General features: G+C 41.5%; 1 protein-coding gene across 7 annotated transcripts; it reads left to right on the plus strand.

The window, feature by feature from the left end:
- Positions 1-28426: 28426 nt before the first annotated feature.
- On the plus strand, positions 28427-242997 carry CDIN1 (CDAN1 interacting nuclease 1). 7 transcript variants are annotated; one of them, XR_011848816.1, is made up of 13 exons: positions 28427-28573; positions 34002-34109; positions 77024-77069; positions 78752-78816; positions 81195-81255; positions 93146-93218; positions 132265-132344; positions 132787-132836; positions 141727-141794; positions 146759-146824; positions 148586-148691; positions 237016-237229; positions 242332-242392. XR_011848816.1 is itself a non-coding variant. In XM_072115434.1 (12 exons), the coding sequence occupies exons 2-12, from the start codon at positions 34009-34011 to the stop codon at positions 242513-242515; spliced, it is 900 nt and encodes a 299-aa protein (XP_071971535.1). In that variant the 5' UTR covers positions 28427-28573; positions 34002-34008; the 3' UTR covers positions 242516-242997. The 7 variants fall into 7 exon arrangements, 6 of the variants coding, with proteins under 6 accessions (XP_071971535.1, XP_071971533.1, XP_071971534.1 ...); XM_072115434.1 differs by lacking the exon at positions 237016-237229 and having other exon boundaries at positions 242332-242997; XM_072115432.1 differs by lacking the exons at positions 237016-237229; positions 242332-242392 and adding an exon at positions 224288-224767.
- Positions 242998-269275: the final 26278 nt, after the last annotated feature.

Here is a 269275-nt window from a genome sequence, read left to right on the forward strand (position 1 = left end):
AAATAATTTAGAGGGGTATTTGTATTAATATTTGAAACTAGATATAAGATCAGCCTGGCTGTGTGATTACTGTCCGTGGGATGATGTGTCATTATTATTATTACTCCCCTGTGATGTTCCCTGCATATAAAGATGAAAAAATCTGAATTTTATTTCTTTTCTAGTTGATGTCTGACTCTTGAAGAAGCCACTGTTCTAAAACACAAAGCCCAATGATTAGGGGTTAATTTTATAATGTATGCCTTATACCTAAGCTCCAACTTTCAACATAAACAACTATTCACTGTTAAGCATTTACATATTTATATGACAACTTGTTAAAAATTCTGTCTTAGTGATAAATATTTTGTGAAACTGGATGACAATCAATATGGAGAGGTGGAGGGGGAATCAAGAATTATTGTAGACACAAGACATATTTATCCAGTATTGTATTATTAACTAAAATATTAATCACAACTCTTCAAATTTTACTTTTTTGCTAGTAGTTTTACTAAAGTTTTTAGTCTGCGTTTTCATTCAGCATTCAATACAAATGACCTGTAATATTATTTTGTAGGTCAAATTATACATTACATGTAAAGTTAGTTTCAGGTTATAATACTTTTAAACTATTTTAAAAGCTTCCATATTTAAAATAAACATTTTTGATTAAAAAATTTTTAAGTTAATACTGAGAGACATAATTGATTAAAAAAATCTATATTTTTTTTATCAGTTCAGCAATGAAAATAATTGTATTTTTACATGGTTTTTTTTAATTGTTGTAAATTTTTTTTTAGGAAAAGCACATAACAAAAGTTTTGTTACAGAACAAGATAACAAACGGCAATATGAAAAATGTCTTGTGGGATTCAACCGCGTCCCTCTGGGTTTTAATAGCCTAAGTAATAAGGGAAAGTGTAATCCTATATGAAGGATCTTATTGTTCTAAAATCTTTTTGAACTTTTTTTTTGTTTAGGTATAGTTCGGTATGAGTGGCTTCAGAATCGGGTTTGATCGAACTCCCCCCCTCCAGTTACACCCATGATCAGTGCTGGCACCGTTCGCGGATGTTACACTTTAAATGCCGACAGCATTTAACTACTGGTGCCGCGAGTGCATGGCCATTTTCCCACAAAACGCAGCTCTACGTAACACCATCAGGGAGCGACGATCCTGGAGTAAATGGCAGCTTACACACTATGAACACTATGCACACTAAATTGCTTTAAAGGGCATCTATCACCAGATCTTTTAGCTTCTTATGCCCTTGTTTTTAAGAAAAGAGTGCTTTAAAAGTTATGCAAATGAGCCTGAGGGGTTTCCATTAACTCCTACGGAGCCCAGAGCCCCTCAGTCTCATTTGCATAATTTTATAAGCCTTTTTTTTTAAAATCAGGACACAAGAAGCTAAAAGAAGACTGGATCCTGCCAGATGGGGCACACACCAGTATGTCAGTGTCCTTTATATAGATGTCCTTTAGAGAGTTAACACCAGCAATCAGTGCCAGATCTGATCCCCGGTGTTATTGTGGGGGGTGAGCTCAAATGCCAAACTATCTATCCTCTGATCAGTAGCGCATTATTACATGGGCAGTTTGGGCAGTCTTAATCCGCCCCTGCCTGTGATGTTTCATGTAATATACTCTAATGATTTCGTAGTGCAGTTTCCTATAGCCATCCTACTTGGACCCGCCTGCAGCAAGGTGTAAGTGGCCTCACGTGGCGGCAATAAAAATTCAAAAACTAAAACACTCTCCTGTTCCCTAAAATATTCCCCAATTTATCAACCCAAACAGTTCCTTCATGGTTATTTTATACAAAGCCCCCTTCACACCCTATGGATTCATTAGGTACAGCCCCCCTCACCCACATGGATTCCTTATGTACAACCTTACGTGGGACCCCCATCAGCCCTGGGTGCCGGCCCTGACTGGGTGACACTAGTATACAAAGTGTGCAAAATATTAGAACCATTGTATCATGCACTCATACACTGCAATAGGGATAAACTTTCCGGTAAAACACATGATCGGTGTTATCCCATCTTTCGCCACTGGCAGAGCTGCCAGCGTATTCAAAGAGATGGCACCATCTTGGTGACGATCGTCGTTCCCCATGACGTCATCAGGGATCGGCGATCATTCGCCATAACAGCCTTGGGTCTTCCAAATTGCACATTTTAATGAATGAGGTGGAAAATCCCCATATACTGCCATACTATAGTATAGCAGTATATGGTAGGATCAATCAAACAACCTAGGGTTAAAGTAGCCTAGGGGGTCTGTAAAATAGTGAAAGTGAAAATTAAAAAAAAGTTAAAAAAAAAATTATAATAAAAAAGAATCACCCCCTTTCCCTAGAACTGATATAAATATAAATAAACAGTAAAAATTGTAAGCACATTTAAGTATCACCACGTCTGAAAAATGCCCGATCTATCAAAATATAATAACGTTTTTCACTGCATTTAACCCCGTAACGGAAATTAGCGCCCAAAGTCGAAAATGCCATATTGAAAAATTTTAAAAATGGAATAAAAAGTGATCAAAAGGTCGTACAGTCTTAAAAATGTTAGCATTGAAAACGTCATCAAAACTCGCACAAAATGACACCACCCACAGCTCCGTACAAGAAAGTATGAAAAAGTTAGAAGATGGCAAAGTCTAAAAAAAAAATTTTGTACAGGAGGTTTTAATTTTTGTAAATGTATGAAAACATTATGAAAAACTGTACAAATTTGTTACCCCCGTAATCGTACCGATCCCAAGAGTAAAGTAGACATGTCATTGCGGGCACACAGTGAAAGCCTTAAAATCCAAGCCCACAAGTAAACGACGCAAATGGGTTTTTTCACCATTTTCACTGCATTTGGAATGTTTTTCCTGCTTCCCAGTACACGGCATGGAATATTCAATACTATCACTATGAAGTGTAATTTGTTATGCAGAACAGAAGCCATCACACAGCCTCTTTACGTGTCAAAATAAAAAAGTTATAGATTTTTGAAGGTGGGGGGTGAAAAATGGAAATTAAAAAACAAAAAGGGGTTAAGAATAAATGGGAAATGAAAAAGAAGCTCTATATTTTTTTTTTTAGCATTACCATTCACTTCCTAATGTCGGCCATAATAATCTTCATTGCATTATTTCTTCTCACACAAAAAAATGCTATAAAACCAAAGTTTTTTTTCATAAGTGAGACGCATTGCACAAATAGTTAATCCCTTGTATTTGCACAGAGATATTTATTAGACGATATCCCTAGGAGAAGAAAAAAACATTTGGGTATAATCACATCACTTTTATAACGCCTTCAGGGGTGTTATACCTTTATTCAAAAAATCTCTTTCTCATACAGTTTTTCTGAGTAGTAAAAAGCATCTGATTCCCCGATAACCTGTCAGCAGCACTAACAATAAATGAATATATGAAGCCACAATAATCACCGGCCCCGGGATGTAACATAAGCTATTGAACAAGTCAGCTCCTCTTCTGTGGCTGGAACTGGATTACAGACATGGCTTCACATGACATACATCATCGCGCCACTAGAGGGCAGTATAAAGTCACCGAGAAAAAAAAACACGTAGAACAAAAGGTTTTCTATAGAGAAGGGGTGTTTTTTCGTACAGCAGACTGCCGCTGAAATCAATAGCACCTTCTGATGAAACAAGAGAGGAGAAAATTATTCGGCAGTCATATTTAAAGAGTGATTAATTTCGAAGATTTAAATCTGCGCCCGTAACATAATAACTCCAGCCATCACACTCTGTATGGTAATCCGAGCTAATGGGTGCCAACTTTCCAAAATAGATTTCAGTGACAGCTTTCCGGAATAATTTTGGGGCACAAGGTTCCAGAATTCCATCTGCCAATGGGTGTGACAGTTTTTGGATGTTCACAAGATCCGCCAGTGTTGAAAAGAAATGGGTCCCCAGTTGTCCCATTTGGTTGTTTTGGCTGATGGAATAGCTCCACTGTCACTCCATAAACTCATCACACAAGCAGGAGACCAGAATGTGGTTGGGGGGAAATAAAACGTAAAGCATTCAAATATTTATAGTGCCGCTCTATCACGGGAACTCACTGGGGATCGCTTCTGCAATTTTTGCAATTGCAATTATTTGACTACAACTTCATGAATATACAGTTCTATTGCTCCATTCTGGATCTCCGTGCCGGGGAATGTTCACTTTGCAAAAGCAGCTATTTTCGACAAAGTAAAAGAACGTAGGTTGTTAGTTTTTGATCTTGTTAAAATGTTGGTAAAACATTTACTGTGGGCGGCATGGTGGCTTAGTGGTTAGCATTACAGCCTAGCAGCGCTGGGGACCTGGTTTCATGTCCCAGGGTCAACATTTGCAAAGAGTTTGTATGTTCTTTCCGTGTTTGCATGAGTTTCCTCCAGGTCCTCCAGTTTCCTCCCACACTCCAAAACATACTGGATGTTAATTAGATTGTGAGGCCCATAGGGGCAGGGACTAATTTGGCAAGCTCTGTGCAGTACTGCATAATCTGTGTGCGCTATATAAATAAAGAATTATTATTACTGCATCTGACCAAAAATTGGACTAAATAATTCAGAACTAAAGGGGTAGTCACAAGTTATCTCCCATCTTTAGGGTATGGGGGTGCAAATGAATGACAAGAGTCGGGGTCAATTGTACCATAAATGAATAAAGAAGCTGGTCTCATACGCGCCAGCACCTCTATTTATCTCTAACAGAAATATCCAAGCACAGTACAGAGATATTTCCATCTGTTCCATAGACAGTGAATGGAGCAACAGTGTCTAATCTCTGCTTGTTGCTCAATTCATCCGAGGTTCTTTTGGTGGCATTTGTGTTCTGGGTTCACCACCACAACCTGGACATATTTATGGATTGGCGGTCAAACAGCTTGCCAGAGCTATTATTGGCCAGGGGTATCAATTAGCCAGTTTGGCTCTTCGGCCGGCAATATGCCCGTGCGGCAGAATCCAAACTACGAACTGAAATGCAAACATTGGGGCACATTTACTTACCTGTCCACTGGAGTTCACCGACAATAATGCCCTGCGCCGCCACTCACTAAATTCGTGCACCCGATATCCTGCATGTGTCGCTTCCCTGCTCAGGTCCGAGAGAGTTCACCTTCTTCTTCCTGGTGCATGTAAGTGCTTGGTCTTGTGACACAATTTGAAAGTTAAATCCCGCGCTCAGTCCGAATCAGTCGGATCATCCAACGGTCACATGAAAGCGCCAAAATCCGATCGCCTGCAACACAATCCCACCACAGACACCTGTTAAATACCTGTCCAAGCCGTGTAATCCCCGAAAAAGGCGAACAGTCCGAAAAAAGGGAGCAGCGCGACCCTTAGTAAATGAGCCCCATTGGGTCCCCCATATCCTGTGGATAGTAGATAACTTGTGTATAAGGGATAATTCATTATGACCAGAAGGTACCTTTTTTCTGGCTCCCCTATGTCTCCAAAGGGAATAGTGTACACATTGCCAAAGAGTTTTTATAGTAAAACTGGCTTTTTCCAAAAAAAGATAAAGATGAAAGTTTACCTTGCTGTATGCAGAGCTGTGTCCCTAGTTCCATGGGAGCAGCCAGTGAGGAGTGCTCTCCCCACCCCAAAACAACCCACCCCTCATGCATTGATTTTAAATAAAAATCCCCCCATGTCCCCCACATCTCCTCTCCCCCATCACTTCCCCCCTCGGACGTCATACATGTCTGCCCCGCTCCTCACTGGCCCTTCCCATGGGACACGGGACACAGCTCTGTATACAGCAAGGTAAACTTTCATCTAACTTACCTTTTTTTCGGTAAAAGACACTTTTACAAAACTCTTTGGCAATGTGTTCACTATTCTCTATAGGGACATGGGGGAGCCAGATAAAAGGCTCCCGATGCCCTTTAAGGCACATAATAAGGCATCATATTTTAGGCAAACCTATTAAATAAAGGAAACTGAAAAAAACTTGACACATTCAATTTCAGATTTATTGCAGAAATGTCTTTAAATTTGTTTTTTTATGTGAATAGAGCAGGATTTTTCTAGCCCTATTGAGATCAATAGTATAAACAATTTCTGTGACAACTCAATGTGAATTCAGTAAATTACTTTATGGCTCATTTACTAATGATGACAATTGAAGTCAAAGGGCAAATGATGTTACTGTTTGACCAAGTGCTGTCTAGTAAGATACAAGCTTCACTACTTCTGGGTTCAAATTGGTATTAAATTTGTTATGGCAGAAATCTCCTTTCCACCGAATAGTTTATTGAGCGTTTCACAAGTGTCTCTGATTTACTCATTGGACAATATGGAAACCAGCTATCCACTCAGTGCAATGGCAAATGACCGGTGTGGGTCTATGATGTGGGACCCCAAGCCCTTTCACATTTATCACCTGTCCTACGGCTATGGGTATTGTTTCAATGTGACATGTAAATAGCAAGGACTTTCTGTGTTCTCCCACTGGTTGGTTTTATTCCATGTTCCATGTTCCGTAAAACCATTTTAACATCTTGAATGACTCCTGTAAAGTTTTCTGGTAAGTATCTACCCACATGACCGGACTATGATGATTCTAGACTTCATCATAATATGAGATTTGGTCTAGAGTCCATGATTGGTAGAGAAAAGACTTCTCTGGCATTGGTTTATGTTCCAATTAGTGTTACTATCTGGGCAGTATTAATATTACTATTAGCTCTCTATTGTGTCTACTATTTTTTAAGGTCAAGTCTTTGAAATGCAAAGTTAGCAACCCTACCCACCGGGGAGTATTGACTTAAGTATTGACCATGTTGTAATCCAAATCTTCCATCAAGGAGGACTCAGGAGACCTCATACACTTTAGGTTCTGTAAAGTTGTGAACATGAGAATGTTACCATGAATACAACTGTTCTATGTAAATATAGGGAAATAGCTGCCCATCCTTGCTTGGTCCTGTAGAGGACTGTAAGAAATCATATCCATGTAATTTAGAAAACCTCTAAAGCTGGTGATGGCACACAACCATGGATGGTCCATTAAAAACAGACCCTGTGCTGGACATATTTCACGTAATTTGTGTGCGCTATATAAATAAAGAAATTATTATTATTATTATTATTATTATTATTATTATGGAATAACCACAGAGTAGAGAACAGGACTCTGTGCAGCATAGTGATATGATACAAGGATTCCCTGCTTCTCTGTACAACAGCAGCGCCAAACTATTATTACAATTACAATGTGGATGAAGGGACTCCTTGAACCATATATCACTATGATGCTCAGAGTCCTATCCTCACACTGTGGTAGGTCCATGATGAAATCTATTCAGTGCATAGTCGTTGAATTAGGAACCATGAGTTATGATCCATCTTAGCCCAAGGGGAACTACATTTTGGATTGGTTAACGTCTCAGTGATCTCTGTGCCCAATTCCCAAGGCTCTAGCATCCTTGGGTCCAGAGAGATACAACGCTGAGAGATAGGGACAGATGGGAGGAGCCGGCCACATCGCGGACCGGAAGTTCCCTGTGCGCGGCTTCTGTGCCCCTTTAAACAAACAGGGCACAGAAGTGTTGTGTGGGTCGGAGAAACGAGGAAACTGTTGGAGAAAGCATAATGAATCTCCCCCATGGAGTCCCTGCTTACTGTTGCCGAGCTGTAATCCTGATCATAGGTGGCAGAAGGGACTTCTTGTATCATATATCATTGTTGATCTGTGCCTGGTCCGTTTTTCATGGACTTACCATTGAATTCCATGGACTGATCACAGAGCCGAAGACTGGACTCCTTGCATCACAATGATATATGATACAAGGAGCCCTGTCCTCTACATTATGGTTGGTCCTTGGAATTGGACCAGTACATGGTCCATTTTTAATGGACTCACCGTGGTCACATGGCACAGGCCTAATTGTCACCCCAGTGATCATTCACATGCTGATTGTGAGTAGATTGAGTAAGGAAATTAATGGGGTAGAACTTTCCGCCACATCTAAACATTTTGCCATGAAATTATTATTATCAGGAACATTTTAAAAGTCTTGAAATCTTGAGAAGAACCATCACTAGGAAAAATGTAAAATATAGAGCCAATTTACCTGTTCATTTCCGAAAATTTGTCTCTTTGTGAGGTCCCTCCAACCACCTTGGTCATCCCCAGCACCTGCGGTAATCCCTATTAATCTCTAATTTCAGACATGTTAAGCTCAGACAATGGATAAATATTGATTGATATTTGCAGGGTGTGAAAAGCTTTAACCATAAGATTAGACTGATACTTCATATTCAAACACAAGTCCTGATATATGTGCCACCGCTATTGACCCTAATCTCTGGCTTTTCCTGACAGCCGTCACCAGCTATTGACACAGCAAACAGTGGTGACAAAGTAAGGGGCAAAGTGTAACCTTTCATTTACCTTCATGTCCCTCAAATGACTGCTGTAGGTATATTCAGCCACAAAGCCATACCTCTCCTCTGCACTTCCCTCCGCACCTTACTTACTTTAACTCCATCACTTCCCCCTAACAGTTCTTTGTGTTGATTTTTCTCACTTTTTGAGAATTTAATTTATTTTTTTATGTATAACTTGGTGTTTCTATCCTATCATACTTGAGGCTGGGTAACATCTGTATAAAATAACATTCAATTCCAGCAGATTGTTCCATCAGAGACCACTCAACTGTGTGAACAAAAAGTGGCCTCTTCAACCATGGGACATCCATTACATTTTCCAGGGGGTTTCACTTCCTGTGTTCTCCCATGGTATGGAGAGGCCACTCATTGGATGAAGTGGGTCTCATGACTTCCTTGAACTACCAGTCAGATATAGGCCCAAAAACAGGAAGCGTTACAGTCACAAAGATAACGGGAGCTAGAGTAAGTATATGTTGTCCCGTCAAGGATATTTATCCCTAATACACAGGATTATTGTCTGATCATTTGGGCTCCCACCACCAGGACCATCAGAGACCAAAGAACTTAGGTGTGCAAGCAAGACGATGAATGAAATATTCTCATTGAATACTTTGTTCTGTACAAAGTGCTGACAACAAAATCACAAAAAATCATCAATGGAAATCAAATTTATTAAACATTGGAGGATTTGCTGTGTCTATCAGTATTCAGATGCTGGAGTTGCTGGAGGCAGTGGCGTAACTACCGCCGTAGCAGCCGTAGCGGTTGCTACGGGGCCCGTGAGCGTCAGGGGCCAGGGTGGCGGCACAATCACAACGTCTGGCTTTCCGTACCCGGTCCATCCGCCGCCCGGGCCCTGCTGTACAGCCCATTAAGCATAATACCATGGCCCGCCCCCCTCTTTGTTAAATCCGTCCCAGTGTTTCTGTCCCGTCCTGCCCCGCTGCTCCCGCGGCCGGTATCCTGGTTCCGCGGCCGGCACACTGGTGCAACAGCTGCCCGCCCTCCACACTGCTCTTGGGCCCGCCTGCCCGGTACCCTGGTCATGCGGCTGCCCGCCCTCCACACTGCTACCGCGGCTGCTCGCCCGTCCTCAGCGCTGCCCCCTCGGGTGCCCGGCAGGCATGCGGCCCCCGCGGGTGCCCGGCCGTAACTTCAGTCCCGCGGCCACCCGGCATGCTCCCTGGTCCCGCGGCCGCCCGGCATGCTCCCTGGTCCTGGGGCCGTCCGGCATTCTTCCTTGGTCCTGGGGCCGTCCGGCAGGCACCTTGGTCCCACGCCCGCCCTCCACACTGCTCCCACGGCCGCCCGCCATGTTGCTGTCGCTGCTGCTCAGCCGGCACACTTCCTAGGCTCACAGGATGCCTCCTAACCGACCCACCCCACTGCAAGAAATGTAAGCTCCCTATATATGTATGTATAGTTAATGAATGTATGCTATATGTGTGTATATGGTGTATGTATATGTGTATTTGCTGTATGTGTATATGCTGCATATACTGCATGTACGTGTGTATATGCTGCATATACTGTATGTATGTGTGTATATGCTGCATATACTGTATGTGTGTATATGCTGCATATACTGTATGCGTGTATATGCTGCATATACTGTATGTGTGTATATGCTGCATATACTGTATGTATGTGTGTATATGCTGCATATACTGTATGTATGTGTGTATATGCTGCATATACTGTATGTGTATACCCTGCATATACTGTATGTATGTGTGTATACGCTGCATATACTGCATATAATGTATGTATATGCTGTATATACTGTATGTGTGATTATATGCTGTATGTATATGCATTTTGTGTGTACATTCTGTATATAGATTCAGTATGTGTGTATATGTTGTCTTTATACTGCATGTTTGTGTATACACATTGGGTGTATACCATATGTAAAAGAATATGATGTATGTATCCTGTATGTATATAAACAGTATGCATGCAACTATACTGTATGTATATACAGTGAGTTGTATATACTGTATGTATTAGTGTATAGATGTATATATGAGTACATAAATGTGGGCATATGAGTGTCTACCTATGTATGTGTGAACGAGTATATAAAAGTGAGTGTAGAATGTTATGTTGTGTATAAATGTGTGTGATTATATAAACGTGTGTGTATGTATGAATATTTTTAAGGGGGGTCCCATGTAAAAATCTGCTATGGGGCCCTGCCTCTCCTAGTTACGCCACTGGCTGGAGGCTGGGACTGTAGTAGAAACCCAGCAGCAGGACCACTACCTCCACCTTTGTGCAAGGAGGAACAGGTGGTGCACTGCAAAATGACCTCCAGCAGATACAAATATGCAAGTGTCTACACAAACGGTTACAAACTGACTCCAAACAGAACAAAGTATTCAGTGGCAATATTTCATTCATTCAGATCTAGGATATGTCATTTGAGTGTTCCCTTTATTTTTTTTTTGAGCAGTATATATATACAGGGGGGTAACTACAGTGGTAGAAGTCATAGTAGCTTCTATGGGACCCGCAGTGTCAGGGGGCCCCGACAGTCTGTCCAACACACTAAAGAATGGAGGATGTGCACTATTATTTACATGTTATACTCTACATTGTATATCATGAAATGTATATAACAGCGCACATCTTCCACAGTAAACTCCTGAGTTGGCAGCGCAGATAATTAAAGTTTAGGGAGATTGAGAAGAAAGTAGAAAGACAGGACTGGAATCTCACATCTTCTTTCTACTATGTTCATTCTATAAGAGGGTGTGTGTATATGATGTATGTCTGTACCGTATATGGTAATGTATGTGTGTGTGTATATGTGATGTGCATATTCTATAAATGTGTGTGTGCATATGTGATATATATAAACTATATGTGTGTTTTATATATATAAATATATACTGTATGTATAAGTTTATGAATCTGTGCATAAATGTGTGGGCATGAGTGTATAAATGTGTGAGTGTGTTTAAGATTGTATAACTGTGTATGAGTGATGAACTGTATGTGTATGTATATAAGTATATAAATGTGTGTGATTGGAAATCACATGTGTTAGTGTACAAATATCTATATTTTTAATGGTGAAAAGGGGCCCCTTTTAGAAATCTGCTATGGGGCCCTGCCTCTCCTAGTTACGCCTATATATAGTGTTGTGTATAAAATTGGTTCCTGCTGGTATCCTAATGTATATTTACATTCATGACAATAAAAAGGGCATTGATGTGTATTAGGGTTTCATCATGCCTCATTTATTATATGTTGCGTTCTACATTTCTACACTCATTAATGCCGCCATACAGAGCACAGTTTTGTAATATTGCTGTATAATAACTAAGGTAGAGCTCATGAATTGTGTTACTAATGGTCGCAAATATATACTTATAATATAAGGGGAGGATATGTTTGTTCAAATTAGGCACAATTGGACATGTTTGCTTTTTCGCATTATCTTGACAGTTTATTGCAGAAATAAGCAACTTGCATGGAAACTTCTCTTAGGCTACATTCACACGATGTATGCCCGCCGTACCGTAGTACGGCGGGCATACATCGGCGCTGTGGAGAGGAGCAGGGGATGAGCACTGCTCACCCCCGCCCCTCTCCATAGGAAGATACAGCGCACGTCACCGTATCACGGGAAAAGATAGGACATGTCCTATCTTTTCCCAGGCTACGGAGCGGTACGGTGCCGCACGTGTGCTGCACCGTACAGCTCCCGTACAGGGCCGCAAGCCCATAGAAGTGTATGGGGGACATATATCGGCCGTATATACGTCGGCCGTATATACGTCCCCCATACATGTGTGTGAATGTAGCCTTAGTCAACTGTACTGGACCTCATGTACTCAAAATGCCTGGGAATAATGGGTTCAGTAAGATTCCTGAAGGAATGAAATGCAGCAGAATTTTGGTGTTAAAAATCTAAAATATCAGCAAATTGGATTGGAACTTGAAGAAATATCACCTGCTAATATTCTTGGTACCGGATATAACTGGACACCTTCCAGGTCTCATGGAGTCCTTCCCTCTACTTCCATTACTGAATTTTACTGCAGATATCATTGAAGGGGCCCAAACCTGATTTAAAATATGATCAAATTAAAGAGGTTTTCTAGGGGTAAAATAGTGATCCATATTAGTAATCCAGTGTAGGTCATCCATAATAGACAGGTGGCAATTCATCAAGACATTAGACCTGTGAGCATTACTTCGGCTTTCCAGCCGTTCGACTTGAAGATGAAACATGTCAGGATGTTGTAGATATTAGGATAAGAAACTGGTGCATCCATTATCAGGGAGCTAGTTGCATGTTGAGAATTGAAGGATAGCTACTGTATATATCTGTACCTGTACTATTCACCTGGACTTATCTTTGATTTGCTAAATAGGATTGAGCTGTAATACCAAGCACATCCACTATACTAATTGGTGAGCAGTGAAAAGATCTAATTGCTTTAGACTCTTCCAACACCTCATCTTGGGGGCTGCACCCTCAGCATTTGCATATTGAGGACCGATTAGATAAGTCATTGATATCACAGTTCTGGAAAACTTCTTTAAAATATTCTCCACCGCCTATGGCCAAACAGAGAAAACTGATCCTGTAAGTATTGATATTGTGTAATAGGTGGTTCACAATTTTATAATATATTGGGTAATTAAACATTATACTACAACATATCATATCACCTCCTACTCCATGTTACCTGTGAAGGATGTGAAGCATCAAAAATTATGTCACCTCCTGCCCCAGGTTACCTGTGGAGGATGTGAAGCATCACACATCATGTCTCCTACTATCCCATGTTACCAGTGGAGGATGTGAAGCATCACACATCATGTCTCCTACTATCCCATGTTACCAGTGGAGGATGTGTAGCATCACACATCATGTCTCCTACTATCCCATGTTACCAGTGGAGGATGTGTAGCATCACACATCATGTCTCCTACTATCCCATGTTACCAGTGGAGGATGTGAAGCATCACACATCATGTCTCCTACTATCCCATGTTACCAGTGGAGGATGTGTAGCATCACACATCATGTCTCCTACTATCCCATGTTACCAGTGGAGGATGTGTAGCATCACACATCATGTCTCCTACTATCCCATGTTACCAGTGGAGGATGTGTAGCATCACACATCATATCACCTCCTGTCCCATGTTACCTGTGGAGGATGTGTAGCATCACACATCATGTCACCTCCTATTCCATGTTACCTGTGGAGGATGTGTAGCATCACACATCATGTCACCTCCTGTCCCATGTTACCTGTGGAGGATGTGTAGCATCACACATCATGTCACCTCCTGTCCCATGTTACCTGTGGAGGATGTGCAGCATCACACATCATATCACCTCCTATCCCATGTTACCTGTGGAGGATGTGCAGCATCACACATCATGTCACCTCCTATTGCTTGCTACTTGTAAAGGATGTGTAGCATCATTTTCCCAGTTTCTGAACACTAATTATACAGATGTTACCGCTTCAGAAAACGTTACCAATTGAGATGTGTCTTTCCTGCACTTACATTTCTTAATGCATTTGTTGTACTTTTATCGTAAACTACTAGTAATAAAACAGACAGTTTTATGTAAAACAAGGGATGCACTTGAGTCTGCCTACAGGTGCCAGCGAATATCTCAAAACTGGATGGGTTAAATATCCATTATGCTAAACAGAAGAAATGTGGAGTGATATGATGTATTCATGTATGGCCGTAGATCTCAATCATTCCAAGCACCTTACCCTGTGTACAGATGATGGATAGAAAGGGTGTGATTGAGTCCTAATATCAGTGTCAAATCATTGAGATTTCGGAGGTCTGAATGGAAAAGTGACATTTTAATGTAATCGTAGTGATATCTATTTGCGGGAGATGTTACTATGATATCAGCTCTGTCAGGTTTCATTTAAGTGAATACTGTGTTCTAGGGCAGAGAACTCTGTTTCTTTCATATTTCAAGTATGGTTTAAGGCTACAGCTACAAGTGCTCCACGTGCCGCCTGGAACATCCATCACTGTCTACAGAGGACTAAAGTGGACAATAGTCGTATGGGATACAGAGTAGATATAAGGGAATGTCATCTAGGAAGATGGAGGGTAAAATCATGATTCATTAAGATAGAAATAAATCGATTTATTTATCTTAGTATTAAAATTGGGTGAAAATTTCTAAAGTGAACCTTTTCCCTGAAATGTTGTTATCTATCAGGAGGAGCTAAGCATTAGGAAAATATATTTCTCATTATGAGGTTAGGAATTATTGACACGATAACAAGCTGCTTCCGGATAGAACATGGTGTGCAATATGCTCATCTCCTCCTGCTCTATAACATACTTCCTGCAGATAGGACACTATGTAAAATCTCCTCCACTCCTCTTGCTTTATAACATGCTGCCTGCAGATAGGACAGTTTGAACAATCAAGTCAATTCATTTTGCTCTACAACATGTTGCCTACAGTTAGGACACTATGTACAATCTGCTCAGCTCCTCCTACTCTATAACATGCTACCTGTAGATACCACACTGTAGTATCTATGTAGTATCTGTTCAGGTCCTCCTGCTCTATAACATGCTACCTGCAAATAGGACACCATGTACAATCTGCTCAGTTCCTCCTGTTCTATAACATGCTGCCTGCAGATAGGACACTATGTTCAACCTGCTCAGCTCCTCCTGCTCTATAACATGCTGCCTGCAGACAGGAGACTATGTACAATCTGATCAGCTCCTCCTGCTCTATAACATTCTGCCTGCAGATAAGAAACAATATAGAGTCTGGTCAGCTCATCCTGCTCAATAACATGCTACCGGCAGATAGGACACTATATAAGATCTGCTCAGATCCTTCTGCTCTATAACATGCTGCCTGCAGATAGAATACTATGTATAATCCTGTATCTGCCCATTTGTTTTACTGTAACCTATAACATCCCCATTTAAGAGATCACAGATTTTGTGGCATTCTTAGTATCCAAAAGTCAGTCACATACTCTGCTCCAAGCCTGGATCTAGGACTCTAAAATAAATTAACGTCAGGTAGTCCCTAGTTGTATTCTGCTTTAAAGGCAATGGATAATCTTTTCATACTTATTAGATTTGAACCCAGTAGTGAATTATAATAGGTGCTGTTTGGGAAATAGCATAGGGCCTAAGACTTCTAGGGGACACACGGCCAACTAAACCATTCACTAAGTTTGATACTGCCCCATAGAGACCTCAAGTCCGGCAATCCCCAACCTGTGTCTGCCTGTGTGAGACTTCTCTCCTCCAAAATCAAGCCCCTCACACCTCCTGTCATGTGCATTGAGCAGACAGGTGAGAGAGGAGGAGACGAAGAATACATGAGGAGATACAGGCACACATAGGCTGCAGCAACCCCCCTCATCCCGGGACTCACCACACTCTGCTGGCAGGAAGCCAGGTAATGTGAATTGAACTTATATAAAGTACTGAATTGATTCAGAATGATGACAATGACATTTTTAACATCAGCATAACATTGCCCACTGAAACCTGTCACCGGCTAATAATCACATTCCTGGTGACAGGTTCTCTTTAATACGTAGCACCGAAGTAATGCAGCGAGGCATCTCGAATGAATAATTGTTTCTAGAGCAGAATGTTGAAACTTATTTTGGCACATGTAGCAACAGCGACTTTGGGACTCCATGTCTCATTGTAGAGACTCACTTTAAGACCTCATCATATGGATTTTTTCATTGGTATGGTCCAGTCATGATGCATTTGCATTGAAATTACATGACACGCAGGACCTGTCAAGATATCTACTGACTCCTACTTATTCTAAGTGTGCGACTTCCCATAGGAATATGTTACATGGGATGAATTTGCAAATGAAAATATCTAATATTTGCTTTTATCTCAAAACTGACTTTATTTCTTTTCGAATAAACCATAATTTGGTCAATTTTCCGTGCACTCGAGGGTAACAACAGTTCCTTGGCATCTTGATTAAAGAAGATGCAGTAACTTCCTGCCCTAAATCATTTCATTGTAACATCTGCCCTGCTATTTCCTCGGGTTCCTCCATCGGATAATGAGGCCTCGTGTGTCACACTTGTGTCCACCCATCCGTCCTTGTGTCCCAATATTAGGTCTTTGCTTTCAGGCTACTTTCCAATTACAAATCAAATGTGATGGTGCAGACAACACCTATCCAGATCATCCCTTTGTGTTCTGCTGCCTCACTAATGCAGATTAGCCCTGAGCTGTCAGTTGACAAAGATTAATAACACTGCACCAAGTCCTTTGTTTCTCTCTGTGGCCGTTTAGTGTGAAATACTATCCAAAAACATTATCCATCCTCTATTAATCCCACAAATTTGTTCACACCATGCACACTGTTTAGGGCAATTTACAACAGGAACATACTGAGCACAATTGCATTTAATTACTTGGGTTCTAATTACATTCATTAAAGGCTAATAAAATAAATGAAAGAAGCTGCTTTAAAGACTTTGGTAAAATACACAGGCTTGGTCTCTGTCGTGAAACATGGGTGACAGCTTGTGGGGGGTAAAAGTTTTAGGGGAGTGTGCAAGATGGAGTTTGGAAAAAAAAAAACTGTTAAATTTCTTGCATGAATTTTGGAATTTAACCGTTGGGTGTCTGATTGTACTTATTAGATATGGCAGATGTGGGTCATACACTCCAACCTACCAATACACGTGCACTCTCGGCTCCGTCAAGCATGAAAGTGTTTATTTTAGAGGCAAGATGGTAATCCCCTGTCAGACAACGTTGAGAGTGGTTGTTCTCCTAAAAGAAAAAAAATGATCAGGCACGTTGAACTCTAGCTGCCTGATCCTTTTCTCCTCCAACATTATCAGTCAGGTAACATGTACTGACATGTGATTGGGTGAGCAAAGTTTGTAAGTTTATGGGAAGAATTAGTTAATACTTATAGGGGCACATTCATCATACGGGGCGCAAAGTGTCCCAGCTTCTGATCGTGTCTCTAACTCCTGGAGACAAGAGGCTCCAGCAGATGCAGCTTTGATATGCTGCACCAGTAAGGCACGTCCACGCTAGGTCTTATCTGGCGTAGAACTGCGCCAAAGCCGGCACCTGAACAAGCACAGGCTAAAGGCAGGGCACAGGCGCGGGGTAGAAACGCCATGCGCCAGCACATTGCACGGCCTGCACCACTCCCTCACCTCCCAACCAGGGTAAATAGTGGAGAAGTTGCAATTCCCTGCTCTACACTTGGACTTGATACTAAATCTCCCCTCCCCTCTACATTGCGATGCAGGGTGCATGGGGGTACTCGGCACCTCATTGCTCTGTGCGCCCATTGCCAGCCTATGGGTAACGTATGTACGCCCCCCTTCGGTCATGTGAATATAGGTAAGTCCTACATACACACATTAATACACTCATACACATGTACAATGTGCAGCATAACATGTATATAATGGTGCACATTGCCTATTCTTTAGTGTCAGGTTAGCTGATGGGGCCCCTTGACACTGGGGGCCCCAAAGCAGCTGCTATAGCTGCTTCCGCTGTAGTAACGCCTCTGATGCATCTGTTCAGGCGCAGGTTATATAGTACAATTCTTCGGCAGTCAGGGCACGCATTGTCTGCTTTACTATAGTTGTTTGCAAAGAGATATTTAAAAAGTTAAAAATTTCCTATTATATAAAGTGTTTATCTTTTTACATCTATTTAAAATAATGAAGCAAATGGAAGAAATGACAACTTTTTATTAATATTTTTATTGAATTATAAATAAAAAAAGGCAGAAATTTTATCTTAATGTTTCAAAAATCAAAACATGTATCATATCAACAATGGTAAATGATAAATGGAGTAAAATATCAAATTGACTTATTACATGCATTTTGAAATTGCACTTAAAAAATTATGTCTAAAAGTCATCAACTTGTCTGCTTGTATTTTCTCAGGGAGACAAGATGTAATAAAAATACGAAAATTGTATATTTACCCATTAACCCGTCATTCAAGCTCCACCACTCTAGTGACTTGCAATGATAACATGTATTAGGCTACATTCACACTGCCGTATGGGGGGCCGATATACGTCCCCCATAGACGGCAAGGGGTGCATGCACTCCCTACGGGAGCGGTACGGTGCAGCACATGTGTGGCATCGTACCGCTCCATACCCCGTAGAAAGATAGGACATGTCCTATTTTTCTCAAGAATACGGCGCCGTGCACCATATATTCATATGTAGAGAGGGAGGTGAGTGGCGCTCTCCCCCTCCTCCTCTCCCCCAGCACTGACGTGTGCCGCCATGCTATGGTACGGCGGGCAACAGCAGTGTGCATGTAGCTTTACACATATAAATTGTCACGTGTGCTCCCACGACCCATATCTCGGGGTGCGGGCTCACCCATGCCCCTCTCTGTGTGCTAGGGCGGTGCCCGCTCCCCTTACCTGTCCAGTTCCTGTTCCAGCTCTGGCGGTCGTGAGCACTTGAAGATTTGAAGGGCCAGGGCACTGTTGATTGGTGCTTCCCAGAATCCTTTATTATCCAGCCTCTCCCTGCACACCCCGTGGGATCTTCGTGCCTTGTGCCCTAGAGAAAACTTTTTTTCCCATGCCCTGTGCTGTTATCAAGATTTCCTGTTGTGACCCCGGTTCGGTCATTGACTTTGATCCTGTTCTGCCTGCCTTGACCTATTGCTACGTCCCCCTATTCTGGTCGTCCTGATCTCCTGCCTGACCCGGACTACGACTCTGCTCAACATCTGTGTACCTCGCCTTGGACAAATTCGCATCTATGGAACGATCTGGTGGTACCACGCCACAGTAAGTCCAACCCGCTTTGCGGCGGGCTCTGGTGAAAACCGGGTACCACTTAGATTCCGGTCCCAGGTGACGGCTTAAGTCATTGTCCATGGTGGTCCAGTGGGTCCACTACCCCTAGAACCTGACATAAATGCTGTATTCAGTCTTTTGTATGTACTGCAGCAACAAGACCATTGCACAGCAGCAACTGGCCATTGTATAGTAGCAGCAGGACCATTGTACATCAACAAGACCATTGAGGCCAGTGACTATTCCTCCGATGCATCCAAGGAAAGGGGACAAAGATATATTTTTCTAAGGAGGATATTTTTTTAGCAGAATTTATGTACTGCTGTATGATAATGGCCAGGCCCCCACCGCATCCCACTGTATACACCAAGAGGCTTAGGCCCCCTGATTTATCTGGTGGACGGCTGAGCAGCCCAGCAAAACTGTCAGGTCCGACCTTGTGTAGTTTTGAGAAAAAAGTATGCAGGGTAATAAGTAGGAAAGCCCAATTCCTGCCCATTTCACTGGTGGAAGCGCCCCCAAGCCCACATGGCATGGAGGTGGCATGGTCACATAAAAATTGCAAATTCTAGCAGTGCACAATAATTTGCAATTATTTCACTACTTCACCAGTTTTCTGGCTTAGAAGCAGTGAAATAATTGCAAATTCTTCAGCAGTGACAAATTCCATACCCCATCGTCACCAGTTACCAAACTTCATTTCCCAAATAACTGCTCAAGAAAATGTGAGTTTATAATGGGAGCTCCACCTGAGGAGCCTATAAAATATGATAATGTCCTAATACCATGATGACGCAGGCCCTAATGTAACATAGCGATAAAAAACGTAGACATAAATTTTAAAAGACTTACCTTATATACTCGAGTATAAGCCCCGACTCGGCTTATACTCGAGTCAAGGAAAAAGTAAAGTGAACTCACCTTCTGACGCTCTCGGCATCCATCGCGGCTCCGACATCGGGTCCTGGTCCAGCTTGCGGCTGACGTCATGGTGCTGGCCCAGGAGGGGCTGGCAGGCTATGTACTCGACGGGGCAGGCAGGCAGGTTATATACTGGAGGGGGCAGATAGGAAGCCTATATACTCCAGGGGGCTGGCAGGCTATATACTTGAGGGGGCTGGCTGGCTATATACTACAGGGGCTGGCTGGCTATATACTCCAGGGGGCTGGCAGGCTATATACTGGGGGGGGGGGCTGTGACCAATTATTTCCCACCCTTGGCTTATACTCGAGTCACTAGGTTTTTCCAGTTTTTTTTGTGTCAAAATTATGGATCTCGGCTTATACTCAGGTCAGCTTATACTCGAGTATATACGGTATATATAACTATAATGAAACGATTTGCATTGAATGTCATACAACTTTAACCATTAAATAAGATAAAATCAGGATAACTACCGTCTCGTTTGGATTAGTGCTGCACCTCACTTTCCATTAAAGCAGCAAATAGTTTCATTACATTTACATAGCTGGAGCCACACTTTCTGTTTTCAGTAGGAGTCGGGCTGTTTCATTAGGAAACCTGATGGCTTCACTCCATGAGATCATAGCAGGTTTATTGGCTGAGCCCATCCAGGAGTTTGTTGGAAGGCGCCTCAGAGCTTAATCTCCGAGGACTGTACAGAAGAATCTTCAGTTGAGTTCACACTGATCAGATTCACCTAAGAATTTTTCACCTATAGAAGTTCCATTTACATTGAGCAAATATTATGAGACTATATAATAGTTTGACCACATATGCTTTATTAACCCTTTGCTGCAATGCAGTTTTTAATTTCTTGTGTTTAATTTTTTTGCTCCCCTACTTAAAAAAAAACTATGAATGTTTTATTTTTACATATGCAGAGCTGCATGAGGGCTTGTTTTTTTGTGTAACAAGGAGTAATTCCAAGGGAAAGTGCTTAATATCCCATGGTATGTACTGAGAAACTGGAAAAAGATTTGGACATAAGCGCTGTTTACTCCCTTTTTTTCTTACCTCACATTTGATAAATCCAGGTCTATATATATGTTGTTGAAAGACCATACATACATGCTTGATAAAGACGGCATAGCGATCTAAACGTTACATCTTATTGAAATAAAGCACTCCTAGGGTGTTTAACTGTTCCTTTACTGTTCCGCAGTTCTTTACTACACTATAGAATATATGCTGAACCCAGGACCAGGGCTAAAAAAATTGTGAGGACCCTCCACATCTATTTGTCTAATTGTGACAATTTTGGTATTCTGTCTATATTTTCTATACTTTGCTATAAAATACTCCATATGAATCTGTCACTATAGTGTAAATTATGAAAGTGTGAAGATAGCCCAAGAATATAGAAGCCTAATTTTGTTGATGGCCACAATACTTTGATAATTTAATGGAGTAAAGTAGATGCTTTCAGGACTCCTAGAAGAGGAGCAAGAGTCCTTTTTACCTCTTTGTTAGCCATTAAGCTTCCCTAGTAGTGACTCAAGGCAGATTCGAGTGGCTATCTATTTGTGGTAGACTGACAGAAAAACATAATACTTTAAGGGGTATTCCAATGAAGACAAGATTCTTAAATATACACAGGATAACAAAGTAACACATTCTCTAATTCACTGCTATTAACAAAAATATATAATTTCACAGATATAATTCCAACCTGTCTCTATCAGTCCTGGTGTATACTATTTTGCTTGCTCCGGGATCCGACGGTAAATTTTCTGAGTTGGGCATGGCAGATTTTTCTCAGGAATAGCTTCTCCTGTCTGCTTGATGCAGTGTCTCTGCATTGCCCTTTCCCTCTGAATTCCAAGATTAGCTCACAAAGAGACGCTCACAGACACTTCCTGCCGGCAAGAAACATCGGGAGGAGACTAAATCTAGAAGCTACAGACAGATAAGTTCTTTATAGCAGGGAAAGGAGTTGTAACAGAGCTGACTGTATGTGTGTTATAGCTCAGATGTAACAGTGCTGACAGTGTGTCATAGTGTGTTATATGAATCTCATTGATCTCATCATCTCTGATCTGTCTCATCTCTTTTTTATGTGTCACATTCTAGTACAATATTCATAAGCTAAATAAAAGTGTGGATACACCCTGTAACCTGATAATCTAAGCACATTGTCAGCACACAACATCTCATAGCACAGAGGAATCATGTGTCTGTTTAGAGAGTCCCCATCCACACTCTGGAATCTTACACTGACCATCATAGGAGCTAAAACAGCAATATAACGGAGTAAGGAGGGGGCTAAAAATGATCATTATTATGTAAACATCACTAGGGGATTAAAATCCCAGAACTTTCTTTCATGGACAAACAGCTTTAACGCATAAGCCAAGAGCTTTGAGCCAATTAAAGAATAACTATGATTAAATTTCAGTGAATAAAGCACGCCAGGTTTACAATGCTTTCAGAGACAGAAAAGTGTGTGAGAAAAGTCACTTTAACCAATGTAACTATATAATTAGGACTGCTGGTTATCCAAAATGACAGTAATGGAGAAGTCTCTTTCATCCAGTCTATGGAGATTTCAGCACACATATGATTTGCATTCAGTTTTGCAATGTCTCAAAACCTATAATAACCACCCAATAGACAAAGAAACACCCATCTTTCAGACAAGTAACCGAGCCGTCTAATTGTGGTTAGTTTCTACAAGTTATTATTATTCTTGGATAAAATCTATGGAAATATTAAGGAATATTTGCCTGTAATAACACTTGTGATTGATTCTCCTTGGGCTGAAGACATTGGGGGTTACTTATCATATGCCAGCACTTGTGCGCCGTATATGATAGCACTGCCACTGCTCCGGCGCAGCCGGATACATCAAGAAGCTCTGGCCTCTTAATGTACCCGATGGTGGTCTACATAGAAGGGCCGGGCGCAGAAATAGACTTCTTTTATTATAACCCACAGTGCATATATCGGTGATGGGCGGGACCGCTAGCGCTACGGCGGGAGTGCATGAATTAAAATATATGGCTCCCTGGGGCGCTTGGGTGATGTAGCCTGAGCACCCTAGGGTAAATTTGAATGAGCAGCACAGTGGCTCAGTGGTTAGCACTATGGCCTTGCAGCGCTGGGGTCCTGGGTTCAAGTTCCATCCAGGTCTACATCTGCAAAAAGTTTGTATGTTCTCTTTGTGTTTGTGTGGGTTTCCTCCGAGTCCTCTGGTTTCCTCTCACACTCCAAAACATACTGGTAGGTTGATTAGATTGTAAGCCCCATTGGGGACAGGGACCGATTTGGCGAGCTCTGTGCAGCGCTGCGTATTCTGTGTGTGCTATATAAATCAAGGAATTATTATCAACTTTTATAACTCTTCATTTCCAAGATCACATCATACAAGGTTATAATAAAAGAAGTCCTCAGGAACATCTTATTAGGACCCATCTACCATCAGTAAACTGATAGTAGATGTCTTTTAACACATTTTAAGACCTCCTAAGGATTGGGAGTTTTTTTTAAAGGGGATCTAGCAAGTTATAACAAGCTGATCATGAGTGTTTGACTGCTGGGATCCCCACAGAACAGGCGTCCTGTTCTAACTATTGGGTGTAGGAGCAGATCAAGTGTGTGGAGGTTTTGGAAATTGCTGAACATGGTGCTGGGTATCTCCGATACTCACTTGAACATGGAATCGGAGATAGCAGATACTAGAGATAACCGAATGCTATGCTAAGTAGTTTCCAACACTCCCATACTATGTTCCTAATACTGCAGCCATTAGTGAGAACATGACCTTCCCTTCCAGATTGCTGGGAGTCCGTTCTTTTGATGTTGGGGGTCCCAGAAGTCAGACCCCCATCAATAAGCTTTTCATCCCCTATCTTTTTATCCTGTGAATGGGGGATAACTTACTAACTTGGTACAACCCATTTACTGTGATATGTTTATGTCCTAGCACATAAAAAAAAATTCTGGTGGTTGCACTGTCTATTTCTCATGACAGTATCTGATTTTTTGGAGCTCCTCATCCCTCAGTAATAAACCAGTCAAATATAAAATTAGTTGGTTCCAAAAAGGTGCAGGAAATAAGCAGAAAACAATTGGTTTCTGAACAATCCTAGATGTAAGAGTCGTAGCATAGGAATTGTGAGGATTACTTGTTATTATTTCACGCCGGTCCATTCTGAAAAGGAAATGGATCTTGTCAGGAACCGAGGAAACAGGAAGTGTTGTATCAGTCGCCGACCAATGTGGTATTGTATTATGGAGAACCACAACCACCACAAATAACATATTTTATCTGCAAGCTGTAAATTTCTAGTTGTCAGTTTATTAAAAATAACCATTTTGAGAGGTAGGAGACAGATGTGTAGATTGTTCAGTACAATGGTTCTAAAACGTCCCGCATTGTTATGTCCGAAATTAAAGTAGCAACCTGTGATTTATGTCTATTTTATAAAAGATCATGAGTTTATTTTAGTTTTCCAGCTACATTTATATGTAGCATGTGGTGAGGAGCCAGAAAAGAAACTTTAGTTAAAAAGATACTTAAAGGGGTTTTCCCACCAAGCAAGTTAAGCCCTATGCAGTCTCCATCAGCTCCATAGAGATGAATGGAGCAGAACAGTCATGCATGGCCATCTGCTTCACTCATCCTAGGACCCAATTGGACCCCTCGTTCTCGTGATCTGTGGGGGGTCTCACCACTGAGACCCCCCACCTATCAGCAAGTTAGGCTGTGGAAAGAGCCTAACTGGATTGGTGGGAAAACCCCTTTAAAGGTAAGTAAAGTGGTAGCAGCCATGGCAGCTGCTATGGGGCCCGAAGTGTAAGGGGACCCAGCATCTGGGGTACTGGGTGTGTATTTGGTATGTATATGCTGTATGTGTGTGGTGTGTATTTGCAGTATGTGTGTGTATATGTGATGTGCATATGCTGTTTGTCTCTGTATATGATGCATGGGTATATATAGTACTGAATGTACTTGTATGTGTGTACAGGCTGTGTGTATGTATATATGGTGTGTACACTCACCGGCCACTTTATTAGGTACACCATGCTAGTAACGGGTTGGACCCCCTTTTGCCTTCAGAACTGCCTCAATTCTTCGTGGCATAGATTCAACAAGGTGCTGGAAGCATTCCTCAGAGATTTTGGTCCATATTGACATGATGGCATCACACAGTTGCCGCAGATTTGTCGGCTGCACATCCATGATGCGAATCTCCCGTTCCACCACATCCCAAAGATGCTCTATTGGATTGAGATCTGGTGACTGTGGAGGCCATTTGAGTCCAGTGACCTCATTGTCATGTTCAAGAAACCAGTCTGAGATGATTCCAGCTTTATGACATGGCGCATTATCCTGCTGAAAGTAGCCATCAGATGTTACAGGGTACATTGTGCTCATAAAGGGATGGACATGGTCAGCAACAACACTCAGGTAGGCTGTGGCGTTGCAACGATGCTCAATTGGTACCAAGGGGCCCAAAGAGTGCCAAGAAAATATTCCCCACACCATGACACCACCACCACCAGCCTGAACCGTTGATACAAGGCAGGATGGATCCATGCTTTCATGTTGTTGACGCCAAATTCTGACCCTACCATCCGAATGTCGCAGCAGAAATCGAGACTCATCAGACCAGGCAACGTTTTTCCAATCTTCTACTGTCCAATTTCGATGAGCTTGTGCAAATTGTAGCCTCAGTTTCCTGTTCTTAGCTGAAAGGAGTGGTACCCGGTGTGGTCTTCTGCTGCTGTAGCCCATCTGCCTCAAAGTTCGACGTACTGTGCGTTCAGAGATGCTCTTCTGCCTACCTTGGTTGTAACGGGTGGCGATTTGAGTCACTGTTGCCTTTCTATCAGCTCGAACCAGTCTGCCCATTCTCCTCTGACCTCTGGCATCAACAAGGCATTTCCGCCCACAGAACTGTCGCTCACTGGATGTTTTTTCTTTTTCGGACCATTCTCTGTAAACCCTAGAGATGGTTGTGCGTGAAAATCCCAGTAGATCAGCAGTTTCTGAAATACTCAGACCAGCCCCTCTGGCACCAACAACCATGCCACGTTCAAAGGCCTCAAATCACCTTTCTTCCCCATACTGATGCTCAGTTTGAACTGCAGGAGATTGTCGTGACCATGTCTACATGCCTAAATGCACTGAGTTGCCGCCATGTGATTGGCTGATTAGAAATTAATGAGCAGTTGGACAGGTGTACCTAATAACGTGCCGGTGAGTGTATATAGTACTGAATGTACTTGTATGTGTGTACAGGCTGTGTGTATGTATATATGGTGTGTATATACTATGTGTGATTGTAACTCAAATGTGTGTGTGTACAAATATGTATTTTTTAAGGGGGAGGGGCCCCATTCATAAGTCTGTTGTAGGGCCCTGGGACTCCTAGTTACACCCCTGCTTAAAGGGGTTGTCTCAAAGATGATAATAGATGGATAATGGTCAGATGTTAAAAGTCTGACCATTTGCAGTCACCATGTACATCCTCTACCTATTTTATGACTATTACAAGTAGTAAACTGGATTGTAACTACTGTATGTGTTGTTCAGTAGAGATAGATTTCACTAAACAAGTAGTGCATAACCAGTTAGGGGGAGGGGATACTTTGAAGAGCTTTTCTGGACTTATAATGTCAGTTTTAGAAAAAGTGGGCATTTTGGTGGTCATTACATGTGTTTTTAAAACAACAGGGACCATTTAAAGAGGTTTTCCAGCCTGAAGTATTTTCCACCTAAATTGCTAATGTTAGTGGGGTGCGGGTGTGATAGCTGGAACCCAGAATGACAATTTGATCCACATGATAGGTGATATGTGGCATTTATAATGTACAATGTATGAAGACCTCCTCATAATATACGGTCCTGTGTAATGTATGAAGACCTCCTTATAATATACAGTACAGTCCTGTGTAATGTATGAAGACCTCCTTATAATATACAGTCCTGTATAATGTATGAAGACCTCCTTATAATATACAGTCCTGTGTAATGTATGAAGACCTCCTTATAATATACAGTCCTGTGTAATGTATGAAGACCTCCTTATAATATACAGTCCTATGTAATGTATGAAGACCTCCTCATAATATACAGTCCTGTATAATGTATGAAGACCTCCTTATAATATACAGTCCTATGTAATGTATGAAGACCTCCTTATAATATACAGTCCTATGTAATGTATGAAGACCTCCTCATAATATACAGTCCTGTGTAATGTATGAAGACCTCCTTATAATATACAGTCCTGTATAATGTATGAAGACCTCCTAATAATAACCCTATATAATGTATGAAGACCTCCTTATAATATACAGTCCTGTATAATGTATGAAGACCTCCTTATAATATACAGTCCTATGTAATGTATGAAGACCTCCTCATAATATACAGTCCTGTGTAATGTATGAAGACCTCCTTATAATATACAGTCCTGTATAATGTATGAAGACCTCCTTATAATATACGGTCCTGTGTAATGTATGAAGACCTCCTTATAATATACAGTACAGTCCTGTGTAATGTATGAAGACCTCCTTATAATATACAGTCCTGTATAATGTATGAAGACCTCCTTATAATATACAGTCCTGTGTAATGTATGAAGACCTCCTTATAATATACAGTCCTGTGTAATGTATGAAGACCTCCTTATAATATACAGTCCTATGTAATGTATGAAGACCTCCTCATAATATACAGTCCTGTATAATGTATGAAGACCTCCTTATAATATACAGTCCTATGTAATGTATGAAGACCTCCTTATAATATACAGTCCTATGTAATGTATGAAGACCTCCTCATAATATACAGTCCTGTGTAATGTATGAAGACCTCCTTATAATATACAGTCCTGTATAATGTATGAAGACCTCCTAATAATAACCCTATATAATGTATGAAGACCTCCTTATAATATACAGTCCTGTATAATGTATGAAGACCTCCTTATAATATACAGTCCTATGTAATGTATGAAGACCTCCTCATAATATACAGTCCTGTGTAATGTATGAAGACCTCCTTATAATATACAGTCCTGTATAATGTATGAAGACCTCCTTATAATATACAGTCCTGTGTACTGTATGAAGACCCCTCCTGTCACGTGCAGCGCTGTATATCCCTGTATAAGACCACCTCCTTGTATTACACGGCGCTGTACAGTGTATTCAGCCTCCTGTGCACAGTGTCCTCTCTGTAGGGCGCAGCCTAAAGCACCAGCTTACAGTCACTCTCCTAAACACAACCCACCCTGACACCGCCTCCTCCCGCCCATGTGACTGATCACATGACGCTCACGTCACCTCGGGTCCTGAGGCGGGCTGTTGCCGGTGTTTGTGTACAGCGTCAGGAGACCCGCCACTCACGTGTGTGTATGAGGGCGAGGACACAGGTATATACCGCACGCGGTACCGCAATGCTGTGTGCACACGACCGGGTGGTGGCTGCACGTACCGTGCGGGAAGGCTGGGTGACCACCTGCACTTATATCTGTGGCCTGCCATAAGCAGAGGCTGGAGACGTCAGTCATGGCTAAAGGGAAATTTTAAACAGAGCGCTTGTGGCTGCGAGCTCCACCCCCCTGGTGCACTTATGGCTGCGGGCTCCACCCCCCTGGTGCACTTGTGGCTGCAGGCTCCGCCCCTAGTGCACCTTCTGGATGATATACATACTTATAAATGATAAAAATAATGATTTTATATCTTTTGCAACGAGATCTGTTTATGCTACTATCAAAAACCCCTGCCCCCCCATGACACTATTATTGGTTTGCCCTGAGGCTGAGCCGTATATATCTACATCAAGCGAATCTGTCAGATAAACTACCCCACACTAACTAATCCTAACTAAACTAAATCTGTGACTACTGCTATTATACAGCAGTACAACTATCCCTATGTTTTTCCTCCCCTGTAGATTCTACACTGTGTATGTAAAATTGTCTCGCTATCTATACATATTTATGTTCTTCTAGCTTAGCCACGCCTCCAGCTTCCTGAGTGACCAGGGGCATGCTTTATCAGCTCTGCTTCATCATTCACACGCTGGCTGTGTGACTCAATGAAGAGAATTCCTGAGGGAGGGGGTGGAGAGAGACACTGGCTGTATGTGAATGCCATGAAGAGAAATCTACTCACCCCTCCCTCAGGAATTCTCTTCATAGATTTCATTGTATAAACAGTCTATGGAACTTTTTAGGCATGGAGAGGAACAATATAGGGATAGTTGTAGTGTGGTATAATGGTTTTCAGTTACATGTTTATTTAGTGTTGGTCAGTTTTAAGCATTGTCCAGGCTGTAAACAAACTAACCCCCCCCCCCCAATAAATGGCACACGGGTGACATAAATATGCGGTCTGTTCTTTTGACAACTGGGCTGAAAGTAGATTAGAAACCCATCCGGGTGTTTTACTTTCTGCAGATGTAAAAAAAGGGGATGTGGATTATAGTATGGACTGAACACTGACGTCACGTGGACGCATTTCTTGCGGATGCGTGGCGGACACACACTTCTGAATGAGCCCTAATGGGTATGACAAAGTAATTAGTGGGGGTCTGACTGATGGGACCCCCCCAATGATCTGTACAATGTGTGTCCCAAACTCCCTAATGGGAAAAGTGGCAGGACACATACAGGCAGTCCCCGGGTTACGTACAAGATAGGGTCCATAGGTTTGTTCTTAAGTTGAATTTGTATGTAAGTCAGAACTTTATATTTTATAATTGTAGATACAGTGACAATTGTAGTTTCAAAGTTTTTTGCTGTAATTGGACCAAGGATTATCAATAAAGCTTCATTATAGACACTTTACAGCTGACTATTACAGACTGGGACTATAGCAACATCTAGAGAGGTCACCAGAGGTCACAGTGGGCAGAGGGGTCCGTCTGTAACTAGGGGTCATCTGTAAGCCGGTTGTCCTTAAGTAGGGGACCGTGTACTCGTGATTGGTGGTGGCCCCACCAGTCATACTCTCACCAATCACCTTGTTTTTCCATATCCAATTTAAAGCCATGGAACAACCCCTTTAAATAAGAGTTTGTTTCATTTATACTGTCAAAATTTTCAGACTGAATGTATGGATTTAAACGCTTGAAAATCTTTAGCCAAATTTCTGCAATGCTCAGTGACTCGCACCTTTCTTCCCTAAGGGGAGTCATTGAGATTTGTGTTTGCCTTGTAGATGCCCGGCAGTGACTTCCCCTTTAACCGGCGAACATCTGATTTCTTAGAATTTGCACTGCAAGGAATGGATAAAATCCGGCTAATGTTACTAATGTACTTACAAATTACAGCTGGTGTCTGATTCTGACATTTCTATTTTATTCATATTCACTGAAATCCTATCTTCTCTAATGGCTTCTGTACATCCATTACTGCTTGTCCTTAGACTGCTGCCTGCGTCATCTTACCGCCTCCTCGCCTGCTGTACAAGGGGACCGTCAGTGAGGGGCGATAGTGGTACAACTGCGAGCGACTAGCACCACCATCCCAAAACTACACAACAAAAATCACTTTTACTACAATAATCCCGCCAGAAGGATGACAGTGATATAACACAGATCATCAGATACTAGAATATCTAAAACACCAGAATCAGCCATTTCTTGTATTAACCTGTACTCTTTAAAGGACACCTGTCATCAGGTCTCTGTCACTATTTCTGTCACCACTAGCTGTTGGAGCAGCAGCTCACAAGGATCCCATCCCAGCCTTTATCTAGTTATTTCATACATTAATCATTGTAAAATCATCTATTCTTTATTATGTCAATGAGGCTGATCACATGGTCAGAGGCAGTGATGTCACCCCTGTTACCCCTCCCCTCTCCTCCCCCTGCTCATGTCTGTGTGTAATGTATAGTAAAGCATTGCTAGTGTCTGTGCTTTATCTGCTGACATGCTGCATCCTCCCAATACACATGTGTGAGACACAGACATCAGCTACACAAGTACCTGACCTGTTCTGCTATAACATGGCTGCCTGGAGCTGTTGTACCTCTCCTATACACACACAGGCTGCAGGGGGCGCCAGCACCAGGAAGCACATGGAGGAGCCATTACACCATTATACAGGCTGTCAGTCATGTGTATAGGAGTATCTCATACACACACAGGCTGCAGGGGACACCAGCACCAGGAAGCACATGGAGGAGCCATTACACCATTATACAGGCTGTCAGTCATGTGTATAGGAGAATCTCATACACACAGGCTGCAGGGGGCGCCAGCACCAGGAAGCACATGGAGGAGCCATTACTCCATTATACCTCACACCATTATACAGGCTGTCAGTCATGTGTATAGGAGTATCTCATACACACACAGGCTGCAGGGGGTGCCAGCACCAGGAAGCACATGGAGGAGACATTACACCATTACACCTTACACCATTATACAGGCTGTCAGTCATGTGTATAGGAGTATCTCATACACACACAGGCTGAAGGGGGCGTCAGCACCAGGAAGCACATCGGAGGAGCCATTACACCATTATACATCACATCATTATACAGGCTGTCAGTCATGTGTATAGGAGTATCTCATACACACACAGGCTGCAGGGGGCGCCAGAACCAGGAAGCACATGGAGGAGCCATTACACTGTTATACAGGCACGCACTGTGGCTCCCACTCATGAATAAGCTGGACAGCTGAATATGCTAATGACTCATTGGACACCTCACAGGTCATTTGCATACAGCTTTAGGACCTCATTGCTTAGGTTTACAAGCATGTAGAGGGACAATGAAGGGATAGAGGCAATGCTCTCTAATGGCAGTTTATGAAAATATATTTAGTTTAGGGGGTTAATTTGCCTGACGGGTTCTCTTTAACCTTAGAGTTGGACAGTTTTTCCCAGTTTTTTTTTCTTTACATCAAGCCATATCTTTGATACTTTACATGTACGTCACCTTTTTTTTTGCAAGAAAAGTTGTTCTTTTTGGTAGTTTCCATTAATTCATAATGTTTGAATATCCTGTGTTGTACAATGAAAACACGATTCTTAAATCTTCAGTCCCTGTATTGCCTTAATTAGGGTGATGCCACACATGGCGTTTTTAACCCGCTTTTTGGTCCGTTTTTTTAAACAGTCTGTTAAACGCATGCGTTAAAAAACGCATCCGTTTTTTTAAAAATAAATCCGTTTTCGACAGGTTTTACCAATTATCTTAATTAAAAATGGTCAAAAACGGATGCGTTTTTTAACGGACTGCTTAAAAACGGACCAAAAACGGGTTCAAAACGCCATGTGTGGCATCACCCCTAGTTGAGGGCTTTCTTTTTGCATGATGAGCTGTAATTTTCATTGATACCATTTAGGGGTATGTATGGCTTTTTGAACACTTTTAAAAAAGATTTTAGTTTTTTGGTGACACAGTTTTTCAGGATTTTTTTTCATACCGTTAAATAATAGATTGTGCTTCTAGATTGGGGAGTTATGAACGCAGCAATATCAAATATGTGAGATTTTTACTTTTTTTTTTTAACATTTCTTACACAATAAAAATTTAAACCCCCCCCCCATTTTTTAATTTTTTTACTATTATTTTTCACTATTTTGGCACCCTCCGTGGCATCTATACTAATTTACTGGCCACCTCAGTATACACTCACCGGCCACTTTATTAGGTACACCATGCTAGTAACGGGTTGCACCCCCTTTTGCCTTCAGAACTGCCTCAATTCTTCGTAGCATAGATTCAACAAGGTGCTGGAAGCTCCTCAGAGATTTTGGTCCATATTGACATGATGGCATCACACAGTTGCCGCAGATTTGTCGGCTGCACATCCATGATGCGAATCTCCCGTTCCACCACATCCCAAAGATGCTCTATTGGATTGAGATCTGGTGACTGTGGAGGCCATTTGAGTCCAGTGACCTCATTGTCATGTTCAAGAAACCAGTCTGAGATGATTCCAGCTTTATGACATGGCGCATTATCCTGCTGAAAGTAGCCATCAGATGTTACAGGGTACATTGTGGTCATAAAGGGATGGACATGGTCAGCAACAATACTCAGGTAGGCTGTGGCGTTGCAACGATGCTCAATTGGTACCAAGGGGCCCAAAGAGTGCCAAGAAAATATTCCCCACACCATGACACCACCACCACCAGCCTGAACCGCTGATACAAGGCAGGATGGATCCATGCTTTCATGTTGTTGACGCCAAATTCTGACCCTACCATCCGAATGTCGCGGCAGAAATCGAGACTCATCAGACCAGGCAACGTTTTTCCAATCTTCTACTGTCCAATTTCGATGAGTTTGTGCAAATTGTAGCCTCAGTTTCCTGTTCTTAGATGAAAGGAGTGGCACCCGGTGTGGTCTTCTGCTGCTGTAGCCCATCTGCCTCGACGTACTGTGCGTTCAGAGATGCTCTTCTGCCTACCTTGGATGTAACGGGTGGCGATTTGAGTCACTGTTGCCTTTCTATCAGCTCGAACCAGTCTGCCCATTCTCCTCTGACCTCTGGCATCAACAAGGCATTTCCGCCCACAGAACTGCCGCTCATTGGATGTTTTTTCTTTTTTGGACCATTCTCTGTAAACCCTAGAGATGGTTGTGTGTGAAAATCCCAGTAGATCAGCAGTTTCTGAAATACTCAGACCAGCCCTTCTGGCACCAACAACCATGCCACGTTCAAAGGCACTCAAATCGCCTTTCTTCCCCATACTGATGCTCAGTTTGAACTGCAGGAGATTGTCTTGACCATGTCTACATGCCTAAATGCACTGAGTTGCCGCCATGTGATTCACAAATATATCACTAATTTAATTTTTTCACTACAATTTTAACATTCTTGTTCTTCTTTAGCAGAGAGATGAAGCTGAGTAAGGTCCAGTACGAGGAGATAGCTCGGTACATCAGTACACTGAAGCCCACCAGACAATGTATGAAGCAACTAAAGGAGAGATTCCCCAGGTAACTAATGGAACTAACACTACTGTGTGACTGCCACTGGGTTCCTGGGTCACAGCCATATGACATGATCAGAACTTTATGGCTTACACTTGGTTTATGGGTCACAGTCATATGATAGGATCAGAACTATATGGCTTACACTTGGCTTATGGGTCACAGCCATAAGATAGGATCAGAACTATATGGCTTACACTTGGTTTATGGGTCACAGCCATATGATAGGATCAGAACTATATGGTTTACACTTGATTTATGGGTCACAGCCATATGATGGGATCAGAACTATATGGCTTACACTTGGTTTATGGGTCACAGCCATATGACGGGATCAGAACTATATGGCTTACACTTGGTTCCTGGATAAAAAACATTTATCTACAACTTGGTTACTGAGTCCAAATCATATAATCATCATTTGTCACCATATGATTCCTAATTGACTAGTGGGTCAGAACCTTACCGGCACTTGACTTTTGGGTTGCAACTAAATAATTGTAATTTAGCTCTTGGATCTAAACTATGTGACATGCATTTGGCTTTTGGTCCAGAATCATATGTCCGACACCAGAATCTTAGCTCTGGAGTATTAATAGTCTGTTCGTACAAGTCCTTTGTCAAATAAAATAAATAATGTATTAATGTTTCCTTTCCTTAACCCCTTAAGGACCAGGCCCTTTTTCGTTTTTGCGTTTTTATTTTTCACTCCCCACCTTCAAAAATCTATAACTTTTTTATTTTTCCATGTACAGAGCTGTGTGATGGCTTATTTTCTGCGTAACAAATTGCACTTCGTAGTGATGGTATTAAATATTCCATGCCGTGTACTGGGAAGCGGGAAAAAAATTCTAAATGCAGTGAAAATGATGAAAAAACACATTTGCGCCATTTCTTGTGGGCTTGGTTTTTACAGCTTTCACTGTGCACCCCAAATGACATGTCTATTTCATTCATTGGGTCAATACGATCACGGGGATACCATATTTGTATAGGTTTTATAATGTTTTCATACATTTACAAAAATTAAAACCTCCTGTACAGAAAAAAAATTCTTCATTTTGCCGTGTTCTTGCGCTAATAACTTTTTCATACTTTGGTATATGGAGCTGTGGGTGGTGTCATTTTTTGCGACTTCTGATGACGTTTTCAATGCTTCTATTTTTAGGACTGTTCGACATTTTGATCACTTTTTATAGAATTTTTTCTATTTTTCAAAATGGCAAAAAAATGCCATTTGCGACTTCGGGCGCTATTTTCCGCTACGGGGTTTTACGCAGTGAAAAACAGTTATTATATTTTGATAGATCGGGCATTTTCGGACGCGGCGATACCTATTGTGTTTATGATTTTTACTGTTTATTTATATTTATATCAGTTCTAGGGAAAGGGGGGTGATTTGAATTTTTATGTTTTTTTAATATAATTTTTTTTTTTTTACTTTTTTTTATTTTTTTTTTTTACTATTTTACAGACTCCCTAGGGTACTTTAACCCTAGGTTGTCTGATTGATCCTATCATATACTGCCATACTACAGTATGGCAGTATATGGGGATTTTGCATACCATCTATTATAATGTGCAGATTGCACATTATAATAGATAGCCTCGATCATGACAGCCTGGGATCTTTGTGTGATCCCAGGCTGTCATGGCAACGGATCGCCGCTCCCCGGTGACGTCACGGGGAGTGACGATCGGAGCCAAGATGGCGGCGCCCACGCGCCGCCGGCTCTTTAATGCCGCCGGCAGCTTTGCCGGCGGCAATCAAAGGGTTAACACCCGCGATCGGTGCAAGCACCGATCGCGGGTGTTAGCGACGGGCGTTTGCTTCATTATGAAGCAAATGCCCGGTGAGTATGAAGAGGGCTCAGCCTGTGAGCCCTCTTCATACTCCCCCATGCGCAGTAAGACGTAAGGGTACGTCTTATTGCGCTATGGGGTTAAAGGAGTTGTACCAAGTTAAGAAGATATCCACTATCCACAGGAAAGTGGATTACAGGGGGATCTGTGACAGTCCGACTGCTGGGGCCCCCAGTATTCCAGAGATAACCCGGCAATCTGGAGAACAGGGTTGCCATTCTCACATGCGTCTTGCTGCTCCATTCAATAATATGTGAGTGTTGTAAATGGGCAATCACAGCGCTAGGGTATCTTCGGCAATCCCATTCACTGTCTATATGAGTGACAGAGATAAGTGAAAGCTGTGCTCGCCTATGTGAGGCCATTTTTATAATTATACATTTATGCAATATACAACATAACTGATTGATTTAAATGTATGTTTCAGTGTTCGTTATCATAAAATCAATAAAATATATCTAATTTAAGAAACAGAAAAAAAAAGCTGTGCTCAGCAATTTCCAACTTTATTGTGACTACAACCAAGCTGTGCTCAGCAATTTCAAACTTTAATGGGACTACAACCAAGCTGTGCTCAGCAATTTCCATCACTCCCATACTATTGAATGTGCTTGTCCTACCTCTTCACCTATTGGGGAGAAAGGGATCCTTGTTCTCTGGATTACTGGAGGGGGTCCCAGCAGTTCGATACAGGATAACCTCCTAACTTGGTACAAGCCAAGTTTGGTATCTGATATTTTCTTTGGTATAAAAATTGTTTACCATTCATTATTTTCCATTCTGTAATTAAAAAAGAAAGCAATGCGTCCTTCCAAAACTGGGAAATAAAAATGATCACAAAATATTTTTTTTAACAAAAATGTTATTTTTTAAGATTTAGGAAACCATAACAGTTTCTACCTGTAATCGGTATCACAAATGCAACACAAAGATAAAATATAAGTTTTATTGCTTCAGAGATTTTGTAAAAGAAAAGAAATCATTGGTGGAATTCAACTCCACAAACAATATATAAAACTTTACATTTAAAAATGGAATTTCTTTTTTGCAGGAAGAAATGCATTTTTAAATGTAATGTTTTATGTAATTGTGTTGATGTCTCTTGGAAGGCAGGAAGAGAAATTAACTTGTTATGATACGAAGGGGTTAAACTTAATTGAATTCTTGTGGCAATTTGCTTGTTTTTTTGGATGTGTTGCTGGTTGAGGGCTTGTTTTATGTGAGACAAGTTGTAGTTTTTGGTGGTTTCTGTTTGGAGTGCTATTAATCATAACTTATTTATAGAATTACTTGTGTAATTACATTGAGAACACAATTCTTAAATCTTTTGCCATTTTCTTAAAGTTGTATTTTTTTAATTTTCCACCCACTGGACTTGTTTAGGGCTTTCTTTTTGTAAGACTACCTTTAATTTCCATTGGTACCATTTATGTGTATGTGTGGCTTTTTGATCACTTTTTAGAGGAGTTTTTGGAGAAGCTTTTTTACACAATTTTTTTAAAAAGTATTTATTTTTGCAATTTTTGAAAATTTTTTAACAATTACAATAAACACAACCAAAGAACAAGATTGTCTGTTACATACTTTCTTCCCCACAATACAGAATAATTGAATAACATCCGTGGTACGAACAGGATCTTATTGCGTTCCAATATTGACTAAGGGATATAGCGCAATGAATGACAGCAGATAATGTAGCCAGACGTCTTGTTACGACAAAAATAACTTTTGACACATAAACAATCAGTCACACACACACATACCATCACGCTCAGTCTCCTTCATCGTGGAGAGGAGTATATATCACACGTGATTATAAGGCAGTATGGGGAGTCGCGCACCATCTGGACCAGATGCGATCAAACTTCTGGGGACACTTCCTGTTGGCATACAGGGACCGGTAGTGGGGAATGACGCTGTTAATGAGTAGTATCCATCTTTTTAATGGAGGGGGCTCCTGGTCCTTCCAAGTCATCACCACCACTTTTCGGGCATAGTATAAGACAAACCTAAAGAAAATTTTGTCATAGTGGCCATTGACAACTTCATTTATGATGCCGAGGAGACACACAGAAGGAGACAGTAAGCGTGGGAAATCAAAGTGTAGATTAAGGAACTCCAGCACTTCGGACCAGAAGACATGAACCCTAGGGCAGGACCAGACACAATGCAGGAAGGATCCGACTTCAGCCTGACAGCGAAAGCAAAGATCATTGGGCATTGCTCCCATGCGGAATAATCTAGCAGGGGTGAAGTATACTCGATGGAGGAATTTAGATTGGATCAGGAAGTCCCTCGCACTCACTACAGATGTGAAGTAGGACAGTTCGACCTCCCTCCAGTCATCATCTGACAGGTCCGGGATATCCTGTCTTCAGCGTTCACAGGCTCTATCAAACGGTCTGGACTTTTGCTCTTGTAGGAGAGCATAACACTGAGTGAGTGGCTTAGGGAGGTCCGGGGTACTCATCAGAGTCTCTAGTTTGGAGAATTTCACTGTCAGGCTGAAGGAGCCGAATTGGGCTTTAAATACGTGTCGCAGTTGCGTGTAGTGGAAGCTAGCCGTATCGGGTACAGTATGTCTCTCCCTTATCTCGTTAAAACTGAGTAATTCTGCTTCCGGGGATAAGAGCTGACCTACAAATTTCACCCCCGCTACCCCCCACATTGTCCAGCCTGGGAGGGAGAGGAAGTGAGAGAGCCACGGATTGAGCCACAATGGAGTCCTAGGCGAAAGAGGGGGAGGGCTGCCTGTTTCTACCAGGGATTGTGCCCTACGCCAGCACACCGCTACCGTACTTAGGGGAAGTGGGGTATCAGATGGGGACTTATACCTGTACAGCAGGTTTGTAAGGGCCTCGTAGGAACCTACCAGGGCACCAGCCAGTGCAGTAGCTGCATTACCCATGTCTATATCTATCCACCACTGGGCATATACTAGCTGGGAAGCCAGGTAATAAAGATACAGATCCGGGGCAGCCAGTCCACCCCTAGCCTTGGGAGCCTGAAGCAGCGCTAAACTGAAACGCGGGACGCCCCCCTGCCAGTAGAAGGATCTGAGAATGCCGTCTATGCGTTTGAACAGGCTCTTAGGAAGTAGTATAGGACAAGCATGGAAAAGGTATAGAAATTTGGGAGGAAGATCATTTTGAATATGTTAATGCGCCCGTATAGGGACAAGGGGAGAGTGGACCAGGCTTTTAAGCGCGATTCCGTTGCATTTATCAGGGGTGTAATGTTTAATTCCGTATATGCCTGGACCTTGCGTGACACCTGGACTCCCAGATATTTAAAAGTGGACACTACCTGAACTGGGACAGGGAGGGAGTGTACCCCTGCATCTAATAAGGGAAAAAGGACCGATTTATCCCAGTTGACCCGGAGACCCGAGAACCCCCCATAACGTTCTATCAGGGACAGAAGGGATTCCAGAGAGGGGCCCACATCCCCAAGGTATACAAGTGTATCATCAGCATAGAGAGATACCTTTTCAATGACTTTTTTACACAATTTATTAGGGTTTTTTCATTTTACATAAGCAGAATAAAAAATTACGTTCATTGATTGGGGCATATAAATGCAGCAATACCAAGTATGTGAGGTTTTAATTTTAATAAAATGGATAAGGAAGTTTCTGTATTTAGGTTTACAGTCTGTAAAGTACTACTACTCTCTGTGTCCCTTGTTCATAGATCTGTCCGATATCTGGCATTGCCCGAACATAAGGGTTAATAGCGACGCTGTGATAGTAAGTGTTATTATGTAAATTGCACCCAGTGGTGAGTGATTTTGCGGCAGTAACCACTCGGCGGCGGTGCCCAGACGCTATGAAAGCGATGGGTTATGTGCTCAGTGATAATCTCCGAGTTGCAGAGTAAAAACTCTTCTCTGTTCTGCTGCCAGGGAAATGTTGGCAGAGGCCGCGCTTGTGTTTGCTCATCCAGAGTATTTGAAGAGGAAGCTAATATCATGTAGCATTAGCTTGCACTTCAGGGTCCATTTAGCTAAGCTGGCAAACGGGCCAAGCCTATACCAGTAACTAAAAGGTACATGAGGGAGTCAGTGTGGTTTTCCTGGCAGAACAGGCTGCTTGGTTGTAATTATCAAATTGGGAGCCATTCACTCCGCTAACAGTCTCCCAGACTCACATTGGGACGTGATACGGAGGGAGGAGAAAGATCACATCCTCCTGCGTGCTAATTCTTTTACTAACTAAAACATATTGTAATAGTAAAAGTAACTGCGGTGGGATACAAACAGGTGACCGTTCAGCTAAGCACTGCTTCCGTACAGTGGAAGTCTCTGACAGCTGCGGGAATATAACAGAATATTCTCATGTTTTTTTGGAACTTCACACATCTCCATCTTCAGAAAATATTAATAATAATGGAGAGTATTTCTTTCTCTTCAAAATAAATAGAAAGCGGTAGCACAGTGTTGGGGTCTGTTCACTTGAGTTAGATAAGTAGTAATTGGCCGTCAATTTTCAATTTTTATTAAAGGGGATGTACAAATTTAGAAGTTATCCTCTGTTCACAGGATAGCAGATAAGGTGATCGGTGAGGGCCCGACTGTTGGGGCAGTCCCCAAAATCTCTCAGCACTGTAGCTTCACAGGCTGTAACACTGTGCAGGAGAACTTTCCCCCCTCCCACTATGTGCTGCAGTGAGATGACATGAGGCAGAAGAAGTGGGGAATATGCTCAGGGAGCAGAAGGGGAGGATGAGACAGTATACTAGCCTGCGAAGCTACAGCATGGAGGGTCTCTGGTAATTCCCCCCTAGAGCCCTTCTGGACTGGTTCTGTTCCACAGTACTGGCGCATGGCAAATGTGGTGGCAATATACAAAAAAACATCTTGGAAACTACAGACTTGTGAGTCTAACTTCTGTTGTGTGGAAGATATTTTAGGGGTTAAGTTTATTAGTGATCCTACCATCACCATAGACAGGGGGCATCCTCTACACCTAGTGGAGAGATGACACTACCATCACCATAGACAGGGGGCATCCTCTACACCTAGAAGAGAGGTGGCTCTACCATCACCATAGACAGGGGGCATCCTCTACACCTAGAGGAGTGGCGGTTCTACCATCACCATAGACAGGGGACATCCTCTACACCTAGAGGAGAGGCGGCTCTACCATCACCATAGACAGGGGACATCCTCTACACCTAGAGGAGTGTCGGTTCTACCATCACCATAGACAGGGGGCATCCTCTACACCTAGAGGAGAGGAGGTTCTACCATCACCATAGACAGGGGACATCCTCTACACCTAGAGGAGTGGCGGTTCTACCATCACCATAGACAGGGGACATCCTCTACACCTAGTGGAGAGATGACACTACCATCACCATAGACAGGGGGCATCCTCTACACCTAGAAGAGAGGTGGCTCTATCATCTCCATAGACAGGGGGCATCCTCTACACCTAGAGGAGAGGCGGTTCTACCATCACCATAGACAGGGGGTATCCTCTACACCTAGAGGAGAGGTGATTCTACCATCACCATAGACAGGGGGCATCCTCTACACCTAGAGGAGAGGAGATTCTACCATCACCATAGACAGGGGACATCCTCTACACCTAGAGGAGAGGAGGTTCTACCATCAACATAGACAGGGGGCATCCTCTACACCTAGAGGAGATGAGGTTCTACCATCACCATAGACAGGGGGCATCCTCTACACCTAGAGGAGATGAGGTTCTACCATCACTATAGACAGGGGACATCCTCTACACCTAGAGGAGTGGCGGTTCTACCATCACCATAGACAGGGGACATCCTCTACACCTAGAGGAGAGGCGGTTCCACCATCACCATAGACAGGGGGCATCCTCTACACCTAGAGGAGAGGTTCTACCATCACCATAGACAGGGGGCATCCTCTACACCTAGAGGAGAGGAGGTTCTACCATCACCATAGACAGGGGGAGTCCTCTACACCTAGAGGAGAGGTGGTTCTACCAACACCATAGACAGGGGGCATCCTCTACACCTAGAGGAGAGGCGGTTCTACCATCACCATAGACAGGGGAAATCCTCTACACCTAGAGGAGAGGAGGTTCTACCATCACCATAGACAGGGGGCATCCTCTACACCTAGAGGAGTGGCGGTTCTACCATCACCATAGACAGGGGACATCCTCTACACCTAGAGGAGTGGCGGTTCTACCATCACCATAGACAGGGGACATCCTCTACACCTAGAGGAGAGGCGGTTCCACCATCACCATAGACATGGGGCATCCTCACCTAGAAGAGAGGATGTTCTACCATCACCATAGACAGGGTACATCCTCTACACCTAGAGGAGAGGCGGTTCTACCATCATCATAGACAGGGGACATCCTCTACACCTAGAGGAGAGGAGGTTCTACCATCACCATAGACAGGGGACATCCTCTACACCTAGAGGAGAGGCGGTTCTACCATCACCATAGACAGGGGGCATCCTCTACACCTAGAGGAGAGGTGGTTCTACCATCACCATAGGCAGGGGGCATCCTCTACACCTAGAGGAGAGGAGTTTATACCATCACCATAGACAGGGGGCATCCTCCACACCTAGAGGAGTGGCGGTTCTACCATCACCATAGACAGGGGACATCCTCTACACCTAGAGGAGAGGCGGTTCCACCATCACCATAGACATGGGGCATCCTCCTCACCTAGAAGAGAGGATGTTCTACCATCACCATAGACAGGGTACATCCTCTACACCTAGAGGAGAGGCGGTTCTACCATCATCATAGACAGGGGACATCCTCTACACCTAGAGGAGAGGAGGTTCTACCATCACCATAGACAGGGGACATCCTCTACACCTAGAGGAGAGGCGGTTCTACCATCACCATAGACAGGGGGCATCCTCTACACCTAGAGGAGAGGTGGTTCTACCATCACCATAGGCAGGGGGCATCCTCTACACCGAGAGGAGAGGAGTTTATACCATCACCATAGACAGGGGACATCCTCTACACCTAGAGGAGAGGAGGTTCTACCATCACCATAGACAGGGGACATCCTCTACACCTAGAGGAGAGGCGGTTCCACCATCACCATAGACATGGGGCATCCTCCTCACCTAGAAGAGAGGATGTTCTACCATCACCATAGACAGGGTACATCCTCTACACCTAGAGGAGAGGCGGTTCTACCATCATCATAGACAGGGGACATCCTCTACACCTAGAGGAGAGGTGGTTCTACCATCACCATAGGCAGGGGGCATCCTCTACACCTAGAGGAGAGGAGTTTATACCATCACCATAGACAGGGGGCATCCTCCACACCTAGAGGAGTGGCGGTTCTACCATCACCATAGACAGGGGACATCCTCTACACCTAGAGGAGAGGCGGTTCCACCATCACCATAGACATGGGGCATCCTCCTCACCTAGAAGAGAGGATGTTCTACCATCACCATAGACAGGGTACATCCTCTACACCTAGAGGAGAGGCGGTTCTACCATCATCATAGACAGGGGACATCCTCTACACCTAGAGGAGAGGAGGTTCTACCATCACCATAGACAGGGGACATCCTCTACACCTAGAGGAGAGGCGGTTCTACCATCACCATAGACAGGGGGCATCCTCTACACCTAGAGGAGAGGTGGTTCTACCATCACCATAGGCAGGGGGCATCCTCTACACCTAGAGGAGAGGAGTTTATACCATCACCATAGACAGGGGACATCCTCTACACCTAGAGGAGAGGAGGTTCTACCATCACCATAGACAGGGGACATCCTCTACACCTAGAGGAGAGGCGGTTCTACCATCATCATAGACAGGAGGCATCCTCTACACCTAGAGGAGAGGAGGTTCTACCATCACCATAGACAGGGGGCATCCTCTACACCTAGAGGAGAGGAGGTTCTACCATCACCATAGACAGGGGACATCCTCTACACCTAGAGGAGAGGAGGTTCTACCATCACCATAGACAGGGGGCATCCTCTACACCTAGAGGAGAGGCGGTTCTACCATCACCATAGACAGGGGGCATCCTCTACACCTAGAGGAGAGGTGATTCTACCAGCACCATAGACCGGGGGACATCCTCTACACCTAGAGGAGAGGGGGTTCTACCATCACCATAGACAGGGGGCATCCTCTACACCTTGAGGAGAGGCGGTTCTACCATCACCATAGACGGGGAATCTTTACTGTAAAAGCGCTGAGACCCTGAAACTGCTATTTGCCCTTGTGTTGCTCGATATATGTTTCTTGCTTCAATTAACGGAGATCTACTATCAATTACTATTCATTATGATTAACCACTGACAATTACTTATAGATCCAGACACGTGACTGTGGTAATCTTCTATGTGTTTCTAAATCAACTGTTATCATTGCTAATGAGCCAGAAGGACTCTAAGAGGCGTTACCATAGCCCCTGTGTGCTGTAGCTGCATAGGCTGTTACACTGTGAAGGATGATTGCCATTAGTCTTGGTCTTGCTGTTTGGATGTGCACTAGTTGTAGGAAGAGGAGACTTGATGTAAAGTTCCCCATGAGGTCTCTCCTTTTATACTTTTTGTTTGTCTATAAGAATTTAGTGATATTTAGGGCTAGAGATGAGCTTTTGATGAATCCTTTGTTTGTGGTCTTCTCATCGCCGGCTTCCGATGGTAACTTTTCCATGGTTATTGCACAGCATTATATTACCTTCCATGTAACAACTATAATGAAATCTATCAATGTACATCTCTGTATCGTACATGAACCCGGAATGGCCCGTGTCAATTACTCCGTGAATGGCGCTATCCTAAGGGAACAAAATTCCAGACCAAGTTGATTTCACTTTGGACAAGTCACTTTGTCACGTTACACTGAATTAGATTGTATACTCCTTAGGGTACAGGTCCGGGGCTGCGGCTTTGCTATTAGTCTTCACCTCCATTTGGTCACAATGGCAATCCATAGCGTAGCATCGGTGGTGGCGACTTGGGGATTGTTCTGTTCCACACTTCTCATTGACTCCAAATTAGGAGGAGTTGACACCAGGCATCCATCATTTGCTAGCCAGCCTGTTATGTGTGTGAGGAGCACTCACTTAGTAAATACTCGCCTCCTACAGAGAGAAGCATCTGATGGCGGCACGTCTGTAAGTGGCCTGTCACAGTCATTGCCTCCACACCATATAGACCGCATCTCTAATATTTCTTCCTACAGAAAGAAAAATAATGTACTCTAATAGCTGGAAGCTTTTAACCCGTCTCTTTCCTTCCTCAGATTATTCCTCGATAGACAGTCCCCAAAGTAAGGACAACCGACTTACAGAAGGACTTCTCTGTCCGCAGTGACCTCTGGTAAAGCTCTTTGGATGCTTTACTTTAGTCCAAGGCTGTATGGTGTCTCTAATAAAACTTTATGGATAATCCTTATTCCCATGACAGCAAGGAATTTTTAAAATCCAATTCTTACAGGGGCAAAAAAAAAATAAAAAATTTGTCTGGAGCTATAATCATAAGCTATACCAGTTCCAACTTACATACAAATTCAACTTGAGTACCAACCGAAAGAACCCTTTTGGTACGTAACACGGGGGCCGTCTGTAGTGACTTATCTAATTGTTAGTCTAGGTAAGTGGCAAAGGTGCTTAGAATTTTTTTTTATTACACTATTTTTATTCGCCATGTTTGGGTAGTTGTCTGATTTTATGTCCAAGGGCCTCCATGTGCACGTTTGATCAACATTGTAGATTTTTAAGCTGACCATTGAGGCCTCCCAACTCGCCTCCAAGTGCAGATATGTGTATGGAAAGGGTTGGTTTAAGATAAGGATTGGAAGGATCAGGCTTATTGCAATGAATCTGCTTATTCTGTAGATCCAGGAAGGGACTATTTATTGCAAAAAAAAGGTTATTATATTTTTATAGACCGGACATTTTGGGATGCGGCGATACCTAACATGTTTATGATTTCATTTGTTTATTTTGTTCAGTTTTGGGGAAAGTGAGGTGATTTAAACTTTAAGGTTTCCCCCCCCCCCCAGACCCCCTAGGGTACTTTAACCCTAGGATGTCTGATTGATCCTACCTTATACTGCCATACTACAGTATGGCAATGTATGGAGATTTTCCACCTCATCTATTACAATGTGCAAAGCCTTGGGTCTTTGTATGACCCAAGGCTGTCATGGAAACAGATCAGCTCTCCCCGATGACGTCATTGGGAGCGACGTTCACAACAAAGATGGCGGCGCCCATTAAATGCTGCTGGTGGCAATCAAAGGGTTAACACTCGTGCTTTGTGTTAGTGGGTGTTTTTTGCAATATACAGCACAGCCTATGGGGGATATTTATCATTGGTTTTTCTTAGCCTTTTTGCCATTAAAAAAGGCAAAACAGAGGGTTTTTGAGACTTATTATTGCTAAAAAGTCGCACAGGACTACCGTATTCCCGCCACCTCCCTATACTGGTGTAAACATAGAACTAGTGCAGCGCTGTGCAAAGCCAAATTCAGGACTTGCACCTTTTTGAAACAGTCACATACAGTCCCCTGCTGGTCTATGTTCTGCAACTTTTTATGTGACTTTTTGAAAGAAAAATTCCAGACACAAGTAGAGCAAAAAAACATTTATTAAAGGGGTTGTCTGAGTTTTGATAAACAAATATATGTGGCCGGGAGCGGGCTGACTAAAACAATAAAGCTGTACTTACCTTCCGATGCCCTCCCGTATTCAGCTTCCGGCCGGACACGACAACCTTCCGGCCCCCATACACAATACTGTGTATAGGGACGGATAGGCGTGCCCGGCCACGGCCGGCCGGAAGCTGAATCCAGCGCTGCTCCGGCGGCCAGGTTTGTTTACATGGCTCCCGGACCGGAGTGACAGCAGCGCTGGATACCGGAGGGCACCGGGAGGTAAGTACAGCTTTATTATTTTAGTCAGCCCGCTCCCGGCCACATATATATATTTTTTTTTTTAAACTCGGACAACCCCTTTAAAGAGGACCTGTCACCTCAATTTTCGGCACCAGGAGCTGCTTACTTTAGTAATTGCTTGTACAAACGCCGCAGTGTTACAGTGATAGCGTTACCGGAAACCTCTGGTTACCTATAATCAACCTCCATAGTTGTAGTAGACTGGGATTTGTATTAGTACATGGTTTAGGACTACGACTTTGGGGGGGTCTTCCTTTCCTTGTTCGGAGTCTGCTTTCTCCTTATCGATGGGTGGTCTGTGCCCCTGGACGCTGTCACGTTGGACGGATGGGAAGGGGAGGCTTCTGTTCAGTCCTCACGTTCTTGGCACATTTTTGCGACCACTGATAAATATTAAATGACTTAATTGATTTGGTTTTCTCTTTAAGCACTCGCAGTTACACTTAAGTACATAAAGAGCGCGCTTGTAAGTAGAGCTGCCAGTAACATCTGCTGAGGGAGTACGCCATTGATCCGGGCAGAATAACGTCTCACACGAGTTGTGAGATTTCATGTCCGGCTCATGTACTGTTCTGACTGTCACTTTTACACTTAAATCATTTTTATCGTCCTGGACGTCACACCTGCTACGCCAAAAATAATTAGTGTCTTTACCACAATTTCGATACTCCCGGTAACTACCGCAGAACATTTTCCGAAATATAATGCTGTAAGCTAATATTTTCTCATAAGCCATAGATATAGGGGCTTAACATACTGGCCTGTTTTTTTCCCCTGCTTTATACTGCAGCAAAGTCAGAAATAATCACAAAACAACAAATAAATCATTGGAAAGTTATTGGTGAAAGTTTTCGGCCCCTCATTTATTTTATAGTTTAGGACCAGGTCATCACTATGATTGGCTGAGGACGCCCAAACCCGACACAGAATGATGTTTCTCCGGGCGATAGAACCTTCACAGTGGACAGAACTGGAAACAGAAGGTTCCGTTCATTGAATTCAATCCGTTCAGGGAACTGCAGTTCAGCTCCTGTTTAATATAGTTACAAAGCTCTCTCCTTCCACTGCATATTGAAACCCTGACTATTACCTACTAATGCCATATTCCTTTAAATACATGAAATACTGTATTTAAAGTGTAGTAAATATTTTCACACAAATTTATGTAAAATGTAAGGCTCAATGTATAATCCACTCAGCTCCTCCTGCTCTATAACATGCAGTCTGCAGATAGGACACTATGTACAATCTGGTCAGCTCCTCCTGCTCTATAACATGCTGCCTGCAGATAGGATACTGTGTATAATCTGCTCAGCTTCTCCTGCTCTATAACATGATAGTATATGCAAAGAAAGTGAGGGAAGGGAACATGTCCTCTCCCTCAGGAATGCAGCTCACCCCTTTTCAACGTCAATCCACGGCGTCTTGTGCTGTTACAGAATCCCAATGAGGGTGGGAGTGCTACTCGCGGTGTCGGCTAGGTCTGGCCGAAGTTTGATAAATCCAGAAGTAGAAAAGGTAATCGCGGCACATCCCTTGGAAAATAAAATCTTCTTTATTGGTAACTATTTAAAAACATGGGAAGTGGTAGGAGTATTACCTACGCGTTTCAGGCACTTCGGTGCCCTTAGTCATGGCATACACTCCTATGTGCAGATACAGCTTTTAAAATAAGTAACTACCAATCCCAAACCTAGGGAGGCGTGTACCCGCGCGTCGAGGTGACGTCACGTGACAAACGGAAATCCGGTGCACCATGGCAACGGGACACGCATCCCTCAGGTAAGCCTAATTAGGGCTTCTAGTTATACCAATTCATTGTTACATACATACATATTATAGCTTCCGATTATACAAATGTTTTACAAATATTGTGATGTTAATATGTTCATAGAGCGACGGAACATGTATCCAGAAAAACATGAATGATTCTGATAGAAATGAAGTATCGTACATGCAAAGAAATGCAAAAAAGGCAAAAAAAGAGAGAGAGGCAAGGGGCAGGTGGCAGGTCATAGGTGGTTAGTTAAAATCCTGTGCCACAGAGCAATCAATGATATTAGAAAAACAGAGACAGGTCAGTTCTAAAATTTAAACCTGATGGTACTCTGGTTCCCAATTTAAAGATCCACAGGGCTTCCCGTTTTAACAGGGTCCTGCGTCTATCGCCACCCCTCTTGCCTTTCCTGACTTTTTCTATGCCAAAGAAGCGAAACGAGTGCACCCTTCTAGACCTCAAGAGTTTAACTGACATACCTGAATCGGAGAGGTTTATTCATACCACGCCCATTAAAACAGCAAACAAATTTTTCTATCCCGTCAATGCTAGAGTTCCTGTTATGGAACAGTTTCAACAGACAGTGGAACGAGATCTTATGAATCTCTACAGGGATGAGTCTCTGTCCCGGAGAAACAACCTTGACCCCTCTCTGAAGCAGGCATTACTCGAATTAGAGTCCTACAAACAGGTCATCTTCAGGATGGCAGATAAAGGGGGCAAGGTCGTAGCTCTGGACAGATCCCTGTACAGAAACTTAGCTATGACCATTCTGCAGGATTCCTCCACATATAGAAGACTGGACAGTGACCCCACCACTATCTTCCAGAAGCAACTAGTGGAAATTGTTGAGGAGGGTATAGCTCTGGGTATCATACCAGAAGGTAAAAAGGACTACTTATGCCCAACACATCCAATTACACCGATTTTCCATGGGCTACCTAAGGTCCACAAAAATATTTTCCCCCCACCCCTAAGACCTATAATATCTGGCATAGGGTCCCTAAACGAACACCTGTGCGAATGGGTGGATATGCTACTCCAACCTTTGGTATTGGGGTCACCAGGCTATTTGAGGGACAGTAAACAAGTTCTTAACATCTTCGATAAATTCATATGGAAGGCCGAGTACACCTGGGTAACTTGTGATGTCAGTGCCCTATACAGCTCAATCCCGCATGACCTTGCCATCACAGCATTGGCACACCACTTATATAGATCCAGCCAGTATTCTGTTGAATTGTGTGAATTTCTTATTGATGTGACCAAGTTCCTACTCACTCATAATTTCTTCCTATTTGACGACACATTTTTTCTGCAGATAAGAGGAGCGCCAATGGGGGCCCGCTTTTCGCCCTCATTGGCAAACCTATTCATGTCCTGGTGGGAAGAGGAGTATATATATTCCACACAGAATCCTTTTTTTGAGAGTATCGCGTGGTACGGGCGGTACATCGACGATATACTGATTGTGTGGTCGTCTGATGTATCGTCCGTACCACGCTTTGTTGCCCATTTGAATAATAACAATATGAACCTTCTTTTTACATTCAATACCAATAACACCATTATTTCGTTTCTGGATCTTACCTTAATGGGATGTCCCCTTGAGTACAAGGTCAAAACCACCCTATTTAGGAAGGAAACGGCGGGTAACGCCGTCCTGAATGCCAACAGCAGCCACCCTGCCCACACTCTAAAAGCCATACCTGTAGGGGAGTTTATCAGACTGAGGAGGGCATGTTCGGATATGGACGATTTCCTATTGCAAGCCGAAACCCTTAGCCTAAGATTGGCGGAAAGGGATTACCCTAAATGGTCCATCAAAAGAGCTTTTGAAATAGCAAAAAATAAGGATAGGGAATCCCTTCTCAAGCCCAAAAAGCAAAAAAGTACCACTATACAAACTCATTCAAAAATTACCTTCTCAACACAATACAATTCTGATTACCCTCACATTATTGGTATCGTAAAAAAGAACCTCCCTATATTATACCAAGATGACAAATTAAATTCCATCTTAAATGGTGGTTGCAATTTTGTTTCTAAAAGAGGGAGCACCTTGGGGTCCAAGCTCTCCCCAAGTCTTTTTACGAATGATGCAGATAAATTACTTTCAAATACTTGGTTGGGCATGAAGGGATTCTTCAGATGTGGATCTTCACGATGCAACGTCTGCTGCTATGCTGTACAAACGATGTCTTTTGAGACCAGTACCAAACCACATGTCATCAATACTTTCATTAACTGTGATTCTACCTTCTTGATTTATGTCATTAAATGTGAAATGTGCGATATTTCCTATGTGGGATGCACCACTAGGAAACTCAAAACTAGAATCGCAGAACATCTCCGAGATTGTACTAAAAGTACGGAGAAGAATATGTCAGGGGCTTCCAGACACTTCGCTACTATCCATACAGGAGATGTTTCCTCGTTTCGCTTCTTTGGCATAGAAAAAGTCAGGAAAGGCAAGAGGGGTGGCGATAGACGCAGGACCCTGTTAAAACGGGAAGCCCTGTGGATCTTTAAATTGGGAACCAGAGTACCATCAGGTTTAAATTTTAGAACTGACCTGTCTCTGTTTTTCTAATATCATTGATTGCTCTGTGGCACAGGATTTTAACTAACCACCTATGACCTGCCACCTGCCCCTTGCCTCTCTCTCTTTTTTTGCCTTTTTTGCATTTCTTTGCATGTACGATACTTCATTTCTATCAGAATCATTCATGTTTTTCTGGATACATGTTCCGTCGCGCTATGAACATATTAACATCACAATATTTGTAAAACATTTGTATAATCGGAAGCTATAATATGTATGTATGTAACAATGAATTGGTATAACTAGAAGCCCTAATTAGGCTTACCTGAGGGATGCGTGTCCCGTTGCCATGGTGCACCGGATTTCCGTTTGTCACGTGACGTCACCTCGACGCGCGGGTACACGCCTCCCTAGGTTTGGGATTGGTAGTTACTTATTTTAAAAGCTGTATCTGCACATAGGAGTGTATGCCATGACTAAGGGCACCGAAGTGCCTGAAACGCGTAGGTAATACTCCTACCACTTCCCATGTTTTTAAATAGTTACCAATAAAGAAGATTTTATTTTCCAAGGGATGTGCCGCGATTACCTTTTCTACTTCTGGATCTATAACATGATGCCTGCAGATAGGACACTATGTAGAATATGCTCAGCTCCTGCTGCTCTATGACATTCTGCCTTCTAACAGCACATAATGTACAATCTGCTCTGCTTCTCCTGCTCTATAGCATACAGCCTACTAATAGGACATTATGTACAATATGCTCATTTCCTGCTGCCCTATGAATGCTGCAGGCAACACTCTGTACAACTTGCTCACCTCCTCCTGCTCTATAACATTTTGCCTGCATATAGGACACAATGTATAATCCACTCTGCTCCTCCTGCTCTATAACATACTCCCTGCAGATAGGAAACTAAATACAATGGGGGTCATTTACTAAGGGCCCGATTCGCGTTTTCCCGACGTGTTACCCGAATATTTCCGATTTGCGCCGATTGTACCTAAATTGCCCCGGGATTTTGGCGCACGTGATCGGATTGTGGCGCATCGACGCTGGCATGCACGCGACGGAAATGGGGGGGGGGCATGGCCGAACGAAAACCTGACGGATTCGGAAAAACCGCCGCATTTAATAACCGAAAATGTGTCGCTTGGGAAGCGCTTACCTTCATCTGGTCCAGCTCGGTGTATTCCGGCGCGTTCCGATGCTTTTCAGCGCAGCAGCGCCACCTGGTGGACGGCGGAGGAACTACCTTCATAAATCCCGTCCGGACCCGAATCCTGTTTAGAGAACGCGCCGCTGGATCGCGAATGGGCCGGGTAAGTAAATCTGCCCCAATGTGCTCAGCTATCCTGGTCTAGAACACTCTGCCTTCAGACTGCGTTCACAGGTTGTGTTTTGTTTGCCTAATTACACTGTTTTCAACATTGCGTTTAAAAAACCGCAAGTGTTAACTTTATGTTAACACATGTGTTAATGCATTTTGTAAACACAATGTTGACAGCAATGTAATTAGGCAAATCTCCTCTTCAGCTGTTTGAAAACGTATGTGTTAAAAGCAAACAAACGCAACGTGTGACCGCAGCTTTGGGCAGGACTAGGGCTGTGAAATTTCTGCACTGCAGTTGGTTTGTGTTGCGACGTTGTCAATCAGCTTATCTGTGGCTTTCTTATATTGCTTACACATCCCAAGCATAAGTGATCGGTTCTAGTAAAATCCTGGATTATCCCTTTTAAAATACCGGAATGAAAAAAATGTAAACGTTTTGCAAAAATAAAAAAAAAATCGCACTCAATAAAATCTTCATAAAACGTAATTCCAAAGTTGCTTAATTTTAACATTGTAACCGTCACTTATGTCCGCAATGTGCCCGGCGTTAAGCGGTTAATATTGGCACAGCGGTTTCCTAGTTTTTATCCGGAGATTTCCGCCACCCAGTCGGCCTCTGTTAACCAGGCGAATGCGTAAACTGCGAGCGACTCTCGGCTCTGGATTTCTTTTTCCCTGCTGCTTTGTTTTTCCACTCCGCTACAACACGCTCATATTGTTGGCAGGATTTCAGAGGACCCCGTAATATAAATCATTGATTCTAGCAGCATGGGGGCAGCTGTAATGTGGCCTCTGGCTTCTGCCTCTCCCCAGGAAAGGATCCAATTGGCCTCGCGGTGCAGTTAGAGGGAACGACCTCACCGGTGACACAAAAGATCAGACTACAGGTTCTTAAGTGCAGTATTTACTCTTTAACCTGTAACATCTCCAGCTCCCTGGTGGCGCCTGAAATTACACTTTTTACAGATCTGTCACTTCTCCGCTTCTCTAATTTGATGTCGTTACAGAAAAGGGGAAAAAAAAAATTCTGTTTTGGTTCCTAATTAATCCATTGCTGCCACGCAACCATGTAGCTGTCCTCTAAAAACATGTCATTATGCGGCTACATCCGGCTCCTTTCACTATCCCTCTGTATTCGCGCTTAATATTAGAGATTAATTATGCATATCTGGCAATTAAGCAGCGGAAGACATCGTGATAGGATAAGGATATGTTGCTGCTATCTGGGAAGTTTTTGATGGATACTTTACTACTTTAGTTATTTACTTTTACTCAGTGTTTTATATGATTGTAACAGCTGTACTGATGAAGGGAAATTTACCATCAAAATCCATCGTAATAAAGCACTTACTCATAGATCCAGGCACCATCACTGTAATAATCTTCATTTGTTATCTATGGCCTCCTTCCTTCTAAAATTAACTTTTAAATTTTTTCTAATGAGCCAGAAGGGTTCTGGGTGGCGTTACCAGAGCCCCTCCGTGCTGGAGCTGCACAAGCTGTTACACTGTGCATTTGCATTCCCCCTGCCTCCCACTGACTCAGATTACATCATGAAGAGGGAGAGGTGAAGTGCTGAGGGACCAGAGAAGAGACACTGTAAGAGCCTGGGAAACTACAACACAGAGAGGACAGGTAACACCCACCAGAGCAATTGTAGCTTATTAGCATAATTGTAAAAGTTGATTTTAGAAGGAAGGAGGCCATGGATATTGTATATAAGAAGATCGTCTGGATCTATGAGTAAGTGTCCCTGGTTTATCATGATGGGTTTTGATGGTGGATTTCCTTTCCTTGCCCACCCTCACACACGAAACCACAATGTGGGTACTTACCTTCGGTCTATGGAGTATACAGTCTAATTCATATAAATGTCTGCAACACCTTTAGGAAATACTGTATGTTTGTGGGAGAGTTAGAAATAATAATCATTTCTTATTACCCTTAGACTTCTTTGTTAAAGGGATTGTCCACAGAAACTCCAATCAAACAAAGGATAAACCATGTGGTGCATATTGTAGGCACCTTCTCCTTCTTTGTTCTTTCTTCTGCTACCCAGCAACTTGTGGTTCACACAAGTCCACACCAGGACCACCACAAAAGGCTGAATCAGCATAGCACTAAACTGCTTATTGAATACCCTTCTATCTAGAGAAGATTGAATGGGCATCAGGGTTGCACTTGATCACCAAAGTAGCAGACAAACACATTCAGAGTTTTTTTGATTCACGATTATGATTACATTTGCTGCGTGTACATTATTAGAAACAAGGTTTACAATGTCATAGGAATTGGACATGTACATGTTTTATTTTTTGTCTTGATGATGTCACAGCTCTTGTTGGTTGATACAAGAAACAAATCTGAGTTCCAGGTGGATTGTTCACTAAGATACTCATCTGCTCTGAGTAAGATCTGTAGCAGGATTCTGGTTGGATAGTACAGCAGTCACTCAGAGCAGAGGGGAGGGGCAGTGAGCAGTTCCTTAGGATAAAAGACCTGCTCAGAGGCTTTGCAGAAAAGCTGCAAAACCAGATTAAAAGTTCACTATTCATAGTCCTGCTGCTACAAACACCAGACAATTTGGATTTCCAACAACTGGCATTTGCAGCAACGTTCCTCCGGTTTGTCATACTTTATCATCAGATCATTAGATCATTTATCTAACAGCAAATCTGTATAATGCAATATACCACAATAAATTATTAGCACTATTAGTAGATAATACAAATATCTGTAGAGAATGTATTGGGTTAGTTTCTAGCAATATCAGATGTCAGAACCGACCTGTGCTGGGATTGTTTGTAGAACAATACCGTACATTGCTTACCCCGCGCCAGCCGTTGTGCTCTGTGGGATATCTGAAATTGATGTCCTCTCCATCCCCAGGTCCCTCTTCATTGTGTAGCACAACATGCTCATTATCAGAATGCAGATAATTAGTATCATTAGGCCGTGGAGCGCGCTCATTATCAGTGCGGAGAGATACACTGTGCTGTGTAATGGTATCGGAGGGTCTCTATCCCATGCTGTATATATACATACATACACATATGTGACTGTGGTAGCTGGCCATGGACAAGTAGATTGTTGGCCAGTGCAAGTGATAATGACTACTTACCCCAATTATGCAATAAGTATCATGGGACCCAGTCAGTGGAAATATGGTCAGATCTTTTTCTCTCTAAATGATATATTAGTACTGCACAATTATTTACCGATTAATGTTATTATATGTTTCTGTTGTTTTTTAAGAATTTTTCCTGGGACAAAATTACTAATAGCCTTCTATATAATACGGCCTCAGTATAAGAGTGATGAAGGTCTATGTAAAGTTTGTTTAAAAGTTAGTTACTTTTTAAAGGAAAGCCACCCTCAAAATCCATCATGATAAACCATGGACTCTTACTCATAGATCCAGGCACTGTCACTTTGGTAGGCTTTTTTCATCTAAATTGTCTAAAATCAACTTTTTAAATTATTCAAATGAGCCAAAAGGCGTGTTACCAGATCCTCTCCATGCCTTGGTTTCACAGGCTTGTAAACTGTGCCGGATGACTTCCCACTGTGTGAGATTACATCAAGCAGAGGGAATGGAGAAGTGCTGAGGGAGCAGGGGGAAGGGCGGACAGTCCATTAAAGCAAACCTGTCATTGGGAATGTAATTTTTTTTAGCTTGTTCCAATAGCCTATGCTATGCTGATTTTAAAATGCCTTTGACAGCATTCTGAATTATTTCAGTACCTTATATAAGTTTAATTAACATTATCTGGCTCCCTTCCAGCAGTGTGTGGTGAGTCTTGGGGGAAGAGGCAGCTGCAGCCTGTTTCTCGTCTCCTCACTGCACACCATCCCCCTCACATGTCATTTCTGGTGACAGGTTCGATTTGAAGGGGTTGACCACTAATAACAACCTTAACCAGCTTAAGTTAAAGACCCTAATGTGATCACCATTATTGTACTTACTCAGTTAAAGTTGTCTGCAGTAACAGGACTCAAGACTTCCCGTGACGACCCATTTCCTACAACCTTCTGAAGCAAGCGGGACACACGGGACGTCACAGCAGGTCCTGAATCTTGCTTGCAGCAGGGAACATGACCCGTGGTTCCCACACACTGCAAATAACCTTTACCAGTCAAGTACAATATGGCCGACCCAATTAGGGTATTTTACTTACCCTGCTAAAGTGTGTTAGCAGTGGCTAACCCTTCTTCATCAGGTCATTACCCTTGACCTACAAACTGACAAACGTGCCTTATAAATTTAAAGTCTACTACTACATCCGCAAATTTGGGCAATAGACGTCAATCTTTATCTGGGCGTACATAGAGCGGTTAGCATCCTACATCCAAATGGAAGAATTCCCAACACGCGCTTGCAGTCGGCTTTTCTTTATTTACAAAGGATAATTCTAATTTCATAGTAACAGGACGCATTTCGGGCTTCTCCTTAGCTGACAAAGGCTCAGGTCAAGCCGAAACACTCCTGCTTACTAAGATAATATGTTCTTTCCTTTGAAAATAATGTAAAGGAGAATCATAATTTCATACTTAGAGGACGCGTTTCGGGCCGCTCCTTAAAGAGAACCCGTCATGCAAAATAATCCCCCTAATCTAAATATATTTTCATAAACTGGCATTAGAGAGCATTGCCTCTATCCCTTCATTGTCCCTCTACATGCCTGTAAACCTAAGCAATGAGGTCCTAAAGCTGTATGCAAATGACCTGTGAAATGTCCAATGAGTCATTAGCATATTCAAGCTGTCCAGCTTATTCATGAGTGGGAGGCACAGCCACACCCCCAGTGCATGACTGACAGCCTGTATAATGGTGTAATGGCTCCTCCATGTGCTTGCTGGTGGCCACACCCCCTGCAGCCTGTGTGTGTATAGGAGAGATACAACAGCTCCAGGCAGCCATGTTATATCAGAACATGTCAGATTCATGTGTAGCTGATGTCTGTGTCTCTCACCTGTGTATTGGGAGGATGCAGCACGTCAGCAGATAAAGCACACACACTTGCAATGCTTTACTATACATTACAAACAGAGGGGAGGGGGAACAGGGGTGACATCACTGCCTCTGACCATGTGACCAGCCTCATTGACATAATAAAGAAAAGATGATTTTATAATGATTAATGTAGTAATGAATTGACTAGATAAAGGTTGGGATGGGATCCTTGTCAGCTGCTCCAACAGGTAGTGGTGACAGGACTAGTGACACAGACCTGGTGACAGGTGTCCTTTAACTGACAAAAGCTCAGGTCAAGCTGAAACGTGTCTGGTTACTAAGATAATGTTTTTTCCTTTAAAATTAAAGTAAAGCATCCAGGGAACTTCCCCAGAGGTCACAATGGACAGAGAGGTCCATTTCTAACTAGGAGGTCCGTTTATAACCTGTAAGTCGGGTGTGTTCTTAAATCGGGAACTGCCTATACTGTGGTACCCATAAGGACAACTCGCTTATGCTTTGCTATTTTATTATTTTTATAATTTCCGGACTAGTTAATAAAAACATTGACTATTCCACTTATGGATGTGTGATTAATGCTTTCATTTTGAAAATTTTTCACCAAGTCAACATATAGATCTGGGCAATGTGACGTGTCTGAGAAATGTAGACCTGTATCATTTACTAGGTAACCCCTGAGCGCTTCCTCCTGCCATCTTATCCATCCTCTTAGCTGTGAGTGTCTGAACGAGCACATACAGAGGGCAAGTTCGAGGGATCCGCTGCACCCGATTCGTCCCTTAACCTCATAATAGATGTTTTTTTCCCATCGTACCGAGCGCGGAGAACCTTTCACATTTCTGATGTATCGTTATAATTACAACTCCTCGTATAATCTCCGATAATAATCTCTCCACCGTATATATTGATTTCGCACTTTTGAGACAGAGGGAAAAATCTATTTGTTAAAAGTGGTTTATCCACAGAAAGTATATTTTAGTAAACATTAATTTTTTTTTTTTTTTTTGTTTACATTCCGGCTACGGGAACGTTGAGATGGAAGGCGCTTGATGAAAGGCGGCTTATTTTATGTAATTTGTCAATGTATATCAATGGATAGTTTCTGCGGGTGCGATAAATAACGGGTTGCGTTCGTGTCTGCTGCGGCAGAGGTTGGTTTTTGTAGTGATTTGCTTAATATTGTTTACTGAATCAAAGAGGATATTGATGTATGAAAGAAGACAGGAGCGTGCTAAAAATGTCTTAATTGTGTTATGTTAAAATTAGAAATCCCTCTCTACATGTGACACAACACATTAATTCACTGACAGGATGGATGCCTGGGATGTGGAGCATTCACGTTCAAGGGTAGCCTGACTACATTTACACTATATTGGTTATGATGGGTAGACAGTAAGTTGTGGAGACAAATCTAGACATTTCCTATTATTTACTACTGAAAAGATTAGTTTTTTTTTCATAACAAAGTACTAGACAATTTTGAAAAAGGGTTTCCTTGTTGGGGGGATGGACAGGAAGCAAGACTCTCCTCCCAATCCCATGCTGCTCCCACAACAGGAAATGCCTTGCAACCAATGAATATCTGGGGGCGGGTCACTGCAGTGACCATGGATTGGTTGAACAGTCTTTTCCTGTAGGAAGTAGAGACTCTCTGGAATTTGGGAAGATTTCAGCAGTGGTGGGGGGATCAGGGTGGGTAAGTATTATTCCTTCTACAATTCTTATCTATTATGAGGCTTTTTTTGTTTTTTTTTTCTAGTTGCCTCTTATCACCCCCCAAAAAGACTGCACCAAATATGCCCCCCATAATCCTTCCTCCAGCCCCTTTCTATTTAAGCCACTTTTTAAAAAAATTAGCACCCTCTCGCTTTTTTTGTTTTTCCATATCACCTGCCATTGTAGTACAGGGAAGTAGTGTTGTGGACCGGTACCGGCGTCCCCTACAGGTGGGCTTCATGGAAAGGGGTATGGTTGGCCTTTATATGAACAGATTGCTCCTTATGGTAATATAAAATTGTGAATTTTGTGAAAACAACGGCATATGAAGATAGAGCAGATCCTACCATAGGGGGTCACACACCTGCATGTAATTGCGCTTGGTTTACAAACCTTCATCCTGGTGGTAGATGTCCTTTTAAAATTTTTGTAAACTTCACCAAAAGTGGTGTTTTTGTTAAGGTTTCGCCTCTTCCTCCTGACAAGACAAGGAAATCTGATTTCCAATGCAAATGATGTAGTAATTGGTTATTATGGTTCGCGTCTTTGACTATGACACTTCCTCGCTTCCAGGCTGTTGTTCTTTTTCGTTTTTTTTCCCCCTTTATTTGTATGGGTTTTTTTTCCTGTCGGTGAAAGAATGTCAACATCTACTTAACCCTGAACGAGTCCGGGTCCCCATTGATTTACATTTGTGCTGTGGGACTTGGTTAAATGAGGATGTGGTTCTCCATTGTTCTCCACCATTAAAACAGGAGGCGTCGATGAAAAAATAGTGAGTAAATGTGAGCGAGTGGAGGAGTTGGATGACAGCTTCTGAGCAGGCCGGCCACATAACACAGATGTCTGAGGGAGTCATCTGCCAGCTATGCCTATCCCATGGCGCTCCACTTCCCCTAGGTGACCGCATTCGACACAGGGCTGTCACTGATGCAAATGACACAATAGAATAGGATGCAAATTGTGAGCTCCTGCCGTGTCGCACTGCCCCATTAGCCGCAGAAGGCCACCAAGAGCCATTCAAGGAGGGCTACTTCATAAGCTCTGGGGGCCGCCAAAGGTCAAGGAGTGACGGTCATTAGAATTGGAAATTGTCTGCTTCAGGGACTCCAGGGATAAACAGACATAGGGTGCTGTGTATAAATTATTATCCCATAGATTGCAAGCTCTTGTGAGCAGGGCCCTCACTGCTAACACTTATAGCAAGGCTCCCATCATGCATAATATCTGTCTAGTTATCCCTCAATAAATCCATCCTTGTATTCCCTGTCTATGCATCATAGATGTAAAATTTAGGTAAAAACTATACAAACAAAAACCCAAAAAAACTAAAGAAAATTGTGAACAACCAAACTGAATGGGTGGGGTACAAGCACTAAACAGATGAGGACTTCAAGTAACGAAATGAAAAAAACGGAGCTTCAAAATTTTGTATATAAGAAAACTGTGCCTAAAAGAATAAATATATATATGTATATATTATATATATTATATATATATTTTGTTTTTGTACATTTTTGTTAATTTTTTCTCTCTGTCTGCAATGGATCTTTCTTGATGTGCCTTGGAATGTGCACATGGGGTAGAGATTTTTTTTTTTTTTAAATAAGTTAATATCAGTCTATCTAACCTTCTATCTATTCCATCTTCACCGTCTATTTATCTATCATCCATCCATGTCACATTATCTACTGTATTTGGTAAGCCATCTCCATCCATCTGCCTATCTGCCTATTCTTTTACTTTCTTTTTTTTTCTTCTTTCCTCCTTTCTTTCTTTTTCAATTTCCCTTCTTTTTTCTTTTTCTTTCTTTCCATCCTTCTGTCTCTTATTTATCTGAAATCTATCTCACTAACCATCTGTCTCATTCTTCTATATGTATCCATCTCATATATATCCATCCGTAATTACCTATCTATCAAACGCTATCCATTGAAACCATTTTTTGAGCAGACCACCCAATTTTGCACTGAAATCTTTTAAGGGGGATTCTCTGCTCTTAGGGTGGTAATTGCCATATAGTATAATGACTATTATCTATCTATCTATCTATCTATCTATCTCATATCTATCTCATATCTATCTATCTCATATCTATCTATCTATCTATCTATCTATCTATCTATCTATCTATCTATCTCATATCTATCTATCTATCCATCTATCTATCTCATATCTATCTATCATCTATCTCATATCTATCTATCTCATATCTATCTATCTATCTATCTATCTATCTATCTATCGAGCTTGAGAATGGCTCAACACTAGAGCAGAAACGTTGCGGCTATCATGGAATAAATCCACCTGATCGCTTTGCAACCTTGGAGTTCTGATATTTATTTTTCTTTTTTTCTCTTTATCTATCTATCTATCTATCTATCTATCTATCTATCTATCTATCTATCTATCTATCTATCACATATGTATCTAAAATCTATACATCTACTATCTGTCTTCTATCTCTCCATCATCTCCTCTCTCTCTCTTATATCGTTCTATAAACCATCTCATGTATATCATCTCTGCTCTCTTTCTGTCTCCTCTATTTATCTGTCTATCTGTCATCATCTCTCCCACTCTTATATATATATATATATATATATATATATATATATATATAATTTTTTTTTTTTTTTTTTCATAAAGATCCTTCATATTGAGTGCCCAAAGTTTAACGTCCATGTCCTGTCCATCACAATGCCCTCTCCTCTCCTTGTTTGTCGGAGTCCCTCCGTTTAATGCATCATTTTTATCAGAATTCATTACCCATCGTATAAGGGATTTTTTTTTGGGGTTCATGATGGAAAATGACTGATTTGTGCACGAAGCGTTAAAATACGGGAACAAAAGATAAGTCTGGCATCATTTTTAGGTGCAAAGAATATAGGCGCAGAGATTTGTCACAGCTCATAGAAAATTAGGGAGACAATTACTCTTTTGTATCGGGGGCAGCGCACAGTATGGACATGTATATTAATAGTGTCGTCATTCAAATGAGAACAAACACCCAATGAATATTTTTCCATGTAATACTCTTCGTTTATCTTCTCTTTCCGTCGACCTAGGCCTGAATATTCATTTTTTTATGCCTGAATCTGCAGACGATACGGGGCTGAATAATTGTATAGGGTTAGGATTTTCCACATGAGGTGTGCATTACTTATCGCAACACTCTCATTTATATCTATTGTAAAACTTATTAAACATGGGAAATGGCTTTTGTGGATGCTCCAGTCGACAAAACAATAACATGGCAAATCTCGAATACAAAGCAGACCAGTTCACTTTATTGCCAGCTATAAACTCCAGCGAAAATTTGTGTTCCCTGTAAACTATTGTTTGTTTCGTCGCCTAGAGAGACTTGATTTAGACTTTATTTTCTCCACATTTACCAGCAAAAGGTGGTGATAGATTTTTTTTTTCATGTATATTAATAACTACAGGCAGTCCCCTACTTAAGAACACCTGACTTACACACGACCCCTAGTTACAAACGGACCTCTGGATTTTTGTAATTTATTGTACTTTAGTCCTAGGCTACAATAATCAGCTATAACAGTTATCACAGGCGTCTGTAATGAAGCTTTATTGTTAATCCTGGTTCTTATGACAATCCAACATTTTTAAAATCCAATTGTCACAGAGACCAAAAAAATGTTGGCTGGGGTTACAATTATAAAGTATACAGTTCCGACTTACATACAAACTCAACTTAAGAACAAACCTACAGAACCTATCTTGTACGTAACCTGGGGGCTGCCTGTTTATCATAGGACTGGCTGGTAACTACGGTTAATTCTCCCATTCAGAGGAGCACAATGCAGAATTACTTATATTAATTTTAGCTCCACCCGTTACAGTGTAGGTAATGGCAGATCAGGGCGGAGCTAATAACGTTTACAAAAAGTTATCGTTTACAAAAGTAGGAGATAACACATAAGGATGAGGGGAATAAATAGTGGGTGGGCAATTAAGAGACATGGCGAGAAAAATAGGGGGATTGGGCTGTAGTGTAAAGGAGCATTAAAAGGTAAATGGGGGCAACATCAATGTAAGGGGACTTAGAGTAGTAATTAGGGGGCTGTAAAGAGAAAAACGGGTTGGAGCTGTAGAGTAAAGGTAGCATCAAAAGGTAAATGGGGGCCACATCAATGTAAGAGGACATAGAGTAATAAGTATGGGGGCAATAAAGAGAAATGGGAAGAAAAATGGAGGGATGGGACTGTAGAGAGAAGTAAACCTGAAAAGGTAAATGGGGACATCATCTATGGGAAGAGACAGAGAAATAAGAGGGGACAGCTGAGAAAGATGCAGCATAGAGTAGTAAAGGGCATAGAGATAAGAAGGGAGACCTATAGTGATGGCCATATAAATAAAAATTGGGAGTCCTATTTTATCTAAAGGGAGCATCAAAAGGTGAACGTGGGGCAACATCGATTGAAGGGGGACATAGATTATTAAGTAAGGGGCAATAACGAGAAATGGGGAGAAAATTGGAGGTAAACGGTGGCAACATCGATTAAAGAGGACATAGAGTAGTAAGTAGGGGGTCAATAACAAGAAAAGGGGAGACAAATGGAGGGATGGAGCATAAAAGGTAAAGGGGGGAGCAACATCTGTCTACAATAGACAGATGGACATTCGAAGACAATTGAAAATAGTGTGTCCCCATTTACACAGGCCTCACACATGTACCGTATTTTTCGGACTATAAGGCGCACAAAAAATCCTTTGATTTTCTCAGAAATCAAAGGTGCGCCTTATATATGAACCGTACTTACAGACAACAGCTGCCTTGAACTGTGCACAGGTCTGCCACCTGCTGGTCATTCATCCTTATAATCCGGTGCGCCTTATATATGAACCTAGACATTTTAGCAGGCATTTATTGATGGTGCGCCTTATACTCCAGTGCGCCTTATAGTCTGAAAAATACGGTAAGTTTTATTTTAAGTATTATGGTCCTGTGAGTAGTATTGTAAAGACAAGACATGTATTATAGAAAACCTCTGGGGGTAGCATTGTGTAAATAGATGTGTTCCAGCATTACAGTCTCTCTTATTATGAATGACACGGCACTTATACGCCCTACACAAACAGCCAGTTGACGCTATGACAAAAATGAGCACCCACTGTTAATCAATGGGGTCCGTCAGGCAACATTGGAATCTGTTAGCGCTGTATCCATCACATAACATCACTTTTACTGTCCTGCTCTCATGACAGAGGGAAAAAACAGAAATAAACAATGAAGATGTTAAACCACAGGATAGGACATAAATAATCTATGGCAATGACAATGATATCTGGGTACTTGGTGATCACCCATACAGGTCCATAGAATGACAGGGGTGAGAGGCTGCAGATTTATCTATCATTTCAGTAGAGGGTTTGTGCCAAGTATTATTGTCCCCTATACAGGCAGTCCTTGGGTTACGTACAGGATTGGTTCTGTAGGTTTGTACTTAAGTTGAATTTGTATGTAAGTTAGAACTGGTATATTCTGTAAGTGGAACTCCAGGCAAAGTATATTTTCTTGTCCCTGCGGTTTTCATAATTTTGGGTTGTCGAGGGTTAAGATTAAAGCTTATTGTAAACAGATATCATATCTTTTACATTGATTATTGCAGCCTTGTGCCAAATTTTAGTAAATTAACAGTATCCAAAGCGCTTCATCTGAGGTCCACAGAGGTCCATTTTTTAACTTGGGGTCTTCTGTAAGTTGTTTGTTCTTAAGTCAGGGCTGTCTGTACACAGAATAATGGATAACAATCTGATTGGTGGGAGCCCAACTGTTGGAACCCCCACGATCCTGAGAACAGATCCCCATTCTTCACGAGAATGAAGACCCTGTTCTAACTACTTTATGAAGAACAGGTAGAGCATGCCTTCTTACACTCTGCTCACTACTATGGGAGTGTCGAAAATCGTCCATCACCAGCATTCAGGTATCTCGGAGAGAAAATAGTGGGAGTCCAAGAGAATGACCAGCGCTATTCACAAGATTATTGAGAACGTGACCCCCATGAGAATCCTTTCTTGTGGGGGCTTCATGCAGTTGGCCCCCCACAGACTACCTATCCTTTGCATGGAGTATAACAATATTTGCTACAACCCCTTTAAGAATCATAAGGATTATATGATACAGAGTTATTACACAGTTTTCTTAGGCTTTGTGAAACATTCTGAAATGTTTCCAATACCTAGTAAGACGCCTTACGTTTGGGCCAACTTTTTTTTTTTTTTTTAAGAAATCCTTATGCCATGTTGTAGAGCAGTCATTCCAGGGTTATTACAATAAGTGGGACATTATACCAGATTACTAACCACAGGGGGCGAAATATCTTCTATTGCTATGAAACCCAAGACCTAGTCATGTGGCTTGGCTTGGAGGAGGCCAGACAGCTGACGTGCATGACTTGTCGGGTGGTGTCATCTTGGCGAGGAGAGTAGACTTCATCTGGAGGAAGGGCAGGGACACAATATGCTTTGTGCCTCTCTCTAGGGGCACATGAATGCAGATGAAGAATCCTCCCAGGCTTAACGTTTTCCGAGCGGTGTCAGAATAATGGATGTTGAGCACATGTCAAGCATTTGTTAATTTCTCTGTTATTTGGAGTTTATCTACCATGATCAATCTAGTAAACGAGCGCTTGGCTCCGGTGGCATGTGCCATTGAGATGGTGATTAGGCAGGCTGGCGCGGCCTTCTGCCTTCCAGTTTCCAGCTTTGCCAGGTAACCGGCTACGTATGAATAGCAATCGCTTTCCAATTAAGGGCCGGTTTACAGTTTAAATTGGTGGAAATGTATTTGGAAACTGCCACATTAACTTAATGCTTCGCCGCTAACAAAAGTCCTCGACTCGATTTTTAATTCTGCACTTAACAAGGACGAAATGAACCCAGGATAATGCGATTAGGAAGGAGATAAATACGGATACCTCCCTCTCCGCTCTTCTCTTTTCATAATTGCAAATATAATGCTGCTGTGTCTTTGGAAATCTAAATGATGATTTCAGGATTTGCCAGAGGGAGATCACTTTCCATTTACTTCACGCCAAAAAGGAACGCAACGGGAAAGTGGTGTCTGTGCAGCGAAATGCACTTTACTTTTCTTGTGTTCCCCATAGCATTTCATGTTAAATTGGAAAACTTTAAGGTAAATTTGTAGTATTTGTAGATGTAAGCAAATTTATCCATCCTTAAGGGGATTTTCTGGGCAAAAAAAGATCTACGGTAAGCGGAAAATGGAGACGGCTGTATTGCCAACTTGTAATAACAAGTTATGGTCACTATACAGGGAATGGAGCTGTCTACTTCCTGTTCTTTTCTCAGTTTATCAGCTGCTGGGAGAGGCTGTGGTCGCAGGATGTTGGATCTCCCTTTAACAATCTAATATTGATCACTTATCCATGGAATATGTCATCAGTATTTTCAGCCTTGAAAACCCCTTTAACCTCTTGCCATTGTTGCCCCCTTTCAATTTTTGAATTTCTCCCGTCCCTCCCTTCTAAACCCAAAAACCCTTTAAAAATTTTTTTTTTAGGACTGTTTTTCCAGTAAAAATGTATTTTACTAGTTACGGTATTTTAATAACCCTTGCCCTGTACTGGTAAGCTGGAAAAAACATTCCTAATGCATTGAAATTGACGAAAAAACACATTTGCAACATTTTCTTACAGGCCTTATTTTCATGGCTTTCAATGTGCGCTCGAAATGACACCTCCCCCTTATTCTCTGGTTCTGTCCGATCACGCAGGTACAACATTTTATATAGGTTTTCTTATAGTTTTTTTTTACTTTTGTATAGGAGCAAAATGTTTCCATGTTGACAAATTCTTGCGCCCATAACTTTTTCACACTTCAGTGTATAGAACTGGGTGTTTTCTGTTTTACTGATGAGCTAAATTTTTAAGTTATACCATTGATCCCTGTTAGTAATGTTTTTATAAAAATCTTTGTTTGTGGGGATTTGGATATTGCACCACTAAAGGGGTTGTCCAGATTTGATAAAAATTCTAGTTGTGGCCTGTAGAAGAAAAAATAAAAAGTTGTACTTGCTTCCTTCCGGTGTCCCACACTGACGCCCCCCAGTCCCGCGCGCCTGCTTGTTTGCAGGCGTATGACAGCTCCGCTCCGACTGCTTCCGACCACCTGGTATGACCACCCGTATCATCATTTATTTTTTAACAGGTATCCCCAAGCCCACCACTAGAATTATTATCAAAGTCGGACAACTCCTTTAAGCTGTTCACTACATGGGCTAATTATTTTTATATTTTCATAGACCAGGCATTTTAGTAAAGGGGATTTCCTATCACGTATTTCCATATTTTTTATATTTCCGTAGGGAAAGATTTTAACTTTAAAAATTTTTTTTTTTACTGTTTTTGCAGTACATTGTGCAGGGTCTAATCTAGAGGCTACCAGCTGTCATGCAACGAATCGCAGTTCCTTACTAATGCCACAGGGGGAGGCGATCAGATCCATAAATGCCATGTGTGTCACAAGTGAAGCCTTCGTAATAGTAGCCCACTCATTGTTAAGAAGGGTGTTAAAAAAAAGCAGTGTGTAGTTAACTATAAGCTGCGCAGACGTACCTTTTTTATTTTGCTGTAATTTACCGTTTTACAAAAAAAAGTTCAGTTTTTTAGTTTTAGGCATATTTGTCCCTCAGTGCAGCAGCGGTAGATAGAAGAAAATTGGTGCACCGGTAGGAATAGCCTCACCGCTGGTGTACCAAGCTTACTTTTATAAGTGGAGACCGTTAATGATCTGACTTCCATTTCGGATCCTAAATCAACCGAGGGTCTGTATAGGTCTAAACCAACGACCTGTGGTTTGGGGTTCTATAGTAACCCTTAGAAAGGCTGTAGGTGTTCAGAAATGTAAAAAAAAAAATGTTTTTATACGCAGCTAGATGTGAGTCCGATGACGCACATTGGACCCAAATCTGAAGATCCTATGCTGGTGCTTCCTCTCGCGATGCTGCAAGATAAGCCAGGATAATAACCCGGCTTCATAGCACATGCGCCCTTTTAAGGGCCCTTGCGCAGTGAAGACAGGGGGCATTACACATTGTCGGAATGAGGGACGAGTTGAGGCTAACTTTTTTTAATTTTAATGCACCGACATAAAAATTTTAACATGATTCTTTAGTAAATTGTCTTTCAAGTGGGGTTTAATAGTAAGCTAATGTATTCCAGATTGATCAAATGTAATCAGAATAATTGTCGCAATTTCACTCCGGTAAAGAAAAGGCATAGAAAGTGGAGTCACATCTCAGAATATGAGACGCACCAAATTCATGAAATTTTACTTCATTTATTAACGATTTTAGACCTGACTTTTTCCACAATGGCATATATTTTGTGTACAAAGAGATGGGTTTGTCTAAAAGGGGGAAAGCCTTGTTATGTGACACTGGGCATCTTCTCTCTTCCTTGTTTCTGCTTCTTTCTCCTGTAGTGAGCAGTGTATTCGAAAGCCTTATGAGATTTTTCCCCTTCAGACAGATAAGGAGGCTAATGCTTAACTCTTCACATACATAGAGCATATATCCCTTATTGGTTCAGTTCTCTGTGGAGATTAGACTCTCCATGTAATGTCTGTAAAGAGTTAAGTTATTAGACACTTTATCAGCTCCCTCTGTGAGGATCTGCTTTTATTTTAGATTCTTATGCCCTTGTATTTACAAAATAGGGCATTACAAATTATGCAAATGAGCCTGAGAGGCTCCAGGCTTAATAAACAGCTATGGAGTAGGAGCCTTGTAGGCTCATTTGCATAATTTTTAATTCTTTTTTTTTTTGTAAAAAGAAGGGCATAAAGAACTAAAAGAAAAGCAGATCCCGTCAGAGGGGGCACACACCAGTGTGTCAGTGTGCTTGGTTTACAGTCCTTCATCCTGGTGGTAGATGTGCTTTAATAAGGAAGAAAGGAAGGGGAAAAGATGGGGAAAGTTTACTATCTGCACTGCTCATTTCTAAAATGTTGTAAATAATTAACAGGTTTTTTTTTATAATGTTAGTACAGAACCTAATCTTTGGATTGTCTGTACAGAGGTACTACGACTTGTATTCACTGCTGAACAGCCCAGTGTGTAAGAATGCCAAGATATGCCATAGAGCTGTTCACCCAGCTTACGCTCTCTTGGCACAGATTTTGCGGGATAATATGTAACGGTTAACACTTTTGTGATATAAAGTATATTTTAGTGCATTGTTGCAGTTAGCAATGACATCTATGATCAGCTACTAGTCCCTGGTGCAATTTCATGTAGAGTTTTTGAAGCTCCACTGAGTTTTATGGCTCCGACACAGTGGAGAGCCTAAGATACTAAAGGTAAAGCAATGCAATTAGCCATGTGTTATATAGCTCCACATAGAGTGACTAAAGTAGCCGGCATTATGTGTTCTTATCAAGCCTTGGATATGTAAGGGTTAATCCTGAGTAATTACGTGCTGAGTGCCCCCTATAGGCTAATTGGGTAGTTGGAGTTAGTATCCTCTGCTAGGGTCACGCAGTAGTTTTTGTATTAGTTCTTAGTTCGTAAAATTGTATAACAATATAAAAAATAGCGCAGGTTTTCATTTTATAACTTAAAGGGGTTGTCCGAAGCTGATTTTTTTTCCAAAAACAACGCCTAACTTGCCATGATTTGTGCCTTTATAGTGGCTCCACCTTATAGAGATGAAAGGAGCTGAATTGCTAACCACCCACTACCTGTGGTCAGGTGTGTTGTGTTTCTAGAAAAATAAAGCCATATTTTTCAAAGTCTTTGGACAACCTCTTTAAAGAGGGCGTGACAAATAGATTTGGGACCCTACAGTTCCTTATGGAGGTCCTTATAAAGTGCATTGGACATCTACAGGTCCCATATTCGCGTCAGTGAAGCTGGGGTAATAAACTACCGTAACTGCACATACTCTCCACAAACGGTGCTTGTGCAGTGAAGCAAGTGTGTACTACACCGGCTTCACCCGTCGGACCGCGTTGGCGCCAAGTGGAATAAGGAACGTGGGTTTCCTCCGGATCCTCTGATTTCCTCCCACACTCCAAAACATACTGGTAGGTTGATTAGATTGTCAGCCCATGGGGACACGGACTGATTTGGCAAGTTCTATGCAACGCTGTGTAATCTGTGTGCGCTGTATAAATAAAGGATTATTATTATTATTACCAGTATGAACAAAGTGATAACTTTTTTTTTATGCACCACAAGGCAGGCGATTTGGGAAACTAAACCACTGGACTATAAGGGCCTTCAGTGTCCCTAATTGTCCTGACAGGTTCCCTTTAAAGGAAATCTTCCATCAAAATCCATCACGATAAACCAGGGACACTTACTCATAGATCCAGGTACTGGGACTGTGGTAATCGTCTTATATGTATTATCTATGGCCTTCTATATCCTTCCTTCTAAAAATAACTTTTAAAATTATGCTTGTGACGCAGAAGCTTTGGTGGCTGTTACCAGAGCCCCTTTATGCTGCAGATTCACAGACTATTACACTGTGCTGGAGCACTTACCACCCTCCGTTTCAGTGAGATTATAACAGATAAACAGAAAGGAGGGAAGGGAAGTGCTGAGGCAGCAGAGGGCAACTATGAGGCAGTATAACTACCCATGAAACTACTGTACAGAGGGGATCTGGTAAGCCATAATTTAGCATCATTTTAAAAGTTGAATTTAGAAGAAAGGAGGTCATAGATAATAAATATAAGAAGTTTACCGCAGTCATGGTCTATCAGGATGGATTTTGTTGGTAGATATCCTTTAACCTCCCTCTAGCCCAGCAGGGCAGCGTCTGTACAGAACATGTATCTTGACGTTGAGTTATAGTCATAACACAAAGTTTTAGTTTTTGAGTAACTTTATCAATTTCTGGAATAAGGGGCGGAGTGTAGCGTCGGCAAGTGTGGAAAATAAAAACCTAGAGTGTAGCTGTTCGTGCTCACCCTTCACTTTGTCAGCTGCCATGTGAGAGACTCGGAAATCTGTTCAGTTTGGCAGAGTCCTAATCATTAATCATAGTGAAACAGGGAGGCCGTCCTGATCCCGGTAACATTCATTAAATAGCCCTCACGTCCTCCAAGACGTGTCATATTTTTAAGCAAATAAATGTTGATCAAACCTTGGCCTATTGCATTAACATATGTAGCGCTAGCTCTTTGTTAATGTTATTAATCCATTTTGGATAGTGCGAGCGTCTACCCTGTTCAGCTGCTCGCACGTCCCCCAGTCTCCCACTGTCCGGGCACCCTACATATTTATCTCAATACATTTCCACGCTCTGCTGCTCCTTTTGATGCATGTCCCACACCAGGCCTGACAGAGCACTTATGCCCCCAAGAAGACAGCGCTGAACTCCTACGCACATTTGACACATGGTTATGCTAAATAGTGAAACAGCATGAGGCTCATGTCATTAGCAGTAATTAACTTAATGAAAGCCACCTGGCTTTAAAAAAAAAAAAAAAATAATTAATTGGTTGTAAATAATAAACTTAGATATAATTTATAGCTTCCGCTATTTGGTTTAGCATATAGTCCCAACAGGAACAGTAGAGAAATACACGGCGGCACGGCCATAAAATCTTTCGTCGCCTACGAGCCAGGATGGATACCGCCTTCTATGGGCATGTTACCATCCAATCAGGTTCTATCAGATTTTAGTAACTTTTTTTTTTTTTAGAATAGCGGAGACATTTTTAAAAAAGGATGTGCTGTTATACCTAATCAGGGGTTTTGGAGGACACGAACAAGCAATTAAAGGGGTTGTCCACTTTCAGCAAACATTTTGAAATTTTTCATCGACTAAAATGTTTGACATTAAATTCCTCACAGTTTTTTTTACATCTATGCTTGCTGCCATTCTAAAGGAAGTTTCATTGTTCACTATCTGGCTTGTTATATCCCTGGTCATGTGATGTTACACAGGTGCTCAGCTCGTTATGTATCCCTGGTCATGTGATGTCACACAGGTGCACAGCTAATAATATCCCTGGTCATGTGATGTCACACAGGTGCACAGCTAATAATATACCTGGTCATGTGATGTCACACAGGTGCACAGCTAATAATATACCTGGTCATGTGATGTCACACAGGTGCACAGCTAATATCATCCCTGGTCATGTGATGTCACACAGGTGCATACCTAATAATATCCCTGGTCATGTGATGTCACACAGGTGCACAGCTAATAATATCCCTGGTCATGTGATGTCACACAGGTGCACAGCTAATAATATCCCTGGTCATGTGATGTCACACAGGTGCACAGCTAATAATATACCTGGTCATGAGATGTCACACAGGTGCACAGCTAATATCATCCCTGGTCATGTGATGTCACACTGGTTCACGACTCATTGTATCACTGGACATGTGATGTCACACAGGTTCACAGCTAATAATATCCCTGGTCATGTGATGTCACACAGGTTCACAGCTAATAATATACCTGGTCATGTGATGTCACACAGGTGCACAGCTAATATCATCCCTGGTCATGTGATGTCACACAGGTGCACAGCTCGTTATATTACAGAGAGTAGTCAACAATGTGTGTTACAACGAGCTGTGCACATGAGTGACGTCACATGATCAGGAATATAACAAGCCTTGCACCTGTGAGACATCACATGACTGTGGAGCAGTGTTCACCCACAGGAAGTAAACACTGAAGCATCCTGTAGATATCCGCAAGCAAAGGTCTAGAAAACAGTAAGGAATTGATATAGACAGTATGTTGGACGATCATAGCCATATGATGTGTGTATCCATTGCTTAAGTCCGATGTGACAAATTTGCAAAAGCTTTCTTTCACAGTAATCTGAGCTTAAATCTTTACAGAATTCTATACTTCTCTCAAAGTACATGAGGAATAACACTAATTCCTGTCATTATGTGACTTTTTTTTAAGCTTTATCCTTTTGCAGACCTAGCTTCTGTGACTTGTCTGCAGGTTCTCTTTGTGATAATCCTCTGTGCTTGTGGATGGAGCTCTAGCTGCTGTGGCTCACTATTCCCCCTCCCCTCTCCATAGAGCTGCACTTTAAGCTGTCTGTATTTTGCAATCCTTGGTATTGTTGGATGAAGACCTAGCTGCTGTAACTCACTGCCCCTCCCCTCTCCATAGAGCTTCTATGTAATGTGACACCTCTGAGAGCTTTTTTTCCGTCTTGCTAGTAAGATTGAATTCAGTACAGATTTTGGGGTGAAGAAATCCTCCTGCTTCGTCTAATTACTGAGAATTGGAAAGCGGACACTAGATTTTTTAACAAAAAGTGATGAATACAATATTCAGATGTTGTTGCCTTCAAGTCCTGCACAAGGTATAATTCAATGAATCGGCTGTGACTGGAGTGTTCCTTTAAACGGGTTTACCCACAAAGCAAGTTAGGCCCTAACTTGCTGATTGGTGGGGGTCTTGGAGATGAGACCCCAACACATCACAAGAGCGGGGGGTCTGATCCACCCCTGTCCCGAGATGAGTGGAGCAGCCGGTCGCACATGGCCAGGCTGCCCTGTTCATCTCTATGGAGCTGACGGAGATTGCTGACTACAAGTTTGTTTTCCCCCGTAATATGTTTCCGTAAATACCACAATCTTTCCGTAAGTAAAATATTCTGCAGCTCTTTACAGATTATGGGGGACATGTACAAATAAAATAAGACATTACAGAGCAATAACATGGTCATATGGAACTATAGGAGTGAAGGCCCACAAGAGCTTACAATCTATGAGAATGAATTGACAACTGGGCGTTCCCATTTCCCATTTGGAACACACTGACTGGAATGGGCCTGTGCAGGTCCTTCATGCACAACGCAAACTTTCTATTTAGAATCGCTGACCAATCAGTACTGCCGCTCTGACTGTTTAGGGACACAACACTTTTCTAGGAAGAATAACTGGGAACGGCACAACATTTCATGGGAAATGGAAGGATTTAGCCCTCATGCACATGAACTTTGAATTTGTCTGTGAGCTAAAATGTGTATTAAAATACTTTTTTATAGACTCACACATATTGATTTGATAAAGATTATTATTATTATTATTATTATTATTATTATGACTGTTGTTTCCATGTGCGGAATTCATAAAAGTTCTCAAAATATGATGTGACAAACAAAAATTCCTTAAAGGAAATCTACCATTTGTTTTCATGCATTGTGAACCAACCATACCTTGTGAATGCTGTAGCTACACTGATGCAGAAACATATCTTGTTTATTCCCTCAACCCAGTGGTTCTGCTCAAATAACAATTATAAAATTCAGGACCTTGGTAAAGCTGGGTGCCCTGACTGCTGTACATAAACACATTACTTCCACATACACAGGAGATGCATGAACTGTCCTGTAAACCTGAGCTGGATGACTCATATAAGGCAGCTGGGGCATGGTGCAGCTATTGATTACTTCTGCCTGTCATGGACAACACAGTGATAACGTATTCTCAGCTTATTATGGGCAGGATAAGACTGAAGCATAATTAGCGTGAGCTAAAACCACTCGGTTCAGGGATTAAGCAAGATATGTTTCAGCATCAGTGTAGCTACAGCATTCTCAAGGTAGGTTTGCTTCATACTGCAAAAAAGCACTTTCAAAATCCATCATGATAAACCAAGGACAGCCTGTGAAGCTACAGAACGGAGGGGCTTTGTTAACCACCCGCAGAGCTCTTCAGGCTCATAATTATAAACATAGATGTTAGAAGGAAGGAGGCCATGGATAATAAATATAAGCAGATTACCACAGTCACGGTGCCTGGATCTAGGAGTAGGTGTCCCTGGTTTATCATGATGTTAGCTTTCCTTTAAAGGGGTTTTCCCACAAGAGTTAGGCCCTATCCATGACAGGGCCTAACTTGCTGATCAGTGGGGGTCTCAGTGCTCAGCGACCCCTCATTGCTCCGTCAGACGGCCGCACATGACCGTTCTGCTGCATTAATCTCTATGGAGCTTTCGAAAATTGGCGAGCACCGTGCTCACCAATCTCCGTCGGCCCCATAGAGATTAATGGAGCAGAGCGGTCATGCGCGTCTGCTGTATTAGTTCGAGGGAGTGACAAGGGGACCGCCCACTGATCAGCAAGTTAGGCCCTGTCCCGTGGATAGGGCCTAACTTTTGTTCTTGGGAAAACCCCTTTAAGGAATCCATTTAAGGAATCTCTTTGTCGCATCATATTCTTAGAACATTAATGGTAGATTTCCTTAAATTAATATTTTTTATTAGCAATATATTTGTTCCCCTTTTTCGTTTGATATAATGTGATGTTTAACCTCTTGGAACAGAAAGGGACATTGTAGATATCTGTGAGTTCTGTACAGACTACAAGTAAAACATGTTTCTATGGGCCTGTCTATAGACTGTATGACATCCGCTATATGACTATCCTTTTTCTTTCAATTTTGACCACGTAGAAGATCCCAAAGGGCCTAATGCTCTTTCGGGGAATGGAACAAACTGAAGAATCGCTCCTTTGGTGTGGTCTCAGTGGTCAATTTTTTTTCCTTTTTTTTGTGGTGGCTGAGGAATAAAAGTTGTGAAGTTGTGGGACATGATAATTAATCAGATATAACACAGCTGCGCAGTTGTGTTTGCCGCTAGAAACAAAATAAGCAGAACCTGAAAAGCAAAATATGCTGATGTCCCCCGCTGCAGATTTATTGGAAATGTATTTTTTTTGCAAGTTGTGTCCGGTAGGAAAATATATTCGTAGAAATGAATTGTAATTTTAAAATTGATTAGATTGTGAGCCCCATTGGGGACAGGGACTGATCTGACAAACTCTGTGCAGCGCTGTGTAGTCTGTGTGCACTATATAAATAAAGGAATTATTATTATATTGGGGTGGGGGGGTGAGGGGCAGATATCCACAGAGGACCATTGAGCCCAAGCAGTTACAGTCATTCTTATTGATCGGGATGAGAAGTTGTAGACTCCTTTTAACACATTAGGGGTCATCCCAGCCCCTCAATGGTCATCGCTGACTCTCTTCTGGACTGCGAGAAGAGTTAAAGTGCGAGAGAAACGTGATACGGGTTGAGAGGAATTCCCTGTCGGAGGAGCCGCTTCATCGCCAGGTGCTTGACACAGAGCTGAGTAGTGGATGGATGAAGCCGTGGAAGGGAAAAGTCGCCCTCCTGCTGGGAAAGTTTCTATTTTCAAAGCCCCGTCAGTTTCAGTGGGAATGTTAGAGTCCCATATGTTGCTACTGACATTGAGTAAAGCCCCCCCACCTCCGCCCCTGCGTGCTACCCTTTAATAAGACACAGCTACCAAAGAGGTTTCCCTCGCCGCTCACAAAATGAATTTCAATATGTTGCCAATGAGCTAAGCGGCATGTTCCCAACTGCTAATGGATCTGAATTTCCATCCATTATTAATAGGAAATGTAGTGTGTTTTCTTTAGAGCCCCCCCTCTCCTTCCCCGTCCCTCCTGCTCCTTGTGTTTTACCAGCAGGACATGCCACTAATACAGCTTTGTGGGCCCGGAAAGTGAAAAAGGATCCTGCCAAAACACGAGTCTGCTGGATCTGCCTCTCGCTGCCTTTTGGGTTTCATTTCTACAAAGTTTTACACTGCCTCCTCTCCCCCTCCGGTTTCCTTGACCCAGCCTTTGTGCGAGGTGTCCGTCTGGAACAAGTTTAGCGCACTTGTTTTCGTGTTCTCTTAGATTACAGGGCAGTGGGGCTCTACCTTTGATAGTGACTAGCCTTTTGTCCCCCCCCCCCACACCATGCACTCCAGTAATTAACTTTGTCCATCTTTTATTTTGTTCCAGTCAATCGCAGTCCACTCTGCTGAGCATCTTCTCCCAGGAGTACCAGGTTAGAAGTTTCCTCTTTTGTGAAGCTTGACAGGTGCTTAATTGAATGATGAATGTCCCTTTATTTCTTTGTAATTGAACTGCCAGCCCGGTGATTGGTTTGGAAGATGTAAACCCCTCCGCCTGCCTCCCCTCCGCACTACCCCCCCCTCCCCTTATCAAGCCTTTGCCTGATCCTGAGTGGATGGCTGCCAAGCTTTACCCATCCATCTGTCTGATAACATCTATCCTTTGCTTATTTGGTGGACCCGTAATAAATTATGCTAAACCATTATTATTCTGACAATAATAATTTCCCTGCGTTGCACGGTTCCGTGTGCTAAATGTTTGCTGACTTGCACTGTCAGGGCTACTTTCCCTCGCTGACAGAGATTATGATAAACGACCCTCTCCTGGACTGGCAGAAGGCAAGAGAGGCAGAAAATGGAGTCATTTATCATCCTGTGACGGGTGTCACTCATATGGCAGCTCTCCAAGGAACCGTCACTGCTTTCTTTTCCCTTTTTTTCCCCCCCACTACTTCGTGTGTGTGCGAATTTTATACATCTATATATACATTTGTGTGTATGTGGTGTGTGTGTATAGATAGATATATAAACTTATATAAACACTTTCTCTCTCTTTATGAATTTATATATAAACTTGTGCTTTTATGTTTTGTATGTTTATATTTTATGTTTTATTATATTGTGTATGTTTGCTATTTTTCACGTTTCATTATGCATTTATTAGTACTATGTATTATGTTATAAGTTTAAGAATGTCTATATTATAAGTATATAGAAAATATAGATTTACCTATAAGTGTGCGTATATATAAGAGGCGGTCCCCTACTTTAGAACACCGACTTAAAGACGACCCCTAGTTACAAACGGACCTCTGGATGTTAGTATTTACTGTAGTTTGGCTTTAGCTTTTATAGCTGTTTATTGTACCCAATCACAGGTGTCTGTAATGAAGCCTTATTATTATCCCTGGTTCTTATGACAATCCAACATTTTTACAATCCAATTGTCACAGAGACCAATTATACGGTATACAGTTCCAACTTGGATACAAATTCAACTTAAGAACAAACCTCTAGAACATATCTTGTACGTAACCCGGGGACTGCCTGTATATTAAAAAAAAATAAAATATATATATAAAACAAATTCACAGCTTAAGTCCGGGTGCTCGCCCTTCTCAGTGGTTTGACTCTCCACCTGTTCAATACAAGTAAAAAAATATAGGCTGCATACCAAAATGTGAAAAAGAGTGGGTACTTTATTTACCCAAGTGCTACGTTTCGGATCCCCTTCAGAATCCTTTCTGAAATCTCCTGACACTTTCCGTGAATAGGGTAGAGGGCACACTTGCGCACTACCACTCACTGGAACTCAAGTTTCATAAATGATGGGGTCCCAAGCATAAGAGAAGCCTGATGATTAGGGGGAAAAACCTTTAGGGCCTTGACAAATCTTGATGACTATTGACAGACACTATCCACTGACCCGAGGGGGCAAAGTGCCCACTGGGCATTACCAAGGTGGGATTCTACAGCTAGAAGATGGAGCCGTAGCACGGATTCTAAACAGGCTTTATTTTCATAAATACCTTTACATGGAATCAGTCTTTCTTTCTCTTTATAAGTGACTTTCATATTTCCATTGTTTGCTTTAGTATTTTTTCCCAATTTTTAGAAGTTTATAAAAAGAACTCATGCAAGACATCATCTTCCTGAGACCATTGAAATGTACTACAACAAGTAAGTTATCAAGCTCCTCGTCTGTATGTAGTTGGGGGGCAAAGAAAAATCGTAATAAATTTAATAGAATTTATGTGGAATAATGGTAATTGATGCATCAGTCTGAGTCCCAAAGAAATTGGAGATGTAGAATGTCGTTTTGGGAGCATTTTTTTTTCATTTTACATAGGAACACATTTATTGAAGAGGTGAGACACATTTATTTTAAAGCTGCATCCAAAGCAATATGAAGTCTGGATGGAGTTCTTTCGAATGCAAAAAAAAGAAAGCATTACAGCTATCATAGCATAAGCAGCAGCTAATCAGATGTCTTTATTGATCATCGGCAATTGACCACCTTTATAAAAGCAGAAGTTATGGCCCTTTTGTTGGTGTGAAACATTCAGGCATGTGTTAACCCAATGTGGGAGAGCTAATACATATGCAATCTTCTTATAGTGTAGTAGTAGAACTAATAGTTTCTGTTAATACAGAAAGATACTGCACAAATGGAAAATGTTTTTAGGAGTGAAGGTCTCAATTTACCCCAACATCAGACCCATTGCTCCGAGAAAGACCCAACAGCTAGAATGAAGGCTGTTCATGACAGTACAAAGTGAAAAAGAGCATGGCAGCATGGCTTAGGTTTTACCTCTGGAAAACTTTGAAGACTTTGGTTTTTGCCAAAATTGGTTATGTGCGTAGCCAAATACAACGTATCATCACACAAAGTTCATATATCACTGACATAGCGTGTTGGGCATTTTGCAGTGCTTGAGTTGACCATGAACTCCTCTTCATGTGTTCCCATCTTTCTGACAGCTAAGCCCCTAGCTTGAACTGGGTCTTGCAAAAAGATAGGGATCTGAAGCTCACTAGAAAATCTTCTGCAGAATAGCTGAAAAGTAAGAGAATCGCTGTGTTGCAATCGCGCAGTAACAGTCCCTCTCTCAACCCAATTGGAATGTGGAGTGATCTCAATGAGGATCTTTCACCACCTCACACACGTGGAGATTAACATAAAGAGATTCAGGAACTGCTACACAGATACAGGAACACTTTAAATGTAATTTCTATCCCCCACGGTTCTTGAGATATCAGTCCCAGTATCTGACCATTATAATCTTCTCCAGTGTCAGCGAGGAAGAGCTAGAGCAGGGGGCGTGTGTTATTTTAATCTTCTCTGATACTGTCCAATCCACAGCAGGCAATGTAAGAAGAGCTTCTGTGAATGGTCACATGGTGCTCATCTAGATGCTGTGTTCACACATTTGGTTTCCATTCTGCTAACATTGTGTTTTTACAACTTTAACTGAATATTATCAATCTTACCATGATGTAAACTCAAATACAGTGTAAACAGGATGCTAATGGGATGTCACAAAAATGTAAACACAATGTTAACGCATTTTGCACAAACCTGACATTTACATTGCGTTTAAAGGGGAATTCTCATTTTGGCCAATTAATGTTTACATGATGAAAAAAATATCATTTTTTCCAATATCCTTCTGTAACAATTGTTCTTAATTTTCTAGATCTCTGCTTGCTATCATTCTATAGGGAGCCTCAGTATTTTTTTCTGGACGATAGAAAATTGACCATGATCACACAGGTGCATGGTTCGTTATATCACAGAAAGTAATGAGAGCTGTGTCTTATAACGAACGAGCCGTGCACCTGTGTGACATCACATGACCAGGGATATTATGAGCCCTGCACCAGTGTGACCATGTTCAGATTTCTGTCCTCTAGAAATAAACACTAAAGCTTCCTATAGAATGACCGCAAGCAGAGATCTAGAAAACCAAGAGCAATTCATAAAGAAAGTGTATTGGAAAATTGTAGAACTTTTCATTATGCAAATAGTAACAGGTATTAGCTGAAATGGGAATACCTTTAAGTAAACAAAGTGTAAACACAATGGGGCACATTTACTAAGGGTCCGCAGCTGCGAATCCGTCGGGTTTTTCCCGAATATTTCCTCTTTGCGCTGTATTTCACGGAATTGTGGCGCACGCGATCGATTTTTGGCGCAATCGCGCAGTATCTAGATAAGCATAGAGACATCACTGCCAGCTGCTGATTGGACAGCGTCAGGGAAGATTAGCATAATACCCCCCTCCCACCCCCACCCTCCGCTTCTGCTCCAGCACCACCACTTTGAAAAGTAGTTTGGACTATAATGGTCAGATACTTGAAATGTGAGTAATATCTTTATATTGACGTTGGATATTTTTTTCAGTTGTTTTGTCACAATCCCGTCCCCCTTTTCTTGTTTATATATTATGTGTTTAATAAAAAACAAAAACTACAAATATGAACATACCAAGAATAGAATATATTCTGTCCATGGCTTCTGATATTGCTTACTTTCTTGTGTCACATTGTATTTGTAGGTACTTACAAGATATAGCAGTGGATCCTACCGCACCAGTCCTACTAAACCTGGCAAATGAGGTAAGACTTGAGGATGTAATGTATGACAAGTGATACAACGTTCTATTATACTATAGAATTCAGAGCTTTTCTTAATACAGAAATTGCATAAGTAAATTATATATGTTTTTATTCTTCATGGAATACCATAAAGTGTATATCCCTTTAATCCTTGTTCCACATGTCACTTCTTTACTGACCATTACATGTATGCAGACTTACTGACCAATACATGTACCATATATACTGGAGTATAAGCCGAGGCACCTACTTGTACCCCGAAAAACTAGGAACACTTATTAACTTGTGTATAAATCTAGGGTGAGTAATGCAGCGGCTACTCTTTTTAATGAAATGCAGCAGCTCCCCACCCCCCCAATTGGTGAAATGTCCACCTCCATTAATGGTGTCCAGGATGGGAGATGGAGGAGGCAAGGACGTGCATAATTAGCAGCTCGGAGCACTGGACATCTTGTCCCCGTACTCCGTGCTGCTAATTTTACCTTTCTTCTCTAAATGATCCATGCGTGTCAAGCATAGCGATCAAGATGAAGAGGAGCGGAGGTGAGTATTTATAGGTTTTTAAAAATGTTTTCTCAATGGTTGATTTCCTTTTAACTGTTCACAGTTTCACAGGCCTGATCTACAGCACCTGAGGTACAGCGAGTTAAAGACATACCATGGCGTTAGATGTTTATCTGCAGCTTGCACTCCCAGTTAGGGCATTACCCACCCATATTTCTTTGGATCACAGCAATCCTGCCATTTAAAAGATAAAATTATCCTCTTTAATAAGATACCAGAACTATGCTAGCTGTTGTAGAGCCCAAGATATAAACATCTAAATTTATTCTCCCCCTTCAACCTCTCAGGCCCAGAGAAAAGATTTGAGAAAAGATGACAGTTTTTCTTATTATTCCCACATGATATTTTATAGGTAAATTGAGAAGATTTTACATTTTAAGAACGGATATTTTATACCCTACCTTGATGGCTGGTAGTTTAGTTGGGTGAAAGTATGTGACAGGTTCCTTTTAAAGGACATCTACCAGGATGGAAGTTTGTAAACCTAGCACACTGACATACTCGTGTGTGCCCACTCTGGCAGGATCTTCTCCTCTTTAAGCATCGTATGCATTTGCTTTTATGAAAAAAAAAAGACTAAAATTATGCAAAGGGACTCCAGGCTCCATTTACGCCTATAAAACCTGGAGCCCCTTAGCATGTGCTTCATTTGCATAATTTTAAAAATATTAAAAAAAAAAAGAGGGGGCACACACCAGTATGTCAGTGTACTTGGTTTACATTCATTCATCCTGGTGGTAGATGTCCTTTAAAACTTACCATTACAAGTGGGCATGCTCCAATCATTTACAGGTTGTAACCCTAGTAGAGATCTTGGTGCGATACTTTTATACTTTACCACGTAACAGGTTTGCAGCATTTTATGCGCTCAGCACTTTCTCTACCGTCTCCCTGACATAGGCTTTAGCATTTAGAGTTTGTCATAAAGACCAAAATAAAATTTAAGGTGTGTTGGAAGATTCTGGAAGGTTATTTTGTTGTAAATATAGATAACACTCTATTATTTTTCTTTATTGAATGAGGCCCACACAAGAGGTGGATTTCACAATATAAAATCGCTATATTGGTAACTAAAATATTTATATTGAGTAATATTATATCTACTGCATGTAGCCACTGCCCCCAGAGAAAGAAATAGGAAGTCACAATGCATGTAGTGTCATAATTCTGCATTACCAATAAATACAGGCACAGAAAACAACACTTATCTTTTATTGTTTTTTTTTAAGATCTAAAATAAAAAGGCCATTTACCAACAAAATCCAGGGGCACTTACTCATAGACTGTGGTTATCTTGTGGTAATATGCTATCCATGGCCTCCTTCCTTCTAAAAACAGTCTATCCTACCTCCTCTGTGATTTGGCTTTACAGGCTGTTACACTGTCTCAACCTCGCCTCTGCTTCCTCAGCACTTGGGCAGTGTGCAATGTAATCTCATCAGGGGGGAGGGTGAGACAGTGTAACAGCCTTTAAAGTCAGATCACCGAAGGGCTAGGGTAGCCCCTCAGGCTTATTAGTATAATTTTAAAATTTGATTTTAGAAGGAAGGGGGCCATGGATAACAAATAAAGGAGGATTAGGGAAGAAGGGGAAGTGTGAGACAGACTTGTTATCCGTTTCGTCCAGTGGACATAGAAAAGTATGTCCATAGGAAATCCGGGTTGGACCTGCTCTATAATTTGCAGCAGGACCACTTGGCACAGTCACAGTGCTGTGACATGTTGCATGCACCCCGCCTCACTGCACTATAGGTCTCAATGGGGGCTGTGGGGTAGCTGCAATTTGTGCTCACAGATGTACAGTAATGTGCATGAGGCCTTAGTTTGATGCACCTTAAGGCATTAATCTTTGTTGCACCCATCACCTGTTTGATGCTTCAATGCAACAACTTTATTGTACATCCGTCGTACACACATCACATGGCAGTGAAGCCTACTACGCTGGCTTCATTAAACAGTCTGAGATCTCTGGACCAAGGTCATTTTTTTTTTCCCCCTTGCAGGTCCAGGCATAAATAAGGCATAAGTTAATTTGGGACACTCCACTTGAACCATTGGGGGGGGGGGTGTAGTGTCCCACATGGCCCTGACAGATTCCCTTTAAAGCCAGTGACTTCATTCATTGGGGGGAATTTATTAAGACTGCCGTTTAGACAGTCAGTCTTAAAAGTCCCTCACCAGCGGTTCTGGCCTTTTAGTGAATATGGGCGCAAACTCCGCCATTTCCGACATGTAGCCAGATCCGAACTAACAGAGTCTTTTGCTGTAGTCTAGACTACAGTAAATGTGCCGGACTAGGCGTTCATGCCGTGGTCTATGACCCAGTGGCTTGCAGGTCGTAGAAACCCAAAAAGTGGTGGGGAAAGGGAGACTTATAAGATAGATGTGATAGATCTTATAAGGTAAATCTGGGCCATTTGTGTTTTTTGGGGGTTTGTATATCTTCATTTGTAAAATTCCAGGCAAAAAAAGGAAGACTTTTCTGTAGTTTTTTGTAGCATGCAAATAAAATTGAAGGGTAAAGATGAAGGCCCCTCATTCACATGAATGGGAGATGAACGGTAACCAAATATCACACAGCAGCCGTGTCAAATCTGACAATTGGGAAGACCTCTTCCAAGATTACAATTTTCCAAATTGTTCCTCCTCTTACACACATAATTGGTGTGCATTGCTTATTCCGATACGTGGGGTTGCAATAAGTTTTTGGGTCATGAGGCATTGGTTAAGGACCCTCCGTATACAGAGATCAGAAGATCATTACAAGAGTGAGGAAAATCTGTATTCAGCATCTCCATGTGATGTGAATGGCACTTTGTAGTGATCAATAATATTTAACCAGCAGCTCCGTTGTGGAGTGGTGGCAGCACCGTCATCTTACATGAATATGTATTACTTAGAACTTGCCCGTGCTCGTAACATAAAAACAAGGGAATATTTAATATCGGTGAAAGAAAACCGGAGCGGGGGGGGGGGGGCATGAATTATACAAAGAAGTTGGTGTTTAGATTGAATTCTGTTTCCATGGTCTTTTTTTTTCCCCTTTCTACCCTCTAAAACTAGTCGGCCACCCCCCTTCTCCCTGCCCTGGGCCTTATTGTGTCCTCAATGTGAGCGCAGCTTAATGCATTAGGGAAATGTTGCGATAACCAGTAGCACATTATTACCTCCAAACAATCAAGCTGCCATTTTTAGATGATACTTAATATTTAAATGACACCTCGCTGCATCTGCTGACGATTGATGTAACGGCGCTACTTTATGAGTCAATATATATTTAATCAGTGGAAACTGTAAAATCTGATGAGAGATGTATAACATAGTGGCAGGGTATGGTTGCAGAAGGCCAGTTAAAGCCGCCGCTCTGTCCTACGATGCTGTTTTGCATGCAGCTCGACGCACTCGTATATTTCTTACCTGAGCTCCTGTATATATTTGTCTGATTATGTCTTTGTACACACATGAGGCAGTGCCGGAGACGTGGACTCTGTTATTAATGTGTGCTGGAGTATACTGACAATGGTCGGAAAGATGAATATGTCCAAGAGTCGTAAACAGAAATGATAATTCAGTCTTATAGTTGTGTGGGCTGGAGTCCAAAAATGTTGCGTCCTTACTTTATTTAGGAGCCGTCCTCCCTGTGGAGATGGGGTATCATCATGTTCATTAATTATCATGGCATTTGTTCTGGATATTGTGCTACTTCAAGGTAGGGGCAGTAAAAAAACATATATATTTTTTCTCTGATTAACCCCTTCACGACTGCCCTACGTTATCTATGTATAAGTGAACAAAAGGCCGTACAGTCCTAAGAATGGTAGCATTGAAAACATCATCACAAGTCACAAAGAATGACACCACAAACCGCTCCGTACACTGAAGTATGAAAAAGTTATTAGCGCAAGAAGATGGCAAAATCATGATGTACAGGAGGTTTTAATTTTCTTAAGTGTATGAAAGCATTATAAAACCTATACCAGTATCTTAGTGATAGTACTGACCCAAAGAATAAAGTAGACATGTCATTTGGGGCGTACAGTAAAAACCATAAAAATCCAAGCCCACAAGAAAATGGTGCAAATGCATTTTTTGCACCAATTTCACTACATTTGGAATTTTTTACCTGCTTCCCAGTAGACGGCATGGAATATTAAGTACCGTCACTATGAAGTGCAATTTGTTACACAGAAAACAAGCCCTCATACAGCTCTTTACATGTAAATTTTTTTACAAAGTTATGGATTTTTGAAGATGGGGAGTAAAAAAATGAAAATTCAAAAACACTGAATGGTCTGGTTTTTAAGGGGTTAATTGGGAAAGTTATTAAAAGCATATAATTTAACATTCATTATCTGCTAATTCTAAAAATATATATTTTGTTCATAAGACGATTCCAAAGTCTTGCATGTTCTTAAAAAAAGTGAAAATTGTTATGATATGTAAAGCATTTCCAAAGTTATCATCAGAACTGCAAATATTGACCTGGAATTCCAGGCACCAATTATCCTTGATCATGAACTGGTTAACGAAAGATGATGAATATTTAAAAGTTTAAAATATAAGACAATTTTTTTTAAGCAAAATTTTTGTAAAAACCTGACTTTTTTTTTTTTTTGCAAAAACTGATCCCAAAATAAATAATGACATCGAGTTGTTAATGGTGAACATGTACAGCGGGAAGAACCACCATTGTAGTTATTGGGGTTCAAGTGTCAACCCCCCCAAATAGGTACAAAAATTATTTTGGTGGGGGGCATTAATATGTTTGCAACATTTTAAAGGAAATTGGGCATGTTTAGCCAAAGACATTTATTCTCATTCCAAAAACACTGGAGTAACATATCAGAACCCAAAGAGTATCAAATGTCCTATGATGTTTTGTAAAATACAGCAGCGCACACACTTTCACTGAAAAATTTCCCTCATGATAAATTGTTCCCACCTAGTCTATCGGTTGGGCTCCGTCACCCCGCTAAGAGTCAAAGTAGTGTCCTTCTGACCCTCACCAGGATTGTATGTGTTAGTACATGGTTAAGAAATCTTTTGAAATTTGCAGTATGAAATTGAGATACCTACCACAATATGTAGAGCCCTTGGAGCTGACGTGTCTCGCTGTCTCAGCGGGATAAGAAACGTTGAAAGTTCCATCCCAAATATATCCATAATTTCAGCTCTGTAGGAGCAATGGTCGCAACTGGACTGTGAATAGGCCCCAGTGGCAAGTCCTGGGCATCCCTCTTGGTTCTCTTTGCCTTTTGACCTTTATTATTATAAAACTTTATTTCTATAGTGCCATAATATTCTGCAGTGTATAACAGATTATCCAAAGAAGAAAGGTTAAGCGGCACTCACCATTACTGTGCAATCGATATCTTTATTTCGGGTGCAAGTACAAGGAGGAGCGGGACCTGGCGACGAGTCGTTTCGCGCCTACTGGCGCATCATCAAGTCATTTTCAGCAGTTTCTGAAATACTCAGACCAGCCCTTCTGGCACCAACAACCATGCCACGTTCAAAGGTCTCAAATCACCTTTCTTCCCCATACTGATGCTCGGTTTGAACTGCAGGAGATTGTCTTGACCATGTCTACATGCCTAAATGCACTGAGTTGCCGCCATGTGATTGGCTGATTAGAAATTAAGTGTTAACGAGCAATTGGACAGGTGTACCTAATAAAGTGGCCGGTGAGTGTACAATACAATGAGACAGTACAGAGCAATATCTTGGTCAGATGAATGGGAGTGAGGTTCCTTCTTGTGAAGGCTTACAATCAGAGGAAGAAGGCTGACTCAAGAGGTGACTTGTACAATGATCCAGCCATTTTTTATAAGAGATAAAAGAAATAACAGGTGTGTGCATTCCTGGGTGGGGGCCGTTGTTTGAAGTCCCTGTGGTATTGGCATATACGGCGGTCCGCTCACTCTCCGATTACTGCAGAAAAGTTTAAGCCTACATTCATACGGATGAATGCCCACCGGGCCTTAGCTGGAAGGCATACGTTCACCGCGATGGAGAAGAAGAGTGGTGACCTATCCATTCTTCATAGCGATGCACGGCGTCGTAACACGGGAAAAGATAGGACATGTCCTATCTTTTCCCCGTGTATGGAGCGGTACTTTGCTGTATCGGTCGTGCGCCCATTGCCAGCCTGTGAGGGATGTATGTACGGCCACAAGCTTGTGGCTGTACATACATCCCCCTACAGTCGTGTGAATGTAGCCGAACTAAGCCACAATCACCGGCAGGAAAGGGACCTTCTCTGAGTTTTACAACTAGAACCGCCCACTCACACAAGATGCCACAGGGCCATATGGGTGCACCCAGCAATATGCAATTGACCATGTGCTATCTGATGAATTACCAGAAAAGCTCATAGCCAAAATCAATGTTCATGTGCAGGGAGCCTTATTGTATAATCATGGGAAGTGATGAGGGATTGCACAGACCGTGGTGTCTTGTTGAAAGTGAATATGTAGGGTTTGTAAATGTTATAGACCTACCAGACGAGATGGGTTTTTAAGGCATGTTTGAAACATTGGAAGTTGGTAATGTTTGTAAAGTTTGAAGTTGGAGGGTAGATTGTTCCAGAGCTTTGGTGCAGCTCAGGGAAGGTCCTGGTGAAGTAAGTGGGAGGTTTGGATTTAAAAAACGATTTCTTTCAGATTGCTGGTAGATTGAAGAACATGGTTTGGGTGATAGACTGAGATGAGGGAGGAGAAGGTAGAGCTTTGTGGATAAGGGGGGCCTAGTTTAGATTGTATTTTGACGGCGATGGGCAACCTGTGCAGTGACTGGTGTAGGGTGGAGGCATCTGTGTAGCGTCTGGCTTGCAAGATGAGTCTGACTGCTGCATTAATAGATAGTAAAGGAAAATGTTTATGAACTGGAAGACCAATTAAAAGGGAGATAAGGTAGTCCAGACGAGATCGAATCAGAGCGATAACTAGGATTTTAGAGGTTTCCATTGTAAGAATGGGCCAGCAAATAGCATATGACTGATATTTACCTTCATGTGAATAAAGCCAAAGACATGGCAAAATATATTCAGGATATTGTTAAAACCGATACCGCAAGTATATATTGTCAATTATTCCATTATTTTCAGGATTTATATACCGTAACCTGTTCATGCTTCTCCATGTGTCAGACTTTACCCTCGAGATCTCTCTGCAGTTTTACCTAAATAATTCACAGATACATAATTAAGTTGAACAAATACTTTCTTTTTGGTGACAGGTTCACTTTAAGACCTGATTTTCTAATTGTACTTGATGGGCCCTGTGAGCACTACTAGTCTAGACGCTGGGAAAATAAGACCCCGATCTTCAGTAAAATTGGTTGATGGCAAAGTAAATACCTTTATGATTTCCATGCAGTGTGGACACAATGATGTCAGAGACGCATAGACCATTAACTCATGGACTTGCCGAAATTATGAAATCATTCAAGACTTGTTAGCTGTGAAGATGGTCAACCAGGTCAACGTCTGGTTGGTGACAGAATAAGACCCTGGACTATATAGAAAACAACTGGGATGATTGATCATTTTACTCCTTTCACAGCTTTCTCTATATTGTTGGACTCAAGATGAAAGGGCGATTATTAGCCTTGAAAAGCTGTCAGGATATTCATTATACAGGTCCATGTCTCTCCTTACAAAGATGTCTTCTACAAGTGGTTGGGGACATTGATTACATTTCAGGGTGTAATTCGAGAGTGCTGTATTTTGTGCTTTTTTTTTTGCATGTCATCTCTTGTTTCTTGTTTTCTTATGTCACAATTGCTGGGGGTTAATATAGGTTATTCTCTATACTGGGGCAGCGTAGAGTTTAATTGTTCCAATCTTTTTGCATCAGTTACGTGGATCCTGACATTTGCAGAGCAGCAGAATGTGAATCACTATGTGTGATGCTTGCACATCCCAATGAGGCTCACAAAAAGATGCTTAGAAGGTAGCCCCTTTTGTAGAAATTTGTGAAATTTTAGGAAATTAAAGCTTAATGAAAAGTTTTTGGTTTCTTGGTCAAACATAAACTACGGTAATCATGGGACCATGTAGGTGAAGTGTTCTTCATCATGAGCATTTCTTGAGAATATCTGTGTCCCGTCTGCAGAGAAATCTTCATTTTTATGTTATGAAAATACCATAGCTAATACCACAAATTTTTAGCAGAAATGATGACCTGAAAAACTCAAACTTGGCTTATACAGTCAGAAAAAAAGTCAATACTCACCTTTCTGAAGACTCCTGCAGGGCCTCTTCTGCATGCAGGCCGGACACACTCTATGAAGTCAGCAAGGTGTCGTTGACCTGCCTCTGCCGTGAAGCAAGAGGACGACCATGGGGGGCGTCAGAAAGGTGAGTATTAACTTTATTTTTTATGTTCTGGCTATATGGGGGCTGACAGCAAAAAACGAAAAAGGTTTTTGTCTACAGTTCACCTGCATCCCCCCTTGTGCTCCAGGAGTATGTCCGGACCTTGACCTTGGAACAACGTGCAAGTGAAGATTAGTTTACTCCGGCACCGAGGAATCTTTAAAACTTCAAATGTTTCTTTTTCTCAAAGGTTCAAAAAATTTTACAAATTAACAAGTATCCTTTAACGCATCACTGAGTATGATTTCTGTGGAAAAAAGGCCTACGCGTTTCAGGTGTAATGCACACCCTTAATCATGGCATATATATGGGGGCTGGCTGACTATATGCTGGGGAGCAGGGGGCTGACTACATGCTGGGAGGCAGGGGGCTGGATAGCTATTTAATGGGGAAAGGAGGTTAGCTAGCTGTATACTGGGGGACAGGGGGCTGGCTAGCTGTATACTGGGGGACAGGGGGCTGGCTAGCTGTATACTGGGGGACAGGGGGCTGGCTAGCTGTATACTGGGGGACAGGGGGCTGGCTAGCTGTATACTGGGGAGCAGGGGGCTGGCTAGCTATATACTGGGGGCTGGCTAGCTATATACTGGGGGACAAGGGGCTGGCTAGCTGTATACTGGGGGGCAGGGCCTGGCTACATGCTGAGGGCATAGGCTGGCACCAATGCATTTCTCACCCTAGGCTTATACTCAAGTCAATGGGTTTTTCCCATTTTTTTGTGGTAAATTTAGGTGCCTTGGCTTATAATCCAGTTGGCTTATATTCGAGTATATACGGTAAGTACTTCCATGCACGGTGGGCGTGGCTCAAGGTCTCATGCAACATCTCTTGCTCAAGTTCACCACGGTCAGCCTTTATTGACAGTGCCCTGTATATAGATTGGGGAGCTTGTCAGGTTCTTTTAAAGAGATTCCTAGTTTGTAAAAATGTTTTATAAAATCGGCAACCCAAGCTTATTGGTATAACCTCCTAGAGTCATGATATCAGTAAATACAAGTCATCAATCATGAGGCCAGCGATGCATGCCAATGCATTCTTATTCTGGATTCTGAGTCCAAAAGTATAGAACAAAGTGACCTATCGTGCAGGATCTGTTTTTGAAATGATATAACTTTGTTAAAATGAAGCTTATAGGAATATGTTAATGAGCCGCAACTGTTACTGGGGGTGTCACCAGACCATCTCCCGGGCACTGGCAGCAGTGGCAATTACGGTCCCCCCTTCACCATCGCATACACGCTCAACACACATGCAAGGGAGGAACCACATATTGTTCAAGAAGCTCTGTACACACTTAGATTCACTTTGCCATGTAGCTGTATGAGAAGTCCAACTCCAGAAAACATTCCCCAAACCATGACACTTCCTTCACCACCTTTTACTGACTTCTTTACACACTTTGGGTTCAGTTTTTCCCTAGTTTGTTAATGAGCATAATGTTTCCATTCACATCCAAATAAATTTAACTTGCTTTCATCACTAAAATGAACTGTAGACCATTTCTTCTATGTCCACTTAACAAGCACTTAACAAGGTGAGTCTAACCTTTTTCTATGTGCCAATATGAGGTTTGGACACTGAAGAGAGGGTTTTGTAATCCAAATGCTCTTAAATGTCAAGACACTGTATCATGAGACAGATACTTACTCTGTTTTAGTGCTGAACTTATGCAATTCCAGCTGCAGTGTTGAAATGATTACCCATGGAGATTCTCCGCATTATCCTGTCCTCTCTTGCATTTGTCTTTTGAGGGCAACCAGCCTTCTTGGGGGACATGAATGAGTTTCTGATGCAATACTCTAGAAATCACAGACTTGGAATGACCAATTAGTAAAATGTACTACCATTGGCTTCTCATTCTAACATCCGTATCTTGAACTCTGAAAATAAATTATGTTTGAATTCACTACAAAAAGTGATCTTAAAAATGGAGAGGAATTAAAAGGTACAATGTTTTAGAAAGTTCCACTGATCTCTTTTTGAGTAATGTATTATGTGACGGATCATCCATCAATCTCCTGTCAAGGAGAACCACATTATGGTTTATTTACATAGTAAGTGGTGAGCTGCGAGCCATAATTAATAATGTGGTGTGGTCACATATGGCTAACCTTGGGAGCAGGATGTGTGGGAAAGTACAATTACTTCTCCAACTAGTGATCTTGAGTACTACTTAAAGGGAACCTACCACATGGTAAGTGCAGAGTGATCGGCTGGCAGTGTGTTGTAGATGTAGAGCATACTGTAGACATCACAATGTAGAGCATAGAATTTATTAGTCTGCATGTTATTACTGTTTCAGGGCACATTCACACCTCTCCATAGCAATGCATTAGGTACAGGCCGTAACACGTTGAAAGATGGAACATGTCCTGTGTATTCCCCGTGTACGGAGCGGTATGGTGTGGCCACTGCCGTATCGCTCTGTGTGTACGTTGTCCCCCACACGGTAGTGTGAATGGGGCCTTAGAGATTTTTCACATGGTTCCGCTTATCTTAGCGGAATGAAAATCTAAATATTATTTCCACCTTTGCAGCCAATTAGTTTTATTGCTGTAATGCATCTAAGATGGAAAGAAAAACAAGATATGCACGAGGATTATAGAAATGACTGGACCTCTCACTCAATTTATATATACATGCAGCGCCCCCAAATGCCATACACTTGCAGCGCCTCCAAATGCCATACACATGCAGCGCCTCCAAATGCCATACACATGCAGCGCCTCCAAATGCCATACACATACAGGGCCTTGAAATGGCATACAAGTGCAGCGGCTCCAAATATTATATATCCGTGCATCACCTCCAAATATCAGCAAGTTATTATTAAAAAATGAATTATTATGGAGACACGTCAATTGATCCACTAAACGCTTATACTTATATGTGTTTCATCAGTCAAAGTAGATACTTTTTGACAACAAAATCTGTGCATTCTCTCTACAGGTAGATTTTTCTCCAGCTTTGATGGCACGGACAATTTTGGAGCGATTTCTTCAGGATCAGGATGGAGCTTTGTGTAAGTCTTTTTTGTATCATCCAGCTATTCTTTGCTAAAAGTCTACATGATGAACTGCTTTATGTATGGAGGGATAAAACAATTTCTACTCGTGTGTTGGCTTACCAGTATTCTCTCTGAGGGTTGTATCTGTTTTATCTGAGTTGGTGTGAGGAGACTTGCTGCTCTGATGTCTCCCTTACACTGCACACAATGAAAAGGAGTTTATGCTTCTCACTACAACTCGTAGCCACTTCTTTCCGTGTTTGTCAGTGTCTTACACCTCCTTCTTCCTTTTTAAAAGGTGTTTATGTACAGCATTTTTATTACTTTCTGCAAAGTTAAAAGTTTGCGATGTCTTTGAACATTTTTGGATAGCCCATATGATGTCTTGCCTTTTGGATTTTTTTTAATTGTTTATTTGATTGTCTTTTGATTGTTTATTGGCATTTCAGTTAATTTGGCACTTGAAACACATTGATTCTTTGTGTAACATCAAAGTCTTAAAAAAAAACAGCCACTATATCAGGATGAGAACTGTGGATTTGCACAAGTCAGTTTCATCCTTGGATTCAATTTCTGAATCCTGAAGTGCCTTGTTCATCTCTACAAACAATTATATGCAAGTAAAAGCAAGTTGGGAATGTCCAGCCATCATACCGCTCAGGAAGGAGACTGGTTGTGTGTCCCGGAGATAGTTTGGTTCGAAATGTGCATATCAAATCAAGAACAATAGAAAAAGACCTTGTGAAGATGCTGTAGTCCCAGTACTGTCTCCACATGGTTTGAAGGGCCACTCTGCTTGGAAGAAGACATTTCTCCAAAATAAACATAAAACAGCCAGATTGTTTCCAAAAATTAAGGTCATTGTTACTGTGCATTTTCAGTTTCCAGGCAATTGTTACTTTTGGAGCAAAAAGGGGGAGTCGTCTGAGAACACCATCCCAATTGTGAGACTCACGGGGGGAAGCATCATATTGTGGAGGAAATGGTGCATCTTACAAAATAGATGCATCATGAGGAAAGAATATACCCTATATACTTGTGTATAAGCCGAGTTATTCAGCACAAAAAATGTGCTGAAAAACGTTCCCTTGGCTTATACACGAGTCAATACGAGTATAAAAGTATAAAAAATACTTAAAAAATAATAATCTTACATACTCACCCTCCGGTCGCTCCGATGTGCAGCGCTGCTCCCCCGATGTCCGTGCAGCTCGCCTTCTGGCTTCTGCACATCGGGGCCACCGGAGGGTGAGTATATAAGTTTATTTATTTTTTTTAATGCTGGGCAGGCTGTATACTACTGGGGGCAGGCTGAGGTGGCTATATACTACTGGGGGCAGGCTGTATACTACTGGGAGCAGGCTGTATACTACTGGGGGCAATGCTGTATACTACTGGGGGCAGGCTGAGGTGGCTATATACTACTGGGGGCAGGCTGTATACTACTGGGAGCAGGCTGTATACTACTGGGGGCAATGCTGTATACTACTGGGGGCAATGCTGTATACTACTGGGGGCAGTGCTGTATACTACTGGGGGCAGGCTGTATACTACTGGGGGCAGGCTGTATACTACTGGGGGCAAGCTGTATACTACTGGGGGCAAGCTGTATACTATTGGGGGCAAGCTGTATACTACTGGGGGCAGGCTGGGCTGGCTGTATACTACTGGGGGCAGGCTGTATACTACTGGGGTGGCTCTATACTACAGGGGGCAGGCTGTATACTACTAGTGGCAAGCTGGGCTGGCTGTATACTACTGGGGGCTGGCTGGATACTACTGGGGGAAGGCTGTATACTACAGGGGGCAGGCTGTATACTATAGGGGGCCAGCTGGCCATATACTGGGGGGGGTCTGTGACCAATGCATTTCCCACCGTTGGCTTATACTCGAGTCAATAGGTTTTCCCAGTTTTTGGTGGTAAAATTAGGGGTCTCGGCTTATACTCGAGTATATACGGTAATGTGCCAATAATGAAGAAACATCTTAAGACTTCAGTCAGGAACTTAAAACTTAGGTGCAAAAGCTTTGGTTCTTCCAAATGGACAATGACCTGCAGCTACTGCCAAACTGGTTACATAGGGGCTTAAGGATAACAAAGTCAGTTTTTTGGAGCGGCCATACAAACATGGCTCATTTATAGCAGTTCTGTCAGGAGGAATGGACCTAAATTATTACCAACCATTGTGAGAAGGATATCCAAGATGCTTGACCCAAGCCCTACAGTTTAAGGCAGGAGCATAATGATTGTGGTTGCACCAGGCCCAGGGTTGGAGTGGGCCCGCAAACTGCACTTCTATAACATGGGAAAACAATCTGTTGTATGCGTGTAAGACATGTATACAATTGGATACAACAGCAGTACGGGGAAAGTTATGGCTGTGTACAGTTCACACGGGCAGAGCGCACAAACCCGAGGATGAAGAGGAAGCCTCGTGAATCAATGGAACGTGGGTGGTAAGCAATGAGAATTATTATTTTATGTTTTGTGTTGCAATGGCCCTCTGGGGGCAATAGTGAGGGAAGGCCGCTGCTGGAATTTCATTGTTAAATGGAGGCTGCTGGAGATTTCATTTGTGAGAGGAGGCTGCTCCTAGAACATTTCATGAATAATAGGAGGCTGGTATATGAGTTTGGTGTTGTTTGTATATGTCTGTGTAGCATGTATCTATATTCTCAATAGCAGCAATGTGGGTGGGCAGCACAGTGTGAAAAGGGTTCAACCTGATGGGTGCAAGCTATAGCGTGTCTGATCCTAGACCGCGACGTTTCAACAGCAAAACAAGGAAGTAGCAGCACTCCGTCTTCAAATCAAATTCACCAGGTGGATATACAGCAACGTTTCAGCTAACTCGATGTAGCCATTCTCGATGTAGCTTGAGAATTGCTACATCGAGTTAGCTGAAACGTAGCTGTCTATCCACCTCGTGAATTAACACCTTTGATTTGAAGACGGAGTGCTGCTACTTCCTTGTTTTGCTATCTATATTCTCAAGTGTAATATGTGTGGAATGGGGATGGCAGCGAGAGTTTAGGTATTTGGGGCCCCGATCCAAAGTTCACACCGAGCCCACAGGTGTCTTGTTACGCCACTGGGCAATGGTGTGAACTACTAATAAAATGTATGTATACTTTTGACTTTGAAGAACACCATAAATATGTCTTAAAAATTCGCATTACTCTGCCATTTGGCAAATATAAAAATTTTGGTAATCCAAATTGACCTAAAATAGGAAAGGTTTATTCCGACTTAAATTCAAAAAAGGAGAAAAACATCCATAGGTGTCTTTATATAGTGTATATAAATAATAAAAAAAATATACCGTATATACTCAAGTATAAGCTGACCCGTGTAAAAGCAGACGCCCCCTACTTTTACCACAAAAAACGGGAGAATTTATTGACTTGAGTATAAACCTAGGGTGGGAAATGCAGCTGTCAATGCCCAGCAGAGCACCCCTAAGTAATACAATGGCCAGCAGAGCTCCCTTCTGTAATACAATGGCCAGCAGAGCTCCCTTCTGTAATACAATGGCCAGCAGAGCTCCCTTCTGTAATACAATGGCCAGCAGAGCTCCCTTCTGTAATACAATGGCCAGCAGAGCTCCCTTCTGTAATACAATGGCCAGCAGAGCTCCCTTCTGTAATACAATGGCCAGCAGAGCTCCCTTCTGTAATAAAATGTTCAGCAGCAGTCCCTTTTAGTGGTAAAATGTCCAGCAGAGGCCCCCTTTAGTGGTCAGATGTCCAGCAGAATCCCCTCCTATAATTCAGTACTTGCCTCCTGTGCTCCCTCCAGGTTGTCTTCTCCTGGTGTGTTGTTGCTTCTGCTTCTTGCGGCTCCTGGCATCTTTCTGGTGGTGCTGTCAGAGGCTGTGTGCGGGTTCATAGACTCGCCTCTGCCTACGCTGCCCAAAAGACGCCCGAAGCCGCAAGAGGAAAAGTGGACCTGCATGGAGCGCGGTAGGTAAATACTAAGTTATCTAAGTCCAACCGCTCTTTTTTTCAGCACAAAAATTGAACTGAAAAACTTGTCTTCTATCCGTGTATGTACGGTATATAATACTTATATTGTTATTTGTTTCTATTTTTTACCTATTTCCATTTGAAGTGTAAATATTTCTCCTCGCTCCTGAATATGAATAAATATTTCCCCCCACTGCTAGAGCGTCCTCCCACCAGCCCGCAATCTGCCCGTCACCAGAAATAAAACCTCTTCCCCATTAAACGCCTTTGTTCTGCTTGTGAATTCTTTGCTCGTGTTGTTATGTTGTCCTTCCGCCCTGGAATCCTCCTCCCGCGCAGTAACACCGGGCTCGGCAGAGAGGGTAGGAGGAAATACTCTGCTGCTGCTACTAATAATAATAATAAAAAAATAAAAAATAAAAGGAGAAGAGATGAAAAGAGCGCGGCGCTTCAGGAGGAGGTTCAAACTTAAATTAATTTGCCACTGAAAAAATACATTTTGTTATTTTCTCCGTGTCAACTGCATGATTAAAACTGGCTGTTAAGTGAGCTCAGGGGATCTTCTCGTAAAAGATTTATGAGTAATGTTCAGTGCAATATTCAAAGTGAGCCATGAATATCAGGGTAATTGCTCTCTCTGCTGCTTCTTTTACTAGGCACGAGTTTGTCAACTACGCCATAAATATTTGCCTAGTCTGGTGAAGAAAAAAAAAAGAGACACTTCCATCGCCTGCATTTTTTATTACCTGGTGTTATGTTTACCTTTTGAGTCCCGCCTTTAGGCACATAGGTAATCTAACAATAAAGAAGAAAGGCAGCAAATAATTCTTTGTGGGTTTCATCTTTCCCGTTTTCTATTTTTTTTTCCTCCTCTTCTCGTCTTGTTATAATTCCGCTCGCTTTTAGAGCTCCATTGTGCGCGCTATGGCACGCACGCTTAAGCCTGCCTCGCAGTACATCAGGAGGAGCACTATGCTTAGCACTTTGCTTTTTATAGGCGGCTAAATTTTGCTTTTGTGCAAAGGAGATTTAAGAGACGTGTTGCGCGTAGAACAACAGTGTTTTTTTTTCCTTTTCTTCTCTTTAATCTACGTATCGGTTTTTCATGAACAGTTTTATTAGGACATATAATAATGATTAGTACTAGATTATTTGTAGTTGGCTTGTTTTGTTTGGTGCCATTTTCATATTATGTTTCCTGTGGTCCTTTGTATATTTACACGGCAAATCTCATTTTAGTTGGAAGACCTCAACAGTTCTATTTCCGCCAGAGAAAAGGGAGAATCCCAACATTGTTCTTTTGGATTGTGCACACAGATTCCCAATGTTTAAAGGGGTTGTAAGCGCTGGGAGATGGTTCGGATGGGAGCTTCCGGCTGGCAGGAAGCTCCCTGTGCACCCTTGTAAACAAACGAGCGCACAGATGAGACGGACCGCTGCGCGGGACATCGGCAGTGCCGGGGGAGGTAACTACATGTTTATTATTTTTAAATAGACCGCCCCAGCCTGGTCCTAAGTACATTTTTATACCCGGATAACCCCTTTAAGGGGAAGATAATTTCCGCTGAGGAAAAAAAACTTTACTGGTTGCCTTTGGCATGGCGCCTATGCTCCAACAATGCTGCTCGCTAGACACGCCCACCCGTCACCTGTCCCAGCTCAGTAGCAGGCACCGTAAGTTTTCGGGGAGGAGGTGCCGATCCCCTGTAAAGAAACAGGGGCACGGCAGCGACAGACAGTAGCGCAGGCCACCGGAAGTGCTGAAGGAGGTAAGTATAGTTTTATTTATTTTCACAGCCCCCTCCAGCCCACCAGTAAAGTTTTTATTAATGTCTGTTTATTAACAATCCCTTTAAAAAAACACACACAAAAATCTGCATGAAACTATTTCTGATGCAGATTTTGTCTGCATGTATACTAGGCCGTAGGGGCTGGAAGTAAAACCTTATGAATGCGAACATGATTTTGGACTGTGTGCTAGCCTTTGTTTAAGTGGATAGTACATGTTCCCATATATTTTTACATGGGAAAGGGGAAGGCAGAAGGCCACACATAAGAAAGCAGCCTAGTAGCTGCTTAGCAAAAACTGGTGGGCCTAGTTCTGCTCTCGTACCGCCCCCAGTATTTCTTCATGTAGACAACTACGGCTCAGCTTGTTATTCTATGGAAGATGTGCAGCAGTATATGTATAGTTGCACATCATCCATTCTTTGCCTTGTGTCAGGTCGGTAGGCGGGGCCCCCTGACACTCCAGACCCTGTAGCACCTTCTATGGCTGCTCCCCAGTAGTTAAACCAGTGCCTACGACTGTGTTCACAACTATGTTGTGTATTTATCATTCTCTTGACTACAGTGGTGTCTGAAGAATCTTATTTATAATAATGTGGGTCTTTCGAGTTATTATGATGTCCGTTATTAAACTGGACAAAATGGCGCAGTTCTATCAGCCATTTTTGACGGAATATGTGCTGGAAAGAGACTAAAACTACTATAACAGAATTATATACGAAGTCTACCTGCAACCATTTTTTGAGGCTGATTTGCAACACTCTGGCATGGATTCTCATAACATATGGTCTATGAGTGATACGGGAAATTCCGCTCAATTCTCTGTATTTTTTAATGGATCGGTAGCATGTTCCGTTAAAATATGGCATGTTTTCATCGATCACCTTAAAAATATTGCCTTTAAAGCAGCCATACTTTTTTTTTCTTTTTAGTCTGGTTAGTTCACGAACTCTCGTGTGCATCTGCTCTGGAAAAAAAAAAAAAAAAGGCTGAAAAATTCGACGAAAAATTTAGCTTTACATTTGTTTTTTTCGTGTTTTTTTTAAATTAAAAGGAAACACAGAAATATTAGAAATGACCAGAAAATGCTACTTTTCCTTAAAGCACCGTCATATATATATTTTTAAGGGTAGCTCCATATCGTGTAATCCTATTGCAGTTTGCCTTCTTTTTAAGGACCTGGAAATGTAACATTTTCTACCCAGCATGCTGAAACGCGCCGACGCTTTGTGAGCAAATCACATGATGTCAGAACAGCACGGCTTTAGATTTAATCAAGAAAGAGATTAAAGTGAATGTGTCTCCACTCCCTCCCCTCCCTCCCTCTCCACAAGTCTGCCGCAGCATAGCCATTTGTCAACGTCAGGCGGTCTGATTGCTTTGGACCTACTTCTATCCGACTCCCGTCAGCCAGCACAAGGGCAAAGCAGGCAGATTAGCCTGTATCATACCCAGTAAAGCAAAATTCATTGAGTGGGGTAATTGTAAAGTTAATAGACTGACCGTAAATGTGATGTCTATTAATACATTTCTTTTTCTATTATATATAACGTTCTCCTTTTATTTTGGTGTGTATATTTTTATTTTTTATTTTTTTGCGGCTGAGAATCCTCCAGATCTCATCTGAAAGGATCAATCTTCTTTACACTTAATTTGATTTCTCCGAGTTACATTTTGATCTTTCAGGTGATAACATAAAATATGTTTCCTTTGGTCGGATTTTGGTATATCTGCATCGGGGTGAGCGGATCAGTGCATCGATCAAGGTTTTATCTGCCTTGCTTCTTATAAATTAGAAGTAATCTTATTGTTTTCTTAGAGGGGACTTCCAGCAAGGACTAAGGAATTTTTTTACTCTCTGAATAAATATTCTCAATTGTTTTACTGTTTAGACATGGTCAGTTTTCAGGGGTGGATCCAGGCTTTCTGTGGGCCCCCCTTATGTTCAGCTCCATGTTCCGCCGTAGCATTAAAGGGAATCTACCATCAAAATCCATCATGATAAACCAGGGAAACTTGCTCATAGATCCAGGCGCGGTAACTGTGGTGCTTATAATATGACCCATGGCCTCCTTCCTTCTAATATCAACTTTTATAATTATGCTAATAAGTCTAAAGGGCTGTGGGAGTATTACCAGAACCCCTCCGTGCTGCAGCTTCACGGGCTGTTACGCTGTCTCACACCCTCCTGCTTCCTCAGCCCCCTCCCTCTGCCTGATATAATCTCACAACAGCACAGGAAGTTTAGGACACATCTGTAGGGAGAAGTGTTCCCTCACAGTGTAACAGCCTGTGAAGTTACAGCATAGAGCGGCTCTAGTAACAACCCCCATGGCTCTTCTGGCTCATTAGCATAATTTAATAAAAAGGTTTATTTTGAAGGAAGAAGGATAAAGATAACAAATATAAGTAGATTACCACGGTTACGGTGGCTGGATCTATGAGTAAGTGTCCCTGCTTGTTCATGATGAATTTTGACGGTAAATTTCCTTTAAACTGCGTTGGTGTCCAATTTTCCAACTCATGAAATCCAGTAAGAAATGTTTACCCTGTCTCCCCCTACCCCATCTTCTTAGGTCTTTTGACCTACTGTTTGTGGTTGACCCTATGTTAGGGTCTTAGATTTTAATCAAAAAATTTCAATACTTGCAGTTTAAAGAAAAAAAGACCTTTTTTGGTAAATTTTAAAAACAAATACAATGTGACCAGTTCTGCATAACGAGGGAGATTTACCAATTATGTCATAATTAGTAACACAAGAAGACATGGACCTTATTTATTAAGGGTTGAAGATTGTTTTTAGTTACTTTTATTACTAGTCTGACAAATGGGTGTGTGGTCTCAGAAGAGGGGCGTGGCTTTGTTAGAATAGGGGCTTGCAGCAAAAATGATTACAAATGTTCTAGAATTTTGGTGCTGTTTTATGAGGTAAACTAAGACTGCTAATAGAGGGTACAAAGTACAACTAGACAGTCTACACCAGATTTAGTTTCAACAAAGTTTTATTGTTTGAAAATCCTAAGATGTCTTACAATAGAACAAGGCAAATTGTATACCCCCTCTCAGGGGGAACATGTATTAAGCAGATTTTTCTGATATGTAGCGAGCTAATGTATCATTTAAAACAATAAAAGAGTGATACATTAAAACATGGGGGGAACAAGGACGGGAGGGGAACACAAGGGGAGGAGAAGAATACACATCTTTACAGATTGTGATGTAATAATGCTATACCCCACTAGATTTATGTGTCTGATGCGGGATGATAATTCTGATGTAGTATTAGTCTGTCTAGTCTTACTTTGAGACACTTTCAATAGCTTTGCCCTAATGTGTTTATTGTTAAAAGGGTGGGGGGCATACTTCGCTGTTGTCCATGGGGCGTCTCTCATTCAGGAGCTGCGTCATTTATTCAGTGTAAAGAGCTTTGGGTCAACCCTGAAGAGTAGACAGTCCATAGAGTGAAGCTTAGGCAGAATTTAAAGGGGAATGAGGTCAACCAAGTCATGGTTTTGCCACAAGATAGGGCCTAATTTTCTAATTGGTGGGGGTCTCAGTGATAAAACCCCAACAGATCATGAAAACGTGGGGCCAGATTGGGTCCCAGTTACCTCAATCGGACCCCTCGCTTCGGGGGATGTTCTGCTCCATACATCTCAATCGACCTGCTCGGCCGTTTCCGTCGGCTCCATTGAGGCGGTCATGCCCGGCCGTCTGCTCTGTTAGTCTTCCGAAGCGACGAGGGGACCGACTGAGGTAACTGGGACCCCATCTGGACCCCACATTTTCATGATCTAAATGATGAGACCCCCACAGATCAGCTAGTTAGGCCTTATCCTGTGGAGAAGTCCTAACTTTGACTCATTGGGAAACCCCTTTAAGTCACGACTTGGTTGACCTCATTCTAGAATCGAGAGCCTGGTAGGGGGTTCTATTTGGTGTTATCTCTATATACAGAGAAGGGTGTACATAACGAGGTAGGCCCCTGGACTAAGGTAGAATAATCAAGACTTTACAAGCTAAACTGATTTATTTTTTTCCAATAGAGGTCATTTTCATGAGGATCAGTTGCCATTATTAACTTTATCAAAAATCTCCTTCACATTGGACCATGTGGTATCTTTCTGCAACTTTCTGCAAAAAAACAAAGTGAGCAGCTTTTACCCCAGCCAAGACTGCTTAATTACAACGTCCAACATTGTCGGCCCCACAGCCCAGGCCTCAGATAACAGAAGCCTTTCCTGGAACGGCCTAATAATATCCCTCGCACATTCTCACCATTTCAATAATTTCTATTTCAACTTCTGCACAGATTCCTAATAATAATTAAACACAATGCAATTAAAATGATGAATGTCTTTCCTTTCAGTGCTTGCTCAGCAATGTGGAGACCGTATCTGTCCCAATTATGTGGCGGCTAAAAGCAGAAGTGGCAGTGGAGGCTGTATTTCTGGGAGTTTAGTTTCTGCGCCCAGCCTCAGTATTTCTCTCCCTGGAGATGACATTTGCTGCTTTCTGTACAGTTTGCTCTTTTTTTTAGGTTGATGAGTTCTCATCTGCGCCTCTGGTTTGTATTAGACTCGCAATTAATACATTGTAGGGACAAAAAAATGTCTGTATTTGTATCTATACGGAGAGAAAGGTCCATATATCTATGTATTTCCTTGGAATGACATCCTGTATATGAATCCCTAAACACACATATCATTACATTTCATTACAGGAATGGCCAATTAATGAGTGGAAGTGATAACAGACTTTATTGGAAGTGACATGTATTGAACATTTAAGGGGTTACAGATCAATACTGGCAAGAAATCATTGGACTTGTTATTCCAAGAGTGTTATTCCAGGGATAGATAACTACTGCCTATGGACCATTACATGGTAATTTTAGCCTCTTTGTAATGTACCTGCATTTCTAAAAAAAAATGTGTGGACTGCCGGGTGTTATGTGGGTCATATTCCGCTGACATGTTGTACATTCTGTTAGTAATCGCTTGCAGCAGATTCAGTGGGACCAATTTTTTAAAAAGTGTCTTACAGTCTTACTTAGAAACAAGCTCTCTTTGTAGATACAAGGCCAGAACTCCGCTTACTATGTAGTAAGAGGACCAGAACCCCACTTACTACCTAGATACAGGGCCAGAACCAAGTTTACTACCTAGATACAGGGACAGAACAAAGCTTTCGACCTAGATAAAGGACTGGAACCAAGATTACTACCTAGATACAGGGCCAGAACCAAGTTTACTACCTAGATACAGGGACAGAACAAAGCTTTCTACCTAGATACAGGACTGAAACCAAGATTACTACCTAGATACAGGACTGGAACCAAGATTACTACCTAGATACAGGACTGGAACCAAGATTACTACCTACATACAGGACTGGAACCAAGATTACTACCTAGATACAGGACTGGAACCAAGATTACTACCTAGATACAGGACTGGAACCAAATGTACTACCTAGATACAGGGACAGAACAAAGCTTTCTACCTAGATACAGGGCCAGAACCGAGCATACTACCTAGATACAGGACTGGAACCAAGCTTACTACCTAGATACAGGGCCAGAACCAAGCTTACTACCTAGATACAGGGCCAGAACCAAGCTTACTACCTAGATACAGGGACAGAACAAAGCTTTCTACCTAGATACAGGACTGGAACCAAGATTACTACCTAGATACAGGACTGGAACCAAATTTACTACCTAGATACAGGAACACAACAAAGCTTTCTACCTAGATACAGGGCCAGAACCGAGCATACTACCTAGATACAGGACTGGAACCAAGCTTACTACCTAGATACAGGGACAAAACAAAGCTTTCTACCTAGATACAGGACTGGAACCAAGCTTACTACCTATATACAGGACCGGAAACAAATTTACTACCTAGATACAGGGACAGAACAAAGCTTTCTACCTAGATACAGGGCCAGAACCGAGCATACTACCTAGATACAGGACTGGAACCAAGTTTACTCCCTAGATACAGGACCAGAACCAAGCTTTCTACCTAGATATGGGACCAGAACCCCACTTACTACGTAGATACAGGACCAGAACCCCGCTTACTACGTAGATACAGGACCAGAACCCCTCTTACTGTGTAGATACAAGGCCATAACCAAGTTTACTACTTAGATACAGGACTGAAACCAAGCTTACTACTATATATAACCTGATTTATCACAGTGGGGGAGATGTATGAAAATGTCTATGCCAGAATACCAGAGTTATTTGCACCAGAAATGCTGCGTGCCACGTTTATAGAGGGTTTTAAACCATTTTTTGTCAGTTTTCCGGCTTGTCCATAAAGGGTTGTGTCCTAGGTAAAAAGGGAGAACAGCCTTTCAGAAAATAGCCTGAGTGCCAGCAAGCAGGACCAACCAATAGGAGATGCAAAGTACAATTCACGAGTCTTCTACTTCACCAGATTTATCATCCGGCATCAGATACAGAGATAAATCTGTAACAGCAGAGAACTCCCTAGTACTACTCTACACCGTTCTAGGGAACAGCACATTAATACATCCCTCCGTGACCTAGTTTAACACTGGCTAGTCTGTATTGCACCTCCTATTAGTTGGCTTAGTCTACACTGGAACAATATACCATATTTTGGAACACTTTTGTTGCCCCCTTTTACCAAGACCACAAACCTTTCTTCTCAAAGCAGATGCAAAAGTTTGTAAAAAGCATCTAAAACCCTGGATAAATGTGGTGCAAGCTGTTTTGTTGTTTGCCGAAATTTTTGACAGGATCCTAAATGTAAGAGTATGGGTTATCATTGCTGGCTACAAACACCAGGGGACAGAATTATCAATTTGTTTTACGAATAGTAATTTATGCTCGTTTTAGACAGCAATATGAAAGGGACATGGCTGAAGTTACACCAAAATCTGGTGCGGTTTTCTGGTGTAAACTTAGCCGACAAAGTGGTTTAAAGTTCGACTCGACAGTCAGATTTATCATTCGAAAACAGATAATGATAGATCTGGTCCAGAATGAGGCTGTGTATCTTATGGCAAGCATATGGCCCATGTATTTCTAAGGACTCGTGCACACAGCTGTCTCTTCTTCTATTATCGGTGTGGACAGAGCTCACCCGCCAGTGACCCACGGACTGAACCTAGAATTACAGGCGGTCCCCTACTTAAGGACACCCGACTTACAGACAACCCATAGTTACAGACAGACCCCTCTGACCTCTGGTGAAGCTTTCTAAATGTTTTACTATAGTCCCAGATTGTAATAATCAGCTGTAAGGTGTCTGTAATGAAGCTTTATTGATAATGCTTGGTCCCACTACATCAAAAAATGTTTAAACTCCAATTGTCACTGGGGCCAAAATTTTTTTTGTCTGGATCTACAATTCTAAAGTATACAGTTTCGACTTACATACAAATTCAACTTAAGAACAAACCTCCAGGCCCTATCTTGTACGTAACCCGGGGACTGCCTGTACTGAACTGAACCGGAGTTCTGTTCAGGGATTCTTTAATCAATCCAGTAAATCCCTCAAGTGCACGGAGCGACTTTGTACCGAAAAGCTTCTTTGTGCGCAGTGGGCTTTTCTGTATTACTATGTACGAGTCCAGTCCTCTTTCCATTATTATGTAACCCTTTAAAGAACTTAATAAGTATACAACTCTATGTAGCACGGTACTTAATCCTCGACATAGGTGCAATAAAAATTGTAAATTTGGGTTAGTTTATGTTTAGAATTTTCTAATTTAATGGACTTAATGGATTTAATTTACCACTAACGATAAGCAATTTCACCGATTTAAGGTTGCGGATTCAGACGCAGCTTGACAACTGGTGGTAAATTGTGTCTGGTACCCAAAGCCCCTACTACAGACATATAATAACATCTGAATCCGTAGATGATTTCCAATACCTTTTTGTATTCTTCTTGGAGAAACAGGTGCATCACTAATTAATAGGCCCCCACGAGGTGACCCCCCTCCCCTTTTAGTTAAATTTGCCTGCATAGCGCCTATTGAAAGGAATTGTGTAATTTGTCTAACCCCTTCTGGACTGGCAAAAACTCAACGCTGATTAATATTTTATCCTTACAGAGTAAATAAAATAAGCCAAAGCTTTGTAGACTGTGAGTGTAGACGATTACCAGATCAATACACAATTAAAGTTGTTTTATTCTGAATAAAGCCATGGAATCGGATTTGTATTCACATCCAGCTTGTTGTAGCAGCCATTGCAGTGTACGACGAGGGGTCTGCTAAGGGGCTAGTGTGCAATTGAAATGCTGCCCCCATTAATAATGCCCCCTATTTACCAGGGGTTTACTTCCTTTTATGTTCCAAATAATATTGAAGAAGCATGGGTGCCAGTCTTGATACAAAAAAATATGGAAAGTTTGTGAATCTATTATGTCCTTAAAAAATGTATGTAAGTTTTTTGGAGATCTATGTTCAGCAGGATTAATACAGGTTATTTACTCTCTAGTGCTACTTCACAATACCAGACCTAATTACATTGTTGAATGTGTTTCTTAATGCAGATATGTAATGTAGTGACCTCATACTGCTTGTTCAGTTTCCGATGGAGTCTCTCTTCGCATCCTACGACAGAGATACAGGATCTTTCTACCTTGTAATAAGGACACCTGGAAAAAAAAGGGGGGTTACTTTAATGTGGGGTTGTTTCGTTTTGTTGAATGTCATTATTGCTCTAAAACAAAAACAAAAAAGACCAAAAACAAACAAAAATTTATTTGATCAAATAATAAAAGTTTTATAGGTCTGGTTCACCTAAAATCATGATCCACAAAGTACCCCAGCTTCATGTCTGGTTGGTAGGCTTAACGTGAATCTGATGATTGGTCCAAAATTTAGCCATCAGTGATCATGTACCACAGACATGCCATAGGTTTCTATTAGCGTTCACCAGGCACAGATCTGTTCTTGGAGCTGACACTTTTATTACAGCTTAGATTAGTGTTGCCCTTTTCAAGTAAGTGGGGTTATGCGGTAATACCGAGCACAGCCACTTCTAAAGCTATGGAGCTGTATATGGAGGGCAGTGAAGGTGATATGGAGGCTTGCTGCTTCCCCTTTCAACAAGCGAATGAATCGATTACAGTGAGTTGGACCTCAGCTGGTCAAGTAGTATTGTCTTCTGCTAAGCATAAGAAGTTCTGCAACAAACCCTTTAAAATTCCAACATTCTTTGATCATCTAAAAACTGACCGTTTTGGAATTCTCTGGCTAAAAGTCATAAATTGTATGCATTGATTCCCTGGCGTTGCCTATATTGCGACTTGTTTACCGCACATCCTTGATAAATAGGAGCTGAGCTGCTATTCCTTGGGGTCGGCCATTTCCAAGAGAATGGGGTTGTGCTTTGGGCTCCATTGTTTTTTCTGACGCCTGTAGATAGGTGGGTGGTCTCATGCAGTGATTAACATCCTTAGGAAAGTTTACGACTTCCGTAGACGATCTATGAATCATGGGCTATGCAGTGTCTTATTTCACGGAATGGCCACAGTGCCGGGGACAGGACTCCTCACATCATAGTCATTCATGATACAAGGAGTCCCTGCTAATCAATTACTGCTGAACTGACCGTAAATATGAAGGGACTCCTTGTATCATACATAACTATGGTGATCTGTGTCACATCCCCACCACTGTGGATGGTTCGTGAAATCCGTCCACTGCAGAGTCCATGATTCTTGATCAACCATGGGTTTTTTGATCAGCATGGTTTCTGATACCACTGCCAATAAGTGTGTACAACCACCAAGTGGACACCTCCACATAAAGACATAAGATGTACAGAATATTTTCCCATATCATCGTTACATCTCTGTCTTGGCTTCTCCTCTATAACATCCTGCTTTTCAACTTGACAAGTTCTCTTGTAAGTTTATGTGTTTCATGCTATTTACACTTTTAGCATAAATTCTTAAAGTGACCACCTTTACAAAAAGTCTTCCCGACTAGAGCACCCAAAGTAATCCCTCGTTACAGATGGACCCCTCTGGACACTAGTGAAGATCTCTGGATACTGCTAGTTATAAAAAGGTGTTTGCAGTGAAGCTTCATTGTTAATTTTTGTCCATTTTTAGAATCCAATTGTCACAGGGAGAATGGAACTATGTCTGGAGTTGCAGTACAAAATATACGTTACCTCTCCCGACTTGCATACAAATTCTATTTAAGAACAAACCTGCAGAAGCGATCTTGTATGTAACCCGGGGACTGCCTGTACATTATTGCATCTATCCCTTTTTGTAAAACTACAGTGAATGTATAACCATTTATGTATTGAGGAAATTGTAAATTCTAGTCATGGTGACAGGTGTCCTCCTACAGCGCACTATTTTATTAGATTAGACGGTATAATTAATAGCATATCATGTAGGCTCCATGTTTGAGTTCTGCCATGCCACTTCTTCACTCCATTCAAGCTGGTATGAAGATTTAACCCACTAGTCCCTCCCCTGGCACCATCCATCACTCTGTCACTTAGCGGCAGGGTGGGTCGGAGTAGGACTCGTGTTACTCCGCTAGGATGTGCACTGAAACCGCTTCATATGTGCTAAATGCTGCTTTATTTTACTTTCTGAGTAATGAGTCAGGAGCAGTTCATTAGCTTCTGGGGACAAAAAGACAAGTGCAGCGAGGAGGAGAGCAGCCTCTAATTTGACAAGTAACACTCATCTTTCAGCTCTAGGTTTGGCTGCTGTATTGTTTTTGGGTTTCGTGGAAATGTAAGTTTGTTTTAACTATGATTTCGAAGGAATTCTTCTAAAGACTTGAAGGCTTTCATGATAGGAGGTGAGGGGCATTGGTTAGAACCGCTGATGCCAAAAATATGATTCTGAGAAAGTTAGGATCTTGAAAAAAGTCAATACTTAAGGCTGTGGAATCTAAAAAAAATAACTATACTTGCCTCCTTTTCCCTGTGGTTATACAGGGCTGGTCACCCAGGAGAGACTAGAGACCAGAGTATAGTCTACTAACAGTTTTGTTAGTAGCCACAGTACTATCTAAACAAGATAGTAAGGGTAGAAAGGGTTAATTTCAAATGAGCTATGAATGAACCCATACACAAGTATAGAGCTGCCAGTAACAAATCACTTACTTGATTGATAAAGATTTTTGGGACCCTTGTGTAATCGGTAGACATGAGCGGGCCCCAACTTTAGGTTTGGCCTTCTCCATTCGACAACTCAGTAAATCTGGACGTGTTGCTTGATGGGCTACAGAGCAGCCAACCAGGAAGCTTCAGGGTGATGCCACACGTCCCGTTTTTTGTAAGTTTTAAAGCATGCGTTTTTTTAATGTTTACCATGTGTTTGGCTGCTTTGAACCTGTTTATCTATTGGATAATTTTAGACATAATAGATAAATAGGTTCTAAGCAGCCAAACATGGTAAACGGTCAAAAACGGATGCGTTTTTAAACTGACTGAAACGCATGCTTTAAAACTGACCAAAAACGGGAAGTGTGGCATCACCCTCCCTTACGCTCTAACAGCTAGGCAGGGCTGTGATTGGCCAGGTGGACACCAATCACAGCCATGCCTAGTTGTTAGGGGCGGAAAGCTGCCTTATTGGCTGCACTGCAGCCAATCAGGCAACATGTCCGAGTTAGGCGGAGCTGCCGAACCTAGCGGGTCCAGTCATCCCCAGTGATTGGTACTTTTGTAATCTCAGTTGCCACACCACTTCCCGTACCAACGAGATATTGAAGTACCAACAAAAAGATTGTGGTTATACCGTGTCCTACATCTGTACTGATATAAATTGTGCAGTGTGTGAATTGTGTGCAACACTTAGCTGTGAGCATACAGGTCTTTGCCAGGTGAGCAGTAGCAGGTGGAAGGGGATTAGTTCTGCCAGAATAGCTTCTCCCCCCTCCCGTGTCTGTCGCCTCCTGGAGCAGCACAAGGGAAAAATATCAGCACTTTTTATTTTTAGTGGGAAGATAAATTTAAAAGGAGTAAATTGGAAAATCAAATGAGGGCTGTGGAAGCCGGGGAGATTTGCAGAGCTGTCTCCCGGCGTTTGAATGAGCCATTCATCATCCCTTAGAAGTAGTCAATTCCTCTAGTATCTGTAAATGTTTTCAGATATTAGCCAATTTATATGCTCTGAGATTCATCATGGAAAATCAGCTTTACCGATGCGCATTATCTCCATCGGAGATGAAGTTTGATGTATGGGCATCTTTGGGACTCAATGAGATGTGCGTTCAGAGAGAGGGGAGAAAAAATAAAGGGGAGGAAAAGGAAAAAAAATGTTTTTAATTAATAAACAAATTTGCTCAGAAGCTCATCAGTGTCAGAAACAATAAGGAGCGTCGTTCATTACTGTTTATTGCGTTCCACCCTCGACAAATGTTGCCTTCTAATGAGATTTTGTTTCCTTCCCCCCCCCCCCCAATTTTTTTTTAATTTGGTTAATGGCGTTCTCGCAAAGAGAAAATGCAAATTTATTGGGAATGAAAAATAAAATTGAGTTCAAACTTCATGTTTCTGGAATTAGAGTGAGATTTCTCAGAAGGGCTTCTCACTTGTTGTATGGACGGAATGACAACAGGGTCATCGGAGCTTTCCAGAATGTAGGATCCTCCCTCATGCCAAATGGATGGTGGATTTTGATTGATTCCTTTTGGCTCTTGCGTTACATCTTTTTGCCTGTAATAGATTTCCTGTAAGCTTATTAAGTTGGCTGTTTAATATGTGAAGACAATGCTAATAATGAAGAATATCTGGTTCATACGAATATCTGGAAGAAGTCGGCTTCATTCAGCCATCTTTGGATGATATTTGCAATGTTTCTATTGATGTATTGTAGGCAAATTAAATCCAGCACAATGACATCCTGGTGTGCGCCCCCTCTGGCAGGATCTGTTCTTCTTTTATCTTCTTATTCTTATTTTTTCGTTTTGTGCAAATGAGCCTCAGGTGCTCCACGCTCCTTAGGTTTTAATGGAGGCTGGAGCCCCTCGGGCTAATTTGCATAATTTTTCAAGCCCTTCATTCTTAAAATAAGGGTATAAGGAGCTTAAAGAACAGCAGATCCTGCCAGAGGGGCATGTACCTTCATGTCTGTGTGCTTGGCTTACAATTCTTGATGTTAGTGTTAGATTTCCTTTAAGCCCCTTTCATTATGAAAAGGAATACTAATTAGGACCACATATTTTTTTCCTAATTAATTATTTATTTATTTTACTGTAAAAAATTTTTCCAAAAACCCGGGGATGGTCATTTTGCTTGACAGTTGCTTTACAGCCACATGGTAGATAGGAATGTGTTGTCTGGAGAGTTATAGGAGAGTGTTGTGGGCATGCTCTACGACCTGTGTAGAGGTCATTGTGAAGGGAGGGGGAGATGCTTTGCTAATTGTGAATGATGGATCTTATGTTACTGTATCTAATCCTAGGTGTGATTATAATAATGTGAAAAGACGGGTCCAGATCCCACATATTTGCCTTGGATTTTTGGAACCCGATCCACACCTTCACAGAATTCCATAGAAGTTTACAGTCCTCTTTTATTTTAGTTGGATAAAGTAAGACCTAGCAGATTTTTTTCCTACTCCATCTCGGCCTGCAGAACATGTGTAGCATAAATCCATATTCAAATTTGGGGCAAATTTTGCACAAAAGTCTTCCTTTGATCTGTTGACTGTAATGGGTTATTTCAATCTACAAATGAAATCCAAGATTTTGATTGTGTACACACTTTCACAATAGTGGTCTTTCCATTTGATACAGATTTTAATTGGAATGTGTCCGATTTTTTTAAAATTTAGAACTCCAAACATTTTCTATATGTAGTTTTTTTTGTCTTTTTATTTTATGTGCTGGATTGTGGTGGCAGCCATCTTGCCTAAGCTCAGTAACCACGTTTAGTGATATGCTTTACAGCAGCCTTGTGGCCTTAATCAGCCAAATTCTGGTGACACTTTCACCATATATGCAGGTAAGACCTGGAAGTCTCTGGAAGTAAACCAGTAGCCATATACTTATTCATTAAACCCATTGGCACAACCAAAAGTAGCAGAGTGTCACGTTACAGAAGAGTGTAGATGTATCTATTCCCATGACTCCAAGTAAATCATTGAGCGTAGTAGTGCCATTTCCATAGACATTATACCTGTTATATGTCTATAGCAAGTTGAGGGGGGTGTCGCCTCCTAGGGCTGACATCACAGGTCCTCTAGCCTCTTAACATTAGCAAACTGTACCCCATGCATATATATCTGATCAATGAAATCACTGCATGCCTGCATTGGAGGTGAGTAGAAGTCCATACAGGCTGCTGTGATTTTATTGATTAGATATACACTCACCGGCCACTTTATTAGGTACACCATGCTAGTAACGGGTTGGACCCCCTTTTGCCTTCAGAACTGCCTCAATTCTTCGTGGCATAGATTCAACAAGGTGCTGGAAGCATTCCTCAGAGATTTGGTCCATATTGACATGATGGCATCACACAGTTGCCGCAGATTTGTCGGCTGCACATCCATGATGCGAATCTCCCGTTCCACCACTTCCCAAGGATGCTCTATTGGATTGAGATCTGGTGACTGTGGAGGCCATTTGAGTCCAGTGACCTCATTGTCATGTTCAAGAAACCAGTCTGAGATGATTCCAGCTTTATGACATGGCGCATTATCCTACTGAGAGTAGCCATCAGATGTTACAGGGTACATTGTGGTCATAAAGGGATGGACATGGTTAGCAACAATACTCAGGTAGGCTGTGGCGTTGCAACGATGCTCAATTGGTACCAAGGGGCCCAAAGAGTGCCAAGAAAATATTCCCCACACCATGACACCACCACCACCAGCCTGAACCGTTGATACAAGGCAGGATGGATCCATGCTTTCATGTTGTTGACGCCAAATTCTGACCCTACCATCCGAATGTCGCAGCAGAAATCGAGACTCATCAGACCAGGCAACGTTTTTCCAATCTTCTACTGTCCAATTTCGATGAGCTTGTGCAAATTGTAGCCTCAGTTTCCTGATCTTAGCTGTAAGGAGTGGCACCCGGTGTGGTCTTCTGCTGCTGTAGCCTATCTGCCTCAAAGTTCGACGTACTGTGCGTTCAGAGATGCTCTTCTGCCTACCTTGGTTGTAACGGGTGGCGATTTGAGTCACTGTTGCCTTTCTATCAGCTCGAACCAGTCTTCCCATTCTCCTCTGACCTCTGGCATCAACAAGGCATTTCCGCCCACAGAACTGCCGCTCACTGGATGTTTTTTCTTTTTCTGACCATTTTCTGTAAACCCTAGAGATGGTTGTGCGTGAAAATCCCAGTAGATCAGCAGTTTCTGAAATACTCAGACCAGCCCTTCTGGCACCAACAACCATGCCACGTTCAAAGGCACTCAAATCACCTTTCTTCCCCATACTGATGCTCGGTTTGAACTGCAGGAGATTGTCTTGACCATGTCTACATGCCTAAATGCACTGAGTTGCCGCCATGTGATTGGCTGATTAGAAATTAAGTGTTAACGAGCAGTTGGACAGGTGTACCTAATAAAGTGGCCGGTGAGTGTATATGCATGGGGTATAGTTTGCTAATAATAAGAGGCTAAAGGACCTCTGATGACATCACCCTGGTCACATCACATTACTGCTGAATGTTGAGAAAGGGATGAGTTGCTGGATTTAGCCCGAGGAGGCTAAAGGGCCATTGATGATGTCAGCTGAGGGGGGCCATGCCCCCTCAACTTGCTATAAATATCCCTGGATACCAGGCAAAATTAAAAAGTTGATTATATAGGGATCTGATGGAAAACAATTTTTAGCTAAAAGAAGTGTCAGTTCGTAACTTGGGCTCTATGGGAACCTGTCACTAGATATATTTGTGAAAAAATATGGTGACAGGTTCCCTGTAATATTTTCTATAATAAGTAAAAATATTTAGCTTCTCAAATAAAAGTGGAACAGAAAATGTTCTTCTCCAAACTGTACCCACAAAGTTAGAACAACTGTTCACTTGTCTTGGCCAATCCCTGAAAACTTTGTAGTATTTTTCCTCCATCATCAAACATTACAGTTCACTGTTGTTGGGGGAAATGCTACAGAAGATTCAGAGGGTTTTTGTGGTTACTCCCGAGGGACCCTAATTTATTTATGTTGGGCTGCGTAGAAGGACTTAAGGGGAGCGATTGGCAATTTCGAAAATAATTGTATCAAGTGAGAAAAAGTATAGGCAGACATTAGTCGGATAGTTACCCACTGGGGATGTGGGAGGTCCATGTATTTCTTAATAGTACTACCTGGATGGAATTGAAAATGCATATCAAGCGAAGTCTGTGCGCAAGTTTGAGGAAGCAGTTGGGTGAGAATGGGCCCTGGAAGGTTACTTCGATGGTGATTTGATTTTGGTGTTTCCTGGTGAAGGGGAAGATGTTTGCCATTTCACCCGTGAGGAAGGTGGGGGTAGGGAGCAGTATTGGCTGGACTAGGATAGGAAAAGGGGGAGGGGATTGATTGGGGGAACTGTTTGACTTTTCATGTGAATGTTGTATTTTGATGCACAATGTTAAGGGTAAATATGCTGTATAGTGCATTGAGCAGTTTAATAAAAGTTATCTGCCCCGAAAAAAGCATTACAGTTTGCAAGTAAAGTTCTCCAGACATTCATTAAACCCATACTTTGGTGGTAAAAAGCCCCAGATGTCCTACTGCTCCATATTACTCGAGGGTGAGCTCTAACCAAATCTGAAGAGCTGTTCACTAAACCCAGAGTATTCCATCAGGCAGAGAAGTGGGATTTGTCACTCCAAAAAACATCCTTCCACTGCTCCATTGTCCAGTGGAGGATTGATGATGGATGATTTGTGTGTATGTAACTGCTCAGTCCCGTAAATTCATGCCATGAAGAACCCAACGGAGAAGAGTTGTGCCATAGTTAATGCCAGATGTGTGCCTATACTTCTATAAGAGCTTCTATAAGAGCTGTCAGTCACTGTGTGTGGGTGGAGAACTCTCTGGCCTGACGCTTCCAGGAGTCCTGTCAATATTCATTCTGCTTTTCTTTTGTAAATCCTACTCCATGTTATTTAATCCTAAATATCTGAGAGCTCTGCTTCTCTCCCTCTATAATTTCCTGCCTTAGTAGGGCAGCACTCATCTCATGGCAGGTTCCCTTTAAGACATTCTAGTGATTTGTAAAGAGCTGTGAAATATGTTCTTGCTATATAAATATTTATGTTTATTATTTTCTGGTTTATGTCTTAGATAAGAAATTAGTAGGCAACTTATTTCAAATAATTTAAATTAGATATCCACTAATTAAAACCTTTAAGGGGTGACTATAAGATAAAATATCCCACATTATACTTAGCCTAATAAAGATTTTTGTGGAGGCACAGCGAGCCACAGGTCATGTGACCCACGGCAACAGAAAACAGGACTTCCTGTGACATCCGTTGTCCGGCTGGCTTCCTGCAGATGGATGGTAAGTGCACTCAAAACCAAGCTGCTTTACCAAATCTAATCTGACCCCCACTAGGATCAGAAATGATCATGCTATCCTTTTTATGATAAATGGCCAGACATGAAAAATAATTGGTATAAATAATGTTTTCTATCTGAGCAACATGTATCAGCTAATGAGGTTTTATCCAATAGTGTATAACATCAACCTTCCAAAAGTTTCTAATTTAATATATTTTTGGAATCTTTATATTTACATTAGAGATGATTGGATCAGAACTTTAGATTCTGCAGCTCCACCTAATACAGACATGTTGCTTGATGGCTTGCAGAGCAGCCAATCAGACCGCTTTAGGCCCTTAGGAACTAGACATGGCTGTTATTGGCTGGGTGTGTCCACCAGGTGTCCACCTGGCCAATCACAGCCATGCTTTGTTGCTAGCGGAGTCTGGTGTAGGCTGCGTTACAAAATTTCGGGTCTGCTTATCTGTATTCCCTACCAATATACAAGACATTGGGGCACATTTACTTACCCGGTCCCGCGGAGTTCACAAAAGTGCATTGTCCGAGGATATTGCACTGTGCCGTGATTCACTAAGATCGTGCACCCGATATCCTGCATGTGTCGCTTCCCGCTCAGGTCCGACAAAGTTCACCTTCTTCCTGGTGCGTGTAAGTACATTGTCTTGCGACACAATTTGAATCTTAAATTCCGCTCTGTCCGAATCAGTCGGATCGTCCGATGACACGCCCCCCGTTTTCTGTCGCATGAAAGTCAGCGCAGCTGCGACACAATCCGATCGCGTGCAACACAATCCCAGCGCAAACACCTGTTAAATACCTGTGAAAGCTGCTCAAATCCCGAAAACCATGAACAGTCCGAACACAGTGCGATCAGCGACCCTTCGTAAATAAGCCCCATTGGGATTTTAGTGGACACTGTTATTTTAGCAATCTTTGTAGAATTTAATATAACAGGTGAACATTCTAAACATTTTTATTTATTTTATTAATGAAAATTATTGATCTCTCCATGTGCGGTATCACCCACTTCTTCATCCTTTTACACTCAATTCATGGCTAAAATCTTGAGAAAGGTTCGTTATTTTTGGCCTTACTGAGGTGACAAGTTACAGCTTCTATCTATGAAAAGAGAGAGGTTGTTGACTTATTTTTTTTACAGGACTGCTGTATAATATCCTCTATGCTGCTGCTTTTCAGTTGGTGAGATTCAGATAAGGGAGTGGAATCTCCTCTTCTCTGCGGTGTTTATATGACTTTATAGCATGTTCCCTTCTCTGGATCTGAAATCAGGACCTGTACATTTATCCCCTGTAGAAGGAGAAGCATGACATTTCAGGCAAGTTTTAGGAATCGGCTGTCATGTGTAGATAAGAGATGACACCACATCGGACTATAATATGCCATGTCATATTATAGACCACTACATCTACACATGATAGCGGATTCCTAAAAGTTGCCTGACATGTTTTAGATGTTAGTAGGCAAATGTGTGAGATATTGGGGGTCATTTACTAAGGGCCCGATTCGCGTTTTCCCGACGTGTTACACGAATATTTCTGATTTGCGCCGATTGTACCTGAATTTCCCCGGGATTTTGGCGCACGCGATCGTATTGTGGCGCATCTGCGCCGGCATGCGCGCGACGGAAATCGGGGGCGTGGCCGAGCGGAAAAAACGACGGATTCGGAAAAAACGCCGCATTTAAAAAAAAAATTTTGTCGCGAAAATTTCACTCACCTTCATCCAGGAATAGGCCGGTGTATTTCGAGGCATTCCAGCGGACTTCAGCGCAGCAGCGCCACCTGCCACGGCGGAGGAACTACCATCATAAATCCCGGCCGGACCCGAATCCAGCGCAGAGAACGCGCCGCTGGATCGCGAATGGGCCGGGTAAGTAAATCTGCCCCATTGTGTCATGCTACATCTCTTTACATATCATCTATATGTATATGTTTATATTTACTCATTTCCTATACCCAAATATTATGGATCGTTACATCATTTACACAATTTTTCAATGTAAAGAAAGCTGGATTAAGCAGAGGATGACTGATCATATGCATATGTATGTACACAGAGATTACGCCGGTGATTATGTATAATTTATACTGAGAGGTAAAGTTTATTGCATCAGTTTTTGCTTATTACCTTCTCTCCTTATGCAGTTTATTTCCATAAGTCACCGCAGGAGATATTTTACATCTTCACTTGACACCTGGCAGGGACTGACTTCACTGTGTGCATACTTGCCAGATCCAGGTGCAGGTCCTATTTACATCCCACCGTGCTCCTTCTTGCTTCAAATAATCCAGCTCCTGTGGTTTGTCATCAGTATCGTACAGGTCAGAGGGAACTCCACGATTTATATGTACAGGTGGTGCGCTATATTTTCAGTTTTCTTTTTACGTGAGCATAAAGTTGAAAGGAATGATAAATCGAATGTTAACCAAGCCGTGGTATTATGTAATGCACATGTGAGAAAATATAATGTATAATGTCATGATATCTTATCAGCATGTATGTTACAATGCAGGACTCGTACTGTACTACAGAAATGAAAACATTTCTTCTGTTAAAGATCATCCGCTTTAATAAAAGAGAGTTTACCACCTTCCAAATCCCTACCACAACTATAGCTAACCTTTGTTAGTATTCCTGATACATCTTTACTGTATCCCAGTCTTGTGTAGTTTTTTAAAAAATCTTTATTTAGAGGGAAACTATCACCAGGGACCTAATTTTCACTAAAAACAGGTTGCATAAGCCAATCACACCTGCAGTGCAAATATGCCTTTCTGCTTTTTGTAAGAATTTGCATTACAATATGCTTGTGTGTTAAAACTTACTCTTGCATCCTGATAGAATGCTCTGTGTAGTCCCAGGGGTTGGGCTTTGGTTTGGATGCATTAAAAAAGGAAAAAAAAACGTATGGAAAAATCAGTGAGGACGCACAAGAAAAGTAACATGAGCCTTGTTTTATTTTGAGTCCTAAAAAAAACATTGTCTACATTATTTTTTCCAAATCACATTTACTTGAATGCTACTGTATTATGCTCCAGCAGATTTTCACAACTTGCGCAGTTAGCCTAAAGGTTATATTTAGTGATGAGCAGACACAGTAAAAATCTGTTTGAATTTTAAAGATCTGCTCAGTACCTCATCTGAACCCCCACTAGTCAATGTTATCTGCAGCTGGAAAGTCCCAGACAGCATTTAAAGTATGCACGCTTTGGAGAGGGCTGTCGCTCTCGATGATGTCATTGGGAAGGCACGATCCTCCCCAATATGGTGGCACCTTGCACTGCTGGGTTGGCACGTGTGGCTGCAGCAATTTAAATGCCGCTGGCAACTTTGCCAGCAGCAGTTAAAGAGGTATGGGCTGTGATCGTTGCCAGCACTGATCGTGGGCTTTGAGGCTAACCCAAACCCTAACTTTTAACGACCTCTGGGGTCATCCCCACTCAATACTAGTTATTTTGTATCCTAGGCTAAGAATGCAAAATGGAATTAATATATCGCCTATATCTTGTAGTATTGACCAAAATAGAATCATGCCAACGCCCTGATTGGTTAGGGTTGTAGTGTGTGCATGTTTCTACAAAGATAAGAGGTGTGCGCGTGCTTGTGTGTGTGCGCGTGCTTGTGTGTGTGTGCGCGTGCTTGTGTGTGTGTGCGCGTGCTTGTGTGTGTGCGCGTGCTTGTGTGTGTGTGTGCGCGTGCTTGTGTGTGTGTGTGCGCGTGCTTGTGTGTGTGCGCGTGCTTGTGTGTGTGTGTGCGCGTGCTTGTGTGTGTGCGCGTGCTTGTGTGTGTGTGTGCTTGTGTGTGTGCGCGTGCTTGTGTGTGTGCGCGCTCGCATGCTTGTATGTGTGTATATGTATGTGTGTGTACACTTGTGCCTGTGTGCGCATATGTATGTGAGACCTAATTCTGAGGATGGATATTTCCACTCTCCTCTCTGCATGCTAAGTAGATAGGAGAACAAAATCGGTACAGTCCCATAGAAGTTGTTACTGATCACGAAACTAATAATACCCAATTTTTACCATGTGACTACATTCCAATCTGGCAGGCGCATTTCTTTCTCTGTGATCTTTCTCTGAACAAGCTGTAGGATAACCTGCCTGTGATGGTGGCAGGAGGTGATGGCACCAAGAGTTTAATCCACTGCTTTACACCGCAGGATGTTTGTTGCACTTGACCCTTCCAGGTTAATGAAGCACTTTTCTTATAAGAGGGATAGGGAGAGAAAATAAAAAGAAGGGGGGGAGAAAAAAAGGAATGGCTTGTTGTGATTCACACTGGGGACCACTTAAGTCATTTAACCTTTTAAGTGCCGAGAGACCTGCAATGCATTAAGTGAAGGTGTTAAATGGTTTTTATTTGCTTCAGGGTTAGTAGAGGCTAGACAACTTTCCTCCCCCCCCCCCTTCCTTTTCAGTTCTGCAAATGGCATTGCAGCTATGATGAATGAGCATTAGGGTAACTCATTTTAAGACGTACTTGATTTATTAGCGCCAAGGTCTCCATTTTCCGGCAGGTCAGTGCTTTACTGAAACACCCAAAGTCATAGTCAAGGTCAGCCTGTTTATGGTGTTTTTTTCTTTTTAGTTTTTTTTTAATACACAAAGCATCATCCTCTTAATAAGCCGTGGATGCAGTGATGAGATTTTTGAGGTTGACCAGAGAAAGAAAAGGTTTTTATTTTTATTTTTTTTTTTTAACAAATCTCAAAAAAAAAAAAAAAAAATTTAAAAGCCAGCGGCGGTGTGGGCCATGCTTCAATTACGACTCCCTAGTAAGACAAGGGCCTTAATGGTCAGTGTTTGCCTTCAGGGATGTTTATTACACACACAACTATTTTGCAGGAGCAGCGTCAAATCTATAAAACTACCATTAGGCTGAAAAATCAATCAAAATGCCATTAAAGTGGAATAAGTTGCCAATATTGCTGATGTGGTAGCAGCTCTTTCGATTTTCCTTCAGATTATTAGGTACAGCCTTAGTAGTGACTTTGTTAAGGAAAATAAGTGTTGTTCAGAAGTAATACGTCTCTTTGGCTTCATAAAGTTTGTGGCCTCATATTTCCCACTTTATTGATTACCCATTATCATTTCTCACAAGGCGTCCTAACTCAAGGGGAAAATATAACTCTCTCTTCGTTTCTCCGCTGAACGGCCATGCCATTATAGATCGGGAGGAAGGTATTTCAGATGAACCAGTCTAGGAGAAAAATGAGCTGAAAATAATATGAGGAGTGTGCCTTCCAGGTTTTAGCAGTTAGGAGGAAGAACAAAGCTTTGTCAGCAATCTCCCCTTCAGTCGTCCCCCCACCGCTACCTCCTTTCTTCTTTCTTACCCTCCTCTGCTTGGTATACCACCCCCGTACTGCTGCTTCTCCATCCTATTCTCTCTTGTAAAACAATGAACAGCTGGAATGGAGTTCTGGAGCTATCCGTAACCTTAAAGCGCTTCTCTGCTATGTAGTATATTGCTCCGAAGGAGGGACGGGGTTAACGATTTATGCAGCTCCTAAAAATCCCAAGTCAGCTGCTCTGATGTTTCACAGGATTTTTTTAAAATATTTTTTACCAAATATATGATTCTTTTTACCTGCCATGACACTTATTGCATAGAATCGTGTTGATTAATATCATAGCACGGTAGCTCAGTGGTTAACACTACAGCCTTGCATAGCTGGGGACCTGGGTTCAAGTGCCAGGGTCAACTTTTGCAAAGAGTTTGTATGTTCTCTCCGTATTTGCATGGGTTTCCTCGGGATCATGACTAAGCTATGTGATCGCTATGTCGGATTTTAACCAATAAAAAAAAGTATATCTTCACCTAAATCGTGAGTGCCGGATCCTCTTTCCATTTGAAGTAGCTGTAGCAGCCTGTAGTAGCCTCAGGCTTTTCCTGTGCACCAGGTGAGGGTAATCATCACCCTCTGTGAGATGGATCAACCACGGATGCTAAAATTTCCTCCGGGTCCTCCAGTTTCCTCCCACACTCCAAAAACATTCTGGTAGATTGATTAGATTGTGAGCCCCATGGGGACAGGGATTGATTTGGAAAGCTCTGTGCAGCGTTGCAGAATGTGTGTGCGCTATATAAATAAAGAATTATTATTATTACTGTACTTTTTGGACTATAAGACACACCCCAGATTAACAATAATAATCTTTATATTCCATAGTGCTTTACACATCCAATAAAAGGAAAAATATGTGACACAGATTCAAAAATCCCTGTTGTTCACACAAAAGCACTGCTCTGCTTCATCCATTCACTCGCACACAGCTCTGCTATGTCTATACATTCACTCACATGAACACATTCTGCATTGCTACATCCATTCACTCTGTCACACAGACGCAGCTCTTTTTCTTACACAGTCCCAGTGAAAACTTCTCTGACTCCATCTCCAGGCCTCATGAACAGTGATGCAGGAAGCATGTGATCGGTCACATGCTAGTGACATCACTATAGGTCCTGCAGTAATACTCATTTCATGCCGAACATGGAGAGGGAGAGAGCGGTGCAGCGGCCCTGCTCTCTTGGAGATTGGGTGAAATGCAAAGAACATAAGTATCTATCCTCAATCCCTACCCTGTGAAAAAAAATAATTAATTATATAGTAAAAATCTAATATCATGCCCATTTTCCTACAGTTGCTCCCTTTATCATGCTGTCTTTCCTGCATACACCCCCTGATAATACCCCCATCTATGTGGCCTATCTTTATAATGATGGGGCCTACAGAAAAGAGAGCATTATAATATCCCCATTTCTCTAGCCGCCAAGCCCCCTACTTACAATGGCTTCCTGTAGCCACGTCCCTTTATTTGTAAAATAAAAATGGACCAAAAAAATCATATACTTACCTTTCCACACCCCGTGAAGCGGCAGCAGACCTCTCCTCTTGTGGCGCTGGATCTCATCACATTGCAGCTTCCAGCTCCAGTGGCTGAGAAGAAGAGAAGAGGACTGCTGCTGCTTCGGGGAACCTAGAACGTTATTTGTACACTACCCTGGACCGGGTGTATCATGGCTCGACAGCCGCTGTATTAAAGGGGTTGTCCGAGTTCTGAGAAAAAAACTAAGGGTGGCCGGGGGGGCGCTGCTAAAAAAAATAAAGTCCTACTTACCTTCTGGTTCCCTCCGGTATCACCTTCCGGCCGGAGCCGCCAATGCTGTGACGGGTAGGCGTGCCGGCCGCGGCCGGCCGGAAGCTGAATCCAGCGCTGCTTCGGTGGCCATGTTTGTTTACATGGCGCCCGGACCGGAGCAACAGCAGCGCTAGATACCGGAGGGCACCAGAAGGTAAGTAGGACTTTAATTTTTTTAAGCAGCACCCTCTTAGGCCACCTTTAGTTTTTTTCAGAACTCTCGGACAACCCCTTTAAAGGATGCGAAGAGTTGGAGCTGGTGAAAGTGAAGCGTCCTCTTTAAGGTGACATGATAACCTTGCCAGCTATAGCCCTGGGGGTTACCTAATCGTTTTTATATTTTTGATACCTTGCATGCAACAACAAAATTTGATGGCATTCTCCCTTCCATTGTATGATTTGCAGCATTATAGTCCAGGAAGACCGTGGTCACATATCCAATACTTAACAACAGGGAACACAAACTATTTTCTAAAGAGACTCTGTAACTTTTTTGAGAATCGATGACATAACTTATTTATGTTTTTAGATGAGGCTGAAGTGTCCACTGCTTATATATGTAAAACTTCAAACCCTTTTAAGAGACAGACTGGCTCCCGGCATTGGCTGGGCATGAGGATTTCCAGCAGCCGGTGGCATGATGTCAAGTCCCTAATACACTAAATATATCACGTTTAATGATTCTACAATTACCATGAACTTAAATATGATCCATTTGTCATATCTCAAACTGTACAGGGAAGGTTAACATCATTGAATGCATCTGTATATCAGTATCATGATTAAGATGTATATTTGGATCACTTGAGTTAAAGGGGTTATCCAGGGAAACATTAATGCACGCTATTAAAATTAACCATTTCAAGCAATTTACTAATATATGTTCAATTTTGCTGCTCTCATCTTTCTTCAGTATAGTCCATGGTGTTGTGATGCAGGAAATAGCCATACAGGGTCACTTGCTGTGACATTTTGACCCCACGTCATGTGACTACAAGACAGGAACCCTAGTGTCCAACCTCCCATTACAAGCCATTCACCGCTATATATATTCAGTTTCCCCGTTTTAAGGTTCCTTCAGCATAGTCGATAGTTATGTGATGCCAGAAGGGTAATTTTTTATGACATTTTGATACCACATCATGTGACCATGAGACGGTGATGGCATTTGTCCCTCCTAAGGGCGCTTTCACACGTGGCGATTCGACTGCTCTTTGAAACGCAATCACACACCGAGTTAACATTGTATTACCTGAGTAACTCAATGGGGCACATTTACTTACCTGGTCCTGTTGCGATCCCCGATCCGGACGGTCCGGTGTGCGCCCGAGATCCTGCATCTGTTGCTTCCCCGCTGAGGTCCGCCGGAGTTCACCTTCTTCTACCCAGTGCTTGTAAGTGCATGTCTTGCGACAAAGTTTACGATGTTAAATCCTGCGCGTTGTCCGAATCAGTCGGATCGTCCGACAGCACGCCCCCCGATTTGTGTCGCGTGAAAGCCGGCGACAATGCGCCAAAATCTGATCGCATGCGCCAAAAACCCCAGTTAAAATGCAGAGCAAATCATAAATCGTCAGGAAACCCGTCAAAAATGCACTCCACGGACCCTTAGTAAATGAGCCTCAATGTCTGATTTGGGGGTGGAGCCTTTTAATTACTGATTTGTAATTATTCAGAATGCAATCAAAACACCACGTGTGAATGCAGCCTAAGGATAAAGCCCATACTTTGATGGATCACTGTATGACTATCACTATGTAGTCCCTCCTACTACTCGGAAGTCGGCAGATATAGAAGCAGATCTGGGTTCCCTAAATATACAAACATGGCTTGAAAAATTGGGATCCACCGCACCTGTGTTCATCCTTTCAAAAGGCAATGGAGAGTCCCTGGATAACCCCATAAAATCTAAGGTCTCATGCACACAGCAATAGAGAAGCATGATAAACTGTATACATATTCCTCCTGTTACAGTGAAATAGTCATGCCCAGAGTTAGAGGAGCTCGTATTGTCCTCACCTGACACAGATAATATCATTATCTTTCTCATAAGAATTTCCAGACAGAACTTCATCAGTAGAAAAGCAGCCACTGTGATAGAACGAGTCCAAAAATGCACTCTCCGGCAGTATATTTTTAACATCTCATTTTATATTGCTAAAGTGCCTGGATTCCGAAAAGCAAGAAAACCCTAATAGCAATGGAAAGGAAAAAAGTCGCCCAATATGAAATCATATGTCATATCGTATTTAGAAGCAGACCAAGTCCTCTTTGCACAAACTAGGTCATTTCTGGGCTGTCTATATACAAGTACACAGATGTGTTAAGTAAAAATTGTTTAATGGACGGATCAAAAACTTGGTCGCACCTGGAATATCAGTTTTCTTAATCCAACAACTATATTATCTGTGAGTATTAAATTATTAGGATTTTGCTCTGCAGATTTCCCAGTAGTTTCAATTTCCTTAGCTTTTCTTTTTAGCTTTTTTTTCTGCTTCACTATCTGTAACAAAAATTGCTAAATTTAAATTTTTTTTTTACTTTTTTTGTTATCCTACTTAAATTGCAACTAAACGTTTACTAAAACTTTATAAATGAATAGTGCAGATGATAAATAAAATATACGATAATGTACCATACCATTATATGTTCCAGTGTCCTTCTTTATCCCCTGCCTTTCTTTTTCTTCAATTGGATGGAGTTTAACTTTTAACAGGTGAAAGGCGTCGCTTCAGAAGAAGTACCCTTAATGACCGACGTAGAATCCCGATAGGGCGGTCATTAAGGGGTTAAACTGCAACATGTGAAGGTACCCTTAGTTTGTTTGTGCAAATGGGATTTATGTCATGTAGCCACTTACAGCAGAGAGATAAGGAGAAGCTGATAAAGTGTCTAATGACTTAACTCCTTACATACATTCTCTGTGCATTTTAATCTCCTCATTGAGCACATTTCTCAAGGAAATTATTCTGTAGGTTAAAAATTCTTTTCAACTTTATTGAACTGAAGTATATTGCACAGTTTACTATTATCTACAGTATATCTGCTCTATTCCTTTCTGAAATAATAATAATAATTAAAAAAAAATGGCTTAAAATGTTTTCTTTCCCTTTAGATTAGATTTTAACACTTTAACATGTGACATATGTGTGCATCCCATTTCGGTTAAGTATGTCTGGCAAGAGCTTACAGACTGAGTTAGCTGCATTATGCAGTGTTAACCCCTTAAGTTCCTTCTTCTTATATTCGGCCGGTGCCCCCACTGACTAAATCAGTGGGTGTGTTGGCCTCTTGTTATGACAGCCATGACCCTAACCAAGAGTTATATGCCGTTGGCAGGCTCTTTTACAGTGAATTTACAATATACTGTATAAAATACAGTAAAAGAAATTCAGAAATAGTTTAAAAAATGTTATTTATTTTTTTTTAGATTTATTAATTTTTTTTAGATTTTTTTATTTTTTTGTACAAAAGGTTTTAATTTTTATAATCTATTATCTTTTAAAAGCTATTTAACTCGGTAGCCTTGAGATCCACAAGAAAATGACGTTGAGTAGTTTTTCAAGTTTTTGGAGTGTTTTTCCAGCGCACGCCATGGAATAAAAAAATGGCACCATTAGGAGGTACAGTTTGGTACGCAGAAAATAAGCCCTCATACAGCTCCATACACAGAACAATAAAGTTATGGATTTTTGAAGAAATCCTCTGACTGCATATTATGGAGTACGAGATGCTTAACTGTATGTAAAGTTTGGAAGATTCAATACAACTGAATTTATTTTATTTTTTTACTTATTTTGTGCCTTGGAGTCCAGTGGATAGTCCTTTTGATTAACAACTGTATATACATCTATATAAGAAAAGTTGGCAATTGCTTGTGAAAGGAAATAGTGAGTGTACATGGAATAAAATACTATGTCGGAAAACTACCGTGTTCTACAGTGAAATTAGCTGAGCAGTTTAATATACATTTATGTGGAAAAATATTCAGTACCATATATACTCGAGTATAAGCCGACCCAAGTATAAGCCGAGGCCCCTAATTTTACCTCAAAAACCCGGTAAAGCCTATATTTTTTTGTGCTGAAAAACTAGGCTTATATTCGAGTATATATGGTATATTGTGTTATTTATGAAAGGGAATCAGTCACCACTATTTACCAACCCAAACTAACTGTTATGTTATGTAGGGCTCTGCCCACACTTACTCCTCTCCGACCCCTGATATGGGAATGTTTATGATGGAACGGGTGTGAAGATGTGCTCAACCTCCTCCATCCACCTGAAGCCAGCAGGACACAGGACGCTACAGCAAGTCCTTAGTCCTGCTGCCAGACCCAGGGTTCCCGTGAACTACAAAGATTTAGTGTGCTGTGGGAGTCACTATGGTGGAGGGGGTGTGCAAACAGTAATGTGTGCCCCTCTATCCACCAGGAGCCAGCAAGACACAGGAAGTGCTGAGTCCTGCTGCCCAGAGGAGGGGGTGGGGCTTCATTGTGCTACAAAGAAAGTTTAAAGGACATCTACCACCAAGGTAGATTGTAGGATTGTAAACTAAGCACACTGACATACTGGTTAGTTCCATTATTACAGTAAGTGTAGATGCATGAAAGCCTTTTCCCATGAACAGCTTGGCGCTTCAGGTTCATAGTGTTCAGAATTGAGAAATTACAGCAGCGTTTTTACGGCACTGATAATCCAAATGAAATTGCACATTTTTGCTTACGTAGAAATAACTTGAACGTGTTTATCTGTCGAGGTAAATGTTCTCAGCTGTGAGGGCCTTATCCATCAGCAGTTACTGATAAGATTGCCGTCTTTGTATAACTGATGGAAGCCCTACTGGGTAATACTGTATGTCTGAGAGGAGCAGTTTACTTCTCTGTCATGTTAATGGGAAGATTCTTAGTTTAGTGCAGTCTGAACCGCATGGAGACCGCGGGGGAGAGAGGTAACCCCAATCCAGACATTATGATCCCACTGAACTTTCTAACTTATGTTTGTATGCAAATTTATTTTAGCATGTCAGGACGTAGACATATATGTGGGTGAATATGCCATGATTAGAGTTCAGTGGAACCAGTGTTCAAGTTCGCCTTTCAGACCTGGGCATTTTGCCCGATTAGCAGCCCAGCGGCCTGGGACGTCCGTTTTGCCAGATTGGCTGTTCGGCAACATCTATGAGGGTGAACGCGAACTTGGATGTCAAGTGAGAATGCAAGAATTAATTTTTTACTTGGGCAGCTTTTTGGAGAAAAAAAAAAGACCCAACATGGGATAACACTTTAGCGATATCTTAGTGTATACAAAATGGGAGTAGTGCACATCACTTTAGCCCTAAAGCTATATTCACATGTCCGAGTTCCATGTATAATGTTTGATAGTTGTGGAAAAAACATGTCCTATTTTATTTATTTATTCATTTATAGAGCATGTAAGAACAACAAGATGAGAGAGCAAAGTAATGGAGGTGTAGCCAATCCTAAATAGATGGGTGCTCAGAATTGGAAGGTGGGGGACAGTCTGACATGGCTTGGTAAAGGTTTCTAGAAAATTGGGGATGTATGGGAGAAGTCTTGGAGATGTTTCTAAGAAAATTGGACAGTAGGAGAGTAAAGCGATGGGTTTGAGAGGAAACAATATTGTGTGTGGGTCGGTGTTGGCCGATTTTGTGCAGCTGCTTCAATGGACCGAATTACCCAAGGGATTATTGGAAAAAATATATGGACACCACAAGGATCAACACAAATGGAATGCTGTTGGAGCCAACCTTTTTTCCAGCCATTCCCTGTGATTGCCTGTGTGTCTGGACAAGAAACGGAAAGTAGAGGCCGCTGGGTTCTTAGCCGAAACATTTTTTTGCCCATTGGGGCTCATTTCAAACATACTGACACCAATTTTTTTTTTTTTTTTTTATGTAAAAGTCAACTAAATCTACTAAAGTTGTTACTGTGCACCAGTATAATGAAGGCGGCCATAATGTCATGCCGTTCCTCTATATACTGCTTAAAACACAGATCCTATTTTCTTACACATTCTTTAACAACGCTGGAAAAAGTTCTACAATGATTACAAATTCCTGATGTTTTTCTAGTGGTGGAAAAGATTTAGTTAATAATTAAACCCACAACTTATACAAGTTTAATTAAACTTCAAATTATCAGTCCACTGACAGTGATGAGTACAGAAAATCCGCGAGATCGGAGAATGTCTTCTCTACTGGCAACTTATTAGCTTAATGAGAGCGGCATTAAACGCATTACAGCACGAGCAGCATCTTCTCTTTCTTCTTCAAAAGATGTTTCGCCCTTCAGATTGAGACTTTGGTATACAAATGATTTGTTTATGAACTGCTTTCAGCTAAGATGCTTCTTGACCAATTAACAAATTTTTCAGTGTTTTTCGTGTTGTTAAGTCTTCCAATCCACTCGCTCTACTCATCTACATTGTATAGCAGTTACAAACTGAGGGGGTGGCAGAGGTAGGGTTAACATTGCTATTGTCTGCTTATAGGCGTGATCAGGAAAATTCATATGGTTTAGTGTACAGTATTGTGTACACATATTTTTCAAATCATTTTTAGTGATTTTTTTTGATGATTTTTTTTGATGATTTTTTACTATTTTACTATTTGTTGTTCTCAGAAACTGTATTTTATTATAAAGGGAACCTGCCATCAGGATTTCACATTTTGACTTAATGACTTCTTTCCCATAGATTCCCATAAATATGAATTCCCAATATCCTTTTATAATTAACATTCTTATTTCTGTTCAGTTTTGAAACTATATAAAATTATACCTTGCGCCCTACCAGCAGAGAGGATCCTCATGGGGGCGTCAGTTGTAATGCTGTGTCATCACAGCTATCCCTCTTTCCCCATGCTCCCCCCTCCCTCCCTCCCCATGCTCCCTCCTCCCCCCTCCCTCCTTCCCCATGCTCCCTCCTCCCCCCTCCCTCCTTCCCCATGCTCCCTCCTCTCCTTCACCATGCTCCCTCCTCCCCCCTCCCTCCTTCCCCATGCTCTCTGCTCCCCCCTCCCTCCTTCCCCATGCTCCCTCCTCTCCCTTCCCTCCTTCACCATGCTCCCTCCTCTCCCTTCCCTCCTTTACCATGCTCCCTCCTCTCCTTCACCATGCTCCCTCCTCCCCCTTCCCTCATGCAGACATAAGCTGTCTAAGAATTGCTTGTAGCACAGGGTGAGATGTCTGCATGAGGGAGAAGGGAGCAAGGGGAAGGGAGAGCTGGCAGAGCTCTGAGCCCGTATTATAACAGAAGCACACGTGCACTCTGATCCTCTGCTCCTTATCTGGTTATATATGAACACTGCAACAAAAAAATTGCAGGAAACATATAAAAAACACACACATTCCTCAATGAAGTTTTTATTTGACACCATCCCGCCATTATTTATACCTACCTTATGGCGTTCTTATGAACCGCAGGAGATTCAGAATATGGGCTGTGCTTTCGTGTTGCATATATTTTGACTCTTTTGTGGATTACGTCCAAATATTGCATGGCTTTTGTTTTAACATTTTTGGTATATGTTGGGTATTGTAGTGTGTGTGTGGTTTTAGATATGTACATATAATTTTATTATTATTTTTCTCAATATGACATATTTTACTTCCCTATTTATGTGTGAACCTCCGCTTTCAAGTTTCTCTTATTCTAAATGTATATGTATGTTTTAATAATTTGCCACAAAGTTGCCTGAGAGTCGTTTGGCATGTGAACTATAAACTGCATATTCATTTATTTTATTTTTGTATGATTTTTTGGTTTTCTTTACTTTAAAAAGGTGACATGACATTGGTTGTTTTTAGATGCGCCGGCCAACATTTAGTCAAAAACAAGTGTCAGCTGTAACCCAACACAAATTGTGTTCCCCAGTGGCAACTTGCAATCATAAAAAAAATCTAGCCTACTGATTCCACTCAGGAACTGAGCGTTGGCCTATCTGACTCCTGGGAGGTGACCTTGATAGTTCTTTACGTGTTTTGAAATAGGAATTGATGATTAATTCAGGAAGCCAGGAAGTAAATTTTGTCCCGGTCCTAAGTGTTATCTTCCTTTGTTTTGACTTCCATGTTTTACAACAGATGGTCATTAGAAACGAACTTCTGTGGATGGTTTCTTTACTATGTGGCTCAATAATAATAGATCAGAAACTTTAAAAACCACCAGGATACCACCAGGATGCCCCCTCTTCCAGGATCTGTTTTTCTTTAAACATCTCATGACCTTGTTTTTAAGAAGGTTTAAAAATTATGCTAATCAATTATGCCAGGCACCATTAACACCTATGGAGCCCAGAGCCCCTCAAGCTCATTTGCATAATTTAAAAGCCTTTTTTTGTAAAAAAAAAAAAAACAGGGAATAAGAGGCTAAAATAAGAGCAGATCCTGCCAGAGGGGCCGCACACCAGTACGCAGTGTGCTTGGTTTACAATCCTTCATCCTGGTGGTAGATGTCCTTTTAATGACTAAAAACATACATCTTAAGGTTCTAGGTTATTTTACCCAAATTGAGTGGTTGTATGGAGGCCATCAGTGACCAAACTTATACAGTCTTGGAGATTTCTTTAATTTTGGTGTAGAAGTGGCAGCTTCTTAATAAATAAATTGAAAACTTATGTCTGAATTTTTTTTTTATTTGCAGCTTCAAAGCCTGTCTTGAACAGTATGCTGCGTGACCCGTCCCTGATCCCTGACCCTGTCCTTGGAAGTCAGGTCAATCAGGTAACAAAGATATGTATGTATGTATGGTATGTTTACTAAGAATGTGTGTATTTCAGTTCCTTTTATCATTCCCCCTGTAAACGTAACAAGACTTCATGCACGTGTGAAAAACGGTCCACAAACGAGCCTCGCTTGCAGTACGATTTGGCCTGTGGAGAGGGGTGGGGCAGCACCGCTTCTTCCGCCAATGTCCATGAGAAATGAGTACCCACACCACACCATTGAGCAGAGCTTGGAGCAGTCAGATGCATGCACCCTGCCTCCCCGTACTGTATCCTCACCTAATAAACCTCAACCGGGGCTGTGAACTAGCCAGGAGTTATTCAAATAGCTCACAGCCCCCAAAAACAGTCATGTGTCCTTACCGTGTTATCAGTTCCTTTCCTTCCAGGCTTGCATAGTTTTTTAAAAGTGCTTTTTTTAACATTTTTCTTTTTTGCAGTGTATTGTTAATGACTGCTGCAACGGACCCCTGGTGGATTGTATCAAACAGTATCTTTTGTCTTTTCCTATAAAAACGCCTCCAGCCTAAAAATATATACACTTATCTTTTTTTTTTCATATGGTTATTGAGAAAAGTCCTTTTGAAAAACTGAAAATTTTCTATTTACAATTGGGCACCTTCCTTGCCCAGTAAGCTTGCCCAGTGCCCAGCACTTTATGTACCCACCCAACATAACCTGTCAAGTAATGGGTAGTATCATTCTGTTGTTTAAACTATGGTACAAATAATCCTGATATGCAACAGCAGTTAAAATGAAAAAAAAAAATGTAACACAAAAATGCATAGTATATATTGTGCATTCCTAATAAGCAGGAAAAATACGGCATGGTAAGAATTCATAGTTTATTTTTGTCAAATAATGAAAAAAAATTAAATCAATATTTGGTATTTTACGTGGTGTAGGTTCAATATGGCATCAGGTACACTTTTACTCATTCTTTGATGTAACTCGGCAGGGAGGTTGTTCCAAACATCCTGGTTAACTAACCACAGATCTTCTGTGGGTGTGTGTATGTGTGTGTAAGTATGTATATATATGTATATATATATATATATATATATATATATATATATGTATGTATAGATATATATATATATATATATATATATATGTGTGTGTGTATATTAGGCATAATTAATCCTTCTCTCTCTTTATTTAGGACTCTGTAGGGTGGCATCGCGTCACAACTCTTTATGCTGAATTTAGTTCTTATTGGCTCTGACCAGACTGTAATTTTTCAGTTGTTGCCTGTATTCTGCACCAGGACAATCTCTGGGTTATAAACATAATAGAACTCTGTCATCAGATTTTACCCCATTAAACTACCTTCCCCCTACATAGGAGATAAAATGTCCTTTTTAGAATTCCCTCTTTTATGTGAAAGCTCACCATTTACCTCCTTCAAAGTCATGTGAAAATGAGCAGAGAAGAGTCATATTTTACCTAAGATGAGTCAAGTTTAGAGGCTGCAGGGGGAGGGTCACGTCAGATGCCCCTATCTTTGGTTCTTTAGCACCTAATAACATTCTACTGGTGTCATATTAAAGATAAGAATCTCATCTTTTAGGCCATATCAGTCCATTGGACTATAGAACCAGATATACGGGCAGTTAAAATGCAGGGTGCCCGTACCTATGGTTCTGTAGCTCACAGAACCACAAACCTGGAACAAGAGATTATTATCTTTAAAGGACACCTGTCATCAGGTCTGTGTCACTAGTCCTGTCACTACTACCTGTTGGAGCAGCTCACAAGGATCCATCCCAGCCTTTATCTAGTTATTTCATACATTATTCATTGTAAAATCATCTATTGTTTATTATGTAAATGAGGCTGGTCACATGGTCAGAGGCAGTGATGTCACCCCTGCTACCCCTCCCCCTGCTCATGTCTGTGTGTAATGTATAGTAAAGCATTGCTAGTGTGTGCTGCATATGCTGACATGCTGCATCCTCCTATACACAGAGACACAGACATCAGCTACACAAGTACCTGACATGTTCTGCTATACACATGGCTGCGCCAGCACCAGGAAGCACATCATTATACAGCCTCACATCATTATACAGGCTGTCAGTCAAGCACTGGGGATGTGGCTGTGCCTCCCACTCATGAATAAGGTGGACAGCTTGAATATGCTAATGCTTCATTGGACATTTCACAGGTCATTTGCATACAGCTTTAGGACCTCATTGCTTAGGTTTACAGGCATGTAGAGGGACAATGAAGGGATAGAGGCAATGCTCTCTAATGGCAGTTTATGACAATATATTTAGTTTAGGGGGTTATTTTGCATGACGGGTTCTCTTTAATATGTTACCAAAAGCATGTTTATAGGTACTATAGAACTGAAGTTTCTGAAGTTGATGCAAAAAATATTCTTTGTTGCATTTTTCCCCCCTCTACCTGCCTAAAACTTTTGATGAGTACTATACATGTCATATACATATAGTAATGTACTCTGCGTGGAGTAATAGCAGTTTACTGGCAGCCAATATTGGATTCTCTTGGTCTAACATTGTTGAATCAAAGGGATTTCCGCCCTCCCCTGAATGATAAGACAAGTGTTTAGTATATTACTTTGAAGTATTAATGCACTGCTCTCATGCCAAATATAGTCCTCCCATTGTGACCCTGCCTGTACACAGCCAACAAGCTGCTAGCATTATATTGGCAGCAGGGAATGAGTTATAATGGCCCATAATGGCTTTGTGGTTTATAAAAAAACTCCGGGCTGGTGAGGAAATAATTGATTAGCATTTGATAGAACCTATCAGGGAAATGCTTGATTGGCCTGTGGAGATATTGAGAAATATCATCCCGGTGATATGAAGTGGCATTACCTTGCTAGCTTTGACTTTGTGCATACTCAAGAGATTCAGCTAAAGAAACTGCATGTGACAGGCCATTAATAAACGTGTGTATTCCTACTCTCTGTTGCGTTAGTTGTACAAGATAACAAGTGAGACGTGCGGCATACACGCCGAACGCCAGAAAAGATGATCCGGTTGTAGGAAACCTGTCTGTCCGAGATTGGTGAATAATGGAGATTGTAGACCCTTGTATAGAGTTTAATGCAGAAATCCAGGATGGGGGCCGGTAGGGATCCTATGGGTCCTTATTAAAGACATGTGATCTCCAGGGTGGCTTCAGAGTCTGAATGGATTGTCTTGTCTCTTGAATATGGAGACAAACAAAAAAAGAACACTTACCTTGCTCTGCCTCTCAGTACATAATTTAGGTAATTCTGGATTTCAGGTATGCCCCCAACCGGTAGTCGAACGACCTCCTGTGACACAGGAAGTTTCCTCTGTTATTCCTGTGTAGTTCCGAGCAGAGTGAAAGGACATAGGAAGCTCAAAGCAGAACAGATCCTGCCAGAGGGGGCACACAAGAATATGTCAGTGTGCTTGGTTTACAATCCTTCATTCTGGTGGTAGATGTCCTTCAAAGCCTGGACAACCCCCTTTAAGGAGAATCCCACATATACCTAAACATTTTTAAATATCTTTTTTGCTTAGTAACTTGAAGAAGAAAGATTTGAAGGCAGCACACATATCTTCAGGAAATGTGCACTAGGTGGACCTTCGCATTTACTCTGACTAATCGGAACAAGGGGGTGATCTACTGGGCCCAAGCTCTAACATAATAATGGATCGAGGGCTAACATATGAAAACCTAAGTTGGAGACTACTACTAGTCTAGTAATATAATCTGTTCCTAAGTTACTGATGGAGGGTTAGTCCACTAGAACCATCTTTTCCCGTGGGCCTAAGGAACCCCAATCCAACCTTGGAAAGTAGACTCGGCCAGTTAACAAAGTTACCCCTGGGTCATACTAATCAAATGTAGCCTATGCTTAACCCTTGATTGTAAAAAATTTAATTGAGAACAACTCCGTATAGACCATCGCCAGGTTACATACACAATAGTTTCATCAGGCTTGTTCTTATGTTGAATTTGTGTGCAAGTCAGAATAGTTTTCTTTTATAATTGTAGCTCTAAAACCATTTTTTGGGGGGTTTTCTAACAATTTTGTGCTGTCATGGGACCATGGATTAACAATAAAGCTTCATTACAGATACTTAACAGCTGATCGTTGCAGCCTGGGACTATAGTAAAGCATCCAGAGAGCTTCACCAGAGGTCACAGGGGGTGGAAGGGTCATCTGTAGCTAGGCGTCGTCTGTAAGTCGGGGACAGCCTGTAATTAGTTTTGAAGAATTTTTTTATGTCTTATGAATATGGACTAAGTTATGAAATATATATGAAAAATACATGATCTATATTTGTGACCGTGGCAGCATAAGCGGTTCCTCCTTGTGAACAGCACAAGCCTGTTCGGAGTTTTATAGGCCCCACGGAGGCTTTGTTGGCCAGAGCTGCATAAGCCCTATGACTTATGGCGATATGAAAGTGTTACATCAGGGCGAAAGTTTTCAGAAATTACATGTTAATTTCAGGGCACATAAAATAGTTAAAAATCAATGGAAAGTTTAAGGTTTTAAAAGCATAATGTCTTCTGAAGGATTGTGTATTGATTTTATATATAACTCTCTAATTATATATGCACGGAGTAAAGCACGGAGACAGGCTCTTTGCAAATGGCAGGGGGCTATTTCACAGGAAGGGTTCTGAGGATTACGGGAAGCTGGGCCTCAGATTTTCGCGGGGCGGAAAATGGCCTGTGAGATTATTTACAAGTTTTGCCTTTTGGTCAGCGGGATACATCAATAACAGGTAGTAACATTATAGACCATCTCTAAGTGTTTCGGCCACTATTACATTAGGAAATCGCTTTGAAGCTCCTGTATTAATCCCTGTTTGTCCTCACCCTCCATCCACTTATCTTCTTTCCTCTCGCTCCTCTACTCCCCGTGGATCCATTTATCTATTTTTATTTTTCAGCTCTTCGGCCCGGTCAGGACTGTGAGTTTCACTGGGCTATTTGTGGGATAATTTACTGTTACACCAGGAATTCATCATGAAGTGTAAATGTTGTAATAAAAAGTTGTTAGCAGAACATTTTTCAGCGGCACATTAGTAGTGGCAAGAGGCAGTATTGTTTTAATCACCAGAAGTCCATAGACGTAACTCTATGTCCAGGGAACAAAACTGGATGCAGCCTATATACCAGTATATTTCTAAGATTAAAAGCTGTAAAATAAAATAATTACACACAAAAAACATGGTACCGGTAACACAGTAGAGCCAAGGATCCCAGCACAAACGTATAGATATATTCAAGGTGAAACCACTCATCTTAATTCAGTTCTTCTAAGGGTGCAGCCACACCTTCAGTTTTTCAGATCCAGTTTTTGAAGCCAAAAGCAGGTCTGGATCATAATGGGTGAGGACTTATCATTAAGAGGTACTGCTCCTTCTCTATTTTCACTCCACTTCTGGTTTGGACATCAAAAACTGCATCTGAAAAACTGAACGTGTGGACGCACCCTTATAAAGTAAGCTGAGGGCTTCTGCAGAGGGGTTTCTGGAAAACTCAAGGGTGTAAAAAAAAATAGCATGCTTACCCTGCCTTGGCCTCTTGCATTGCTAGAGGAAGGTACGTCTTGTGGTTCGAGGAGGCCACTAATTCATGGCGCACTGGTGGGATGTGGGAGCTTTGGGAGTACCCTGGATGTAACTGTACATCCAAGTCCGCAATTCACTTTGATGACCTTGACACCCAGGTGCCTGTAGGGGACAAATAGCTAAACTAAGAAGATATGTACACCATAAATTTTCTGGATTCAAAAGTATCTTAAAATATTGGGGCACATTTACGAAGAATGTTGGAAACTGTACTAAAAATGCTCTGACCGTGTATAATGTTGGGCGTGACAGATTCATTAAGAACATGCGCCAGAAATAATGAATCTGTCACTTCCCTGCACTGGCCCAACTTAACCAACTTTTTTGTGGTGCACCTTTAACAGCAGACTTTGCGTGTTAAATCTGGCGCAAATGTGCAAAGTCCGTCAGAAAACTGGTGCAAAGTCCTTAGTAAATGTGCCCCATTGTGTTTTTATAAACACCAAAAATGTACCAGCTTTGGCATTTTCCTATGGACGGTCATCTCAAACCTCAGTGACTCACTAGCTAACCATACAGAATTCATAAGAGATCTTAAAAGACAATTGTAAAGTATATAAAGTTTGCCTCACTCTGCACTAAGCAAAAATAAGTAATTCTCTAATTTACTCTAATTAGCCATCTACAAGTGTTTAGCTGCTTTCAAGGTTTTACCTTGTTCCCCTAGGCTGATCTCCATTTGTAATGATTTTTAGTAACCGTGGGAAACCATATAGGAAAGCTGGAGACAAGAGGAGGCTTGTTGGGAGGGGCAGTAGTAGAGGAGTGCAAGAAAACATGACCTAGATTGATGTCACAAGCATGTGACTCATCACATGTTTCAGGTCAGCCAATTACAAACATGCTTGTCTGATTCATATGAATGCCCTCAATGCTCTGGCCTCAGTGCCCTTAGCTGATGTCACAACCAAGTGCTGCCAACTACAGGAGAAGCTGAATATGATTTCATAAGAAGGGGAGTTACGTATACAAGGCTGTATCTAAGGCTAGGCAGAAGCCAGCATCATGATACAGGTATCATCGATTTTGTTGTCAAAGGCTCCCTCCAGCTGTGGTATTTTTTTGTCAGTAACTTTACATTTACGCTTTCAAGTATGAAGTATGAGTATAAATGAATGAAGCCCTTTGCTATTATCAGGTATATAAGTATTGAGTCTTTACTTGATGTAAGCAAAGTGTGAGGAAAGTTACTATTTATGGTAAGCTTTTTAGTTTGGTATAGTGGCAGGTTAAACTTTCTATATTCTCTTTAGTTTGTTTTTGCATAAAAACACAGCTTTATTTTTCAGACAATAAAACACACTTTTTAGCAGGAAAAATTCTTGCTAAAAAGTTCATCTTAGTCTGCAGGATAGTAGGTTTCAGCATTGCCAGAGGGCCTTCCATAGGGCCCATGGCCACCCAAACCACCCACCAAATTTTATACTGAGAAGGACCATAATCCATGAAATCCTCATACATCTGTTTCTGCTTTCAGGAAGGATGTAAACAAGAGCCATTTCAGGACCTGTGAAGGTCCTCCAGGAGTCCTGAATTTGCAGATTGAAGTGATTCCAGACTTGTAGGAGCTATAATATTCATACAGCCCAGAGCAGTCTTAATCCACCCTTTGCTAAGCACTTCACCTGCTCTTCAAGCAGAAAATCTGCACTACTCTCTCCCCCTTCTGGCTGTTTCGACATGAGTATAGCTTCAGGACCAGGGCCGATTCTAGCATATTTGCTGCCTGAGGCGAATATTAAAATGCTGCCCCCCCCCCCCCCCCGCTCCCTGTTAAGTAAATCCTTAAACTTTACTAACAATTAACAACCCTACAGACAGCTCCCTGACACTGTGTGACTGACTACAGGATCTGAGAGGCATTAGTGGCATCTAGTACCTTATAGATGACAATCTCTTCCATCAGGAGGACTTTATTCCGGGTTCTCCAATCCATGATGTATCACTGCTGAATTCACGGCCGGATATCTTCAGCTCTGTGCAGGACATCTCCACCCGGCGTCCCTAAAAATACCACAGTCACTTACAGTATAAAGTCTCCTGGAAAAAAACACTGTGCTCCTAAATAATATATACCCCTCCCAACACAACTGACCGCACTCTCCCCACATATAACACAACCCTTCATTATATAGGGATAAAAACATGCCCCACAAATACAGTCCCCTCCCAGCTTAGTAATATACTGTATCCCATATACAGTCCCTGCAGCTAAGTAATATACTGTATCCCATATACATCCCCCCAGCTTAGTAATATACTGTATCCCATATACATCCCCCCAGCTTAGTAATATACTGTATCCCATATACATCCCCCCAACTTAGTAATATACTGTATCCCATATACAGCCCCCCAGCTTAGTAATATACTGTACCCCATATACATCCCCCCAGCTTAGTAATATACTGTATCCCATATACAGCCCCCCAGCTTAGTAATATACTGTACCCCATATACATCCCCCCAGTTTAGTGATATAGTGATATATAATATATACAGCACCCATCATAAAATGATTCTGGCCCCATATAATATATATAGCATCCCCCCCAGTATAAAATAATTATAGCCCCAAATAATATCTATAGCATCCACCCCAGTATAAAATAATTATAGCCCCAAATAATATCTATAGCATCCCCCCAGTATAAAATAATTATAGCCCCAAATAATATCTATAGCATCCACCCAGTATAAAATAATTATAGCCCCAAATAATATATATAGCATCACCCCCAGTATAAAATAATTATAGCCCCAAATCCCCAAATAAATATACAGAACCCCCCCCCTACTATAAAATAATTATGGCCCCATATAATATATGCAGCACCCCCCTAGTATAAAATAATTATACCCTCAAATAATATCTATAGCATCCCCCCAGTATAAAACAATCATAGCCCCAAATAATATATATAGCATCCCCCCAGTATAAAATAATTACGGTATAGCCCCAAATAATATAAATATATATAGCATCCCCCCCCCAGTATAAAATAATTATAGCCCCAAATAAAATACATAGCATTCCATCATCCCCCCCCCCCAGTATTAATTATTAGCCACATTTAATTAATTAAAATACATGAAAAATAATAAAATACATACTCACCTGCAGGCAGCTGCTCCCTCGGCACGCGGCTCCTGTCTTCACGCAGCTCTTCTGACGCCTGTGTCACTGCTTAGAACGGAGCGACGCAGCAGCCGGAAAGGCTTTAAGAAACAGGCGCGATTTATTTAGCTGGTGGGCGATTCGGGCGTTAATGGACGCCCGAATCGCCCACTTTAGAGCGGCAAATTTCGCCGCCCTTTACAGGGACCCGCATTCTGCCGCCTGAAGCAAGATTTTCATCTCGCCTCATGGCAGATGCGGCCCTGTGCAGGACCTAGTGTGATGTCAGAGTCATGTGACTGATCACATGCTTCCTGCATCGCTGCAAGGTCCTTAAACCCTTCAATGCTGCAAGGGAATGAAGCCACAGACGTTGTGGCTGGTACTGGGTATGTGGTATGTGGTGTTAATATGAGTGAATGTATGTAGACGACCTGACCTGATAAAGATATGTGTCCGTGAATGGTTGTAGCAGGGCTGTGTGTGCTGTGCTTTTATATCACCCACAGGGGATTTTTAATTTGTGTCAAATATATATATATATATATTTTTTTTTTTTTTTGGATGACCAGACCTGGAGTTAGGTGCATCATATAGTCTGAAAAATACAGTAACTAGAAATAAATAAAATTGTTCTATGACTGATCCTTGACTACTTGATTCCTCAGTTCTATTGGTTATGAGCATGAAGTTCTCCTAAGAGAAAAATTATTGGAGAGAAACTTGGCCTTTTTAGGTAAGTTGTATGTGAGTATTCTTATTATTCAAAGACTATTTCATGACTCTTATATATTCAACTTGATTTCCCTTCCCTTAAGTCATTATTTCTTGGATTAGGCTAAAGGGAAACTGTCATCAGAAAATGACCTAATTAACCATTACCAGTATGTTGTGAAGCAGATTAATACCTTCCAGATCAGTGAGGTGGCATCATTCAGAAAATCTACTTTAAAGTGAGTTGTAAATTGGTTGTATAAAGTCATGGAGGCGGAGAGTTCAGCATTGAAGTCAAGCTCTCCTCCCCTCAGAATGGGATCTGGTTAGTGATGTGTCTGGATGTAGAAAGATCAATTACAGTGAAGAGGGCATTCTGAAGTGAGGAAAACTCTCCGCCTCCTTGACTTTATACAACCAAATTTTTCAAGCCTTTACAAGCCTTTTTTCTCACTTTTAACCCCAAATAAAACTAAAAAATGGAAAAAAAAACACAGCAAAAGAATTTGCGGTAGCACGCAAAAAAAAAGTTATAGCCCTTAAACGCAGCCGTGTACAAAAATGTCCGGCCACTAGAGCCTTTTCAGGCCGCGTCATTGAGGGGTTAAGGAATAGAGGTTTTTGGCTAAAGATGTGTTTTATCTTTTCTTGGTCATGAATGTGTTTTTGTTCTTGTTATAAAGGTAACTTATTCTTTGTGAGCGAGGAGATAGAAATAGATATCCCATCCCTGTGATAGATGCATAAGGCTGTAGGTAAGGTTTACAAATTAGGGGAAGTGATCATTTCAAAGGAGAGTCCGGAGATGATGGATGCTGAAGTGACTCTTATTGATTAAGGGTAGAGCAGAAACTCTGTTATCTAATACGATATATAAACAGCACACCCTTACTGGCGTGTAATTAATATTTTATACGATAAGTAGCTGGAAGAAAATGCTTTACTATGTGCTGCGGTATTACCTTCCCTGTCGGAAGATGAGATTTATCGCCTTGGTCATGTGACACCCGAGGAACATGCGGGGAAATGCCAGATGTGAGGCGCTTCCTTCTGCAAGTCATCTCTGCTTTTAGTCACCAATAGGTGACTAAATCTCTTTAAAGTTGTACAGTACTAAGGTAAATGAAAAATTTCCCAAAGAGAAGGTTCAATCCGTTATCTCTACTTTTTGGCTCCAGTGACTTTTCACAAACAACATGTCCTTTATTAAGCCTGATGACTACGAAGTTTGGTTTAGTCGTGACCATTTTGGTGGAGTTAGGGTCGTTATAAACTTGAACCAACTCCAACTCCACAAACGTAAAATATAAAAAATTAAAAGTTTTTAAAAATTATAAAGTTTCTTAATTCCAGGACAAGGGATTTAGGCCAGGGATAAACAACATTTATTGGTCCAAGGGCTCTATTATCATACTACTCAACTTAAAGGGGCCTCATCAGTAACTAGAACCCTTGGTGCACCAGCAAACATATTACAGCACAATATGCCACCCCAGAAATTATAAATACCACAGTACAGCAATTAATACCACCACAGAAGCCAAATACAGCATTTAGAATAGACAATAGTAGTGAAGATCACAGAGCAGATAATAATAGTACTGGAGAGCCCAGAGCAAAAAACCCAAATCCTGGAGAGACCGTAGACCATAATAATACCAGGGATGCCCAGAACAGACAAATAATTTTGGAGAAGACTGGTTCGAGTCGAAGTTAGAGAAATTGATAAAACAGAAGTTTGGCTTACAGACTTTGCAGTCCTTTCTCTCTGTGAGTCTATTATATCAAATCAAGGCTGACTTGTCCTGCGTGGCTTTTATTTTACGTTGCGTGGCCAATACGGTTACTGTTCCACGATCCACATGGTTGTCTCTCAACTGGAACCTAGAATTGTTTTTATTTATTTTACAAGCTGATATGGAAAATATTAAATGAAGCTTTCCTTGACCTTGGTTCACATTATGTTACCGTTTTCAGTTTTTCTTGGTTGCTCCTGTGCAAACTCTATTTTTTTTCTTGTTTTAATAAAACTGATTAATAAAAACTGATTTAACATAAAGGGGTTTTCCATGAATAAGGAAAACCTAAGTGGGAATGGGGTAAGAAAAATAAATCACACATGGTTACATCTATCCCTTTTTAAACTTGTTGCCCCGGTACTTCAGGTTTATGTCCCAAGTCCTATGTTAAGGAGACATAAGAACAATTTAGGTGCTTTCTCTGAACCTTGCATGTATATTGTAAAATGATATACCTTTTCCTTATATAATGAATAAGTGTCAGGCTCCAGGGGTAGTGGGCTCACTGGACCACCGCGGACAATGACGTAAGCCAACATCGGAATCTAAGTGGCACCCGGTTTTCACCAAACGGAGGTTGGACTTGCTGCGGCATGGTACTACTAGGTCGCTCCACAGGTGCGACTTTGTCCGCGGTGGCAGCCAAGATGAGGTACAAGTACGTTGAGCGGAATCGTAGTCGGGGACAGGCAAAGTCAATAACGAAATCGGGGTCACAACAGGAGATCACGATAACAACACATGGCATGGGAACAAAGCTTTCTTTAGGGCACAAGGCATCCAGTGCGGTGTGCAGGCTGGGTAATAAAGGATTCTGGGAAGGGCCAGCGCCAGATTTGATTTTTAAATCTATGGGAGCCGGCATGCGCGCACCCTAGGAGTCGCGCACGGCCGCCGGTGCTGGAACTTGAACAGGTAAGTGTCGCAGGCATCACGCTGGTGCACGGAGAGGGGCACGGGTAGCGGGAGCACCCGTGACGATAAGTTTTATTGAATCCCGTAAAGCTATCAATAGGCCACCCTATTTAGAGTCATTAGGTCACCAGGACCCTCTAATCTTAGCTGTCACCACAATATAAGTGCTACCTCTGAAAAATGATGCTCTGTAAAAAAAAAATTTTAGCATCAATTTGTGAAAGTTCTACCCTATATTTCCTATATGGAAAGATTGATGTTTGTGGTGCGTTTGTCCTTTACCTCAGTTGGTGTGTATGGTGAATTAACACTAGAGAAGTTAGCAAATGGTCTTGTCCCAGGCTGATAGATGGATGGGAGGCGAAGGCTCAACCTCTGGGAACCGTCATTAATTCTAATCAAAGGTGAAGCAGAAAGAGCACTGGGAAGGCAGTGTCAGCAGCCCAGCAGGTGTTAGGACAGGACCACACAGCCTTCCCTGTTACATATCCAGGTCATTAGTTAAGGATGGATGGAGACATGAAGCAAGGCCGTAATAGCTTTCTACAAAATGCTATAGCGTACTCCAGGGTTTCAGAAGTCAAGGGCAATACGTTATGACATACTGGGGGGGGGTCTTCTGATCATGCTATGACGCCTGGTACGAGAAAGATAACACTCAACCACTGTATGATTAACCTTGTCATAGACAAACACTAGCAGAACGCTCTGGCCTGGAACATGGAATATACTGGGATACAATTACAAATGCAAAGCCTTATTAAAATACAAAACATAACAATAAAAAATGGGTTGTGAGAGTGTTTGCCGTAAAATAGTACATTGAGTTTGGCTTTTTTTTTTTTTTTTTTTTTAATAGAGATCTTTATTTGTAGCCTAGCTGGGTAGCTTGTGGCATTAGTGGGAAGAAAAAAAAATCTTTGGTTCAGTATTCTGTAGATGTGCTTACTGGTTACGACTTTGGGAAAGGTCAGTGCAAACCGCTGTCAGGACTTTAAAGGGAACCTGTCACGTTGACCGAGTAGTCTATTCTACCTACAGCACGTTATAAAGCAGAAGGGGGAGGGGGGGGGAGTAAAAAAAAAAAACCAAGTATTTAGTAAGTAATTTTTTTTCTTCTGAGATAATCGGTATTGTGGTCTTACTGTGTTGTGGTTCTGTATTTGAATCCCGAACAGTAGTGTGGAGTTTTTTATTTGTCAGATTGAAAAAAAAGAAAATGTAAAAAATCACAACATGAAATTTTTCTAAACTATCTCCCCTGAAATAACTTACTCTGTTGCATTCAGCAGTACAGTACAGCTGACAAGTACTTACCACTCTTGTGTCCACTCCTGAGCTGCTCTGCTTTGTGTCCTTACCTGAGGAATACAACCAACCTCAGAAGTCAGGGCACAGAACGCAGCAACAAGAGAGGACCCAGGACCGGTGAGGACTTCTCAGCTGCACTCATTGGCCTTCTCCACCCATGAATGATTTCATCTCCTTGCATTCAACTCAGAACGTTGAGAGGTCGTAGTTTTGTGTGATTTTTGCAGGGGTGTAACTACAGCAGTAGCAGTCTTAGCAGCTGCTATGGGGCCCGGAATGTCATGAGGCCCTTGCATCTGGGGTATTTGATGAGTATATACTGGTTGTGTGTGGATATGCTATATGCCTGTATATGGTACTATATGTATGTGTGTATTTAGTGTATATGTGATGTGCATGTATGTGTTACACAGTTGTATATAGTACTGTATGTATTTATGTATATTTTGTATGTATGTATATATGGTGCGTGTGTATATATTGTATGTATGTTGATGCTGTATGTGTGTATATGCTGTATGTGTATGCATTTAAGTTTTTAAATGGTTTGTGTATATAGGAGTATATAAATGTGTGTGATTGTATTTAATATGTATGAGTATACAAATATTTAAGGAAAAGGAGGCCCCCTATTCAGAAGTCTGCTGTGGGGCCTTGCTTATACCACTAGATTTTTGTCTACATCTTATCTTTTCATACTGAGTTTCAGTCGAGTAAATACTCATTAACGCAACAATTGAGACCACGCTACCAGGCACATACCAACACAATTTTAGAGCTCAAATCTGATAATTCCTGCCGTTAAAAATTCAACTTGGTATCAATTGTGTAAAAATAGGGATGCCATAGTAATTTGCCAGACTCCTGTGGAGAGTAAATTAACATATTTGGTGGTAACATATGAATAATTTTGGATCGGTATGGAGTTTTTCTTCACTTACAAGTCTTGCCTTCTTTGTAGATGAAGACCAGCTGCGGGTAAAAGGCTATGACAAAACTCCTGACTTCATTCTGGAGGTGCCTGTAGGTGAGTTGGATCTGCCTGTTTGTATGACGTGACATTCATTCCTCAAAGGTATAGGAGAATAAAGATTCAAAAATGCCACCATTGTGGCTAAGGAATGTCATTGAGGGCAAATACTTCTACCATAGATTTCTGTCTTATGTGACAGCATGGAAATTGTTGTGGGTAATGGAAAGCAGAGGCTTTACAAGGCTGGAATATAGGGGTCCGGGAGCAGAGATTTTGGACCATATGTATCGGGCGTTTGGACCATATGTATGTTCAATCAGCTGCACTTACAGCAGGTGCATAAAAAAGTGCAGATCTCTGTCTCCCGGAGCTGACTGCCTTATGCTGCTTGAGAGCTGAGACCACAAAGTTTGGAACTGCAAACGCAAGGATGTGAGCTTTGCCTACCCAGGGCCTGATAGAAATGCACATGGTGTGGTCAGGATCGACTTAGAGCTCAGACAAGCAGGGTTTGTGTTCCGTTTTGTGGCGAAGAAAGACTGTGGGGCAAATTTACTTACCTGATCCTGTCACGATCTCCGATTCGGACGGTCCAACGAAGATGAAGTCCGTCGCGATTCACGAAGCTCGTGCGCCCGAGTTCCTGCATCCGTCGCTTCCACGCCGAGGTCCGCCAGAGTTCACCTTCTTCTTCCCGGTGCTTGTAAGTGCGTGTCTTGGGACACAATTCGAAATGTTAAATCCTATGCGTAGTCCAAATCCGTCGGGTTGTCCGATGGCATGCACCTCCCCCCGTTTTGTGTGGAGTGCAAGTCGGCCCCGGTGCGGCAAAATCCCCTGTTAAATGCAGCGGAAAACGGAGCCCCTGTTTGTTTGTTTTTTTTGTTTTTTTTATAAAGCACAGGCCTGTTTTTTAAACTTTTTGTGTCCCTGTCTCAGTCTGTTAAAGCCCATTTGCAAACTCTGCTGAAGATAATCCTCCACAGTTAGAGGTTGCTTTTTTCAGAGGCCCCTAATTTTAAAACAAAAATCTGAGAAAACCTGTGGGAAATGCATTAGTCACAGTCTCCAGTCAGTATATAGCTAGCCTTCCCCCCAGTATATAGCCAGCCCATGCCCTCTAGTGTATAGCTTGCCAGCCCATACCCCCAGTAGAAAGCCAGCCAGTCCCCCCCCCCAATATAGCCCTCCAGCCCCTACCCCCAAAATATTTCCAGCCAACCCATGCCCCTTGGAAAATAGCCAATCCGCCCCCTGCCCCCGTCTATAGCCTGCCATGCCCTGCCTCCCAGTAAATAGACACCCAGCGCATGTCCCCCAGTATATAGCCAATCAGCCCTGTACCCCAGTATATAGACAATCAGCCCCGTACCCCAGTATATAGCTAGCAGCCCCTGCCCCCGGTATGGAACCAGCCAGCCCCAACCCCCCCCCCCCTGCCCGTATAAAGCCAGCTGAGTATGCCAAGCCTATAAAAAAATGAAGTCTGTACTCCCCTTTACGACGCCCCCACAGGTGCCCATTCTTGCTTCCCCTGCTGGCTCCGTCTTTGGGCACACACATTATGACTTCAGCCGCTTGCCGACGTCTGACTTTATAATGTGGGTGACTTTTTTGGGGGGGGGGGCCTTGGAAAGGTGATTACAGTGTTTTGTTTTGTTTTTTACTGGAGTATAAGCCAAATTAGGTTTTTCCCGCAAATTTTTTGTGCTGGAAACTCTGCGTATAACAAGTATTTACGGTACTTGAGCCCAAGGCCTTTGTTAGCTGTTTCTTTGCTAAGGTTGTTCTTGCTTCAATTTTTTTGTTTTTCAGCTGTCGACGGACATGTTATCCATTGGATAGAAAGTAAAGCCTCATTCGGAGATGAAAGTAGCCACCGCATGTATCTTCAGGATCAGTTCTGGAGCTACTGGAACAGGTGAGTCTTGGGCTACAGTGATGTTACTATGTGCAATAGTGAAATGTGTGTAATGATCAGAGAACCCACTATGTTACCAAACCGGTTTGACAGCAGACAGTAGACATCTGACATCTACTAAGGGCATCTACCAGCTGGCCACTTACTCTTGGAGTAGTCCTGCTATTGTTGAAGGCTTCCTGGGGCAGGGCAGTTGTATAAAAATAAATACTATAGAGAGAGAATGGTGTTAGAGGAAACTCAATAAGTTAAAGTCCACTTTGAAAAAAGTTAAAAAAAAAAATCCAAATAGTTCTTCTGGCTTAATATTCTCCTAAATCAAAAGGAAAATTAAGGAAAACTCCCTGTCCAAAACTTTAGAGTAGATATAATGTCTTTCCCTCAGAGAGAGATGCCAGGCGCTCGTGATGCTTCTCATTGGATATTTCTGGATCCCACAGTAAAGTATTCCAATGTGAAACACACACTGTGTGTGCCCGGGTTCCGATCCACCTTAGTATTCATGACTCAAATGGACTCCTCCAAATGGGATATTAGATTACAACATAGTGCTGTCAAGTTTTTCGCTATGAATTAAAATACTTTATTCTACTCACAAGGTTGAAGTTAAATAATATACAGTAGCACACATGGCAGGGAGTGGTGGTCTGTGGCACCGAGGGCACAGACCTAGAACATCACTGACAGATCTAGCATGTGGTAAAAGTGCAGAGCAAGGACTGGGTAAGCAGAACAGATACATAGTAATGACATCAGGTTGGAGAATATGCATTATGGTGTCGGAGATTGCTTTTCAGAACCTGCGGTAATTGACATTGCAATATAGTGTCGGTATACAGCAGCAAAGGGGTGCTACCTCCACCCTACCCGCTCCCGTTTGTCACTGGCGGCAGGAAAGTGTTGCAATAACAACTGGGTTCCCAAATCACTATATTACATGCTGTATGAGCAAGGTAAAGTAAAACATAAAACATTTTTTAAAAATTAAAAATTCTCCCATATGTGAATGCATAATGGGGAAAAAACTTTTTATTTTTTAATCATTTTGCAACCTAAAAATAAGATGTTGATATAAAAAAAAATTATTAAATGGCATTGCAAAATTTCACCTAACACAACTCTGCTTATCAAAGTATTAAAAAGTTACGCGTGTTACAATATGGCCATTCAAAGCCATACATTTAAAAAAAAAAAAAAAATTCTATAAAAGCTATTAAGAAATAATAAAGACTATATAAATTAGCATATTTGGCATTTTTTTCTTTTATCCACCAATTCAGATTCAAATTTTTTTCCCAGCTTCCAAAATACTAAATGCTACTATTGGTATTACAGGGAGGCTTCTTGTCTGTATCTTTATGGAGGGAAAATAAAACAGTTGTGGGTTTTGGAGTGGAAGCAGTTAAAAACTGAGGGCCTGGTTCTTACGGGGTTAAGCAATATTTCTGAAATCCAGTTGCCATCTTAATATGAGTCCAGGGCCATCCAGGACCTGTGCCAACATTGTAACTGTTTTCCTATTAAGAAGCCGATGCTGTTATCGCTCCCTGGTAATGTCTCTGCTCCTCACCATAAGGAACACTTCATTTGCAGTAATTACGAGCACTCAAGCATTTTCATTGCCCTGCTGATGAGAGACTGGGCACTGAAGTATCATGAAGGCCGCGCTGTGGCCTCTTCAGGCAAGCACAGGCGCCGACCTGCGCCCATCTCCTTCATACACCGCTTTGTTTTCTTTTAAGAAGTTAAAATTCTCATGACTAAAAATCTTTATTTTTTTCAAAATTCTTCAATGTTTTCCATATTTATACCGTATAAAGTTGGACCAGACGTCAGTTCGTGCTAGGGCATATTTTCAAATACCCACTTGTGGGTTTCTCGTTGTGCCTTCAAAGCAAGTATAGTCTTTCCCAAATAAGTACCTAAAATGCTGTTCTAAAAGTTACTATAATTTGCCAGCCTGAGCCACATTGACCAAACTAGCATCAACTGAATTGTCTCCAGAATCCTTGGAACAGCCCTGGAAAAGTGATAATTCTAGTACAGTCCACCCTTAAAGGGGTATTCCAAGAATATGAACGTCTAATACAAAACCCATAATGATGTAAGTAAATGAATGCAACTAAACGCAATGGCATTTATTTAAAAAAAAGAGCTTAAATAGTTTCCTTTTATGATTCACAAAATTTTATGGGCTTTCTTAAGTAGGTGGAGTTATGTCCAAGATGTCCGCCATCTATAACTACAAGTCCTATGATCTCTCAGTTTTCAGTAACAGCTCCTCCCTCTTATTCTCCGCCCCCAGTGATGAGGTAACAGTCCTGCTCAGTTATCATAGTAATGATGTGTAACTGCCATCACTACACATTACCTCGCTGAGATGGGTATCACCACAACACTGGCTCTGCAACCAACCAACTAAAATATTGCTGGCAAATCAGAGAGACATATAATACAAATGGTAACATAAGAGCCTAGAATGCTCATTTGGTGGTACAAAAGACTTCTGTTCTTTTGATACATGGGGATCCCACAACTGGGGAGGCCACCTATCAGCAAGTTACCTTGTGGATCGGGAATAACTTGTTGTGATTGGACAAGACTTCCAGGTGCCTGATCTTGTGATTTTACAGAAGTTATACCATCAGTTATCAGACCTTAATTCTGTTATTAGTGGGAAGACCCCTTTAATGGGGTTTTAACAAGTTTGAATGTGGATAGGGGATAATATCCTAATCAGTGGGGGTTTAACAGCTTGGTCCCCCATCGATCACTATCACAGGACTCTCTTTCTCATTAATTGATGGAATGGCACAGTGAGCATGTCCTGACGCTCCATTCACAATGACATTGCCGGATATAGGCGAGCGCTGTTCTCAGACATTTTCAACATACAGAAAGTATTGAATGGGACAGCAGGACACGTGCTCGACCTGCTTCTACATCAAATATTGAGCACAAGAACTCCCTCCCTGTTCTAATGAAGAGTCACACTCAACCGATCAGATTATCACGTATCCTGTGGATTGCAGATTAAAAAAAAATAATTAAAAAAATCTTTAATGGAGTTTGATTGTTATCAGTGTCCAGAAACGTACACTCTAAGGCCTGGTGGCACATCGTGAGGAAGATTAAATATCATATAAACCTGCTCCAAAATTCTGCACATTAATAATACACTTGTTCTATGACACATCGACCTTACACTTCCCTGGATATACTCTGTCATTTTGCCGAGGTGAGTATATCGCAGCACTAAGCATTTTTGCTGTTTTTTCAAGTAGACGGTGTAACCTTTGCAGCTCTTCCAGCTTCATTTTCTTCTCATCAGCCATATGATTTGTTTAGAAAGCTCCAAAATTGCTGAAATGGGTAAATTTGTGCAATAAAAAAAAAATAACATACAGCAAAACTGTATATAGATCTCCTTGTAACATCTGGGGTAGGCAACACGGCACGGGGTCATCCACAAGGGATGGGCAGTCTGATGAATTACACTGAGCTGGCTCTATGCTGCTTCACCTAGAGATGCTTTTCTGAGGTCAGATATCCAGGAATCGGTCAGGTATGGAAGCAGGAAGAGCCGGTCATGCACAGGCAGTTTCCACTTCTCCACAGGCAGCCAAGGCTAGGCCACCAAAGGTCAGCCTTCATGTCACAGTACGTCAGCTGGTTGACATGTTGTGATGCCAGGCTGCCACGCTCTGCAGTTCTGACCCTGACTGCACTGGAGGATTCCTCCAGCAGCCTGTCTGTAGCCCTGGCACCATGAATATTCATCGCGGAGAGCGGCCCTTTGTTAATGAACTTGTGACTGCTGCTAGAGGTGACTCGATACGGCAAGTAAAGGATAGTCAACTCAAGATCTTCAACTACAGGTCACCTGAAATTCATAACATTTGTGCTGCCTACTGGCCATTGGGAAATAGAAGTCTTCAAGAGTTAGACTTTAATGCAAAAACTTGGTCAAATGAGTTGGCTCGTGGATTTCTATAAACCCTATTCTCTATGTGAATTCATCCTTTATAAATCCACTATGCATTACATTACATGGGATTATTATTTTCTATTCCTGATGAAGCAGTAAAACAATTGCTGACATATGACAGCCTACCACATCATACTATATCTTACTATTTTCGATAAATTATATGATAGCATTTCATATTGGAGTCAAACTCCAATTTTTTGCTTGTAGGGTTTTCAGGGCTTATTTATTTATATATATATAGTAACGGGATAAGCTCTAGGATTGCTGTCTCCTGGGATAGATGGGAAGTTTTTGGCACATCACAGTCCACTCCTGACAAGTTGGCCACAACCAGTTCTTTTAGCTTCTTTGAAGCAGGGACAATGGCAAAACAAAACAATACAGAAATAAAGTCCTAGGCCGTCTAACCACTAACTATACAATTCAGTAGTTTCCTTAATACCAAGAAACTTGGCCCCATTCACCTGAACAATTACCTGGAGTGGCTGAGCGGATCAGGAACCAAGCCCAACTCCCCAAACTACAGCAGCCAGGTCCTCCAGACAAGGTTTTGGCTTCCTAGAATGTGTAGGACAGAAACCTAGGGGAAACATATACACCATTCAACACTTTTCCTCTGGTCTAGTCACACACACACATATGTGTGTATATATATGTGTATGTATGTGTGTGTGTGTTCAAGTGCCATCCAGGTCCACATCTGTAAAAAGTTTGTATTATGTTCTCTCCGTTTGCGTGGGTTTCCTCTGTGTCCTCTGGTTTCCTCCCACACTCCAAAACATACTGGTTGGTACCGCCTGATAGCGATCCTGAACGTCAGTCTGTATTATAGGCCATGGCTGCATTCACAATTCTCCATGCTCGGCTAATGTTTCCCGGTCAGTAACTTTTGTTTATAAGCTACATATTAAAATTAGGCCTTTTTTTAACACTCAAAAATGACCCCATTGACTTTAATTCGAAATACAGCTATTAATATGATCATTGCATACAGAACGCAGCATTAAAGATAGAACATTTCCTATTTTTTAAAATTTTCGGTATGGTCTCTCCATAGAAGTCTACTGTTTTTTCATTGTGGATACGGCTGCTTTTCCGGTGTATCATACAGGTAATATACAAGAGACATATGGTCACCCTAGAGGTGCTCTGCACCATTTACCTCCTTCTTTCTCATTAAACCGTACGGAAAGTCCGTCTACAGAGAGTTGGTCTGGAGAAATGGCTGTCAACCAAATGAAAAGACAACTTGTGAATGTGTAAGACGGCCATAACTGAGGTGTCCTTTCAAGATTGACAATAGCCAAGAGTACATACAGCGTTTCCCCCCCATTGTCACATAGTTTACAGTATAATGCTACTTTTATGGCTGTTGGGGTATATATTTGCTCAGTATGTTCATACATATGGATACATCTGCACCATTATTTATTCAGAAGATCGATACCTAAGCTTTGACTGGTTCTTCCTATAAGTTACTATGACCAAACCTCCAATAGTTACCATCAGTATGTTCTTTTCGGAAGCTTACAGAATGATGACATTGCGCTTTCTTTGTCCAAGCCGCAGCAAGGGGATATTCCAATGTCCGTAAGAATTGTATCTTCAGGCTGGGAATGAGACGTCCTATAAATACAGTTATTTTGTAAGTCCCTCATAGCTGGGGTCTGCCTGTTTGCTCTTTGCCTCTTAACGCATACTCAGCTGGAATTTTTCTGTTGTGTCGTAAAAATAAGAATATAGAAGCTGAGATGCCCTCTGTAATCCCTACGTTGTTTGCAGCTTGTCAAATTCTGCCTGCCTTTGCTTGTTATCTCTATATTATCTTGGTGATCCTTCTTGTTCCTTACAGAAGACTGGAAAATATCCATATGTTTTATTCAGAATGGAGCGGATTATTTTCATTAAAAAAATTTTTTTTTAATTGAATATGTGCTATTTGTGGGGTATTGGATATGTTACTGTACTGCTATAGCAAGAAGAGGTTAATTTACCTCCTCTGTCTTCCTCTCATTGACTGGCGCAGGGTATGAGAAGCCGTCAGATTCTATCTAGTCTCCAGCCTTGGCCGTCTAAAGATGTAGGCCATTTGACAATGCAAATGCTGTTTTTTTTCCTCCATCTCCGTTTAATGTCCCTTCACCCAACCCTCAATCCTCCCCCCATCTCACTCTTTCAAATATTGTTATATCACCCAAGAGCACCGCGCCATTCCGACAGCGCTTTCAGCACCTATCTACTTTACCGCAAGGCTTCTACTCCACATCCAGCGTCGGCCCCCACCAAACTCATATTCGACAAGCATCTCGCCTCGCCAAACGATAAGAGCTGACAGAGCAGATCTTGAAATTTCTTTATTTTTTTCCCCCATTTCTTATTTTGCCAAAGGCCCTGGTCAGATGTTCCCCTCCATGTCAGAAGAATGTCAGCATCCACAAACCCTACCTTTCAGAACTCCATGTAATTTCTTAATTGGCATTTACAAGTGACATTTCCAATGTGTGCTCCGGAGCTGACCGGACAAGCTACTAAAGAAACATTTCCTACGCTGTACAGCGGGGATCTCATCTGATCTGTTCCTCTAAAATAGATATTTTGATATTTTAAAAAGAACTACAGGTATTCTAGATGGTACTGTCTATCTACCAAAGAATCAGGTTGTTACATGGAAGCCTTTTGCAAAGACACTTCAGGTCAAGGTTGATGGTAAAATTTTGTAAATTTTTTGCAGTAATTTTTTATGTTTATGATTGTTTAAAAAATTGAGGTTATTAACTTGTTAATAACATTTTAACACCCTGGCTCCTTTCTTAATCTAAGAGGGTATCTACGGTATTTAAGAAGGACAGCAAGGCCCACCTGCCCATTAGTCTAAAATCTCTTTTCTGGTGCCCACAGTGAGCGGTCTTGGTTTTTGGGTAGACACTGATCTCATAGATGGAACAGTGTTGGTTGGCTTCATTTCAGATTTTGCTTTAGGGCATAAGATATGATATCATTAGACATTACGCATATATAGTTTCACAGCACATACTTATTCTTTTGTAGAAGTCATTTAGTGGAACTCAGACAAAAGAGATGGAGTTTTTGAGGCCTGTCTGTTTGGCAAAAACTAACCAAAAAGGTACTTTTTAGACCATGTGTGAAAGAAAAGTTGATATACCTTACGATTTCTACACCCTACTCTATGGTTTAAAGTGGGTAGAGTCAGCCAAAAATTTTTTATTTTTTAAAGTCCTAAAACTTGTTGCATTCTCACAAGGGAGAGAATGTAAAAGCCCACCAACTACGTGTTGTTACTGGTGATCAGCCGATGCGGTGTCAGGTTGTCTGTGCCACAGATAGTTTTTTTTTCTCTTGCTGGTTTGCTGACTGATTTTAGGAACTCCTCATTAAAAGTTCTGTTTTAAGAATTTTTGAAGCACTGTTTGGATTTTGGTTGGAGAGCAACATATTAGGACAGAAGCATTAAACTTAAAATGTCACTAAACTAAATAATAATTGTAGTAAACTTTGTAATATATTTTATTAAAAAAAATCCCTTCCTGTGTCCCTCTCCTGCCTTTCTTCCTTATTTATGCAGTTTATGTAAATCAGCTTTCTGCCCTGTCCACTGACATGCGAGAAATAAAGGAATGTGATAAATTGCCTACCTGCCACTTAAATTAACCTCTACAAAGCACAACAGCTCTGTAGAGGTTAAAATGTTCACAATGTATTTCATATGAAGTTACTTCACTTAAGTTATTTCTTTCGAAATGTATCTAATAGAATGTGGACAGTATGCCTTTTTTTATCTTAAATGGTCATTAACTTTAAGAGGTTGGCCACACCTTTGCATAAGTTACCCATGTGCTTTTACTGCCTTAATAATAGTCCCTGTTCATCAAGTGATTCAGCAGTCTTGATTCTTACTTTAGTGATGTGTGCAAAATATCCATGGATCTTTCTTTACATGTCTAAGCAAGGACAAATGGGAGGGTCTGCAGCCCAAAATATATGATTCATCTGCTCTCCCTCTTCCCCTTTTCCTCTGTCTGTCAGTGAGACAGACTGAGAAAAAGACGCACAGTGGGTGACGCCATTAGGATTAGGAAGTTGTGTACATATGCAGGGGGCAGCATGGTGAGAACAGAGAAAGGCCGAAGATCTCACAGGAGGCAAAGGTAAAGGTACATATACATACAGAGACATGTCTAATGGAAGAGATTTATTGAAAAGTGGCCAACCCCTTTAACAAACTTTGCATATATTAAAAGAAATGTAACATTGTATCAGAGCACATTACTTCCTTCTCCACTTATCATCCTCTGTCCTTCCTCTCTCCTTTTCCTCTCTGAAATTTCTGCTGAATTCCCACTTGCTAGCAAAGCAGAGAATGAATTGATAGATTACGTAAAAGCTCTGTAGAGGCGAGACTGAATTTAGCATTTTACATAATGAATATGAGTAAGGAATCACTCAACATCAAGTTGAAAATGTCATATATTGTTGAAATATGCAATAATATTTCAGTGGTGTTTAAGTGTCAGCAATTATTTGAATTATTAGTGCAAGATATATTTCTATAGCTATATGTAGTCGCAGCAATATTTGAAATGGTGTAAGTAGCCAAAGGGACACAGAGAATAATAATAATAATTCCATTTTTTATATAGCACACACAGATTACGAAGTGCTTCACAGAGTTTTGCAAATCGGTCCCTGTCCCCAATGGGGCTCACAATCTAATCAACCTACCAGTATGTTTTGGAGTGTGGGAGGAAACCGGAGGACCCGGAGGAAACCCCTGCAAACACAAATTCTTTGCAGATGTTGACCTAGATGGTCTCCAGCGCTGCAAGGCTGTAGTGCTAATCCCTAAGCCACTGAGCCACCCTAGAGAAGCCAAAACATGTACATTGGGAGCGAAAAACTAACACCCCACCCATTCCCGAGAGAATGACTACAAAGAATGTCTTTTGACCATCTTTTGCCTACGACTTATTCCTAGATCTAGCGTATATATTCTGATCTGTACATATTATCTTTGCTGTCTGTAAAACATTGTTACCCTGCCCCCTCCCAGCCACAGTATCAGCTGAGCTACGACTCAAACCTTCGATCCTCACCTCGAATTATGTGCTGTTTATGCTGCAATAAATAAAACCAACTTCCCCCATTGTCCCCTTTGTATGAAAAATTAACTGGACAGCTAATATATTTAATATTCGCCAGCGTGTGGGAATAATTTTTATGCAACTCTGATAGTTAGAAAGATAGATAACTCAATTATTCCGCCATCTATCAAAATATTCAGATATATAACGGCTCACCAGGAAGATTGATGGCGAGCAGAGTCCACCGGCTTCACAGCCCTTATAATATTCACGCTTTTGGCTCAACAACTTTTTTTTTTTTTTTCCTTGACTCTCAATTTTTTTTTTTTTTTATCTCAATTGCATTCACAAGCAAGCTTCATTACCCATCACTCTAGCGGAGAGGTTTTATTATAAGGATGCCATCTTGGCAAGGCTGTTATTTAGGTGATAAATGTAAGGAAGAAAGAGTATGTCTAGAAATTCCACTTATTTATGTGTTTGAGTCGAAAAGAGAGCGAGCGGGAATCGGAGGGAGCTTTATTTTTTGACAGGTAAAACAAACAGCATCTACATTCCTAATGAACCTCGATTTTACAGATACAAATACAGGTCACTTAACTCCGTGATGTATAGCTGGGTTTATTTTCCAGCCGGAATTTCATCATTAATTTTGTAAAATGTAAATTAACTAATTAGGAAGAATATGTTTTATTTGTGACAATTTGCTATTCATTTCTCTTCTCTCCGCATATATTTATGATAGATTTAGTTTTCTTTTGTATTGTTTTTTTTTTTTTTTCCCTTTCTTGTCTTCCGTCTTTGGAATTATTACAGTTATTTCTTTTGTCATTTTAATTAAAGGGCATTGAAGTTCACAGAAGATAAAGAGGGGGGGGGGGCTAAGGGCCTTATATACTGAAATGTGTGAATATATAGATACAGTATATTCATATATACACATATATATATACAAATAATATTTGTTTATATACCGCAGCACTGGAGTACACTATGATATCAAATTTTACTCAGTCAGGGACAACCCCTTTAATCTTGAGATAAGATATTCCAGAGAATTGGTGCAGCTTGAAATCAATTCATCAGCAATTAACCTAATACACCACTACAGGCAGTCCCCGGGTTACATACAGGATAGGTTTTGTAGCTTTGTTAATTGAATTTGTATGTAAGTCGGAACTGTATATTTTATAATTGTAACCCCATTCAGAATTTTTTAGGAATTTAAAAATTTTGGGTTGTCATAAGAACCAGGATTCTAAAAGCTTCATTACAAGAACACCAGATAACTGTTATAGCTGTTTATTGTAGCCTAAGGCTAAAGTACAGTAAATCACCAATAAATATAACTAGGGGTCGTATGTAAGTCGGGTGTTCTTAAGTAGGGGACTGTCTGTACCAGAATATTTTCAATCAGCGCAACACTTTTTAATTATTGTTTCTTTCATATCCCATGGTGGTGGCATCAACCAGAAAATCAACTTTGAAGTGAGATGTAAAGTGGTTGTATAAAGTCAAGGAGGAGGAGATTTTAACACTGAAGTCAAGGTGGGGAGCTCTGAAAGCCTCCTCCTCCTGTGATTGACATTGTGCATCACACTTCAGGAGATCTGGTTAGAGATGTATCTTGATGCAGGACCATCAATAGCAGTGAAGAGGGGTCTTTTTGAGGAACAGAGAGCCTGACTTCAGTGTTAAAATCTCCACCTCCTTGACTTTGACCTTGAGTTTACATCTTATTTCTTAGTAGATTTTCTTAAAGATTCCACCACACTGGGTCATGAAAGAAACATGATCTGGAATATGTTCGGCTGCATGACGACATACTGGTAGTGTTTTTTTAGGTCAATTTCTGCTGTCAGGTTCCCTTTAATTCATTGACGGACTGTAGAAGACAGGTAGTGGTCAGATATACATATATACACACACCCACTAACACAAGGCAGTCATTCATAGCATTGGAATCACTGACAGGTAAAGCCAATAACATTGATTGTGTGTGATAATGGGATGTATCATGCAGCAAGTGAGCAGTCGATGTATTGTGCACTTGTTTCTTAGTGTTGTCTTTCCTCTTTTATTGCTTCTAGAATTGTACGGATAAAGGGAAAAGAAGGTTTTGCTGTATTTTAACCACAGCCAGAATGGCATCCACTGGCAAAAGTATATGTTTTTTCCTATTCCACCCAACTTTTTTTGTATGGCTCTCCCTAAACAGAACCTTCCTCAATAACTTTACCAGAAATCGAAGTGTTTTTCCGAATAGAACTTTTTGTGGGACAACCCTATAGAAGCTTTGAGTTGTTAGTTTCCTCAAGCTGCTTTTGTTTTACAACCCTTCGGTCCCTCTGCCTCTCACCCGTATCATAAATGGCTAATGGAAGATGGGGGTCCTGTTACAAATGTTTCATTGGGTCATTCAAAAGTATATTTCTTTTTTTTATCATTTTTGAAAATATGCCTTTTTGCCATTTCTCTAGTTGTCAGTGACTTGTGTGATTGCTTCTTAGTTTTAGTTATTCTACTTGTGCCTCTTTTTACCTTGAAAAAGTAGCCTTTTCAAATACAGGTGGTCCCCTACTTGAGGACACCCGACTTACAGACGACCCCTAGTTAAAGACGGACCTCTCTGCCCCCTGTGACCTCTGGTAAAGCTCTCTGGATGTTACTATAGTCCCAGACTGCAATGATCAGCTGTAAGGATTCTGTAATGAAGCTTTATTGATAATCCTTGGTCCAATTGCAGCAAAAAATTTTGAAACTCCAATTGTCACTGGGGCAAAAAAATTTTTTATCTGGATTTACAATTATAAAATATACAGTTTCGACTTGCATACAAACATTTTTCAAATGTATATTTGTACAATGAGTTGATGCACTAGAAATGCAACTTAATATGCAAAGTAAAGTGCTGAATTTTGTGCCTGAAATAAGTCGATGCAAGCTGTCCACCCCTCGCTATGTAGCATAGTTGTAGTAAAGTCTCTTATTTATCAACTCATACAAGAGGATGTCTGTGATCTGGCATTATCACTTAGTCCTTTAAAAAAAAAAAAAAAAAGGACATGTGAGACATCGGCAGCAGTCAGTCGCCCAGTGTACCCAGTGATGTCACTGCCCTTATATGGACAGTGACATCACCGGGTCCTCCCCATCCTGCAGAGCAATGTATCTGTTTGGGGAAGCTGGTGAGAGGGATGCAATACGCTGCATCCACTCCCCATAAGCTTCTATTGCCTCTGCTGAGCACATATGTCACTAAGCAGAAGGCAGCAGGATGGAAAGACATAGCTTGCTACGTCTTGCCATCCTGCCTTTTTTGCCGGGCGACATATACGGGTTACATGGAGGCAACAACTAGAAACTCTGTCTGCCACTACATGTAAATCTATACGCTCAACGAAAACATGAACTGAACCCAGCCTAAAAGTAGTTGTCCAGAGTAGTGCATTCTAGGGAATTGGTGCAGCTCTACTTTATTTATGACATATCTTTGTGGTCCAAAGAAACATTGAATAAAATGGTAAACACAAGATCCCCTCGACACACACTATGCAGCAAATATACAGAACAAACAACAAGATTAATGTGTATGAAATTGCCCCAATAATCAATTGATACAAATTGTCTTCATTCGGTTTGATTTTAAACCACATATATACGACAATCTGTCTATATCGGCGAATGTTGTAACTAAAACATATTGGGGGTCATTTACTAAGGGCCCGATTCGCGTTTTCCCGACGTGTTACCTGAATATTTCCGATTTGCGCCAATTGTACCTGAATTGCCCCGGGATTGCACGCGATCGGATTGTGGCGCATCGGCGCCGGCATGCGCGCGACGGAAATCGGGGGGGCGTGGCCGAACGAAAACCCGACGTATTCGGAAAAACCGCCGCATTTAAAAACCGAAAAAGTGTCGCTTGGGGAGCGCTTACCTTCACCTGGACCGAGGTGGTGCATTCCGGCGCGATGAGATGACTTTCAGCGCAGCAACACCTGGTGGACGGCGGAGGAACTACCTTCTTAAATCCCGGCCGGACCCGAATCCAGAGCAGAGAACGCGCCGCTGGATCGCGAATGGGCCGGGTAAGTAAATTTGCCCCATTGTGTACCACCAACATATCCACAGGAGTACATGGACAATCATTACATCTTTTATCCTATATAGTGATATCCACTGTAATCATATGCCTCTATAGTGATAATACCTTAATAAGTTCCCATATATTCCGAGCTGAAATGTCTGATTTGTGTACTCCAGTAGCGGCAGTATCGTGTAGCCTGCCAATTGATGACTGGCTACTCCCTCCACTTGATTGTAGGACAGCGCAGAATGTGTTGGCGATATATTCTTTCACCATCCTCTGCCCTGCACCTATAATGACAGTGCTCTGTGATGGTGTGAAGAAGCTGTGCCATTGTCTAGTTTTTCTTTTAGCAGCAATAAAAGTGTGGTTCTACCAGTACTCCAGCAAATGTGCCATCCATTTCTCATCAGATATATGCGAGGAAATGATGTCTGGAATATGGTAAATAAGGCATGGGGAACTCCAGACACTGGAGAGGCTTAGTGCAAAGCCGCTGGAGTGCAGAATGAGGTGTGAAATGAAATAGCCACGGAGGCACCAGCTTAGCTAATAGACAGCAGTCAGATACAATATAGCCGCGTCTTTTCTGATTGAAACGTCTGTGCTTGAGAGCGTATGAGAGGCTCCTGCACATGTACCTGCTAGGAAATACATTTGCTGGGCACATGAGCAGAACACGGGCAGCAACCCAACAAGACGCATAATTGAATGCAGAGGCGTAAAAGTGAACAAAGCCGTTAGTGGGATACTGGATGGCAGCAGCAAGAATTATGGCTCACCGTCCCGATTTATTAAAAAATAAAATCCTAATGGTCCTTCAAAAGAAGTGTATACATAGTTTCTTCCTTCTGTACAATTGATTAACAGGATTGTTTATTTCCTATGAGTGTAGTCGCTATATGACTTCCATTTCATAGACATACATTTACCCTTCAGTATTGGGAGTTTAACCCTTACAAAATGCAGCTTACGTTTTGTGTTCCTGTTGATGAGGGTGAGTATAACAGACTATACTAGTTTAGCTTCTTTAGGGGTTGTCCTTCAACTATGCCACACCCCCGAGCAGCAAATCTGCCCAATTATGCTGTGCTGTATCTTTCTCGCTGCACTTTCACGATCAAAGGATAGTTGGAAGACCACCTCTGTTAAGGGTGCCCATTATTGCTAGTTGGATGTGCCATAGCTTCATTACCATAGAGGATATACAAAATTATAGTAAAACACATTCCGCCAATTAATATTTAATTAATAGTCGGTATGTGTTTTTTAGTAATTTTATTATTTTCAGATTTTTCCTGTACTGATCTAGTGTTAAAGCTGTTAACGTGTATGACCAATAGTATATTTTGATGTAGATTTTGTGAAAGAAAATTCCTGTGTTAAAGGGTTTTCTCCCAAATTTGAAAAACATGGCTGTTTTCTTCCAAAAACTGTGTCACACCTGACCATGGTTTTTTGCAGGTATTGTAGCTCCGCTATATAGAAATGTATGGAGTTTAGTTGCAATGCCACATACTACCCATGGTCAGGTGTGCCACTGTTTTTGGAAGAAAGCAGCCTTGTTTTTCAACCTTGGGAGAACTCCTTAAAATTTTCCTTTTACATCTGCATATGAGGCTTTTTGTAATGGAGATTCTCATTTGAATCCCCCATATTTCTAGTGAAATCCATCAATTACACAGAGAATGTAGGGCCTGCCGCTCAGAGAAACCAAGAGTCGTTACATTTTGGACCCTAGGCTACGTTCACTTATGTTGTAACCCTGTGCTGTAAGGTTACCTAAGGCATTTTCCCGCATATCTTAACATGAGTTTGATTCTCAGCCTGAAAGCAGAAGGTGGTGTGAACATCGGCAACAGCCAATGTTTGGTTGCTGCTGATGTTCAGGGTATTTCCTTATATGGACAGTTACATCACTGGGAACCTCCCAGAGTATACGCTCAACGGAGGCGGGGTATGGGTTCAGTACAGTTGCATTCCACTCATAGGCTATTATGGCCTCCAATGACGGTATACGTCGCTCAGTGGTAGAAAGCGGGATGGAAAGACTTCCATGCTTTCCATTCCTGTAGGTTCCGGCATAAGAGGCCTCAATGTAACAGCATATGTCTATGGATATGTTCCCCATATATGCTTAAAATATCTATAAAACAAGAAATGAATGTAGCTGAAAAGGGTTTACAAAGCCCTTGAAATATTTTTAAGAATTGGTTACAATACATTTCTAAACCCTAACCACATTAGAGTGGTGCTTCAAATGGAAATGTGACTGCTATAGTGGAGATCCTAGTGTCTCGTGGTGCCATTCATAATGTTTATAGCATTCTCAGCTTTTGGTTGCAAAATAATAACTGGACCAGACGAGCCTCAACCCTTTTCCAGAGCAGAGAACTTATTCTAGGAGCATCTCTCACTCTGGAGGACTTGGCATGTCCAGGGCTTACATTGTAGTAGAAATATGTGTTCACATGATATCCCCAATAATGGCTCCTTCGAATGCTTATTGCTTTTAGCAAGGGGTTACCCAATTTTTCATTGTGCAGTTTTAAAGGACACCTGTCATCAGGTCTGTCTCACTTGTCCTGTCACTACTACCTGTTGGAGCAGCTCACAAGGATCCCATCCCAGCCTTTATCTAGTTATTTCATACATTATTCATTGTAAAATCATCTATTTTTTATCATGTAAATGAGGCTGGTCACATGGTCAGAGGCAGTGATGTCACTCCTGTTACCCCTCCCCTCTCCTCCCCCTGCTCATGTCTGTGTGTAATGTATAGTAAAGCATGGCTAGTGTGTGCTGCATCTGCTGACATGCTGCATCCTCCTAATATACAGGTGAGAGACACAGACATCAGCTACACAAGTACCTGACATGTTCTGCTATAACATGGCTGCCTGGAGCTGTTGTATCTCTCCTATACACACACAGGCTGCAGGGGGCGCCAGCACCAGGAAGCACATGGAGAAGCCATCACACCAATATACCTCACACCATTATACAGGCACTCAGTCATGTGTATAGGAGTATCTCATACATACACACAGGCTGCAGGGGGCGCCAGCACCAGGAAGCACATGGAGGAGACATTACACCATTACACCTTACACCATTATGCAGTCTGTCAGTCAAGCACTGGGGGTGTGGCTGTGCCTCCCACTCATGAATAAGGTGGACAGCTTGAATATGCTAATGACTCTTGGACATTTCACAGGTCATTTGCATACAGCTTTAGGACCTCATTGCTTAGGTTTACAGGCATGTAGAGGGACAATGAAGGGTTAGAGGCAATGCTCTCTAATGGCAGTTTATATAAATATATTTAGATTAAGGGGGTTAATTTGCCTGACGGGTTCTCTTTAAGAATATTACTACTTTTGTTTAGACTATAATTGTCTTTCTCCTTCAAAATCCATTTGATTAACCTGATTAACTAATCTGATTTTGGAGAAGCCATATGAGAAGTGCAAACAGTTCTTTTCTGGGATTGTAAGCAATAGCACACACTTCTCAGTGGGGTGTTTGTCCTCAGTGCCGCGATGTGGTGACACCTCTTCTTCCGCTGCTTTACATGTTCTGTCATTCAGCAAGAGGCAGCCTGCCCTAGCAGCGCTTGTACGCACCCTGGATGCTTGGTGCAGGCTTGTCTCTTCAAGTTTTCTTATTGTGCCCTGATGCCTAGTTAGTTCTTATCAGGACTAATACCATGTGAAGCACTAGCCTTCCACTCGTCACACAAACCTACATCAAGATCCCCGCCGTCTGACGAAAATCGCTCAAGGCAGCGCAGGGTTCCTCCACACAGCCAGAGATTTATCTTCCATAACTCCTTCCTTGCCACTTCCAACTAGGCTCACCAGTTCCAGATCAACGCATTGAGCACTGGTTTCATAGCTCTTGCTCCATATCTCCAGCATAAAAAAACTGTGTAGAAATCAAAAAACATATCCGTCCCCCCCTCAAAATAAAGATTCAGTTTGCTAAGAATCCAGCATGGCCATCTTTATTTCCCATACATTCCATTTTTAGAGATTGCCGAAACAGAATGACAAGTCATTCTTAAAGCAATTTTCTTTTGTTTCTGAAATATTCAAATATTATTTTTATATAATAGTATGGTATATGACTTTAAAACAATAAATTTGTGGCACAGGAAAAGCCGGCTGATCCAGACTTCTGACTTATAATTTCTTTATTTTTATTATTAAAAACCCATAGCACTGCACGTTTCGGCTTCTGTCCGAATCCTTCATCGGGTGAAATTAGTCGTCTTCTGTTGAGTTGGAACTTTATATTGAACACAAAAGGGGAAAATGCTCTTAAGAAAGAAAAGAATCGTAAAGAAGTTATTTTAAAAATTTTGCTGTCATGTAGGCTTTCAGGGTTCATCCAGGTGTTTGGTTACTTTCCTGTAGTGATGATGGACGCTTGTACAATGCATCAATGGGACATCAATGTAGGACAAATAAGGAGGAGGACATTCAGAGCTTTGGCACACAAGCTGCAGACAAGAGTTCTTCGGACAGACCTTTAAAATGTCAATCCCTGAATGTGGATATATTACATTTGTAGGACAGTCTTAAAGAGGACCTGTTACCCAATTTATCGGCACTTACTAAAGTAAGCAGCTCCTAGTGCTAGATCAAACGCCGCAGTGTTAGAGTGATAGCGTTACTGGAAACCTCCGGTAATGCTATCAAACACTGCGGCGGGGTACAATGTAATTATCGGACCGCTCGCAAAGCTGTCCGACGTGTTCATGAGGGTGCGGGGTTGGGGCGTGGCTAGGGAGCGAGCGGGGCAGTCCGGGGAAGAGGCAGCGCCTCGGACCGCCCCCTCATGAATACATCGGACCGCTTTGCGAACGGTCCGGTGATTACACTGTACCCCGCCGCAGTGTTTGATAGCGTTACCGGAGGTTTCCGGTAACGCTATCACTCTAACACTGCAGCGTTTGATCAAGCACTAGGAGCTGATTACTTTAGTAAGCAGCTCCTAGTGCCAAAAATTTAGGTGACAGGTCCTCTTAAAAGGGGTTGTCTGGTGTCGACAGTGCACACTTGCTCCAGACCTAATGTATTGGTTAGGCACTGTCGATACAACCTCATTACTGAGCCAGGGGTGATAGGAGGCGCCATTCTCGCCCACAGGACAGACCTGGGGTAGTTTCATCATTATTTTTACACCACCTGGGGCTGATATAAAGAAAAATTCCTGGAAAACGTCTTTAAAGAAACACCACACAGCTTCTGAGGAGCCATCCGATGCTTATTTTACCTTTAACTGTGTTCTTTACTTGTTGTTGAGATCACCTGCATCACAATCTTTCCCATAAACATTGCATCTGAGCAACACAGTGGCTTAGTGGTTAGCATTATAGCCTTGCAGCGCTGGGGAACAGGGTTAACATCTGAAAAGAGTTTGTATGTTCTCTCCGTGTTTGCATGGGTTTCCTCTGGGTCCTCTGGTATCCTCTCACACTCCAAAACATACTGGTAGGTTGATTAGATTGTAAACCCAATCGGGAACAGGGACCGATTTGGTAAGTTCTGTGCAGCGATGCGTAATCTGTGTGCGTTATAAAATAAATGAATTATTTCTTTCTGATGCGGTCTCACACAAAATTTTGGTAACTATCGTTAGACTGGCATTGTAGTACAAACTGAAGTGCCTATGCCAAGCTGCTTTGTGCCAACACACAAGTGAACAGCAACCATTCCTACATTGTTTCTAATTGTGGAGATGGTTTTGTACACAAATCCATGCCTCTAAATATAGCCAATATCTTTACCCTGGCAGCTTGGTAACAAGACCTGGCAATCTGACCCCATTGGAAAAATAGTCGTGGGCCAACAGTGTTATGCTGTCTTCTTCACACTTCACAGATGATATGAGATTAATTGTGCCTTCAATTGTAGCATTTACTGTATATTTGTAGTAATTAAACCCAGATACTTATAAATATGTCCGTAAGATTTATTTATTCATGTTTTTTTAATAGAAGCTTTTTTTCTATATTATTATGAGGACAGCTAGGGAATTTTTAATATCCTTATAGGTGTTACATTTCATTGGCATCCTGCTGATGATGGTGAAATGACTACTGAAAAGTAATCTCTACAGAACAGGAAGTTTTTCTGAGATAAGGTTTCAGGATTTAAAAAGCTGTGAAGTGACATGCAAAATGTCAGACAACAGATCCAAAAATACTGAAAAAAACATTATTTGAACCGTTGCCTGAACAGTACCGTTTTATCTAGTTATTCTTGAAGAACGTGATTGAACACATTGCAGCTATGATTATGAAGCGTTCCTCACTGATCTATCACAGCCTCACAGGCATTGGGATTACAGCAATCATTGACTGATAATTGACTAATTTTTACATATTTCAATAGTTTTTTCAAAGTTTTGGTGAGAGCTTTGGCCACCCATAAAGCCACCACTACTGTAAATATCTCAATATTCTTGTTTTGAAGAATTAAAGAGGCTGTGTACTTATGTTAAATGGTGCCTTATTTTATTTATGGAAAGGGTCTTATTTTATTTTTGTCTCTGAAAAATAGGTTATTTTTAATGATTGTTTTCCTTCTTAAACCAAGAAATCTACATTTATTCAAATGTAATCATTTCATCATATTCTGGACCATCATCAAAACTCTCCAAACCCTGAATCACATAGTGAATTTCTTGTGACTATATTGCCTATAGAGTCATTTTTAGCGATAGCACCTTCCTTAGATTAGCTGCTCTTGTCCATGTAGCTTCTTGTGGACATTGCATTTGTCAGCTCCCTCTTCCCTGCTGCTGCCTTCATCTCCATTCTGACTTGAGGTGAGAGGCTGGAGGGGGGCAGACTTCAAACAGTGATCTTCTAAACTGAGAATCCCACCATATATATGATGGTAGATACCTTTCTGTCTCCTAGGCCAACGTTCCCCAACCGCCAGGCCGCAGCCAAATAACTTAAACTTAAAAAAATATTCTATACATAACTCTGGCTTCTTCTTCCCGTGGCTCTGTCTTCTTCTCTTCTTGGCAAAGTGGGCAGAGGCACAACTAGACATGCCTCTGCCTGCTTTGTTAGGAAGAGTAGACAATGGAGCCACAGGGAGAAGAACGTTGGAGGTAAGTATAGAGTTTTTTTAAAGGGGTTCTGCTATGGACATTTCATTAGCTAGGGTGGCAGTGGCCAAGCCTTCTAGGGGGCCCATGGCCATGGAAACCTTCCATAAAATTTTATACTAAGAAGGACCTTCACCCATGTAATCCTTGTTCAACTGTTCCTGCTTTCAATACACATGTACACAAGAGCCATTTCAGGACCTTTCAAGGTCCTCCATAGGCACTGAAATCGCAGATTGAAAGAAGGCAGAAGGACGCATCCTCCATTTTCCAAGAAGCTTGATTCTAGTACCATATGTAGTAAGTGAATATCATTAATACAGCCCAGGGCTAATGGCAATCTTAATCCATCTCTGAAGGGGGGCTCTGCTGTGGATATATTATTAAAGGGAGGCTCTGCTGTGGACATTTCATTAGCAAGAGGGGGACTCTGCTGTGGACATTACATTAATGAGAGGTCTGCTGCTGAAGATTTTATTTGTGAGGGGAGGCTGCTGGACATTATACTAGTGTGGGGTAGCTGCTGCTGGACATTTTATTAAAGAGTAGCAGCTGAATTTCCCACCCTAGGCTTATACTCGAGTCAATAAGTTTTCCCAGTTTTTTGTGTTAAAATATTCTTATACTTTTATGCTTATACTCTAGAGTATGTACAGTATGTATATATTTTTTTTCTTCATAGTGAAAAGGCCAAAGACAATGGGGCACATTTACGAAGGGTCCACAGCCGCGAATCCGTCGGGTTTTTCCAGAATATTTCCGCTTTGCACTGTATTTCACGGGATTGTGGTGCACACGACCGATTTTTTGCGCAATCGCGCCGACTTTCACGCGACAGAACTCGGGGCGTGGCCACCGGACAACCCGAAGGATTCGGAAAAACCGCGGAATTTAAAAAGCCATTTGTGTCGCAAGATCAAGCACTCACATACACCAGAAAAAAGCAGGTGAACTCCGGCGGACCTCGGCGAAGCAGCGACACCTGGTGAATATCGGCGCACGGACCTTAGTGAATCCCGGCAGAACCCGAATCAGCGTCGGACAACCCGCCGCTGGATCGCGACTGGACCGGGTAAGTAAATGTGCCCCAATATATAGGTGTGTCGGATGCTATAAAAAAAGGGATATTATACTGCCCAGTTTTCTGTAGCCTCCTTCTTATAAAGACTAACAACAGAAACAGGAGGGTCTGCAGAAAATGGGGCAGGGGCTGCAGGAAAGGGGCATTTTACACCAGGCTGCTGGAAATGGCACATTATATGGGTTGATATGGGGTATTTGCAGGGCGACCATTTTTTTTCCCCTCCAAGGGACAATGGTAAGGGGGTTACCCAACCCAGTCCCTGGAGAATAAAAGATTTTGGGTGCAGCTGGTTCCTGGATACAACTTTACTTTCTATATTACTTTATATACTTTACTTTGTAATAAACTTTATGTATTGTTTATGTAAATTAACTTCAGATGCTACTGGGGCATGGAGTAGCCTGGCCGAGTCCAGGAGCTAAGGCTACTCCACACCCATGTAGCCTCTGAAGTGTTACCTCCCTGGACATCCCTGCAGCACTCTTCGGCTATTCAGCCAGTGCCCAAGCATGCACAGTAACTTACATATCTTATATACAGGGACCTCTGAAGTTCATACACATAAACAAAAGATAAACTTTTTATTTAATTAGGGGGGAAAGATTAGGCAAAGGCAGTGTAGGGCTTAGGAGATGGAAAGGAATCTATCAACAGGAATACCTCTGTCAGTGTATGTCTGATGGTAGGTTTCCTTTAAAGAGAAGATTCTCCTCTCTTCAATGACACCATAAGCATTAATAGAAGACATAGCAGTTTGTAACTACGGCTTATTTTCAGTGTAGGGCTTATATTTCAACCCTATCCTGAAAAGGCCGAGAAATCCTGCTACGTATTATTTTAGGAATAAGTCTCAGATTCAGAGAAATAAAGTACTTCCCCCTTTCTGGCTTCCTGTTCCTGGGGCATACTCGTCTAGTGCCCGATTGTGCCAAAAGTGTCGATGGTTATGTGACGTCTGTAGCCAGTGGCCACAGAGGTCACCGAAAAGAAAATGGATGACTTCAGACATGTGACCTATCTGCCTTCTGTGACCACTGAGGCCACTCATTGTTTGGTTTGATTGCCAATAATTTTGGCGCTACAAAAGGCATTGGAGAAGCGTTCTGTAGGAAGTCTAGCAAGTCTACTAATGCTGAAGTATTGATGGCCTGTTAAATGGTACCGTTTGTTAAAACTTGCCGTGATATTGAGATGTACCATATATATTCGAGTATAAGCCTAGTTTTTCAGCACAAAAAAAATGTGCTGAAACTCCAAACTCGGCTTATACTCGAGTAAAAAAAATATAGGTTTTTGTGGTAAAATTAGCGGCCTCAGCTTATACTTGGGTCGGCTTATACTCGAGTATATACGGTATTTAATTTGGGGTTTAAATATATGATGCTTTATCATAGTTTTTACATATAAGATTATTTTGCGTTATCCATGTGCTGTATTTTCTGTGTTACATTTTCTAGTAATCTTGGGACGCTAGTGTTTGATTTGTTTGCATTGTTGTCTAGTTAAGCAATGTATAAAGGCTTGTTTCAGCTGAGCTTCCAGAAATTTGGTAGCTTTACCTTTCATCCGATACCACTGCTATTATATTATATTTGTATCTGTTTAAAGCACTTCTCAGATACAATTAAAGTATCACTAGCATTAGATTACACAGGTTATTACTGGCTCCCATTTCATCTGTTTCAGAAAGATGAAAGGCTAATTGACCTCACTGAAGTCTGAACCTATGACCTTGAGGTCACAGATACCTTTTTCTGTATGAGGCTTTCTAGATGCATTCTAGTGTATTTATGGCATTCTGACTTTTAGTGTCTTGCCTTAACCCTAAAGGTATTTGCTATGTTTGCTTATTGTTTCCAGAAATGGAATGCATTTTCTTCTGCACTTTTCTTTTTTTGCTTGCGATGGTGTAATAATAAAAATCTTTATTTATATGGCACCATCATATTTTGTAGCACTTTATAAATCTTAAGGGACATATACAAATAAAATACTATATTACAGAGTACAAACAATCATATGGAACAATAGGAGTGATGGCCCTGCTCACAAGAGCTTACAGACTATTAGGATGAGGGGGTGACACAAGAGCTTACAGTCTATGAGGATGATGGGAGACACAAGAACTTACAGTCTATGAGGACGAGGGGGTGACACAAGAGCTTACAGTCTATGAGGATGAGGGGTTTACACAAGAACTTACAGTCTATGAGGACGAGGGGGTGACACAAGAGCTTACAGTCTATGAGGAGGAGGGGTTTACACAAGAGCTTACAGTCTATGAGGATGAGGGGGTGACACAAGAGCTTACAGTCTATGAGGATGAGGGGGTGACACAAGAGCTTACAGTCTATGAGGATGAGGGGGTGACACAAGAGCTTACAGTCTATGAGGATGAGGGGTGACACAAGAGCTTACAGTCTATGAGGATGAGGGGGTGACACAAGAGCTTACAGTCTATGAGGATGAGGGGTGACACAAGAGCTTACAGTCTATGAGGATGGAGAGGGTGACACAAGAGCTTACAGTCTATGAGGATGGAGAGGGTGACACAAGAGCTTACAGTCTATGAGGATGAGGGGGTGACACAAGAGCTTACAGTCTGAGGATGAGGGGGTGACACAAGAACTTACAGTCTATGAGGATTAGGGGGTAACACAAGAGCTTACAGTCTATGAGGATGAGGGGGTGACACAAGAGCTTACAGTCTATGAGGATGAGGGGTGACACAAGAGCTTACAGTCTATGAGGATGGAGAGTGTGACACAAGAGCTTACAGTCTATGAGGATGGAGAGGGTGACACAAGAGCTTACAGTCTATGAGGATGAGGGGGTGACACAAGAGCTTACAGTCTGAGGATGAGGGGGTGACACAAGAACTTACAGTCTATGAGGATTAGGGGGTAACACAAGAGCTTACAGTCTATGAGGATGAAGGGTGACACGAGCTTACAGTCTATGAGGATGAAGGGTGACACAAGAGCTTACAGTCTATGAGGATGAGGGGGTGACACAAGAGCTTAGTCTGAGGATGAGGGGGTGACACAAGAGCTTACAGTCTATGAGGATGGAGAGGGTGACACAAGAGCTTACAGTCTATGAGGATGAAGGGTGACACAAGAGGTATAAGAGCTTGTATAATGGTCCAGACATTCTTTACAAGGGAACAGAATAAAATAATTTAATAAATAAAAATACTGCTGCTTGCACCAGTCATCAGCTTCCATCCTATATACAAAGTCCAAGGTGAATGGTACTGCAGAGAAGCCTTAAGCTTGGTATCTGGTGTTTGCTGGATAGCAGACTGGTGGAGGACACAGGATGGGTTAGTAGTCAGAGAGTTGACATTTCATGCAGTTATCAAGTATTATAGACTTGCCTAAAGAGAGAGGTTCTAAGAGCACGTTTTAAACTTAGGAGTTTGTGTATTAGTCCAGGGAAGGTCATTCCAGAGAACTGGTGCAGTTCGGAACATGTCCTGGAGACGTGCAAAAGAGGTTCGAATTAAGGTAGAGATTAAGCTTACATCACTGGCAGATCGAAGAGCACCGGTTGGACTGCACATTGCGCAAGAAGTGTTCATTGGCTTTGATCTGATGTCTAGTTTGTTCGTATCTCTGAGGAGGTTTGTCTTCTGAAATTCACAGCCCCCAAGTTATAGAAACATTCAAGCAACTGCATGTCAAGCGCTGAATTATTAGTATACCTTGTACTGAGGACTGTACAATAGAAAATGTCACCTATTCCATCTTACACTGTAGGCTTCTCCCAAATCATCTGAACCTATTGATGCCATTATACTTGTGAAACCTATTGCTTTGAATCAAGATTTAAGAGAACCAATCTATGTATTGATTTTAGGGAGTTTAAATCTACTTTGTAACCTTGACTGTATTCTGGGGTCCATACCTCAGAAGATCCAAACTGCACTTGATGGATCCTACTGGGTGCTATTTCGGGGTTTCCTTTATCGTATAAATAGGTGTCCATGCATCTTTTTGTCTGAAGTGGCCTCACTGAGGTGGATGGAAAGCTGGTATAGGTGCAGCCTACTTACGGTTCCTTCTTGAAAACCGGATACTTTAATGCTTTGTCATCACCCAAGACAAGCAGATGCAAGGGAACTAAAATGATCACCCTAATATAAAAGTAACAGATTCAGGGACATATAACATTTCTGGATAACCCAAAATCACAGTCAATAGTATTTGTATTAGTATAAGAAAAGACGATAATTATATATATATATATTTTTTTATTTTTATTTTTTTTTTTTTATATATATTACATGCATTTATTTATTGTATGGTTCCCCATATATTGCTTGAAGGTTGTGGTGTACAAGGTCAAATCGTTTTATTTTTATATGTAATAGAGTTAGGAGACCTGATTCTTCAAAATCATTATATTAATTGTACTATCTTCAGGGCTAATACCTAACACTGTCTGCAGATTTCTATTTTCAGAAATGCTGACAGGTTCCCTTTAAGGGTTGTAGAGAGATATATTTTTCTGTAACATAAAAACTTTTTGGATCTTTCACATATTTTGGAGGGAAACTTCTTGTGTTTGCAGTTTCTTAACAATTTCCTGCTATATTACAATACCATAAATAGAATCTTTACTGAGAGCAATAACCAACCGTTCCTTGGGCATGTCTGTCAGCAGTATCGGACTATCTACCATCCAGTACTGACTGCTGACTGATTGGTAAGAAAAGCTTGAAGATCAGCCCTGGAGAATGTTGCACAGGTAAAGGAAGGTTTAGCTTTAATAAAGTAGTAAAACAATAGACATAAAACATTACAGGCAGTCCCCGGGTTACCTACAAGAAAGGTTCTTTAGGTTTGTTCTTAAGTTGAATTTGTATGCAAGTCGGAACTGTATAGTTTAGAATTGTAGCTCCAGCTAATTGGATTTTCAACATTTTTTGCTTTAATGGGAACAGGGATTATCAATTAAATGTCATTACAGACACTTTACAGCTGATCATTGCAGCCTGGGACTAAAGTAACATCGAGAGAGCTTCACCAGAGGTCACAGGGGGCAGAGAGGTCTGTCTGTAACTAGGGTCGTCTATAAGTCGGGTGTCCTTAAGTAGGGGACCGCCTGTATATAACTTCTAACTAAGTTCAACCTTAGACTGTGTATTTATCGTTTGAAAAAATCTGCTGCTGTCTCTTGGATTTCTTCTGCAGATTGGTAGCTTGATGTGTGGATCTGCATGTAGACTAGGCCCATATCAACAATCCAAATCCATTTAGAAGAAAACCGTGTGACGCCGTATGAACTTACATGCAAATATTGCCATAAAATTAATGGTAGAATCTAAAAAAATGTTCTGTCATATGTCCATAAACTTAACTATTTGCTAAATACTTAATAAAAATTTGACTTTATTTAAGAGTTGTCAAACGCAAATACACTTGGGGGTCCCATTAACCAAATTTCGGTGGATAAAGGGCTGCTTAAGATGTAAATATAATGTTCAATAGTTTATAAGCTGTTCCATTAACTGATTACTTACACCTAGAATTGGTAAACTTGGAGCATGGGAGGGGGAGCAGGAAAGCATGAGAGTATATGTGCTAGAGCTATTGTTGGGCCTGGAGCAGAAGCCCCAATGAAAATCCGGCCATGGCTGTTTTGGCACTGTGTCTAAAATTGGAATTAGGTTTTCACTAAGTGCAGGCCTCATGGGCCACCTAAAATAAGGCGGGTGCACCGATTCTGCTAATAACCCTTGTGTCTGACATGTGGTTTATAGGCACATGTATTTCCATTGACCATTGATGGAAAATGAGTTAAGTTTACATGCTGCAATTTTTTTCTAATAAGCTCTTGCAATGCAAAGATCGAGTTAAGTTCACTTAAAAAATTCTGCTTAAATCTGCTACACACGGCATTAGATTTCTGCAATAGATTGAATGGCGTTGGAATTAATTATACAGACATTCTAGAAACATTCCAGACCAAGTGCAGAGGGCCTCCAAGTATGGATTGCAAATGGGGTTCAGTAAAAGATAATAATATGCTTATCAAATGTTTGATGAAAGGGATCCTCACCAGAACGGAATTCTTTGCATAATTACATAATGCTTTCTAATGTAGATGGGCATAATGTTGTGTTGCTGTAAGAAGGGGCATCCTTTGGGGTCATGGAGAAGGGGCGTCCATGGGGATCATGGAGTCAGGCCATCCATTGTGAACATGGAGAAGGGGGCTTTCCATGGGTGTCATGGAGAAGGCTTATCCATGTTGTGTCATGGTGAAGGGCTATTCATGGGGGTCATCGAGAAGGGTTTATCCATGGGGTCATTGAGAAAGGCCATCCATGGGGGTCATGGAGAAGGGCCGTCTACGGGGCTTATGGAGAAGGGCCGTCTACGGGGCTCATGGAGAAGGGCCGTCTACGGGGCTCATGGAGAAGGGCCGTCTACGGGGCTCATGGAGAAGGGCCGTCTACGGGGCTCATGGAGAAGGGCCGTCTACGGGGCTCATGGAGAAGGGCCGTCTACGGGGCTCATGGAGAAGGGCCGTCTACGGGGCTCATGGAGAAGGGCCGTCTAGGGGGCTCATGGAGAAGGGCCGTCTACGGGGCTCATGGAGAAGGGCCGTCTACGGGGCTCATGGAGAAGGGCCGTCTACGGGGCTCATGGAGAAGGCCGTCTACGGGGCTCAAGGAGAAGGGCCATCTACGGGGCTCATGGAGAAGGGCCGTCTACGGGGCTCATGGAGAAGGGCCGTCTAGGGGGCTCATGGAGAAGGGCCGTCTACGGGGCTCATGGAGAAGGGCCGTCTACGGGGCTCATGGAGAAGGGCCGTCTACGGGGCTCATGGAGAAGGGCCGTCTACGGGGCTCATGGAGAAGGGCCATCTACGGGGCTCATGGAGAAGGGCCGTCTACGGGGCTCATGGAGAAGGGCCGTCTATGGGGGTCCTGCAGAAGGGGCATCCATGGGGGTCACTGTCAGCATGTACTGTTCTGAACTTGTGACGTGAACTTGACTATGGCCGTGGCAGATGTAGGGATATATTGGCGGGGGGGGGGGTTCTTTTGTTATACAGAAAATGTATAATAAAAAAAATACACAAATAATACAACTTAGAGCAAAATTATATTTAAAGGGGTGTATATAATTAGATATACATTTTACAGTTTTTGTAGTAACAATGACTACCAAATCTTGTCTGGACGCCTCTGTTGAAATATCTTCCGTAGAGAATTCAGCTTTTCCAAACTCTTGTGCATTACCCAGTGGCCGCATGCATTGCTGGCTCCAGACAAGGAATACAGCTGGAGCAAGACAATGAGAGCAGCCAGGCGCTGTCCTGACTTAATCAGCTGCAGAATTTGTAAACTGCACGTGTCATAGCTGGAAATGTTAGCCCTTTAGTAGAAGCTTGAAAAGGTTAGATCTGATAAAAGCCGTCAGCAGAGGAGGAAAGTGATTTATGAGGATGTAATGACACAAAATGCCTCATTTATCACTCCTATGCAGATAGGTTAACGTCTTCATGTCATTCCTTTAAAAACCGGACTGCTTAGAATTGTCAAAATAGGCGCTTAATTACCCTCTCCCGCCTTTCATTCGGAATTACTTTCGGTTCAATTTTGGTCATTTTTCCCTCAGATTAATTTCCAAATTTTCATATGGTTTTACTTAGAGCCATTCATATTTCAGATTTTTTTGCCGTTGTGTATTACCAGCCTGTTTGAAGTTTTATTAGCTTAAGCTGTCAGGGAGGGGGCACCGAGTCTGCGCTAGTTAAGTCCATTCCTCAGTTTATATTTTGCTACAAGATAAATGGGGTGTGGAAACAGGAATCATTTTGTAGTCAAGGATTGGGGGTTTTTTTTCTTTTACTAATAGAAAATAATTTTCTCCCAGTTGGCACCGTTTTTTCATGTTGAGTGGAGTCCAATGATTGTCCATTATTGCAAGTGAATAAATATTAGAAAATTATGAAAAAAGTATATTTTTCTATGTGTGTTCTGTCAAGTGAATCAAGCATAATCCCATTGCTGGGAACAGCTTTGTTTAAAAGTTATTTGTCATAATTGCATTTTCTTGTCAATCGTAGCTGCTCGAATCCCAGGAGCGAGTTATCCATGATGCCTAAAATTGTTGGCGCCTAGCTGTTTCCTCCGAATTTTCTTAGATCTTTACTAATTCACCCTTTTTCTTTACTCCTAACAATTGAAGACAATTCTAACACTTGGTTTTTGGCTGCTTACATTCCTAGCTTTCCCTTGTAGGTGATGTATATTCCAGTAGCGCTCCTTGAGGATAGAAAAGTGTGATTGGTAATTTAATATAAAAATAAATGTAAATCAACTAAATCACAGTAAACACAGTGGGTGATATACTAGGCTATGTAAAGTCCTTAAATGACATTTACCACCAGGATGAAGGATTGTAAACCAAGCACACTGACATACTGGTGTGTGCCCCCTCTGCCAAGATCTGCTCTTCTTTTAGCTTCCTAAGCCCTGGTTTTTACAAAAAAAAAGCTTTGAAAATTATGCAAATGAGTCTGAGAAGCTCCATGTTTCATAGCTGTTAATAGATCCTGAAGCCCCTCATAATTTTAAACACAATGAGGGGTTTCAGGCTCTTTTAACACCTATGGAGCCTGGAGCCCCTCAGGCGCATTTGCATAGTTTTAAAAGCTTTAAAAAAAAAAAAAACAAGGCATAGGAAGCTATAAGAAAAGAAGATCCTGCCAGAGGGGGCGCGCACCAGTATGTCAGTGTGCTTGGTGTACAATCCTTCATCCTGGTGGTAGATTTCCCTTAAAGGGACTATGTGACCAGTTTTTACCCTATTGAACTACCAGCCTCCTCAGGTAGGGTATGAATTATTCTTTCTAGAATCCCTTCTTTTATGTGAAGACTCCCCGTTAACCTATTAAAAAAAAAAAAAAATTTGCTCGGCGTGGATGCATCACTTTAGATGCCCCTATTTTCACCATGCTTTTGGTGTCATATTAACAATACGAATGTAAAATCTTTTTCAAATGACATATTTGGTTATGTGAACTTTAGAACCAAGGACACAGAAATATAAGATGCAGGTAATGATCCAGTTCCTGTCTATTTAATTAACTGTCTGTTTTGTAGCTCATGGAAACACAATCCTAATGGGATTCTTATCTTGAATATGACACCGGGAGCATGTTTTTAGGTGCTATAGAGCCCAAGATAGGAGCGACTGAAGAGAAATTCCCCCTGCAACCTCTAAAACATGACTGTCTTTTATAGGTAAACGGGTGAGATTTCACATGAAAGAAAGGAAGACTAGAAAGGATATTTGATATGTTAGGATAGTGAAGTAAAATGGTGACAGGTCCCCTTTAAATTTTTATACTGCTTCAGATTTATCAGATATACCTGATTCTGCATTATGATTCTTAAGCATTAGTAGACTGGTCCATAATTGGTGCACAATGGCGCCTGTTAATGAATGTCCTTTTTTTATGAAAGCCATAAAAATGTATGTGTACTTGACCCAAAAAAAATGTCAAGAAAGTGATAAATGTGCCGCAAGACGCAGTTTTTAGTTCGAATTACACCAAGATTGTGATGTTTTTTATGAGACCCTGCAAATGGTAAATGACCTTCAAGTTATTCACAATAAAATGAAAATAATAACTTGAAAATTCAAGTTATTATTGTAAGGGGGGATAAACAAATTCTGTGGAGCCTTTCCTGACCAGTCTATGTGTATTGTACTTGGTATACATCTGGCAGAAATAAAATAGGGTACATACTACTGTAGGGGGTTATCTCCATACTGTACATTCTGTACTGCGCCATCAAATTCCGTGCTGCTTATGGCTGCTCAAGTAAGTGCATATTTTGAGTTACAAATTACTTTTGTATTTACCGTATATACCCGAGTATAAGCCGAGGCCCCTAATTTTACCACCAAAAACTGGGAAAACCTATTGACTCGCGTATAAGCCGAGGGTGGGAAATGCATTGGTCACAGACCCCCCCCCAAGTATATAGCCAGCTTGCCCCCCAGTAGTATACAGCCAGCCCAGCCTGCCCCAGTAGTATACAGCCTGCCCCCAGTAGTATACAGCTTGCCCCCAGTAGTATACAGCTTGCCCCAGTAGAATACAGCTTGCCCCCAGTAGTATGCAGCCTACCCCCAGTAGTATGCAGCCTGCCCCCAGTAGTATGCAGCACTGCCCCCAGTAGTATACAGCCTGCCCCCAGTAGTATACAGCCAGTCCCCAGTAGTATACAGCACTGCCCCCAGTAGTATACAGCTTGCCCCCAGTAGTATACAGCCTGCCCCCAGTAGTATACAGCTTGCCCCCAGTAGTATACAGCTTGCCCCCAGTAGTATACAGCCTGCCCCCAGTAGTATACAGCCTGCCCCCAGTAGTATACAGCTTGCCCCCAGTAGTATACAGCCTGCCCCCAGTAGTATACAGCCTGCCAGCAGTAGTATACAGCTTGCCCCCAGTAGTATACAGCCTGCCCCCAGTAGTATACAGCCTGCCCCCAGTAGTATACAGCCTGCCCCCAGTAGTATACAGCTTGCCCCCAGTAGTATACAGCTTGCCCCCAGTAGTATACAGCACTGCCCCCAGTAGTATACAGCACTGTCCCCAGTAGTATAGAGCTTGCCCCCAGTAGTATACAGCCTGCCCCCAGTAGTATACAGCCTGCCCCCAGTAGTATACAGCTTGCCCCCAGTAGTATACAGCCTGCCCCCAGTAGTATACAGCTTGCGCCCAGTAGTATACAGCCTGCCCCCAGTAGTATATAGTCACCCCAGCCGCCCCCAGTAGTATACAGCCTGCCCCCAGTAGTATACAGCCTGCCCCCAGTAGTATACAGCCTGCCCCCAGTAGTATACAGCTTGCGCCCAGTAGTATACAGCCTGCCCCCAGTAGTATAGAGTCACCCCAGCCGCCCCCAGTAGAATACAGCCTGCCCCCAGTAGTATACAGTGAGCCCAGCATTAAAAAAAAACTTATATACTCACCCTCCGGTGGCCCCGATGCGTAGTGCTGCTCCCCCGATGTCCGCGCGGCTCGTCTTCAGGCTTCCGCGCCCGTCTTCTTTCTTCTGCAGGGCGCCGCCATTGTTCTTCCCCCGGGCGGCGCCTAGTATGACGCGCCGCTGCTGACGTCATGCTAGGCGCCGCCCGGGAGAAAAACAATGGCGGCGCCCTGCAGAAGACGGGCGCGGATGCCTGAAGACGAGCCGCGCGGACATCGGGGGAGCAGCGCTATGCATCGGGGCCACCGGAGGGTGAGTATATAAGTTTATTTTTTTTTTAAGTATACATTGACTCGTGTATAAGCCGAAGGGAAGTTTTTCAGCACATTTCAGCTTGCCCACGAGTTGGTGCAGTTGAAGAAAAACGGTGCACGCGCTGGAGAAATTGCTCATCCTGCTCCCCTCTACCTGTCTCTGTTAGTCAAGACGAACAGTGAAAAGAGATGCAGCGGGAGACACCAGAGGATGGGCTGGAGCAGTGAGAAGAAGCTGTCTATATATGCAGAGGGCAGAATGGTGAGATCAGGGAAAGGTACATATACATAGTACATAGTAAGTAAAATGGGGTAAAATTTTGTGGGCCAAAGATTAAAATCGGTGTGTGATATTTATATACCATGTTTATGGCTTTTTTCTTGTGACTGTCTCTGTTTGCACCTTGTACATAAGAATACAGGAGGTCCCCTACTTAAGGACACCTGACTTACAGACTTACCCGCTGTGACCTCTGGTGAAGCTCTCTGGATGTTACTTTAGTCCCAGGCTGCAGTGATCAGCTGTAATGGCTGTAATGAAGCTTTATTGATAATCCTTGGTCCCATTACAGCAAAAAAATGTGAAAATCCAATTGTCACTGGGGCAAAAAAAACATTTGTCTAGATCTACAATGATAAAATATACAGTTCCGACTTACATACAAATTCACCTACCTAAGGAACCTATCTTGTTCGTATCCCGGGGACTGCCTGTACATCTTTATTAAGTCCTTTAGGACAACCAGTTAAAATTTTTGATTATTATATTTTTAACATAGTAATTCAAGTCACCAGCCCAGAAAACAAGACCACAGAGCTGTAAGCGCTGCAGTGTACCTGCACATATTGAACATTTTTTAAGTGTTAAGCAATATAAGTCCTATTAAAATTTGCAGAAAATCCACAAAATAATTTGACGTGCCAAAATAAAAAAGTTGAACTGTTCACAACAAACTTTTGCTATTCCGAGATATGTTTCAGATATCACAAACCAGGCCGAATATACCCGCCCAGAATTTATACAGAACTTCTTTGACCACGAAAACCGGGAGAAAAGTCAAGTTTTGTTCCCCTCAAAAGAGCTGGTGCCATTTGATCCCCCTGCATACCTTTAGCAGCGCTGAAGTGCGCAGTATTGAAGCGTAATTACAGGGTTGGGAAGAGGAGAAAGCTGCACTGTCTCCTACCATGCGATCTCTCAATTGTTCTGCGCCGAAATAAAAAGAGCATTCAGCCATGCGGGAGAAGAACTGTCAGAAATCTTCGGCACCCAGCTCTTTGTGAGGCTTTTAAAGACCTTTTCAGGGAATTACATTTAATTAACACAAAAATAAGTGGGAGAATGAAAGAAACCCTCGTTTCAGGGAAATGTAAAGTGTTATAAAATTTCATAATGTTAATACATTAGTAATGTAACCAGAATAGGCGACAGCGGAGAAGTGATGATGTTTGACTCACATGGTACTTATTAGAGAAATATTTGTCTTCCTTTTTACTTTTTTATGAAGGGTAACTTAATGTCTCTAATGCTTCGCCTTTTTATCCCTGTCTCCATTGTGGAAATTACAAATTGCGCTGGTGACATAATGGATCATCCTTCTTTGCCTGAAAGTGCTGCGTGGACTCGTCTGTGCTCGCCGCTTCACACAAATACTGGATTCTGCTCTCCGAGAATAGATCTTCTCTTTCACGATCGCAACCCAGACTTTACCTCGCGCTGGGTCATTTATCCTCAAGTTCATTTTTTTGGCATCAGTTCCTGGAAGCGGGTGCATGAAACTTCTGCTCATCACACGGAGATCATAACCTCGAGTTCTCCAGATCTGAATAACTTTTCCATTCATTTTGCAGGGGTGGCTTTTTACGTTGGCATCAAGTGCTACGATATTCTTCGGGTGTCTAAACGTTGTGAATTTTTTCTGACCATCACAGTTCCAGTTTTCACTATCCCTAAATTTCTACTAAAAGTTAAGAACCTTATTTGTAACAACCTAAAAAGATCATCTACTGCGGTGTATTTATTGCAGATTTTTTTTTCTCATTTATTTTTTCCTTTGTAAAAAAAAAAACAGACTTCACCTCAACAACTGTGTGTGTATTATATTACAGGGGACCAGTGTCGGACTGGCCCACCAGAGTACCAGAGGATCCTCCGATGGGCCATGGTTTAACCCAATACTGAACCCCAGAGGTTCTTTAGAAAACACCATAATTTGGAGGTTGCTAGAGTATACTTCCTGGGGGATAATGAAGAGTGGGCCCCCAAATTGATTTTCTCTGGTGGGCCTAAGAAAACCCAGTCCGACACTGCAGGGGACCGTACTACAATTTTAGACACAAACTACAACATATAGACTCAACATAACTCAACATTTACCCCTTTCTACGGGTGCCCTTTTTTGTTTTCTGTTTTTCAATTTTTTGCTCCCCCTTTTTAATTTCTTAACGTGCCACTGGGATTTAAATGTCTCCAGCAGCTCAGCGCCCGCGATCAGTGCCAGCACCCGTGAGCCCTCCCCATACACCTGCAGCCGACATGTGATGTAATGTCGGTACAGGGTTAAAAATCCATAACTTTTTTATTTTTTTGTGTTTGGAACTTTATACTAATATATAACTTATATTTATACTAATTATAACTAATTTTACTTTGTAGGTGGAATGTAATGGGTGCTGTCACCTATCGTGGGTGTTAACGCATACTGTAGTAAATACCCGGTCTGTATGGAGAGGGCTCAGTCCATGAGCCCCCTCCATACACCCCTTGCTGTGTTGATAAATAAACATAAGCATATAATATAATGGGGTTTTAAAGGTACTTGTTGCCAGATTTTACCCCGCAATGTATGAAATGTCCTTTCTAAATCCCATCTGTTATGTGAAATCTCATCCGTTGACCTATTAAAAAAAAAAACCTCCCCCAAAGTTAGGCAAATGTGACTCTTCTCACCTGATTTTCACGTGAGATAATTAGTTTTTATTGGTTACAGTTCAGACTCCCCAGTCTACTGTTCTATAGCACCTAGAAACATGATTTGTGTGTCATATTAAAGATAAGAGTCTCATCAGGCTTATGCGTCTATGGGCTACGGAACTGTACATACAGGTAGGAACTGGATCTTTATCTGCAGCTTACATTTTCAATTATGTCTTTAGCTGTCTGTATCTCCGGTTCTGTAGCTCACAAAGCCATAGGCCTCATGGGATTATGAAAGATGAGAGCATTATCTTTTGTATGACACACAAAGCATGTTTCTAGCTGCTATAGAACAGAAGATATTGGCCCTACCCCTGCTACTACTAAACTTGACTCATTGTGTGAAAATGGGATGAAAAGAGTCATATTTGCCTGACTTTGGAGAAGATTTTTTTTTTTATAGGTGAACAGGTGAGATTTCACATAAAATAGGAAATTCTAGAGAGGACATTTCACATCCTACCTGAGGAGGCTGGTAGTTTAGTAGGGTAATAGCTGGGGACAGGTTCTCATTGAAGAGGAACTTTCACCCTAAAAAAACACTCTGCTAATAATGGGTTAGAGCTAGGAGCTGCTAGACCGTTTTTTTAGGGTGGGCGATCCTGTTTAAGCTTTGTTGTTTTACTTGCACTAAACCCTAGACCCAATCCTAAGTAGAACTCTCTAACTTTAGTGTTGATTGTTTGATGGTAGTCTACCACCTCCCAATTCACGCACATGTAATACCAGCATTATGAACACATGTAGGACCTCTCTTACATGTAAGGACCCACCTCTTTAGTTGGGGGCCTGGTAACACCCAGTTGTCAATTTACTCATAAATATACTTTCTCTGACGATTTCTGGGGTCTAATGGTTTTTTTTTTGGGATGTCTACTGGTTCAGTATATTCCATTCATGATGAGGTTATTGATTTAATTATTTTATGGCTATTAGAAGACCATCATCATCAGCGGTGGAGTTCTTCTAGTTCAGATGTAGGGGGGGTTTTACTACAAATTTATTAATGTTCGTGATATCATAAAGTGTTCTTTACTGTACGCAGAACAACAAAGTGGAATAGAAGGTCAGGCCGGCATTGTTTCTGTTTGTACTCTGTGATATTGCTTTGTATTGTGCCGGTAGGAGCAATCTTGATTTTCCGAGACTATGCGAGGTGGGTAGGAGCATTATGCAAGAAAGAATGTGCATTAGTCCCAAGCATAAAGCATCCAGTTCTAGCTGTCACCATTTTAATTAGATGAAACAAGGCCGAACACTAATGAAACCTGACTCTCTCATTAACATTCTGAAGGGTTTGGGATACATGTCTGAAGGGGAATCTGGTGAGGGAAACATTGTTTGTTTCTCCTGCAGTGGTATACAGTGATGTTCCATGCAGCTTCAATTACCCTGAAAAGCTTCAGGTTTTCTCATTTATTCTAGTAATAATCTAAGATTATACAGATTAAAACAGTCACATATATATTCTAGACTCTAAATGCCCTGGGTTTAGACTGTATTATATTGGCCAAAATTCCCTTTTTTTTCAGGATTTGGATTGTATACAGAAGTTTTGTAACAAAAAATATAAATACTTCATAGCTATTATTCTCCGAGGGACTGCATTTTTGAAAAAAACAGCATAATCGGGGGTGAAAAATAAAATTATAAAGTTGCAATCATCCTTTCATTCTGACGCTTACTGGGTTCCTGGTTGTCCCCACTTCCTGATCCCGTTTTGACTCCAAGGAAATGTTAGCTAATCACTGATTGGTGAGTAGTAATAGAGGATATACAAGTCGAGAACGCACCCCTTTAGAGTGGTTTAGATAAATGTGGTTATTCCCTTTGTCGGTTACCCAGTTTGATGTACATCCGGTGAAAGCAGAAGGATACATATCAAAGATTTTTTTTAATTGGAATGGCGCCCACATTAGTGATTTTCCAAGGTTACGGATCTACACTATAAAGTAGATTCATGACTTTTATTGTTAGATTACAGGGTTTCGAAGATCTACCATCTCCTTCCTTAGATCTGAAAACAATAAATGCGTTGGTGTACAATTTTGTATGCAGTGAAAATTCCTACATATAAGAATGGGGGTATCTTTTGACCCATCGTCATGCTCATATTTGTTTAAAATAAAGTCCATAAAAATACTTTCTTGTGTGGACATCCTCTACAACCTTGGAAAGTAACTGCTCCTGTAAGGGTTGTTACAGTCTAAAAAGAAAACCTCTTGGTACATATTTTTCTGGTAGTGAGTAGGGAGGTAGAACCCAGTGGGTAAATTCTAGTAAAGCAAAGGTAGGATGAAAGGGGACAAAAATGGGTGGAAAATTAACTTTTTTTATCAATACTATTTTAGTGGATTTTTTTGCACATGCATTATTGAACCAACCACCGTGGGTCTTCTTATATGTTGATAAATGGTGGAAACCAGCAGTTTTAAAATGGCATTACAGATTTACCATAGTTGTATGAAGTTTGTTTTAGGCAGTCAACTCCTCTTAAAGGGAACCTGTCACCAGAGTGCTGTTATTATCAGGGGGCAGTTCCTAGCTGATTCAGGTGCAGTTGGAATTTTTCTGCTAGCCTTTACCATTCTTAAAGGATATCAACCAACTAAAAAAAAAAAATTAAAACTCATCCTCGCTCCTCTTCATCTTGATCCTGGGGTTGTCCATCACTTTAAGTTATGATTAGCAGCACAGAGCATGGGGCAAGACATGTCCGGCGCTCCTGGCTGCTAAATATGCACACCCTCGCCCCCTTCCTTTCCCATGGTGGGAGCATGGGAGCGCGAGCTGACGTCATGCAGTAATTCACACCCCTAGCGTGACTTCACCAGGGCTTGCATAATTAGCAGTCCGGAGTGCTGGACATCTTGTCCCCAAGCTCTGTGCTGCTAGTTATTACCTCCTTTTCTAGGAGATCCCGACGTGTCAAACTTAGCGACAGAATGCTCCAGGATCAAGGAGCGGGGTTGAGTATTTATAATTTTTTTTAAAAAATTTAAGCCGTTAGCTTAACTGTGACTTTTCTGTAAAGTGGGTGGTCTATTGCCTGACGGTAGAGAAGCCACTGATGATGTTCACCACTGATTGCTCAGGAATGGTAGGGACATGTATCATTGAAATTGTACCTATTGAAGGAGGTAAAAACACAAACACTCTTTGATTGCATAGAAGAAAAAAAACAGGTCTCGTTTGTGATCCAACTTATCAACCCAAGCTCTACCCTATAAGCCAGATGTTTGATATGTTCTTGCACCTATGACTGTATCTATTAATCAAAATAGTAATTGTTAAATAATGCCCCAAGACACAAATTGCCCATTATAATTTGACCAAATCCACAGTTAATCCAATATGGATGTTATCTAAATCTATTTTAATAAGGTGACAGCACCATGGCACTCCTCATCCTTGGGTGATTCTGGGCCAGTCAGACTAGAAGCGATAAAACCTTTAAGCAATATATATCGTAGCCAAAGTGTAGACCCACCCATCATGTATACAATGCATGGACGTCATCACTTCAGGGAGGATAAAGAACCCTAAGTGGACTCGAGCAGATGCTTCGGAAAGGTTAGTATACAGGTCAAGTGTTGCCACCTCCAGGATTTATTCCAGAATCCGTAAAACAACTTTAATTAGAGTTGTTAGAGATTCGTTTATTGAATGGATACATAAAGTAGAAATATGGAATTGTCGTCAGAACTGGCAGCAAGCCCCGTAGAGTAACCTGCAATACATTACTGGTCATAGACCTATTACCTTGTTATATCGGAGGCCCAGGTTTGAATGGCATGCCCAATAATTATTTTATTGTAATGGGTTGGATCCCTATTTAACAGATCCATAAATGTGATAAAATTGATGTATAGATCTCTTTAGACCTTTAAGCTTTCACCTTTATTCTGCATTAATTAGCTCCAATCAAAGTTGAACAGGCAGGGAATGGCTACAAGTATGTAGATGGTGCTATAATGAATCCGGTCAGTGAATATTTTTTTAAGAGCTTAGGGATATTCTCTTCAATTATTGTTCTGAATCAGAGTCCCGAGTCCATGTGTAGGACACATTTTTTGGTGGTTTTATTTTTTAATAAAAAAAAAATACAAGGTCTGTATTTCCCAATATCCATTGGATAAAAAAATGAGTAACATTTGAAACAAACTTGAAAAGGATATGTAAAGGCAACGCAAAGGGGGAGATACATCAGCCGTCTTCGCCAGAATTCTGGTGTAATTTCCGCCTGAAATGCGCCACATTTATTGCAGGTTTTACATAGTTTTCAGACAGTCTTCGGACAGTTTTGTTCAGCCATCCAAATCCATAATAATGATAAACCCGGGACACTTACTCATAGACCCAGGCACCGTGACTGTGGTAATCTTCTTGTATTTGTTATCTATGGCCTCCTTCCTTCTAAAATCAACTTTTAAAATTTTTCTGAAACACTACTGGACTGATTCCCAGAGCTCCTCCAAGCTGAAGCTTTACAGGCTATTAAACTGTCTACCCCCTTCCCTTCTGCTGCTGTGTGGCACTTCCCCCCTACCTCTGTGCTGAAACTCTGCATGAGATCAGACAAAGTGAGATGGGGGGAGTGCTCCTGCACACTGTAACAGCCTGTGAATCAGCAGCACGGAGGTGCTCTGGCAACAGCCCCAGTAGCCTCTCACTGTCATTAGCATAATTTTAGAAGGAAATGGGGTCATGGATAACAAATATAAGAAGATCAGCACAGTGGCTCAGTGGTTAGTACTACAGCCTTGCAGCACTTGGGGTACTAGGTTCATGTCCCATCCAGGTCAACATCTGCAAAGAGTTTGTATGTTCTCTTGCCTTTGTGTGGGTTTCCTCCGGGTCCTCCAATTTCCTCCCACACTCCAAAACATACTGGTAGGTTGATTAGATTGTGAGCCCCATTGGGGACAGGGAAAGCTCTCTGCAGGGCTATGTAGTCTGTCTGCACTATATAAATAAAGGAATTATTTTTACTAGATCACCACAGTCACAGTTCCTGGATCTATGAGTAAGTGGCCCTTGTTAATCCATGCTTAATTTTGATGGTAGATTCCTTTAAGTTCACATCGGGTGGTATTGCTTTGGAATTAATAATTTATTTATTTATCCAATCAATTTTGAAAAGAAATAATAAGAAATTGTACTTTGTACTTTTATCTAATAAATGAACACCTAACCAACATAGGAGTTATCCATGGGATAGGTAATGGCTTTGTGGAATTGTGGAATAAGGATAAATGATTTTTAGCAAACCACCTATTTCTTAATTCTACTGACTGCATAGTAGGACGGTGTCCCCATTGGCTGATCCTTTCAATCATACAGGCAGCCAAATTGTATGTAATGTGATTTTTCATCACTCTGGGTGAGTGGTGTCATCGATTCCATTATACAGCCTAGGCTGCTGGTACTAGGATAAAATATCTGCTCACACCGTGTGATAGAGGTCGTCTTTATAACACATTTTCCAAAAACGGTCAATAAAAGTCTCATTGATTTCTGTAGGACTATTGTGGTGTCAAACATGCTGTTATATTAAAACAATTAATGAATGCCCCCGCGGTGCTTAAATATATGTATGGTCAGCTTATCGTATGATGAAGTACATGCATTTAATAGCTGTGGTGAGTAGTGGAATCTCTCTGCTCAGATTAACAAATTTTTCCTGCCCTACCTCTACTGTAACAAAGCCATTTTAAATGAAAATTTGGAAAATAAAAAAAACCCTGAGAATAGGAAAACGTCATTTTATTCTCAGTATTATGTATCGGCTTGTGGTGACCTGCAATACACCGCCAAGGGCTGTGCCGATCTTGCAAATAAAAGATTATCTCTGGCAATTGCTTGCTAGAAATTTCAGACCAATTTTCAATTTAAAAAAAACATAAGGCTCGATTCACCCAATAGAGGTCATCAGAGTTGCCTTTTGTTGGGCAGTTCAAATGGGTATACCACAATAAAATGCATAGAAAAGCATGGCTGACCATTTACAAAAAATGTCAAGAATCAAAACTTTTTGTATGTGCATAAAGTGAAAGACTCTTTACTGTAGTAATGTGACTTGTGTAAAATCTGTGTAGATTCCTTCTTGTCTAACGGGTCATGTGATCTCTCCTGGTCCTCAATGAGGCAACACCTCGACCTGAGACAACACCTCAAAATTCTGAACAGATGTACATCTCCATTGATGAAGTGGAGCCTGGTGAGGTGAAGGTGGCAGGAGGAATCGGTCAGCCCCACCTTCCGCTCACTCACCTGGCTTCACACATATGAAGCTGAGTGGACTGAAGCAAGAGTCATGTCTGCCCTGTGCCTCACACAATGAATTACATCATCCAGCAAGGCAGGAGCAAATGAAGTACAGGCGCTCCCTGGGTTTACATACAAGATGGGTTCTGTAGGTTTGTTCTTAAGTTGAATTTGTATGTAAGACGGAACCATATATTTTATCATTGTAACCCCAGCCAAAAATTTTTGGTCTCCATGACAATTGGATTTTAAAAATGTTGGATTGTCATAAGAACCAGGATTAACAATAAAGCTTCATTGCAGACACCACTGATATCTGTTATAGCTGTTTACTGTAGCCCAGGCCTAAGGTAAAGTAAATTACTAGCATCCAGAGGGCCGTTTGTAACTAGCAGTCCTCTGTAAGTTGGGTGTTCTTAAGGAGAGGACCACCTGACATAATCAGACAAAGAGACTGAACAAACAACTGTGATGGTCTTTAGCCAATTGGAAGATGAACATCTCATGTTGGTACAGAGGGAAACAGAAGAGGGTACGCTGTTAACAGACAGTAAGGGGGGGGGGAGCCAGCTAAGAAACTATGCCAAAGATAAATTAAATAGAAATGTAAAATTGTTATACTGTACAGACTGTCTGCACTGCATAACTGTGAAGGAATAGCTCTCTTCACACAGCCTGCTGTGCAAGGTTTTATGGGATTTGTAGTCTCAGCTTGGAAACAAACACTAGAGTAGGAGCAAGTAAATGACTTTTTGTTTTTCAAAATAAGCTTTTGAATGATTTTAAAAATGTCCTTTTTAAATGATAACTCAGAAAATCCCTTTAAATGAGTGACATATTCCCCTTTTACACCTTATACCCCCCCCCCCACACACACACACACACACACCTAGTCTTATACTCCTTGGCGCATTCATGCATTATTTTTGCTAAAAGGCGATTAAATATTTACGTTTGTAGACAAGACTGACACAAGCAGGATCAGTGCACCACCACATGAAGAGTTCAAGAGGACTTCTCTTCACCTTCATCAGCTCCATCACTTTGCATCCTTTAATAGGTGGTACATCACTGACAAAGGTGGAATTTTTTTTCTCTAGCTCACATTTCCCACTAATTAGAGCCATTATTCCATGCTAATTGGTTTCTTTACTTCCAGGTGGGCTGTCCTGGGTTGGAGCAGACAGAACCACCCACCTGACAATGGACACCTAGTTAGGATTTTTGATGCTAGCACTAATAATAGTTGTCACTTAAATGTGTTGTGCATTCAAAAAACCTCACAAAATCAACGAAAATCCACGCAAGTTAGATACATCTTATTTCACAAATGGTTAAACACAAAAAGTGTCTGGTTTGCCATAAATTAATGTGGAATGTTAAAATTTACCCCAAAGAGTTCAAAGAGCTGCAACTTCTTGTCTACTCACTCCTTTATCAGAAACAAAAACCTTCTAATATTTGACTTACATCATATCTTCTCACTAACTGACTATAGAGGGAATTGTCATTATGTTCTCCTCTCTTCCTGCTCTCGCTTGCAGCTTCACCTCCCCAGAACCAGTTGCCACCTACTTGTCACCCATTGATGCAGCTTACAAGCCGATATATATCCCAGCTGCATAAAGTCATGGCACATTATGTCCACCCTTGATAGTAAAATTGAGGTTAATGTGCACTTGTCAGAAGAGCTGCACAATATGTACCTATATATAGTGGCTAGCACATTTGTACTGTGGTGATAGGTGCAGTATGACGTTGCTGGTTTATATTTAGTTTATCTCTATAGCCATTTGATCTCAGGTATATGAGAAGTGCACACCTTGTAAATGAGTTCCAGCTATTTCACTTCTCTATCCATCCCTCTTCTTCATATGAATGATGGGATTGTCACAACCACGTCTGTCACTACCATCACTGAATATTAATATGTTAGCAGAGCTGAATTTGTCATTTAACCATTTCTCTTATTAGCTGCAGTCCCTTTCACTCAGTCCTGAACTTGAAATTTGTATGGTGTCCGTTGTGTATTTTTATAGAGTCTGCAACAGTCCTTACCTTTCCTCTTGACATCTTTAAACTATATCTTTATATATTAATAGTATATGTCCCATGCATGAGCCAAAACATAGGACGTAAAAAAACATCTCTCCTCCTGGAAGACTTGGCTTGTCCGGGCAATTATTTGGTGGCCCATTGTTTGCTGTGTAATGCTTCACTAAGTCATAAAAATAATGATAAATCTCTATTTATATAGCACCAACATAATCCACAGTGCTTTACAGCTGATGGGGTGCATATAGAGAGCAAATAATACATAAAAGAGCCATAACATGGTCAGATGGAACAATAGGCTAAGAGTATGTATGGCCAGTGGAGGTCCAGCTTCCAGAACTCCAACAGTTGATCATCTGAAGGAGCAGCAGCCATCTGGTCTTTCCATTGATTGTGCTATACCGATTATTTCAGGGGGGTCACTTCAGTAGAGTTTATTTTCATTACTGAGCACTACCACTACTAAGTTAATGATGAGAAGAGAATGCTTAGTCAAGCCAAATTTTGGAGTGAATTCTCCAATGGTACATTAGCAAATACATTTGGAAAAAAAACTTGGGCAAGTTGGAGATCTTCTTTGCATATCGCTTTGTTCAAATCTTTATCTTCTTTTATGTAATCCCAGACAGACTGGATGATGTCAAGATCAGCTTGACCTATTATCTTGATTACCTATGTGCAGAAGTTTCTTTGCTATCCTCCTCAGTTTAGCCTCTCCCCTGGCTGTGCTGAAGGTCATTTAACTCTCTGTGTGTAGCTTACTGTGTTCAAGGCTGTGGATGCAGAAGTCTCCTACACAGTATAGGGAGGTCCAGGTGATTCTGCAGAACTTTTTCTATCTCTCTCTGCACCTCCAAGTTGTATTATAGACTTCTCTGCAGTCCCTTCCCTCCTTTCTGCTCTCCTAACACTTTGTGCACATCGGAGAAGCTATTAACCCTTAGTGCTCACACAGCACAGACTGGCTCATTTACATAATTTTAAAAGTTGATTTTAGAAGGATGGATAACAAATATACAAAGATTACCACAGTCACGGTGCCTGGATCTATGAGTAAGTGTCCCTGGTTTATTATCATGCTTGATGGTAGATTTCCTTTAATCCTCAAAGCTTTCAGAAATCATAACGTGTGACTGCAAAGCAGTTGCATTGTTTTCTTTATTTTTGCAGACCGTGTAGACAGATTGGTACCTGCTGCCCAGACAGATGGTCACAGCTTTACTGTCCATGGCATTGCAAGTGTTTGTCTAGAGACCCCATCCAGTCTTTCACGAGGTTTGTGGAGAGTTCTTAGCTACTTGAAGAGAAACAACCCTTGTCAAGCCTCCTTTAAAAGTTGCAGATTGAAACTCATCTGCGGCTCCAGCAGGGATGTTGAAAGGTTTGTCTTTCAGTAACATAGAAGGGGCCATCCCTCATCATTAATCTGTTCCATCTACAATTCCCAGATTTTTTTTTTTCCGAGTACGGTGCTTCTAAGGGGCAGCAGAATATGTGCCAACAGATCTCAGCATGCTTCAAGTTGTAAGACTTTTTAAGAGTTTAGCAGGTTTTCCTGTTAGCCTCTAAGTCAACTTTAACCTTCAACCTTCTCCCGTATGCATCATTGCAAATAAAACTGCTGCTCTTTGACAAGAGGATATAAAGTCAGGGGGCCATCAAACAGAAATCTCAGTCTGATTCCACAAAGCTAAACTTAACTTGAACGTAGCTCCCTCCCCGACGCAAGACCTTCAATGGGAAGTTAAACACTCGGCCATATCGCTTTAGTTTTGATAATCCCTTCTTTAATAGAAAGAAAAAGGAGAAATATACATAATAAATTATGTTTGACAACTGGAATTCAGTGGTCTCGTTACGGCTTGTCTCTGCCTATTATACAGATTTCTGGTCTTCATTTTAAAGACTACTCTTTCCAGCAAACTTCATGTGATATTCATATAAACATGGCATTTTGTATACAGAGTCTGAAAGTAAGTAAGGCAAACCAGATGGTAAAATAGCACAACATATCTGTTGTGCTCCTGATACCTCCGAATCGCGACCCCCCCCTTTTTTTTTTTTTTTTGTATATTTTGGTTAAATGGTTGAGGAACTAATAAATCTTGGTAAGTATGAAAAGAAGCCCAATATGTCAGTGGTATGGGAAGTATTCGACAACAGGCGTCATAAAGTATCATCAAAGGGTTCTTCAGTTTCCATTGTATGTAAAGAATAATATACATATACCATAATAATAAAATTTGGAATTATTAATATAATTCGGGGGAAACCAAATACATCTAGTCCCGACTTCTATAAAAGTCAAAATAATTTTTCAGTTTTTGCTTATTTTTGAACTGTGCTTCCTAGTTGCTACAGTAGTTGAGAATTACAAAATACCTATACAATACATAGTCATGTTCTCTCTATTAAAGTGGATGAGACTCACTACAGCAGTTCTCCTCTCTAGCTAAAAGAAGGAGGTCCAATGATGTTCTTTTGGCCTCAGCAAATAGGAATAATGGTTGTTGTCTGTCCTTAATTGAGGAGTAATATTAAATATTTCAAATATATTCAAAATTTCATGAAGGTGGGATCTCTGAGGTCCTCCATTCTTAGGATAGGTGTGTGTGCCAAAGAAAAAACCTACGCCTATCAGGTTTTATGACTTGTCCTGTCGATTTGTCTTAAATACCTAAGATGGGAACCAACAAAATTTTAATGTGCAACATTTAAATTTGTTAGAATTAAAAGTCAGACTTGAAGAAACTAGAGGGAGGATTTATTAAGGCTGAAGTTTTCAAACTGTCGACCAGATCTTATTAAACCCGGACGCATTCACTGCTAGGTCTAATTTGGAAGAGACTGTAGTAAATGCAATCATAGTGAGTTGCATGGTCGCAAAAGGCTCTACACTAGCGGAGATGGGTAGATTTACATGTCTTCTCCACCAGTTTTGTGTTGGAGAAGGCATGTAAATCTCCCCCATCTTTGACTAGGTAATATATCAAAATCCAGCTTCAAATTCTAAAATTCTAAAAATGGGCTCTAAAGGGAATGTTTCATGAGAAAATAAAGAGAATGAATTAAATGTTTATGTTAACCTTGTTTTAAGTGATGTTTGGCCAACAACGCTGCCCTATAAAGGTCAACAGACCTCTCCAAACTACATATTCCTTAGTCCGATAAACCGTATGGAAAAATGTATGGGGACCCAGCTCTTAATAATTAAAGCCAGATGTTTTATTCAGTGCCTTTGCCCCCAGTATATAAAAGCCAGCCCCTCACCATGGGCTCTACCTTTACCTTCTTTGAAGGAATGACTTGTTCTAAAGAACTCTCAGAATTTGCACAGAATACAGTCATAGGATGTCACCACAGGAACAAGTCAGTTTGTGAAATTACCTTTATCCCTTATATATTCAATATATAAGAACGGTTCATAAAACCATGGTTGTGTAAGTTTGGTGTGGAAGAACTGGAGTGGATGATCAGAACCATGACCTCAACTGCATTTAACACCCTTCTAATGAACCTTTATGGAGATTCCAAACCAACAAAAGCTTTTGATCTCACAAATGTTCTTCTGAATTGGGTCCAAAAATTCCCATTGACTTTCCAAAATTGTGTAGATAGAAAGTAGAAGGGTATGTAGAATCTAAGAAAACCGAAGGGCTTTCTTTTTGGTACAAAAATATCCAATTACACCCATTTTGGACCTTCGGATCTTATACCTACAAGCTGGTTTTAATACAAACTATTATGTTTAAGGATGGTATCTTGACAAACATTTTAAGTCAACCTGTGGCATTTGCATTGGAAAATTATAAATATTGTCATAGTAGGTTACTTAGGTTGCAACTTTGGCTGTTTTGGTGGAAAAAAAATATGTTTAAATTCACAGCCATCTTTACATGTGTTAGAAAGCTCCAATCCCTTCGTTCTCTGCTCTCATTGATACTCTCACCTTGCTGCTTCGGTGAAGTCATTAGTAGACCACTCTTTTGTTTGCTTCACATTATGTCTCTGTACAATAGACTATTACTGCTTATCTCTGACAGTGTCCTGAGGGAAGGAGAATCCCATTCTCATTGTAGTAGAGGGGCATAAAGCCAAACACCTTGACATCCCATACAATGAATTGTTGTAAAGTGAGACCTGTGCAAACTAGTTCAATATGGGTCTTTCTTTAAGATGATTAAACACATAAAAATCACAAACTGAATGGTTGTACCGAAAATAGGGAACTTACATGTATATATTTAACTTAAAGGGGTTGAAGCTGGTTGATTTAAATTGATAATGAACAAGATCTAGAACTATCAAGTGAAATGGGCAACTATTATTCCCTCTGATTTTTGGACAAATACATCTGAAGTATTAGTAGTAGTGTATAACTAATATTTATTGGTTACTAATTGTTGTTGTTGCAGCCTTGTACAAGGACCTTCATCAGGTATAATGCTTACAATACAGCAATAGCATGTAACAAATTAAAAAAAAATGAAGAACACATAATAATGGATTTTCAGCTGATTTTTGACTCTACTTCTAATGGAAAGTTCAGCCAAATACTACCTATCATAAACCACATACTATGATCAAGATTTTTGTGGTGGCTCATATTTTCTTCCGATGTATCATGCTTTCCTAAAAATATATATTTTCGATTTTTGCTAAATTCCATGGTAATGTTATATACAGCACCTGCTGCCTTCTTTTTGCTCCCTCTGTTGTTTTAATGCAGCCCCAGCTGTAGATTTTAGCAGTCTGGAGATAGAGGATGATTTGTTATTGTGAAGCCTCAGGATGTAGCCCAAAATTTCAGTTTAGCACAAATCCCAAAACTTCTGGGAGCATACTTATATTGATTGTGCGAAGAGCAGGTTTGTATTTTATCCATTTATCTCCTGGTACCTCTGAAACCGGGGGGAAATTGCCTGATGTGAAAAGAAATGTGCACCAATAATATCCAGATTAGAGACCATTCTAAAATTTTCTTTTTCTAGGGGTTCTTTGTTATTAAATTTCTTTAATGTACATTTATTGTGTAAATGGTGTAGTTTGTGGGCCTTTTTCCACAAACTATGGAGATAGGAGGGATGATCGCTACTTACTTTTCCAATCTCCATAGGAAAGTAGAATTTTCTCCATGGCCACCTTGCTAGGTCACCGCACCAAAACCATACACAATAGTCCTCTATGGGGGCCGTGAGCTAACTGTGATCCTGATCCTAAGAGACAAATATCCAAATACTTATCCCTTTATGGAAAAGGGAAACTTTGCCTCTAATGAAGCCTTGTAATATGACCTGGGATTGAGCCAAACCACTCCTATCTAATGCTGGGCCTGACTACTTAATACTCATCAGTGCAGAGTAGGTTCTATGTTCTATGGTTCTATGTTCTATAGAGTAGGTTCTATGTTCTATGGTTTGGCCAAATTAGTTCCTGCTTTGCACTAATGAGAAGCAAGTTCTCAGAAACCACAACTGACGACACATAAATCTAGTTTAGTTCAATCCCAAAACCTTTCACTAGGTGTCTTGACCAAAGACACCCCATTCAAGAAGATACCCTATTTACTTCTAAGGGAATCAAACTCAGAATTACATTTATTGCGAAATGGTGCCTGTCCCAAGGCTTCCATTGACCTTAGATCCATAACTTTTCATACTAGAATGCATATCTTCATGTCAGTCTTCACTAGAATTGGATACAATGAGCAGCGCTATAGGCCTCTCCTGGATCAGATAATGTTTGAAATTGTTCCTGGACTTATGGACAGAGAAAGAAGGTCAATTTGGTGAAATAAACAACATTTTATAAAAGAAAAAAGTACATTATTATTAAAAGTACAGCGATCAATGTACGCAAGTAGTAATCCAGCACTCCGCAATCTATGGGGGGCCCCATGGAATAACTCTTTAAATATGCTTTGCTTTTGTCTTTTTTTTGTTATTTTGCACATGTATAGCAGCTTTGTGCAAATCGATATTTATATGATTTTTAATCTATATATACGGATTACTACAGGCAGAAGAAATGCTCAAAGCCCTCATCTTTCTATTTCGAAATCTCAGAGAGCAGCAGAAAGGAGCCGTAACCTGCAGCACGCTGCTGGAGAAATATGGCTTGAGGTTTCAGCGGATCTTGCAGAGAGACCCATTGTTTAGGATGGATGAGCGAACATCCTGCAGAGTTACAATCCCAACTTGTTGATTCCTATCTCTGCTTCTGTTTTGGAGCTTTATTTCAATTTTACTTTGGTTTTACAGTGCTCGTGCTGTGCTTACCCAGCCGTGAGACAACATGAGGAGCGCCTGTAGAAGTATCCTTCACTGCTTTAAGGAGCACTAAACCTAAGGTTTATTCCACAGCGCTAGGGAACCGAAGATCTTTGAGTTATAAGTTAGTAAGTTAGACAGCGAGGTTTTCATCCTTGTGCCTCCTGTCTTTTTCTGATCTCATGCTGATGCGTAGACTACCTGTGTTGGGATTTGGGATGAAAATCCATCAGGTGAGTTTCTGCATCTCATTGAAGAGACTTATGTTCCACGAGAAAAAAAATATGCAAAATCCAACCAGTCACTCGTATGTATCAGAGACTTCTCCAAAAGGAAGAGGGATCTATCTCTAGAGATCTGCCACCTGTCAATGGGGCACAAAGTAATGTTTAGCAGGATGAGATGTTATACTCATGGGGAAGGGGGAGTTACTGATTCTCATTGATGAGATCTAAAGAGCAAGAATTATGAGAATATGGTCAGAGTTGGCATATTTATGATAAAACCTTGCCGAAACTTGCCATCCAGAAAACAAATGTTGGCTATGTAATGATAAAGCTAGGGAAACATCAAAATAATGAGTAAAAGTAGGCGCCCCCCAACCAGGATGCTTGTGCTATAAACCTGCATCCACAGAAACCAGGCACCATCATAAAAACTTATGGTCCAGTGGGGGGGATTCTACCCACACTCATTACAGAGGCAAACGGGGATGTCCTGTATAGTGGAGGTCACATCTAAGAACCGCCATCTTGCTATACACATGAATAATGATAATTCCTTTATATAGAGCACACAGATTACGCAGCGCTGCACATAGCTTTACAAATCAGTCCTTGTCGCCATGGGGCTCACAATCTAATCAACGTACTAGTATGTTTTTGGGGTGTGGGAGGAAACTGGAGGACCTGGAGGAAACCCATGCAAACACGGAGAGAAAATAAAAAGTCTTTGCAGATGTTGACACTGGGACTTAAACCCAGGTCCCCAGTGCTACAAGGCTGTAGTGCTAACCACTAAGCCACCGTGCTGCCCTAACATGAAAGGAATTTGTATCATAATAGAAATTTCCACCATGTGCTTTTCCACAATAACTCCATCCAGGTCTATGGGCTGCTGTATCAAAGGCAAACAAATGGACTCTCAGCCACAGGGAGCAATTAAATATGCCCTATTGTTATCATCATGTTTAGCATGTGTATATGTAAGATGGAAAAGATGAAAGCAAGACCAAGTTCTTAGGATGCCCGCATAGCAAGATCTTATCATATAAAGATTTAAGGTGTTGTAAAAGACTTGGTTATAAAAGGAAATTAATATGCACTTTTCTCATGTAATCACTGGCGGGGTGAGGGGGCGCTAAGGTGGATTTTGGAAAGTGTGCCTATAGAAAATGGTCATTCTTTGGGGATCCCTAGCAAATACCGTATATACTCGAGTATAAGCCGACCTGAGTATAAGCCGAGACCCCTAATTTCAACACAAAAAACTGGGAAAACCTATTGACTCGAGTATAAGCCGAGGGTGGGAAATGCATTGGTTACAGCCTCCCAGTATATAGTCTGCCAGCCCCTGTAGCATACAGCCTGCCCAACCCCTGTAGCATACAGCCTGCCAAGCCCCTGTAGTAGGAAAAAAAATAACACTGTACTCATCTTTCCAACGTCCCCATAGGTCCTCTTCTGTCTCAGACTGTCTCAGACAGAAGAAGACCTATGGGTGACGTCAGAAAGATGAGTTTTGTCTTTATGTTTTTAGTTGACTCGAGTATAAGCCGAGTTAGGGTTTTTGAGCACAAATTTTGTGCTGAAAAACTAGGCTTATACTCGAGTATATAAGGTAGATTAATTGCTTATTTCTGCTTCCAAGAAGCACCAGACTTATAACTAGACATTATGTATAAAGTTCTGTTTTTTATCCCTATTTTTTGCATTGCGTGCATATGTATGTTTATTTTATGTAACATTTTTTTATGATAACCCCTGTGTTTGTAAGCACTGTCCATTTTTATATGAAAACTTCAATTCAATATAAAATCGTTGGGTTCTAACAATTCCTTGAACTCATCATATAAATTGATTGTTTAATTAGAAAGTGTCATATTGTACTTGGGCATGGTCTAGTGCAGCGATGGGCAACCTTTTGAGCTTGGTGTGTCAAAATTCGCCAAAAAAACGAGCATAACTCGGGTGGTGTGTCACCTTTAGAAAAAAAAACTAATTTTGTGAAATTTAGTGTTTAAATAACAAATATGTATAATTATTTATGCCGTCACATGGCCCCAATAACGAAAAAGCATAAAATGTTATAGTCTACAAAAGGGGCCAATGAGAAAACTAAAATCCTGGCAATTCCTCAATTAAGATCCCCCCCAAAAAATAACAAAAAAGCAATGTACCTTTTAACTAGTTTTAAGGACATTTGTGTCAATAAATTAACTTACCTGACTGGCACAGGCTCGATTGACGCCTTGGACCTCCGTTACTCCTCTTCAGGCCGCTTCAGCTCCTGTGTAGAAGATGTTCCCGCGTCTGTACGAGCCGGGGCTGCTCTGTCTCCACGCTCCACTCTGACGTCATTGCGTGGCCCCCACAGAGCGGGACGGGAAGACAGGAGCAGCAGCTGCGATCTCTCTGACTGAGATGCAGCCGCTGGCTTCAGAGCACATCACCGGCCTGACCGGCCACAGACAGTCACGATCAGTCCGCCCCTGCACTACAGCACGGCGGGCGCCGTGTCACTGAAAATGGCTATGCTCACACACGTGTCATAGGTTCGCCATCACTGGTCTAGTGCAAGGTGTATCGTAAGCCCATGTATGATGAGTGGTGGCAGCTAACCTTAGTTTTTAAAGTGCAGAGAGCTGTCAGAGGATTGTCCAGTGTGACCCGGCAAGTTCCCTTCCTGAACCTTAGTCATTAAACATGACAGGCTACATTAGGCAAAATAGTCAATGGCCTGATGCCTTTCGTTGTGTGTATGGTTTTTCCAATGCTCCTGTTGAGTCTTAAATAAAATAGCCCTTGACTTTTGTGCGTATGCACTCAGTAGGTGACAGAGATTGCCAAGTTTAGGTCAGTGCTCTACAAGCTAAACAATATACCCTGATATGTCATGGGAGTACCCCTGCTCATTTCCCCTCTACTAGAGAAGAAAAAGTGGTTTCTGATTTTGGAAGACTTGGTTTAACCTTATGTTTTGTGATCATCCCACCTATAACACCTGGTATGCTCTCCAGGTGCACATCACATTTTGGTGGGATACTTCTTTTGCCTCAAACCAAGGCCAACCCCATACACTTATATTTCCACGTTTTGTTGATGAAACGTTATTTCTGGTATCTACCTTTGACGATGGCTACACATTGAATTATTTAGTATCCAGTAGTTGTGATGGAATCAATGACATGACCTTTTGTTGGCATTATCTGATCTCCATAATCTCTATATAAAGGTGGTATTACAGATTAGAAATATGTAGACCAAACCTGTGGGTTTCTCGGGACTGGCCGGCGATTTTGCGTGTATATGGTTATTTTGAATTCTCCCCAATCACCAAAGATTTGTGCCAGTGGCTTAGTCAACTCTCCCCATTCATAACTATTGCATGTGTGGTCTAGCAGAGTTTGCATGTAATGGTTCATTTCAAATTTTTAGTTACAAACTTTATAATTTTGTTCATTCACAAAATGGGATATGATCCTGCAACGTTGCTTACAATCCTTCATCATAGCTAGTCAGGTTGATCAAAGATGCATGTTCATCAAGTCCTATAATCTTACAGGGTTGATCCATAGGAAGGCAAAAAAGACAAGACTAATCCAAAGAGGGGAGAAAACATTCCTTCCTTCCAGGCAGAATAATCCATGGTTTGTCACCCTTCCCAAAAAAAACTTCTGTAACATATGATATTTTTGCTTATAAGAAAGGCTTTCAGGCCCCTCAGGAAATTGTCCAGTGTAACCTCTATGTGTGTGTGCATGTAATATGCACTGGAGATCAAAATTAGAGAATGTGCCTTCATTGATCAACATTTGATAAAATGGTGTTTTACAAAATAACCAAAGTATTTCAGCATAAAACCTTTATTTCTCAAAAAAACATGATGATAATAATTAGAGAACAGCAATGACTGTAGCACAGCGAAGGATTGTAATTGCATTTTCTGAAGATCACGTCAGTCACCAATCAGTAGAGCGTGCAGAGGCCTTTGCTGTTATATGACTTCAGCACATCTGCGGCCACAGGACACCACTGGTCTCGCACACTCCTCTGCTGGGATTTTGGTCTACCCTTCTTCCGTTCTGTTCCACAGTTCTGTTTCTTGGTCATAACTTGTCATCAAGGATTTTCCAGAGGTTTTTTATTGGGTTTAGATCCAGGACTCTGGGCTGGCCATTTCATTGCTTCAATGTTTTCTGATTCAAGGAACTGCTTTACCAGTTTTGCATGACAGGAGTCATGAAAATTGTTGGCTGATTAAATGAAGAAAGGAAGGAAGGAACCAAGTGTTATTGTTGCTAATGAGAAGGAACCAAGTGTTGTTGAAGAAGGGTCTGATACACATTTGTATTCACTCTGCCATTTAGCTGTAAGAGCGGTCCAACTCCTGCTGCAAAAAAAATTCCCAAAACCATGACACTTCCTCCATCTATTATTGACTTCTTTACACACTTTGAGTTCAGTCTTTTCCCAGTTTGTCGTTGTCGACAAACTTAATGTTTCCCATCAGATCCAAATAAATAAGACTTGATTTTATCTCTAAATGACCTGTGGACCACACAACCTGCTTCTCAGCGAAAGTGAGTCTAGCCTTTTGATTTTTTCTGCTAATTAGAGGTTTGGGCACTGTACAGTGGGCTTTCAGTCCAAATGCTCCTTAATGTCGAGACACTGTATGACCAGACTGATCCTGATTCTGTTCACTGCTGAACTGGTGAGCAATTCCAGCTGCAGCGTTGTAATGATTACCCATGGAGATTCTCTGCATTATCCAGTCCTCTCTTGCATTTGTCTTTCGGGGGTGACCAGCCTTCCTGGGGGACGTGAATGAATTTGTGATGTTATGAAGATGAAATATTCTAGAAATCACAGACTTGGAATAACCAACTCCCCATTGCTATGGCCGATTGTGTCACCCCTTTGGCCTTCAACAGGACAACCTCAGAAACATCTCCAGAATCCATCTGTTTCTGACATTTGAAACTTCTAAAATGCTAATTGTTGCACTTATTCACTCTCGACTAGACTACTGTAACTCCCTACTAATTGGTCTTCCACTCTCTAAACTCTCTCCTCTTCAATCTATTCTTAATGCAGCAGCCAGGCTCGTCTTTCAGGCCAAACGCTACACGGATGCCTCCAGTTTGTGCCAATCACTGCACTGGCTACCTGTCTCCTTCCGTATTCACTTTAAAATAATAACCCTCATCCACAAAGCTCTGAATAATGCTGCACCTACCTATCTCTCTTCTCTCATCTCAGTCTATCGCCCTTCCCGTGCTCTTCGATCTGCCAGTGACATTAGATTAATCTCTACCTTAATCCGAACCTCCCATGCACGTATCCAGGACTTCTCCCGAGTTGCACCAATTCTCTGGAATGCCCTTCCCCAGACTCTGAGACTAATACCCACCCTCCAAAGCTTCAAACGTGCTCTTATAACCCATCTCTTTAGGCAAGCCTATCACACTCGCTAACTGCATGAAATGTCAACTCTCCCTTTACTAATCCATCCTATGTCCTATCTCCCATCTGTTATTTGGCAAACAGCTGATATATACCAAGCTCCAGGCTTCTCTGCAGTCTTTTTCACCTAGGACCCTGTAAATAAGATGGCGGCTGATGGCTGGTCCAAGCAGCAACATCGTTGTTTAGTAAATTATTTATTAAATTATTTTATATTGTTCCCTTATAAAGAATGGCTGGACCATTTTACAACCTCTTGTGTCACCCCCTCATCCTCATAGTCTGTAAGCTCTTGTGAGCAGGGCCCTCACTCCTATTCTTCCATATGACTGTTTGTTCTTTGTAATGTAATATAGTTGTATATGTCCCCTATGATTTGTAAAGCGCTACGGAATTTGATGGCGCTATATAAATAAAGATTATTATTATTATTATTATAACCTGCTGCTGAAGGGTTTCAGTCACTTTGGAACGGAACAACATTTTTGCAAAGTCAGTGCAAACTGGGAAGTTAGGCTGCCATTAAAGTAGGGTATGCCAGATAATTAAGGAAATTAGCATCAATAACTTGCAGGTATCTGAAAGTGTTCTCTAATTTTGATAAGTATCTTTTACAATGATCTCATTGACATTTTTATTCTGTGCTTTAGGGTATATACAATTTATGGAAATAAGCTTAAAATCCCCTATTTACTCACGTTAGGATATATATTCGAAGATGACTACGCAATGGCCTTGACATGAAGGAAATTGCGTTTTGTTCTCTAATTTTGTTCTCCAGCGAATATGTAAATGTTGAGTGTGTTATTTTTGCTCTGTGTTCAAAGTGTTACCATTCTGAATAATGGCTTCTCTCTGTGTTAATTAGTTAGAAATGTTCAGCATTTGAAGTTCCCTGGCCTGTGGCACGCTGCCGCCTCTCGCTGAGAGTATATACTCAATTATTCCAGCCTAGAACTTGTCTACTATTCTTATACATGCAGTGTGACCATGACTCCTTCCTATACACTCTTACATTATACTAGGGGTGAATACAGCCACATGAGGACAGAAATGAATCGGCTTGTTCTGCTAACTTTGGAATATTTCCTACACCTAGGACGATCTGTGTAGGTTCAGGACTCATTGTACATTCCAGAGTAAGATTTTTGGGTTTAGGTCTCCTATTAGAAGCTTCTTCTGAGACACTAAAGACCAAATATCTGACACCATATGTGAAGGATTTAGAGTCCAGAGGTCCGTCTATACCTGTATCCTGGCCTGACTACATATTTTATGCTTCTTCACTGTGACAAATTCTAATGAACCAAGTATAAATATTTAAAGAAATACAATAACCCACATTTAATAGTTTATTTTAATTTGTCTTGTTGAAATTGCATTTATCACAACTTCCTGTCAATTTTCCTTTATTTTCCCTTGTTTGTGGTTCAGTATTTATTGACTTTGTCATGTTTTTTTTCACTATAATTTTTTAATGCAATTTTTTGTAAAATGTACAACATAACAGGCAATTGTCCATCATGACAACAGTAAATCACAGTTTCTCTAGTGATTATCGCATTCACATGTATCAGTTTTGTTAGTAAGAGGATAAAACAAAATTGTGCATCTGTTGTATATGAAAGCAGAAAGTGCATTGTGGACCAGCAGAAAGTGCATTGTGGACCAGCAGCAAATACAGGCGGTCAGTGACACCTGACTTACAGACAACCGCTAGTTACAGACATGCCTCTCTGCCCCTTGTGACCTCTGGTGAAGTCTCTGGATGTTACTATACTCCCAGGCTGCAATGATCAGCTGTAAGGTTTTTGTAATGAAGCTTTATGGATAATCCTTGGTCCCATTACCGCACAAAATTTTAAAAATCCAACTGTCACAGGGACAAAAAATTTTTTGTCTGGAGCTACAGTTATAAAATATATCTATTTCGACTTTGATACAAATTCAACTTAAGAACAAACCTAAAGAACGTAATCCAGGGACTTGCTGTACATTGTATCTAGATGATGATGTTATGACAGCATTCACATTCCTACACAATACAATTGTGAAAATATTGGCCTCTTAAATATTACGATTATATGGATTATCGGAAACAATGCAAAATATGCTCCAGAAATAATATAATTGGCAAAATTACAAACAACCATAAACACGTAATAATACATTATATGTCTTCTAAAGTAATTAAAAGTTATAAATGCTGAAAGCTCCGCTCACTAACCCCGTAACACATTGTGCACGTTCTCTATTGTTTCCATTACTTTAATTATCTGCTTCTTAAAACTATATAGTAATAAAAAAAAGGATAAAAAGCACTTTTTTTTTTAATTGAAACAAAAGAACATGCTGTATTTTGTATTGTGTGCGTAAGTTTTATAGTGAGCATGAACAGAAACTTATTTATTTGTAAATTAAGATCCACTCTTTCTTTTTTTTCCTATAAATTTATTTTTTTAAAAACTTCTACCAGTAATTCCAATTGATGGTTATTCAGTCCTTTAATTATAAAAAAATATCAAAAACTGATTAAAAGTTATTAATCCCTATTAGCTAGTTTACCTACTTTTATCATAGCTGGGGATTATTTTATGGATATAATAAATAACAAATGTGAATAACGTGTTTGTTATCTTTTAGCCTTGGTTTACACTTCTGGCCCCCCATCCTCAGCCCTTCCTCTCGGGGCTGTTACGGCACCTTCCTGACCGTAAGAGAGAATACACTGCGCCTAGTGTTGAATGTCGAGACTTAATCACCGACTTCAAATCCCTTTGTTAACAATCTAAATAGTGGCAGATCTGAAACTTCAAAGCCAGGCAGCTCCAGTGTGTTTATGCCTCCAATATGTCAGGGACTTTAAGCGTAATGTTTTATGTATATTGCCATTATGACAGTTGGAAAGGCTAAAAAAGAAAAAAAGCAATTATATAATTGCTTCAAAGAATTATGCATGGGGGGATGGAGGCTTTTAAGGAACGCCAGAACAGCCTTAATTATTATATCACCTGAAGTCGAGCAGCAAAATTATGTCCCAATTATTTGTGATAAGCAATTAAGCCTCGTGTTACAAGGCTTGAAAGAAATTCCTGTAACATTGTTTTCCTTTCAGAATCCGGCAAGGAAAACACTCGGCTTTTATTTTTAAAAAAAAAAAGAGTGCGTGGGCTCGGAGAGAGGGGGTCATTCAAACCCTCCGTAGCTTTATTTATTTATTTTTTTTGTGTTGATACCGCGAAAGTGTTGTTTGTGATGTTTTGGTTCGCGCATAAGACAATGTATTCTGCAATTCTAATTTTATTCTCTCTCCCCCCCCCCCCCAACCCCCGGCTGTTTGAAGCCTATACAGTGTTTTATTTATTTATTTTTAATTTTTTTTTTATATATTTTTTTTGCATCTTTCCCTTTTTGCCAAGCAGTATTGACAGGGTTTTCATTTCCAGAATGACAGCAAAAGGTAAGGAGCGGTAATTATTAAAATTGCTGATGTGTTTAGAACCTTGATGAAAGCGCGAAAGAGCAGAGGAAGGAATAAGCAGTGGTAATGGTAGAAGAATAAACACACGGGCGACTACGACGGCGGCGACATCATTCGTTTACAAAAAGAAGGGGCGGCGGCGGATAAGCCGGCAAACTGCCGGTCGGTGGCTCCAACTGTCTAAACCGGTGTTCGGTAGTGGGCACCCACCGTTTATTACCTAGTCAAGGGAACTTTTTTTGGTTTCGATTTTATCCGTAAAGACGGTATTCACACACAAGAGAAGCCGTGATATAGGCCCGTACAAGGGGAGGCTCTTCTTTTGTATGTACGCTCTATTCTCCCAAGGATGGCAGTTAAATATACAGAAGCCGACTCCGTTCCTTGCTGTCAACAGGCTCTGAATTTAGCGAGTATTTTCCTGCTGTGACAACGCAGGATTAACATCCCCGCGATCACCCAGGCCCCAAACCCTGCAATTTAATAGCTTTTTAGGTTCTCTTCTTTTTCTAAACAGCAATTAATCTCATTTTAGCACAATTTTCTCGTTTCTGAAGTCCCCTCATTGAGGAGCTGTTTTGTTCATATTTGGCTTCATCTACTCTGCATAGTCATTAGAGTCTCCAATTAATGTCACCTTTAGCTGAAGAGTACTCATTTTTATTGAGAAAATGACAGTTGCTACCATGAGCAGTGTAGTGTAATATACATTAATTGCCCCGTAACACTGGTAATTACCAGTTTTTTTCAGGGCTCTCAGTAAACCGTCATGCCTAGACAAGACTCGAGCAGATACAGAGTAGTCATTAGTCAAAGGGGCCAGTCCTGTTTTCTGTTGGTTTCTCATTTTTGGCTTAACCCTTTGCCTATCAACAGCAAGAACATCGAAGCTCCAGAAGCGAGGATCGCGTCAATTGTAGACGTGCCCTTCGACTCTTACCACTCAGTGATCTAACGATATAGAATCTTGTATTCATGCAAACTGTATGAGGATTTGTTTCTTTTTTTGTGTTAATTATTTATATAGTACTGTTTTCTTTTTGTAAATTTTTTCTTCCCGGGTAAAAAAAATTTTTGTATGACGCTCAAGAGAAGAGAATTTCTACTGTGTTTTAAGTTGTAGTCTTTAAGTAAAACAACAGGTTTTACAGTATCGTAATGAGTTTTGTCACATGAACGTTGCGATACGACGGGTAAGCTCGATAAATTCTTCTTAAATACTTTGTGTATTTATTTATCGCGCTACTATTATGCCTTCCTTGGATTTGTTTGACAACAACGCCAGGATGACAACCACTGATATCATCATGCGGATAAAATAGAACAACAAGAAAATGTTGATAATACAGGCGGTCCCCTACTTAAGGACACTCGACTTACAGACAACCCATAGTTACAGACGGACCCCTCTGCCCAATGTGACTTCTGATGAAGTCTCTGGATGTTACTATAGTCCTAGATTGCATTGATCAGCTGTAAGGTGTCTGTACTGAAGCTTTATTGATAATCCTTGGAGAAATAACATCAAAAAATTTTGAAACTCCAATTGTCACTGGGACAAAAAAAATTTTTTTGTCTGGAGCTACAATTATAAAATATACAGTTTCGACTTACATGCAAATTCAACTTAAGTACAAACCAATGGACCCTATCTTGTATATAACCCGGGGACTGCCTGTATCTATAAACTTTAATTACTGGTTTTAGATATACATTATATGCAAATGATATATAACGTTGAGTTGTTTATTGGCGCGGTGTAGGTCCACAGCTGAGTGCCGGTCCAGCTATAGCTGGCGGATAACAGAGACCTTTGTTTTATCGTAGTGATAACACCTGCTTTAGGCAATCACGTCGGGCTCTCCGGCAGTCGACCTAAATGAATTTTGTCACAAGCTTTCACATTGTGTGGCGGCGATGAGCTAATGGAAGTGGATAGCACAATTTGTACCGTACAGGTCCTGATTTCCAGCACACAGCTGAGAATAGCTCGTAGCCCGGCTCTGGAAGCAGAAGACCTCATGATACAGCTGATTTCCCCATTACTGATCATTAACCAGAGAGATGCGCTCGTGTTTATCTGTTTGTATTGGTGTGTGGCTATCCAATTGTTTATGACAGAACTAATTGAGGTAATTGCAGAGCCCGAAATTACCTGTCAGCTGTTTATTCACATACTCCCTTTTACCCTGACAAACAATGACAAGTGAGGGATCCCATAGCATTGCTCATGATGGCTTTTCCGAGTGGTAATGAGGACACTTCGGGCCCAGTCTAAATTGACACCTGCTGCCTTTGTATTTGCGAGCCGAATAAGTGACTTGTTGGCTCGGGATATGTAAACTGTCCCCCGTGCTGCCATTGGTAAGCAAGGAAGCACCCGTGGGAGGTCATATTCATGTAGTGTACATACACAGATACAACATTGTGTTGTCTTATGTCTTTAGCAATGTTCGGGACCTGCTTTTCAGCAAAGATCTAAGTACTAACCCCCTTAACATTTAAAGGGTTTTTTCAACTGGGCGTTGACATTTAATTGAATTCCTCTACCACATATATACATTTCTTCAATTGGATTTTATTGAAAAATACATATAGCCATTGTTGTCCTTGGATACGACCACTGCTGCTAAAGTGATATATCAAAGAAACAAATAGTTTTTGCATATAAAATGTCCTGGAGTTACTGTATATACCAGAGCCATTCTGGGTAATGAACACTGAATCAAGGTGGTCAGGCACCTCAATATTGAATGTGTGGCCTACCACATTGTAGAGGTGGTCGTATCCAAGGACCAACTTGGCTGAATTTCTGGATAATTATCATCACACAGGTAGAACATGCCATTGAACATGTCATTTGCAGTTGAATGAAAGTAAATGTGAATGCCCAGATGAGAATACCCCTTTAAAGACACTGCCATATAGTATCAAGTTAATACTACAATTTACAATCCATACAATATGACCATATACTATCTAAATATTCTATATCTAAAGCAACCATTTGCTGCCATCTAAAGAGCTGAAAAATGCTGCCATATAGCTCCGACATTATACTTCAACGTATTTCCAAACTAATACCACCATCCTCCGTTATATAGTACCGTAGAATTTTAGCTTTGCTTAGAACTTTTAGCTTTCATTGCGGGATACAGAGTTGCATATTGGTTAGAAGGACCACAGATCGCACATTGAGTCTTCTATCTCCAGACCTGTTTGGGGTCTTCTATAGAGAATGTGTTACTTTGGGGGCCACTAAAAATTGTCTCCCTCTTGCCACTTTTTTACAGTTGACAATTAGATACCACCATAAAATACTTACTAACAAATGATAATACAAAAAACGCTGCCAGGTTCACACAATGCAACAATAAATTTCCAAAAATAATACCGGATCTTCAATAATACTCGATGGGGAGGGGGATACACAGAGGTAAAGTATGTATGGCCATGGATATTGACAAGGCGTTGGGCATTTTTGCCAGTTTTAGACAGATGTTATAGAAACCCAAGTAAGACTGCCCTATATAATCAAGATACATACAACACATCATACTACCATATACAGGCAGTCCCCGGGTTACATACAAGATAGGGTCTGGAGGTTTGTTCTTAAGTTGAATTTGTATGTAAGTCGAAACTGTATATTTTATAATGGAAGTTCTAGACAATTTTTTTTCTTTTGCCCCAGTGACAATTGGAGTTTCAAAATTTTTGGTGTGATTGGACCAAGAATTATCAATAAAGCTTCATTACAGACATGTTACAGCTGATCATTGCAGTCTGGGACTATAGTAAAGCATCCAGAGAGCTTCACCAGAGGTAACAGTGGGCAGGGGGGTCCGTCTGTAGCTATGGGTTGTCTGTAAGTCGGGTGTCCTTAAGTAGGGGACCGCCTGTAATCATCACCATGAAACTCATGCATGATAAACCAAGGACACCATGACCATGGTAACCTTCCTATATTTGTTATCCATGTCCTCCTTCCTTCTAAAATAAACTTTACAATGATGCAAATGAGCCAGAAGGGCACTGGTGGTCGTTACTCCATGCTGCAGCTTCACAGGCTCTTACACTGTACATAATCATTTCCTCCTCCCACTGTATGAGATTATATCAGGCAAGAAGCACTGAGAGGCGAGTGAACTGTGTAACAGCCTGTGAAGCTACAGCAATGAGGGAGTCTGGTTAACACAGATTTCTAATGAGATGACTCATTAGCATAATTTAAAAAGTTGATTTTAGTCGGAAGGAGGCCATGGGTAGGCAATATAAGAAGATAGTAGAATTCCTTTAAATAACAAACAATTCCTAGCATAAAGGTGCACACAATACTGTCATTCTTTTCCAAAATAATACTGCTATACCCTTTTTAGTAACACTAGGTGATTTTAGGTTTACTTTTCATTGGTTTGGTTTTTTTATTGATTGGATGAGTTGCCAGGGGTATGTTTGACCACATATAGCACCGATAGTTCTGTTAGATGTTTTTGTAGGCCACACGATACTTCCATATTGCGTCAAGACAATACTAACACAATACCACATTATATGATAAATAATAATAATTTATTAATAATAATAAATAGTTCTACATTTTCAATACTATCATAATACTGTTAATCATTTCCTGAGTATGACCACCATGCACTATTAGATATTACTGTCTGAGTTTAGTTTATAACTTGGGGGTTTAGGCTTTTATCTAATAAAACGACCTCTGGTTCTTAAGTCCAGTGTCTCTGGTTCTTAAGTCCAGTGTCTCTGGTTCTTGAGTCCAGTGTCTCTGGTTCTTGAGTCCAGTGTCTCTGGTTCTTGAGTCCAGTGTCTCTGGTTCTTGAGTCCAGTGTCTCTGGTTCTTGAGTCCAGTGTCTCTGGTTCTTGAGTCCAGTGTCTCTGGTTCTTGAGTCCAGTGTCTCTGGTTCTTGAGTCCAGTGTCTCTGGTTCTTGAGTCCAGTGTCTCTGGTTCTTGAGTCCAGTGTCTCTGGTTCTTGAGTCCAGTGTCTCTGGTTCTTAAGTCCATTGTCTCTGGTTCTTGAGTCCAGTGTCTCGCCTGTTGCTGGAAATACACTGCTGTGTTATATAGCCAAGATAAAATCTTAAAGACGAATCATTCTTTGGTGTGATTGTTCACAGGGAAAGAAAAGTGACTTATTAATACTGCAGTTACCCAAATATTCTTCCCAGGTCATTGTAGATTGTGCCATTTCCTTTTTGAATGGGAAGTTATATACGGGAGAGTGGAAAGTAAGGAGAGAATTTCCTCTTATTTCTGCTATTATTTCAGTGTGTCCTTTCCCGGCTTTCGCTGTCTTCTTTCCTCTCTCTCTGCCTGAAGAAGTGCATGGTGAAAGTCATCAGGAGACATTGAAGCATGAAATGATTTCCCCTCTGCATGCAGCTGTAATATAACCTGTCCCACCGAGGTCCACATCTAGGAGGTTTTATTAGAGAGATTTATTCCCTCAACCTCATCAAAACAAAACAGATGCAGGAGGAGGAGAAGAAGAAGAAGAGAGAATCCCGGCTCTAGGTGATTGTGCCACGAGAGATGTGCAGCCTCCAAATTTGATGGGGGCTTCTCCATGCACCATCTATATATATGTATGAGCTTTATATACATTTGTCACTTGCTTGACGCGCTAAATTCCCTCTTTATGGCATGAAACAATCCAATCTTCTTTTTTTTCACATGGACTCCCTTGACTTAATAATTGTAGCGATGTGGATGTACCCCCGGAGATTTTAGGTGTCACCTATCTAATCAGCAGTGAAAACCATTATCACTTATTGTAGCGCAGCACAGCAGGGGGATGTATGGAGTGGAATGTATTGGGATATGTATTTAAATATCTCCCTATTGTAAGGAGTAATAGGATGCACCCTACACTTCGTTCCGTGTAGTTCCTTGAAGGCAGCTCTCCCTTCCGATGACCTCAAAGGGCTTGGTTATTTTTGTCAGGGTCTGTGTAATTATGAGGGCATTTGGTGGCTTGATGCTTGTCAACTTTTGGGCCAATGACATTGAGGGCTCCCATAATTCCCTCTCCTTGCTTACCGACACTTCCAGGAAATTGTAGGACTAAGCTACACTTTTACTATAACTCCTGTAGAAGTCAATAAGGAGATCCGAAAACAGTGTAGAAGAGGAGCTACAACTCACAAAAATAACTAAGACCCATATGAATATTATTATTTATGTAGACAATCTGAAAACATATTTGAATAGAGTGAACATCACTATAGAGACAGTCCCCGGGTTACATACAAGGAAGGTTCTGTAGGTTTGTTCTTAAGTTAAGTTTGTATGTAAGTTGCAACTGTATATTTTATCATTGTACCAGTCAAAATATTTTTGGTCTCTGTGACAATTGGATTTTAAAAATGTTGGGTTGTCATAAGAACCAGGATTAACAATAAAGCTTCATTACAGACACCTGTGATAACTGTTACAGCTGATTATTGTAGCCTAGGGCTAAAGTACAGTAAATTACCAGAATCCAGAGGTCCGTTTGTAACTAGGGGTCGTCTGTAAGTCAGGTGTTCTTAAGTAGGGGGCGGCCTGTATTCTATGTTTTGTTTTAAAAGAGATCATCGCTAACATCCTGGACAGGGGTCTGCAGGACACGGTCATGGGGCCTCATACTGGAGAGAGTTGCGTATCCCATCTCTGGGACCTATAAAAAAACATTTATACCATATCGTTCGTAATAGCCATAAATGTATTGTAAAGGTAACCCCATCTTAGGCTTGGTTCACATTTTGTAAATTTAAAATATTGCAGACAAAATCAGTGTATAACTTTTCCTTACACAAACCATATCAATTATTTGCTGGAAGTGGACAACCCCTTTAACGGGTCGTCTGCTTTAGACTATTGGTTTGAAGGGTCTCTGAACAATAAGTTGATTACAATGTTAAACCCTTCTAGAACCCCTTGCGATAAAATGTTGTCTATGGAATAATCAGTACTTGATCATATGGATAAAATGAATCATTGAATTACAAAAGACATGTTTTGTAACAATAAATTGGCACAACTTTACTTGTAGACTCTTTGCTATTGAGGGCCCAGCCCTTACCACGTTAAATATTTAAGTAATTTATCCTTATGGTCTTAATACATTTCAGTTTTTTAAGACACTCCTGAAATGGAAAGCTTCTGTAGAATACCATTAATAGGTAAGAACAGTGAACGCGGCCGGTTAGTGGGACCATTGTCCTTTCCGTTGGACGTCATTGTTGTGATTAACCAGAGCAGAAAATGAACAGCTCCTATTCTTGCAGACGATTGTATCTAGAAGACGGCTCCCTTCTATGAAGGGGATCTGCCAAATCATTGTAACCAGTAACACAATGACTAAACAACCACCTATAACAAAGAAGCAAAGAATAAAAGATGTTTACAATGTGTAGTGAAGACAAGTCGGCTAGATAAGGAGAAATCAGAGATAAGGGTTTGATTGGTCTTCTGTGCCTCGAAATACAGTTTTGTGTCTCTCCTATGGTTTTCGTGCAGGTAAGTATGAAAGGAAAATAATTGATTTTATGTCATTTATCCTTTGTGATTAACACTGAATTTTACTTTTAAAAAAATTTTCCAAGATTTTTAAAAACACTGTATATGACTGGGGGTCGGGCAATAAGCATCTTATACTAACCTCCCGATCATTGATGTCCCGTGCACCTCCTACAGCCTGAAACTAATCCTGTAAAAGGTGGTGCAGTGCTGCAGCTGAACAGGAGTGTCGGAGGAGGTGAGTAATCAATGTTTGTTGATTTCCAAGCCATCCTCCCCCCAGCTATTTGTAGCCTTTTTTTTTAAATCATAGCCAAATCCCATCATTTTATAAAGCAGGTGGAGTTGATAAGATTGGACATAGTAGGACATAGTGTCCTATCTGCATGTGGGGCTGGGCAGATTTTACATAGTGTCCTATCTGTAGGCAGCATGCTATAGAGCAGGAGGAGCTGAGCAGATTGTACATAGTGTCCTATCTGCATGCAGAATGTTATAGAGCAGGAGGAGCTGAGCAGATTGTACGTAGTGTCCTATCTGCAGGCAGCATTTTATAGAGCAGGAGGAGTTGAGTAGATTGTACGTAGTGTCCTATCTGCAGGCAGCATTTTATAGAGCAGGAGGAGCTGTGCAGATAGTACATAGTGTCCTATCTGCAAGCAGAATGTTATAGAGCAGGAGGAGCTGAGCAGATAGTACATAGTGTCCTATCTGCAGGTGGCATGTTACAGAGCAGAAGGAGCTGAGCAGATTGTACATAGTGTCCTATCTGCAGGCAGCATGTTATAGAGCAGGAGGAGTTGAGTAGATTGTACGTAGTGTCCTGTCTGCAAGCAGAATGTTATAGAGCAGGAGGAGTTGAGTAGATTGTACGTAGTGTCCTGTCTGCAAGCAGAATGTTATAGAGCAGGAGGAGCTGAGCAGATAGTACATAGTGTCTTATCTGCAGGTGGCATGTTATAGGGCAGGAGGAGCTGAGCAGACTGTACATAGTGTTCTATCTGTAGGCAACTTCTTATAGACAGGAGGAGCTGGTCAGATTTTTCTTAATGTCCTACCTGAAAGCTTAATTTAATTCAACTGGAGGAGTTTAGTGAATTGTACATAACACACTCTTTAATTGAAGACCGCAAATTACTGATTAAGACTCTGTTTCTCGTCACTTTTCTTTTACAACTAACACATTTTCTTTAATTACATTGAAGTACAAGATCTTCTTGCTGTCATCTCCAATGTTTCTCCTGATGATATTTCTCATCCCATTGAATAGTTGATTTTTGGTGGGGTCGTAGCTTATAATGATCCTATCCGAATACCTTATCTGCCTTGTAATAATAAATATACGGTTAAACATGGCCCTACCACGGGAAACCTTACCAAGACCTAGATTGGGGGTCCATAGGACCATATTCCTCTTTACTTCACTCAAAGTGAAGAGAACTGCTGCTACTACTACTACTCCATTCACCGGACACTCTAGCAAACTTCCTTTCTTCTGAAAACAGGGGGCCCATGTATTGAGATCCTCAACAACAACACCCCCTTATTCCTTTATGTGAAAGTGTCTGTAAACATGATCAATTTCCGGTCATTTAAAAGCGAAAACTGGTAATGAGTGGACCAGTGTTCGGGTCTGTACAAAACATAGCAGGTTTGGGTTCGCGAAACACGGACTTCAGTATGAACTCTGGATTCCACATTTGGCTCTTCCCCTACCGGTTATACCCAGCCAGCACTGATGGCGGGTGTTAACTCTTTAAATGGTGCCAGCAAAGCGCTGCTGTGTGTCCTGCCATTTACTCTAGGATCGTCGCTTCCTGTGAGGTCATCAGGGAGCGACGATCCTTGAGTAAATGGCAGGACGCACAGCAGCGCTGAGTAAATGGCGATCTTCTTGCCTCGTAAGGGTTGAATGGAGGCACGCGTACGCTTCTAGCAATTAAAATGGTGGCATTTCAAGGGTAACACTGATTACCGGTGTGGGTTAGCGTTCAGGTCTGGTACCCGAACCAAACTTTCCGGGTCCACTCATTCCTAATACCACAGAGTGGCTGCCGAGGTTACATTATCAATGACCTCTTCCTCTGACTCCGTTTTTTTTTGCCCTGGACCTCCCATTGAAACTTGACTACCCCTTTAACCTCCTGTTAAAAGCCCCTGAATTAAGTGGTGTTAGTCATGGCAGTGTTCCTCTTTAATCTTATACTTTATCACTGCCTGACATTAATAATAATGCATTGACACGTCCAGTCTAGTGTTTACGTTTACGAATGGAGAAAATCAGATCCGAATGTCTAGGAGAAAGAAAGAAAAAAAAGTAAAATGATTTCTTGTGCATAAAATGGCCGATAAATATGTAATGCAACTCATCTGCGAGGAGATTAAATGTAAAAATGCTTATTTACAAAGGAATAAACTGTCAATTTAACAACTTGTAAAGTGCTTTATCACAGCGTGAAAGTGAAATCAATACAAGATTGCCTGAGGAATATTATTGATGACCTTCACCCAGCGAGCGGCTTTTATCACCTTGTATTTGAGGCCGATCATTTGGTTTCCTTTTTGAATTAATTAGTTTGCTTTGGTTGGCTGTAAATACAAAGCTCCGCTAATAGAAGACACTTGTCTCCGAGAAGCCAACAACATCCGTATTTCCTTTAGGATCAATCAGCCGTTAAATAACTCATTGAACTTTCTGTTTTTTCAACTAATTTATTTTTGGAAGCGCAACAGGATTTAATTTCCCTGTCCCACTTTTCACCCTTTTCCTATAAGAAAAAACAAATCTGGGCTTCAGTCTGACCCCCTTCTTTAACAAAGTTGAATTTATCTGCCTGTGATCTCCTTTGTTACAATATCCCTCAGGTCCTGGATCAGGGAAGGTCGCAGTTTCTGGAACATGTGTTTTCTTTAAGCTCCTTTACACATGTTGCTGTTTTGGATCCTTTGGTGAATTTTGCAGAACCTCAACAAGGTCTCGGCTAGGTCAAGGGGCTGGAATGAACATGTCGCTCACGTTGCCGTGCCGAGGACCCAATTTAAAACATCCCACTAAGTTTGTAGGCCTCTTTCAGCCGCTGATTAGATTAGTTTTACATTTGTCAGTTTCACTGATATGAATACTTAACCTTTAAACTTGTAGAGTCTGGAACCGTGTTGAATCAAAGTTCACGTCTCCAAACTTTTTACCTTTTTGACTTTTCTTACAAGGCCACATTGGTGTTTGTACCAGTATAATATACACAAGCGAAGTAATCCTACTTCATATTTAGAAAGTGTAGACTTAAGCGGATACATAATACACCATAAGACTCTAAAGACATAAAATTAGGGCATCTTTAGACTGTTAAAGTGGTTTTCCCACGAAACAAGTCAGGTCCTATCTAGTTGCTAATCAAGTATGGTGCTTGGCAATCTCCTTCAGCTATATAGAGATGAACGGGGCAGCCTGGCCATGCACGACCGGATACTCCGCTCATCTCTGTGAGAGTCAAGGGGTCAGACGGGGTTCATTGGACCCCCTGTTCTCATGATCTGTGGGGGTTTCATCACTGAGACCCCCACTGATCAGCAAGTTAAGGCCCTAGGACCTAACTTGTTTGGTGAGAAAGCCCCTTTAAGTCTAAACTTAAGCCACCTATTATTACCCTTATTTTAGATTGCAAGTACAGATGGTTGCATCTTTAGTCAGGCTTCATTTAATCTTTGAACAGGTTGTAAGTGGGACTATTATTCCACTCAAAGCACCAGATCTCTCCTCGTCTAGGATTAATCCCAAACATTCACTCGCAATATATTTGAAGAAGTTGCCCATTGAGGTTTTTAATTTTCACCTGCTTGGGTCTGATAAGGGGAGTTTCACAGTTGTAGGTCACTTACATATTGAATAATCTGTTTCAATGCCTTTACTGTCTTCCTCCTGTTATATGTCACATTGAAATTTGTAAACCTGAAGATCTTAAAGGGGTTGTCTACTTTGAGCAAACAATTGATATTGTTTGTGTAATGAAAAGTTGTTCAATATTCCAATATACTTTCTGTATCAATTCCAGTTTTCTAGATCTTAGCTTGCTGTCATTTAACAGGAAGTCAGTTGTTTACTTCCTGTGGATAAACAGGAAGTCGTGTTTCGCCATACAGTTGCTCGGCTCTTTATATCACAGAGTGTAATTAGAGCTGTATCTTTAATGTATCAGTTTTATATCTGTTATTTACTGAAAGTGAACAACTACTTTAAATTCATTCTCAGATTCGTCTGCCAACGATTATTTCCCTTAAAAGGAACCTGTCAACACATTTTTCACAAATACAGCTAGTGGCAGGTTCCCATGGAGCTCTATTAACTAGCTGACACCCTTCTTTTAGCTAAAAATGTTTTCCCTCCAATCCCTATATAATCAACTTCATAATTTTACCTGGTATCCATGGACATCTATCGCGAGCCTTGGGGGCTTGGCCTCCTCGGGCTGATTCTAGCAACTCATCCTCATGATTTCTCAGCATTCAGCAGTATCATGTCATGTCAGTATCATGTCATGTGACCCGTGTGACATCATCTCAGGTCCTTGAGCCTCCTAACGTTAGCAAACTGTACATCATGAATATATCTGATCACAAGAATTCAAAGCAAGCCTGCATGGAGGCATGAAGAGGAGTAGAAGTCCATGGAAGCATGCTGTGATTTCAAGGGTATTTTCATGTGGGCATTGGCATTTCATTTAATTCATCTGTCATATAGATTCATTTCTTTAGTTGGATATTATTAAAAAATGTACCTGTGTGAAGATAATTTACTGTTACTGCTTGTACCACAGCCATCCTAGGGTAATGAACGCTGAATCCGGGCAGTCTGGAAGGGCTCAATAGGTGGGTTTCTTGTCCAAGGACAACTATATTGTTTCTATAGGACAACACGGCATAGGAGAAATTATCTTCTCATAGGGACATATTTTTTAATAACATGCAATTGTAAAAATGCATCTATATGGCAGATTAAATGAAATGTGAATGCCCCGATGGGAATACCCCTTTAAAGTCATTATTCACATCAACTAATGTCCTACATTTGCTTTGATTACCAGTCACGTGACCAAATCATAGTGCGGCTCCTAACATATAGTACCTAATAAATCGGTCACTGTATATGAAAGTCAGATAATGAAACAAATTCATACTGTGCGTGTCAGGTTTCTAAATCTGAAGGCCCTGAGCAGATGTCCTCTGTACCTCTCTGCTGACATCTAAATGTAATAGATGATGGCGATGCTTGTTAAAGTGAAAGGAAAGTGCAATTTAGCGAAGTGCTACATTTAAAGTGACAGCCAGGCAAGTTGTAAAGTGATGTCCGTTAAATGAGGCAGAATAAGATGCTAAGAATGAGGAAACTGTGGCGTGATGTGTGTGCATCTACTTCTTAATTGATTTAATGCTCCAAGATAGGACCACTGGGCTTCTCTTACTATAAGGTCAAAAATTCCAAACACATTACAAATGTCAAAAAGTAATCCCCCAGAATTCCACTATATAGAAAAATGAGGTCATGTGATGCTTTAGGAATAGTTTAATTCCCCAAAACCTTCTGGAGATATCCATCAACCGTCAGCACACGGGAAGGGAGCTTCAGTTTATAATGGTAGGTTACCGTATATATTACGCAGAGGGAATTTTAAAATTTTTATTAAAAAATTTAATGTAATTGATGACATTGTTGTCCAGATTTTTTGAGATTTTGAATCTTTGCCTAAATTACATAGCCAAGGTACCAGAATTTCTCGAAGACAATACAGCAGTGGTGGCGAACCTATGGCATGGGTGCCAGAGTTGGCACTCAGGGCACTCTTTGTGGGCACCCAGGCCACATTGTGCCAGCACAGAGTTCACCAGACATGACTCAAAAGAATTCACCTGCAGTCAAAGGCAACGTAGATGCTACTCTCAGCGTTATTTTAAAGCAACACATCCTTGGCTTCTTCTAACTGTAGAAAGAGTGAGAAGGCAGGGGCAGTTTATCGATGGAGGTCCTTCTTCTGTTGAACTTGTGGAAGAACAGTGAGCTATTGCTTAAATTGCTGTGTTGGCGCTTTGCGATAAATATGTGGGTTTTTGTTGTAATTTGGGCACTTGTTCTCCAAAAGGTTCGCCATCACTGCAATACAGCAAATAATTCCATTTTACTCTACTAGAAGGTTATTTTGTGTGTTCTTTTAGCACTTATAGAGGATAAGAAGAGAATGCCCTAAATAGAGAGAAGAGTTAGTAGCTACTAAATGGCCGACTTGTTTTAGTACAACCTGAGGCAGATGAGCCGATCAACAGTATCAAATTCTGGGCAAGAAGGATGAAGGAATTACAGGGATTGAGCATCACAAAATGCCTTTGGTAAAAATGCTATAGAGGACTTTATTTGTCCTGGACAGAGGAGTGGGGATTAGTCACATAGAGATTGAAAGACTAATATCACTGAACACAAATCCCCTCTTTGAACAATATGTCCTGTCTTCCCTTAAGAGGAAACCCGGCAGTCGTGTGATATTCATGTACCTGGGATTAATGAGTCTCGGAATGGGAAGATCCAAAGAAAATATTCCAGTCTGATGATCAATTTCTCAGCTTATCCAGGGCTGACAAGGTCATCACAGTCACACTCCACCTTTTACTTTTCTTACTAGCAGTACACAATAACAATTTCTCAATGATTCTCCAAGGACAAGGTGTTAATTTTCTTGGAATTTTAGCCCTTTTTTCATTTTTAAAAATAGGTCACTAGATTCTTGGACTAGTGGTCATAGACTCTGCTTTAGTAGTCTAAGACACTCCCCCTGCTGTTGGATGACCAACCCAGAGCAAGGGGAGTGTCAACATGTATCAAAAGCTATATTTATATACTAAGTCAATGGGACCAATATAGTAAGACCAGTGCTTTATGAGTAATTCTTAATATCCGGTTCCATTAACGTCAGAATATACCTCTCAGTAATTATGTTGCACCACTTGCATCAGAACTGAAATCTAAATTTCAGATAATAAATCTGGTAAGTCAAAGACTTTTAAGTGGTTAGCAGGGCACAAAGTAGCAACTTCAATAGAGCGTGCTAGAATTTGCTTATACTTCATCAGTATCGTGACTGAAACATTTATCAAAATTTTAAATACTTCTATGTAGGTCCATATTTTGGCCAGACAACAGGTCTTCTATATATAATGGAGGACACCGGGTCTTCTATATATAATGGAGGACACCAGGTCTTCTATATATAAAGGAGGACACCAGGTCTTCTATATATAAAGGAGGACACCAGGTCTTCTATATATAAAGAAGGGCACCTGTTCTTCTACATATAAAGGAGGACACCAGGTCTTCTATATATAATGGAGGACACCAGGTCTTCTATATATAAAGGAAGGCACCGGGTCTTCTATATATAATGGAGGACATCAGGTCTTCTATATATAATGGAGGCCATTGAGTCTTCTATATATAAAGGAGGACACCGGGTCTTCTATATATAAAGGAGGACATTGAGTCATCTATATATAATGGAGGACACCAGGTCTTCTATATATAATGGATGGCATTGGGTGTTTACTGTATAAAGGAGGACACCGGGTCTTCTATATATAATGGAGGACACCAGGTCTTCTATATATAAAGGAGGACACCAGGTCTTCTATATATAAAGGAGGACACCGGGTCTTCTATATATAATGGAGGACACCGGGTCTTCTATATATAATGGAGGACACCAGGTCTTCTATATATAAAGGAAGGCACCGGGTCTTCTATATATAAAGGAAGGCACCGGGTCTTCTATATATAATGGAGGACATCAGGTCTTCTATATATAAAGGAGGACATTGAGTCTTCTATATATAAAGGAGGACACCAGGTCTTCTATATATAATGGATGGCATTGGGTCTTTACTGTATAAAGGAGGACACCGGGTCTTCTATATATAATGGAGGACATCAGGTCTTCTATATATAAAGGAGGACATTGAGTCTTCTATATATAATGGAGGACACCAGGTCTTCTATATATAATGGATGGCATTGGGTCTTTACTGTATAAAGGAGGACACCGGGTCTTCTATATATAATGGAGGACATCAGGTCTTCTATATATAAAGGAGGACATTGAGTCTTCTATATATAAAGGAGGACACCGGGTCTTCTATATATAAAGGAGGACATTGAGTCATCTATATATAATGGAGGACACCAGGTCTTCTATATATAATGGATGGCATTGGGTCTTTACTGTATAAAGGAGGACACCAGGTCTTCTATATATAATGGATGGCATTGGGTGTTTACTGTATAAAGGAGGACACCGGGTCTTCTATATATAAAGGAGGACATTGAGTCATCTATATATAATGGAGGACACCAGGTCTTCTATATATAATGGATGGCATTGGGTCTTTACTGTATAAAGGAGGGCACTGGGTCTTTAATATATACAGGAGAGCATTGGGTCTATGATATATAAAGCAGGGCACCGGGTCTTTTATCTTTGCTTTATGTATTTACTGTGTCTTTAAGAGGCTCTAAGAAAATAATGTATTGGTATGTATGTAGACATTCATTATATAATAACAGCTAGCACTATCATCTATAAAAGCCTATCCCCAGTAGACCCTTCCTTTATGCTTTGCTCTGCCTTTTATAGATGTATCCAGGTTATTGGAAAGGGAATTCTTGTGGGACAATCCAGTGTGCCGCTTCAACTATCCACAACCAGCGTTGCAAAATCACGGCATATGTCTCCTGTAGAACACGTAGCAGAGGATGGAAAAAACATCCAAGTACATGTCTTTATGATGAACGACATTCTTGTATCACAAGCGCATGTAACTATATCACCGAGTAGCAAACATAGCTTATCAGGTAGTGGCAAGGTCCTGCAGTGATGACATCTTCAGACTCAATATTTTTATGGAATTAAAGCTATGGATTTACCAAGGTCTTTCTAAATAGGACCATCCTTATCTAAGATGCTCACATTGCAGTTATTACCCTGTAATAGTCTGTAGTGGGGTTAATAACAAACCTCAGACACAATAAAACCCAGGCTCGCCAATAGTAGGGATAACTGTGCCGTGCAGCAGCTTCTGCCAGGTCTAAGCTTCTTGATATGGTTGATGCTATACACTCTCTTTAGCTTTTGTAAGTTGTTTTTTTTTATCAAACTTGGATTCATTGTAATTCTGTAACAATCTAAGAGTGTGTTCACACAGAATGGAGAATCTAATTCATCTTAAAAAAAAAAAAAGGTTGGTACTACTGATCCCCAATGAAATGAACAGGGGTTAGTGGGGACATTTTTTGATGAGGATTTGGACAAACCTGTTTAGTACTTTGACAAGTGTTTGCAACAGGAGAATTCAGTAAAATGCTGGAAATATTGAATGTAATAAAATAATGAAAAGTCACCTGGACTTCCACCAGATTTGTTTGAGATGGCCCATAATATTACCTTACCTTCTGAAAGTGTTCGTTCAGAAACATTTCGCCCATGGAAGTCCTAACCTCTATTTAAAATAGCCTGAAAACACACATATCATATCAACTACCTCTATAGTTTTCCATACTGTTTAGAAAACTATTTAACAACTCGTGACTAACAAGTCACAATTTAGCAAATTTCGTTGAATAAAATTTTGGTGCATAATAACACTGTATTTGGATGGTTACAAGGTGCATGTCTAAATTGTTTAAATTAACTCTTCAAAATAATCGATTTCCTACTGCATTTTTTTTCTTAATTTTACAATTTTTTTTTTTAAATAAAGTCACTGGCAAAAGCTTTTTGAACTTACCTTACACCACTACAGAATGTACCAGATTTTTATTTATTGCACAAGAAAAACACAAATACTGAACAATAGGTATATATGAGTAGCAGGTGGAGTAAAAATGGTAATATACAACAGTGTGTATGTATGTATGTAAAAGGTACAAAAACAGGTTTTGGGTCCATGCGGAGTAGAGGGGGCTGAAGAGCCCTGGAAGTTAAATAAAGTTACCCTTTGTGTTCTCTAGAATTAAAGAGAAAGTATATACATTTTCTAAGGTTTTATATATTAAATATATTTATATATTACCGTAAGTATAAGTACAGGCATTCCCTGGGTTACATACAAGATAGGTTCCATAGGTTTGTTCTTAAGTTAAATTTGTATGTAATTTATATTTTATAATTGTAGATCCAGACAAACATTTTTTTTGCCCCACCGACAATTGGGGTTTCAAAGTTTTTTGCTGTAATGTGAACAAGGATTATCAATAAAGCTTCATTACAGACACCTTACAGCTGATCATTACAGCCTGGGACTATAGTAAAGCATCCAGAGAGCTTCACCTGAGGTCACAGGGGGCAGAGGTGTTCTTAAGTAGGGGACAGCCTGTATTTATATATTAAAAATATATTGTATATATTAAATATATAGAGAATTTCTATTTGTGTTTCGTCTCATTTTGTAGTTGTGGCCTTTGCATGAGCCTTTAAGTTCTTATAAGCATAAAGTCAAATCTCAAGGCCATGTTGCCGCTCACAGGTGATTCACATAACATTTGAAGTCCCAGATTCCATGGGGGGGGGATTTATCAAAGCTTGTACATAAATTATCTAGTGTACAAGCCTTAAAATAGTCACAAATCCTTGCACACGGCCTGGCCTAAAACAATGTACCCCCTTATGGCACCGCACCATATATATCTAAACGTTCAAGTCACACTAGCTATAGCTGGTGCACAGGTGTGTGGGAAGAATGTCGGCCCACTCTGGGGCCAATGACGCCAACTTGGCGCAGAGGGGCAAAAAGGGCATCATCTTTGGTTGTGGAGTGGGCCTACGTTCCTGCCCAACACCTGTGCACCAGCTATTTCTAGTGTGGCCAGAACATCTGGATATATCTGCAGTGCGGGGCACCAGCTATTTCTAGTGTGGCCAGAACATCTGGATATATCTGCAGTGCGGGGCAGGGGGTGATAAATCTCACGCATATATATATACCTATAAAAAAGTGTTGCAAATAGTTTTTTCACAGCTGACTTGCATTTATTTTTCATGGATCCTTTAAGTTAGGGTTCATTCACACACATGGTATGCCCGCCGTGTGCTGGAGAGGAGGAGGAGGTGACCCCTCCTCCCTCCATAGGAAACAGCGGGCGCACGGCCACACAACTGCATGTTCTATATTTTCCTGGTGTGTGGCGTGGAACGGTGCCACACATGTACGTCCCCCCAGAGGGCTGTGTGAATGAACCATTATACTTGAAAAACGGATCTGACTAGGACATACTAACGGATAAGTTAAAATAACAGCCGTGGCCACAGGTCCATTTGAAGGCATTGCTGTTAGTGCCGCCATGTGCTATCCGTTCAATAATCAAAGGGCAGCCGGACGATCGTCACTGTCGTGTGCATCTGCCCTTAAGGTGACTTGTAATTCACATGGGGTTGCTGCATAGTTTCCTTTTTGTGCTCTTCTGATGTTTGTATAGATTTACATATTCTTTCTATTTTAATGATTTGTGGAAAAGATATCGTAAAAATCATATGCGTAAAACTGTAAAACACAAGAAATACATTTTAATTTATTCACCCCCAATGCCATTATTAAGGAAATTATGTAATGAGCATTCTTAATGTGCAAAATGAAAGGCATAGAAAACTGTAAGAAAGGAAAAAGGGATTGTATTCAAAAACGCACTGTAGGTTTGTTAAGTCAGCACCCACGCAACTTGTAATATCTTTATTATGTTAATCGAAACTTCAAAAATGTTAAAAACTATGTTGGAAGAAATTCCTTTCATCGGTTGGAGTAAGACTATGGAGATATAGGAAGTAGTGTCAGGAAATAATATGAGGATAACTGGTTTTTGCTTTAAATCTCGAAAGCTGACCGACCTGATGAAGGTACCATATTTTCCGGTGAACGAGATAACTTTTTAACCCCTGAAAATGTTTTTAAAAGTAGGGGGTCGTCTTATACGCCGGGTGAGGAGGGAGCAGCCGTTTTAGTAGAATCTACTATTGTGTCACTGGAATGTGGTGAACCATTGCGTGACCAGGACCGTGGCTGTGGTGAAGCTATAAGGGGTCAGCTATCAGATCATCATCCGTAGATGATATTCTGCCATCTCAACCAGGAGATGACAGCGTGGTAGGGGTGTACATCACACATCTACCATATATCCTCACACTACGGTGACATAAACTCTCACTACACTGGTACAGACTCACACTCATCTCTGTCACACTGTACAAAACTTAAATTCATGCTTATAGCACTATGTTGGCTTCTCACGCATCTTCATCACACTGTGCCCGCCTGAGCCACACACTCATCTTCATCACACTGTGCCGGCCTGAGCCACACACTCATCTTCATCACACTGTGCCCGCCTGAGCCACACACTCATCTTCATCACACTGTGCCGGCCTGAGCAACACACTCATCTTCATCACACTGTGCCGGCCTGAGCCACACACTCATCTTCATCACACTGTGCCGGCCTGAGCAACACACTCATCTTCATCAAACTGTGCCCGCCTGAGCCACACACTCATCTTCATCACACTGTGCCCGCCTGAGCCACACACTCATCTTCATCACACTGTGCCCGCCTGAGCAACACACTCATCTTCATCAAACTGTGCCCGCCTGAGCAACACACTCATCTTCATCAAACTGTGCCTGCCTGAGCAACACACACATCTCCATCACACTATGCCAGCCTGAGCCACACACTCATCTTCATCAAACTGTGCCCGCCTGAGCCACACACTCATCTTCATCAAACTGTGCCTGCCTGAGCAACACACACATCTCCATCACACTATGCCAGCCTGAGCCACACACTCATCTTCATCAAACTGTGTCCGCCTGAGCCACACACTCATCTTCATCACACTGTGCCCGCCTGAGCCACACACTCATCTTCATCACACTGTGCCCGCCTGAGGCACACACTCATCTTCATCACACTGTGCAGGCCTGAGCCACACACTCATCTTCATCACACTGTGCCGGCCTGAGCAACACACTCATCTTCATCAAACTGTGCCCGCCTGAGCAACACACTCATCTTCATCAAACTGTGCCCGCCTGAGCAACACACTCATCTTCATCACACTGTGCCCGCCTGAGCCACACACTCATCTTCATCAAACTGTGCCCGCCTGAGCAACACACTCATCTTCATCAAACTGTGCCCGCCTGAGCAACACACTCATCTTCATCACACTGTGCCCGCCTGAGCCACACACTCATCTTCATCAAACTGTGCCCGCCTGAGCAACACACACATCTCCATCACACTATGCCAGCCTGAGCCACACACTCATCTTCATCAAACTGTGCCCGCCTGAGCAACACACACATCTTCATCACACTGTGCCAGCCTGAGCCTTACACACATTTCTATCACACCGTGCCCGCCTGAGCCACACACTCATCTTCATCACACTGTGCCCGCCTGAGCCACACACTCATCTTCATCACACTGTGACAGCCTGAGCCACACGCTCATCTTCATCACACTGTGCCAGCCTGAGCCACACACTCATCTTCATCACACTGTCCCCGCCTGAGCCACACACTCATCATCATCACACTGTGCCCGCCTGAGCCACACACTCATCTTCATCAAACTGTGCCAGCCTGAGCCACACACATACCTACAACACTATGCCAGTCTCCCACACCTACCCATCACACTGTGCCAACTTCACACACAGCACAGTATCAGCATCACATTGTGCCAGCTTCATGTACATAACCATCACACTGTTCCAACATTACAGACATCCCTCTCATCCGAGGCTGTTTGTTTTCTGCTCATTTGTTGCAATGTGCCAATGAGCCTCTGTAATAAATGAGCAGTAAAATCCCCATATACTACCATACTGTATTGTACGATCAATAAGACAACCTAGGGTTAAAGTTCCCCAGGAGGTCTGAAAATAGTAAAAAACAAATAAATTTTACCCCCTTTCCCTAGAACTGATATAAAAACAAATCATAAACATGTTAGGTTTCACTGCGTCCCAAAATGTCCCATCTATCAAAATATCATAACCGTTATTCCCAGGGTTTAACCCTGTAACGGGAAAATAGAGCCTAAATGTCTGTGAGTATATCCCAAACTCTATATTTTGACTGTTAAAGATGGGGGTTGTCTCATACACCGTAAAATATGGTAAGTCAAGAGCGTGTCCAGAGAGGTCTATTCTTAGACTAGTTCTACAGTGGTTGGTTATGATGATTATCCTTGGGACCTTCCTAAATCCAATCCAAATGTAACCTCAAATCTGACCTGATGAAGGAGTAAGCCAAGAACTAAGTCCAGTCTAAGTTTAGGTCTAACGATTGAACTGTGTGGCCACTAATATTGTGAAGGTTTTATTTAGTATATTTTATGCTAAAAATTAAGATTCATTTACAGATTGTCAGAAGGCTTTTGTTGAAAGTTTTTTCGAGATGCATCAGCCGACGATCTCTAGGGGAGTTATGTTTTATGTCAAGGGTCTGAAGTGCTGGCCAGCTTGCCCCTCACATTGATTTACTTGTCTTGAAAAGGAAATGTAGTTTTTTTTTTAGTGTATTATGTGTAGTAGACCAAAACAATTAAACTAATGTTAATTTATGAATTTAGGTTAAGACACTGAGTATAGGCACGGCATCTTCAGTGCAGAAATGAGTAAAATTCATCCTAGACTGCGGAGCCACCTTAATAATCCCTACCGACCTGGACTTTAACATCAAGATGGGGAAAAAATGATCTCTTTAGTTTGATGTTTGAGCTAGTGCACATGATGATTACCAAGTAAATAACCTTTAATCCCATCACATTCTTGTCAGGAGGCGTGAGTGATTGATCTCTGCTCTGAAGGCCATGGGGAACATAGCAGAACCATACAAAAGGTTGATTCCTAGAGGAATAAGCCTTGGAAATGTAAGACAGGCCAATTACTTGTTGTGTTCTAACATACGTTTACTATGTGGAAAAGGCCTAAGGACACTGGAAGACTTCTCTTGATAGGAAAAAAATGTTTAGTAATATAGAAAACAAGTATTGATGAATTTAAGCTCAGTTTATAGAATTCACTTCAAGCTGAATATGTGGATAATACCCAAAAAATATCTTTAGTTGTAAATGGTTTTAAAATGCGATAATACTAAATGTTACTTTGTGAGGACTAACAATGGAATAAAATTTAGCAAAAAAACATCTCAATGAAGAACCAATATATAACAGGGTAGTACAGTGACTTTTGGGTGAGACTAGAAGAACGGGAATTTTGCAACTTCTTCCCATTTAGTTACGTGTCTGCAGGAATTTGTATATAAAATAGAAAAAGTTGATTCTCTGTTGGTGGGGACCATTGTCCTGCTACGTTGAAAGTGTAGAGCAGTTTTAGAACAAAATGATTCAATATAACTTCCAAATGTATCATTTTCATCTAATTTTGGTCCTATTGTTGTCCATTTTTCCACTGTTTACAGAGCTATCTGTCAATCAGACAGTATGACCACCCACTGGACTCCTAATTCCAGGTCTTCAAATGAATTAATTACATGTTCAGATAAATCCTTCCCCACAAAAATGTATCTAAATCTTTTCAGCTTATTTACCTTATAAAATTATGCTCAAGGATTGTTTCATCACGCAAGGTTCCCTTTAAATATCACTAAACTAACATCCCCCTCAGGTGAGCGAAGATGAGTCACTTTTTGCTTGAGATTAGTTACTTTTAAAGGTTGGAAGAAGATTGCCACTTCAAATGCTCCTATTTTAGACTTTATAGTACTTAGCATCAAGCTTTTAGTATCATATTAAAGATAACAGTCTTTCATCATTCACGTAGGGCTTGTGGTTCTTATACCTAAGGAGCTGGAGATACATGCAGATAAAGAAATGGGGCCACCATCATATGCTGGTGCACTTAGCTCCTGTGTATAATAAATGTGCTGCATAGATTATATAGTTTACATTACTATAACTATTTTTTTAAAGTGAACCTGTTAGTTAAACATATATTTGAAAACTGCTGTTATCAAATATACAACTATCCCTATACTGTTCCTCCCCATTCCTCCCTATAGATTTGTAAAGTTGACTAACCATCTATGCAAATGACCCCATGCAAATCCAATCATCTTCTTTAATCTGAGCTAAATCCAGCATATTTATGCCTTTCCTGCTTAGCTGCGCCTCAAGCGCATTACCTCCTCCCTTAGGAATGGGAAAAATGCTAGCTGTTTGACTCACGAAGAGAGTTCCTGAGGGAGGGGTGAATGAGGGGATTGAGAGAGGTGCTAAATATGTGTGACTTGATGAATTTAAATCATCCGCACATTCACCCTCTCCCTCAGGAATGAGAGAAACACTGACTGTGTGACTCACTGAAGAGAATTTCTAAGGGGGGAGGGTGAATGAGGAGCTAATTTCTCTTCAGCAAGTCACACACAGACAACAGCTCTCTCATTCCTGAGTGAGAGGTCAATGATGAAAATGTATATAGAGTCCACCATAACAACCTCCTGCGGCAGAGAGTTCCACAGTCTCACTGCTCTTACAGTAAAGAACCTTTGTCTATGTTGATGGTAGAATCGCCTCTCCTCTAGGTGTAGACGATGCCCCCTGTCTATGGTGATGGTAGAGCCACCTCTCCTCTAGGTGTAGAGGATGCCCCCTGTCTATGGTGATGGTAGAACCGCCTCTCCTCTAGGTGTAGAGGATGCCCCCTGTCTATGGTGATGGTAGAACCGCCTCTCCTCTAGGTGTAGAGGATGCCCACTGTCTATGGTGATGGTAGAACCTCCTCTCCTCTAGGTGTAGAGGATGCCCCCTGTCTATGGTGATGGTAGAACCGCCTCTCCTCTAGGTGTAGAGGATGCTCCCTGTCTATGGTGATGGTAGAACCGCCTCTCCTCTAGGCGTAGAGGATGCCCCCTGTCTATGTTGATGGTAGAATCGCCTCTCCTGTAGGCGCAGAGGATGCCCCCTTGTCCTGGTCACAGGCCTAGGTATAAAACGATCTTTGGAGAGATCCTTGTACTGTCCGTTCAGGTATTTGTACATTGTATAAAGTAGGCCTCTTCTGAATAGGCCTCTGGAAGCTGGGGGATCGGCTGTGCTAGAAGAACATGAATATGCATAGATGGTGAGAAAACATTACAAATGCACAGTGGAGCTGTACAAGCATAGGGAGGAACAATATAGGTATAGTTTTATCTCTGCATAACAGAAGTTTTCAAAGATATGTCTAGCTAGTTTGGGTTAGTTTATCTGATAGGTTGCAGCTTCTGTAGCCTATTGCCAATTACAAAAAAGATCATCTTTTAATATGACACCAAAAGCGTGGTTTTAGATGCAATAGAGCCCAAGTCATAGGTGACTGAAGTGATGATTCCCCCTAAGCATGACTCATCACAAAATGTGATTCTTTTTTTTTTTGTAATAAGAAAATAAACTGCTAGAATAGATATTTCTTACCTAACCTGAGGGTGCTGGTGGTTTGCTGGTATAAAACTAGTGACAGGTTCCCTTTAATACACAATAAATAAATTTAACTTCAAGTAGTACCTTAGAAAGCCAATTAAGGGAGTGATCGGTAAATGGCGGCCATTCTAGGATTCAACAGAAAATTGTCTAGAAGCTTGAGGTACTTCAGACCTTGTGAATGCAAATTTAACTGGAATACACAAAAAAAGCCATTTAGAAGGACTGCTATTTTGGCGATTTATTCTGAAATTGAGTTTTCCAGCAACATTAGTAACAAGGTTCAGCAAAACACCACTTATTGCCGATGCCTTTCCATTTACAGAGGGGAAAACAAATATTTTTGCATAAGTATTGTTAGAGTAAGTGCTTCTTTGAATGTCACTTAGGCGATAACTATTAGGATTTTCTCCAATTATATGGCACATAGCGAAGCGGGTTCTATTCGTTTGGACGGCTTGTACTGTGCATGTAGGAGGAATTTTAATGTATCTGTGTCCATGTCGATAGTGAATCAACTGATCTGGGACCTTAGAAAAAGTTCAGTCTAATACATTGAGGAAACATCTCCTCTCGAAAATGTGAAGAAGTTGTTTCTTTGTCTTAAAGACAGGGCCGGGCTTTAAAGGGTCGCTCCGCTTGCAGGATGTCTGGGAAACCTCAAACCTACTTTATAATAAACCTTAACCCATCATACAAAACTGACATTATGTAACCACAAGGTACGTTCTACGAGGTACGTGTAAACTGGAATTGACTTTTTGAGGTCGCCTTGTGGTTGATACAGTAGTGAGTGTACTCGGCAGGCTTGAACAGACTGAGTTTCCTACTAATTTGGGTGTGGGATGCCATCCAAACGGTAACCTATAAACAAGGCTGGATCGGCTTCTTGGATGCAGTTCTTCCCTGTGTACTTGTAACATGAAACTGATAACAGATCTGACGACACCATGTCAGACAACTCAAAAGGAAGAGGCATGAGTACTGGAGACGGGTTGGCACACGGAGTAATGACTTACAGGCGGTATACAATGCCATCTTATTGTGTCGTGTTATTAAAGTCGAGCTTGTGCCGTGTTTACAATATATACTTTTTGGGGGCCTTGTCCCTCCTCGCAGAAGATCTAGGCCAGATCAGCAGCTGCGTTTAGGCAGCCGCCTTTGTAAATGTATGAGACTGTGTAAGATTATCCAGAGATCAGCCAGCGGTGCCCTCAGCGAGGTCTGTTTCCTATCAAACCCTAAAAATAAACACTGGTTAATCAGCTGAGAAGCTACATGGATGGCTCCGACAGTCCTGAAATCCAGTCCTAGGATCCTTAGAAAGTGTGGAGACATTCCTCTAGTGCTCACCCAAAAAAGACTGTTTCAGATGCACCTCACTTTTATGAAATCTGTGTTCACACACATACGGTAAAGCCATCATTAATGCGTGTTGGGTCAAGCTGAAACGCGTCGGTCATCATTTTCCTACCTTACTGTACCTATGGCTTTTATCTCATGTCCTTATAAAGAAGAGTTTGTCTGCTCCAATCTCGCTGGAGCTTTTTCTCAGTTCTTCACTTTTAGGAACACTTTGGAGTCCTTTGTTTACAGCAAAAAGGATGTCCTCCTTCTGTAGTGTGAAATTTATATTCTGTCCTATATTTTAGTGCCTGCAGATAGGACAATATGTAGAATCTGCTCTGCACCTCCTACTCTATAAGATGCTGCCTTCAGAAAAGGACACTGTACAATGTGCTGCCTGCAGGTAGGACACTAATGGGCTCATTTACTAATGGTCCGAATCGCGCACTTTCTGATTTGCCCTGAATTGCCTCGGGATTTTGGCGCACGCGCATCGGCGCCGGCTTTCACGCGACAGAAATCGGGGGGCCTGGCCGCTGGACAACCCGCCGGATACGGGAAAACTGCAGAATTAAAAAAATAATTTGTGTCGCAAGATCAGCACTTACATGCACCAGGAAGAAGCAGGTGAACTCCGGCGGACCTCGGCGCAGCAGCGACACCTGGTGGATATCGGGCGCACGGACCTTAGTGAATCCCGGCAGACCCGAATCCTCGTCAGAGAACGCGCCGCTGTATCGTGACTGGACCGGGTAAGTAAATGTGCCCCTATGTATAATTTTCTCAGCTCATACTGCTCTATAACATGCCTGCACATTATACTTCATTTTCCACTACCAAAACTACTAGGGTATTATATTCAACTTCTCTATAAACTGGTCACTATTGAATTAACCTTCAGGTTATTAAGTTTTTATACTAATAAAAGTTGTGTATTCGATGAATACATTTTATATTTTGGGCACTGCTAGCCGTAGAAAAGACTTTAGCCACCCGCAGTTCATTTTTAAAGTTTGCTAGTTTCCCTCCGCTGCTATTCCATGCTAGGAAGATGCAGGGATACCGATACATCATGTAGAGTTGCTTTGTTCACAGGCTTCTCCTTAGTTTACATCAGAGGGAATTAGGAAATAATAGGAAATACACGAGACTGTCTGTGCCCCAACATTATAGCGTTAATTCACATTAAGCACAGCTCCTTATTAAGGAAACAATGTCTGGCTTCTGAGCATTGTTACTCGATATCCCAGGTGATCCATGTTACAAGGTGAATATTATACCCATCCGCGTTGTAAACATTTCTTAAAAGGAAGAGCACAAGCTCCCCCCCTCCCATCCTCCTTTCTAATTTCTCCTTTTCATCCGCTGGAAACATTTTTGTTGCAGACAAAAGAGCAGCAGTGTTGCCAAGTCTGCGCCAGGCATCTTTTCAGAGGAGCAGTGTGCACCAGGAAATTTTTTGCGAGAAGGTATAATCAGAGCGTACTTCACCCCTCTCCGTAATGTATCGGCGGCTTTTCACATTCCTCCAGCACAATGCCTCCAAAAGTGAAAACATGCACATGGGGAGACTGCCTTCCACCTATTTGTCATGCAGCCTAGCAGTCTGTAATCAAGCTGTGGCTTAGATACACACTGTGTAATTTGTGCGTAAATTAAGAGGTGTTTAAGAGCAGGAGATGTTTGCGAGCTAATGGCTGGCGGCTGACACTCCACCCTCCACATCGGCAGCGGCTCCGACACCTGAGGCCTGCCACCCGCTTCTTTAGATAGGAACAGGTGCCTTGGTGTTGATGGGGTTTTCTTTCAGGCAACACCCATGATCACCATATATAAATAGCAACCAGGACAAACAAACAGATTCACAATGTGATCCTGTCCTACAAGAGAAACTATTGGTCAACTGATTTGTCTTCATATGTTCAAATTTATTTGCTGAAATTTTATAGCATGCTTTTGGAAAAATAAATGGTTAAATGCAGGAAAGATTTAAATAGAGTTGTCCAAAATTAGGAAATCAATGGCCTGAAGGAGGGGACACAACAACTGATTCTTGCCTCTCTATTCTGGTAGAGAGCCCTCCAATATTTCTGGTTTCTGTTTATATACTGAGGCTACAGCGGTGGTGGACTACCGACAATATCGGGCCCGAAAAACGTCACCACGTGAATTTGCCGCTCTTGTGTCATCGACGCGGGAAGGTCTGCTCACACACCCAACGACAGTAAAACAGACTGCTCAACTCACGCATAAAGATGTAGAAACAATTGTCCCATAGAAATACATGGGGACAAACACTAGCTGTTGGAACAATGGCTAGCACATGTCAAAAACAATTATTGTTAGGTTGATGCCAGTATAAGGCCTATTGCCTATCGGCGAGTTTGACCGGACCCAGACATCCTGAGCTTACATGCTTCGTTCACTTCAGTATTTCTAACTTTGGGAGCGACCAAACTGACAAGTTTGTTGGAAAAGAACTGACTTGTGGGCAGGGGTCATGAGAGGTCCTCATCGCTAACCTCTTTATCTTAACAGACCAGTGTTGGCGGAAGCGACGCACTTGAATAGAGGGTAGAAGAGAGAACCTATACGTATGACTCCGATCCCCTCTAGTCCAACGCATCGTCATCCATCACCGCAGATCTCTGTGTACAGGGGCTCCAAAGTTGTTAGAAATCCAAGATAAACTTCAGCTCACCTCCAGACCCAGGGCCAGTAAGGCAGTAGTCCACCTTGCTGCAAAGGAAAGGTATGGAAATCCAATGATAGAAAGTTGAATGGACCAGCCAAACGGTACACACTGTAGTTTTATTAAAGATGCCGTAAAAATTTTACTGTAAAAAAGTGTCGTCCAGTATATCATTTCCTAATCCTCGAAAACCCCTTTAAATGTGTTGTCCAGCCACTAAAACAATGAAACAGAAAGATATAAAATTAATTCAGTCATGGCCCAATCTGAAATGAATTTTTAATTGAAAATGTAGAACTGCATTTTTCAGCCCTATATGTCCATGTATAGTCATGGTGCTAAATAAAGGTGCAGGCTGTCATTAGCCCCCACAACTCTGTATAGAAATTAATGATGGCCCCACCTTGGAGTAAAGAACAGCTTGTATTCTTTTGTGTGTGGTTAGTCATTGTGACTTTCCGTTTTGGTATTGTAACCTGACGTTGATAAATCATAGAACAATGCAGTCTTTTTAGTGAGCTCGTATAAGAGCCAATCGGGCAAAACAACTCCATACCTCATGCATGCTGTTGTATCTTGGCAGAGCAGCAAAAGGCATCGTAACCCACGGCTCATCATACAACATGAACCTGGAGGTTTGTAATGGAGAACATGGTTGAAGTTTTAATAGGATACTTTGGATGTTTCTATATGCCTCTCTCATCAAAGCACCACGTGGTCCATCATTCTGGACCATTCATATATTACGTGGAGGCCATTAATCTGTATTATCCAATGGGGAGGGTTATACATAAATAATCGTTGGGCTGTTAGCTGAGGTACTAAGATTGAGAGTGATTATAATCGACCAAGCATATTACTACATTTCCGGGGGGTATATTTCATGAGTGGGTTAACACAATGCTAAAATAAGGGAAAACCTTCAAAATAAAGATATCATTAAAATTGATGGGATCATACATTCTACCTGTTATCTATTTCCAGATATTCGGTTCCGAGCTGTTTTTCTTTGCCTATAAAATAAGAGCTTTGTGAAGATCCTCTATCTTTTTTGTCTCCATGGTAACAGACTACACACATACACTTTGTAGTCTGATCCTTTAGTTGGTTACCATGAAGTATTAGGCAGATTGGTGGCAAAATAGAACGATTAGACATTTGTTTGTAGTCTGTAGTCATGGAGTCAAAGTTACAAAGTTTCTGTTTAGATCCATCGGAACAGTTTAAACATTGGTTGTGAACGTTTAGAAAAATGCATGGCAGTCACAGGCATATAGGTGGCAAGGTGTCCAAACCTTCCAGCTTCCTGCAGTGGTGGAGCTGGCAGCTTCTGATGTGAAGGTATAAGTAGCAGAATATATATCAATACTTTGTGGTGCAATGCAACAGTGTCCGGATTCTTCAATCAAGATATAAAACTAATGTAAACTAATACCCAAGCGTGAAAAGTTCTCTTCACATGAGCATCATAATTTCCATCTATGAAAGCAGTGACCGATCTGTTACATATATCGGGCACTGAAGGACCTATTGTGGCTTATTTACTAAGGGTTCGCGGCCGCCCTTTGCACGGGTGTGCTGGGTTTTGCACGGGTGTGCCGGGTATTTAACAGGGGATTAAGTCGCACGTGTTTGGATTGTGTCGCATCTACGCCGGCTTTCATGCGACACAAATCGAGGGGGGGGGGAATCGCCGGACAATCCGACGGATTCGGACTGAACGCGGGATTTAACTTTCAAATTGTGTTGCAAGATCAAGCACTTAAATGCACCAGGAAGAAGAAGGTGAACTTCGGCGGGAAAGCAACACATGCAGGATATCGGGTTCACGATATTAGTGAATCGCAGCAGAGTGCATGATCGTCAGACAATGCACTTTCTGTGAACTCTTCTGGATGGGTAAGTAAATGTGCCCCATTGACTTTTTAAGGAAGTCCATCATGTTCAGATGCATTTTCTGGTGAATGTGAAGGACCATATATGACCGAGCTATGAGCATAACATTAGCCATTAGCAGAGTGTTGTAGGTAGAGTTTTAATGTTGCAGAAGGGTTGTTGGGTCGACAAAAATTATATAGAAAGGGATAAGAATAATGAATCAGGTTCCAACGCTTCCTTGGATCTGTTCTTTCTGGTCATTCTTGATGCTCGGGAATAGATCGCTGGACTCATCACAGACCATAATGGAAGCTCTCCTCAACCACTGACTGTCTGATCTTATCCAGAATAGGTTGTTTGTCTTCTGAAAATCATAACATTCTTACACTTTCCCCAAACCATTTTTTTAACCAATAATCTCAGATTTTTAAAGTATTTTATTTTGACTTTAATTTCTATTTATTGTCTTGAAAGAATGTTTCTACGTCTAGTTACTATATTATGACTCCCTGATATAATAATAATATGCCTTTTTTTTTATTTATTAAATTTTTTTTAATGTTATTAACAGAAAATGTATTGTTGTGGCTTTGACATAACAGGTTAACCCTTAGGCAGCTCAGGTTTAGGTGGTTTAACTACTGATTAGTTTAAAAAGACAGACTATTGCTCTGAAATGTAACTTCCTCGCTGTTGAAAGCCCCGCCATAAATCCACATATAAACTGTTACATGACATTGCAGTGAACTCAACGTTCACATTGTAACAGGCATCTTCCCCCGCAGTGTTTTCTTTGGCAGGATCCCCCAGCAGGCTCTCGTAAATCACCTGGTAAACCCTTGCTCATACTATGCTATGGGGGACGGCTTCCACTGATGAAGCTCCATGAACTCAGCTTCCATGGATCCAAAGTTTGGAGAAATTTTGGGTTTGGGGTGTGGCATTGAAATGAAAACTAATGGTAGCTCATTTTTCTTTTTCTTTTTTTAATAAATTAGTGGCCGGTAAAAAGAAAGGCAAAAAAGCTGAAAAATATAAACACACAACTACACATAGACTTGTCACAAAACAGCTGCAACAAGATACAGTAGTCATACATGACATCTGTCAAAAATATCACTGGATTGAAAAAAAGCTTGTTTTATCTACCGCCGCTGGTTTCGATATTCTAAAGATATTTGACTTACCAACGTTTTAGTTTTTTTAATACTTTTATTCACATGCCATGCAACGCATCATAACTTTCTGATTTGTCGGTGGCTTAGCAGATAGGACTGTTACCTTGTAGCACCAGGGTCCTGGGTTCACATTTGAACCATGCCATTTGTGCAGGGAGTCTCTGTATTTAGGAATTTTCTCCGGATTCCCCCCGTTTCCTCAAATACTCAAAAGATGCAACAAAGAGTAGGGAGAGCCATTGATTCAAAAACCCACAAAATTGTCAAAAAATAATTTAGCAAGAGTGACTTTCTCTCGTTTTAAAAAGTGTGTGGTTAGTGTAAGACATAGCCCCAAAAGTTGGCAAAATTTCACTCTATAGCTGACGAAGGCTCAGGAGACCCATAACGCGCACTATATCTATATCATATCATATTTACATCTGAATTAAAAGAAATAATCATCACTACCTTAAAGTTTTGGGACCACTTTTTTTTTCATACAGTTTTTTCCATGTTCATGAGGTGAGGTAGTGTTGGGACAAGTGCCGACCATTCAACTACATAATTTCACTCCAGTTAAGATGTAGTGCATAGTGGTTTTGCCCAAATTCGACTGAGACTGAATTCTAAAATACTTTTCAGGTCCCAACCTGTAACACCTGGCCCTAGCAAAATCACCAGCGTTGTTTAAACGACTGCGGTGACACGTGCTGCCACTGACATATCAGCAGCATCGTCACTCCCGTTAATGTCATCAAGGAGCGTCGATCCTCCCCAAAATGGCAGCACCGCGCTCCGTTGGCAGCTTAGTTGTGGCTCGTCGGCACAGCCATTTAAATGCTGCCGGTGACTTTGCCAGTAGCATTTAGGGAGTATTGGCACTGATCGCACAAGTTAACTCTGGAAGGAATTTGAGCCAAACCCACGAAATTCGCAAAATTCTAATGACATTCGGAATCTGCTCAACACTAGTAGTGTAGAAGGTGGAAAAACATCTCTGTAAAGACCTAAGTTTGCACCATACCTCAATCAGTTTATACTTTTTAAGCCTAAAGTCAAGACTTTCTCTTGCAAAAACCAAATTCAAAAAGTTGCATAACAATAAACCCTCCACCCATTTAAATTTGGATTGCAAGACAAACTATATGAAAATGTCATCCAATAAGTTGAAGCTATATAAGCAGGGTAAAGTTATAAAATACTACGTGCTCATGTTCTCATACATTGGGGGTGGATAGCTATCAGTTGTTACAGATCGGCATGTTAGTAGGGTATATTACCAAATCCTACTACTGTTATTATTGATATTCCTTTTATATAACCTCATAGTAGGAGAAAAACTCTGTGTTACATCCATCAATTCTGATTTATAGCCTTATCTTCTAATATTCTAAATGAAAAAGCTGTGACCGAGCCCCAGAGAAGGCTGGAGTAGTGCATTCTCTAAGTGTTCTCAGTAGGGGAGAGGGGCCAGTTAAAGCAACCCTTATGTATGTTTATATAAGTGAGGTGAGGTTGATGTGTAGTACAGCGCTCTGATTGATGGTGATTACTTGTTTATGAACCCTAGGCTGAAGGTCTGAACTTCCTCGAGGGCCAAATAGTTCAGGGGGCTGTTTCCTGAGGCTGCCCCAGGGATCTCTCCATCTGAAAGAGGGAGGAATGGATAGGCAGTCACAGGCAGACAGCCAAGTCTACGTGTAACAAATGCAGAATGATATTGATATGTAGATCTCAGAAATTTGTTTTTAAAGTGAAACGGCACAGAGATGTAGGACTAAAATTAGATTGCGGTTGACAGCCTCTTAGTTCTATGTTTGGATGGGCTTTAGACACAGACTGTGAACTTTCTATCGGGTCGGACTTTGAAAAAAAGCTTTTTGAGATTTTTGAGTTAGTTTTTTTTTTTTTAAGGTTGCTGGTCCATCTTTTGGTGCATTTACACATTCAATTTTTTTGCATGCTATTTTACTTGACCTCACCTGATTTTTGGCTTAAAAAAAATGCAAAAACATGAACCGTTCATCTTCTATAACCTCCATGTATTTAATGTGTTTGTTCTTCTCGTCAGTAGAAGCCGAAGCTTCTAGATCATCACTAATGTGATACATGTGTCTATTTCAGGTTTGGGCCCGGCCTGGTCATCTACTGGTATGGATTTATTGAAGAGCTCGATTGTCACCGGGAACGTGGAATACTGTTGAAGGACGAGTTTCCTTCTAACATAGTAACACTACGTGGCTGTATGGCACTGGAAGAGGAGCATGCCGGAGATTGCAAGCTAGAGAAAATCCAGGAAGCACAGTAATATTTACATACAGGTTTTACATGCTGAACTCCAGATGAACCGCAGGACGAGGTTACAGAACTGCCTTCTCATACAAACACTCAGACAATCAGTTTACCTTCCTTCCCAGTCGCCCTTCTGCCCAAAATCCACGCACTATCTCTAACACCTCTGCTTCTGCAGATGCTCTGCGGACATACACACTGGCCTTCCTTCCGTCTGCACCCTTTCACCCTGAGCCAAGCGGAAACCACTGCACTTCTGACGCCCCTCACTCTCCAGATATATTTGCAGAGGACCAGTATTATTTGGCGTGTAATTTACCAGGACAATGACAAAGGATGAATATAGGAAGTTTGTGGAACACATTTAGTATCATAAAGTTGAAGGTTGCCAAGAACTAACATCTGACGCATGTCCACATAAAGTCTATGACCTTTTATATATATAAAAAAAGATAAGTGTTAATGTATGTTTTAACAAATAAAGTTTTTCTGAATTTGTATATTTTATTCTTGGGGCGTGTGCACAATCTTTCCTTCCAGCTATGATCCTTCTGGAATTAAAGGAGTTCTCCAGTGAAATACAAGTTATCTACAGGGTAGGGGCTAACTTGTTGATCAGTGGTGGTCTCAGGGTCGTGACCCCCATGGATCACAAGAACAAGTGTTCGTTGTACCCCCATCGTACCTTGAGATGAAGAAAGCCGCCGGTTGCGTTTTGGTCGGCAACTGCTCCATTCAGCTCTAAGGCACTGAGGGAGATTTCTGAGCGCCGTACTAGGGAATCTCCGTCAGCACCATAGAGATGAATAGAGCAACCAGCCTTTGCGCGATCAGCTGCACTCTCTGGATACTACAGGTGTCGAAGGACTTGTCACCCGTTGGGGACCCATCATTAAGATCCGATCAGCAGGTTAACCCCTGGAAAACCCCTATAAGTACGACCAATAGCACGTTTTGAGTGTCCACTATTTCAGTGCCCCTGGTTTCATACTCTATGTAGATATACCCATATTTTTTTCCCCCATAGTGCAACGCCATGCATACCATATATATCACGAGGCTGTAAAAATTATAAAATCTGTTCAGTTAGTGGGAAGGATGTTTCTTGCATAAATCTTCACAATCGTGTGACATAATTTTTGATGGAACGGATGTATCTTGCATAAATCCACTTAGTCTTATGACATAATTTCTATGTGTTGATAATTGCAGGGTGGAGAACTTCCCTTTCAACTCTACATGTCTGTTATTTTATGGTGGGTTTTTTATGGATCCATTTGTTTGAGAAATTGTTTGCCATTTTCTGGTGTTCAATGTTGGCTTACACTAGAAAACAACAGAATGATCAGCAGCCTTTAGCTATCTTTCCCGACTCTCTTATATACATTCATGATCATCTTGGCCAAAAGTGCATGGGTAATGAAAGGAGAAAGCCCCTGTGAGACCTTCCTGGCAGCTATGTAGCTTCTGATAACAAAGAGACTGGGCAGTTGAATTTCGACTTTTCCAACCCTTCTTTTCCCAAACATCTGTCATTAGGAAGGATCGGGAAGCCATTAGGTGGTTGGCCTAACCTACTAAAATCATCAGTTTCTGACAATTTTAAAGGAAATGTACCATCAGAATCCAGTAATCTTAACCAAACACACTTAAATTCTGGTGTGTGTCTGAATTTTTTTTAGTTTTTAAGGCCTCGTTTTCCTAAAAAATTGTTTTAGAATTATTCAAATGTGCCTTGGGGGTTTCACAAGAGCCACTCCGGACTCCATTATCTATTAATTATTCACTCCTCTTTGCAGACTTACTGCCGTCCTCCTCCTGTCCCAGCCAGAGAGACAGTGACATTACAAGGTTCTCAACAATGCTCGACCAGTCAACACTGCAAGGCTCTTCGGAATTGCCAAGAGCTGGCTGTGCAGAGACAATGGGACAGATTTATTTACCCGTCCTGTCGTGATCCCCGCTGTGCGTTGTCCAATGAGGATTCAGGTCTGCCGCGATTCACTAAGGTCGTGCGTCCAATTTCCTTCATGTGTAGCTTCCCTGCTGAGGTCCACCGGCGTTCACCTTCTTCTTCCTGGTGCATGTAAGTGCTTGATCTTGCGACACAATTTCGTTTTTAAATTTCGACGTTTGTTCGAATCAGTCGGGTTGTCTGTTGGCACACCCCCAATTTCTGTCACATGCAAGCCGATGCGCACAATCCGATCGCGTGTGCCAAAAACCCGGGGCAATTTGGCGCAAAAAGGAAATATTCGGGAAACCCATCAGAATCGCGGTCCGCGGACCCTTAGTAAATGTGCCCCAATGTGCATGCGCTGGATTTGCCAAGATTTGGATGATGTCAATGTCTCTCTGGCTGGGGAGGGAGTAGGCAAGAAGTAAGCCTGCAAAGAGGAGTGAATAATTACTAGATGGCGGATGGTGATGATTGGGTGATGCACCCCATCAGGCTTATACCACTTTTTGGAAATTGAAGGAATTATAAACTAGAGGAAGAGTGGATCTAGACGGAAGGGGCACACAACAGTGTGCAGTTGTGTTTGGTTTAGATTACTGGATACTGATGGTAGGTTTCCTTTAACCGATGTATAAAATGGCTTTAAGTTGGGCCATAGATTTAGGTTTGACCCTTCTCTGATGACAAGTTGTCTCTCTGTAGGCTACCAATAGATATTTCTAACCAGTCCAGCCTTCCTTAATACGGGACTGTACAACGGAGCATTACTGTTGGCTAGATGTCCACAAAATTCATAATACCACGTGAAGGCATCACATTACACACTAAGGTAACAGAAATAAGAGATACCATATTGTGTTAGTATAGTATGAGATCAGAGTGAGATCTGGAGAGGTGTGAAATTCTCCTCCAGAGTTCCTTTTTTATGGTATGAAGTTGTGGTATCTGATGAAACACATGATCTCATCTGCAGCAAAACAAATATGTGGGTGTCTGCCAAGGAGATTATGAACATTAAAATGTTTAGTAGCTTTTTGTGTCCGCAGTCAATCAAGCAAACGAGAGAACAGAGAGGTGACTGCGTAAGCAGAGTAGTTAATTTCCCACCATCTGGAAAATGGCTGATACCGAAAGATCAAGCATCCTCAACATCCAAACACTCTCCGAGCTGCACTGTTCAAGGAATCTTTTCCAATACAAAATATTTGGCAGCACTTAGCAACCAGCAAAAGTCCACCCAGTCTTGGCTCCTCGTCACAAAATCTTCTACACTTCTTCTAGAAAGACACGTGCAGTGATTGATATTACTATCAGAAGACAAAACACCAAACATCGAAGAAATTCATTTTCCAGCTAAAAAATATGACAATAAGGGAGTAGGTTTATGTAATCCAAATTCTCAGCTTCTTTTCCTTTGTATGAGAGGTGTCACATATGGTGACCAGACTAGTATCCAGAAGAGTAATCCTCTTTATTTGCAGTTTTCTTACTTAGGCTGTGAATTGGCAGATAGTCTGTTACACTGGATATAATTTGCAATCTATCACTTACTATTACCCCTGATACTGTATAACCGGGACCACATGAAGACTCTGCATCTATGTGGGTGATGACCAGGAGGTTAAACAACTTTTTTAATAAAGTTTGCCATACGCTTGAGACACCTGTCAGTCAAGACATATTTGTCTATAATAATCTTTATATAGCACTTTTAAATTCCGTGGCACTTTACAGATTCTGGGGGACATATACAAATAAAATAATACATTACAGAGTAATAACAGTCATATGAAACAATAGGAGTGAGGGCCCTGATCACAACAGCTTACAGGGGGCGACACAAGAGGTATAAGAGCTTGTATAATGGTCCAGCCATTTTTAGAAGGGAAAAAAAAATAATTGAATAAATAAAAATGCTGCTGCTTGAACCAGCAATCAGCTTCCATCTTATATACAAAGTCAGTGGGATTGCAGAGAAGCTTTTTCCAGATAACAGACAGGAGGAGTGCCCAGAGTTGGTTAAAAAAGAGTTAAAGATGAATGCAGTTATCAAATGTGATAGGCCTGCATAAATAGATGGGTTTTAAGAGCATGTTTGAAGCTTTGGGGGTTGGGTATTAGTCTGATAGACCGGGGTAGGGCATTCCAGAGAATTGGTGCATCTCTGGAGAAGTAGTGTAGGCGTGACTGGGAGGATCGAATTAAGGAGGAGAAAAGTCTAAAATCACTGGCAGATCAAAGAGCATGGGTTGGACGGTAGTGTTCGGTAAGAGAGGAGAGGTAAGGAGGTGCAGCATTATGCAAAGCTTTGTGGATGAGGGTTATTAATTTAAACTGAATGCGGAAGGAGACAGGCAGCCAGTGCAGTGACTGGTATAGACTGGAGGAATCCGTCTAGAGTGTAGCCTGGCTGCTGCAATGAGAATGGATTGTAGAGGAGAGAGTTTGGTAATTGAAAGACCAATTAGTAGGGAGTTACAGTAGTCTAGTCGAGAGCTAATCAGACCTCAGTGTTTTAGAGGTTTCAATTGTAAGAAATGGTTGGATAAAACCATTAAGGTGCATCTGGCAAGAGCAAGCAACAGATTGAATATGGTGCAAAGGAGAGGTCGGAGTCCAGCACAACCCCAAGACATCAGCCCTGCTGCATCGGGGTTATAATGACATCACAGACAGAAATGGAGAGATCAAGGTTAGATTGGTTAGTAGACAGTGGGCAAGAAGTTTGGAAGGATGAAGTTTCAAGAAAAGAGGACATGATTTTAGAGATGGCAGAGACACATTCTCTGGTGTTCAGGAGTAAGGCAGGAGTGATATTATGTGTAGACTTATATAGCTGGGTAACATCAGCATAAAGATGATACAGAAAACCAAATCTGCTGATGGCTTGTCCAATCGAAGCAGGGAGGGAAAAGAGAAAAGGTCCTTGGACGGGGCCCTAAGGAACCCCGACACTGAGAGGAAGAGGAGAAGAGAAAGATCCAAAAAGGAAATTATAAAAATAGAGAAAGATCCAGAGTAGAAGACACTGATGGTGCGGGCAGAGAGGTAGGAAGAAAACCAAGAGAGTACAGTGTCCCTCAGGCCAATGGAGTAAAGCATCCTGAGAAGAAGCTAGTGGTCCACAGTATCAAACCCTGCCGAGAGATAAAGAAGAGGAGAGAATAGTCACCTTTGGATTTAGCAGTGAGGAGATCATTGGAAACAGCAGTTTGTAGGGGATCAAGGAGGGAGTTAACAGAGATGGCGGGTTAGTCGAGAATAGACCAGGCGTTCCAGGGATTTTTAGATGAAAGGGAGATTAAAGACTGGTCGGTAATTAGCAGCACTGGATGGGTCCAGAGAGGGTTTCTTTAGTAATGGGGTGACAACAGTGTGCTTGAAGGAAGAGAGAGGTTATAAGAAAGGCTGAAGGTTTTAGTGAGGTGAGCAGTGACCACTGGGGAAAGAGACTGTACCAGATGTGAGGGGATGGGGTCACTAGTGCAGGTAATGGGGCGAGGAGAGGAGCCTGGACACTTCATCCTCTGTGGCTCAAAAGAAGAGAGCGAACAGGGTGAAGTAGTGGAGGGAAGAGGATTCATGGAGTTAGTGTATTGGAATTCTATTTCCTGGCGAATGCAGTCAATTTTATCTTTAAAGTAGGTGGCCTGATCTTCAGTCCCAAGGTCTGTGACAGGTGGCTGCACCTTTGGTTTTGTAAGGAATGAAGAGTATTGAAGAACCTTTTAGGATTGTTAGAGAGAGGTTGAGCATATGTGTATTCTGAAGGTATTATTATTCTGAGAGGCTTATCATTCCATGGCACAAATGGATGAACAGATCCTCTGTCCTTCAGAATTCGCTGTCAGGAGGACATCCCAGACATAAAATAGTTGGCTTATATTGGTGAGTTTGGCCATTATCAGTATGTATAACGGAAATGGATTGTTCTAGAAAACCTCCAGTTCTCCTTGGATCAGCCTCATGTCACCAACAACTATGAAAAAAAATGTTCAAGATCTGTCACATCACAAAAATACAAAACCGAAAATAGAAGCAAACAGTAACCTGGATGTGCTCACCATTACCTTACCATAGATGTTGTGAAAGGGGTTGTCCACAAATTTTAATCTTATTCTGTTACTAGCCACGAGTGGTTTAAAAATTAGAAAAATCTAATACTTGATTCTTGCAGTGACACATATAAGGTGTCCCCGATCTTGAGTATAGAAGTAGCCATGTTGTTAAGCAGCAGTAGGGGACATGCATCTTTTCAGTATGTCTATCTGGTGTTCACATCAGCCTGTGGACAAGTCCTGCTGCCAGCTGGTTACATGACTTAGGGCTCCCAAGAACAGTCTACAAAGGTTAATTATAGTTTTGTACCCTGAAAAACATTCTTATTATTCCACAACCGCTTGTCGATTTTAAAAATAGTATTGTACATAATAAATAGTTCTTTATATAGCGCACACAGATTACGCAGCGCTGCACAGAGCTTGCTAAATCGGTCCCTGTCCCCAATGGGGATCACAATCTAATCAACCTACCAGTATGTTTTTGGAGTGTGGGAGGAAACCAGAGGACCCAGAGGAAACCCATGAAAACATGGAGAGAACATACAAACTCTTTGCAGATGTTAACCTGGTTGGGACTTGAAACCAGGACCCCAGCACTGCAAGGCTGTAGTGCTAACCACTGAGTATAATTACATTGTCCTTTCCAGCAGGCAGAGATGGCAATTTCTTTATCTACCCTTGTGATGCTGAGCTGATTAACGGGAGGAGACTGAATTTAACAGTTAATCAGTTTTTTTCACACTTCGCACGATTAGGTAAAAGTTGTAGGAAAACAAAAATTGCCGTAGTGCTACTTTAAGTGAACTTTGTCTCCGAATCCTGGTTCCTCCTAGTGTTCATTCGGCTGGGATTGTGTAATTTAGCTGGAGAATCACGGTATCCTTGTGACTTACTGCACTACCCTCCCATTACAGTCAACCACGTGGCATTCTGTGGATAAGTGATAGGTGCTGACTGTGGGACAACCCCTTTAAATTGGAAATTCTTTCGAGATTAAAAAATGTAATTGGTGAATGTCCAAAAGCTTCAAATCAGGACCTTCCTTTATGTAGTAGGTAGCACCAAAAAAATGTACAAATAGGCAACAAAGTAACAAGCGTCCCACAAACTAGAAAACAATGTACAATCGGCTCCCGATCTGCGCTTTGAAAGTTCTGGAAATAGTTGTCCATAATCTGTTTATGTTATGTGGATATATTTAAATAGAACTTTTGAAGTCCTTTTGATCCAGGCCCGAGTTTTTGGCCACCATTGTATGTATCTGTGGTATAATTTATCGTGCTGATCCCTTGTGTTCTTTGTGTACTCGCCATATCTGAAACAATAGCAGGAAGGTGGAAACCACAAGAGGAACTGCAGCAGGTTTGTTTATTGCCCAGTTCTTAATTATATCTTCCTTATTTAAATGTTTTCATTTCTGGCACCGCATTGAATAGGGACGGCTTACATAATATTTCCTTTTACAGAGAGGTTACATTGAGGTAGCCTGAAGTCACCAGCCGACGTCTGTGTAAGTCCTAACCTTTCCATAACCTTCTTTTTATTTTGTTTTTGACTCCGAGTTGGTGGGAAATTAAGGATTGTAGGATTATTTTACGTCAGATTACTTTAAAATCACAGAAGGAGACGTGTTACAATTCTAAAAAATATGATGTACACGCCATGAACAAAAATATTGGGATATAAAAAAGTGCATTGGGAATTTCCCATGGCTCTCATCACTTTTAGAGAGGTATAAAAGTGGATGGAGCCACTGAAAATGGCATAAAAGATAACTGAAAGCTACACCAGCAAGGGCCGGCAAAAACTGTGGACAAGTAGTTTTATGATGTTTCCATGACCAAATAGCTGAAAACAAATCTTAGGCTATGTTTACATTTCGTTTTGTGTATACGCTCAGTATATACAACAAGAAAGCTCCTGATATAGACATGTACTGGCAGGTGGGGGAATCTGTTGTGTACTGTGGGAAATACAGGATGGAAAGACATAGCTTGCTGCTCCCTCCCGCAGTGGAGGTGATTTTAGGCTATGGGGACGGATGCATAGTATTGCATTCTTCACCCGGCCTCTGCTGAGCGGACACTCAGGAAAGTCCCCAATGATGTAGCTGTCCATATAAGGACAGTGACATCACCTTGAAACTGTATGGTGCTAAATAATAATAATAATAATAATTCCTTAATTTATATAGCCCACACAGATTATGCAGCGCTATACAGAGCTTGCCTGGACCCCTAATCAACCTACCAGTATGTTCTGGAGTGGGGGAGGAAACTGGAGGACCCGGAGGGAAACCCACGCAAACACAGAGAGAACATACAAACTCTTTGCAGATGTTGACCTGGATGGGACTTAAACCCAGGACCCCAGCGCTGCAAGGATGTAGTGCTAACCACTGAGCCACCATGCTGCCCTTACTGGCATGACTATGCCCTAGTCTACAATGCAAGGTCCATAAAGGCCTGGCCAGTGATGAGTGCACGGAAGGAAGAATTTTTGTTCGTTATTAAAATATAAAAATAGCATAAGACATTCTCATAATTTAATGCAGTTTTATAACAAAAAGGCAACTTCTTTTTATTTCATATTGGTTTGAAATACCATTTTCCTCCAATAAACCACTACTACTGTTTTGAGTGTGTTTATTGATTTGCGCTTCAACGAAATTCAACCTCCACATAGCGGTTGTATGTTCCCTCTAAAACATAATGGTCCGTTTGTAACTAGGGGTCGTCTGTAAGTCGGGTGTCCTTAAGTCGGGGACCGCCTGTATATATTATATAAAATTCCATAAACATTTATACACCACATTTGAGGTTTGCGGGATTCCAGAGGCACCAGAAGCTTCAAATATCTGTTTGCTGGATTGTTATGGCATTTTAGCAGCAAATTCAACCAATGACCAATTTCAGTTCTTTACAACCTGTAAAATGGGTTGAAATTTTTGGAAATAATTTGGAATTGTGCATTTTTAGGTTTTTTTTTTTTTACTTTTGTAAAATATAGTGTTATCATTGGAAGGTTTGTTCAATAAAATTCGATGTATACTCTTAACGGGTGATGACTTATATTATGTCATTTGTATCGACCATTTAGGAAAATCAGAGATAAATATGATTTGCATAATAATTTGGAACGTGTTGTGTACATACAAGTCTAGATAAGAAGTTCTCTCATTCCCTGGTCCTGCAGCGGTGGACGTGGTGGCATGTGTCCAAGTGTCCTGCTGTCTATGATGGGTAAATGTCATGTGAAAAATGTATTGGAAACACATGCAAACCGCATGAAATCCACACAAGTGTGAACAAGCCTCGGCTGTCCGTCCTAGACGCTGATTGTTCCACCCGTCACCAGTGATTTAGATAACAGGCGGTGGAAGGTCTCACAGCCCCAGAGCGACACTGGACACCCATTCACTTTATTAAAGTTTAGTTTAACAGTCATAAAACATTTCGGCTAAACTCCCAGTGCTTTCTGTATGCAGACCTCCACAGTTGATGTGATGTTCAGCAATAACTTGACCGGTTTTGTCATAGTAGCTCACACAATGGCTTCCATTTTTAAGCATCACAATCTTCCCATGACTTCCATGTGTCGGAGCAGATGCTGGTTGATCGTGTACATACTGGTTAGACTATCTGTCATTTTAATGGATTCCTGGCGTGGGATAATTCATTAGAGCCGTGCTGAATATCTCCAGAAAATTCAGGATTTGTAACGTCAAGAGCAACACAGAAGAAAACGGTGCGAAACATAGAAACAGGCAGGACCAACGTCCCTCAGAAGTTTTGTTAACCCTGAGCCCTCCTGGACACAAATGTACTTTACAGGCTGGCCGGTAGCTCACCACCCCATAGGATAGATGGGTATGGCACTGGTGCCAGAGGTGGCACTCTGAGCCCTTTTTGTGGGCACCCAGGCCATCACCAGAGATATAGGTATCTTCCTGCAGTCCCAGATACCCCATGACTTGCTGTGCACAGAGCTATTTTAAAGTGACGGCTCTACCTGGGACTACTGGAGGAGTGGGAAGGTGTGGACAGATCTGGATTATTATTGGAGCTCCTGCTCCGGCCCTGACAATTCTTCCTGTTTATGGGACCCTAAGGGAAGCTACAATGATCATCCAAATTTCTTCTATTTTCTGCTTTATTGGTGTCATCAGGGTGCTGGTATGAATGTGAGCAGTGACAGAACAGGGAGTATAAACCACGAATTCAATTTTTTGCAAAAAAAAAAGGTGTGTCTTGGTTATAGTTTGGGCACTCAGTCTCTAAAAGGTTCAACATCACTGCTATAGGGCATAGGATGGGTGGTCAGTTTAAAAAAAATTTTGAAAAACCCTTTTATCATCTAAAAGTAACTCTGGATACATTGTATTAATTGTTTTACAACCTGTCTCTGAATCAAGGGATCTGTTCTTTATGGCAGTTGAAATAAATGGAGACAATCGACAAGGACCTTTTTACGGGTATAGATTACAGTCTTCAGGAAGCTACAACCCTTCGAGTGACAGGGAAAAGACAAACCTCTACTAATATGTATGTGTAACTCTGGACCTTTAAAGGGATTGTTGACTAGTTAGCAACTTAATTGACTTTTAACAATAATGAAATGGCTCTGCGTGTGGTGACTGAATTTATACAGCAAAGCTGACAAGTGATCTGAAGGGAACATGAAGTATCTGCCATTTGTGGACTAAATTTAAAAGAAAATGACAATATTTTGTATAGCGTATTTTTCAGACTATAAGGCGCACAAAAAATCCTTTGATTTTCTCAGAAATCAAAGGTGCGCCTTATAGTCCAGTGTGCCTTATATATGAACCGTACTTACAGACAACAGCTGCCTTGAACTGTGCACAGGTCTGCCACCTGCTGGTCATTCATCCTTATTATCAGTTGCGCCTTATAATCCAGTGCACCTTATATATGAACTTAGACGTTTTAGCAGGCATTTATTGATGGTGCGCCTTATACTCTGGTGCGCCTTATAGTCCGAAAAATACGGTAATATGTGATACTTTTGATCTATGCATGAAGTGACTGTACAGGCGGACACCCAACTTAATGACACCCAACTTACAGACGACCCCTAGTTACAGATGACCTCTCTGCACCCTGTGTCCTTTGGTGAAGATCTCTGGATGTAACTTTATTTCCAGGCTGCACTGATCCGCTGTAAGGTGTCTCTAATGACATTTTATTGTTAATCTCAAATTTTTTTCAATCTAATTGTCACAAGTCCCAAGAAATAATTTGGGAGGAGTCACACTTATTAAAATATTTTAGTTCTGACTTACATACAAGTTCAACTTAAGAACAAACCTAAAGAACCGTTCTTGTACTGCCTATAAGCTAACCTTCCCTTCCTTCACCCACAGTCCACGTCTCAGTTGTCTCCCCGCAGCTCAGGGTCTGACATTCAGCTTTAGGATGATCGGTGTTGCAGATTCCATGTGGTCATGCTGTTCTACATCGGACAGCTCAGCTAGAATAATAACATATGGTAATGATGTGCCATGGTGTATTATGGAAAGGACGGTCCGGGGACCACCTGTCTCACTTGTGACTACAGCTGTTTGTTAACTAGTGTTAACCCCATCATTATCGGAAATGCTTAGATTGCATCGCACTGGATTTCTATCCATCCCCAGTAATGATGTTCATTAGACGACAAATAATTACATCCATATATAGGATATATAACATGAGTAGTGTTTTACACTTTGACCATTAGAAATAGCCAAGCCCAACCTTCACGCTGTAAGCACTTTTGTTTTGGCCTTTTATTGGTACAACCTTTGTCACATGAAGCTGGGCCACACTGTGTTGGGTTTCCATGCTAAGGTTTTATCAAAGTTTTGCGGTGGGTTTACTGTGAAAATGCATTAAAATGTTCCAGTTTAGCCGTGCAAACCACCCGCGAGACTATCATTTGAGAATTATACATGGAGTCCATGCTGGTCTACTCCACCATAGGAAAAGTATTAAGTAGCCCAAGCGGGATGCAGGGACCTCAGTATTGTACTGTAACGTAGATTACTTTGATACCAGGACTCTGGGCTAAAGGAGACACATATGGTACCAGTGTAAAGGGGACATTAGTGGATTATACTATGGGTGGATTGGTTGGTAGCCCAAGGCCCAAGCCTTCTAAGGGGACTATGTCCACACAAACCACATGCCAAATTTTATACTTAGAAGGACTATCACTCATGAAATCCTTGTACATCTGTTCCTGCTCTCAATCCAGGTGTACACAAGAGCCATTTCAGGACCTTTGTAGGTCCTCCAAAGGTGTTGAAACGGAAGATTGAAAGCAGTCAGAAGGGACATATCCTACATTCCTCAAGAAGCTGATTCCAATACCATATGTAGAAAAATTACTCCAGACTTGTAGGGGCTAAAATATTAATACAGCCCAGGGCCCATGGCAGTCCTAATCCATCCCCAAAAAGTGTGTATAGGAATAAGGACACACAGGACTGAAAAAGTGCAGATTTTGGAAAAAAAAATTGGATGTGGATTTTCATTCTCATGTCTGATAAGGGGGCTGCCTAGCAACATAGTCATGAGGCAATGTTTTCCTTATCCCATCCTGCAAAACAAATTTGAATATATGCCGGAATCCCCAGGGTGGGGTGTCAGTGTAAGTCTCTACTCCTTAATTGGCAAAGTCTCCCTAAGGGTCTTCATACATCCCGAACAGCATTATCCTAGGCTCAATTCATACTTGCGTCGAGGGGTTTCCGTTACAATCTCCATTTTAGGAAACTAAGAGCGGAAGCTTGACAAAGAACAGCTGGATTGGGCATGTTGAAAACCAAATGTGTGATCCCATCTCCTCCCATATCTTCCAGTGGTAGAGTCCAGAAACACTTCAGACGATCAGTGCTGCCTACACGGGAATATTTGGCCGACAGTCGCCTCTTGCGTCAGATCTAATGGCAGATTGTATTAGCAGGCTGCTCATTACAGCCCATTGATATGATAAAGATACGGCTGCTGCGGGCAGATCATTCCAGGATGTCTCATAGACAGATTACTATTGGGTGTCAACACCAGTGCGCTGGCCAGACCCAGACACCTGCAGCCCCCGCAAGTTCCAGATGTGTTAGTAATGGATGGAAATGAGTGCACACACATGATTAAATGTAATTAGCTGTAATGGATGAAATGCATAGAAATCACTTTCTATTAGTAGGGGCCATTTATTAGGAAGAGTTTTTGTGGTCTGGTGTCCCCGGGGGAGTGTTAGGGTTAAGATGTGTGACTGCACCTGTTGGGAGCCCCCATCCATCGCACAATGGCACATTACAGCCCCGTCAGTGTCCTGGGGAAGTCTTCTTAGATGGCTATTTATTGCCGCCAGCTGCAGGCTAAATAAATAGGTTGTTTGACACCCAGCGCGGGGGCTTCCGACGCTTCACGTATAGAATCTACTTTCTGTTCACTGTCCATCACGATATTTGTCTTGAGATCCTTATAAAAAATGTGTTCCCCTTCTATGCAGGGAAACAAAGTAAGATTATGGTGGCACCAAACCAGACTATTAAAAGACTATTTAAAGTCTTTGAAACTTCTAAAAACTTTTCTGAGAATAGAGAGTTAGCGTATAGTTTCCATACTGTATATGCTGTTGTCTTTCTTCTGTCAGGTGGGTGGGTGCAGGAGAGGGGAGGGGGCAGCGCTCCTTATCCCTCCCCTCTCCATAGAAAACCGAACGGCCACGTTACGGTGCGGTGAGACACTGGGGGACATGTATCTTTATTTTTGCTTGGTTTTTTTGGCGACATTTTGTGTATTTTCACTGCGACTTTTGCTGTTGTTTCTCAAGTACAACTTTGCTTGCAACTTGTGCAACTTGCAACTTATGTATCTTAATTTTCCAGATGTTCCGTGTGACTTTTCACTTATGTATCACTTTTTTTTCTTACATTTGCAACTTTTTAGGCACAAATCTGCACCTGGTCCAAAGCATTTTTTATCTTGGTCCATGTCTTAACATGTAAAATGAAATTAGTTGACATGCTTTAAGGCTGCGTTCACAGGTGACGTTTACTTTACGTTTTTACATTTAGTGCTATACATTGCAAAAATGCTGACGTTTTACATGTTACCAAGCGTTTGGCTTTGGTTAGAAAGTGTTTTTTCTTCATTACCAGAAGTGTAAGCAGCTGTGAAAATGTTAATACTGCTGCTTACACTTCCAACAATGAAGAGAAACGCTTTCAAACCAACTGTGGGCATGGTAACATGTAAAACGCATGCGTTTCTGTGATGCTTTGAAAAATAGATCACAAATGCCAGGTATTACCGCAGCCTCATATGTCGTCATCTCTCTGGGGTGTGGCTAGAGTGTTTAGAAAAATATGCAAATTATTTTTGCAGGATGGGGTAAGGAAAACCACGACCTTGTAAGGCAGCAACCTCAAGCATAACCTTTAGGAAGCCTAATGACATGATGCGAGATTAAGACCAAACCACTATTATCTGTTCTAGAAGGCTTAGAAATGTACAAATCCGAAATTTACAGTAGTGTCCACTCCTGTATATAACATGGCTTGTGCCCAGGTTCATTCAAGACATTTGTAACAAAAAGACTCCAAAAAAATCCAAAATTTGCGCCTGCCAGGACAGGAAAAAACTAAACATGTATCATAGGAAAAAAGACAGGATCATACATAAGGAGCAAAAAGACTTTCCAAATGTCTCAATTATACACCAAAGTAAATAAAACTAAGATACATGTCCCCCCTCACCGTGACCGGGTGCCATAGACTTCTATTGTGGCCGTGATTTGGTGCCATAGACTTCTATTGTGGCCGTGACCGGGTGCCATAGACTTCTATTGTAGCCGTGACCAGGTGCCATAGACTTCTATTGTGGCCGTGACCGGGTGCCATAGACTTCTATTGTGGCCGTGACCGGGTGCCATAGACTTCTATTGTAGCCGTGACCAGGTGCCATAGACTTCTATTGTGGCCGTGATTTGGTGCCATAGACTTCTATTGTGGCCGTGATCTGGTGCCATAGACTTCTATTGTGGCTGTGATCTGGTGCCATAGACTTCTATTGTGGCCGTGATTTGGTGCCATAGACTTCTATTGTGGCCGTGATTTGGTGCCATAGACTTCTATTGTGGCCGTGACCGGGTGCCATAGACTTCTATTGTAGCCGTGACCAGGTGCCATAGACTTCTATTGTGGCCGTGATTTGGTGCCATAGACTTCTATTGTGGCCGTGACCAGGTGCCATAGACTTCTATTGTAGCCGTGACCAGGTGCCATAGACTTCTATTGTGGCCGTGATTTGGTGCCATAGACTTCTATTATGGCCGTGATCTGGTGCCATAGACTTCTATTGTGGCCGTGACCAGGTGCCATAGACTTCTATTGTGGCTGTGATCTGGTGCCATAGACTTCTATTGTGGCCGTGATCTGGTGCCATAGACTTCTATTGTGGCCGTGATCTGGTGCCATAGACTTCTATTGTGGCCTTGATCTCGTGCCATAGACTTCTATTATGGCCGTGATCTGGTGCCATAGACTTCTATTGTGGCTGTGATCTGGTGCCATAGACTTCTATTATGGCCGTGATCTGGTGCCATAGACTTCTATTATGGCCGTGACCAGGTGCCATAGACTTCTATTGTGGCCGTGATCTGGTGCCATAGACTTCTATTGTGGCCGTGATTTGGTGCCATAGACTTCTATTGTGGCCGTGATTTGGTGCCATAGACTTCTATTATGGCCGTGATCTGGTGCCATAGACTTCTATTGTGGCCGTGATCTGGTGCCATAGACTTCTATTGTGGCCGTGATCTGGTGCCATAGACTTCTATTGTGGCCGTGATCTGGTGCCATAGACTTCTATTGTGGCCGTGATCTGGTGCCATAGACTTCTATTGTGGCCGTGATCTGGTGCCATAGACTTCTATTGTGGCCGTGATCTGGTGCCATAGACTTCTATTGTGGCCTTGATCTGGTGCCATAGACTTCTATTATGGCCGTGATCTGGTGCCATAGACTTCTATTATGGCCGTGATCTGGTGCCATAGACCTCTATTGTGGCCGTGACCGGGTGCCATAGACTTCTATTGTGGCCGTGACCGGGTGCCATAGACTTCTATTGTAGCCGTGATCTGGTGCCATAGACTTCTATTGTGGCCATGACCGGGTGCCATAGACTTCTATTGTGGCCGTGACCGGGTGCCATAGACTTCTATTGTGGCCGTGATTTGGCACGGCCACTCATACGGTCGCTGTACATCTCCAGCATTTTCTGCTTAACAAGATTATTAACCTTTGTCTTTACTTTCCAGTTTCTTTTGTCATGACATATTCTCTTCTTAAATTGCATTTCGCAAACATTTTGAATAAGAGAACTTTTTCTGCGTGTGACCTGCGGAAATCCGAGTGACCTCAGTACAAGTCTCGGCCATTGGGCTATGGGTGCTTTCTATGATCTTGATGCCCTGCATGGGGTTTCCCCGATCCTGTTACAGCAGAAGCCCTTCCATTCCCACAGGTTACAGTAGATGCTGGTGTCTTGTCGCCTTCTCCACCATGTAGCCACAGATTAGCCGCGGCATCCTGCTCATTGTGTATACAGACTCTCCATGCTGCGGCTTTCATCTCATAAGTGTAATATATGTCCCCCTGTGAGACCGGGGACCACATGCGACTCCTCTGAAAGGATCGTATTGCCCATTCCTTCACAGGGAACATGAAAGGCTATTAACGCTGTTACCTCTGCTTATTTTCTGATATGGATATAATGCGCCGGGTCCCTATGGAGATTTCACATGACAGGAAGACGTTACAGGGCATTCCTATGTAGTACAGGGAGGAAAAGTGACAGGGACACAGGTGCTAAATGCTTAACGTGACTTCACTATGATCCGGCATCAGATGTCAGATGTGCCCTGACCTCATCTTTATGTCACTGACACGGATACTTATTGCTATTCCAGATGATGGACAAAGCTTTCATCTTCAAGGAATATCCCAAGGATATGAAAGACACAAGTGAATCTGATGACCAAATTCTACCTGTATATCTAGAAAGTTAAGGTTTTTATAATTTATCATGCAGCTGTATGGACATATGAACTCTCTGTGTATATACAGTATATATCTCACCATGTACTGAATTGTAATATACTGAATAGGCACGTGGATAATATACAGGCAGCCCTCGGGTTACTTACATGATAGCTTCTGTAGGTTTGTTCTTAAGTTAAATTTGCATGTAAGTCGGAACTGTATATTTTATCATTGTAATCCCAGCCAAAATATTTTTGGTCTCGGTGACATTTGGATATAAAAACTTTTGGCTTGTCATAAGGATTTACAATAAATATTAATTGCAGACGCCTTACAGATGATAATTGTAGCCTAAGTCTAAATTAGAGTAAATTACCAATATCCAGAGGGCCGTTTGTAACTAGGGGTCATCTGTAAGTTGGGTGTTCTTAAGTCGGGGACCGCCTGTTTATACAATTTTGGTCTTGTGTCTTTTGGGTTGTTTTCTAGCCAAGTGATTGAACATTGACTGAGGATTAGGCGACAGAAGAATATTTAGGTGTTTTTAATAACAGAAATATCAAAGACATAAATTTGTATAGAAGCTGCTAGGATTTCCGGAATAAGTAAGGGGGGAGGATGTCCATGTTCAGTAGATAAACATTACTGAGTCGCCCCTTAATAACAGCGTTTTATGCGTCCTGCTCCCTTGCAGCTCCTGGACTTTATTGCACTTTATAGCACACTTTATGTGTCCCGAAACCCCTTTAATGTAACACAGAGATAGGATAGGTAGGTAGGAGAGTCTGAGAGTTAAATGCTGAGCAGGCCCCTGCCGGATACACCAAGAAGCTGGGGTCTCTAGATGTATTCAGCTGCACCAGAACAGCAGAGAGGTTATCACACGCCAAGAATATCTTGCACAGCCGCTCTCTGTGACTCAGGGAACATCATAGACACGGATTTGAGGTAAAAATTTTCACCCTGTGTTTTCCAAAATCCACTTATTAACCACCATACAAGGAGCCAATGGCTGCTGCTGCTGCTGTCCTAGTTGGGAGCTGAGCCGTGATTGGTTGCTGTTCTGCCACAGGTCATTAATATGAGCTCAGAGCTGTGATTGGTTACCATAGGCAATGAGTATATGATGCTTATGTGTGAGGTAATATGTGAAGTAATATGATAACTATAGATAGGGGATATAGAAAGAGATTGATAGCAATAGATAGTTAGATAGATAGAGATTGATATATAGATAGATGGAGAGATTGAGAGAGATGAAGAAATAAATAGATAGAGATAGATAAATACTCCAGTCACATCCAGATCTGCACTATTATCCTTACAATTAAATACTCCAGTCGCATCCAGAGCTACAATCATCTACCTACCGTTAGATCATCTCAGATGACTTCAGTTATAGCTAATAGCAGTTATTTACTATCCCGGATAATGCCAGGGGCTACATCTAGTATGGACTATGCCACCAACAGTATCATTGCCAGTATCAGGTGTGACACCTGAACAATAGAACAGAACAGCCTTATCTACTAAATCTGATAATTTAAATATGTCTCAACCATTACAAATATTGTCTGGATTATTTTTCATATCATGGTGGGCATCTATTCTGAAAGTCTCCAGGGATCCTGTGATATCCTCAATAATAATTAATAATAATTCTTTATTTTATATAGTGCCTACAGATTATGCAGCGCTGCACAGAACTTGCCAAATCGGTCTCTGTCCCCAATGGGGCTCACAATCTAATCAACCTACTAGTATGTTTTGGAGTGTGGGAGGAAACTGGAGGACCCGGAGGAAACCCACGCAAACACGGAGAGAACATGCAAACTCTTTGCAGATCTTCTCACACAAGCATATAAGGAATTAGGGACTTATCAGCGTTAACCAAAACCCAGGGACCGGACAAAGCATTTTGTTGACCTAGGTAAACAAAATTTCGCCCTCCCCTAACTTAAATTTGGAGCAAAAATGCAAGATAATCAGGGCAGAATGTAGTCTTTTATTATCCTGACTGGAAAATGAGATCATGTGAAATAAATTTAAGAAGGCAACTGGTATGGGATCATTTTAATGTCTTTGAATGTACCAAACACATATTTAACAGCAGTGAATATACCAAACACATAAATATATAACAGCAATAAACATATCGTACAACAGGGCTGCCTGCAGTCATGCATAAATATCAGTTACAGTTTATGTTAGGTTGCAGCCGTTCTCTTTTAGTGCTTTTTTCTGGTGGACTCCTCACAGGTGGCAATCTCTCTCAAGAACTTAATGATAACTTATACCAGCTATGATGTATAGCTGCAGAATTCCTGCCTTAGTGGCCTGTAGAGCACACTATGACCCTAAAAACACAAGTTTTTTTTATTTTTTTAAGTACTGTCAGAATCCTCTGAATGGACTTTGGCAGCTGCTTTCAGAGCTTGTGAGCCACACTGAGGACTGCTTTTATTAACAGCTTCCTTATAGCATCTGTTCAGCCTGAGCCAGTACCCAAATCTGAACTGGAACCACTATCTGAGCCGGTATCCAGCCTGAGCCAGTACCCTAATCCAGCATCTGAACTGGACCCTGTACCTGAGCTGATATTCAGCTCCTGGGCCCAAGTCTGAACTGGAGCCTGTATCTGACCAAGTGTCTAGTCTGAAGCGGCACCCTGTGCTTCAGTCTGAACTGGAACCCTTTTCTAAAGGTCAGCCGGCATCCACCCTGAGCCGGTACTCCGAAACCCGCTCTAGGGTGAGCTAGTGCCTGATCTTGTATCCGAACCTGGAATCCTGTTCCCTGACCCGCTCCAGATCCCTGTATCCTGACCTTATCCAGAACCTGTATAATGACCATTTCCAGAATCCTGTATCCTGACCTGGAATCCTGTTTCCTGAACTGATCTAGATCCCTGGATCCTGACCTGATCCAGATCCCTGGATCCTGACCTTATCCGAATTCCTGGATCCTGTCCTGGAATCTTGTATCCTGACCTGATCCAGAAACTGTATAGTGACCGTTTCTGGAATCCTGTATCCTGTCCTGTAATCCTGTTTGCTGACCTGATCCATATCCCTGTTTCCTGACCTTATCCTGAACCCTGTATCCTGTCCTGGCCTGGAACCTGTTTCCTGCCTGGTCCTATAACCCTAAATCCCAACCTGATCCAGAAATCTGAACCTGTACTCTGACTCCTGTTTTGTACCCCTATGCCTTTCATGTTCCCTGATGTCCGCATAGCTATCTGCCTTTATAGAATAAATAACTATTTATCTGCAGCCCGACAAGTTCTATATCCTGCAAGCGACTGACCTAATAATAGGCTGACAATTTCTAATTCTGTGAGGGTCTGGGCATTATTTACACCTCCTATCTGCACAGAGCAGACATAGAGAATGCTCCATAGACCTCAGTGAGTCGCTTCCTGGCTGTAGAGAACATGTATGTGACCAAGTTGAGGGGACACTTGGCCTTGAGTGGTCCCTGTGTCATATATAGTAATAGCCATTGTGAGGGGGGTAGCTCTACAAGGAAGTCCTATGTCATACCCCACCCTTTACACATAATAAACTCTATTTTCTGACTTTTCCGAATCGCTTGGCATATAATAGCCAGATTGTTACATCGCTACAGTTTGGATTGCTGCCTGCAGAGCCATGTGCGGCGAATTCTCTCATATCAGTCATTGTGTTCTGCAATGTGCATTGTCATATAGTCAAATGGAGATTCACGACACTGGGATATCGACGGATCTATTTTCGCGAATGATGTCAGGTGGAATCGCAAATCGAAAAAAAAGTGAACCAACACGAAGCGATTTAGAATAGACGTCTATTAGCATATTCCCTAACATGTATAAACACGGCTATAGTATAAAAATAAACAATGGAACATTTGAGAATCCATATGAACATCACTGCCTTCCATATGTACGACAAGAGGCGCCGCGCTGTTTGCATAAAACTCCGCCGCTCTGGATGGTGAGAAGCTTGACAGCCAGGAATCGGCACGGAGCTGCGGTGTGACTGTGCAGAAGGGGGGGGCTCTGCTGCTAATCTCTACACCGTGACCTGGAGTAACTCGCAATCTGTGAGATTTTTATTTTTATCCAATTTCTTTTTTTTTTTTTTTCTCTAATATGCAGACACTAAGCTGGAAGCTGCCAGACAGATGGAAAGAAAAGAAGGAGGAGATTTATTTCAAAATTTCTGCCGACCTTCCTAAGCTGTGACTGCTCCTTTAGTACCGGGATCCAAGTAAACACTGCTATTATTTCCCTCGCTGATATTTTGCCAGTAACTGTGATGAGCCGCAGAGATAATGGACAGTAAAATGTAATCTTACCACAAGCAAATAAAGGCACATGCACAGAAACTTGGCAACAATATTGTTACATATCATTTACATAATGAGAAACAAGCGTTGAGCATGTTACATTGTTCTGACAAATGACAATAGCGCTAAAGAAAGTTAAAGGGAGACTTTGGATAAAATGGATACACTGGCCCGGATTAACTATGGCTTTCCCATGGATAAGCCATAGAAATCACCTTGTCCCTGCCACTTTGGTTTTCCACAATTCGCACTCAACTATGAGCGTGTCAAGTTGTAGACCGGGGGCCACCACATTTACTATAGTCTCAGCTGGAAAACTGGAAAAGAACTCCACCCATTCCAATCTGATCTACAGAGCCTCTTATTGAATATCGGGGCAGGAACACTGGCATGGTAGGGGGGGGGGGGATTTTAAGACTTGGTCTAAACACCAGTTTTAATGAATTGCACCCAACGTGTCGCACAGGGCCGGTGCTAGCACTGGGCATACCCCGGCAAAGTGCTGGGGCCCAGAGCTGCTGGCAGGGGCCCACATAAGGGTGTAATCCATGGATGCTGTATCTAATGAATCCATAGGGAGTGAGGGGGCTGTATACAAAATAACCATGAGGGGGTTGTATACAAAATAACCATGAGGGGGCTGTATACAAAACCATGAGGGGGCTGTTTAGGATTATAAACTAGAGCATCTTTTAGAAAACAGGAAACCGTTTTAGTTTCTGAAGTTTTAATGCCGCCATATGAGTTCACTGCAAAGGGGCCCACTGAGGCTCTGTCGCCCAGGGGCCTACCGAAACCTGGAGCCAACCCTGGTGTCACACATAGGACTACATGATCTCCTGTGTGGTGCATAACACAGTGTATACATTTTTCGGATAATACTGTGGGATTAGGTAGGGGGGCAAAGTTATCGACGGACGATATATGTCCCCTAAATTTTATCCTATGGCTCCAGGGAAGTTGTTGTGTGTAGCGGAAAGCAGAGACTTTGCAGGGCTGGCTTCTTGTAAAGACCCAAAATAAAGGGGCACTGGAGCTGGATTTTGAAGAGAGAGGATGGGTTTCCCAATCCCTGGTCCTTCTCTGGACCCACCATGGTAGGTGCTGGGTCTCTCTGTCGTCTGGAGCTGACTGCTGAGCGCTGATTGGGAGCTGAGACCACAAAGTCTGGGAGTGCAAACAAGACTATGGGGAGATTTATGGTGGGCCGGCATACTATATAGGCCACGCCCACCCCTTTTCCGCTGGCGCAAGCCTCTTGATGTATCTGTCGGGCGGCCGCACCGGCTGGCAAAGCTAAGTCAGGTCCAACCTAGCATAGTTTTGCGGAAAAATCTGTGCACAAACTGCCCACTACAGCGGCGGACGTGCCCTCCACAACCACCTGGCGCGGCGTTGTCACAAATATAATTGCAAATTCTTGCATTGCACACAATTGTAAAATTATATTTTGATAGATCGGGCATTTGGGGATTTTTTGTTTATTTAGTTTTATATCAATTCTAGGGAAAGGAGGGTGATTAGAATTTTTTTTTAATTATAATTTTTTTTATTTTTCTTTTACTATTTTTAGAACCTTCAGGGTACTTTAACCTTAGATGGTCTGATTGTTCTACCATATACTGCAATACTACTGTATAAATTTAATTGATCACACACTGTAGACCACGAAGGCATCATTACTGCACGAGTGGAGCTCTGCGCTGGTAACCACAGGGAGAAAACTAAAGAATTCAAACAATGAATATTCACAAGGGCAGCTTAAAAACATGATAACCAAGTATATAACTATCCAGCACACCTCCCCCAGTATATAGGTATCTAACACAATGCCCTCACATAAGTAGCCAGCACACTGCCCCATGTATATAGGTAGACATCACACAGAAGCCTCCATCCCCCATTATATAGGTCACCAGCACACTGAAAAACCCCTCCCCCCAGTATATTGGGAGCCAGCATACTGAACCTCCCTCTTCCCCCAGTATATAGTTAGCCAGCACACTGCAGCCCCCTCTCTCCCAGTATATAGGTAGCCAGAAAACTGAAACCCCCATCCCCCCAGTATATAGGTATCCAGCACACTGAAGCCCCCCTCTTCCAGTATATAGCTTGCCAGTATATAGGTAGCCAGCCAACTGCAGCCCCTTTTCCAGCACAATGACTCCCCACCAGTATATAGGTAGCAAGCACAGTGAAGCCCCCCTACCCCCAGTATATAGGTAGCCAGCATACTGAAGCTCCCCCCAATACATATGTAGCCAGCACACTGCAGCCCCCTTTCCCCCCAGTTTATAGGTAGCCAGCACACTGAAACTCCTTCCACCCAGTATATGTGTAGCCAGCACACTGAAGACCCCCACTATATAGGTAGGCAGCACACTGAAGCTTCCCCTTCCCCGAGTATACAGGTAGCCAGCACACTGAAGGCCCCTTCGCCCCTTATTATGGGTAGCTAGTACACTGAAGCTCCCCTCCCCCAATATATAGGTAGCCAACATACTGCAACCCTAAAACATGAAAAAAGTAAGTACCTCACCACACTCCCTGCAGATATTTTTCCAACTTCTTCTGTAGTAGTGCGACCCAGCCCCATGTGCTCTGCCACCATGCACCGCAGAAGCGCACAGAATTGGGTCGCGCTACCGCTGAAGAAGAGGGGAGAAGATGAGCCCCAGGGAGCGCTGAAAGTGAGAACTTAGGTTTTTTCTCACTGAGGGCAGTGGGAAGCTGCTGACACCCCCATACACTATATACTGTATCTTATAAGTTCCTGATGGTTGAAGCTTATATCGGTGATGTTTGCTTCATATCCTATGAACTGTTTCATCTGTTCCCCTTAGTTTTCTGTTTTAGATTTTTTAGAAAAGTTTTGGAGGTGCCCCCCTCCTCTGCGGAGTTATTTTCCAGATGATTCTCCGTTTCCGGATTTGTTTTTGCTAAATGAAGGTATTTCCAATCACACTTGTGATAAAAGCTGTTACTCGCAGTTGTCTCTAAATTGGTGGCGTGTTTTTTCTCATCTGCATATGAGTTCTCTTTCCCTGGATTATAATAAATGTACTACATTAATGCAACTAGAACTAGAAATGAAGGTGAGAAGCACCCAGAAAGGGAAGAAACAGATTGTGCAGCAGGATCTGCAGACATCACAGGTGGCATAGAACTACCCACTGCATGATGGGAGTTGTTGTCCTGTGGAGTTACACCTCATACTCCATAGAGTAGACTACATTCTTCTCTATGATTAGATGTGGAGTCATTTGCTATGACTAATTGCTGTTATTAATGATGTTTGCTGTGCAGTGTATGAACACTCATTTGTAGATACTACAATCCATACAAAGTGGATTTCACACGTTTATTTAGAATACAATTAACCATTTCCTATGTACATTAGACAGCATGTAACTATCACTTCCAAGTACTCCCTTATTCTTTTGTGAGAGGCTCTGCCCAGTGGGCCCCGGTGCAAACATTAGATCGGGCCCCCATATACCTAAACTCTCTATGCCTCCATCCCACACATTACACTTGAGAATAAACATATACTATATGTTACACGTATGCATACAGCACCATACTCATATACCAGCCTCAATTCAATCATGAATGTCTGGCAGCAGCCCCCTTTATAATGAAATATCCAGGAGCCTCCCCTTAATAATGAAATGTCCAGCAGTGGCCTCCCATCACTAATAAAGTATCCAGCAGCAGCCTCCCCTTACTAATAACATGTCTCAGCAGCAGCCTCCCCTCTCTAATAACATGTCCCAACAGTGGCCACCCCTCACTAATAAAGTGTCTAGCAGTGGCCTCCCTTCACTAATAACATGTCCAGCAGCCTCCCTTCACTAATAACATGTCCAGTAGAAGCCTCCCGTCACTAATAAAGTGTCTAGCAGCAGCCTCCCCTCACTAATAACATGTCCAGCAGCAGCCTCTCCTCATTAATAACATGTCCAGCAGCGGCCTGACCTCATTAATAACATGTCCAGCAGCGGCCTGACCTCACTAATAACATGTTCAGAAACCTCCCCTTACTAATGAAATCTTATTAGCCTCTCCTCGCTATTCTCCCCACAGGGTTCCTCATAATATACAAAAATAAAAACTGATCTCATTACTTGCCTCTGGCGATCCCTGCGGCTTCCTCTTCATCCTCAGGTCTGTTTGCACTATATGATGTAGCAGTGTCTGAGGTCATCATACAGTGTGTGCAATGTCTACCTTCCCCTCTAATGGACCCTCAGTGTGCTGTCTCTGCTGGGCCCAGTTAGGGATGTAGCGGTGGAGAATCCCTTTAACTGGGATAACAAAACCCATAACACAACATTTCATCTAATTTCCAGACAGGATTTTCTGCAAACAATTCCACAGTATATCTGTGACATATAAACGTACCCCTTAGGGGGCTTTCACACAAGATTTGGCTTTAAAAACTGCACAATATAAACTGCAATGGTCTCTTCCTCTGAGCCGCTGTGGGGAACCCTGCACATAGCACAGTATATGTGCGGGCATTGTATATGTATTAATCATGGGGGCACTGTATATCTGTAAATTAATTATGAGGGGTTGAATTTATATATTTCTATTCATTGTGGAGAGGAGACACTGCATACATGTCAATTATTTATATAGCGGGGGCAATGTGTAGACCCTGTATTGTATTGCATAAGCATTGTTCTGGTGCTGTATTTTTGTATGGAGCCTAGTTCTGTTTTTATGGTATAGGCATTGTCCTAGTGCTGTATTTATGCTATGACTATTAATCCGATGCTCTATTTATGGTATGAGAATTGTTCTGGTGCTGTACGAAGTGTGGTTCCAGTGCTGTATTTCTGTGCGGAGCTCGGTTCCAGTTCTACATTTATGTACATAGCTCGGCTCTAGAAAATAATAATTCCTTTATTTATATAACACCAACATATTCCGCAGTCCTACACAGAGCTTGCCAAATCGGTCCCTGTCCCCATAAGGGCTCACAATCTAATCAACCTACCAGTATGTTTTGGAGTGTTGGAGGAAACCGGAGGACCCGGAGGAAACCCACGCAAACACAGAGAGAGCATACAAACTTTTTGCAGATGTTGACCTGGATGGGACTTCTGGTTCTTACTATTTCTGTACTAAGCTGGGTTCTGTTGCTGTATTTCTGTACTAAGCTGGGTTCTGTTGCTGTATTTCTGTACTAAGCTGGGTTCTGTTGCTGTATTTCTGTACTAAGCTGGGTTCTGTTGCTGTATTTCTGTACTAAGCTGGGTTCTGTTGCTGTATTTCTGTACTAAGTTGGGTTCTGTTGCTGTATTTCTGTACTAAGTTGGGTTCTGTTGCTGTATTTCTGTACTAAGCTGGGTTCTGTTGCTG

Source organism: Engystomops pustulosus, chromosome 7, assembly GCF_040894005.1.
Source record: "Engystomops pustulosus chromosome 7, aEngPut4.maternal, whole genome shotgun sequence".
NCBI classification, from domain to species: Eukaryota; Metazoa; Chordata; class Amphibia; order Anura; family Leptodactylidae; genus Engystomops; species Engystomops pustulosus.

What these genes read in the sequence shown, in the direction of transcription:
- CDIN1 (XM_072115432.1), top strand. Translation starts at nt 34,009, where the DNA reads ATGAAGCTGAGTAAGGTCCAGTACGAGGAGATAGCTCGGTACATCAGT. An exon ending in TACTAAACCTGGCAAATGAG is followed by an intron (nt 81,256 to 93,145) that starts GTAAGACTTGAG and finishes TTCTCTCTACAG; the next exon opens with GTAGATTTTTCTCCAGCTTT. An exon ending in TTCTGGAGCTACTGGAACAG is followed by an intron (nt 148,692 to 224,287) that starts GTGAGTCTTGGG and finishes TGCCTTTTATAG; the next exon opens with ATGTATCCAGGTTATTGGAA.